The sequence below is a fragment of the Borostomias antarcticus genome, assembly GCF_949987555.1.
Source record: "Borostomias antarcticus genome assembly, chromosome: 3".
NCBI lineage: Eukaryota > Metazoa > Chordata > Actinopteri > Stomiiformes > Stomiidae > Borostomias > Borostomias antarcticus.
Genome location: NC_140236.1, coordinates 31,064,033 through 31,292,213, shown reverse-complemented (window position 1 = coordinate 31,292,213; position 228,181 = coordinate 31,064,033). Strand labels below are relative to the sequence as shown.

At 43.4% G+C, this 228,181-nt stretch overlaps 7 protein-coding genes and 1 long non-coding RNA gene across 10 annotated transcripts; 5 read left to right on the top strand and 3 right to left on the bottom strand.

The window, feature by feature from the left end:
- Nucleotides 1-2,070: 2,070 nt before the first annotated feature.
- mfn1b (mitofusin 1b) lies at nt 2,071-18,983 on the top strand. The gene is made up of 18 exons (XM_084436276.1): nt 2,071-2,206; nt 2,939-3,105; nt 3,251-3,386; nt 3,942-4,104; nt 4,854-4,978; nt 5,421-5,529; nt 8,861-8,968; nt 9,233-9,386; nt 9,947-10,014; nt 11,543-11,664; nt 12,014-12,140; nt 13,511-13,615; nt 13,944-14,046; nt 15,262-15,488; nt 15,852-16,019; nt 16,950-17,146; nt 17,711-17,845; nt 18,099-18,983. Exons 2-18 carry the CDS (start codon nt 2,949-2,951, stop codon nt 18,166-18,168), a joined length of 2,274 nt encoding a protein of 757 aa, XP_084292402.1. The 5' UTR covers nt 2,071-2,206; nt 2,939-2,948; the 3' UTR covers nt 18,169-18,983.
- A 565-nt stretch (nt 18,984-19,548) lies between these two features.
- On the bottom strand, nt 19,549-33,359 carry LOC311307144 (guanine nucleotide-binding protein subunit beta-4). The gene is made up of 10 exons (XM_084435934.1): nt 33,213-33,359; nt 29,433-29,578; nt 29,126-29,164; nt 28,709-28,815; nt 27,087-27,150; nt 26,368-26,530; nt 24,644-24,710; nt 24,232-24,433; nt 23,706-23,922; nt 19,549-23,401 (listed from the first exon to the last, which is right to left on the bottom strand). The coding sequence occupies exons 2-10, from the start codon at nt 29,487-29,489 to the stop codon at nt 23,295-23,297; spliced, it is 1,023 nt and encodes a 340-aa protein (XP_084292060.1). The 5' UTR covers nt 29,490-29,578; nt 33,213-33,359; the 3' UTR covers nt 19,549-23,294.
- Nucleotides 33,360-39,164: 5,805 nt separating this feature from the next.
- actl6a (actin-like 6A) lies at nt 39,165-50,726 on the top strand. 2 transcript variants are annotated; one of them, XM_084461732.1, is made up of 14 exons: nt 39,165-39,281; nt 39,960-40,036; nt 40,532-40,709; nt 43,171-43,271; nt 43,480-43,577; nt 44,318-44,412; nt 46,146-46,252; nt 46,934-47,023; nt 47,818-47,879; nt 47,986-48,100; nt 48,220-48,300; nt 49,799-49,894; nt 50,128-50,214; nt 50,516-50,726. In XM_084461732.1, exons 1-14 carry the CDS (start codon nt 39,257-39,259, stop codon nt 50,594-50,596), a joined length of 1,293 nt encoding a protein of 430 aa, XP_084317858.1. In that variant the 5' UTR covers nt 39,165-39,256; the 3' UTR covers nt 50,597-50,726. The 2 variants fall into 2 exon arrangements, with proteins under 2 accessions (XP_084317858.1, XP_084317857.1); XM_084461731.1 differs by having other exon boundaries at nt 46,146-46,267.
- A 1,396-nt stretch (nt 50,727-52,122) lies between these two features.
- mrpl47 (mitochondrial ribosomal protein L47) lies at nt 52,123-55,211 on the bottom strand (the record flags this gene model as incomplete). The annotated part of the gene is made up of 7 exons (XM_084436452.1): nt 52,123-52,524; nt 52,682-52,777; nt 52,943-53,073; nt 53,213-53,309; nt 53,423-53,483; nt 54,738-54,886; nt 55,081-55,211. The coding sequence occupies 7 exons, from the start codon at nt 55,209-55,211 to the stop codon at nt 52,416-52,418; spliced, it is 774 nt and encodes a 257-aa protein (XP_084292578.1). The 3' UTR covers nt 52,123-52,415.
- A 255-nt stretch (nt 55,212-55,466) lies between these two features.
- Nucleotides 55,467-58,625, top strand: ndufb5 (NADH:ubiquinone oxidoreductase subunit B5). The gene is made up of 6 exons (XM_084435842.1): nt 55,467-55,590; nt 56,023-56,108; nt 56,739-56,805; nt 56,959-57,020; nt 57,957-58,063; nt 58,322-58,625. The coding sequence occupies exons 1-6, from the start codon at nt 55,473-55,475 to the stop codon at nt 58,440-58,442; spliced, it is 561 nt and encodes a 186-aa protein (XP_084291968.1). The 5' UTR covers nt 55,467-55,472; the 3' UTR covers nt 58,443-58,625.
- Nucleotides 58,626-59,303: 678 nt separating this feature from the next.
- On the top strand, nt 59,304-84,850 carry usp13 (ubiquitin specific peptidase 13; the record flags this gene model as incomplete). Of its 2 annotated transcripts, XM_084461824.1 has the most annotated exons (21): nt 59,304-59,414; nt 61,738-61,863; nt 63,178-63,238; nt 65,085-65,206; nt 65,658-65,800; nt 66,906-67,090; nt 67,227-67,321; nt 67,598-67,788; nt 68,134-68,205; nt 69,911-70,004; nt 71,558-71,683; nt 74,122-74,275; nt 74,592-74,766; nt 74,876-74,964; nt 75,581-75,703; nt 77,072-77,095; nt 77,475-77,618; nt 79,879-80,048; nt 83,993-84,185; nt 84,537-84,621; nt 84,747-84,850. In XM_084461824.1, 21 exons carry the CDS (start codon nt 59,304-59,306, stop codon nt 84,841-84,843), a joined length of 2,580 nt encoding a protein of 859 aa, XP_084317950.1. In that variant the 3' UTR covers nt 84,844-84,850. The 2 variants fall into 2 exon arrangements, with proteins under 2 accessions (XP_084317950.1, XP_084317951.1); XM_084461825.1 differs by lacking the exon at nt 77,072-77,095.
- A 7,224-nt stretch (nt 84,851-92,074) lies between these two features.
- Nucleotides 92,075-203,328, bottom strand: pex5la (peroxisomal biogenesis factor 5-like a; the record flags this gene model as incomplete). The annotated part of the gene is made up of 15 exons (XM_084436279.1): nt 92,075-92,276; nt 92,604-92,761; nt 95,920-96,085; nt 97,641-97,841; nt 99,253-99,323; nt 100,953-101,096; nt 101,901-102,014; nt 117,812-117,907; nt 119,717-119,746; nt 120,244-120,337; nt 123,758-123,881; nt 126,791-127,003; nt 132,324-132,435; nt 146,908-147,012; nt 203,308-203,328. The coding sequence occupies 15 exons, from the start codon at nt 203,326-203,328 to the stop codon at nt 92,075-92,077; spliced, it is 1,851 nt and encodes a 616-aa protein (XP_084292405.1).
- Nucleotides 176,065-177,186, top strand: LOC311307567. The gene is made up of 3 exons (XR_014630377.1): nt 176,065-176,251; nt 176,822-176,922; nt 177,057-177,186. It is a non-coding gene; the product is annotated as an uncharacterized lncRNA (long non-coding RNA).
- Nucleotides 203,329-228,181: the final 24,853 nt, after the last annotated feature.

The following is a 228,181-nucleotide window of genomic DNA, read 5'->3' as shown; positions in this document are numbered from 1 at the left end:
TATTCAAATAGATGGTTATATTGAGTGTATTTGAGATGGAACCACACAATTCTTATTATCCCAATATGTGCTGAGAGAGGGCTTTACTGTGAAAGGTCAACAAGGTCACTGACATAGTTTTGACCACCATACTGTCCCTACTTACTCAAGCATGAGTAATGCAGGGCTGGTGATGACAAATGACAAAAACAACACCTCACACACAAAGCATTACTCACATTAGAAGTTGTTCTTTGTCTATCCATCCCACATCATGCTTCCACAAATTCTGAAAACGGAGACATTGATGAAACATGCCATCACTCCACCCCCTCTGTCACTGCCTGGACTCTTTGTCCTCCTGCTATAAGCAGCATCACACAACCACACCACACTTGACATCACATTTCATTATTAGTATGTCTGGTGTATTTTGGTAAGACACACATGAAACAGATAGAGAACAAACAAGGAAAATAGCTTTTTTGAGGATCTCTGTGCTCTTGATGGATGAACTAATTTCCCAGAGAGAGAGAGAGTGCTGGATAACCAGGTACAATGTAGAGGGCAAGGTCACACATAAACACACAGACAATACACACAAGCTCTTGTGCCACACAAGCAATCACAATGGCTTTCACATAATAGAGAAACCGACGGAAAAATAGTTTAAACCTATGTTGGTCGCACTGAAAATAAATATATATTGACTGAAAGAAAACTCAAAATGTACCAAATAATTCTATACACAGAGCAATTAAGAAAGCACATTACATTCCCAAATAGAAATCCTGAATTATCATAGGCTACAGCTAATGTATTGAGAGAATTCATTTGCACTCTATCTCAGAGAGAATATCTCGAATACAGCTGGCATTGGATGAAATCTATATCAACCTGGGAGAGGATGTTATTATTATTTAATGAAGCTGAAGCTACAGTATGTGGCGGAACATTAAACCATATATATAATTTATTAGATCCCTCCAATATTTCAGTAATCAATTTCAGAAATAGTGAACATAGTTTGCCTATAGTCTATATAGACTATAATACTATAATTTTGGATATTACATTGAACGACTAAACATTGACATTGAGCTACATTATTTGTCACAAGAGAAATACTTACTCCAACAGCAACAGCTTTTTCTTCCTCACCATTTCAATTCTCCATCTTTTGTCCGAACTTTTTGAAATGTCAGTTTTGGTCAAGTCTTCTATTTACAGTCCTCCTGGTGATCAGCAAATACAAGAATTCTTTGAATCGTTCTTTAGATTGCTCGGCTGAAAGAGGTCCGAGTATAGGTTGTGTTTCACATGGGCACACGTCGTGAACTGGTATTGACTTTGACAGGTGACAGTCGAAAGGGGCCTACAGCAGGTTAGCACTCACAGGTCACCCGATGCTTTCAAGCCGTTTCCTTGCACAACATTGGTTCAGGTCAAGTTGTATATGAGGAATGACATAGGCCTATATCAGATACAAATTATCAACACAAATCATCCGAAGTAGAATATTACACTGAAGAAGAAAGTGAAGGGCGTTTAAATCGAGGAGTTTCATTACGTTGTAGGCCTAAGTGAATTTAAATTAAATGATAATAAAGGCCCAGATGCAGAATAATCTTGATTGGAACAAAAACTGTTCGCCAGAGGGCGACATAGAAACCATAACAATGTTTTACAGCGTGTTCTACAGTTCAGATTTTTATGGTGGATCTATAAACGTAATTAGTAGGTAACCTGAGTGCTGGACTTGTGAGAGTGTAGACATAACTTCAGACACAGTGTTTTTTTTATGTTAGGCTACATCAAAAAAAAAAAAAGCCTATATCTTGCTTGGAATAAGAGATAAAAAAAGATTTTGCTTGGAAAATAATGCGACTGTGGTTGTATCAATAGGACTACCAATGCATGGTTCACTCTTGGGCCGGGAGGAGGGGTGTCTCTCTTCTCCTTGACCCCGGAGGGCTGGACCAGTGGCTGATCTCTGGTTGGATGCCCTAAGCCAACCAGCAGTCGTCACCATGTTAGCCCCGCCCGTTCTCCTGACCGCTAGCTAGGAGAGGAGAGAAGAGGAGGATTACACATGAGAGACTAGCGGTAGCTGGATTAGGGAACCTTTATCAATAACTGCAGCGAATATCGGGCATTCTTCGTTGTCCGCGAGGGGATTTGCCTGTGGTATGAAAAGGAAGCTTTGGTCGCCTCGCCATTGATTGTGGTAAGATATTTTATGGACTTCAGGTTAGCTAGCTAGGCAGCTAACGTTAGCAGTTAGCACTGCTGCAAACAACTCTGTTGCTGCAAACAACTCACTGGCACGCGTTACAAAACAGCTGAAAATCATAAAATACGAGTCATCTGGTTACGTTAGCTAAGTCAGTAAGATCGCAATACGACTTAATTAATTGAGCAAGTCATCAATGCTAGCTACGTTATTTAGCTAGTTAGTTGGAGGTAGTGAAGAGAAAGCATTGCAATCTGACGTTTGGTCCTAGTCGGCTAATCAAGTTTTAAATTCAACTTTATGTCATGTGTATTAAAAATACTATGAAATACTTGTGCCCAGGCTCTCTCTGCCAACTCAACAGGAGGCTGACATGACTTGCTGACATGACTAGCTAATGTTAGACCCGATTTATGGCTCTGTATTATTCCATAGCCATAGATTAGGTAGGTATCAGAGACTTGAAGTCTAACCAATGATCATATATCTAGCTAGCTAACGTTATCTAACTCTTATCTAACTATAGTCTTGGAGTTCAAAACAAAAGTGACTGCATATGATTTGGTCCCCGTGTATTTAAACAGTTAGAATATCATTAACTAGTATGTGCTGCTAGCTGACCTCAGACCATACTGTAGTTAGCTAATGTTACAGTAGTACCCTAAGTAACGTTGTTGATCTGTCAGTGAGACAAACATGAACATTTGGCACCGTCCACCCTTTCAGAACTGAAAGCATGGATTCCGCTCACAAGGCCCCCCCTCTCAGACGAGTTGACTCAGCCCAGGGTGAGTTCTCTCCTCTGAAACACTTTGTGGTGGCCAAGAAGAAGATCAGTGAAGTGTTTGAGCAACTGCTGGAGTATGTGAAAGAAAGCTCAGAGTTCGTAGAAGGTAAGTGCTCCTAGCCAGTAGGAAATCCAGACAATTAAACACCCAATTGAAAACCAAAGTGAGTTGCTAATGTTTAAACAGCTCTGCTTTTGTCGTATGTCCTTTCTTTGTTAAAGTTTCAGTCATTGTTGTTGTCTGTGATCAGAAACTTGTCAGAATGAAGCCTTGGAGAACATTGCCAGCCGGGACCAACTGGATGAGATTCAGTCTTATGCTAGTAAACTGGCAGTTATCAAAGGAGTGCTGGCACGTAGAAACATGAAGGTGGCCTTCTTTGGCAGGTAAATCCCTGACACTTTGCTCTGCTTGAATCAATGTTGCTTTAACTATACGTGTGTGTGTATGTAAATTCATAAATGCTATACGTGTGTGTGTGTTTGTGTGAAGATTAAATGTAGGCTACTGTATGCATGCACAGTGTAAGTGAAAAGTCACTGCTTGTTATTATGCGTGTCTGTTGATCTGTTTCAGTTGAAATCCCTCTCTACCATGCAGAGCTAGTTGACTGTTGGCAGCTCTCAGCTTTACTACAGGACGATGACGCCAAAGAAGCAGCTTTGCTTTTGGTTTCATTTCAAAGCTGTTACTTTTTTTTGCTGCACTTTGGTTTAGTCGCTCCCCTCAGTCTTTTAACTTACTTCCCCTCTCTTTAATTGGATGAGAGATTAGGTTAGGCCTACATGTTGAATTACATCACTGTTCTGTTACTCACAACTGAGGAACAGAAGATTATTTCTACCTGATTGTGACTGGCAGCCATAGACAATACGGGTTTAAGTATGCAGCTCTTTTCTCTAAAGCTCTAACTGATCACACTGGTCTCTTGTCCCACATAGGACAAGTAATGGGAAAAGTACAGTGGTCAATGCCATGCTGAGGGACCGGGTGCTGCCCAGTGGCATTGGCCACACAACCAACTGCTTCCTGAGTGTGGAGGGCACGGACGGGGACAAGGCCTACCTCAAGACTGAGGGCTCGGAGGAGGAGAAGAGCATCAAGGTATAACACACACACACACACACATACTTCCTCATTGGTAGCTAGCTGTCTAGGTAGCTGGTAGGCCTTAAACGGCTGTTTACCTTCTGTTGACAGCGTTGGAATTTAATGCCGTATGCCCACCTCCCTTGTTCTCTGTAAAGCGCATTGTGTTGCCTCTGGGTATGAAATGCGCTATACAAATAAAGCTTTGATTGATTGATTGATTGATTAATCAACATACTGTAGGAGGCTCATATAGGTCTTCTGTACATTTGTTGAGACGTGAGACTGTAGAACTCCCCTAATGGGAAGCTGTTGTCTGGCCTTATCAGTGTATTCATTTGCAGCCCTCCCAGCCTATGTGCAGGTCGTGTATCTTGGTGAAAGTGGTGTGTGACATGAGCAATAAAAACCTGGTTTCTAGGTTAGCTTGTTGTTATGGTGCCTTCGTTTGAAGCATGTTTCAGTGTGTTTGAAGAGACAAGGTACACTGTTTGTTTACAGTGGTGTCAGGTGTCAGAGGCATAGATTGGAGTCAAGAGCACGTGTTACTTCAAGGTCACGCAACCTAATCCCTTTCAAACCATCGTCTTATGTTCTTAGATTTCATGGCTGAAACAAGGGAAAAAGCTTGACCTTTCACTCAAACATTGTATGTTTTAATGGCCAAGTTAGTTAATAGAGCCAGAGAGACGAATGATTAAAATCCAATAAATGGTTAGACATATGGCTAAAATGACCTTCATTCTCCCTTCCTCCTTCTGCAGACGGTGAACCAGCTAGCTCACGCGCTACACATGGATGAGAGTCTGGACGCTGGCTGCCTGGTCCGAGTCTTCTGGCCCAAGACCAAGTGTGCCCTGCTCAGAGACGACCTGGTTTTGGTGGACAGGTAGGCCATGGAACGTTGCCCAGACAACCTCTCCAACATTCACCTCCATTCACACCTGCTAAGGTTATCAGACCTTGGAGGTTAGTAGTGGGCAGTAGTGACTCACTCAGTAGTGGGCATTCACACTGCAGGCTGAACTGTTTACTAAACACTGGTGATCTATGGCCCTGCTTGCCTTTCAGCTGTACAGTAAAGACTAAAGGACGAACTCCCATTGATCTGTATTGCTATCTTATATCCTTGTTGTACATGACAGTTTAATCAGTGTAGAAAGCCTGAAGCTCTCCTGATAAGGCACATTTTATAGCTCTGCACTGGAATCTCTGACAACCAGTGTAAGATTTTATTTTGAGTGAGCTATAGGCTGTTGTTGACATGGGGTCAGTGAGAGAAGACGTAAGCTGTGTGACCTTGATGACCTTTGACCTCTCAACCCCTGCAGTCCTGGGACTGATGTGACGTCGCAGCTGGACAGCTGGATTGACAAATTCTGCCTGGACGCTGATGTGTTTGTGCTGGTGGCCAACTCCGAATCCACACTCATGAACACGGTAAGACCGCCAGAGAGTTAGGCTGGAAAATCTCTTCCTGGACAAAGACAAACCTGATCAGTCAATGGGTGTCTATCAGATGCTAGACAGGCCTGTTAAGTAGCTTAGCAGCTGCCAAGTGCACAGATAACACTAATCATCTGCTTTGAGTCAGCTATCATTTTCGATATTTTGGTCTCACATATCATTTTTGTGAGAGGAAATACTGAAATGGTAAGATGACTAATGACTAATAGAAGAGTTGGGGCTCAAACTGCATCATTACAGATGTTAGCTTTTCAACTGAGAAGCTGTGCATTTAATGCTACAAAAGATTGTTTGCTCTAAGCTCAAGGTACATTAATGGATGCAGATGATTTCTGTAGGCTTATGTTAACTTGCAAACAGGGAATCGTTTTTGTCCTGAGGGAGGGGGGGGTTCTTTCCTGAGCTTGTTAAAGCTAATTTTGCTGGGATATTGTTGGCTCCATTTTGACCCAGTAGACTGAGCTTTGTTTATGTCTGTCCGCTAAAGCATTCACAGTATGTCAGGGCACATAGTCAATCTCAGAGCTCCGTATCAGTGCCAGATCTCTTAAAGGGACATACCCCATTTCCTTCTGTGTGCTGTTGAAAATCAGGATAGGATATCTTAGGACACATAGTTGATCACCGAGTGCCATAGCTCGACAAGTGTTCTTAAAAAAGACTTGTTTACTTTGCTCTTTGGCCTGGGATATTTTAGACACACATGCGTACCAAGTGAAGTGGTTATGAACGTCCCCGTTCATCCCCGTTGCTTATCACAGATGATTATGGCAAAGTCCTCCAGCATTCTAAGTGGTCCTGTTTATTTTAATATCACATTACTCTACCACACTAACAACATTACTAAGGCTACTCTTCATGATATGAATGAATCCTGCACACCATTTATATTTTGCATGTTTGTTTATTTTTTATCAAAATTGTATTGCTATTAAGCTAAGGAGATATAAGAGATATAAGAAAACAAAAGTCATAAGGGAGATAAGAAAACATAAAACAGATCACTCAATGTTTATGTAATCTACTTAAGTATGGTTACTATTATGGGATATGGAATAGTGCTCTTTTTTTAATGCTTAAGTATCATCTGACGACATTTCGCTAGTGGAAAAGTTTTTGTAGGCGCATCCTACACATCAGAGAGGGAAGGGAGGAACGTGGTGTGGTGCTCATCGTGCTCTCCAGCGCCTGTGAGGACGGCTGGCCTTGGTGGTCTTCCTCTTCTTCTTGGGGATGGGATCCACCTCGGCTCTGTTGAGGGGGTCCACCGTTTCCTCCCAGCTCCTCTTTCTGCTGCCGAGGACAGACTGGTTCTGGATGGGAGCAGAGACGGTGTTGGTCGGGGCCTTGAAACTGAAGCCGGTGCTGGAGCCAGAGATGGCGTAGGCGCTGTAGTCATCGACCTCCATGTCCTCCACTTCATCCTCATCAATGAGATCCATGATCATCGGGCTGTCCGGAGGGGAGATGCTCTCCATGTCCACGTCATTGGGGAAGTAGCTCTGGGTGCTCGGATCAGCCTGCTGTGGAGGGCAGATGTAGGTGCTAGGACCCGGGTAGACAGTGGTGCTAGGACCAGGGTAGGTAGTGGTGCTAGGACCAGGGGAGCTAGAGTTGCTAGACCTAGGATAGCAAGGGTTGCTAAACCTAGGATATCTAGAGCAGCTAGCCTGTTGTGGAGGGCAGATAGAAGTGCAAGGCTCGGGGCAGGTGGAGATGCTTGGCCTGTGCTGTTGTTGAGGGCAGCTAGCGGTGGCAGGCTGTGGTGGAGGGAAGCTGGAGGCCATGGTGTGGCTGGATCCCAGGTGAGTCGACACAGGGCTGCCAGAGGGTGTGGGCGCCGTCTGGTTGGCTGAACTTTGATGCAAGAGGACGACTGATGAGAATTTATCCGGAGCCTGTTGTGGAGGGCAGATAGAAGTGCTAGGCTCCGGACAGGTAAAGATGCTTGGCCTGTGCTGTTGTTGAGTACAGCTGCCAGGGGGTGTGGGGGCCTTCTGGTAGGGCGAGCTTTGCTGCAAGAGCACACCTGATGAGAACTTATCCAGAGAACCTGTCCGGAGACTCCAAAACTCAGAAGTGTCCTCGTCCGAGGAATCGTCTGAAGAGGAATCGTCCAAGAGAACAACAGCCTTCTTCTGGCCCACAAACACATCCCCTTGTTCTCCATTGGACCCTAAAGCAGGGATGGGGAACTGAGAGGAGTGCTGAGAAGAGTCTCCAGCTGGGGGAACAAAGACGTTTAGAAGTGCAGCTATTGAGCATAAACTGCCAACTCAACTTAGAAGTTCAGAAGAGGGGTTTTTAACATGAACCATACACATAATTGTATTGTATAAAGTTATTTTTTGACCTTAACTGTCCACTAAACTGTGACCAGTTAGGCATATCCTCTCTACAAAAATCCATGCCCTTTTCGTACCAAAACCACTGTAATTTCTTTGCTAAGCCCTGAAGAAAACTGTATGTTACGCTAATGGGAATTTTTCAAATGAATGTATTCAAATTTTTATCTTCATAAAATTCAGAAGTACTTACCAGGGCAATAAACTTGATCCAAAACACTGACGGGTTTCATCGTAATGATGGTCGCATGTCATTCATGAAATATATCTGATGTCTTTCTGAAGGTTTTGTACTTGATAATGTTATTTTGTCAGAATGTTTTAGATGTTCTGGAATCTTGCTTATGACATCATAGTAAGCATACAATGACATCATAGTAAGCATACATTCAGTGTTCTATTCATTAATGTTTATTATTTAATAATACAGGGTTGGGGTTACTAACCCTTACCCTATAACAATAATGTTACTAATAATAAAATAAAATAAAACAATAAACAATTGTATATAGAAAACATAATGAAACACATTTTTCAACATGCTTGTGAATTTGCTGAAATGCTGTCATAGACATGCAGTATATTGCACACTCAAACTGGTTGAGTGAATGTCTCCGTTTTACTAAGGACACTTGTTTTCAACCGTTTTCAGACACAATGCAGAGATAACATTCATATAATCTTGTGAGCAACTGTATAAATAAGAAAACAAAAAAAGCAACCGTGATTAAAGACAGTGATTAAAGTCTTCTTGTGTAAGATGATCATCCCTCAAAAAAAAGTGCCTCCTCCTCACCCTGTGAGCTCTCCCTGTCTATGAGCCATGCTCACACTCACACACACACACACACACACACACGCTGCTTCATAGAGGAGGCATGAGTGGCACACACACACACGTGTTCCTAGTTTACATCGCCAGCCCTTCGTGACCTTCGACCTGCCTCTGTGTCCTGCAGGAGAAGCATTTCTTCCACAAGGTGAACGAGCGCCTGTCAAAGCCCAACATCTTCATCCTGAACAACCGCTGGGACGCCTCAGCCAATGAGCCTGAGTACATGGAGGACGTGAGTGGCTGACTCATCATTCTCATGTGGTGTCACGTTCACGTTGTGCATAGTCAAATATGCTGAATCACAATTCTAGATTCATAGATTAGGCGTAATGTAGCCTGGATATATTTGGTGTTGCCTTTTGTACATACTGTAGTTCTCAAGTAATGGCCTTATTCAGTGACTTACTAATGTCTCAGTACTAATTTGAGAAGTGTCTGTTATTGCTGTCGTTCTGGGTCTTTACGAGTCAGAATGACGATGGCGCTTCCCTTCCAGGTACGGAAGCAGCACACGGACCGCTGTGTCAACTTCCTGGTGGATGAGCTGAAGGTGGTGGACCGCGAGCAGGCGCCCAACCGCATCTTCTTCGTGTCGGCCAAGGAGGTGCTCAACTCCCGCATGCAACGTGCCCAGGGTATGCCCGAGAGCGGTAAGCCCACTGGTCCAAGCTATTAGTGTGTGTGTATGTGTGTGGTGAAACCCATTGAGAGAGAGGTGGTGCGTTTGTTCGACGAACAGGGCCGTTAAGTGGCTGCGTCCTCCTGCCATCTTTGTGTGTGTGTGTGTGTGCATGTGTGTGTGCGTGGAATACCTGATATGACATCCCAAATTAGACCCACACCCCTTCAGATAACCCCCCTCTAGCCAAGGTAAAAAGCGATCAGAACTGAACTTCACTATCAACCCTGACCATGCCCCTCACATGGCCAGAGCCACTCATACGATGTCAGATGGCTCACATTCTCCCAACTGCCCTTTTATTCCAGTGTCTTGTGAGCTCTGTTTTTAGCCTAGCACATTCTTTTAGTCTCCTATTGTTAACACACACACACACACACACACACACACACACACACACACGCATGCTCAGGCACACACACTGTTTTATATCCTTTCTGTGTAGTTGTAGAAAAGCCATTTGTTTGGGACTGGAATGGCAGCACCATACCATCCTGGGGGTCTAGTGGTGATAACGTGACTTTTGAACAGGTGGCGCTCTGGCAGAGGGTTTCCAGGAGAGGCTGAAGGAGTTCCAGGACTTCGAGCGGAGGTTTGAGGCAAGTGACTGTGAGCATGCATGCGTGTGTGTCAACATCTTGCGTCCTTTGTGTTAACGGTGGGCTCAACAAACCGGTAAAGTAAAATGGGTACCGTGTCTCGGTAAGAGATTCCCAAGCCACTATGTTGTCCATACACAAACTGTCCTTTCAGTATAAGAGCCATTTTTTAAATTGTTGACAGAAATCACAACAAAGCCTTTCCATGAAAACAAAGCAGGAGCTAAATCAAACGTCTAGTCAGGTCAAGCCCAGATTCAGGCAGAGGGTTTCCAGGAGAGGCTGAAGGAGTTTGAGAGCTTTGAGCGGAGGCTTGAGGCAAGAGTTTGTGTGTGCGTGTGCGTTTAGTATTATAAGAGGAAGAAACATTCTAAAGGGGGCAGAGGAAGAATCTTGCCCATTTCGTAGTGTGGCTACCCCAACGCTTTGGTATCAGAACAGGATATCCACGCTTGCGGCATCAAATCCAGACCAGGTTAACCAGACACTGTCAAAGCCCTCTGTATATGAGTAGATAACCCGTCTAACCACTCTACCTCTATGATCCTGCACTGTGAGCCACATCTACAGTCCTCTTCTGAAGTCTAGTCTCCGTGTCTGCCCGGACTCCTTGTCTCTCCACCAATCACACGTCTCCAAACCGAGCCCTCAGAGGCCCCTAGGCCAATCAGAATGTGCACATTTCCATCGACCTGCGTCTTCATTGCTGAAGTCTAGATTTGCTTAGGCGAGGACATACCTTTTCTTCAGTTCAGTTCTATTTTCCATTGGCTGTCTCACATCTTTGAGTTCATTCTGTTCTTTTGCCTGCATTTCTGTCTTTGAGTTATGTTATTGTGAGCTAATGTCTAATATTTTCTCTTTATACTGTGCATTTGGGGAGGCTTTGCATAGACTGATTGACTCTAGACTTGACAATTAAAAATGCCAGTAATGTTAAAAATGTTAAAGCCTCCAAAATACAGAATTCTTTGAAGGCCCTCAAGCTCTAAGTAATGCTATTGTACTCTATAGTTGTAGCTACCTTATAGTTCATTCTATAGATTTTTGTACTTGGTACTGTTTAAACACAGGGTGTTGTGGATAGTGAATGAAACCTATACATTAAATTGAATATGTTATAGCCAGAGAATGTTATATGACAGCGAAGTACTGTGAAATGGTGTAGTAAAATATACCCCAAAGCAGCGTGGTACTTACTGGTCACATCATGCACCAGACAGTGATGCCCTGCTTCTTTGAGTTGTGTTATTTGAGTATTAACTTTGTGTTTGTATGATTTTGCTTTTGCTTCTCTCACGCGTTACTGTGACAGTGAGAGACCAAGGGCCTGGAGATAAAAATCTACTGCCACATGATCCCCTTTTCACTTGATCATTTTCTCACTTCTTGTGGCAGTAGGTGTTTATCTTGCCCCACTTTTGTCCCAGTAATTTCACACATACGCACATACAGTACTTGTGTGTGTGTATGAGTGTGTGGCAGCAGCCAGATTTGTCACAGTAACGTGTGTATTATGGCCTCGCAGGAGTGTATCTCGCAGTCAGCAGTGAAAACAAAGTTTGAGCAGCACACAATCAGGGCAAAGCAGATCACTGAAACGGTCCAAGCCATCATGGACAGCATCAACATTGAGGCTGCAGAGAAGAGGTGGGTGTCTCGTTCCTTCTGTTCCAGTAGCAGTGGGACGTCATGGGGGAGCAGTCCGAAAGCTTTGTTGCATTAAGATTGCGTTTACATCTGTAGCTTACAATGGGCTTGAGATGGAATTAATGCTGTGAAGCTTTCAGAAAATTCATACTGTACCTGCTCATTTATTCCAAATGTGCCGCAAGATCAGCATTTAAAAATCGACAAGTACAATTCTATGTTATGAATGTATGAATCTTCAATATCTTTGCACTTCTTGGTCCTCACATAAGTACTTCCTGTGCACTTCTTGTGTTTGTCTCAACACTTCCTGTGTTTTTACTGCATCACTTCCTGTGTGGCCTTATAGAGTGCTGTCACTGGAGGACCGTGAGTACCAGATGGACCGTCTGGAGTTTGTGAAGAACCAGCTCAACCTGCTGATAGAGGACGTCAAGAAGAAGATCAAGTCCGTCACCGAGGCAGTGGAGGCCAAGGTGAGAGGAACACTGATAGTTGGTAGCCTGGCTTCACCTGACCCGATTCGCAAAAATGCAAAGGGTCTGGAAATCCTGCGTTTATTTTTGATTTCCAAAGGGCATTATCAATAGTCGCAGACCAAAATGCCTCTGGACGCAATTGGATAGACCCACAACCAATCAGAGCAACAAAACATGGGTTAGTCATCGTATCAAGTGGGTACAGTCGTATCAAACCCGCCCCATATTAGATAAACGGTTGTGATTGGCCCGACCAATATCTGGTCAGTTGGAAATCAGTTTGAACGGGTGGATGTCCAGACTGACCTACGGAGTGAAACAGAATGTGATCAGGCTTGCGAAGCCAGGCTAGATAGTTGAGACATGGCCGATGGATGCACTGTTTACTACTGTATATGGACATGTAATATATGAGTCGTGGTAACACACACAAAGGCCACAGTACACATGGGCGGTATGTATAGGCCACTTGAGAGTGTTTTTTATTGTCTATATTGCAGATTGTTGTTTTAGCGACTGTACATTGGGTTCTTAGCGATTGTGTTTTAGCATTTTCTTGATGTCCCCGAGGAATGCGACTTGGGAATGTAAATGTCTGTTGTGTGTCTGAGTGTGTGTGTTTGTTTGTTTGTGTGTGGTTGTGTGTGTGTGTGTGTGTGTGTGTGCGCGCGCGCGCGCGTTGCACTTCATAAGTGTTTTTTATGTTGTATTTTATGCGATGCTGACTATTTTAATTTCCTCCTCAGAGGATCAATAAATTAATCAATCAATAGGTGTGTAACAATATATCGTGCCACAATATATCGTGATACAGAAACGTCACAATACGTATCGTCAAGGTGAAAACAATATTGTGATATGTTTATTGTATATCACTGAACACTGGCTACACAACGCTGGTAGCAAACACGTCTTTTGTCTAGGCCTATCCATGATATTACAACAGTTAAGCTCTAAATTCACAGTGTATTGGAGTAGAAATGTGGAGAAATGCACTATTGGTGTGAACAGCAGCGCTACTGCAACGCTTCACACCTGCCCTTAGTGTATTGTATCGTATTATCGTCAACCCAATATCGTGTATCGTATCGTGAGATTAGTGTATCGTTACACCCCTATCAATCAATAAAGTAATCAATCAAGGCCTTCATCAGAAGGAATCCAAATGATTTGGACATATCCCATGGTTCATATTCAGGGTAGGGAGGCTCTGGTCCTCCGGTCACTTACTGAAACAGCACAGGACCCACATTACAGTGAGTTCAGAACAGATTATGTTCCGTGTGCTGCAGGATTTTGGTGGGTAAGTGATCTGTCAGCATAGTGTGTGTGTATCTCATGTTTGTGGTTGTGTGCGTGTTCTCCAGGTATCCAGCGCTATGGGGGAGGAGATTTGTCGTCTCAACGTGATCATCGATGAGTTCCACGCCGACTTCCACCCCTCTCCTCATGTCCTCAAGATCTACAAATCTGTAAGTGGATGAGGCCAGGAGACCCCAACATACAACTCCACCTGCAGCTCTTGTGTATATGCAGATTGCAGAAATATACAACAGAAAACCATCTCTAGTATTCTTCTCAATGAAATGGACAATGGTCAGTGTTTCCCAGTAGTTTCCCTAACGATTGATCCTCCTCAGGATTCTTATGTAACACCCAGGCTATTTACTGTAAGTCACTCAGATAACTTCAGTTGTTAGGTCCGTTCTGTCCCCCTCTTATTTCTGTATGTGTTCTGTTAGTGTGACTGTGAACTCTGACCCACACCCTCTGCCTGGCCCTGTGCTGTGCCCTCGATAGGAGCTGCTGTCCCACATCGAGGAGGGCATGGGGAAGAACCTGGCCTTCCGCTGCTCCGACGCAGTCAACGCCTCCGTACAGAACTCCCAGAGGGACATGATCGGTAGGGGGTGACACACGCACAAACACACACCATACCTGCAAACTCGTCGCCTTTTCGGCTACAGTCACCATTTTTTGTGTCAACTACGTCATTCACGTGACTCTTGAGAGTTTTAAAAAAGGGGTGGGGGCAGTCCGCTGGGTGAGTGAGGGGAGAATTCATGCGATTGCATTACTCCGTTGGGACCTGGTGCTGACGCGACCCTCGCTCAGCACACAGTGTTCTCCACTTCACTCCATCTGGGTGGGCTGATATCCGGCTGGTGCTCTGGTGGATTGATTGGCGTCATATTAGTTGAAAGGGTGACCTCTTCGTGGCGTCGGTCGTCTGTGCAGGTCTTTTTCAGATGGTTTTTCCAGGTCTACCTTTAACACAGAGACTTCAGCTCTTCTCCTTTGTGAAGAGACCCTTCACAAATTTGATGTGTTTTTTGTAGAAGTGTGATCTTGTCTGTTCCTTCCTCCTGCGCTTGTTTAGCAGGTTTTCAGCTCTGTGTCGCAAGCCTACTCTGGATCTCTTCCTGCAACAGATTTATGCCTTTTCCTCCTCTCGCCATTGCTTTTTCAGCTGCCTTCTCTCTCTGACTAGACAATCTATTTCCTTCTGCCTCCTGGACTTAGTGGAGGTTGTCGCAGTAGGTTATAAAATTTGTTCTCTCTTTTTAGGAAAAAATCCATTATTATTGAAATTCTGATTAAAATGCTTCAACAGGGATATAACTAGTTGTATAATATGGGATGGATATACTATGTGCATAGTTTCAAAACGCTCTAAAAAGCTTCATTTGCATATTAACATCACTACAATTTTCTTCCGGGGGAGGATGTCACCGGACTCCCCTACCTGAACTTAGTTTTGGATCTTGTCACCTTTTTCACTACTCTACAGTTTGCAGGTCTGGACACACACACACACTGTCTTTCTCGCACACACAGACGTACATAGGCTATATCTATCCCGACGCCACGGTTGTCATTGTGTCACGCCATGCCCCGCACACACGTCATTATGTACGCGTCACACGCAATCTGAGATAGAGTAGACAGACCATGACAGTGATGTCTGATGACATGTTTAGTGGCCCTAGGACTACAGGGTTTGAGCTAGGAAATCAGATACATTCATGTGTTCAGAAATGTATTGAAACAGTGATTCATAGAAGAACCTGGCCTTTCTGGTTTGTCTCCTCCTTCCTCCTCCTCCTCCTCCATCCAGAGAGCATGCAGTCTCTGCTGCCCCCTGCTGTCCAGAGCCAGATCCACATGCTGGTCCCCAGCAGGAAGTTTGACCTGAGCTACGACCTCAACTGCGCCACGCTCTGCTCCGACTTCCAGGAGAATATCGAGTTCCAGTTCTCCCTGGGCTGGACCACCCTGGTCAACCGCTTCCTGGGGCCCGCTAACGCACAGAGGGCCCTCAAACTGGTGGACCACAACTTCCAGGTACAACTGTCTTTGTTTTTGAAGAATGTGTGCAGTCCTTTCTTCAGTGAAGTAATGGAAGGTATGTAACAGATTTAGGATATACCTGTGTCAGGAGATACTGAAAGGTTGTCCTTATAAAAGGGGATTTGTTTGGCTGAAAGGCTAAATATATACTGTAGCTGAGATTTATGTTGAAAACCATCAATGATTAATAAGAGTACAAAAAGTCTTGTCAAGATGACGCAGAATAGAAAATATATATTCACTAGGAAATGTATTAAATGCATAAAATGTCTTTATAGAAAATGTGTTGTGAAAATGTTAGGTATATTATAACTCTGACCTTCTCTCCCCTGTCCTCCCCCCTGCGCTCCCCTCCAGATCTCCCGCCCGGCGCTGGCCAGCACCCCCTCTACGGGCCCCCCCTCCGTGGCCCCACCCCAGCAGAACACCCTCATGACCCAAGAAGAGCTCATGGTCTCAGTGGCCACCAACCTGGCATCACTCGGCTCCCGAACATCGATGAGCGTAATCATCGTTGGTGGAGTGGTGAGTTTCTGCCAACCTGGCAGGCCATTATTCGTCTCCATCTTTGGAATAGATGAATGGATAAAAAACTGTGTTGCATGTTGCAGAGACTACAGACCTTCCTGAACATTTTTGCAATTCATTTAAGGGTTTCAAAAGGAAATCGGTATCCCTTCCAAGTGAGCTGCTGTACAATAACAACACACAGGGGGAAAGAGTAACATAGACCACAACAAAATAACATCAACCAGGAAATGAACTGAGGGTAGGAGAAGGGAGGGAGAAGGACCGTACGAATGGTGTCACAAAACAAAACAGCCCTATGCTTCCCTACACCTCTGACCTACCTACGCCACAGAACTAACTAACTTCCCTGGAACTTTTATTTTATTTCACCTTTATTTATCCAGGGGAACCCATTGGGACCAAGGTCTCATTTTCGGTGGTGCCCTGGTTACACAGCATTAAAAACAGCAACATACTTAAACCTACCTGCTACAGAAACTACGGGGGTGACACCCGCCTGCTACAGAAACTATGGGGGTGACACCCGCCTGCTACAGAAACTATGGGGGTGACACCCACTCGCTTCTAACCGAGTGTATTTAGACAATGATAACCTACGTGATGCAAATGTTTACCCCAGGGCATCTTACCTAGAGCATCAAACAATACCACCCCTTTCCCCACTCTCCACACATGACCCAACACACATTAAGTAGGAGACAGATCTTCTTGGAGTTGGACCATGGTGGTGATTGAACACAGGTGAGGGACTGACAGGACAACGATGAGTGACAGGGGAGGGCCCACATGCACACCACAGCACCTAGGGGGAGACAGACAGAAGCAAAACAAAAACAGACACAGGACACCACAAAACATACAAGTCCGTAACAACAGCTTACATGAGATAAAACGTCTCTCTCTCTCTCATCCTGTGTGTTGTAGGTGTGGCGGACGGTGGGCTGGAGACTGATTGGCCTCTCAGCAGCTCTCTACGGCCTGCTCTACCTGTATGAGAAGCTCACCTGGACCACCAAAGCCAAGGAGCGCACCCTCAAGCGCCAGTTTGTGGACTACGCCACCGAGAAGCTGCAGCTGATCGTCAGCTTCACCAGTGCTAACTGTAGCCACCAGGTCCAGCAGTAGGTTCTTCCCCCAGCCCTGCAACACGCCTAGAAACCCTGGTCCAATCTCTACTCTACCATAGATCTGCACTCTAAATCTGCCTTACTCAATGCCTGAACCAATCCAGTGTTCTTTATTTTCTTGAGACAACAGAGTCTATATCCAGGATCATCGAAAGGTGTTATTGTAATAATGTCTCACTGAATTCATTCAAATTGTTGTCCATGGCAAATCTGTGCAAAACTACATCCTGTGTAGAATTGAGGACTTCCAACTTGAAGCATTGTCTGCACACAATGAATATAATCCCAGTCGAAGAGAATCTGACATGAGCCTCTGGTTCAAGTGTATATTTCTCCCAAATTAAAAAAATATATATATATATAATATAAAAATATACTGTTAATACAGACTATGTTGGACAGTGATAGTAATGATTGAATGTGTTAAATTCCACTTTCTCCATGGATACATTCTCCCTACTATTGTACCACTTTCCTGCTCCCCACTTCCCCTGTGAAGCTCTTAATAAATCTATGTATTTATTTAACGGTCGATGCCATGACCTTTGTGTTGCCCAGGGAGATGGCCACGACCTTTGCGCGGCTGTGCCAGCAGGTAGACCTGACGCAGAGGGAGCTGGAGGGGGAGATCAGCCGGCTGACCACCAAGGTCCGGCAGCTGGAGACCGTCCAGGGGCGCTCCAAGACCCTGCGGTCAGTCTGCTGTGTCTTCTGCCTATCCAGTATCGCCCTATACCAGGGTTGGGGTCAACTGACATTTCAATTCAGTCAAATAGATTTGAATGAAAATGCCCATGTGAGACTTTTGATGGAAGGAGTTTCATCAGTGTATTGCGACATTTAAAAAAAAGAAAAAAAAGAATTTGTCATCTTGAAATGATTTGCCCAACATATAACTGCCAGTAAATGAGCTCATGTGTAATGTATTGTCTTCCGTCTCCCCCAGACACAAAGCTACGGAGTTGGAGAGACAGTTGGAGACTTTCACAACCCAGTATCTGCAACCTCATCACTGATGGACAGACTGCGACAACCCCCGCCCCCCCCCCCCCCTCCCGAGCCTCTGGTCCCAGCATCTGGCATCGGCTAGCCGTGTCTGAACTCCCTTTTGCTGACCTCTCCCATCTTTCTCCACTGTTACGTGGGTTAGAGAAGAACATAGGTCCACCGTCGACAGTATTTCCCACCCCCAGGACTTTTCTCCACCTCTGAACAGCTGTTTGAGTGTGTGTGTGTGTGTCACACTGTGAGGAGGAACTGCGAACCGTGAGCCAGGACTGTAGAATAAAACACTGCCTGTGATACACGTAGGACTGTGAGTGAAAAGGATCGTCAGTCGGCTGGAAGGCTAGTGGTTGGGTGCTGTGAATTGACACTACTGTGCTTATAAATGTGAAAACGCCTTTCGACTAACTCCTGAAGTCTGTGGGTAAAAGAGTGCATATGAAAAGTGTTCCGGCATGTTCGTTCATATTCAGAGCGGAATTTGCTCCCGCCGCTCTTGAGGCATGTTATTACGATTGAAAGATAAAATATGATTTTTTGTGAATTATCAGGACCTAGGTTAAGATTCACGGCCTCCAGAAAAAAATCCCATTGGACTTGAAGGGCACTCTCTTGAGGAAATTCTCATTCATCTGCATTTCCGAAGAAGAGCTGATGTCTGAACTGGGATTCTAACTGTAGATAGATAAATATTTTGATAACTAGAACCATTTTATAAGTTCCTCTGTTGTTTCTACTGACTTGCCCCTGCGAATTTGAACAGTTTTCACTTCACGATCAAAGACAGTTTACCTTCTTGATGAATGTGAATTCAAATACCTCCTGATCGACCACAATCTATTAAAAGAACGCTATGTAGTTTGTGTTCTAGGGAAGCTTTTTATGAGTAATGAATGTTTCTAAGTAGCATATCAACAGCTAGACTATTTATAACAAGGTCAACAGATTTTACAATACTAGAATTTAAGCATCACATGCAAGGACTGCTTCGACAGAAACGAGCCAGCCACGCACATAAGCCAGGCTGGACCTGGCCTGGCTTCTCTTGGACTGTTGTTTTCGCAGGACTGATCAAGGGCCTACGGCAACACCACAAGGACAAAACACACACAGACCTGCAGTACACCACAACTCCAAAGGGGGCTCCAACACGATATAAACTGTCTGAGGCTGCTTAATTACAGTATAGCGAAACTCATGAAAGTTTTAACTCTGTTACACCAACCATGAATTTACATTTAGATCAAAGGTTTCTTGATTTCTGAAACCACAAACACCAATCAAAACGGATGTCCTTGGTTAAAAGCTTTTTTTATTGGTTACAATATCAACTCATGGCAACATATCAGTATCACCAAGCCACTGTACAAATACAAAAAAAAAATCTGGTGTGAAAAAGACTATAAAACATTATTCCATAACAAGTGATTATAATTTTCACACAATAGCACTGTAAGAGAAATCATGGCACCAAGTCCCTGGTTTTCACTGACTTAAACACACAAAAACAATAAATAAATGAAAAATCTAAGAAGACTGTTGGAATAGATCATAGAGCCAAAAGGCAGTGCATTAATTTGTGTTGGTGTTGTGGTGATCACCAAATATAACACTAATCATCAAAGGGAAATGCTCTGTGTGGGTGTTCTCTAGCTTCAAGAGTTTAGGTGTCTATTATTTTCTCTTAATACCCAGTTACTACTATATGTAAAATTTTGTCAGAATCCAAGAAAGTATAGTTGCAGACAGTTTGTGGCTTCAAACTACATACTGTGCATCAGCGAGAACTGAAAATCAAAAGACACTACAATATGCAGATGAAGATTGACCCATGCTGTTATGAATGCTCTTCTCACATAGTTGTATCACAACACAACCGTTAAGACCAGGTCTAGTAGCGATGGTAAATTCAGAGAGGTTGCGCAGCTTTTGAATGATGGGAATGTGTCGGCCCCAACTCTACTAGCCTACATGAAGAATAAACTGCAGTCAGGCACATAGAAATATGTCCATGCCTGGTTCAAACGATTAATACTGTTGCATCTTTTACACAGAACACTGTAAAGCCTGTGTTGCCACTTTTAATGATATCACACACATCCCTTTTGTCGTGGAGAATGAAGGACTATGGTGCAGTAAATGGTCAAAGTTCATTTCACTGAGGGAATGGTCTTGCAGCATCATTGGTACAAACTAAATCCCACAATGTTGTTGTAATATTGTTTTCTGTCAGTCTTTTCTCACTGGAAAGTTTGTATATCAGAGCAAACCAACAATGCGGGAAAATAACTATTAAAATATTTTGAAGGACCAACATCTTTAGCTGGGGAGCATGGGACTTTATTCCAGGCTACACGTTATAGTGCTTCAATGTGATTTAAGGAAAGGACTGGCACTTCTGTAGGCAAGCAAAAAGTAGAAAAGAATCGTGTTAAAATGTTTTCAGTTCACAGCTCAGGGTCAGTGGGTAACATTGGCACAAATGAGAAAGTAACACTTATCAAAGATGTCTGTTACCCACATGAATCAGTGAGAATCCCAACACTGATACGCAATACACTTTACACCCAAGGATGTATGTGAGGCTAAAATAGCCATTTCCTTTCATATTTTCTCTCAAAATTAACTAATGCAAAGCCACATAATGAAGCAGCTAAAATGCACAGCCAAAATAAACTGTTACTAGAATCAATGTATGATAAAAGGGTTTCTCAGTAATCAACAAATAAATACAACAAATTGTATGGTAGAAAGGAAGAATCATATATAATAATGTACAGTACAGCACTGTTTTAACAAGCCATTGAGCTGCAAGAAGTTGCAGTTCTCTGTGTGTGTCATCTGTAAGCTGGGCTTTAGTGTTTACTAGTATTGGGCAAGGCTGGGCTAATTGGGTTTGATTTAACTTTGTTGAAAGCTGTCAACCTGCCTCATTCTCTACCTGAGATGAGACAAAAACACAGATGTGAGAGCTTGGCCTGCTGAATTGGTGCAGCCCAATAAGACAACTGGGTTATATTGGACTCAAACGAATTGACTGGGTTCAGGTCTAGCATACAACTTCCCCATTTGCAGAGGTCAAAGATGGTTAAAAAAAATATATAAAGTAGTTTTTATCTAGCCCATACTATATAGTAAGGCAGAATGGAGACACCATTGGTAGTCACTATTCAACCCATGTAGAGTATATCAGTGGTTTTCATTTTTGCTAGGGAGCACCCAAGACTGCCAGCGGTTCAGACCAATTTAAGTCTGCAGGGGAAATAATTGTAGATGATTAACGCAAACAACAAAAACTTCTGACATATCTCCCGCCATTGGTGAATATGTTGCATGTGCTCTTTGCTTACATTTGGACTACAGTTGAATGTGTGTGCATGTTTTCTATCTCTACCAAGTGAGCTTTCTTCTACCAAGTGTACTTTCTTTGCTAGCAATATTAAACTGTTCATAACGTTTGTTTTGGTGAGAAAAAACATTAACATGTTAAATACAGACAAAAACATATGAAAAGCTTCTTATTTTACAGACTCGTAGTGGCCCTGGTGTAATTCTGAGTGGGGTGATGAGATTTCTGAACTGAACGTTCCACACTCTACCAACACCTTGTTGGTGGCAATACTAGAGTATAACAAAGCCTCGGTCACTGACAGTTGTTGGAGAACAACGTTGTGAAATGAGGCTCTTACAGGCATCTTTATCCATTCCATTCACAGGGATCAAATGAGACGGCCGTTGTCTCTCACAGCTTTGAGCAAGGAGACCCTGTTTCCTTTATCTCCTGGCCTCTTGGTCTCCAGTATGACATTTAAGGTCTCGACACTTCTTACAGGCTTCAAGGAACACTGTAGCTCCTCTAGCGAAGGGAGAGTAATATTAATACCTTTACATACACCTTGACTGATCTACTATGGGGAGACATGGTAGGCTTTGGAGGCACCTCTTCAAGTCACAGGCTGGGGCAAATCTGCAAGCTTCTGTAAGTGAGTGATAACAACTGAGTCATTGCATATCATACAGTGGTTGATTTGCAAGGAAATGGCGTGCTGTTACTGTAGGATAAATGTTATAACAGATACAGTAGCTGTAGGCTAGAGCAGACAGCAAGAGGGCTGTAGTTTCATACTGTCTGGACAACAAGCAGTAACACCTCCAGGTCCTCAGTCACTAAAAACAAGGATGGGCCTAAAATGTGTCATGACTAAAAACTAACTTACACTCATCCATGAGCTTTCTCTACACATGACCACAACAGTATGACAGTTTCTGTGGGAAAAGAAACCAAGTTTGTGGAGAGGAATGCCGACAGGTTACAACTCGTATCTTAAGTCGTTACCACACTGCCATCATCGACATACAGTATGAGTACTGTATTTTAGTTACAGTGCACGTGTATGCTTGTGCCTGAAGACCATCACACACACTCATGCATATCGACATGTACACAATGAGTACATAAGGTGGGAGACACACATCGGCAGTTGTGTTATCGTGTAGTACTGTGAATATTATGTACATTAAACAAGTAAAACATAAGGCAAAAAAATGAAATAATAAACTCAAGGGTGGGAAAAAAAACTACAAAAATATATACATACACATTATATATGCATATATGATGCATATATACACACATAATGCTATACATATATACTGTATTTATATATACATTTACATATTACACACTGACTGTCCTCTAGTTTGGCGGTAACCACGGTAACATGCGCTCTTGTCCCCCCATCCAGGAACGGAGGGACACCAGTTGTACTTTTTTTTTTTTCTTTCTTTCTTTTTTTTTTCTTTTTAAATTTGTTTTAGATCACGTCTCATCGCTTTTTGATTGGACAACTCTACTGTACGTACTGAAAAGCTCTTGTGTAATAGGTGGGTAAAAAAACGTCACTTGGAAAGGTAGAAAGAGCGGTTGCTCTCTCACAGCTGCGTTGGCTGTGGTTGGGGGAGGCGGGGGGGGACAGACGGGGGAGAGGGGGGGGGTCAAGCGTTGGGCGGGGCGGGGTGGGGTGGGGGTGGGGTTGGGGTTGGTGGGGATAGACACAGTGTTCACCCTCAGGTCCAGCCCAGCTCGTGGGCGGGTGGTGGGGGAGGGCGGGGGGGCAGAAGAGAGCAGGCGGACGCGCTAATTCCAGATCCGGAGGAAACTGTCCCATGATCCCGTGGCAACGGCCATGCCGTCGTCTGTCACCCCTAAGCAGCTCACCCTGTTGTCGTGACCCGCCAGGACACCTGGAGGGAGGGAGGGAGGGAGGGAGAGAGGGAGCAGAGAAGAGAGATTAAACAAAACGACTGAGAGAGAAAGATTACGATTGAGAGAGAAAGAGAACGAGAGAAAGAGAAACACGGGATATAAGAAAGACGGGGTTTGTGATGCCTGTAACGCAATGTGCAACCTATTTCATCTACTTCACACAGCAGAATGAGAATGACTGCCATCCCAGAACCCCCTAGCCCCGAGTCCTAGAACCTTTCATCCACCCGAGAGCAGTGTGCTCGTGCCGATGAGACGGCTACCGCATCGCCCCTATCCCACCTGCGCGCTCGGCCTTGAGGGTGTCCCACACGTTGCAGTTGAAGTCGTCGTAGCCGGCGAGCAGCAGGCGGCCGCTCTTGGAGAAGGCCACGGAGGTGATGCCACAGATGATGTTGTCGTGCGAGTACATCATCAGCTCCTGGTCGGCGCGCAGGTCGAACAGACGGCAGGTGGCGTCGTCCGAGCCCGTGGTGAAGGCGTTGCCGTTGGGGAAGAACTGCGGGAGCGCCGAGAGACAGAGAGAGAGGGGGGTCGGGGCGTCTGGTTAGAGGCGGGGGGAAGGTTTGGGGATCTGCGCGTTTCGAGGTTTGCGCCCAATGTTGCGCAGTGCGTTGAAATGTGCTGCCGTTCATTCTCTTTGGTTCTTTTCATCCTGTTCGAAATTGTAACTATTTTGGACCATTTAGCATTTGTTTTGATCATCAACACATCCATTTGCCTTCACGAGGACAGAAATATAAGACCCAGTGTAATACAGTAAGACACAGTACTGTACTGTATCTATGACCCGTAGTCTTCAACTCACGCAGACGGCGTTGATATCAGACACGTGGCCGGTGAACGACTGCCTGCACATGCCGTCCCTGACGTCCCACAGCTTGGAGGAGGCGTCGCAGGCCCCGGAGACAAACGTCCGGAAGTCGGGGCTGAGGGACAGGCTCATGACGTCCCCCGTGTGGCCCGAGAACGAGGTGGCCAGCTGGCCTGTCTCGATATCCCACAATGCACTGGGGGGAGAGAAGGAGGGAGAGGTGGTGTGAGGTACAGTGGAGAAGACTGGAGTCTTGTTGTTGATGATAAACAGAGGTGTGTGTGTGTGTGTGTGTGTGTGTGTGTGTGTGTGTGTGTGTGTGTGTGTGTGTGTGTGTGCGTGTGTGTATGAGACACTTGCGGCTTAAACCTTCTGGTGAATCTCCAAATGACGGTATCCTACTCACCAGGTGGTGTCCCCAGAACTGGTGACAATCTGGTTGTCATCCAGGAAACGACAGCAAGACAAATAGCCTGGAAACAAAGAGGTTGCAACTCATCCCATCAGGTAAACCCCATAAGCAAACATTACAGTCAAGATTTTTTTGGGACATTTAGCACAACGTGTTATCCTCCATATTGAGGGCTGTGATGAGACTGAACGAGTGACAACAAGATTGTGAAAACTAGGTGGGGCTGTTGTTGAGACTTTCACAGCAGGAACAAGCCAATAAGGGCAGAGCAGATGGGGATGGCTTCTCCTCGTGAAAGTCATTAACACGGAATGAAAAGCTGTCATATTTCTCTGTCGTTTGTTTACAGGATCATGAGAGTCGTATAATCTGGGCTTAATCAAATAGAGATTGGAGGGTTTTTGGAAAGGGCGGTGCGGGGAGGAGGTGTATGAAAAGAGGATCACAGTTGAAGGCTTTTGTCAAGTCATGTTCATGATAACATGGAATTTGCCTTCTTAGTGCACAAAAAAATCATAAGATAAGATATACTTTAATAATCCCCATGAGGGAAATTTGAGGTTTCAGCAATGTAAAAGGTACAGTAGCAGTGGGACAGCGGAATAGGTAGATAGATAATATACATAATAGGTCAAGTTAAATTATAAGGAAAAAATTACAAGACAAAAAACAAGAAACAAGAAAAAAAAAAAGAAAAAAAATCTATATATGCAGAAAAATATATCTATATATACAGTATGCCTAGATGTTGGATACATACATACGTATACTGTAGCGGCTGAAGGAAGAGCCGCATTTAGTTATGCATGTGCGGAGACAGAGACTTATGGACTGTTTTGTGTGTGTGTTGTCTCGCCTCGCGCGAGTTAGAGGCACCGTTGTTTTAATGAGGAAGTTGGTGCGTTGTTTTGGCGGCGTTATCGGTGAGTCGAGATGCAATGTGCAGCCTAGCGTTTTCACTATCTATTGTGCAGGTAGTTATTAGTGTTAGAGTTAACAGTTTAGGTCTAGTTAGTTTAGTTTAGTTTAGTTTAGTCATAACAAATGAGTAGAGTCGCCAGTGTGAAGCTAGGCAGTAGTTTGAGCCTCTGAGTTAACGTTAGCTAGGTTCGCCAACCGGAGCCAGCTAGCTACATTTGAGCTGTTCTGTTCTTGGACGTCAATAAAAAGACATCAACAAGAAAACTGGCCTGTTCCCTGCCGCTCGCTACAATACATACATACATACATACATACATACAGTACATGCATACATACAGTACATACACACGTACACACAGACATATACCAGCCCACTTCCGGCTTTAGGCCTGGGCCATAGCAAACACACACCAGTATGTCTCTCCTATGATGCTTTTTTAGCCTCTCTTACCCTGAAATGTAATTTAATGTAATGTATTGCTTTATAAATGTTCTTAGCCGGTAGACAAACATACTCCAGGAGCTTGCTCGATCGCCTTGTTGAGAGGGGTCAGGGAATCATTTTTACAGCTCACTTATCTGGCCCCCGGGTGATTACTGTTTTTTTGCTTCCCTCTGGAATATGTAGAGAGTGGGTCGTATGCCCACCTCCCTTGTTCTCTGTAAAGCGCATTGTGTTGCCTCTGGGTATGAAATGCGCTATACAAATAAAGCTTTGATTGATTGATTGATTGATTGATACAATCATACATACATCCAATCTGTATAGACATATGTATAATGATAACAGGGGTTACCTGTGTGTCCGGGCAGCTCCCGGGTCACACGCACGTTGCCCTCCCGGGTCTTCAGGCTGTAGATGGAGCAGATGTTGTCCAGGCCTCCGCAGGCCACATAGTTCCCGGAGGGGGCGTAGGCGCACGTCATCACCCACGACGAGCGTAGCGGGATGGCGTGCATCTGGAGGAAAGCCAAGAGATGGTTAGCTCGCGCGGCTCCGTGCTCATACTCAAGATGATTTTCTGTAGAACTGTAAAAAACAGTGAAAAAGCTGCATTCTGCAAAGCCCTGACCCCAACACTGCATGTGTGTATTTGACCATCTATACCGCAATCCCTGCTGTGTGAAACATAGTTAGTGCTGTCCCCTTCATGTTAGCCATTAATGCTAACACTAGCAGTTGCCTGCAAAAGCTAAATAAACAAATATGAACCATACTGTACATTGACAGCTGCTCGTGGTCCATAGACTACTACTTCCACAAAGGAGCCATCCAAATTACAATGTGAGTTTGTGTGACCCGTGCCTTTAAGCTCAGGAGAGTGGACTATGATCCAGAGCTAATGTGAGCCGAGGACATGGGAGAGGACTGTCCTCACTGAGGGGACATTCTCAGGACATGAGACAGAACTGCTAGCCTCGGTGAGTGGAGATTCTCAGGGTTTGTAATTCACTGTCCTCGTTTCAGAGAGATCCATCCTCACAGATATCAGTGTTTCATAAGATGGAGTCTCACCTTGTTGGTGGTGTAGCTGTCCCAAATGATCAACTTGCCATCTTGGGAGGCGCTAACCAGTAACCTGGACACCGGAAAAGGGCATAACGGTTATAAATAGTTTGAAAGGTTCAAGCAATGGACAAAACCATAACATACACTCAGGCCTGTGTAAAATTAACGATGGAGCTATGCTTTTCTGAATATACTGCTGAACTGTTACTCTATAATACATATATAAGTAATGTACGGGGAGAACGCCGGGTCCTTTCGAAGCATTTTAAATTCAATGACCCCCCCCCCCCCCATCTCCTCCCCGGGTGGGACACCCCTCATGCCAGGACGGCAGCCACTTTGGATGTGCCGTCTCATGTAATATTCATCAGCCCAGTTATCTGAAAGGCTTGGCTGTGGGGGGGGGGGGAGTGGAAGAGAGAGAAAGGAGGGAGTGGGAGAGGAGGGATAGAAATCAACAGAGAAAGGGAGAGAAGGGATTGGGGAAAGAGAGAGGGATAGAAAGCAAAAAAGGAGAATGGAGCAGACATGAAAGAGGATGGGGAATGGGGAAGAGGGTATGATAAATGTTCAGGGGATAGACAGAGAAAGAGGGAGAGAGAGAGAGAGAGGGAGAGGGGGAGGGAGAGAGGGAGGGAGGGGGAGGGAGAGGGAGGGAGAGAGAGAGGGAGAGGGAGAGAGACAGGGGGAGCCTCCCCACCCCTGTGCTCCGTGTCCCCGTCTCTCCAGAGGGGGGGAGCAGGTTGGCGCCCATCTGTATCGAGCTGGGCGCACAATCAAGGGAGCGCCGTGACGCTGAAATGTCAACTGCTGTATATAAAATAAACACAGGCTGCTTGTCCTCCAGGTGGTTCACCCAGGGTGCACACACATACACACACACACACACTTAGTATTTGGTAGCGGGAAGAATTGATCTGGAATGCATACTCAATGATGAAATGAAAATCAGTCTTTGCCATCAAATACAGTAGTTTGATTGGTCAATAATAGTGATTGCTCTTTTTCACACCATCCCCTTTACTTTAAGTAGCTAAACTACTTCCCTTCCTAACTGTCTATAGACCTTGTGTGTGTGTGTGTGTGTGTGTGTGTGTGTATATATATATATTTATTTATTTATTTATTGTGTGTGTAGTATTTGTGTATAAATCTTTGTTTGGACTAAAGTGACATTAAAATTGACCGTTTCAGTGTATCCACGTTTGGTATCGTTTCCTGATTAGTGTCTGTCGAACTGAACCAAAAGATGAAACCTTACTTGGACAATGCCAGCCAACAGATGCAGCAGCTAGTGCATGTGAATGGGTAGGCAGCAGAGCTCCAGTGATACTAGTGGTACTACAGTTCTATAGCAGTAGTAATGGTAATGGTAAATGATGGTAAATGGACTGCAATTATATAGCGCTTTTATCCAAAGCGATTTACAACAAAGGCCTCTCATTCACCCATTCACACACACCAACGGCGGCAGCTGCCATGCAAGGTGCTAGCCTGCTCATTGGGGGCAATTTGGTGTTCTGTGTCTTGCCCAAGGACACTTCGACATGTCGTCAGGAGGAGCCGGGGTTCGAACCGCCGACCCTACGACCATTGGACGGCCCGTAGACGGCAGTAGTCCCACTGACCTGGAGTCACTGCCCCAGTGCATTGCATAGATCTTGGCGAGGTGGCCTCTGAGAGTGCGGCGCGTCCTCATCTGTATCCGGCCCACCGAGTCCAGACCAGCTGTGATCTGGCAAAACACAGGAAGCCGCGTCACCGTTGGCCGCCCTCGCAAAAATCAAGCCACACCTCATTCATACGCTCACGGCTGTTAACGCTGCAGAATGGGAATCCGTCACCTACATAGAGGGCAGTGTTTTTGTTTAATGTAGCACTAACCCTTTTAACATTCAAAACAGTTAGTTAAAATTGCAGGATAAGACAGTGTTAATAGGATTGCTACAGACATATATTACAAGGTATTGCTTGGAAATTGCTTGGAAATGACTAATAGATTCTTTGGGCATACATATGTAACCTTGTTTGAATCTTTTACTCACCTGTGACAAAGTAGAGTCACTACAGGCTTTCCTAGCATCCTGCAACACATAAGAACACAATTATCTATAAGTTTTATGGTGAAATACTGAGGACAGGACCAAGAGGTTTGTTAGACAAAATATCTGGGGAGAGATTGGTTCAGTAGGGTATTCATATCATGAACCCCAAGTTTACAGTCTATCAGATGATGATCAGAGACAATATTTCTTGAGTATCTCTTTATTACTCAGGTTTTGCCTCTGACTCACAGGATGCGAGATAAAACGCGCGCGCGCACACACACGTACACACACACACGCCCCATACCCGGATTTGATTGCGTAGTTGCTCCGCTTCCTGCCGTAACTGTTCCAGCTCGCTCATTGTCCCTCTGTGATGTGTTCAGGCCGCGCTCCGCTTGGAATATTTAGTAGAAAAAATACACACACTCACACACGCAGACCAGCTGACACCTGCAAATCACACACAAACAGACAGACAGACACACACACACACACACCACAGAGAGAGAGAGAGAGAGAGAGAGAGAAACAGAAACACAATCAGTTAGAGAGACAGACAGTTGAGTCTTCAGAAGAGAAATTCCAGGAACAAACAGGAGCTTCCTGTGGTTGGCGTGCTTTGGCCTGAGCTGAAATGGGTGGGGGGGCTATAATAGCCAGGACACAGGCACCGCTCAGGGAGTCCTGCCTCTTCAAACACCCCCAGACTGGTTCAAAAGGCCACACACACATGGCTCTGACCTTTCCACTCAATCAGCCTTTGTGTTTTGCATTGTGGCTGGCGTTAGCATTTAGCACACAGCCATGGAATATGTTCCAAATATATGGTTTATTACACGCACAACTTAGGGTATGTGTGTCTATATGTGTGTGTGTGTTGATAGTGAGTGAGTGAGTGAGTGAGTGAGTGAGTGAGTATGTGTGTGGGGTGGGTACGTTCTTGTGTGTGTGTGTGTGTGTATTTGCAGCTTCCTTCACCTAGGGGAGCCTGAATGTGGGTCACTAAGCACTTACACACTCCTCAGAAATGTTTGGAGCATCAGGCCCCCCTTATTTTCCAAGACTTTCTACTGCATGATATCCAGAACCAGAACGCAACCCTGAATTAATGTTTTAGTTCCATTTCTATAATTCAGCAATTAGGCCGACCCGCCCTATATTTCCTCCACACAGGAAAGGAAGGCAATGTAAACATAAAAAAGCGATAATAACGACCTCCAAGAAGTGCGAGCTGTCAAAACCCAGTTGAAAGCCAATTCTATCATAAAATAGGTTAAAGGGCAGTCTAGCAGGGTGTGTGCGTGTGTGTGAGAGAGAGAGAGAGTGAGAGAGAGAGTGAGAGAGTGTGTGTGTGTGGGAGAGTGTGTGAGAGAGAGAGAGTGAGAGAGAGAGAGTGTGCGAGAGAGTGTGTGTGTGAGAGAGAGAGTGTGTGTGAGAGAGAGTGTGTGTGAGAGAGAGAGAGAGAGAGAGAAAGAGAGACTGTGAGAGAGAGAGAGAGATAGAGAGAGATAGAGAGAGAGAGAGACTGTGAGAGAGAGAGAGAGAGAGAGAGAGAGAGAGAGAGAGAGAGACTGCGTCTGTTTCCCTGGCGGTGCTGCCGGAGCCCGAGGAGGGAGGCCTGGCCCAGAGAATGGCACAGCGACAGACAGGGATGACAAAGGGGAGCTGTGCGCCGGATCTGGTTTGTTTAGCGTGTGTACGGCCTCAGCAGGCCCTGATCCTGACCACGGCAGGCTCTTCACTCTACCCACCAACACCACCCAGCCATCCGCCCTGATCCTGGCCACGGCAGGCTCTTCACTCTACCCACCAACACCACCCAGCCATCCGCCCTGCTCCGCCCAGTAAAACCACACAGATATGGCCTACACACACACACCACGTATATATGCACCCGGGGTACATAGACATGAACCCAGACATGTGCCTACTACTACACACTCCGTCACAGAGTGCGTCGTCTGAAGCAGGATAGTGACTGGAAATTCACCTACATGTCATCGGAGTGCCTTCCTTTGGTATGTCAACATCAGGCTCTTGAGACGTACAGTTATGCTCCACTGAAACGGCATGAGGAGTGGTGGATGATTTTCATACGATAACAGTTGCATCTGGATGTACCACGGATGCTTTCAGTTCACTTTTAAGATGAACGATATGTTAAGATCTGTTTGTGTGTGTGTGTGTGTGTGTGTGTGTGTGTGTGTGTGTGTGTGTGTGTGTGTGTGTGGTGTGTGTGTGTGTGTGAACACCCATACATTGAGTGTTCCTTGTTCCCTAGACTATTACAAAGCCATTCTCTTGCCGTCTCCCTGGGAAGGTCACAGTGTCACACTGACAGTAACCTTATGCAGTGTTTTAGTGTCATTTCATGTTCTTGCAATACTTATCATTAAAATCTGAACAGATTTTTCAAGTGTCCCTGATAAGTAGGCTAGCCAGTGAATATGGGGCTGACTGAGAGAGCCAGCCCTCGGCCGCTAGTGTCATTTCATCTTCGGCAAACTGAAAGTCAAAAGGCCGTGTGCGTAAGAAATGGTAACTTAATATTGTTTGTGACTTCTGCCACCCTCCATCCAGGGCTGTACTGCAGGACTCTTGTCTATGGCCCTGTGTCCACTATGACTGGGTCAAATTCTATATCTCCATGTCTATTTTGAATGTGGGGGTCAGTGCTCCATTCACAGGGCAAGAGGAGCGTGAGGAGGAATACTGTGTGTCCCATTGACTGTGTGTGTGTGTGTTTGTGCTGTGTTTGCATGCGTGTGCATGTGTGTGTGTGGGTGCGTGCGCGTATGAGAGAGAAATCTCAGCAGAAAAGTGCTGAAAGTGTGTGAGAGAGAAAGTTGCTAAGGCAGTCTTACCAGGTGTAAACTTGTTTGGGACACATAATGAGTATTCCAAACATCTAGAGAATGGCGGAAACATGTTGTGAAATCCCAGAAATGTGAATCATTTCCCAACCAATCTATCAATCTTCTCCTCAATGCCCAGAACTGAGAAATACAGGGATGAACACAGTATCTAGCCAGCTGCCTCACAATAAATAATTTGTCAGCAATCACATGCAATTATAACAACGTTTTAACCCTTCAATTAAATATTTGCATAGTCCTAGGCTAAGCATATGGCACCCTGTTATAGGTCAAAGTTTGCATTTGATACCATCTGTGCACACGTTGTTTATCCTTTACAACTCTTATTACCTCGCCCATGTAGATTTAGGTCTTATTAAACTGCTCTTCGTCTGGTCAGGATATTGCTTATAACCCTGTAACGCTAGTATCCTAGATAACTCATGACACCTGAAAGAAATGATAAAGTTGATGATTATGGCTACATCTTAAGAGATTTTCTAATGTATCACCTAAAGTGCAGGTGGTTAGGCCTACATTCTATCCGGAGTTATTACCTAGTTACATTGTAACAACCTTCAGACTCACTCACAACTATAGGGACGGAACTTTAGACGCGAGTTGCGCAGTCAACGTAGGCTTTAGTAGGCCTAATTTAATACGTTCCCGGCTATGTAGGCTATGTCTAATGATCTTTAGCTGTAATGGTGGCATGGGCCTTTAGCTACCTATTTCCAGACGCGAGATGCAACAAATGTAGGCTACGCACCCCGTTAGGCTACATTGCGAGTGCGACTGCTACAAGTTGCCGCTCGAATGAAGGCCGAATTTCATCTATAATTGATTGGGGTAGGAAAATGTTAATACGACATCTTGCTCCATGTATGAACAGAGAACATCTTCGCAGACATATCCGAGCATTTCCATGGTTTATTTCCGTCTTGTTTGACAAGGCCGCATTTTGATAAGACCGAATTTTCACCGATAAAAGCTTGGGCGAGAAAAAGAGCCTAAAGCAAGCCTTGACAGAGACCACATCCTAATTAGAAATGAACTAAAACACTATTCAACACAGTCCTATCATATCTACCTTCCTGAATGTTTTGCTACATAGAAATACCAAACAAAGGCCGACATCAAGCCGCACAGTACAGGATTTACCCAAAGCAGGAAATAAAGAGAAGAAAATGTCAAGATAGGCTTCAGCTCAGCAGAGCTCTCGTTATTACCTGAAACGGGATCTTTTGACTGTCCACGTCGCTCCAATCCCTGTCAATATAGTCCGTCTTCAAACAGCGATCATGGTCCCAGCTGTGGAAGAAATGTCAAGATAGCGGTTTTAATTTTAAGACGATTTAACTGATTTAAAGGGCCAGGCGCTCTCGCAACTCGGGCAGGATTTGACTAAATTTTCACCAGCAATCTAATCACCACACCCATGAAGAAACTGGGAACATGGCAACAGCCTACGCCGAGGGGTGGGCTCAGAGAAATTGAATGCATTTTCCTCCTATTTATTCCAAAAATATCTTAATTTTTTATAATCGAAGCAAAGATCTCATTTACAGACGTGATTTGTTTCGAATTCTCATAGTATCACATTTACATGCGCAGAATACATAAATTGATCATGTTGCATTCGCTGTCGATTGACCCACTGGAAAAATGGTATTGTCTGTCAGCTCCCTCAACAAAAAGACACGGAGTGGGATACAGGAAACAAATGGTAACAAATGCAGATAGGTGAGCTCCGCGAGTTTAGAACCATAACTTGTTCGGTAGTCAACCTAATTTTACAATACTTAGAAATAATGGCCATGTTGACCATATCAACTGCGGTCTCATATGGAGTCTACCGTGAATAGAGAGATGAGAAGGGAGGTCTGCAGTAAACTGAAATGTAGCGAAAGCAGTGCTTTACAATCAGTTGAAATTGCAGGCAGTTTATTGAAACGACAGAGCTAGCTTGTCCACGACATTTTTATAACTTTTACTGCCACTGACTGATGATTTTACTGCCCACAAGACTACTTTTAGTAAAATAAAATACCCCAAAAAACATGGTTGGGTCAGGGTGTATCTGATAAATAACAGGCAATTGTTTATCCTGATCTCCTGGTGATAACGCAGCATGTCAAATGTGATCTTATTTTCTCTGTGAGAGACTGGGCGTACAGTTAGGCCATATAGTAAAATACAGTTGTAAATGTTTCTCAGTCCCTTTGACTGTAGCCACACCACCTATCATGCTTATTTACTTAACCTCGTATTTATTTGATGATGCGGTATGTGTCTACTCTGGTCTCAGTCAGTGCAAAAGGATTGGCTTGTAGGCTGCTTGAAAAGGATTTCTCTCTTTTAGGACATGATGAATTTTTAATGGAGCCAATGAAAGAGAGCAGTGGGATAGGCCTTTCCTCATCTCCGCAAGAGCCATAATCAATGAGGGAGAGATGAAAGTTGCCCAGCCCTTGGTTTCCTTTCGGAATGGCATGGGGGCTCAGATTAAGTATAATTGAATTCACACAGCAGTAGATTAAGCATGCCAATCCCCTTTTCCCTAAATGCATTATGAGGATTAGGATTAAAAATGATAGCAGAGTTCCACATGTTGTTGATTAGTCATAAGGGCTATAGGGGGTATTTTGTCATGTCAGAGGAAGGTCATCATTGAGTATAAATTGAATGTTCTAAACCTATAATAGATGTTGTTACTGTTTTACTATATACGATCTTGACATTTTAGAAAAATGACTCAAATGTCATACCACAGATTATTGTTTTTTGGTGATTGACACTAGTTGATCAAGGTGTTGCTGTAATAATCTAAATAATTAGAAACAGTATTTAAGCACATGTACTAAGTGCTATCAATGGCATCACTGAGGGTCTTATTTTGTCGCGGCTGGCCAAAGAACAAGAAAATGAACACTTACATTTTTATCTCTATTCTAATTCATATTTCAGTCATTAACAAGTGCCCGGTGCTGGCCTCTAATGGGTGCCCTCCTCTTCTGAACAGAAGCTGGAATCATTAGCCAAGTGGAAATCAGACTCAAGGTGTCCAGGAGCACATCCCTCTCCAATCAGGTCCCATGCTCTATTGCTTGGCAACCGAAAGGAGAATGAGGGAGCTAATGACACTGTAAAAATAACACATCAATAGCTTGGTGTCTGAAAAAACTGCCATGCCGCAGCATCTAAAAATAGCCTCATAGCTAAGAAGCAGGTATCCTTTGTGTGTACAGTGCCTCTATTGTCTTCCATCCGTGACACATAACCTCTTACACGTGAATCTACTGGGTCATTGCCATGGCTATAATGTGGTTCAGACACCTTTTTATAGGTGGTACACTACTCACTATTTGGGTATTAGTGAATGTGCCATAGGTAGGCTACACTTATTGATTACTGAAATAACTGGGATATCCAGAACTCTAATTGTACCACTTCCTGGTTATGCTGGATACCAGAGGGTAGATGGCATAGTTGTTGCCTTAGATGATACAGCAATTAGCACAGAAACACATCAAGCAATAGAATCGTCAAATGGTTCACTATTCCTTTACACTGCCATAAACTCAGTACATTTGTGTAATACCCTGGAAGATTACTACAAAATAACAGACTATGTAGGTGATGAGAAGCTATATGAGATGAGACACACACTAATATGAAAATCATGCTAGAATAGCTTTAGACACCTATTTTTATGTTATTGTTTTTTCATGTGGTGATGTAATGTACTCCAATGACCTACAAGTAATAACGTCCAGTATATCAAAGGCAATTAAAACATGTTTGAACAGCAAAACCTTAAAAGGCTATATCAGGGCTGTCTTATCCACCAGACATATCTCCAGGGGAGGTTGGTCGTTGCCTGGGCAACCCTCACAAATGGCAACTGACGTCAAGAAGGTAGGAGAAATACCAGAGAGAGACAGAGCTGCTATGCATAATGGATCATTGAAAAAAGGCCTGCTTCAAGAGTGCTAAAGTGACTTAAAATATGCGTGCCTCCCTCCCTCACTGTGCCACTCTGTCTGTCTGTTAGGACAATAGACGCCGTCAGTTCCAGAGACGCACGCCCTTTCACTGCCTGGCATGGCCTGCCTGACCCATTCTGAACTATCTGGAGCCACTGTCCATGTCTGCAACATCATCGACTGATGACAGTTGGAGCTGAATTCACATGGTATGATATATTAGGTAGTTTCTACTGTATGATATGCAGTTCTTTCATAGGAAACTCACTACAGAGAGGTCAGAAGCGGGGGGATGTGCATTGTTTCTACTGGTTGTATCGATTTGATCTAATAAAAAGTAATTGTTTACAAAAAAAGAGCAAGCTTAGCTGCTGTTATCTGCTGCCACCAACCTGATAAGAGTCCTTGAAATCATCCTTCGTATGGACCATCATATTCACTGATGCTTTAGTCGACAAATCACTCAAGGAATCAGGATTGCGAAGATGAACCGGCTCTCTTCCAGAGCATTCCTACTATACAGGCAGCCTCTCTGTTCCAGTGCAACTTGGTCCTCCTTGTCTTATCGGGGAGCTATTGTTGGCCCCATAAGAGACTGTCACAGAGGCAGCTTGCTGAAGTGTCCTCATCATTTCTGTGATAGCGGCTCTCGTGCAGTGTTGGAGTCACACGCTCAAGAAGCGTGACACTGATTGAGCATCCCAGTATACAGATGGAAAAGGCCAATCACTGTACCCACCAAAAGAATGCAGTCATGCTATGAACATCACACACACACACACACACACACACACACACACACACACACAGACTGGATGATTGGATCAATCTGAATAGACACACACTAACACAAAATGAACGCAGTCATACTATAAACATCACACACATGCGCGCGCACACACACACACACACACACACACACACACACACACACACACACACACAGACTGGATGGTTGCATCAATCAGAATAAAGGCTTACTTATATGAAACCCACCAAATGAACGCAGTCATGCTATAAACATAATGCTATTAACATATCATCTGCATATAAAAGGTTATCGGAGAGCTATGCAATACTAACAACCCAAAGTTGTATTTGTGAATGACCCCATGCTGAGGAGAAGTCAACTCCTAAAGTGCACAAAATGAGTATTTGGCATCAGATTTAGAGGAAGAGGCTCCAGAGGAAACCTACTGTGAGGAGAAGTGAGAGTGCAGGAGTCCAGGGGATTCCCAGTGACTTGCTGAATTCAGGGATGCAATAAATGACACGTAAACATGAACTGACTTGCCGTGTACTTCCACTGAAGTGACTCAGTGTTTAAGAAACCAATCAGTCATTTTAAGACATGGAAAGTGTCATTGGTAACAGTTCTTTTCCCCCCATCCCGCCCTAACACCTGCAGTCTTACATCAGCAGAGTCAACATATCAAGAATCATCTGTGCTTTCACTGTACCTCTTTAAAAACAATGTGCCTCCCTGTACCATAACCACAAGCCCGAAATTAATTAGACTTGACATTTTGGTGCACTCCAGGTACAAGAGAAGACCCAGGCGTTTCCCCATTGCGTGTGACACAGCACGGCACTCCTTGCTTGAAGCCAGACTAACTGCTGAGCAGTCCTTCTTTCCTTCTGCGTACGTACATACGCCATATGCCCAACATCTATAGGCTACAGGTGCATCTGCAAAGTTCATTATTTTCCGTAATTTAATTAAAAAAGTGAAACTTTCATATATTATAGATTCATTACACATGTAGTGAACTATTCAAGGCTGATTGCCTCCATGCCACGCTCCACGTTGATGCAGTAATTTGTGCAAAAGGAGCCCCCACCAAGTATTGAGTGTATAAATGAATATACTGAACATACTGTACAATCATAAAGATTAAAACAAAAAAGGCTTGAAATATTGCACTGTGTGTAATGGATCTAGAATACACATCAAAGTTTCACTGTTTGAATTATTTTACGGAAAATAATGGACTTTTCCACAATATTCTAATTTTCTGAGATGCACTTGTACACATAGCCTGCTAGAGGGTATTAAGCTCCTTTACCTTTTTCAGTGCAGATGCTTGGGAGAGGAAGTGGGCGTTTTCCACATATGTCCTTGTGTGCATGGATTGTAAGCAGCACAGACAGCAGTGTGGTTTCAGTTCTTCCTCTGTACTCACACTGAATTCTGCGAGGAAGAGCTGTAATGTTGAGAAGCTGGTGCATGAGAGAGGGCTGGGTGAGGGGAAGAGAGAGAGAGAGAGAGAGAGAGAGAGAGAGAGAGAGAGAGTGTGTGTGTGTGTGTGTGTGTGTGGGTGGTGGTGGTGTTGGGGGGGGGGGGGGGGGGTGATACAGAGGAGGGGAGAGGGAGTTGTATTTCTTTTAAAGGGACAGAACTTTATTTCTCTCAGGTATGGATCCTGATAGTGCAAACCACAGGCTACTGGTATGATGTAAGATGATTAGTAAATATAGGCTACAGCATCTTGCTGATCTTATGTGTGTTACATAAAGGAGGTGGCCAGGTGGTTGATGTCTGGGCCAATTGTTTATCTATCTACTGTAGGTGTGAACATACAAAAACAGTTCATTTACAACTCTGACAGATTAGTTAATTAATCACTTACCTAATTAATTAATTCGTTAATTAATTAACTAACTAATTTGTACAGCAACACAGTAGGCCTACTCAGACATATGTGGGAGTAGCTACTGCGGTCTAATGCCCATTGTTTATCTACTGAAGGTGTGAACATTCAAACACAGTTCATATACAACTCTGACAGATTAGTTAATTAATTAATTAATTAATTAGTACAGGAACACTCAGTAGGCCTACTCAGACATATGTGGGAGTAGTTACTGCAGTCTAATGATTTTCCCATTGACCCCCACCTCCTAGAAATACTCAGGTTTTCAGCTTCAGGTTAATAATATAATATGTTGTGATCATAGTTAGCTAGACCGTAGTATGTTTGGCTAGTTCGATTAGCCCTACTCTGACTAGATTGTGTAGTAGTAGGCCAACTACTGGTTCAGAGCACTCATCAAAGGCTCGTCTTCTCATAGTAACTTTACATTGACGTCATGGTTGGCCCGGAAGTGGCGTAGCCGGTGCTCACTCTGATTGGTCAGCCCACTCAAGGTAGTATGGCGCCCGTTAGGTTGCACTAAGCTAGCGAATTTCTTTTGTTGTGATTAAACGTTTAGCTAGCAGCGGTGTGTTTCTCATAACGTGTTTTTCCCCAGATAGTTGCATTTTTGTTCTTTCATCATTAGAGAGGATGAGTGGTGGCGTGTATGGGGGCGGTGAGTGTTCCTTTAGGACGAAACTGAATGTAGAAACCAGCCACCCACGTTCCGCTGAAAGCTTTGCTGCATCTAGCATTAGCTAGCGGCAATTAGCATGCTAGCTGTCTTGGTAGCTGTGCTAGATGTGAGCTAAAGCTAGTTTTTATAACCTGCACACTGTAGTGGATGTCTCCTACTTCACAATTTTAGTAGCTCGAACATTGAGCTAAATACTGTAAATGATGACAATGAGCTAATTCACAAAACGTGCATGAGTTAAATGCAGTTATCGTTAGCTAGTTAGTGATCCAGCTAGTTAGTGATCCAGCTAACGTTAGCTCATAACTGCTAGCCACAAATGAATGAATGAATCAAATACCTAGCATACACGACTCGAGTCATTTACTGACATGAAAGAGACACTTGGCACTGTAGCGTAGCTATAAAACAAATAGAATGAAAAAAATACAAAAAAAAAATAGATACAGTATACTATGTAGTCAAAAACTAAAGCATGTTGCCATTTGGTCTAGCTACACTTTCATTGCTATTGTGCATTGAATGGGCATTGGCACTGCCCATTTTAATGAGCTAAGTTAGTCTAACTGAATTACCTTGCAACATCCAGGAATTAGGATTTTGAAAACATTAAATACCGAAATATGAAAGGTTGCTATATTGTGCTGTATTCTGCAGATGAAGTTGGAGCCTTGGTGTTTGATATTGGGTCGTATTCAGTCAGGGCTGGCTATGCTGGCGAAGATTGTCCCAAGGTAAGTGGAACAGTCAGATGGCCTGATTAACTATTCCATCCTCTTCTACGTATTTTCTTTTCAAGGTTGTTGCAATGTCAGGAAATGAGGACCGTTACCCTCGAGACAGTGAGCATGAATTAGATTTAGTTCATTCTTGAGCACTTAGCTCTCTCACTTGCGTCAGTCCTGCCTTTTGAATCGAAAGATTGTCTGGTGTCAGTAGGGAATGAATGTGTGCAATCCAACATATTTTCTTTGCTTATTGAGTTCAGTTCAGTCCGATGAGCATACACACTATGGTAAATGAACATGGTATTCAGAAAGGTGCACAAGAAGTGAGGTTTTTCTCAAGTTGTCTTCATTATCCTATGACGTGCTATAAAATCATCTGCGTGTCTGACCCTCTCCTGCGTTAGCTATCAGCACGGCAGTTGAAAGTAAACTTGAGAAGCGTGGTTATATAAAAGACCAGGCACGTCGCTGTGTGACACTCCCGCCCTCTGGTTTGGTCAGGCGGACTTCCCCACGGTGATTGGCGTGACCCTGGACAGAGAGGATGGCAGCACGCCGATGGAGACGGACGGGGAAAAGCAGAGCAAGCAGAGCGGCACCACCTACTACATCGACACCAACCAGCTGAGGGTGGCCCGGGAGAACATGGAGGTCATGTCGCCCCTCAAGAACGGCATGAGTGAGTCGAGCATCCCCCGTCACGTAGCACTGGACATTATGTTGGTTTGGCGGTTATGTTGCCAGCATCCTGGCGTGATGATATAAAACTGTCATTGAATGGAACAAAGGGAAATGCTTGTCCTCTGAGGTTGGATGCTGAGAGGTGGGTCTGTGTTGGGTATGAGGTTAGGTGCTGAGGGGTAGGCCTGTGTTGGTTATGTGGCTAGATGCTGAGGGGTAGGCCTGTGTTGGGTATGAGGTTAGGTGCTGAGGGGTAGGCCTGTGTTGGGTATGAGGTTAGGTGCTGAGGGGAAGGCCTGTGTTGGGTATGAGGTTAGGTGCTGAGGGGTAGGCCTGTGTTGGGTATGAGGCTAGATGCTGAGGGGTAGGCCTGTGTTGGGTGTGGTGGTTGAGTTTAGATGCTGAGGGGTAGGCCTGTGTTTGGTGTAGTAGTTATGAGGTTTGGTGCTGAGGGGTAGGCCTGTGTTTGGTGTGGTGGTGGTTATGAGGTTAGATGCTGAGGGGTAGACCTGTGTTGGGTATGAGGTTAGGTGCTGAGGGGTAGGCCTGTGTTGGGTATGAGGCTAGATGCTGAGGGGTAGGTCTGTGTTGGGTATGAGGCTAGATGCTGAGGGGTAGGCCTGTGTTGGGTGTGGTGGTTATGAGCTTAGGTGCTGAGGGGTAGGCCTGTGTTGGATGTAGTAGTTATGAGGTTAGGTGCTGAGGGGTAGGCCTGTGTTGGATGTAGTAGTTATGAGGTTAGGTGCTGAGGGGTAGGCCTGTGTTGGGTGTAGTAGTTATGAGGTTAGGTGCTGAGGGGTAGGCCTGTGTTGGGTGCAGTGGCTATGAGGTTAGGTGCTGAGGGGTAGGCCTGTGTTGGGTGTGGTGGTTATGAGGTTTGGTGCTGAGGGGTAGGCCTGTGTTGGATGTAGTAGTTATGAGGTTAGGTGCTGAGGGGTAGGCCTGTGTTGGATGTAGTAGTTATGAGGTTAGGTGCTGAGGGGTAGGCCTGTGTTGGATGTAGTAGTTATGAGGTTAGGTGCTGAGGGGTAGGCCTGTGTTGGGTGTAGTAGTTATGAGGTTAGGTGCTGAGGGGTAGGCCTGTGTTGGGTGTAGTAGTTATGAGGTTAGGTGCTGAGGGGTAGGCCTGTGTTGGATGTAGTAGTTATGAGGTTAGGTGCTGAGGGGTAGGCCTGTGTTGGATGTAGTAGTTATGAGGTTAGGTGCTGAGGGGTAGGCCTGTGTTGGATGTAGTAGTTATGAGGTTAGGTGCTGAGGGGTAGGCCTGTGTTGGATGTAGTAGTTATGAGGTTAGGTGCTGAGGGGTAGGCCTAGCAGTGGCAACTTGGTGATTTTGTGCTCTGTAAAGCGCATTGTGTAGCCTCTGGGTATGAAATCTGCTATACAAATAAAGCTTTGATTGATTGATTGATTGATTTTATTAACCCTATGGTGGCCTTTATTACGATTATTTACCATTGTTACTTAGCGGTTGACTTTTCAAAGACCAGAGAATATGTTGTAGGTCAGGCAAATGCATTCTGATGAATGGGCTGTTTCTTCAGAACTCCCATAGTGCTGAAGTTTTGTTGATGCTACTCTGTCACATTATAGACCACGTGGCATTGCTGTGATGTCCATGTAGGCTAATATACACTTATCCTTCTACCACATTGTATTCACAGTGAAGCAGTGTGTGTTGTTCTTCAAGAGGGATTGTTGTTATGTGACATAGGTGTAGAAAGGTAAATATTTGATATTTTTACATTGTCCAAGGACAAAAATGGTAAATGAATATCACTTATACTGTATAGTGCTTTACAATGGCCTCTCATTCACCCATTCACACACACATTCACATGCCAATGGCAGCAGCTGCCATGCAAGGTGCTAACCTGCTCATTGGGAGCAATATGGGGTTCAGTGTCTGGCCCAAGGACACTTCGACATGTGGACAGGAGGAGCTGGGATTCGAACCGCCGGCCTTACGATCTTTGGACGACCCGCTCTACCGCCTACCAGGACTCTGTGGAGGAAGTGTGCCTGTATGGTGACCTGGCTGTTGCGAATACGAAACCAGTCCAGGAGAGTTGGGCTATTTAGAGGAGAGAAAAGTGTGACACCAATCTTAATTGCATCCGAACTGCACCGTGGGACCCGAGACCTCCTTTTAGTCCTTAGAGTACTGACCTGGAACAGTGGGCTCAAATTATCAAAAGCTCATCAGTCTATTTTTCCTCTGACCCAGCAACAAAAGATGGAGGATGTTTTAATTTAATTTAATTGTGAGATGATTGGTATACATACCCTTTAAGGCTTGATGACTGTTCAAAATAGTTTTGTCCGACACAGAATAATATCAACCATCTGATTCAGTTCATTGTTGTGATTGTGTATCATTTTCAAGGGTAACTGCAGGCTCTCACCCTATATCCAGTTTGATGCATCTCTGCGTCCTCTCTCTCTCCCTCTCTGTGCAGTTGAGGACTGGGACAGCTTCCAGGCAATTCTAGACCACACCTACAAGATGCACTTCAAGTCTGAGCCCAGCCTGCATCCTGTTCTCATGTCGGAGGCCTCGGTGAGTGACTCTCGCTCAGTTTGGTTCAGTCGACATCGACGTTCCGTTTGGTATCACGGGGCCATTAGGGTTTAGAATGTCTTGAGTTCACATGAAGTCCTAGGCTAGTGGTGTTCCCTTTCAGATGTGTATGGATCAGTTCAATCACATAGAAAACTCTGAACTCTCTGATGACATCACTCCCCTCCCCTGTTATCCTCATGTGCAGTGGAACACGCGAGCGAAGCGCGAGAAGCTAACTGAGCTGATGTTTGAGCATTACAATATTCCTGCCTTCTTCCTGTGCAAAACGGCGGTGCTGTCCTCGTATCCTTTACATGTGCCCTCACACGACCTGACAGAATGAATGTGGATGTGGGGTATATTTTGAGGTGGAAGACATACAGATGTGGACAAACACACCCGTTAAAGAAAGAAAAACCCACAATGTTCACTGAAATAACTTGAAACTGACAAAAGTAATAATGGATAAACATTTACTGGAAATTAACAAATGAAAATCAGCCATTGCTTTTGAATTGTGGTTCAACAGAATCATTTTAAAAAACAAACTAATGGAACTGACCATTTTCATCCAGGCCAGTTCCATTATTATTTTTTTTTTTTTTTAAATGATTCTGTTGAGCCACAATTCAAAAGCAATGTCTGATTTTCATTAGTTAATTTTCAGTAATTTTTTTAAATGTATTATTACTTTCGTCAGTTTCAAGTTATTTCAGTGACCATTGTGGGTTTTTCTTTCTTTAACGGAAGGGTACCAACAATTTTGTCCACGTCTGTAATCTTGACACTAGTTATCAAGTGACACAAGCTAATTTGATACTCCTGCTGTTGGATAACAAATGAACAATAATATGTTTTGATGGCAGGACTATTGTTGGTCTTGTTGATGAGATGACGTATGAATTAACAGTATCAATATGTTCTGATGGCAGGACTGCAGTTGGTCATGTTGATATGAAGATGTGTTTGATTTGACTAAAATCCATGGCACTCTGTACTCTAAAAGAACTGTGCGCTGTTTCCCTTAACTCTGAGTCTTCCAGCTTTGCCAACGGGCGCTCCACAGGGCTGGTGCTCGACAGTGGAGCCACACACACAACAGCCATTCCAGTGCACGATGGTTATGTCCTGCAGCAAGGTGAAGAAAACCCACATCTCACATCTCTTTTTCACACATTAACACATTTGGTTTTGATTGCTTAAACCTGATAAAAGGCAAAACGGGTGAGATTATGATACTCCCTTCTGACCAATTCAGATTGAGTCTGTACAGGATATGCAGCAGGGGGAAGAAGTAGCAGGAAACACATCCAGGGTTTGACATAGTAAACCGCCGCTGTGTCGTCCCCTCACATTCTGAGAGAAATGTCTGGAGGAAACGGCGACCATCTACGTACAACCTCAAGGTCTAGGCTTTCAGCAGCGAGGGCATTTGAGTCGCAGCCACACTGAAACACAACACTGAGGAGAATGATACTGGAGAACAAATGGGGCTTATTAATGGTGAGGAGGGTCACCAAGAAATCGATGGGGCAGTTTTAGTGGATATGATATGGGTAAGGCAATGTTCGCTTTTGAATAGCGTGTCATGTTGGGGTCATTAAGGACAGCTGTGGTTATGCTTTTTTGTTGAATGCTTTACTCATGTCTAGCAAGGTGATGTGATTCTGAATGAGTGACTTGTGCATGCAGTGCTTTTTGTTTGGTATTTTTGTCCCCCAGCTGTTTGACAGATCATGTCTAGATCCCTCAGATCACATTGGTTAGACCAGGGTCAGAAACCTGTATGACAGACATTTTTTCCATATTTTAAATAAAAACGTGTAGCTGGGGAGCCACAATGGATGAAACGATGAGTTTAAAAGATGAAAAGCACTGTGTGGCAAATGTAGTCACTCAATATTGTTCTTCTTTTTGTGGAAGAATATAAGCCAGCTGTGTTCGCTCTAACTGCAGAAGTGTCGGTCCATTCGTCTTTGAAATGTCAGCACTTTTCTCTTGCTTGTGGCCTTTTGTTCCTGGATCAGTCGTACCACTGACTTTCACTCACATTTTTCATTGTTGGCTTCTAGTTGGATGTGGGCCTCGTACAGAGAATCTTTCGCTGGCCTACTGACAGCTTAACTAAATTAATGGTCATTAAAAAAAGGTATTTGTTCCACAAGCTGTCCATGGCGCTTGTGTCGGACAGGCTGATATTTGGCAGCATTCTAAATGAAACCCAGACTTTATTTGGTTGGTTTCAGTAGCCTATATCTATTTATTCAACCTGATATCAGTTGTTTGAGATTAGGCTACTGATTATAATATAGAAATTGTATTACCAATTCTAAACTTGCATGGGAGGGAACCAACTATGAGTAATTAAGGACCTAAATGTGGCTCCAGAGTCTCATGTTTCCAAGCCCTGGGTTATACACACGTATGAGCCTATCAAGCCCTGGGTTATACACACGTATGAGCCTATCAAGCCCTGGGTTATACACATGTATGAGCCTATCAAGCCCTGGGTTATACACATGTATGAGCCTATCAAGCCCTGGGTTATACACATGTATGAGCCTATCAAGCCCTGGGTTATACACATGTATGAGCCTATCAAGCCCTGGGTTAAACACACGTATGAGCCTATCAAGCCCTCGGTTATACACATGTATGAGCCTATCAAGCCCTGGGTTATACACATGTATGAGCCTATCAAGCCCTGGGTTATACACACGTATGAGCCTATCAAGCCCTGGGTTATACACACGTATGAGCCTATCAAGTACAAATGGGAGCATTTTGTGTTTAAATGTATCCCTCAGACTTCCAGACTAACAGTACAGAGGCTACAGGTATGTTACACATCTCTGTTTTCTTCTCTTTCAGGCATCGTTAAGTCCCCCTTAGCTGGGGACTTCATGAGTATGCAATGTAGAGAGCTATTTCAAGAGTTAAATGTTGAAATAGTCCCTCCTTACATGATTGCATCAAAGGTGAGGCCTGCTAAAGTAAGTCAAAACTACTCATTTTAGAGATGCCTCATCTCACTTTTTGGTGCTATTATTCAAGGTGGTGGGGGTTGTAAGTACAGCATTTACTAGATATTTAAAATATCTACAGTATGTTTTCTCATTAATATAGTCCTTTTGTGTATAGTCCTGTCGTGTGCATCCATTGCATGTCAGCTATATCACTTTTGGGCACAGCTATTTCTCACAACATAACTTATTTTGCTGCTATATAAATGTGACGGATTTTTAAAAATCATAATTTTGACCTGCATGCAGCATTTGTGTCAATGTCGATCTTTGTTGCTTTGGAATGTGATGGTGAATGTAATGGTAATAATGCTACAATGTAATTTTGCTGGTATTTTGTTTGCATGAGCATCAAATGGACAGGTTGATGTTTGATCCATTCACAAATTATTTCGAAGGAATTTGAAAACAAGTTGTCACAGTATGCGTAACAAAGTATTTAATACACAGCGAATATGCATGTGCCTGCCTGGAAGACCATGATTAAAAGCTTTCTGTAAAGGTTTAAGAACATTTCGGCCTTTTGAAAAGACACTTGCAGTCAGTCATTGTTCTCCATCGCACCATGTGCCTGTCCTCCATCACCATTCCCTGGTCTTGACAGCCCACTGCCAACCTGAGTGTTTGTGTTTGCAGGACGCTGTGCGTGAGGGCTCCCCCGCCAGCTGGAAGAAGAAGGAGAAACTCCCTCAAGTCACGCGCTCCTGGCACAACTACATGTGTAACGTAAGAAACAATCCCGTGATTTACTGGTACACCTCAGTAATGATGTCAGCTTCATCTATAAAGTATTATGTTACAGACACATGATTTAATCATTGCTTTAGAACACAAAGTAAACTTTAAGAAAGCCAAGTAGCTCAGAAGGAAGGAGCATTTTAAATAGTTTTGGAATAAAAATGAAAATAGGAGGGCTTTCTTTGGAACGGCGTTCTAAAGGCAGGTGATGCCAAATAGTAGGAAGGTGCTCTTTGGTCAACGGGAAATATACAAATCCCCCAAAAAAGGCGAATCCAAGGCACTCTTCTTTAGATTAAAAAGTTTATTAAGCGGCTAGTTCATCATACAACGATTAAAAGCAACCAACATGATTCGCCCATGCAAGGCCTTCGTCAGGGTGATGAAGGCCTTGTATGGACCTGATGAAGACCTTGCATGGACCTGATGAAGGCCTTGTATGGACCTGATGAAGACCTTGCATGGACCTGATGAAGGCATTGCATGGACCTGATGAAGACCTTGCATGGACCTGATGAAGACCTTGCATGGACCTGATGAAGACCTTGCATGGACCTGATGAAGACCTTGCATGGACCTGATGAAGACCTTGCATGGACCTGATGAAGGCCTTACATGGACCTGATGAAGACCTTGCATGGCTGAAACATGCTTGTTGCTTTTAATCATTCTATGATAAACTAGATTAGCTTTTAATCTAAAGAAGAGTGCCTGGGATTTGCCTTTTTTGTCATTTTGGAATAAAGATTGATTGATGATTTGATGTGTCTCCCCCACTACAGACAGTGATCCAGGACTTCCAAGCCTCTGTGCTGCAGGTGTCAGACTCTCCTTACGATGAACAGTAAGATGGCCTTAGTTTCCCCCTTAGTCCTAATCCTACCATTTCACAATACTTACTGCACAACTGTTATTCTCCATCATTGAGATGATCTGGAACTTTCCCACAGGGTGGCAGCCCAGATGCCCACAGTTCACTACGAACTGCCCAACGGCTACAACTGTGACTTCGGAGCGGAGAGGCTGAAGATCCCGGAGGGTCTCTTTGACCCCTCCAATGCCAAAGTGGGAATGATAGGAATCATATTCAGTAAAGCCTCTTTCACCATGACCAGTCCTGAATTAGAGAGGCCTGTCACCAGGATGTTGTGTTCTCAAACCCTCTTGTCCTTCCTGCTCCGCAGGGTCTGTCCGGCAACACCATGTTAGGGGTGGGCCATGTGGTCACCACCAGTGTGGGCATGTGTGACATTGACATACGGCCGGTGAGTGAACATTTCATACATCGCAATCTCCTATTTAGCTTGGCAAATTCATAACGGCTTAGGCCACTTAATATTTGATAGGGTTGCCCCCTGAAAGTCGATGAGTCAAATCATCAGTCGGAGACCCTTAAGTCGACTGAGATTCTTGAAGTCGAGCAGCCTTTTTTCCCCCCCCTCAACTGTTCGAGCAGCCACAATGGCTCAAGAATGTAGGCTCACTGTAGGCTACTGCTTTCAAATTATAAACATAAATAATTCCATCAACATAAATCAAGACCATTTTCTGTAGGCCAAAAAACAAATTATACATAAATTTTCTATTTAACCAAAAATAGTCTCAACAACTGTCAAGATGTGCTGGTGGGCTAAGACCACTCACCTGCCTTGTGATTTATATAGGACAGACCAATCATTAGTTTTAGATATAGGATATTACCGTAGCTATTTGTTGTGCAGTAAAAGGAGGTTTAAGACTGATATAGCGGAGGGAGGAAGGCAGGGAATCCTTCTCCCCTCCGCTGTGAGCCTAGTCTACTGTGCGGCAGCAATCACATTTCCAAAGTGGAATATCGCAACACTAAACTGCTTTCCTAGATCAATGTTCTTGTATTAACTAAGATATCCGCTGGAAATTTATTTTTTTCTAATAGACAGATTGAGCTCTAACGTCTGCGAAAATGCTTTAGTGACAGCCAAAACATTTCCTTGTTGACTACTGCCCAACGCATGAGCCTATTCACGCATGCTTTCAAATGCGCAGTTGAGGAGACTATCGTCAAATCACCCAACCCTAATGTTGACTATGGGAAACACTGCATAAAAACATGGGGGCATCTGAAGTAGATGGACAATGTGGGCTAGATGATTCATGTTTAGCAAGAAAAATAGGCGTCTTTTATTGTGCTGCCTGCGAGTTTGAGTTGAACATTTGACAGCTGCCGACTCCCGCTTTCTGCCTTCAGCCTAGACATATGGGGGAAAAAAGGAGGAACGAATGAATGAACGAATCGCCAAATCTCTGGTTTGAACAGGCGAATCTGATTCGACTCACAAAATTCAGTCGGGTACAGCCCTAATATTTGATAACGCACTGTATGATATATGTAAAAATGTTGAATAAGCAAGTGATCTGATCCACAATATTTATGCTAGGCTAAATTTGTTAAATTTGCACCTGCATAAGTGCAGTGTGTCGTTTTTGGCAACATCTAGTGGTGAAAAAAAAATTAATAACGGATTTGGCACAAAATTAATATAGTTTCATAAGTATGTTTAAATTAGTATATAATTCCATGGAAATAAGAATTGTTGTATCTTCCTCACCTTAGAAAGAACCCTTCATATCTACATCTACAACATGGCGGCCTCAATGGAGCGGGTCCCCCATGGAGGTTGCCATGTTGAATTCAGTGTAATTGTATTGAGTAGGTTGCGGTCACCACTGGAACTACACACTGCACCTTTAAGACGTTTTGATGACATTTGAGGTTTATTCCAGGGTCTGTACGGCAGTGTGACGGTGACGGGAGGAAACACGCTGATCCAGGGCTTCACAGACCGACTCAACAGAGAACTCTCTCAGAAGACCCCTCCTGTGAGCGCTGCTTCACTTTGTTTTTCAACTCTGTCCACTTCTCTCGCTGTCTTCCACCCTCTCCAGTCACACATAACGTTACTTACCATACAGGGCATTGCCTGGGTCACAAATGTGGGTAAAACATCAATCCTGATGTCGTTGAAAGGGGAGGAAAATAGAGAACATACACTCCACTACTATATAGTGCCCGTCTAACATGTTTTCTAACATGTCATTTCTCCTGTGTCCAGAGCATGAGGCTCAAACTGATCGCCAACAATACAACAGTGGAGCGCAGGTTCAGCGCCTGGATAGGAGGCTCCATCCTGGCATCGCTAGTGAGTACACATGCCACAGGTCCTCTGGCCCTCTGCTGTACAGAGAGAATATAAATGTTTGACTTAACACCTGTGCCTTTTTTAAATGCATGATTTATTGTTCATTTACAAAAATAACTGGCCTAGTTACAAACACACTATGCACAATCACATCAGGCACATGCGCACACACACACACACACACACACACACACACACACACACACACACACACACAAAAGTAAATCAATGGATGATAATTATGGATAATGATTTTGGGGTTGGAAATAACGGTGCTACCTTTTCTACCCCCCCCCTCCAGGGAACCTTCCAGCAGATGTGGATCTCCAAACAGGAGTACGAGGAAGGCGGGAAGCAATGTGTGGACAGGAAGTGCCCTTGATTCACCACCAAAACAGCTCTGCTGCCTCAAAAACCCACAGACATCGATGCGTTCTAGTGAAACGTTTACCGTTGACTCAGGAACACCGAAGTACGGTCAATGTTTTTGTAGATTTGTTTGTTTTATACCAATTATCTTGTCTGTCTCTATGATTTGTGTAGAAAACATTGACCATAACTTACCATGGTTCAGACCAGAAACCATAGCATACCCCATTGCTATGAATATAAAGAAAAATGTTTCTTTGATCTCATGTTGTAACTGTCAGTAAATAAGTATCTTGGTATTGTCTTGATACCAAACCCAATGGCAGGTTAGACACGTGCATTAGCTAGTGTATTGTGTGTGCGTTATCCAATGTTGCGCGAATGATCATTTGGTCATCTTTTTTATATTTGGGTAGCGTATCAGAGGTGATCGAGCCATGCCACTGACTTGCTTATTGGAAAAAATGACTTCAAATATCTGTATTTAATTTCACTTAGCCACTGTGATGTCATTGGCTATTTGCTGTCTTTTGAAAATAAAGTCCCTTTTTGTTAAGAGACGTCCTTAATGTTTTCTAACACTTGTGAAATTACACAAGCTTTGTTGTACAGAATGCTTTAGCACAATTTGTGATAGCTTGTTTTGAATTGGTTGAATATGAATTACAATTAACATTTTACAGTACTTGCAAATCAACTTATCTGAAGCCAAAAAACACAACACAAAACTCCCACCCATAATCCAATTTTTTTCCCCCAAACTAGAATCTTATCTATTGAAACCACTATCTGTCCCTATTAAAGATGGTGGGGGAATATGAGTTAGTTTCTAGAAACAACCATGGGCTATGCACTCACTGCACCAGCAACAACAATATCTCCACGCTTTATGGGAATGTCCACCTATTCAAAACTTAAGGTAAGAAATCACCCAAAAACACTTGATTACTGGGGTACAGAATTCCGCTGTGGGCATCCCTCTGCCAGCTGGGAGACATCTCGACCATTCACCCACCACCCGGGCTCCTTCACTGGAGCCAACAAAGTATTTATTGAACTGGAGAAGCATGGAAACATCTCTAACTCTGTCTACTTAACGACTACATATCCATGGAAAAATATTTAACTCAGACTACTCAGTGACTACATATCCATGGATAAATCTGTCTACTTAGTGACTACATATCCATGGAATAATTAACAGGAACAATAATAATATGCCACATTTTATGACAAATTTCCCCAGTCAGCACTACTTCTCTATATAGCAATCAGTCAGCACTGCCTCTCTACAGTATATATCAGTCAGCACTACCTCTACATATCCATCCCAAATCTGCCATTATGAATTCTTATTTTTTCTGTTAGCTTTTTCAAGATTCTTCTATTTTTTCTCGCCTGGTCATTTGTTGTTCCTGTGGTTTTGTTTTTAGTTTTGTCGATTTGTTTTTGAAGTATGTCCACAAGGTGTCTAATGTTTGATTATCCTCTATTCACTACGTGTCAATAAAGTTGTCATCCGATGATAAAAAATTACATTAAAAAAACACTGCATTTTATTAACCATAAGAAAACTTGAACATGTTAAACTTGAACATTCGTTTACACCTGTGTGGTAATGTAGTTACTACAGTCTTACTGAGGTAATTAAAGCATTACTACAGTGTGCAAACAAATCCAAGTGTTGCCATAAATAACATGCATCTCTGTGACCTTAGCAGATGGTGAACAAAACTTTTTGTAGCTGAAACAATGAGTGAGCCACTCATGTAATTGCTAATACGATCATTAGTTCCAAAGTCGGAAATGCAGGAAGAACAATGACATCTGCCTCATGACTGGGCCTTCATTTGGGGAAACCTCTCCTGGAGCATGGCTTGCTTCTTCTTCTCCAAGCTTGCCTTTCTGGCCGTGGCGCGGAGGCGTTTCTCTATACGAAGCCTGAAAAAGAGTAGATGACTCATGACACCATCAATGCAAATTTGCCACCGCAAGAAAACAGAAATGATGATGAAGTGTTCTGCTCTAAAGTGGTCTTCAGTATTTTACAAGAATATGAAATGGATGTGATGCAGCTTCATTTGGGGTCTCTCCTTACCTCATGTGGGGAGCAACGAATGCCGGTGTGTAGAAACGTTTCCGCTTGTATCGCCTGTTCATGTACCAAGGAATGGCATGCTCTCTGAATCGGTACCTGGGGAGAACGGCAACCACAGGATGAGTAAAAACACCTCGCCCTGTACTGTCAGGCGGGACAAAGCCTGGACATATTGGGGAGGTCACATCTGAAAGAAAAGGGAGCGTATCCCATTTTTCAGTGTGCGTTGGGGTGTTGTGTATGCCGTTACTCTGTCCTCACCAGTAGACATATCCAAAGATGCTCTTCCTCCAGGCTCCGGGCCGGGCCACCTCCTGCCCGGTCTGGAGCAGGCGCAGGGCATCTTCTCTCTCCTTCACCACGGTGTCCAGTCTCCTCATTGACCTCTCCACCTGGAGAGACAGGGACACGTTCAGTTTGTTCCAGTCACTCCTAGTTTTGAGCAACACAATGGCAATCTATGCCCCCACCAGGAACATGCTTTCCTGGTCAGTGTTATACTCTGTACTGGAAACTGGACCCATTATTTACCTTCTTTAGGCGCTCTGGGCTCGGCATCTGAACTCTTTGCCTTTTTGACTCCTGCTCCACAGTATTCAGCATGTTCTTCTCTTTGAGGAGCACATACCTAGAACAGCATTAGATTGGTTTGATAATCACGGCAGTGAAGGATACAGATTTCCTTGAGGACGTCCATGCAGTTTCTGTGGTTTAATGTGTGATCTGTCATTCCACACCTACCAGAGTTTGTGTAGGTCTTCATTACTTTTTGCCCTGAGTTGTTTTGCTGTCCATGGGGCACCTGCGTTCAAAGATTTAGTCAATGAAACATGCAATAACTCTTGGTTAACGTATTAACATTATGTTACAGTCATTTAGCTGAAGCTTTTATCCAAAGGGATTTACAATACTTGCATTTAACGTAGGAAAAGCCAATGTACTACTACGTGCCAGAACTCAATAGTGTGTCTCCTTTCTAAAACAAGTGACTAAGAGCACAATCTAGTGCTGAAGGCAAAGTGCAAGAATACAAACTAAAAATACAATAGGTGCTTGAGGGAGGATCGTGGTAGTACTTCTTGAAGAGGTTAGTTTTTTTTTGACAGATGAGCAACGACTCTGCTTTCCTGACATCTGTGGGCAGTTCATTCCACCACTGCAGGGCCAGGACAGAGAACAGCCGTGACCGTGTCGATCGACCGCAGGGGCCTCGGGAGTGATGGGGCAACAAGTCGCCCCGAGGTAGCAGAGCGTAGCGGTCGGAAGGGGGTGTAGGATCTGACCATGGCCTGGACGTAGGAGGGAGCTGTTCCTTACATTGCCCTGCAGGCTAATACCAGAGTATTGAACTGGATGTGAGCTGCTACAGGGAGCCAGTGTAGAGAACGGAGAAGGGAAGTTGTGTGGGAGAACTTGGGGTGGTTGAACACCAGGCGAGCGGCAGCATTCTGGACAAGTTCCAGGGGTTTAATGGCTGACACTGGCACCCCAGCAAGGAGGGGGCTGCACTGTTGCAATAGTCCAGGCAGGAGATGACAAGGACCTGGATGAGCACCTGCGCTATTTCGTCAGTGAGAAAAGGGCAAATCCTCCTTATGTTGTAGAGCAGGAATCTGCAAGAGCGTGTAACGGATGTGATGTGTCGAGAACAAGAATTGGTCGTCCAGGGTCACACCCAGATTCCTCGCAGTCCGAATTGGCGTCACCACCTTTTCAATGGTGATGGCCAGGTCCAGGTTTGGGCAGCCCTAGTGTAGTGGGGAAAAAAGGAGAGGACCCAGAACAGACCCTTGTGGAACCCCCGTAGTCAGACTGGTTCTGACATTGACCCTCTCCATGTCACCTGGTAGGAGCGGCCTGTCAGGTAGGATGCAAACAGGGAGTGTGCATAGCCAGTGACACTTTTCTCGAGGGTGGAGAGGAGGATCTGGCGGTCTACCGTGTCAAATGCTGCTGACGGGTCTAGGAGTATCAGGACGGAAGAGAGTTTGCTCTCACGTACACGAGGTTAGATTACAGTCTATAGATAACAGATCAGGTCAGGAACCAGGCTTACCAGACTTCACCGTGGCTTCTCCCCAGTTCTCTGATGAGTCGAAGAACTCCTCCAGTCCCCTTCTACTGACGCTAGTGTGCAGGGGTCGACAGTGACCAAGAATGCCGATGTGACAGGGCCATGGCCAACCCAAGAGTGGAGACGTTTGCCTAATAAATGAGAGAGCGTTATGAATTCAGAGAGCCAACGTAACGAAAACACTCTAGATCACTGTGGAGGTCCATGTCTGTGTCTTCCCTGTCGTTACTGTACTAGCTAGATAGCACTAGGCGCTAGCTCGCAGTGGACGCTAGTTTTTACTGTTGTTTGACAAACTGTATCATGCACGGCAAAACATTCTTACCCGATAAGACAGGTCTGAGTTTTGGTGAAGTTGAGAGCAGTGTGTTGAGCTGATATATGTGTAGATATCCTGATAGCATTTTGAAACCGTTTACAAAGTGTCAAAATGCGTCCTGCTGAGGTCGCCGCCATCTTTGCCATGGATTTTACCCAGCCTGCATTGAGAAAATGTGACGGAAATAAATATTAAATCTAAAGCATTTGGGAATTTGTTTAAAATGCCAATCTGATCTTGATAACGGGAGACATTTTTGTACAATCTAAAAAATAAACCAAATATGAGAAAATATGATTTCCCTTGATATACATAGATGATTTAATACATCCATGTGATTTACCGTCACATATCACAGGCCAATCAGAAGTGGTTTTGCTGAAGTGCCCTCAGTAGTGATGGTGGGCATGAGCGTCCTGAGGGCTGCGGCTGCTTTCGCGGCCAGGCTAAGTCCTTTAAAATCGGGTAAAACTGCAGCAAATTTGCTAACCAGGACAATTCCACGTACAGATAAAGGTAAATGTAATTATAGTGCTTCACCCGTTGACAAATCTTTGCTTATGATAGATATCGCTTGCTGTGACCTTGTGGCTAAGTGGTGGCTAACTTAGCCATGTAACGTTAGCGTCCTCAGCCAGGTTACGTCTGGATTGGCAAGACTGAAGTCAGCCAGCAAGCTAACAACACTGACAGTTACAGTTACTGCCAGCTAACAAAACGGCCATTAATCAACCCTTCTATCCAGTCACATGTCCATCAGATTTGGTCACTTTGCTATGTCGTTTATACTGCTTAGCGTTATCTTGTTTCAATGTGTCATATATACCTAGGAGCTACTTCCAGACAGGGTCAACAGTTCGATGTACTGCACTGAGCCAAATTAATGGCATGGATATAAAACTGCTCTCCATCTTTTACCCCATTGTCAAATGTTATGTTTTTTTTCAGTGGCAGTTCGCTGGGGAGGCCATGGAAAGGAAATGTTCATTATCAAACCCACTGATTACTATGATAGGAGGTTTCTGCGCCTGTTGGTGAGTATTGGATTTGCTCAACTGACACCTAATGGGGACTTTATTTAGGACAGGGCTATTCTATTCCTCAGTCTGTGTGCAAAGTACGCATATAAGCTTAAAGTCGCACAGAAATGAAAAAAGCATTCTGTCCCATTTTGGTTCACATAATTGGTCATAGTGTTCACCTATTCAACGATGTATGCCAAAAAAATTACAAAATTCTACTTTAGTTGTAATCTTATATCAAAGTATATAATTTCTTGCTCCCTGGAAAACGGTAGGTCACGTGCAATTATGACACCAGGTACCTTTAGGCCAATAATCTCACGACATCCACCGTCAGTCAAAACTTCAATACTCTGCAGCCTCAAGTGTTGAATATCCCGCCCGCTCGATAACGTTCCAATGAAATTCATCTTAACGTATGTCCCGCCCTTGCAGCCCATTTCACGTGGAAATACGTCAAAGTACGGAAGCAAGATGTTCTCCAACTTCCCTTTCTGTGTGACTTTAAATCAGCATTATCATCATGTCCTGCTGTTTGTGACTGACTAGTGCACGGTGCACCACGCTCCAGAATTCACTGCAGGAAAACATAAGAAGTGGGCCAACATGAAGGCAGTTTAACTTTCTCTGTTATGTTTACAGCAATTCTACGTCCTGCTGACTGGAATTCCACTCGCTGTCATCGTGACATCTGTGAATGTCTTTATTGGTAAGTCTACAAAATGGTTTTGTTCCTCGCTCTTGGTGAAAAGTGTCAGGCCAATATGGGACAATCAGCTGATCAGTGAATGAACTGAGAACAAGGTTACCCAAGTCAAGGTTATGGTGACCGCAGGTGTTTTTTTGTTTTGTTTTTTACAAGGTGAGGCCGAACTAGCTGAAATTCCTGAGGATTATGAACCTGAACATTGGGAGTATTACAAGGTATGTGTCCTTTTTACTACTACAACCCACCTGTAAACAAGAACAAATTAACATGTTATTTATTTACTTAAACCTCTATTTAGACAGGAAATCATTGTGTAAATGAGCCCTGGATTACAAAACAGATACATAAAAGATAAAAGAGGTACACATCAATGCAATATACACATCAGTATAATAAACACATAATATACCTATCAGTATAATAAGCTCATAATATACACATCAGTGCAAGTAAAACAGAACCGAGCTTAAACATGAAAAAGAAAAGGGCATGAGTGCTCGGAAGTTCAGACAGGCGTAACTCTTTGGTCAGGAAAACAATTGTTCATTGATCATAATCAACAGTGCATGTTAAAACTGAGCTTGGTACAAGCCACGCATAGCGGAACAAGCCTTCTTCAGGGATAAAACATAATAGAGATATTCAATACAATAAACACACCAGTATATAATAATAAGCTATAAGTTAAACAGAATAAATGAATTAAACTCAAACGTACAAAGAAAACACTGAAGGTTTGAGATGGCTTGCATGATTATTTGTTTTTTTGTGATCCACATTTTTTATTTTCTGTTAAGATCACAATAAACACAACCAAACAGTACAATACAGACAATACCAGAACCTGACAGAAAATGAATAAGACACAGACATAACAGGGCTGCGTTTCCCAGAGGCATCGAACGCCGTAGGTAAGCTACGGCATTCGCCGTAGCGCTACGATGAGCTATAGTTCCATCAAACTCATGATTGTTGTTTTCCACGCCTGACCCGTTCGGCTTGCATGATTATTTGTTTGAGAAGCGGGATGGGTATTGAGCATAAATGCTCATTGTAAAGAATTTCTTAATTAAAACAAGATTGTGGCGATATAGAGTGAAACTTTAATGAGATGAAGTTGCTAGTGACTCTGGTCTTTGTTTCTCTTGCAGCACCCCATCACCAGGTGGATCACACGGACCTTTTACGACACCCCAGTGAAAGACTATGAGAAGATGATGGCTCTGGTCCAGATTGAGGCTGAGAAGGGCCAGATGAGGTGAGAGACACGACTGTTTAATCTAGAGGTGATGATCTCTAAAAACAACAGTTGGCGTAAGGTGTGCCATATAAGGTGCCACGTAAACACGTGGAATAAGATGAATTTACCCACATTTGTATTTAGTGTGGGGAAACTCAAAATGGTCATTCTTCTCATAGACTGGAGCAATGCTTTGCAGACACGGAATAGGCTATGTTGCTGTCATTTCTTTACTTCAGTTGTTTATATTCATGTTTGGCATCCATGTTTTCTCAGACTGAAGGAGCTGGAGGTGCGTAGACACATGAGAGAGAAGGGAGACGGCCCCTGGTTCCAGGTTCAGACCCTCGACAAGAATCTGATCGACTACAGCATTAAGTCATCACCTGACAACTAAACCAGCCGGTCCAGCCACCCACTGTATTGAAATTGTCTGGGTCATACAGTGTTGAATCCCACTGTTTGTATATTTTTTCCTCATTGCTGTAATGAAGTATGTATCATAATCTGAAAGCGGCTGTGTTTTTAATGCTTTCATTTCCCTTTTATGGACCTCATAAATATTTGAGTTGCTGTGTTTCATACAGGCTGTCATGTCCCTGAATGTCCATTTGATGGCAGTGCTGAGAATCAACATAACTGGAACTGATCATATAACTGATGGTCGTTCTGTAAATGTACAGTTTAGAAAATCATTGGTATAATATCAAATAGGGAGTTTCTAAAGAACAAAATACATTTCAACCGCCATCAGAAACTAAGTAGTAGAGTAGGCTAGGCTGTGGTATTATTTTGTTGATATACCTGAAACAAGCATATTACATGATTTTATGATATGCTATCTATGAGTTTAGTTTCACATTAACAGTACATTATTTACAATTTCAGATGAAGGGAAATCAAGTAAAGGGGTGTGACGGGCTTTTCATGTGGGTGGATTTGATCAGTTATGTGGGAGGGAGCCTCTTGTAAAAGCGTTCAGTGCGCGTCATCATGATCCAGGCAGATTCATGATTCGAGCGCAGGTCACTCGCTTTTCTAAAGAGATAATTTATCTATTTTCAGTCATTAGTCCAGGTGTTAAACACGTTCTTTTATATGTTATTTTAATATTTTCCCCTCCGTTATGTTTTCCGCGTCATATCCCCCGTCGTTAGTGGAATGTCGAGACCGAATGATTTAAAAATAGCATCTCCTCTCTGACAGCCCGCTCTGGTGGCTCCCGTAGCATTGTGGTGCAAGAAGCAGGAATGCGAAGATGGCTGCAGATCTAGGAGAGCTGCTGGTCCCATATATGCCCACCATCCGAGTCCCCAGAACAGGAGACAGGGTTTTCAAGAGCGAATGTGCCTTTTCCTACGATTCTCCCGTAAGTGTCTCCCCTTACAATTAGGACGTTTGTGTCGCAAGCTGTCTATTCACCCCGTATGCTGCCACTAACACACGTGAAAAGCTCCGCTGGTTTGTGGTATGATGTGGTTCCATAGACAAACACTGTTCCCTTGAACTGGAGCGCGAGTCTGGGGAAATAAATAATTAAATGTTGTTTACATCTCGAGGAATGGGCTCTCCTTTGTTAAAAGACTATATACAGAGCCTCAGTCACGGCGTATTGTAAATGTTGGCTAATCAATCATCACAATTACGCTACACCTGCATGCTCTGCTGGGTTTCTAAATCATGTGCCTAGCCTACTTCTACGACATTGAATCGGAGGCTGCAAACCATATTTTTGTGTATTTTGAGTCTGTGCTGTGATTCATCACAACATGGGCATGTGGCTTATAGGAAGTTATTTTATATTAGACATTTTGATGTCGAAAAGGGGCGCCTTTTTCAGGGCTTGACGAAATGTATAGCCAGTAATGGGAAGAGACGGGCTACTTTTGTAAAAAACAAACAAAACAAAAAAACTTATAATTATAATTTTATTCCAGTGAGTCCACACATTCCTCCAACTTCAGGAGACAGGCTTGAGGTAGACTAGGCTTGAGGTGGAGTGTGCGCACGATCGAGCGTCACCACGACATGAATAAACTGAGTAGCTTAAATGAGTAGTTAGGTATTTAGCATCATAAACCCTGTTTTAAGGTTATATTATCATATACAACGGTCCATATCAAAGATATGGTCAGAAACCAGAAACCTTTAACTTGAGATATTACTGTTCATTGCGCATGTGCCCATAGAGATCCATTATATGGTTAACTGTCACTTCGCTGTGACATGAGCAATGAGCTCTATCTCAAGAGTACACAGTCTGTTCAAATATTGATATGGACTGTTGTAAATTATATAACCGTAAATTACCTTATTATAACAGGGCCTATGATACTAAATACCAAACTACTCCTTTAACATTTAAACATGTGGCTCATCAACCTAAGTTTGCCTATTTTGCTTTAATTTCTGAGGATAAACTGTTTTAAAGGTGACTCAGCTGTCTGGAGTTCATCATGCCAGACTGAAGACTGGTTATTTTTATCCGAGCGCTGTTGAAGCTCGTATGTCACTCGTTGCCACTTGAAGGTTTGTCACAGTTTTATGAGAGGCCCAGTGCTTGACTTGGGCAGGAGCTCACCAGTGTTTGACCACTGTTTGAGCTCCTGTACCTTTAATATCATCTCAAAAGTAGGTCTATTATGGAGCCCTTGCACCTAAATATAAACAAGTAGGCCACTGGTGAGTATCGGAGCTAAGCTATTTCAGTCGAGCACTGGAGAGGCCCACTTGCAAGGTGCCAATAGCAGATATAGGTGAAGTGTAATTTAGAAGGCTATACCTCAAAAGCATTTATAGTTCCCTGAAGGACTCATGTTGGTAGGCCAGTAGGTCAAGGTGTTTTTACAAGTTGTGTCCGTTGATCTAGGCAACTTACCCGTCAATACCTAGAGCAGGTGGCAGCGCTTTCTTACCGTGTAGCCGGTACCGTGTATCAGAGACTGAACTTGATTGTTACATCTGTAGGATTTAGTGTAATACTCAGTGAATTTTGCACAGGTCAAGTTTGTGCAGAACAGGCTTTAGGTCTACTACTCTGCAGCCACACATGTTTGTCACTAAATACTATTGGCTTTGCCTGAGCCCATCTGGGAAGAATGACCACTCACTCAGTTTCCCTAACAAACACATGAAACACACACTGGCCCTGAAAGGGCTCATAGCGTACGATCACCAGTTGGAATATTGTGCGTCTATCCCTGCGGTTATTCTCCTTGCTTATAACAAAACAACAATTCTGTAGGCCGAGATGAATTTGATGTCCACCTCTTGACATTTGGTTGATTTTACTGACCGCTAGATCAATGAGAAGACGACCAATTGTAGCCTACATGATGACAACATGCATCACTGGTGGGGGACACAGGTTCACTGTGCACTTGTTTACTGTTGAGCACAGCATGTCATAATCATTTCTCCATATTGTCACAAAACCTTATTATATTACTTTATAGCTAGAATAATAAACCAAATATCTGTCTGGCTCATCTATGAGCTCAGGCAGATGGTATATTTCATCACAGTTAACACTGGAGCGGTTATCTTGTAATCTTCTAATCATTTGGATTCAACTCTTTCATTCCAGAAATCGAAGCATTCCCAATATCACCCTGTTACATTATTCACCCTTAACTGAAGAGCTGGATGCAGATTCCAGGTCACACAAGTGATGTTGTGTTTGTGTGTTGCAGGAGTCTGAGGGAGGCTTGTATGTGTGCATGAACACATTCTTGGGCTTTGGAAGAGAACACGTGGAGAGACACTACCGTAAAACTGGACAGAGTGTTTATATGCACCTCAAACGACATGTCAAAGAGGTAAGTGAGGGTTGCTGCTGCCTTCCCGCTTCTCCCTTGCTGTTATAGGACTTTGAATAGATGTTTGTTAAGTTGGATACCCGTTAACTATTGTAATAGCAACACCTGAAGAAAAGTATTAATTGGAGCTAACCTCCCTTGATTGGTATTTTAGAATCAGTTACTTTATGTTGTTGTGCAAACCTGATATACTGTAGACGTAACAGTTGTGGTTTTCCAACTGGAACTAGATTGTACTGAACGCCTTTAACGACCTGTTGTTCATTGGTCTGACTTGTGGTAGTTTGTGCCTATTATTCATTCAGCTGTTAATGACAGTGCTTAGGAATTAGGAGAAGAGTGTATATTCAATAGTCATATTCCCCCCCCCCCCCCAATTCTAACAGTATTTTCTAGTCTGTTCGGGCCCTTTTGGTGTTTCCCTTCACTGAATTTACTAAACTACTGTATGCACTTATGGCACACAGGCTTTGTCTGAGTTTTTTGTACACTTAACATTTTTTATACAAGTGTGTCCAATAACAGCATCATATTATCATGCCACTTTAATTAATAACTGCACTGTAATTGCCATATAGTTATCTTGAGTGATTCGACTGATCGAAGTGCATCCTTAGACTTAAGACCCCTTTCCGTAGGGCTACATTATATTGATTAGCATGTAGGCCTATCACGCTATCAGATTTGCTGATGGGCTCAGGTTAGCCATTTAACAACAGAAAAAACAGACCGAATATTGACAGACAGACAGACAGGACAGAATAATGTAGGCCCTTTAACAGCTTGTTTCCCTTCACACCGGCCAGGATCAATCCCACTAGAGCCCACATTCTACACAACAAGCCAAGCGCCATTACAAGTTGATTGTGGGGAAACATACCCCCTCTTTGCCAGCGTTTCCTCTTGGTTCTAATTGACCCCCCCCCACCGTAAGGGCTTCTGTTTCCGTGCCTGGATCTGGATCTGTCCAGAAACAGCTGGCCACATTCCCCCGGCTCCTGTGTCTCTCCTGGGTTCCCATGAGTCCCCTCGCTCCCAGAGTGTGTCAGCATTCTCCCTGTCTGTTTCCTGTGTCCGCCTCCCTGCCTATGGCACGGTTGATGGGCAGCCACCCGAACCCAGTCAGATCACACATCACAGAGACTCAGTCAGTCCTCGGAGGTTTTTGCCACCAGCTACTATATGATGGCAATCATCGTGTGTGGTTTTAAATAGGGCCATGGTAGATATTTTCCCACACTATGTAACCTGACCAGGAAAACCTCCACTGCAGTCAGCCCTACTAATGATTGATTTGATTACTGTCCCCTACAGAAACCCACAGGCGCTGCAGGAGGGGCCATACCCAGAAGAAGAAATGGAAAAGTCTTTCTAGGTAGGTCTAGAAAAGTCTAGAAATCTCTCTCTCCCAAGTCCCCATGAGATGGCCTATTCACAGATGTCACCTCACTCAAAGCTAGTGTCAAGGAACAGAATTAGATTAATGGCTAAATAAGACACCCAGCTTTATCTCCGCAGCCCTGAAGTGTGAAATTAGGTAAAAAATTATTTAAAAAGAACACATGAAGTGAATCAGTTAAAAAAAAGAACAGCAGTTTTGAGATTGCGTAGCGGACAGTGTAGATAATCCCAGCCTTCTCCTGGACATCTTAGACGTTTTAAGATATGTCTTACTGAAAGTATTGTGACTAATACTTATTTTTGGCAGTGATATGTGCGACGAGAGTAATAAAATACAATCCATTATGTCGCAGTGGCATTGTTGTACAATGGCCCTACACTGGCCTCTCAGGCTCTCGAAGCTGGAAGCGACATATTCCCATGTTGAGGCCCCGCCGGTCCCTTCCTGCTGCACAAGTCTAAATTTAGTTCATTTATTTGTATATGCCGTTAGTAACCGTTCTAAATTCAAAGTGCCACATGCTCGGCCCGGCCTATCGGTAGGGGGGTTGGTTTACAGCGAGCCGCCCCGGCCTGTCGCTCCGACCGCCTTCAGCTGCCGTCCCCTGTCAACCCGCCTGCCTGACACACTTCTGCCTTTGGCCGGCGTGACGCGGGCAGCGGAGCGCCAGGTGGCTCTCACCCCCTGCTGACTGTCATTCAAACCGTTAGACCTGCATCCCCCCCCCCTTTCCTTCCGTCCGCTGTCTTTAATCGCCCCCCCCCCCCCAACCTCCCACCCCCCCCACCAACATTCCTCTCTGCCCTCTTATCTCCCAGCAACTAGAGCCGGTGTGCCACCTCACTGTCCCCCACCGGTGTATAGCACAGGGCGGCCACTGGGCTGATCTGCTGGCATCACCGTCCGACTGTTGAGACACACTCTACTGAGGCCGTGACACGGCGCTTTATCTCAACAGCTCTGACCCCCATTTTTTGGCCGTGTTGGGTTCTAGCTTGTTGTCGTCAGGACCAGGGTCTTCCCGCCCCTTTCTGGTTGCGAGACGACCGGAACCAGAGTGTGAGACGGTGCTCCGTCATTCCCATACCATTCCCATGATCACATCAGCCATCAGGCACACAGCTCGGACGTCATCGCGGAGGTTGAGGGGACAAACCAAAGCTGGAGGCGAGAAGAGAAAATAGACTGGGGAGTCTATGTGGTCTAGAAAATAGACTGGGGGGTCTATGTGGTCTAGAAAATAGACTGGGGGGTCTATGTGGTCTAGAAAATAGACTGGGAGTTTTATGTGGTCTAGAAAATAGACTGGGGGGTCTATGTGGTCTAGAAAATAGACTGGCGGTCTATGTGGTCTAGAAAATAGACTGGCGGTCTACGTGGTCTAGTAAATAGACTGGGGGGTCTACGTGGTCTAGTAAATAGACTGGACAACATTGTGATCAACTCTTTTATGTGGGTGGGGGGTTTAGAAGATTAATGGAGGAAAGGATCCTAACAATGGAAAATGCCGAGGGAGTGCTTTCTTCAAACTCCCAATGGACTGTCTGCGACGACGTTACTACTAGCCCCGTTCTCCAGACCTGCCTGTTAGTGTCTCAGTGTATATTACATCAAATCACAAAAAGCATTTTGCTTGATGCGAATTTAGTGGTTTAGTGGTTAGTGGTTCCAGTGATCCGACGTATGCTTACGACGTGCTCAGTGGAAGAAACACACCAGCTGATCAGCTCCGCATTTGAACTCTCACAGTAACACTGTTGCTAAGATAAACACAGTCACTTGTCTTATAGTAACCGAATGTCTGCTTCCTCTCTTGAAGATTTAGAGCTAAACCGTGATTTTAACGGAGATGATTATGAATATGAAGACGAGGCCAAGCTTGTCATATTCCCTGACCACTACGAGATCCCCTTACCAAATATTGAGGAGTTGCCTGCACTGGTCAGTGAGTGTGTGCCCATGCTCTGTGTGTGTGCCACGCATGCTGAAGGGGGGGTGATACTGTCGACTGTTTGGCTGTTATTTGATTTGATTTGATTGCAGTCCTCTCTCCTAGTGCTACACGACGCTCTGTGATCTATGTCCGTTTCCTTTTTTGCATCCCGTGTGCTTTCTTGTTTTGTGGTCTTTGATGTTTTCGTTTTGCATGTATTGTGGTGAATCCAAATGCCTCACTTATGCAAAGCCCATGCTCATAGCCAGATCCAGAGATGAATTGTTATGAATGATCTTGAACTGATGCATTATCAATTCATCTACCTTTCATTAATATTACTTGGATCGAGCTTTGCTTCCTGTTCGCTGCACAGCCACAGATAAACCGATAAGACTGTATCTATACTCACGTCGTTTCAATACAGCCGGTCTAATTCTTCTCCCCTTTGACCCTCAGGTGACAATAGCCTGCGATGCTGTGCTCAACGCCGCCTCCGCCTACAAGAAGCAGGAGCCCGACTCCTGGGAGGAGGAGATCCAGGTGTCCCGCCACGCCAGGAGCCTCCGACAGCAGGACAACGGGGTCAGGATCCGGCCCAGGTAACCGGCCAGCGCAGACCACACCACCCAGCATACCACATAGGAGCGCTTCATGTGACTGGACACTGTAGTCTTCCACTATCCAAAATCCAAATATTTACCAAGTAAAAAAGTGACTCTTCAGATTCAAATCCTTTTCTGAAACTATTCATTTTAGCTCTGTTGATATGCAACAACTAGTTTAGGTTAGGGTTAAGGGTTCGAGGACAGTTAGTTGAATGTTTATTCATAGTAAGTTGTGCATCTGGGAACCTTTAGAATAATGTGTTCATATTGTAGTGGGGGATGAAGGACTGAGTGAGTGTGAAGCGAAAAATGTGATGGGTGTGAATGTGGCTGCTCTGTAGCTGACACCGAAGGTTACCGCTCTAAATATAACTCCAAACAGACAACAATCGCAGACAGACGCACATGTGCAGCTGCACAACCCACGTCACACCTCAGAGGTGCACAAGGAAACACTTAGCTTGGCTGGCCAGTTTTAATGAACCCCTAGTGCAGTTTACTTCTTGTTGAGGCCAAGTCGATACAGCCTACGTCACAAACATAATTACTAGTCAGTGTGTTACTCTTTCCTATCTAAAACCCCATTCACACATAGAAGCCATTCAATTCTAGAGAATTTACCTGTTAGGGGTCATGTGTATGAACAGGATTTCACAGGAAATCTGCTCAGCCAATTTCCTGTGTCAATTCCCTGGGATCTGCCGGGTTGGTTGTGTTGTGAACAGAAGCCGTTACATTACCAGGTTGGATTTCAGGCGCCACTGGAAGTTCCAATTCACCCAAAGGAAATATTATATTTTGATCATTTTAACACGAGCGAAATAGTTAGGGCTGTCTTCAACCAAAGAACGTCTTGGTCGACTGACAGCCTACAAAAAAATTTTTCCGGCCAAAGGTTTTGGCACCTTTTGTTTCCCCTCTAAGGCCTATTTCCAAAGTAAAACGTATTGCAGTGAATGATATAAGTCTATATACTTTTGCAATGTTGTCTTTCAAGGCAAGGAAAAGAGAAAGAACATGTATTACAAACTGACGTTATAAGCAAATATTCCATGTCACCTTCTGGGTGCTATATTCCTTACCCCCTCCCTCCTCACAGGGGCTGGAAGTGTGAGAAGTGTGAAATGAGAGAGAACCTGTGGCTGAACCTATCGGACGGAGCAGTGCTTTGTGGGAAGTGGTTCTTCGACGGGAGTGGGGGTAACGGTCACGCACTGGAACACTACAGGGAAACCAACTTCCCTCTTGCAGTAAAACTGGACACCATCACCCCCGATGGAGCAGGTAGATATAACAAGATGATCTGGGACTGGAATTCACACTTTTTAACGATAGGCTGGGTGTTTGCAAATGGAAGTGCAGCTCACACTCTTGGGGTAATTGGCCGCTCATCTTTGGTTTGGATTTTGTTTCCCTACAGATATTTATTCATTTGACGAAGAAGAGGCAGTGCTGGACCCACACTTATCTGAACACTTGTCACACTTTGGAATAGACATGCTACAGATGCAACGGGTAGGTTTACTAGTTTGTGAGGGGTTGTGTGAATAATCATAACTTAATTCTACTGTACTACACATGGTTTATATCACACACATGCTCAACCAAGACTAATACATAATAAGAGACCCTAGGTCCAAGAGTCATATCAATTCTGATAATATTTGAAATCATGGCCTACACTCTCTCTCTCTCCCCCTCTGTCTCTCTCTGTCTCTCTCTCTCTCTCTCTCTCTCTCTCTCTCTCCCTCTCCCTCTGTCTCTCTCTGTCTCTCTCTCTTATGTCCTCAGACAGAGAATGGCCACCACACAGACAACAACGTGCGGCAACGTGTGAGTGAGTGGGAGGTGATTCAGGAGTCGGGTATGAAGCTGAAGGCAGTGTACGGTTCAGGTTACTCCGGCATGAAGAACCTTGGAAACAGCTGTTACTTGGGCACCGTCATGCAAGTCCTCTTCAGCATCCCAGAGTTCCAGAGGATGTGAGTTCCTGGGACTACGGTTCCCACAATGCACCGGGGCTGGGTTCAGCTGGGCATGCATGAGGAACATGTTTGGAAATGGAGCCGGACAATGTCATGCAGTTCCATGTCCATTTCACTCAGTTTGAAAATGAATTAATACAGTAGCTGTCTGTGAAAAGATACTACATTTTAGATCAAACTCAAATGATACAATGTAATCTGTATGTCATAACGTCATATTGAAATAACAAGTCATCACCATCACCAGATGCCATATTGATAGAAGTGAGACTGTATTCTGAGTGTAAGACTCGCTGGGATGTACACTGAGCTGAGCGATTGACATCTGCTTTGCATCTCTAGGTACGTTGGAAACCTACAGAGAATATATGACTATTCACCTCTTGACCCCACACAGGATTTTGCCACACAAATGTAAGTGAACACCCCATTGCATAACGATGTTGCATAACATCCGCTGGATGTCTGGAACGTCCACTAGCCCATCCAAACGTGATCATGAATTTGTTGAGTGAACCGCTTGGTATGAAAAAGATACTTTATACCAAGTTACCGACTGTCATGTGATCAACTTGTTTGTCATGATACAGTATATAGAGCATTAATGAGGACAGTCATGAGTTGAGTATACATGAACATTAGTACTGAAAGACTCACGTTAGAATGCAGGTAACCATCACTTTTAATTGACAGCACTTTCTCCGATTGTATTTACTATAATATTGTGTAGAAACAGGTATGGGCTACTGTGTGGTATGTATTACCCACTGAGCAAAGACACGTCTAAAAGATGACTTTTTCGGACGTCCAAAGACATCCAATTAGGAGCCAGATTGAATGGTTTTTTTTTACGTTCAGATATTGAACCCGTTTTGCACGTCCACAGACGTCTTAGAGGGGTCCAAGCCAGACGTTTGAATATTGAGGGGTCCAGCAGACGTACAAACGGGGTTCAGGACCGACAGACGTTATTAAGACATGATCTGAACGTCTCCCTGACGTTGCGTGTTTGCTGGGTAGGTGCGTTAAGTAAGAGTGTAGAATGCACTTAACGAGTTATGCTCAGACTGATCTGCTCAGAGCGCAAGTGAGCACTTCTAAACTACGATCAGTCTGAGCAAACACAAAAGAAGATAGATCCCAAAAGGATGCTCGTACACCTCTCCAGTGCTGATGGCACACTAAAGGCATCCGTTTTAGTGACCAAATAGGAAATGAGTCGCATGACTCAAGAGGTTACTATCTAGTACAATAATAAAATCATCATCGGCCACTGCCTCCACCAAAACATTGAATAACGCACCTACTACTGCTTTTTGCATTGCCATTTTCAGCGAATGTTTTTGACATATGACGGTTGATCAGCGCTCAGAATGAGCAGAACGTTAAGTGTTTTTAAAATGCGCTCAGCGCTCACAGTGAGCATTCTAAACGTGAGCGCTCAGTTACTTAACGCACCCACTGTAACAGACGTACAGTACAGCTGTGTGGGTTGAAGGGAGAAGTGACAGATTCTGAAGGCAACAGCTGAAGATTGAATATATACAATGTAATTACATGAAAATAATCAAACATTAAATAAAGTTCTATTAACATGCGTCAAGGCCACATCTGTCAACTGCTGCAATATGAGCATGCTGAAAACCACACACACACACACACGCAGCACAACACACACACACACACACACAGACCAATATGAAATCTGAGAGGGCCTCTGCCAGGCAGGTAATGAATATTAGTCATTAAGATACCCAGTCCAGAGCTCTGAGGCGTGCTGGTGAGACCATCATGTTTATGACCTTCATGTTTACTTGACGCAGGTCGTCCATGAATCAGCAGGTTGTTTACAGCCGGAGACGGCCCTGCTGTTCACAACACACTGTCTGTCGTTGGTGCCCAGGTTGAGCAGTCATAACGGGTGAATGTGAAATAACTGTACCTCATAACAAAATGTATGAGTGGTCAGTGGTCTTCTCCCACCCTTCATTCCACTAGGGGGCGCTAAGGTGTCAGCCAACAGGGATCCTAATAAAGAGTAAAGTAGCAGGGTGGCCTCGTTCCCCTGGTGTGAAAAGCTTGGATTGATTGTGTGTGTTTGTTGTCGTCTGTCCCGCAGGGCTAAGCTTGGCCACGGGCTGCTGTCAGGCCTGTTCTCCAAACCACCTATGAAATCCGAGCTCATTGAACAGGTGATGAAAGAAGAATACAAGGTATTAGACTGGGTATGTCCAGCTCCATATCCGGGGGTGTAACGTGAGCATGCAGAGTACAGACTGGCACCGGACACCAGAACTAAACTGTTTGCGTTGGTCGGATACCTGAGAAAAGGGGAAAAACTCGAGCTTGGCAACTCTACGGTGCAAGTCACCTCATGTAGCCTATTTTCAGCTTGTTCCAGTTATTTTGTTCCATTGTTTGCTTCATTCCATTTGCTTTGTGTATTTCCCTTGTTGGTAGAGCCACAGAACAATGAATTTATCAGTCTCACGTGTGAAATGGACAAAATTGAGACACGATGTCAGATTGTATTGTTCTATAACCTTTATCTTTGTGTCTAAAATAGCATTTAGCTACAACTCAAATTCAGCTGTGAACTCACTTGCTAATCACTGTTTTGATGCTGTTTGTCCAATGAGCCACCAATTATTGTTTAGCTTAATAGCTTAGCTTAATGTAACTGATACTCTTGTTTTAAATGGCTTCCTGCACTGTAAATTTCCATCAAGAACATTAGACATTTTTAGCTCATTAGACCATTCTATTACCTCTCCCTGTAACTGCATTTTTTATTTTCTTTAATAATTTCCATTGCCCATATACTGTATACAGTCACTCTTGACATAGTCACAGAGATCATGATATACAAGATACACAATGTTGAGGCTGCAGCCCGATCAGTGATTCAGTGAGGCCGGGGAAGGAAGCCACAAAAGCCTGTTGGGACACAGCCCACTGTATATATGTAAGCCCCTGACTTCCCTTAGCTCCTATTAGCCACGGTAATTGATAGGGTTGGGCTGTGGGCCTACGTTTCCTCTCCGAGGGCACAGTCGGGTTTGGACACACACAGACAGCTGGGTGCAACATCGTTGCATGGGAGACTGGGGTGGAATGGGGCAGCGGGTTCGAGCAGCCATGTGCATATTGCACAGTTGTGATACTCAGCTATATTCAGTAGCCATTTTGTAAAGTCTTGGCAAATGGGTGGTTTTACCGTTATGAAGTATCAATCGAATGTATTTACATTAAGGCTAGTGCCATTTGGCATCGTCTCTGCCTAGATATCTAGTTGCATACCTCACCAACTGGTTTTGCATGAGCAGTTTGCGTTGTTGCTGGTCAGACACATCACTGTTGCCATGTATCCGGTATGCCAACAGGGACTACTGTCTGTCTTCCTGTTCTGAGGAGATTTAGTTTTTCAGAGCCGGGCTGCCAGCATGAACCACCTCAGGGTAGCTTACAGATTGCCTGCTTTTGTTGTTTTGAGGTAAAGGGGAAGTGGGATCATTTCTGGCATGCCTGTTTGTCTATTGTTCTTGCTTTTGTTGTTGTTGCTGTTATTTATTTACCATCTGTGGCGGTTCTGGAGGGTGAGGATGACTTGGGGCTGTGTCAGATGGTGAGTTTGTGATACCACTGCAAAGGTCATCGGGGTCAAATCCTCAGTAAACATCTCATCCCGCCTCCCCCATAGACAGCCGGCTGAATGGTGGCACACGGTCTGTGTGCGTTTGTGCGTGACGTCTTTTTCTCATTCCAGCACCAGCAGAAGGGCGTCTCTCCCAGGATGTTCAAGTCCCTGGTCAGCAAGGGCCACCCAGAGTTCTCCTCCAGCAGACAGCAGGACGCCCATGAGTTCTTCCTGCACATGGTCAATCTTGTGGAGGTGAGTTGGGCCACAGAGATACTGGCCATCATTTATCAAAGGAGCAGATCAGAGCACAGAAACGATGGCACGACAGCGTCCACGCGTGATCTATCAAACATCCGTATGCCGCCAATCCCATCGTAGGAATGATCGGGCGGTGCAGATGAAAACAATCATCATTTACATATCACGCTACAACATATCCTGGCCTCGCCCCTGTAGTTTACGGCGTGGAGATATGAAATACGGCCAAAACGAGACATTTCTCAGACTCGCGTCCAAAAACAGCTCTTCACTCTCCACGGAAAGATCCTGGACTGTCAAAAGTCTTATTCAAATAAGTGACTGAAGCCTTCCCATTGCTTTTCATTACCTCCACCCCAGCGACAGCGCAGAGCGAGGGGTAATGTTTTCGGTGGCGTGCACGTGTGTGTGCGTGTGAGTTTGTTAGCAGGAATATGCAAAAACTACTCGACCGATTTTCATGAAATGGAAGGGTGTAGCATGGTCTTAGAACCCATTAAATAATGGAGCAGATCCGAAGCACTGTTCGGGTCTACGGGCCGCCCAAACACAGCCGGACCATTTACTTCCATTCATTTTGTGGACTTTTAGTTTTTGGACTTTGATTACACAAAAACTTTGCACAGAGCCAAGAAATGCAGGGGCGGAGGTCTGTGCTTTCTGCTCACCATTGCTAGTTTGTTCATTTTGATTGCTAGTAATTATGTCACCAATACATTGATTGATTGGTGAAACATTAATTTCGCTTTCAGTTTGTAAGGCTGCATAGTCTAAGTAGGCTCAAAATGACAGCGAAATTACCTATTTATGCTAGGGATGTATGACACAAAATATATTTTGCCATTGGGTAGACTACATATTTTGAAGTGATGAATACAGTAGGTCTACAGTATATGGCTGCGCTTAGATGCCAGTCAGAATCAGTGACGATTCTCAAACTTGGTACGCGAGCTGAGACTCGGCGTGAGATTTGGTCGCAGTCTCCGCTCACGTCCAAAATGATAAACGCCGAACTTGGCGTGGAAATGACCGTACGGCCAGCTTTCTGACGTACGATCGCTTAGTAAATTAGGGCTACTGTGCAGTGGAGGTAGAGGCTGATGGAACTGGTTTAATAGGGAAAACTGGGGTGTGTTCAGAGAGGAGTGAGACATTCACAGTTTTGCGGATGGAAATGTTATGTCTAGTGCCGACATGATTCCCTATCCTACTGTAGGCTGACAACTCATAGAATAAATGAATCCCTTTGTTGCCATGTAGGCCTAAGCGGTATGTAGAATACAATACAAACAGTGGCAACTGCAGTAAAAATGAAAACAACACTTCGTAAAATGGCTGGACCAGCGTATTTCCTGGTACGTCAATGAACTCCATGTGTTGCGCATGGCTAGTCTGATGCTGGCACCTTCTGACAGTTGTGTGGGGGGGGGGGGTTGGAGGTGGAGGAAGGGACGGGCGGGGGGGACTGTTTTCGACAAAACACAGCCGGCTGTCCCCAGGCCAAGGCACACACACTTGTGCTCTGAAGTGACTTTCTCAACCAGGTTTAAATTTAGATCACCCCTATCCGTTACACAGCCCAGATAATGGTTCCTATTCTGCCTCGGCTGCACGGATACATGCTCAGACTCGACCCTGCCACCTCGTCTGCTCCGTGTCCTTGAACAACACAACACACATGCCACAATCTCCGCACTCACCATGGATACCTGGGTGTCCTGGACAATTTGTGGGAAATTTTAATGTGTTGTTGTTATTGTTGTTGTATCTTTTCATTTCCAGTTGTTCACACAAAGTGAATAAGGTCGTGTTCAGCTAAAAGATGTAGACCACAAATAAAACATGACCCAGATTTGATTGAAGAGGGACCCAAATTCCTCTTAAGAGCAAGCATCTTCTGGCATCTTCAGCTGTCCTCAGAACCGAGTTGTGAGGACAGAGATGGATAGACCCTCCCAGATCAGCAACTTTAGTCTTGGGCTAGCCAGCTGGAATACTAGCCTGGTGTTGGTCAAATTATAACCTGTGTATTTCTGTAGCCTCTTAGAATAGACAGACTGTAGCTTGGACACTCCATACAAGCCAGATCGGTTGATCACAGAGTCATTGCCCTCAAATACACACTACAAGTCTAAGACCCAGTGACCCCCGGACAAGGATTAGTTTCATGATAATGTAATACAACAGTTGCAGTTACAGTGCTACAGCAGTATTGTCATAGTACATTGAGTTGTTATAGCGTTCCTCACTTCCTGTATACAATTGCTCATCGCTCACTGTGTATTGTTATTTAACCATCTCTCTCTCTCTCTCTCTCTCTCTCTCTCTCTCTCTCTCTCTCTTTCCTTCTCCCCCTCTTTCCCCTTCTCCTTCTCCCCGACCTCCCCATCTGCCCTCCCCCTCCTCCCCCTCCCTCCCCTTCGTCCCTCCAGAGGAACAGCACAGGCTCGGAGAACCCCAGCGACGTTTTCCGCTTCCTGGTGGAGGAGCGCGTGCAGTGCTGTCAGACGGGCAAGGTGCGCTACTCCCAGCGGGTGGACTACCTCATGCAGCTCCCCGCCCCCTTCGAGGCCGCCACCAACAGAGGTGAGGGGGTCCCCCGGCGGCAGACAGCGGGCGCAGGTGGCTCGGCCCCCATGGGGAAACGGCAGGGGCCCCTCCTGAAAGGGCACTGGGGATCATGTGGGGCGCTGAGTCGGTAGCTTCAGGGAGTCTAGGGATGGGGCGGGGAGGAGGGGGGGGTTTCAGGATACCCAAGAAATATATAATACGAGTATGTTTGTATTTTTGGGGGGGGGCTGAAATATGACTGCCAGCCATTCGCATTTATTATGTGTTTGCGCTGGTGTGTCCTTACGTGCGTGTGTGTGTGTGTGTGCGTGCGCGTGCGTGCGTTTCACAGAGGAGCTGATGGCGTACGAGGCCAAGCGTAGGGATGCGGAGGAGAACATGCGAGCCCCCCCAGAGCCAGTGAGAGCCCGCATCCCCTTCACAGCCTGCCTGCAGGCCTTCACAGAGCCAGACAACGTCCCGGACTTCTGGAGCTCAGCGTTGCAGGCCAAGTCAGCGGGGGTGAAGTGAGTAGGCCAGGGCCCGCCGCTTCAGTCGCGCTTCAGTAACGTTACAGGATGAGGTAGAACAATGGCCTGGTTATTGAACCTGCGTTTTTCACTGCTCCCTTTCCAGGACCTCGCGCTTTGCCTCCTTCCCAGAGTACCTGGTAGTCCAGATCAAGAAGTTCACATTCGGAGTGGACTGGATTCCAAAGAAATTAGGTGAGTGAGAAGATTAAAAAATTAAAAAATATCAAATTATATAACTCGTTCCTGAAGGAAGCCAATTCAAGCTTACGGTGCAACAGTGCAGTGTAGAAACATCATGTCAATGGCTGATATTTGGGGAGTGCAATTGTTTACACTAGTCGGAAACAGCACTCCCTTCCACTCAATTCCAGCAGAGGGCAGTATAACGCCGTAATTCACTGAGGTCTGTTGATGATGCCGACACTCTCACCTGTGTTGCGCAGACACAAAAACGTTTCAGACACAAAACGTTTCCCTCACAAAGTGCTGAAGAAGATTAACTCACCAGTCACCACTTTACTCACACCACTTATAGGAAACAAAAGCATCTTACTACATCTTCATTTCTAGATAAGTACTCTATTGATCCCCCATATAAAAAATAAACAAAAGTATAACAGTAGACATGCCTATATTGTGCAAACATGTCTCGATTGTGCACGATTCAAATATGCTTCCTGGGTCTGTAGCCATCTGTCAGTTTCTCATGGGGTCTCCATCTTAGTTCCTCTCACTTACCTGGTCCATAGCCGTCATTGTCCTCTCCACAACACCTCCGGCTGGTCTCTCACACCTCCCGTTTCCGCAGACCTGGCCATCGAGGTGCCAGACTTCCTGGACCTGTCCAGACTCCGAGCCACCGGCCTGCAGACGGGAGAGGAGGAGCTCCCTGACCTGGTCCCGCCCATCGTGCTGGCCGAAGACACCCGAGGTGAGGGAGGAGCGCCTGCACACCACAGCACAGCGGCTGTGCTCCTGGTTGTACTTAACAGCGGTCCGGCTGCACAACATGTGTAGATTGTGATTGTAGAATAGATGTTCCTGAGTTGTTGTTGAGCGTCTGCCGACCTGTTGATGTGATAAACTCCGGTGAAGTCTAACTGGAACACAAGCGCTCTCATTACTACCCCTCAGGTGACGTTTAACCTCCCAGTTAGGAAAAGAGTCTTTGCCCCAGAAATATTTAGCCTGCTGGCGATACAGCTATTTATTTATTTATTTAGCCTGCTGGCGATACAGCTATTTATTTGTTTATTTAGCCTGCTGGCGATACAGCTATTTATTTGTTTATTTAGCCTGCTGGCGATACAGCTAGTATTTATTTATTTATTTAGCCTGCTGGCGTTACAGCTACAGCTATTTATTTCCCATTTCTCCTTCATTCACCCATTCACACCATAGAGAGAGCCCGACAGTTTCACAATGTTTTAGCAGGCACACAGTGAACTGTCTTCAATAACAGTTCTCATAATGAGAGGGACAATGAGAGAGCAATGTTGTTTCCAATGCAGATTTGATTTCTATAGCTTTTCTATGATGAGCCTCATAAATCATAGATTAAACAATGCCCTGATGTCCCCTGGACTGTCTCTCATGTGATAAATCACTTCTCGGTCAACTATCTCTCTTCGTCAACACTGGACGCTTTTATTTAGACAATCAGGTGAATGCGTTTCTCTTTGTTACATGAAACGCATCATTGAGTTTAATTTGGCGGTCTGGATATTAGTTATGAGATTTGTTATTGATTCTGTAGACTCCCCTGCCTTAACCATAGAGACAAATTGCAAACAAGGTTGGAGCTTAGAGTCGTGACTGTCAGTGCTTTCAGCAAAGGAATGTTTGGAATTAAACCAAACAACAACATTGAACTAACCTGAACTTTAGTGATTTTGTTATGGATGATGAATCGTGAACCTTGTTGCTTTGATTGAAATTGAAATTGAAAAGCTTATTAAATTATATGGTTCGGTGAAGTTTGACATACAGTAACTTAAATGGATCACTAGCCAAGTGAGCCAATGTTTTTAAGCCGTGCAGCTGCTTCTATACGTGATGTGTGTCCGTCCACCTGTGTGTGTGTGTGTGTGTGTGTGTGTGTGTGTGTGGGTGTGGGTGTGTGTGTGTGTGTGTGTGTCCGTGTGTCTGTTCATAGCATGAGATTTAGACCAAATACATTTGCACACCAGCAGAGGACAGTAGAGATTGCTCATAAACCTGCACTGCTTACTTCACCACCTGGGTGTGATCTTTCCCACTTGTGCAGTTAGAAGTAATCGCTTCTTTGTTCTACTTTCAGATAACTCCATGAACTCCATGGACTGTAAGTATTCCATTTTTCTTGTCTCTATTCCTACATGCAGTGTAGAACCACGGAGCAGCTAGTATTTTAGGTTACAGCGACTGACAAAAAGGCTGATGATGCAAACTAAAGCAGGTGCTGCAGCTGCCCCATAAAACTGCCAACTTGCAAATAAAACTTTTTGGGGTGGGTAAGAGGTTTGGGGTTTTAAAGCTAGTTTTTTCTTATGTAATCCCTCAATAAGAAATCACCCCAGGCTTTTGAATGAAGCCTGAGGAAAGAACTACAGTACCACAGACCTGTTCACTTAGAATGAGGCCACTCCACGTTGATTCAGCTACTGTACACGTGTGTTTATTGTGTTTTTTTATTGTTTTTTTTTGTCCCGATTGGTCCTCAGCTCCAGAAATAGACGAGACGGCGGCCATGCAGCTGGCAGAGATGGGCTTCCCACTGGAGGCGTGTCGGAAGGCGGTGTACTACACGGGCAACATGGGTCCTGAGATGGCCTTCAACTGGATAATGGCCCACATGGAGGAGCCCGGTAAGGACCCAGTGGACCCAGCACGCACGCACGCACACACACACACATACATACACATGCTCACACACACACACACACACACATGCTCACACACATGCTCACACACACACACACACACACACACAAGCACACATAGACGCACACACATACACACGCAGACACACATACACACACACACACTCATACACGCACACACACACACACACACACACACACACACACACACACACACACACACACACACACACACACAGCCTGTCTACACACCTTCGTTTGTGGCTAGAAGCATGTGTGTTGTCCAGTGTGTGTATTGTTGTTTTTCTGTTCATTATTCATTAGGAGATGTGCCAGGGTTCCACTGAGATTGTGTGTGTGTGTGTGTGCGTGTGTGTGTGTGTGTGTGTGTGTGAGTGTGTGTGTGTGTGTGTGCGTGTATGAGTGTGTGTGTATGTGTGTCTGCGTGTGTATGTGTGTGCGTCTATGTGTGCTTGTGTGTGTGTGTGTGTGTGTGTGTGTGTGTGTGTGAGTGTGTGTGTGTGTAGATAGGCGTATATGTGGCTGAGCTCAGTCTCCAGTTTATTCTAGTGGCTAGCTCCATCTGCACTGGTACCTTTTCAAGACAAAATGGGTGATTCATATCTACACATCTTAACTGCTTATTTTAGATGCTGAAGTCAAACAAACAAACTATAATTAGCTCCCCTAGTCCCCGAGTACTGTGCTGTCATCTACTAGCTGGGCTTGAACCTGATACAGACAGTTAATTATATGAGAAAATGTTGTCCATTCCTATTTGTAGCGCAAAACACTAATGGGGGTGTTGGGGGTAGGGAACAGCATTGTGAGTAGGGGGAAACCCATCGTTTACAAACAAACGCACACACACACACACACACACACACACACAGAAACGGAGAAACACACATACAGGAGAAACGGTTCATCTTGGTAACATATAAATGCGCCTGGTTACTGCTCACTCAGTGGTTAATATACTGTATTAGACATGGATGCGGAGAGATGGCTGAGCATTAGTGATACCTTATAGGCAGTTGAAGGACGTAGGCAGAGCTGTATCAGCTGATGAAGAAAGGGTCAAGATGAAGAAAGTCTTTATAGGTTGCTCATGCTTTATTTGTTGTCTTGTAATGGAGAATGTTTTTGTAAAGTGGTGAAACTGAGCGACTATAATTCTTGCTATTCTTCTGGCAATTTGAGTCACTTGTCACGGTGTGTGTGTGTGTGTGTGTGTGTGTGTGTGTGTGTGTGTGTATTGCATGCCTACTGTAACTGCATGCGTAAGTAAGTAAGTAAGTAAGTAAGCTTTATTTATATAGCGCTCTTCACAGCACGGATGCACAGAGTGCTTTACAGTAATAAATTAAAATGGCAATACAACACGAGACAAAATTAAAACGACACAGAACAGAAAAAAACAACATTGCGAGCAGCAAGGCGTTATAGATGGCCGAAGGCCTGCCTGAACATGTGTGTCTTAAGAAGTTTTTTGAACATGAGTTCAGTGGATGGCTCTCTCAGGGCCTGGGGAAGAGTGTACTGTATGTGCATTGCATGCATTATGGTTTCTGTATTTACATGTATATGTGCGTGCTTCACCAGTTGGCATCCAGCTGTTCTCAAGAACAAGAGCATGCCAGAGGCATGTGTGCATTCTGGCCAATCTTTTCCGTGTTTAAAATGAGGTGTGTCAGGTTCTGTTTTTTTCAGAAAGCGGTTGCTAGCATAACCTTTTTTAATCCGCTTCCTCTCATCCATTTTAATTAGTTTGTTTGCATTTTGGATTTGACCTCCCTTGTGTCCCATTTCACATGACCAATTAAGAATTTAAGAAGTTAAATTTCAGTCGCTCTCTGATAGCACTGTAATATGCACAAGGTCTCTATCAGCCTGAGTGCACTCCCTTTCTCACATAGGCCTACTGTAACTGCTCCAGTTGGATGAAAAATGTAAGTCCTCCAGGAGAACAGAAATATGTGGTGGTTTATAGTACAGTAAGTGTACTGTATAATAAATCATACTACGCTGCGTCCCTCGTCACATTCTGCTCTTTTGGCCTGTGGCTATCACGGCAAAACTTACACATGGCTAATGAGACTTGGCCATTGTTACAAATTGCCTGTACTATTTTCCCCTTGATCTGACCACATCTTAAGAGCCCCGATATGTTATAGATGACCCTATATGGACTGAAATCACCAGTATTCCCCACTGCTATACTCATTCTCTCCTACTCCTCCAGACTTCGCCGAGCCCCTGGCGCTGCCCTCCTTCCTGGAGCCCGTGCCCCCCAGCAGCAGCCCCAGCATGGGGGCCGCCCCCCTGGACAACCAGCCGCCCGAGGAGAGCATCGCCATCCTCACCTCCATGGGCTTTCCCCGCAGCCACACCATCCAGGCCCTCAGAGCCACGGTCAGTGTCCCCCTGGTCCCCAAAAAACACGCAGCAAACAGCATTGTACCGTCTCTGAGTCGACACCAGCCCAAGTACTGGAACATTCCATTCAGGCCTCTCAATGAGAAGCGCTACCCTTATCGGTTTAACGTTTTGTGTTGGTCGGGACAGCTTAGTCTCTGTTGTGGTTGTTTTTGCGTGAATTGCTTTAATTAATTTAACGTTCTTACAACACATATCTCGGATGTAATTAGCTGGTTAATTTAAGACAGATGTCACTCATGCATGCTGGATACAAAAGGAGGCTCGCTGGCACGGAGAAACGACTTGTTGCCTATTTCAGCCCAGAGGTGAAGGACATTATGATGGACCATATGGCTGGCCGTAATTGTTGGCTGTATGCGCAGAATCCAGTCGTAGCACCACTCACACTTCACGAGCCACGACAAAACATTTTTGAAATTTGTCGGGAGGTCGGAGCCTCATCTGTAGAACGTAGGAATAATTAGTCCCTGATCTTTGGCTCTCTCACACTGTGGAGGATCTCTCTATCACTATGCAAATTAGTCTGCCACAGCAAAATCATGGAGAAATCGCAGTGTTTCATATTCAGAATCGGATTCAGAAATAGGCTTGCACCTCTGAGGAATTTACCTTGGTGGGGCCAGTTTCGGTCGGGAAGACTGTTTTAGTGCATAATACTGTAGGTTTCAGGGCCCTGGAGGCGTCCAGTTCCTGGAGGAATGTCAGGTTGCAGCCAATCACCCTCTCAGCAGAGCATGAGACGTTGCAGTCACACATGCCTTATCATCCCTATCAGTACCCTGACAGAAAAACATGACCGTTCTAACTGCAGCACCGTTGTCTGACTCATCAGTATTACAGCCATTATGACAAATAAATGCAATACTACTACAGTACAGCTGTAAAAGACAGGGAAGAAGCCTGGCAAAAGTAGGCTAGACCTATATTTTTTAATTCCATCAACATCAATGACACCAAAACACAGTGGTGTTCAATATCATTAATCTCAGACATACTGTATTATTTAGACATTAAGTATAGCTGTGCTGGCCAATGATCTATACGGTATTTCTAGGCTGTTGGAACATTGGTACGTTGTGTTTCATCTTGCTTGGCCTATATAAATGTAAGCTAATGACAGTTAGGCCTACAGTATTTGAATTGGCATCAAGCAAACATGTCAGCAAGTGTAGGTTACATACAAAAACATCCTTCAAAGTGTTAAAAAAAAGTCTACTGTACATAATTATGCCTATAGCTTTAAACTTTGATATTTTTCTTGCTATTCCCAAGCTGATCCTTGAATCACTTTGTGCAATAAATACTATTTTTGAAAGGAAAATGTTCCCCTGACAAGCTTTTAATAAAAGACTCAAACATTAGACCTTATTCCACAACACTTATGGTATCCTCAAAAACTTAAAACTCAAATGAAATATAATGTTTGGTGCTAATAATAATAATATATTATTAATCCTAATAATTATCCCTTGCCTAGCACATCTGTAACACTCAAATTATTGCTTTTTGCCTTCAGCACTTGATTACTGTATGCTCTTAGTCACTTGTTTTAGAAAGGAGATGCACTTGGAGTTCTGGCAAGTAGTAGTACATTGGCTTTTCTTACATTAAGAGAAATAATTAAGTCGCTTTTGATAAAAGCATCAGCTAAATGACTGTTTGTTTTTTTTAAATCGTGACTATCTCTCAGAATAATTGCTGGTCGTAGAGCTTCCCTTATTATAATTGCTCCCATATCTACTGGATCAGTAAGGAATGGCACCGCCATTGATGTGGGTGGGTGTGTCAACTGTCATTTCACTGGGCAGAATTACATTTGTTCAGACTCTTATGCAGTTAACTTCAAGTTAGCTGCACCTCATGTGAGAACAAAGAAGTGCAGATCCATGCCGGAGAGCTTGACATCCTTTAGCCCTCTGTGGCCTACTTTTGGCTCGCAACTGCACCTTTAATAACTCTTTCAAGCCCTTAGAGGTTAGAGATGTCTGTTTTACATGCTGTTTACAAATTGTCCCAGTCGTGGGCCTGACATGGTGCATAGCTAGGCCATCGCTCATGCAGAATTTCAGATGTGGGTGTGCGTACAGTACCACACTTCCAACTATAGCACCAGGTGTGTCATTTCATTATGTTTTTTTTAATCTCTGTTAAATGCACAGTAAACATGTTCTCACCCACCAATGATGTATCGTCCCTCAGTGTCAATAAAGCAGTGGAAGCCAGTGTAAACATTTAGGAGTCATTTGCAGGTTCATACACAAAAATGTAAAGTGCACAAGAAAAAATCACACAATGCCCTGCGAACGTGAAGCAGTGACGTCCAAAGCTTCCTTGCTTATCTGGTACTTCTTCCGAATGTTAGGATTCGCATAGGTTAGTGTAGAGGTTAGGTGCATTGTGGGTAAGCTGCAGTTATTATTAGTAACAGTCGTATTTCACAGGATACATTATATGGTTCTTGTTTAGGTAATTGGATAATGTTGGATAGATTAGGGTAGACTAGTGTAGTGATAGTGTATGGCTAGGTCATGTATTGTGCGTCCAGCCATCATGACCATAGTGTGGTGTCTGTGGGTGTGCTGCTAAGTCTTATTATTGTCAATTATCTGTGTTATTAGCACTTATTATTGTCAATTATCGGTGTTCCTAAGTGCATCCTCTGGAACACGTGCTTGTGGCGAATGCGGGACAATTATGAGAAGCACTTAATTTCACAATCAAACGAGAGGAGTCCGTTAACGTATCATAATACAGCAGCTGTCAGAGTCAAGAGGTGACGTGATCACTAGTTGGCCAGCCATTGTGTCTAGCTAGTTAACTCATGTCATGACCGGCTCAAGAACATGACTTAACCAAACCCAAAAAGGGGAGACCGATAACCAAAGCTCAGAATAACCAAATATTTAATTATCAAACTTCTCACAGACACACATACACATTGTGCCTGGGAGACAATCTCCCAAAACAATGAACAACAGGGCCATAAGTAGGAGGCTGGGCCAGCTGAGCCCAGGTGACCCCAATCAGCCAGATAACAGCTCAATCAGGCTGACCGGCCTCCCGGCTCGACCCCCAGCTCCAACACACACACAGGCAAGGCAGGCAGAACCAAGGAGACCGTCACGGTGATTACATTTTAGACGCAGTTGTGCTTGGCTGTTACGGGGATATGAATGGGACTTGGTCACAAAACTAGTCATTATTAACCAACTCGTTAAACCCAGCTGCTCATAAACATCAGCGATGACGCACTGTGGGCAGAGCAATATTTAGGCTGGCTTCCAGTGATTCATTCACACGCCGGGGCGATCCATCATTGGTGGAGGGGACAACATGTTTGCTGTGCACTTGTTTTCGACCAAAATACAGAGCGTCATCCTTGTTCGTCGCCCCTAATGCTCCCGAGCAGCACACCTTCCGCTGTTTTTCTTATTAATGAACAACGGTGAGGCCCTCAGGGCTGGAATGGAGGTGTGAAACGGCGGATAGTGCCGCCGGTGTTCTAAATCTAGCCTGGTGACAGAGGGAGGAGGTGCTCAACAACCTCTGTGGCCTGCAGCTTCGTCCTCTCCCCCCACCTGTCCATGTGCTCCCCTCGCTGGCATCTGCTGTGAATCAGGCCTCTATTTTGGATTTAAGGCTAAGGCTAAATGAGGGATTTGACCACACAAGGATGAGCATCACCGTCACCGTCAGACTTATTTAGAGAATTAGTGATGAGCTTCCCAACGAGATGGCCTCGGGGGGGCTACATTGTTGTATAGAGATAAGTAGAAATGTAGTTTAAAGCATGGCTGCCCCACCTGTCTTTGGACAACCAGTTTGGGATGTAGCAGCAAACTACAGTACAAGGTGCATGTCGTCAAATCAACTCCCGCCCGTCACTCACGCCGCCACGCCTCTGCTGCCGTTTTCAGAACAACAATCTGGAGCGGGCGCTGGACTGGATCTTCACCCACCCCGAGATCGAGGACAACAGCGAGACCCTGTCGGACATGGTGGACACGGAGCCCAACCACAACGCCTTCTCCAACGCCAACTCACACAGCGACTCCACGCTGTCCCCAGACCAGGACGCCTCAGGGCCCCGGATCAGAGACGGGCCCGGACGTGAGTGGCCCCGGAGACTTCCTGAACACAGACGCTGATCACAGCAGCTTTACAAGCTTAACCACGTTAGGAGTCTTTGTTAAAATGTTGCTTTATGAACAAAGAAAGCTACAGTGTCACTATACTGTAGGCATATTGCAGATCTAGGCTAGTGGTTCATATTCAAGGGTAAAATTAATCTGTGTATTATATCACATGCAAAAAACAGGAAAGGCATCACTTTACAGAATCAGATTTATGTAGTGAGTTCAGTGTACAGGAATATTAAACTTCTATGTGTGTGATGTTATGCTGTATGACACAAGTTTGTATAGGTATGTTAGACATCTGCTGTAATTTCCTGTTTTCTAGGTTATGAGCTCTTTGCCTTCATCAGCCACATGGGCGCCTCCACAATGTCTGGTCACTACGTGTGTCACATCAAGAAGGAAGGAAGGTCAGTAACACTTGACATTTTTCCACCAATAATCGCTACGGGATAATCGGATCACAATAAGAAATTATAGATCTCTAATGTAGTTGAATTAATGGATTCCTCAACTGTTTCTTTGGCCTCAACAGGTGGGTGATCTTCAATGACCACAAAGTGTGTTTGTCGGAAAGGCCTCCAAAAGACTTGGGCTACGTCTACTTTTACCACCGACTGTCTAGCAGCTAGAGCCGAGGAGAGCTAGTCCCCCCTGCTCCCTTAGATAACCACAGCCTCACAGCCAGAAGACTGGAAGAAGACAACACAAACAACAACAACGGACACTATGGAAATGAACAGACGCTAGACCAGCAGGAAGGGGACGAAACGGCTCGACCTGTCGTTAAAGTGGCACTCGAGGGGCCCGGAGAGAGTTCAATGCCGACTGGTGAAAAAGGGAAAGCAGTGTGCTTTTGTACGTCTGTGATCACTGTGTGCTTGTGTGCGATTTAAACATGTTCTTTGTCTGCAGTGTAGGTACAGAGGGATGTGTGCAATTTGGGTTGTCATAGTGCTCAACGCATAAAAATATCACATATCAGATCTTAATATTAACTCTATATGCCTTCAGCTACTGTGCCAGTATTTTTTTAAGTGGTACGTTTTATAAACTTCAAACGTTAACTGTATTGAAACGCCTCACTGCCAACCCTGAAAAACTCAACTGAAACTGAACTGAAACTCAACAACAAAATAAATGAGAATGCCGCTTCTGGCTTTGCATTTTGCTGTGTGGCATGAATACTGTAACTGTGACTGAATACTGTATACAGTATTCAGTCACATCCCTAGGGAAATTAAAGGCCATCAGGAAATCCTAAAGTGCAAAATTAAGCACCGTTGGATTGAAAAGATAGCCATGTATGGCCTGAGTCAGGATAGGAGACTAGAAAAAAGGGGAAATGTCATCCCGACTGTGATGTCATCCTGACGCCTGGAAGTCACATGGAAGTCCATGAATATGTGATATTTCAACTGGGGAGTCAAATGTCCAGTAATGATTGAGGGGAATAAGAAAGTCAAATCTGGCTTTGGACCCGCAGATGACATGCCCGTGGTACTGAGGAGAAAGGCCGTCAGTTGGTCATTGGCCGAGTTAAGGTCATTTCAGTTCTAAAAATAGAATAGAATATTGTCTTCTTTTTTTTTATCTGAATGCACTTTTCAAGAAAGAGATTCTTTTTTATCCCAGACATCTTGCCTCTGTAGAATGTCATAAAAGATAGCAACTGAATGTGGTTATCAATATTTTGACTACATGTACTTTACCAGTACCCCTTGGACTAATGAGATTACACCTACAGTAACAGTACATTCTACTTAGAATGTTGTGCCTCACTGGAACATGCCTTGGATGATCCTCCCATCTGATTGGTCAACGTGTCTTCCAGTAGAGATGATCTCTGGTTGTAGTGAAATATTCATTTCATGTTCTGTTATGTTTTTACATGTTGTTTATACACCTACCCCTTCCCACATGACAGTATACCAGGCTACTTTTGGTTGCCCCAACAGGACAGAAACCCCTTTATTTTTCAGAAGGGAAGGCAAGACAGACTGACATGTATGTTTGCCTATGATACAAAAGTATTCCGATTCTGAATGATAGTGTTTGCATGCTGCCAACTTTTTCAAGGCAGTATGTGTTTCAAGGCACACAGTGGTCTGTGTTGTTGCAACCTTAGCAATATGCACTGGAGCAGATGATCTACTTTTGAACACGACAAATACTGCAGGTCCTCTAATTAACCTACAGCTTTGATCAAAATGGGCTGTTCTCATACTTTAACACCTGGTGCAGTGCTGAATGTATTATTTAATGGTGCTAACTGTTACCAAACACTTCTCCTCAGCTTTAATGGTCAAATGATCATATCAAACACAGAGCTGACCCTCCGGTGAGTCACACACCAGCTTGTGTGTATACAGCATGGATGTATTAATACAGCATAGTATTCGCCATCATACTCCCCCTACTCATGCTCTCCCTAACTCACTATGCTTTTGCTTGCCAGCACAGTTTCACCTTAGATTGTATGCACTTGTATATGTCTTATATTCATGAAGCTATAGCAACTCCATCGATGACGTGTAATATGTTTGCAGGTGCAATAGAACAGTTGCAGCTTTGTTCTCTTAACACAGTAGGTTAACTTGAATCTCTTTTTTGTCAGAACGAGACAGTGAGTTGTTAAAAAAGTATCCCATTCATCTGTTTCTAAGAATACAGGGTCTTATTTACAGTGTCAAAACCCGAACCAGGCTTTTATTACTTGGTGAAATCAAGAGTATTGTTGAACTGCAGGAGTGTACTGTACTTAGACTTCATTTTGCTGTCCAGATTTTTGAGGGGGGAAAAAAAGTCTGAACTGGTATGCGTCATCAGAAGCGTCTCTGAATTCTCCAGGGAAAGCTGGTCGAGGGTTTTGATAGAGTAGAGCCCTTCCGTTGTGTGGGAAGAGGAGCACAACTCTCCCAAACATCCACCCCTCAAGGTTTTTCATACCTGTCAGACACTACTTGATAAATTGCTGCTGTGTACATTGCCTATGCAGTGGGGAATCTTAATGGTCTCTCTATGCAATGGTCTTGGTCTTGTGTTTCTGTGATTTCCCTCCTCCACGTTGCTGGTCCCATAGAGTGCGAGGAACAGAGTACATTTAATGATGGAGATCTGTTACAGTATACTAGAGGGTTCTGTCCTTGGGTCCTCCCTCCTGCTCAGTCTGTTCTTCCCAGGCAGCCAGTGTGACCTCTCACCTTCCTTCTGCTGATAACCGTGGATCAATATGGAAGACATATCTGGCTAGCGCTCTGCCTTTTCTCTTCTCTGCCTCCATCTCTGTCTCTTCCTCTCCACCTCTCTCTCTCTCTCTCTCTCTTGGTTGTGAAAGGTAACGGTTTTACCTTTTGTGTCACAAAACGCCTTTGTACTGTCAGCATGTGCACTAAACGTTGACATTTAGTCATTTGGATTGTACAATTGTGCTTTTTTCTTCTCTTTTTTCATTTAACTAAATGTCCAATGGTACTTCACCAGTTTTTACAGATTTTTCTTTGCCTTTTTGCAAACAAGTTTGTGCCAATCCTGTAGTATTCATTACATACAGTTTCCCTTAAGGGATTGTTTAAAGTTGACTTTTGTAATGTATGTATTTATCCAAATATTGTGTAGAATGCAGTATTGTAATGGTATATATACATATTCTCAATGCAACACTATTCATGGTACTGGTTTCTTGCAATGTTTGGATAATTCATTAAACTACACATTTGTTGACATTTGTTGGCACTGTTGCTTATTTATATCAGATGTATACAATTGTTGGCAGACGACACCACTTCCTAAGATTCTTGATGACAGTTCCTCAATGGATTTACAGATACACACACATAATGATATTTGTCTTAGCATATTCCCTTCATGAATGTAGGCATGTCTTTGTATGGTTGTTAAACATTTTATCTAAATACAAGTTCCATTTGTAGGGAAATTATGTGTGCACCCATAATCGCCCATACGTTATTATTATAGATTGCCAATGTTTTGGCACAATGCCTTCGTCAGGCTACATTTGTTACCTCTTAAACAAGCTCTAACAATATATGATGTGTTATAGATACTGAATCACCCTTGTAGAATACGTAGACATCCCTAGATGGGGCCAACATCAATAGGTCATCATCAATATTTTGTAGATGTGTGCCTTAGGACTAACAATAAGAAAAGACACTCAGATCTTATTCAAACAGTTTATTGTATGTCTGAAAGGTGTTTAATGCTTATAGTCATTAAATATATTGTGAGAGTAGTAAATGTTTGTGTTTCCTTAAAGTGTTATATAAAGTATTTCAGTTTTTGAGTTCTAAGTCCTTTGCATCAAAATATAATTTGATCTATTCATATGCATATGTTGGATACAAACAAACAAATGAGAGTGAACTGCCATTGTGGACAAAAAGGTGATGAAGAAGGTGAGAAACGTACACAAGATACAGAATTAACTTCTGCCTAAAGCTTTTACTATGACCAGGGTGGTCTGCAGTAGTTCAATTGGACACATGCATGAGAGATTTCCAGGGAATACAATCCTGGTAGCAAGGTTGGGACTCTCAAAGCAATGTTTTGTAACTCGTGTTCAACATATATTAAATACATACCCTACACGTTTCATCAATGTCGTCAATTAAAAGTGCATTGTACAAATATTGCAATGTAACCTTGCATTATATATTTTGTTTTATAATGCAATTCCATGCATAAACATAAAGGAGCATTGAGGAATCTAGCATGCGCTTTGACATGATTTCTTCTGAAGCATGCGTTTAGCTACAGCTTATCACACCTGAGAGGGTAGAAGGTTCTAGAAAAGGGAATTTGTCATCAGGCATCCTAACTCATCTCACAGCAATATAGGCCTACATTATTTTACATAAGTATATATTGTAAGTAAGCCAATAAGTTCAAAAACAATTGTTAAAAAAATAATTTCATTTTCTACATAACTACATTGTTTTATTTTCTGTCAAAATGAAAAAAGCCTACCAGCCTGTAGGGAATTAGAGTGACTTTGAAGGAATCACAAAATACCAGATTTCAGCTTCAATCTATTAGGCTTTGTTAAGACAATTGGAGGATTGGAGACAGAGTGTATGATGCAGCTGTGTTGACTAATGTAGCTTCAACTAGAAAAACCGCGTAGCGGCTAAATGCCTCCACCCAACAATGCCAGTTGCAGTTAACCTTACTAACCCTAACCCTGACTAACTGCTAACCTAACCCTAACGCTAATACTAGCTAGCTAACGCTAATGCTAACTCTAATGCTAACGCTAATGCTAAAGCCAGCATTAGTGTTAGAATTAGCGTTAGCTAGCTAGCATTAGCATTAGGATTAGCGTTAGCTAGCTAGCGTTAGCGTTCAAAAGTGCCTTTTGTGATGTCACGGTGAACTTGACCTTTGACATTTGAATACCAAAATCGAATCCAATTGGCCAAATATGTACAAATTCTGTCAAGCCATTCTTGAGATATCGTGTTCAGCAGGCCAAAAACACCTTTTGTGAGGTCAGTGACCCATGACCTTTGAACACCACAATGTAATCAGTTAATCCTCGAGTCCAACTGGACATTTTCCCCAAATATGAACAAATTTCGTTAAGCCTTTGAGATATTGTGTTCATCAGGCCAAAAACACATTTTGTGAGGTTGTCTTTTGGACTTGTGAATTTACTGAATTAATTGACTTAATATGCCTCTTACACAGGTACCATTTTGACATGTCAAAGCAGGGTAAACAGGTGTAATTAATAACATTAATTACGACCCTGTTCCATTTAGGATGTAGGTGGGCCAGGGTCCTGGTATTGTGCATCCTGGCTCACTGGTATAATAGGTAGGTATAATAGTACAATAATACAAAATGGTACAAAAACATAATGATGAAGATTATGTTAAAGTAAGTAATGTTTTCACACTGTATTCACGCCCTAATGAGCGTTTCTGTCTTGATAAATAACACCAAGCAATTCTGCTGACTGGTCAAACCTTTCCCTGAACACTCTTCAACTTAAATGGAGAATGAAAAGTGCTTACAGTATAGAAAAGCAAAAGAAACGGCCAAACTCCTTTTGTGTGTGTGTCTCTTCCCATACTGTAGATCCCCCCCCCCCCCATCCCTTTGGTGTACACAATACAAACCAGGACATCAAAGCGGTACAATTTGGTAGATGAATGGCCATGGTGATGGTGTCTCTGCTGGACCCCGATAGCATTCTCTCCATGCACAGAAACTGCATTTCCTTTTGGTCCTTTGAATCAGGCAAGGCAGGGGCATTTGACAAATTAAAATGGCAGCATAAAAGATGACCTTTGCATAAGATCCTTGAATCAAACCCATTTCTTCCCACACATTTTAGCCTCAACCAGTAAACAAACTAGCACAGAGCTGCTGTACAGAGAATATCTTTCACCAATTCTCTGTTGCATGGTGATATGGTGGCATGCGTCTCCCAGAGTACCTTTCAAACTACCATCTGTGATGCTGCAAGACTTCAGAGCCATTAAGCGATGGCACATTTAAAGGGATAGCGTTCGTTATTGATGTTAAAACAAAGGTTCTGTCAAGTATGAGGGAGGCTGTGGCTTATTGGGAGGGACTTGTTCGGGGCCTTGATACCAAACTTGAGAGGTATCCTTAACCAAATAATAAAATGAATTCTAGAATTAATTCTCTTCCATGCTTTTTTTTTTTAAGTTATGTATATATTATTAACCAGTTTGTCACAAATGATGTAAAATGATTAACCAGTTTGAAAGGCACCCCAATTATGAAAACAGGAGTGAATAGGTCTGATTCATTGACTATTTGTAAGACAGTGTTATATGAAATAGTATATCTGCAGCTCCAAGGTAACAATGACGGTTTCTGGCTCCAACATGTCCAGCCTCCAGCCACCCCCAGGGTGCAACTAGCAACTAGCAAAGATGGAAGGACAATGAGCAGACTTGAGTACAGGAGATGAGAACATCACAAGACAGCTTGCTGCTCCAGAAAGCCTTGGACAGAGTACACTTCCTCAAGACTGAGGAAAAACTACCTGAAAATGTCTATCATTTTCCATAAAAATAGTGTTCGCATGCATTTTGAGTAAGGCTTTACAATCTGGCTTGCGAATTCCAGTAAGATCAAGGACATTTTTAGTTTGTTTCTCAAAGTGCATACTCAAAGACGGGGAGAAAATATTTCGCTCAGTCCATTTATGAAAATGTTTTTCATGCAGTGTTATTTCCTCACTGAAAGAGGAAAAAACAAACAAAAGAAATGATCTATTGATCTACTGAAATCTCAAGTCTCTGGGCCTATACTGAGGTGTTTATTGATTTTGCTCACTAAAACCTTCCTTTAGGGTCTCTGTGACAATTCTGAAAGTAATTGGATAATGAAACAGGCCTGGTTGAACCCCAGCTCTGCTTAGCAAACAGCATTTCAGCATTGTTCATTCTCTCTCCTTCTCTTCTTCTCTCCCCCTCTCTCTCTCTCTCTCTCTCTCTCTCTCAGCTCCTTTCCACTCAATGAGTCCGTTTTTAATTGCTCTGTTCTCTAAGGCATTGCTTTTACAATCTTTGTCCTTGTGCTCTTCAGGTAAATCACAAATTGCACTGCAAATCACATCACAAAGTAGTTTCTCTAATCCCATGCGGTACACACCGCAAAGGTGTTTGGGGGCAAACACACAAACAACAAAAGGTTGGCTTGGTCCTATAACGTGCAAAAATGAGGTGGGGAAAAATCCCACAAACGCCAAAGAGAAGGGGCCAAGCTGGGTTTGAACTGTACACTTTGGGTTCTTGGCTGTCAGTAGAAGAGTCCAGGAACGGAGAGGGGGAAAATACGTTTCCTTCCCTTTGCCTCCGTCTCTCACAGGTCCAGGTTGAAGGCTTTCATGAGGAGGTCCAGGTCTCCGATGTTGGCAGCCTGGAAGAGCTCAGGCTGGTCCAGCATGGAGAGGGCGATCCGCAAGGCGGCCCAGATGTTCCCCGACATAACCTGGTGGGAGAGCTGCCGACTCCGGCTCTTCCTCTGCAGACACAGCGCCGTCAGGAAGTTACTGGCCGCCTCCCTGAGGGAGAGGGGAAGGAAGGAAGCCATTTTAGAACTTTGGGGAAGGATGTGTAGAGATTCTTAACTTAATTAACTTAAGTAAACAGTACATGTACAGTACATAATTCAAGGTGTACAAGGTTCAATTTGTTAGAATCTGAGTGATTACGGGTTTATTTTTTGCAAATGTAAGGGCTTTGCTTTATCTCTCATATGTGTGAGCACTAGCCTCCATCTCACCAAACTTCCAGGTCAGACACTATGACTCATCAGCTACTCTGCCTGCGTAGCTAGGAGTACCAGCTGAGTCCCAGCTCCCTTCCTCCCCCCCGGGGGATTTGCCCACCTGTGTGCCCCCATGTTGATGCAGCTGACGCCCAGGTTATAGCGCGACCTGATGAAGCCTGGCTGGAGCTCCAGGGCTCTGGTGTAGGCCTCCACTGCCTCCTCGCTCCGGTCCCCGTTAGCCAGCGTGGCCCCCAGGCGGTTCCACAGCAGGTAGTCCTGGCGGGGTGGGGGTGAGGGGGGCAGGGGACATGAGGTAGGGGCGGACAGGGGCCGGGGGACAGACAGGGTGGACAATGTCGGAGTTGGTGAGGCACACAGGTGACTGTGGTTTGTTGTGATTTCAAACAATAACAGCCCGTGACGTTGCAGCTGTCAGATTGGGCGTCCTGGTTTGCTGGTAGATTTGAGGCCTGTGCTTTGCACCACATGTCTCAATCAGAAGAAGTTCTGGATATTGAAGTAAACATTACATTTAATTTAATTAAATTTGAATAATCTTATAACATACAACATAACAACACATTTTAAATCTATTCCGATAGCCTGACAGTGCAGTTTGCAGGTTCTGTCTCTTTTACTGTTTTTATTACTGTAATTCCGTGACTTAAGTGTCCCTCTCTGTGGTGGAGTCCTTCTTTATAATGAACCATTGATATGACAGCCCGTGACAACCTAACCTAGAGTGAGTCTCAAGGGCCATTCAAGGATGGCTCTTGTCTGTTTTATCATACATCCCTGGACACCTTTCCCACCTGGGGATAGATCTGCATGGAGTATACAGGGCCATGCTCAGATACGGTGCCTTCGCCTTGAGCTAAGCCTACCAGCATGCCACTATTATTTTGTATTGGGCTCTGAGTTAATCGGCAGGGGAGCGGGCATTACCAAGTCACATGGGGGGTGGATTTACCAGCCAGCACAGATATGCCCATTGCAGCACAAGGCTAAACCTACAATGAAGGTAGTGTCTGTGTGTGTGTGTGTGTGTGTGTGTGTGTGTGTGTGTGTGTGTATGTATAGGGGTGTGCATGTAAGATAGAGTGTGGGAGGGAAACTGTTTGTGTTTGTGTGTGTGTGTATGGGTGTGCATGTAAGAGAGAGTGTAGGAGGGAAACAAAGTGTGTGTGTGTGTGTGTGTGTGTGTGTGTGTGTGTGTGTGTGTGTGTGTGTGTGTGTGTGTGTGTGTGTCAGAGGAGGCTCGTCCATTGAGGTACAGGAGGATTGTCCTCCTCAGTTTTGGAGAGAAGAGAGGGATTAAAATGTAAATCTTAATATATATATATATATATATATATATATTAATAATTCATATTTAATATTATCTCAGTTTTGTTCATAAATTTAATAAAAAGAATACAATTCTAAAGATCCAACAGTGACATCTACAAAAAGTGCATCTGGAAGACCCATACATATCTTATGGAAGGGAGGACAGTCCTCCTTTAGGGCGGGTTCTTTCATATTAAATCAATGTAATGCCTTTTTTTTTCTTGCTAATTTGTGATTGGCCAAAACACTGAAAATGACACTCATCGGAGGACCGAGGTCTGAACAGGATTGAAATATTTTTTTTGGTCCAATCACATTCCAGATTTACCACAGCGGTGAAGACATATCGTTAATTTGCCAGAAATTTACAGACGGTGCTAAATGCAATTTATAAATGTAAAAAGTTAGTTGTGTCCAAACGGGGTAACACCAGCATCCTAGCGAAACACTTTCACCTTCAAGTTTCACCTTCAGTAAATGTGAAGCAGTGTTTGACCCCTGTAGTAAAATGCTAACGCTGGTGGCTCTGATAGCAATGCTGCAGTAGCAGATGAACCCGGCTAAAGACTCAGGTAACACTCATTATCGTTATTATAAATAAGTCTATACAGTGTTTCCCCAACCATTGCCCCCCCCCCCCCCCAACAGGACCTCCTGCTCCTCCTGAAAGAAGGAATGCCAACAGTCACAGACTTTTAGATCGCTTTAGATCACTTTTAGAACGTTTGTCAATGGAGTTTAACACAGCGAAAATTAGCATTGTAATTAGCGGCCATTTTCTTACTGGAAGTGAGAGATGATGAAATTAAAATATTTTTGGTTGCTGTAGCTAGCTGCATAAGTAATGTAGCCACAGTAGTCGATGTCTTCTGATGTTAGTAACTGTTATTGTTAACAGTTACTGTTAACTGTTACTGTAGGGAGATGACCACAGGCCTTACCCCAGCTACCACCCCCCTTCCAGAGGAACATTATCAGACACCCTCATACCTGCTTGGCATGCAGTTGAAAAGAGAAACATCATGGATGAGCTTGCCAATGTGTCAAAAGTAGTCATAATCAACAATGGCTGGACAAGTATCACACAGGATCACTATATTACAGTGACAGTCCAATATGTAAATGAAGGCCAACAGAGACAGATACATCGACCCAGGCAGTGTATTACTCCCAAAGTGGTAGTGTAGTATCAATAAGAGTATCGATAAGTATCAGTAGCCTATCGATAAGCAGTATTGGTATCGATACCGGTATCGATAAAATTCTAACGATACCCATCCCTACTCCTGTCCTCAGTTTTTTGAGTCACCAGCGTGTGTGTGTGTGTGTGTATGTGTGTATAAGGGTGAGCATGTAAGAGACAGAGTAGGAAGGAAGCAGTGTGTGTGTGTGCGTGCGTGCGTGCGTGTGCGCTCGTGCGGGCATGAGGGCGTGTGCAGCATGCGTGTGTGTGAGTGTGTGAGAAAGTCAAGTTCATCAGACTGGATTTCTCAGCTCAAGGCGTTTCTCAGCTCATGGCGTTTGGGACGAGATGCATCGTGTCTCTGGGTGACAGGTGGTCCTGTACGCTTCAGTGTGTCTGCTTACATGAACCCACACCGCTATCTCTTTCGCTCGCTCGCTCTCTCCCTCCCTTGCTCTCCCTCCTTCCCCGTAAGAGGGTGTGTGTTTGGATGATTCATGCCAGCGACCAGCCGCGTGTGTCAGTGTGAATGTGTGCCGTGAGCAAGATCACTTGAATGAGCTTGTGCAGCACAATATGTAGACGTGCATACATTTGTATAATGAGCATACCTGTATATTCTCAACCCAACTCAAACTTTATTTGTAGAGCACATTTAAAAACGACTGTGGTCGACCAAAGTGCTGTACAGGTAGGTGAAATAAATTACAACAATAATACTACAAAAGACAACAATACCCACAAAGACAACAATACACACCCTTGCCTGGGAGTCATGCTCAACTACAATTGAAGGCCAGGGGAAAAAAGGTGGGTCTTCATATTCGTACTCTGAGGGAGTGTAACGTGTTTTGTTCTGCACTCAGTAATATACACACGTGTTTCTGCACGCGCTCTGCTCTTTTCTCCACGCTCCCCTTACCTCTGGCCGCACAGACAGGGCAGCGTTGAAGGCCTCCACGGCTTTGCTGAACTCTGCGCTGAGGTTGTAGAGCACCCCCAGTCCCGTCTGCAGGTCTGGATCAATGGCGTCTGAGTTGTACTGGGCCGCGTCCAGGAAGAGCTCCTTGACCTCGGACAGGAGAGAGCTGTGGGGGGGGGGTCAGGCGCAGAGACAGACGGAGCTTAGTGCTGCTGAGGAACTGGCTGGCTACAGTACCTTGGCATGCTGTGGAGAACGCCCTTGAGAGAGTCCAGCCCTGTACCGTACGTGTCTGTGTGTGTGTCCCTGTGTCACTGTTATTTAATTTCCCTTACTCACTGAGGAAGGGAGGGAGGGAGAGAGAGAGGGAAAAGAAGAGAGAGAGAGAAAGAGAGAGAGAGAGCAGCAGAGAGAGAGAGAGCAACAGAGAGAGATGCAACTCATTTTCACTGTTGAATGGAGGGAAGGTATTTGATAAAGTTTCAGAATTTCATAGTAAGAGCTCTAACTGATAATGCTCCTCACTTCTTCCTTGTAGATACTGTGTGACATAATGGGTCTGTATGTCCTTTTTAAAGGGGTAGTGTGCTATTTTGGACATTTGTGGTCTGTCTACCATCAACCTGAAACATAGAGACCATCATTTCAATGAACGTTCCAGTATTGAGTTGGCTGCAGTTTTTATGCAGACTCTCACTGGGCTACAATGTAAGTCAATGGGGCATATGTAAATGCGTTGGAAAAACTATGATAAAGTGGTTTTCCAAGACGTGAAGCACAGGATGTAATCTTACCAGTCTCCGTATGCTCTCCTGTGAAATTTATCACAATCCGAATTTTTTTTACATGTTTGGCATTGCTTGGACATAAGCATTCCCCTGGCGCTTGTTTTCACTGTTCCCACAGAGGACTATGTGCAAGTCATGCTAAACACTTAAAAATATTCGGATTGCGATAGATTTCACAGGAGAGCATACAGAGCTTCCTGTCTCAGAAAAGCATGTTCATCATAGTTTTTAAATGCATTTGCATAGTATGCCCCGTGTAGCCCAGTGAGAGTCTGCATAAAAACTGCAGCTAGCTCAGTACTGGAACGATCAGTGAAATTATGGTCTCTATGTTTCAGGTTCATGGTAGACAGACCACAAATAGGGCTAAATGTCCAAAATAGCACACTAACTCTTTAAGTAAAACCAGAAACGGATGACACATTTGTGATTGTACTCACTGAACGCATATACAGTAAGAGCAAGCTTGCTCGGCCGTTAATGACATGAAACCTTTGCCAGTAGTGAAACGGCCTTTCATTTGCCACAAAGTAATTGCCACACTGAAACGAAAGATATTCTAAAATGGCTGAGCTAAGGATAACATTACAGTAGTGAGGTGGCTGGAGACATAAACAACACTATAGCATGAAATATCTGTACATCAGAAGAGCCACAAGTGATATCGACACCCTCATGCAAAAGTGCAGCAGTAAATTTGAGAGCCATGGTTTTTGATTTATGATGTTTGATTTGACCCGCCACTACTGTCAGTCAGTCAGTCAGTCAGTCAGTCAGTCAGTCAGTCAGTCAGTCAGTCAGTCAGTCAGTCAATCAGTCAATCAGTCAGTCAATCAATCAGTCAGTCAATCAGTCAGTCAGTCAGTCAGTCAGTCAGTCGGTCAGTCGCTCGCTCGCTCAGTCTATACAGGACCTGTGCTCTGCCTCTCATACCTTCCCAGGGTCGAGACGCTACGTTGGGAGCCGGGGGAACCGTCCAGATGGCCCTTTCCCTTCAGGAGGTGCTTGTACTTTGGGTTGTGTTGCATCCAACCCAGCAGGGCCTCGCAGGCGTCCTGGCGCATGCCAGTGTTGGTCAGGCTCACCGCCAGGGCCATCAGCGCCTGGAGGTTGTTGGGGTGCAGCTCCAGACACCTGTATGGAGAGAGAGCAAGAAGGAGCTGGGAGAGGAGGGAGAAGGAGAGGGGGGGGGGTCTAAAAAAAAAAAGGATGCTTCAAAGGAGACTGGAGGGTTGATGGCCACTAATTGGGACAGTTCTGGGCTAACGAACATCAGGGGATGTCTAATGATGCCTGGACCCGGGTCTGGTTGAGAGCATCTACTATGGATGTCGACTGGGAAAATGCTTTCTCTTGTTTGTAGTGTTGATTTCACTTGGTTCACAGCTAATATTGTGTGGACTGTTGTCATTAACAGCCATTGTACAGGGAAGAGACAGCACTACTGTATGCAGATGAACAACAGAGATTAGAGAGGGACTAGAGACAAGCCAAAACATGACTGGACTCCCATCAAGATCATGGTTCCAATCAATGATTGAGCTAGATGAAGAGCCAGCTCCAAGCACACAACACAAACCAAATGCATACTGTAAGAGCAGAGTGGTATTTTCATTAGAGCTGGATTTCATGGGATTACTTGAATTCTAAGAATATGACATACAAATCCTTGGAGCTAAAGGTTAATGGTAATGTTTTATTAAGCAGAACAGAGCAGATAGATTCTGGATGTTTCAGAGATCAGTATCCTGTGAGACTGCAACAACATAATAAAATATGAAATACCAGCTCCTTGGCCTATAGGACCTCAGGAAATGCTATTTTAATTGGATCTCCGATGGAATCTGTATTTACCAACGGGCAGAAAAATCTATGACACGTGAAACGCGTGAATCGCAAAAGGGCACTTCTTCCCTGTGCCCTGGGTTCCTCAATGCCTCCTATTCGACGTATCCCATTCTCGCTGTGGTGTTCTCTCCCTCACAGGCGACCGGAGGTGTTATCTGTTCCTCGTCTCCAGGCTGAGCTCAGCTCTGACAGCGTAATGGAATGAGCGCATCTCCCCGTGTGCAGCCCGCCACCTTGTCATCCCATGGCTCTTATTTTGAAGAACACACAGAATTGCTGTCTTTACTGGCTTTGGGGAGGGAAAGTGAACAATGTTCCAGTATCTGAACCAGGTGGTTTGATTGTGTACCAGATGTCGGTATGCTATACACAACGTGGTGGGGTGTGTTGACAGGAATGGTGGAATAACAGCTGGCTTCTGTCCTGCTTTCAATAGAATCGGCTGAAAGCCTTCAACTTTTCTGAAATATTGTCCTGAGAAGCATTCAAGCCAGCAAAGAAAAAAAATGAAAAAAGTTGAGCTTCCCTTTGGAAGATGGATAGCCTCGAAGCTTCAGTATACGCTGTCATGATTTAACAAAATGTGTACATCTCTGGAACATCTAAATAGTGCTGACCAAAAACTACTGAACATCCTCTGTATAGGCTGTCCTGGTTTGACTGTATGTAAGGCTCTCGTGCAGTGACACCTCCTTACCTCTGGAGGGAGACAATGGCCCCCTGCTCGTTTTCGTTCTCAGCCTGGGTGGTCCCCAACACCTGCCAAGCCTGGAGAGAAGAAGACAATGGGGGACAGAAGTCATCACCTGGGCTGAACACCCTCTCTGAGGAGACGCCATGTGGTCCAGATGCCCAGGTCAGCATTCTCTGAGGAGCACGATGACACACCGTACAGAAAGGACTACTACCACACAATGCTGGAGGAAGGGAGGAGGTACGGAAGGCACCTAGCGTCTCAAACAGTCTCTGAAGCTCAAACTTTGTTAAATGGTGTTGTTTCAAGGACACCTCTTTATAAAATGGCTGTGATTAACGTTGGCGGGGTGATTCGATGCGAGGGTTCATCCTCGTTGAGTGTGTTCAGCCGTCTTCATTCTCTTAGCATTGTTGATCTTCCTCTCTCTGAGCCATATGTTTGGGCTTTTCCTATTCGTTGACAGCACTTTGGCAAATACCCACATCTCCTGAGATTTCAAACCATAATTGAGGTGAGGACTTGAGGTGTTGAGGTGAGGACTTCAGTCTTTGGCAGCGGTCCAAACCCCCGAAATGAACCTGACGATGGGTGCTGCTCAGTTAGTGCTCAATGAATCATGTACAGTATGTGACCAGGGGGTAAGCCATGGGTGCCCTTTGTGATTGGTAGTTCAGGGAGTCCTTCAAGCGAGGGTGAACCCGACTCTAAGCCTGATGGATTTACAGTGTTGTATCAAGCCTGCTATGCGCTCTAACTGAATTTTGATATTCAAACCGTTGAGACTACTCATCCTTCTCCATGTGTGTGAAACCAGAGTGGACTATTTACTGTACTTCAATATTCTGCACTGACATCGATATAGTAGCTGTTTACCTAAAAGCTATTTAATCAAATGATGAATGAGGGCTGGAACAAGTGGAGAAATAACCCTCGACGGATCCAGAGGTCTCCTCTGCGCAGCGATTAGTCACTAAGCACCCCCCAGCGAGGGTTTTGGAATCATATTAGTTCCACAGAATAAGCGATAATCCTTTCCTTGGGATATCCGTCACATTTATGTACTGTATATTTCAGGGGGACTCTCCGTGGCTCTAAAGAGGTCAGTAGTAGACGAACAGGAGGGAAGGAAACTAGAAAAAACCTGAGAACAGGGCTGTCGCTCAACCAATTGGTCAAGTCGGACATTCTCAATGGGATATGAGGATGAAATGGGGTGTTGTTTGCTGCAGTAAACAACTCTATTAGCTGAAAAAATCCCTGTTTCTCTGGCAGCACTCAGGTGCCACTTTGCATTTCCAGAGTGTTCCTTCGCCATCGGCTAGTTGTTTTTATGGCTCAGTCTGGGGGTGTGAGAAAACACTGATTGCCAGTCAGTCTCAGTACTTTATATTCCCCTGAGAGCGAGTGTGATGTTGAGAATTGAAGTGTGTGTGTGTGTGTGTGTGTGTGTGTGTGTGTGTGTGTGTGTGTGTGTGTGTGTGTGTGTGTGTATGTGCACGGCAAGGTTATTATAGTTAACGAAAACTGACTAAATAACGAAAAGTATGTGTGAAAAAACAAGCGAAACTATTATAACCTTTGTGCACGCCTGTGTATGTGTGTGTGCACAAGTATTCATGGGTTTGTGCATGCATCTACAAATGTGTGTGTGTGTGTGTGCGATTGAGTGTGCGTCTTTTCAGTCCATTGAGCCATGTCACCTCTGAGTCCTGGGGGTCCTGCAGTATGGCCGCCTCCAGGAGCAGCACGGCGTTGGGCAGATCTCCCTCTCTGGACTTCCTGAGTCCCTCCTCGAACGTGTTGGGCCAGTCCTTGTAAGGGTTGTCCGTTTGGAAGTAGTAACCCTGTCAAACACCGAGAAAAATGTAGACGGGACAGTGACAATGTCAATGAGCTTCTGTTTCCAAATTCAGAAAAATGGCCTCAGTGAGCAGTAGAAAGCTAAGCAAACCTCTCTCAGCATGAATTGATCTTTTCTGGCTTTCTGCATAGCATCAAACCTGGTTGAAACTCCTCTGGGTGTCTAAGGTTGCATTTTCAGACTGTTTTTACTCTGGTGCGTTGCTGAGTTCTGAACACTGTGGTTTTGAAAAAAAGCTGTTCCTCTCATGTGAGCATGTACGGGGATCAATCAATCTCTAATTGGCTGACACTAAGAGGGTAGTTAATGTAGCGTTACAGCTCAAATGTACAGCATGCTTGAGAAGTTCCCTTGACTCACCTAGTTCCTCAAACCTCGCAAATATTCAGACCTGACGTGACAATTCAAGGTGAATATAAAAAACTCATTTTTTGAGTTATCTGTTTGAAGAAGAGATTATTCTCACCTGACAAGTGACATGACATCATAATTAGTCACAAGTAATTCATTATCTGTGCCCAATGTCAAGTTGGATTGCTGCCTCTGCATTATCTACGACTGTCCTTGAAAACATGCTGCCTTGTCCCTCAAAAAAGGCCCTCCACTGGCTGTAATCCATGTTCAATCTGTGAATGGTTGTCAGCACATGATCAGCTTTGTGATAAATATTTAGCCCTCTCTGAGCATACAGGCTTTCATTCTCTCTCATTACTGTAAACAGAACTTGGCTACAGTAACAGAGGTATGAACTGTACTAGGAATCCAAACAACGGGCGATGATAGTGACCTTCTCGTGGGGTGACACGCTGGAGGGGATCTGAGCCTCGTTCTCCGTCAGCCAGTTCCGCCGAGCAAGCTCCTCCCACTCAGCCTGCATCTTGTCCCAGAACTCGGTGTCCGACTGCAGAGGAGAAAGAGAGGGAGGTGAAAGAGAGGGAGGTGGATAAGAACAGAACGGAGAGGTGGGGGCGGGAGGAAAGGAGAGAGGGGGAAGGATTAGTATGCGGAGGACTGATAGCTTTGATGCCTTGATAGTGTTACATCCTCATGCCTCTCAAAATGTCATGTCCTGCTCACTCAACTGGCCGACTGTGTAACAGATAGACAAATGTCTGATCTGAATCACCATCGCACACCTTTGAACTTGCAGTTGTTCAACTTAGACATCTAAGTTGATGGATTGATAAATGACTATTATTAAACAGAATTTAGACACAATAAAAAGACATGAAAGACACCTGGTATGATGTGCTCTTCTCAAGTTGCTGTAAATTACTGGGGTCACGTTCTCCCGCGGTCACTGATACTGTATGTTCCATTGTGGCTGTCTTACTTTGACCCCTATAGGTCAGTCATATACCAGAGTCCACTATTCATTTTGCCATTGCCGAATGCAGTTTGCTTTGTACATAAAAAAAACTATGCCTGGTGTTTCAGTAAAGGTATCTATTCTGTATATTCTGGAGCCCATCTACTTTCTAGAGTTTCCAGAGTTCAGAGCTCGAGGGGTTTAGCATCTCTTTTGGTGCTTGTTCTTAGACCGTGCAGAATGCAGTGAGCAGCAGAGAGATTACCCTCCGCTCAGCATCAGTGTGACCCAGGTGGAGGGGGTGGACAGCTTCAAATACCTCTGGGTCCACATCACGCAGGATCTAACATGGTCCTCCTGCCCCATCAACTCCCTGGTGGAGAAGGCCCGACAGCATCTTTACCACCTCAGACGTCTGGGGGACTTCAAGCTCCCCCTCAAGGTGCTCAGGAACGTCTACACCTGCACCATAGAGAGCCTGGATGGGCAGCAGCACCAAGAAAGACTACCGGGCCCTCAGGAGGGTGGTCCGCTCAGCTGAGCGAGCCATCAGAACCACTCGCACCGACCTGCAGGAGATCTATAACAAACAGTGGAGGTCCAAGGCCAACAAAATCCTCAGAGACCCCAGCCAGCCCAGCAACAGACTCTTCTCTCTGCTGCCCTCGGGAAGGCTTTATCGCTGCCTGAAGGCAAACACAGAGAGGAGGAGGAAGCCTATCTTCCCTCAGGCTATCCGCCTGCTGAGGGAGGACTGTGCCCCACACACACACACACACACACACTTCGACATATGGACAGGATTCAATCCGCCGACCCTACGGTCATTGGACTCTGAGCCACAGCCGCCTACATACACATACACACTACCATACAGTACCATCGACTACCATTGCACTCATGCACTTAAATCTACTTGCACTCATACGTACTAATCTTCTAAATTATTGCTTGTTTTCTTTTTAATCTCTGTTTGCCGGAATGGGTATTTTAAGCAATTCACTATGTATTGTAACTTGTTTAATTGTATATGTGACAAAAACCTTTTGAATTTGAGCATATCCACAGCAGCAGTAACACTATGCGAAAAACAGAGGGAGGTATAGAGCGTGTTTCAAGAGTGTACTCCCAGAAAACTGTGTTCATTGTGGACACATTTTAAATGAACAGTAGATTATCATACAATTTTATGATAGTTTGATAGACAGTTTTTTTTATCATGTTTTTTTTAATTTTTATAAACAGTCATTTTCAGTACGTATTTTTTGTCCTACTGAAAGTTAAAATTGCTTGAGGTTTTTATATTAACTATTTCAATCACTGACATTTTAATTCACTACTTACTTATGAAGAATTGTTTACATTTTAGACCAAACAGAAAATATTTCGATCAATCTACAGTAATGTCTCCCCTGTCGATTTCATCTGGTGGGGGACAATCAACGGGAGAAAGACGCCTGCATCCAAACTGCAAACATTGCAAGCACCTCTAGAAACCCTAGAATACAGCGTGTTGCATTCTTACAGTATGCCACAGCGAGTCGCTCGTCAAACTGCTGCCAAGACTAATTCTGTTCTTCATCGACGAACGACGAATGCTTTGTGACTGTGGCTCTGTTTTCTAGCTGGTCTGATGGTGTTAGGATATGAGATCTTGCTTCATTTCATCCGCTAAGTGGATAACGGCTCCTCGGGGCTTTGTATCGAGCTAAGTGGGTGATTAGCAATAAGTGAAGCACCTCAGCCTGAGCTCTTCATGAAGCTGGATCAACGAGGGACGGGGGCTGTAGGGGTGGGGGCTGTAGGGATGGGGGCTGTAGGGACGGAGGCTGTAGGGACGGGGGCTGTAGGGACAGGGGCTATAGGGATGGGGGCTGTAGGGATGGGGGCTGTAGGGTTGGGGGCTGTAGGGACGGGGGCTGTAGGGGTGGGGGCTGTAGGGACGGGGGCTGTAGGGGTGAGGGCTGTAGGGATGGGGGCTGTAGGGACGGGGGCTGTAGGGGTGGGGGCTGTAGGGATGGGGGCTGTAGGGGTGAGGGCTGTAGGGACGGGGGCTGTAGGGGTGGGGGCTGTAGGGATGGGGGCTGTAGGGGTGAGGGCTGTAGGGATGGGGGCTGTAGGGACGGGGGCTGTAGGGGTGAGGGCTGTAGGGATGGGGGCTGTAGGGATGGGGGCTGTAGGGACGGGGGCTGTAGGGGTGAGGGCTGTAGGGATGGGGGCTGTAGGGGTGAGGGCTGTAGGGATGGGGGCTGTAGGGACGGGGGCTGTAGGGGTGAGGGCTGTAGGGATGGGGGCTGTAGGGACGGGGGCTGTAGGGGTGGGGGCTGTAGGGGTCCAGGCCTATTCCGTGTGTCACCAAATGATGACTTATTGACTGAACCAGACAAGAGGCCGCAGCATCGCAAGCTCATCCACATGCTGGAGTTCAGTCCCTGAGTCAGCAGTGGGAACACTGCGTTGTCTCTGATACTGTATTCACCAAGCAGAGTGGAGATGATCCAATGATAGTTTTGGTGAATGTGACACATCTTGATTGGATTTAATTTGTTGACTACAATACAATGGCATAACTCATTACTTTTGCATCAACAGAGATCCATATAACTTTTTTTTAAGCCAATCACACATACAGTAAGCAACAGACCTTGGTCAAAACACAATTTGAAATTCTTTTATTTCAATTACATTAGCATTTACTTGACTCCGCCTGGAGTGTCCGGTGGGCGGGGCTTATACTGAACAGCCCATTGATTAAATTGCGCCATAAAAAAACAATCAAGTGGAAATCAGTAACTTAAATGATTTCAAATAATATTTTGACTGGGGTCTGGTATGAGACAGAGACATCCCAGAGACATTTTCTGAATAGTAACCTTGCTCTGGGGCACAAAGCTCTGTCACTGTACAATATTTTGATAATTGGGTTTTGTATGACTTCTTCCGATAATCTTAAATAAAGGTTGTGAGTATGATATCCCAGTTTCTACGCAGTTGCCACAGCAGGGTTCTATTCCAGCTGGCTGGGTCCATGATTCCCAATTATCTTCCTGTCACACAGAACTCCAAATGGGTAGAAACACAGAACAGAACAGCTTCCTGTGTGTCATTGAGTTCTCCACAGCAAGGAACTCATCGGTGCATGATGGCGTGCATGCGTGTAAGTGGGTGCCTTGACATCACAGGGGTCTAGTGTGTGTATGTGTGTGCATGTGTGAGCATGTATACCATATGCATGTACGTGTGCGTATCTATACGAGTGCTTGCTTGTGTGTCTGTATGTGTGTGTGTGTGCATTTTTTGCAAAGTTCTGCTTGCTCTCTCTCGGCATGTGACACACAGGCCATACATTGGCTATATGAGGTGAGAGATACGTAGTAATTGGCTGCTGACTCCCAGACAAATTGCTTGTGGGATCATGAGGTGAGACTGTATTGGCCCTGTCAGCAGTGAGTGCCCCAGGTGTGGTTCGGGTGGTGGGTCAGATATGACAGTACTGTAGTTGTGGGTGTAGAACGGTAGAGGAATAGAGATGCTCGGCAGCTTGACTACAGCTACCAAAACTAGCTGGAGAAGAGTGGGATGAAGAGAGAATTAGAAATACGGTAGCTGTACTTTCAGTGCACAACTGACCACATATGTTGCCAATTTCATTGTTGTTTAAATGGGTATAATCCCATGAATGGAAGCCCATTACAGTTTTGAAGAGTAGACTACTAGTCTTTTGTAGTCGTTGCATAATAGTATGCTTTTGAAAGCAAGTGGAACTTCAGATTTAAAGACTCACATTTCTATACAGAAAACTTTCAGAGCCTACTTCAAAGCAGTGCCTTGGAGTTGAATTTTAAGGATCGTTTGGGTACTGTGAACCATTCACCTGTGCCTCCAACACAATACAAACAGACTTAGAAAGTCATAATCAAAATATACCCTCATAGTTAGACTGTGCCCTCAACTACAGTAAATACTGTCGCTTGACACCTGATGATTTGATAGCAATATAATTTAATGATTAACAAGCACATGCCTGAGGTCATTCTGATTAAAACTACTTTTTTTCCCATTGCCAAGTACAATATATTGCTTTGTACATGAAAAAAATATAATAAAAAACTATGCTTGGTGTCTCAGTAAAAGTATAGTCTATTCTACTCAGAAGCCCGTCTACTTTCTAAATCCACAGAGTTGAGGGCTTGAGGTGTTTAGTGACTCGTTTGGTGCTTGTTCTTAGACCCTGTAGAATGCATCGAGCTTATCACTATGGAATTCAAAAATTTAAAATTACCACAATTCCCCACCACGGGGAAGAAATCAAAATGACCACAAGATTACTCAGGCACTTTCATGTCAAAGTAACAACTTAATTTACAAAATATGAAACATTAATTAATACATGTATGCTTTTGACTGTAAAAGGTAAATGTTGTACAGTAACATTTCTGGAGGGCTCATGGACACGTTGTTGGACAACAATGCGCTTGGTCACAATGGAATCTGTAGTGTTCAGTCACAGTTACTATACTCTGCAGAGGCCACATCCTAATTGACGAAGCATGCTGGGACTGTTGTCAGATATGCTATTGGATGAAAGTGTCCTGTTGCTGTGTATGTGATCACCACAGTATCAGCCACCACGCCCCATATGGAAATTGTAATCAAGTTCTCATGCCGTTCTGTTGCAGGGACACATGAACCAATTATGGGACCGTGAAGAGTGAGGCTGAGAGATACTTCTGGAAATAGCTTGAAACACATTCGGATCTGATGGCAATGTTAAGCTGTCAGCCTGGATAATAGACACAGAGAGTCAACGTAATGGTCTTATTGCGGAATTACAAACAATCAAAGGCACAATGATTACTTGAAATTAATTGCGACTCAGGCAGTGGTGTATTTTCCACTCAGATCAGCATTTTCATTTCCTCGAATGACATGGAGGTAGAGGAAGGTAACTAAAGTCCAACATATCAATGGAGCCAGCTCCTGCCTCCAACTCTAATTTCATGAGGTGTACCATAAATGTGAAATACTGTACAAAGCATTCATTATCACATTGCCTGTAATTATAGAAATGCCGCTTGATTGAGATAATTCCTGGCCTTGGCCGGCAGAGTGAGCTATGTTTAGAGCCAAGAGTCTCTCAGTTTGGCCATTGAATATGACTGAGTGTGTTCTGTCCAATTTGTTTATTATACAGTAATACTGAACAACTACTTCTCAATGTGCAGTGGAGGTCAATTAGAGTGAGTTAATGATTGCTGTTGCATCTGAAATGTAGAAATTGACAACAGCCTCCTCCCACTAACAACACACACAGACACACACAGACACACACACACACACACACACACACACACACACACACACACACACACACACACACACACACACACACACACACACACACACACACACACACACAATCTGCTTTAGAGCAATCTATTGGTTTTGGACTTCCTCCCTTCCAAGATAATTCCTCAGTAGTTGATAATACATCCCAGTATGACTTTAAATAAGCAACCACTTTAAATTCAGACTGTAATCTTTAGTAATGGTGGTAACCGACGTCAGATAGAGAGGAGGAAGAGCAAAGAGGACTGGTGTTCTCGTGTTCCTCCAGCTCACAGTGTTTAGGACTGAGTCAGAGCTTCTTATCAAACAGCAGGATTTTACACATCAAAGGAAGCATGAAGGATGTATGGAGATCTATAGCTGTTTGCGGTGGTTTCAAAACATCAAAAGCACTATTTCAGATGTGTAAATTGATTTATTTTATGGGTTCCACTTACAGGATTTTAAACATTAATTCAGGTGCTCCATGTTGAAGGACCCTAACACAGAGATTACCTATTTATTTTGTCTTATTCAGTATTTATTATTTAGATTTATGATTCTGATGATCAAATCTGAAATTTTGCCTAGATCTATTTTCCTCACTGCTTTATTCAAAAACCCAGGCCCACAATAACCTTGGTCCCATCTTCATCAGCACTGTGGCGACGCTACAGTATCTCTGAATAAGACCGGCGTGATTTCATTAGTGCAATTCAGATGCCTCCATCCTGTTATGCCCCCACGTTCGCGCCCATGCCCACACCAGTCTCGTTCCCAATCCCACTCGAACACCACTTCATCGAGCCGGGCCAAGCAGTCTCATCAGTAGGTGCTGCCTATCACCATCAGGCCAGCTGACCCCAATCAGCTCCTGGGCAACACCGGCCTACTTAAGGCCGCTGAAGACGGACGCTCAGGGCTTGAACGCTGACTACTGTCGGTCAGTCTTTAGTCAGCTGAAAGTCCTACTTGCTATTCATCTAGCTGCTCGTAATTCGGCGCGCCTGTTGTTTTTTCATGTCATCCTAACGTTTGTGTCCTCTGCTACTGACTCCAGAGTCTCCCTGCTCTTACAGCAAGATCGTCCGTCTCCAAGTCCTCTGGACCCCGTGCCCCATACGCACCCCTCGGCCTCCTCCGGAACCCCAGTGTCTCCCCGCTCCTCCTACGTTCCCTGGACCCCGCGCCCCCCACGTACCCGCCAGCCTCTCTGGGACTCCTCGCCAAGTTCCCCTCGGACCTGTTCCCCCTCACCCTCTCTCTCGGACCTCCTTCGGCCTATATACTACACACCCCACTACTTTCCCCAGACACGCCCCTTACTATAGGATCTGTTAGCTCCCTCTTTATTTGAATACAGCACTTTAACTTTGTTTTGGTTGTCTCTGCTTTCGGGTCTCCAGCACTTCTGTCTGCCTGGGTTCGGTCAGGCACAACACATCCCTGAATAAATCAACTGCAGCAGCTATGCCTGTCACATCCCTCTGGCCAGTGCTTCTACAGTACAGTGGCCATGGGATTTCAGAACTTATCACTCGGAGTCTCCCACAAGACCGTCAGTCACTTTGGCATGGAGCGTTCCTTTGTGGAGGCACTGTTCTCGCTTTCTCACTATCATTTGTTGCTCTTTAATTAATGGACCTTTACATAGACAGTAGGTCAGTGTGTAACATCCTCCTTCTACTGTAGCTCTCAGTCTAGCACAAGTAACTGTATCATCCTGGGTTTACTAACATTATTATTATTATTAGTAGTAGTAGTAGTAGTAGTAGTAGTAGTAGTAGTAGTCATATTTATTAGGTGGGCTAGCTTGCAGAAGCTAGCCCAACTTGTGATATTCCCACTATTTCTTTCTTTCTTTCTTTATTATTCTCCCCGCTTTTTTGGACGTTAACTAGTTCTTCATACTTTGTGCTAGAAACTTCATTCAAACTTTAAAATGTTCATGACGTTCAGCTCTTGAACGGATCCATTCAGATTTTTGATATTTTTTATAGTTTTTAAGAAATTTAACTTTTAAAACATTTTTTTGTCCTATTGAAACTGCTTGAAATGCTTTTGGAATGTTCAGAAATTTTATGTTTTTAGAGTGGTGGCAGCAGTTGCTTTGAAAATATTCACACATTTTGTAAACTGCTGGCACTCCTACAGTTTTGAAAGCTCACACACATATTATACATCAAAACATTCACACAACTGTGCTGATTCGTACAATGTAAGTATCTAAGCAGTGTGACTTATAGTTTTCGCTGTATGACGATTTGTTCGGCAACTGCGCTCCTCATTGAAACGTATGGCAACACACTCTAGCTTTTGAGCTGCTAATTTTGCATTTTTTCTCTTTTTCTAACTTGTCGCTATGCCTACAGTTTTAACAGCTCATACACATATTATATATCGAAACGTTCCCATAACTGTGCTGATTCGTACAATGTAAGTATCAAAGCCGTGTGACTTATAGTTTTCGCTGTATGACGATTTGTTCGGCAACTGCGCTCTCCATTGAAACGTATGGGCCCACACTCTACCTTTTGAGCTGCTAATTTTGCATTTTTACCCTTTTTCTAACTCGTCGCCATGCCTACAGTTTTTAAGCTACACGGACATATCATATCCTAAAATGTTCAGCATTTTCTCAGGATTCCTACGGTGTCAATATCTAGGCTGTGACATTTATACTTTTTGAGAGAGAGCTGTCTGAATCGGACATGCCTTCCCATTGAAGTGAATGAGAGGATGCTCACAGTGTCAGTTGGGATTTGAATTTGGGGACACGTGCAGGCTCTCTGTAGAGGCACCCTTTTATGACTATTGTGGTAGCATTCATATTCATTCATTCCTTCCTTCCTTCCTTCCTTCTTTTCTTTCTTTCTTTCTTTCCTTCCTTCCTTCCTTGCATCCATCCTTCCATCCTTCCTTCCTTCCTTCCTTCCTTCCATCCTTCTTTCCATCCTTCATTCCTTTCTTCCTTTCCTTCCTTCCTTCCTTCCATCCATCCTTCCATCCTTCTTTCCTTCCTTCCTTCCTTTCCTTCCTTCCATCCTTCCTTTCTTCCTTCCTTCCTTCCTTCCATCCTTACTTCCTTCTTTCTTTCTTTCTTTCTTTCTTTCATCCATCCATCCATCCTTCCCTCCTTCCTTCTTTGCATCCTTCCTTCCTTCCATCCATCCTTCCTTCCTTCCATCCATCCTTGCTTCCTTCCATCCTTCCTTCCTTCCTTCCTTCCACCCTTCTTCCTTCCTTCCTTCCTTCCTTCCATCCTTCCTTTCTTTCTCTTTCTTTCTTTCTTGCTTTCTTTCTCTCTTTCTTTCTTTCTTTCATCCATCCATCTATCCATCCATCCATCCATCCATCCATCCATCCTTGCTTCCTTCCATCCTTCCTTCCTTCCTTCCTTCCTTCCTTCCTTCCTTCCACCCTTCTTCCTTCCTTCCTTCCTTCCTTCCTTCCTTCCATCCTTCCTTTCTTTCTCTTTCTTTCTTTCTTGCTTTCTTTCTCTCTTTCTTTCTTTCTTTCATCCATCCATCCATCCATCCATCCATCCATCCTTCCTTCCTTCCATCCATCCATCCATCCATCCATCCATCCATCCATCCATCCATCCATCCTTCCATCCATCCATCCTTCCTTCCATCCTTGCTTCCTTCCATCCATCCTTCCTTCCATCCTTGCTTCCTTCCATCCTTCCATCCTTCCTTCCTTCCTTCCATCCATCCATCCATCCATCCATCCATCCATCCATCCTTCCTTCCTTCCTTCCTTCCTTCCTTCCTTCCTTCCTTCCTTCCTTCCTTCCATCCATCCTTCCTTCCTTCCTTCCTTCCTTCCTTCCTTCCATCCTTGCTTCCTTGCTTCCTTCCTTCCATCCTTCCTTCCATCCATCCTTCCATCCTTCCTTCCATCCTTCCATCCTTCCTTCCATCCATCCTTCCATCCATCCATCCTTCCATCCATCCATCCATCCATCCTTCCTTCCATCCTTCCATCCTTCCTTTCTTCCTTCCATCCTTCTTTCTTTCTTCCTTTTTTTCTTTCTTTCGGGCGGAGTCTCGCCACCACGCCACAGACCCCACAACTCAGCCGATTGAGCTAGAGACACACAGTCTTTACCAGTGGGTGCAAGGAGACTGCCCGGAGGTCTTCATGGTGGAGTCAGGTAGGTGGCCCGGAGAGGGGTACACTGTCCCCGACTGGCTCTGACCTGAGGGGATGGAGTCTCATCACCACGCCACTATCCACGCCACGGGCCCCACAACTCAACCCCTGAGTGGGCTAGAGACACAGTCTTCATTGGTGGATGCATTGAAATTGCCCAGAGGTCACTGTACTGTCCCCGACTAGCTGTCACCCAAAGGGGCGGGGCCTAACCAGCACGCCACTATCCACGCCACGGGCCCCACAACTCAGCCCCTGAGTGGGCTAGAGACACATGGTCTTCACCGGTTGATTCAGGTAGGTGGCCCGGAGAGGGGTACACTGTCCCTGACTGGCTCTGACCTGAGGGGGCGGAGTCTCACCCCCACGCCACTATCCACGCCACGGGCCCCACAACTCAGCCCCTGAGTGGGCTAGAGACATATGGTCTTCACCGGTGCGGGCGGGTAGGTGGCCCGGAGAGGGGTACACTGTCCTCGACCAGCTCTGACCTGAGGGGGCGGAGTCTCACCACCATGCCACTGTCCACGCCACAGACCCCACAACTCAGCCCCTGAGTGGGGTAGAGACGCACGGTCTTCGCTGGTGGGTGCATGGAGATTGCCTGGTCCATAGTTGTTCTAGCAGTAGCTTTTATATACAGCTGCAGCAGCTAGCCCACCTCACATTTTCTCCAGGAAATGTACTTTCTAGTTATTATTATTATTATTATTGTTATTATTATCATTATTATTGCAGAACCTACTGTAGGACTGCAGATTATTTTTGAGACAGGTGGGGGTGTCTCTCTGTGGGTTTCAATGCTCTTTCAATGAATTCTGCTGCTGAGATACACATTTTGACAAGCATCTCTTGACTTGATTGGACACCATCTTCGATGAGAAAAAAAAAAATCTCTGCTCCATTGACACTGTTCCAACAAAGGTGTCAAGATTCCAGAGCCTATGCATGGCCCCCATGGATGTATTAATAGAATGGCCCCGGACAAAAGACAGCCATCAAACTGTGATGAAAGTGAAAACTCATCTCATCACTGGATCAAATAGAAAAAGACCATGAACAATGTCAAAAGACATGGGCATGGATGACTGCTCGTATTGCTCAAACTCTTTTGATAGAAGAAGTTGGGCCACAATGTTCCCCATCTTTCCTGTAATTGCAGGAAACTGAAGGCACACATTTCAGATCGTAGGCATGGGGGGATCAGAGGTTTCGAACGACCCTCACGACCAAAGGTCCAGAATTTAAATCCAAAATAAAAAATGTAAACCAAACTGAAGCCCTAATCTTGGTCTTGATTGTGTTAAGAATTGACGCGTGAGATGTGACACAACCCATCCTGCACCGGCACCGTCATTTTCCAGCGTCAATGATCCAGCCGGCTAAGAATGGGTCGAAAAGAGCGTGAGACTCGCAAATGGAGACAAGGAGCGGCCTCTTTGTCTCAAAATATTGAACAAATGTTCAGAAAAAGAGCCAAACAGGGTAAGGTTGTTATATTTAGTACCTAACTAGCTAGTTGAGATAGCTAATGTTAGCAAGGCAAGGCAAGGCAAGGCAAGTTTATTTATATAGCACATTTCAGCCACAGGGCAATTCAAGGTGCTTTACATGAGACATTAAAAGCATTAAAACAAAAAGCAAGACATTATAGACATTTAAAACAAAAGGCAAGACAAATTAAAAGCATTAAAACAAAAAGCAAGTCATTATAGATATTTAAACAAAAAGCAGGACAAATAGAATACAGGAATAAAAGTTACAGTGCAGTATACTGATAAACATAGCTCCTCTTAGAAAGCAGTGGCAAAAAGAAAAGTCTTCAGGCTTGTTTTAAAAGAACCAAGAGTTGCAGCAGACCTGCAGTTTTCTGGAAGTTTGTTCCAGATATGTGGAGCATAAAAACTGAATGCTGCTTCTCCATGTTTTGTTTTAACTCTGGGGACAGAAAGTAGACCTGTGCCAGACGACCTGAGGGGTCTGGATGGTTCATAGCATATGAGCAGATCAGAAATATATTTTGGCCCTAGGCCATTCAGTGCTTTATAAACCAAGAGCAGTATTTTAAAGTCAATTCTTTGACAGACAGGAAGCCAGTGTAAAGACCTTAGTACTGGTGTGATATGCTCCACTTTCTTAGTCTTAGTGAGGACTCGAGCAGCAGCGTTCTGAATCAGCTGCAGCTGTCTGATCGATTTTTTAGAGAGACCTGTATACATGCCGTTACAGTAGTCGAGTCTACTGAAGATAAACGCATGGACAAGTTTTTCCAAATCCTTCTGGGACATAAATCCTTTGATCCTTGATATATTCTTCAGGTGATAGTAGGCTGACTTTGTAATTGACTTAATGTGGCTGTTGAAATTCAGGTCTGAGTCCATGACTACACCAAGATTTCTGGCTTCGTTTGTGGTTTTTAGCATTACTGATTGAAGTTGAGCACTGACTTTTAATCGTTCTTCTTTGGCTCCAAAGACAATTACTTCAGTTTTATTTTTGTTTAGTTGGAGAAAGTTCTGGCACATCCAATCATTGATTTGTTGAATGCACTTACTCAGCGCTTGTATGGGATTATAGTCTCCTGGTGATATAGTGATATAAATTTGTGTGTCATCTGCATAGCTATGGTAACATATTTTGTTGTTTTCCATAATTTGAGTTAGTGGGAGCATGTAAATGTTGAACAGAAGAGGCCCCAGGATGGAGCCTTGGGGAACTCCACAGGTCATTTTTGTCAGCTCAGATTTGTAATTGCCTATAGACACAAAATAATCCCTGTCCTTTAAGTAGGATTCAAACCAATCTAACACTGTACCAGAAATTCCCAGCCAATTTTCCAGTCGGCCTAGTAGTATGTTGTGGTCTACCGTGTCGAACGCAGCACTGAGATCCAGTAGTACTAAGACTGAGATTTTGCCATTATCTGTGTTTAAATGGATGTCATTAAATACCTTAATTAGAGCAGTCTCGGTGCTGTGATGTGGTCGAAATCCTGACTGGAAGACATCAAAGCCATTACTTAGTGCCAGGAAGTTATTCAGTTGTTGGAAAACAACCTTTTCAATTATTTTGCTTAGAAATGGGAGGTTTGATATGGGCCTATAATTGTTCATTTGTGAGCTGTCTAGATTATTCTTTTTTAAGAGTGGCTTGATGACTGCAGTTTTCAGGGTATGTGGGAACACACCTGAAAGAAGAGATGTGTTTACAATTTGTAGTAAATCAGAGGCCATACAGTTGGATACAGTTTTGAAGAAGTCTGTAGGTAGAACATCAAGGCAACAGGTGGAGGATTTCAGATATTGTATAGTGTCCCCCAGGGTTTTATGGTTGATCGGATTAAATTGTGTCATGGTACAATTATTGATTTTAAGTGGACAGTGTGACGACACATGTCCTGTACCTGGAATGGAGGCACTGACTGCTTGTCTAATTTTCTGGATTTTGTCAGTGAAGAATGAGGCAAATTCATTGCAGGCCCTGGTGGATAGAAGTTCAGAGGCTACTGACACAGGAGGGTTTGTCAGCCTATCAACAGTGGCAAACAAAGCACGCGCATTGTTATGGTTTTTGGTGATGATGTCAGAAAAGAAGGTCTGCCGTGCATTTCTCAGCTCCAGATTATAAATGCGAAGTCTCTCTTTATAGATGTCATAATGAACATGGAGATTTGTTTTTCGCCATCTGCGTTCAGATTTTCGACACTCTCTCTTTTCTATTCTGACCAGCATGGCCTTTCTCCATGGAGATCTTCTCTTACCAGAGATCACCTTCACCTTAGTGGGCGCAACGGCGTCAATAATGTTTGTAATTTTAACATTGAAATTATCTACAAGCTCGTTGACTGAGGCCATATAGAGGGCAGGTGTGGACGAGAAAGCCTGAGTAAATATCTCACTGGTGTTTTCAGTGATGCGCCGTTTTGAGATAACCTCTGATTGAGAATTTGTGTGCATGGAGATAGTACTCTCAAAGAAAACACAGGAATGATCAGAGAGCGCAACATCAGATACCTGAACCTTAGAAATATTCAGACCTTTGGTGATGATTAAGTCCAGAGTGTGCCCCTTGTTGTGTGTGGGCTCCGTCACATGCTGAGTCAGTCCATAGTTATCAAGGACACAACCTAGCTCTTTAGTCCCTCTGCCCTGAGGGTTGTCAACATGGATGTTAAAATCACCAACAATAACCACACAGTCAAAGTCAATGCAGACAGTAGACAACAGTTCAGCAAAGTCATCAAAGAAGTTTGGACAGTATTTAGGTGGCCTGTAGATGTTTAGAAATAACGCTCGGGAAAAGGAATTCAACTGAAGAGCCACATATTCAAAGGAACCAAAATTTCCATAACACATCTGCTTACATTGGAGGGAGTCATTAAACAAGATGGCTACTCCACCTCCTTTCTTATGCACTCTAGCCTCGCTCATAAAGCTGAAGTTGGGAGGAGTTGACTCAATAAGAACAGCTGCACTGTTACCTTGGTCTAGCCAAGTTTCAGTTAAAAACATAAGATCAAGATTGTGGTTGGTGATAAAATCATTGATTAAAAATGTCTTTCCTGTTAAAGATCTGACATTTAATAAAGCTAAGTTTAGTGTGCTGAGGGTATTATCTGCACATTTCTCTGTGCTAGCTACATTATTAGCATGCTAACGCAAGGGAGGGGACCGCTTGTCATCCCTGGCCCTCATCCACACACACTATGGCAGTGGACCTGGATGAAGCTATCAACATACTCAAAAATGCACCCAAAAAGATTGGAACTGACCAGTGTTCTCATTCCATAAATGTCAAGACAAAAACGGCAACAAGAGGAGAGGCATTGACAGAGAGTAGAAGAGTGGGGATTCTGATGAAAGGAAATTAGACATCAGCAGAGAATGCAAGGAGAGGAGGAGTGAAATGGAGGGAGGAGAGAAGAGACAGACAGAGACATGACACAGCAACGAGAGGAGAGGCATTGACAGAGATGACAAGAAAGTAAAGTGCCTTAAATGTATTGTGTTGTTGGTGTGGTCTTTAAACTTGTGAACTGTGTGTGTGTGTGTGTGGGGGGGGGGGGGGGGTTATAATTTTGATAAGCAATTTCACAATATTTGGAGCTGTTGAGTGGAAGGATATTTTCGGTTCATCATAAAAGCTTGCTAATTAAAATAGCAGCTAATCCAGCACAAATTGGTGCATAACCACCAAGTTCCCAGAAAGCAGGAAATGAAGAATTTGAAGCTCAAAATAAAAAATGAGGGGAAAACTGCGATAAGGTCCACTTAAAAATAAAAAGAACCCCTGGCTGGCTACGGGCATGCATTTCTGGACATTTTTCAAAATTACCTTTCTTTCATGGATGGGACAGCAACTACTGTGGGGGGGAGGGGCTAGGAGCTGGAGGATCCACCCCACTCTGACGGCCATGCGACCAGACTCGTAGAGTCACCTAGAGTGCATCTCAATAGTTTAAAGTTTAAAATTCACTCTCCTTGCGTTGTCTCTTTTATGTGCACCCATCCAGTCAGGGCTTCTACTCTAATGCTTCAAGTGTTCGAGGGAAGAGGACGGACACAAGGGACACAAGAGAAAACATGAGGTTTATCCAGGGTAGCGGACAGCGACAGGTCGTCTGCATAGATGCACTCTCAACAGCCCAGCTCTTTGAAATGAGAGCCAATAAAGGACAATGAGAGTTCTATCAAACTATTAACAAGGTTATAAAGTGAGGAGCCTTGATTTACAAAAGCGCTTAACACTCAGAGTAGAACCAATAGTACCTTGAAAGAGGCTTGACATCAACATGGGTAAAATAATTCAATCAAGTATCATAGTTAAGTACTTAAAAAGACAGGAGGGCAGCTGGGTGTTCCAACCTTTTTTTTTTCGGAGCCCACAGCGGCTCTCACACTCACCTCCACGGCTGCTTTGGCGCGCTCAAACTCCTCCTCCAGGGATTGGTTCCTGGAGAGGAGGGCGCCACCCCACTTCTGCTCCTTACCCAGACGGCCCTGTCACACACGTGCACACATTGCACACACATTACACGCAGATGCACACACACACATACACACAGAAGGGGGGGGGGGTAGAGACAGACAGAAGGGGGCAAGGTCAGCCGTCTGCCTTTTCCGGGAGGGGTAAACATCCCTGCCTCTGCAAAGCCAAAGGCTCAGGACGGCTGGCAAAGGAGCCTCCATCAGCGTCTTTCAGACCCCCCTCCTGCTCTCCTCTCCCTCCATTACCCTGGGCCTAGCTCTCTCAATCACACAATCATACCTCCTCTCCAGTGGCCATGGTCCTGCTCTTACTGTACATCACATACCCTTTCAACACCCCATGCATTATCAGAACTGAAACAAGCTGACGGTTGCTTTAGTGAAGAATTTGGAGCTGTGCCTGGTTCTGATCTAGGATCCGGACCAATTACTAATTCAATTTTCATGTACGTCTGGCCCTAAATGGCATGGGCATGCACGACGTGTTGAGTCGCGTAGGTTACAGTACATCTACAGTATTTGCATGCTTTCAGACCACAGCTACAGTTCAGTGCTGTATATATGTAGTAAAGCTGGTAACAATATTTACTGGGCTGTGTTGGCTTAAAAGTACACTGGGATGTAATGCATAAAGTGAGTTACTGTAATTGACAAATGTCTGTAGCCCAGATTAGGCTAGCTAATCAATTATGGAGGCTGAGGAATTGAATTAGGCACTTGTTCCATTTGGCGAGCCATTCTGGAAATCCCAGAGATAGAAGACAAGTCCCTCCCTCTCCCTACCTCGCTGGTCCACAGCTGCCTATAGCATTCTGATGACTAATCTGTCCTAAACCTCGTTTTGGAAAATGGAATGTAACAGGTAATTCCGGGCAAGTCATTATCTGTTACATTACATTACTTTTTCCATTTTTGTAGCTATAGTCATTAAAAGTCCCTATTTATGTATATCTCAATGTTAATAACCTCAACATACTACTTCTCAACATCAATGCATTGCTGTCAACTGTCTACAGGTTTAGAACAGCAGAGGGACACGCAAACCCCCCAAAGTGTATTTCGAAACATCCCAAATACCCCATGCTGAAGTAGCAGTGCTATAGGTGGAGGCATGGCCCTGTGCTGTAGCTGTCAGAGGCTTTATCTCTGTTTGTGTGGCAGCTTTTGTACTTTCACAGAGAAACACTAAAGCTCATGGAACACAACATTCCCCTTTCAGCACTGTGTGTGTGTGTGTGTGTGTGTGTGTGTGTGTGTGTGTGTGTGTGTGCATGCGTGTGTGCGTGCGTGTGCATGTGTGGCACATGCCAAGTTGGAAACATGAAGCCACTATTTACAGTATCACTGTCAGAGCCACTACGGTCCCTCTGGGTAGGGATGTTGAAAAGGTGATGTACAATACAGCATGCTTAGCTGGCACAGTGAGGACCACTCTAATAGGACCAGAGCAGGGCAGTTGAATAATTCATGATCTATTCATCTAATAATGCCTGCTAGAAACAGGACCTTGACTATAGAACCTGCTTCACTGAAGAGGAAAGAGCACTAAGGAGCAATTAGCCAACATGCACTATTCCTTAAAGGCCCCCTTTTTTTTTCGAAAAGGTACCATTGCTTAAAAAAAACACATATATAACCTTTATTTAACCAGGAAGTCATATTGAGGTATGGACATCTTTTAAGATACTGTACATATAACACAGTACTGTTTCTTTCCCCACAGGAATTACAAGCTGTGGTGGTGATGCTGTTTGCCCAGTGCAAATGTACTGTACAGTATAGGTGTTTCAATAACATAGGAAAGCATGCATAGAGGCTTACATGTCTTCCACTAATATACTGCCTGTTGAGCTGAAATGGAAGAATTTGAGGCGTTAGCACAAGATGGAGGGTTACCGTGGTGACACAACAGGGCGTGTCTACATAAACTTTGACAGGCAGAATGGGAGATGTGACGTCACAGCCGGAAAACGTGGAACTTGTCCACCTGAGAAACAGAAGACGCTTCCCTCACTTCAGTGACGACTGAGGAGCTTGTTATTTGGTTATGCCTGGTGATAGTCGCCCTGCTTCTCCAGAGTGATGCCACATCTGCAGTCTACCTTGAACTTCACACTTGGACATTTTAGCAGATGTTGATAAACCACAACGGCATGCATCCTGATAAACCTCCTTAAAATACAGTTAGTAAGATTCATCCACACATTTCACTAGGAAGTCTAAACAACCCACTTGAAAGATGAAAAGCTTTCAACTTCAAAGGACTGTTGTTTCAAGCACAGAAGAAACGGACAGAAACGCTGGGATGATTACTGCTCAGAGTTTGAGAGCTATAAGTAGGTACTTACTTGAAACGCTAGAGCAGATTCTGGCTCCGCTTTAGTACTTTGTTCTAAGGAGGTCTTGTTTGACGGCTCTGACTGTGCTTTGCAGTCTATGGACCTAGAAAGTGAAAGGTAGATGAAAAATAAAACAAATCCTCACTGCACATCCATTAGAAAAGAGGATTATTTTCTCTACTTGTATTATTCCCTACCAGGGGCGGAGCTAATGGTTCATTGCAGAGGGGACGGGGACCTCATAGTGGGCCCCTATAGGCTGTATGGAGATGAAAGACAGATCCAAGGGGAAACTTAGGTAGACCGAACGTAAAGAAATGCAGATTACAATTCTAGCTGCTGCGCAGCACTGGGTCAGGGCTGGGCAGAGTAAGAGGAGGAAGGAGACAAATGGCAAATATATGAGGGTCTAGGTGTACACATATATACAGGTATATGTTTTCCTGTTAACTGCTACAGTTAGGAGATGGAACAAGGTTTGAGGTTGTGACATGGCCACAGCTCTTTTCTGTCCTGGCCACACAGTGAACTGCCCACCGAGGACTGCTATTTCACCATAGGCTCAATACTCACCTCTTCATGAAATACTACCAACATTGTCCCTCTTAAGCACCTATTCTTTTTTTAGTTATTTACTTTTGCACTTGACCTAATGCTCTACATTATACTCTTAAGTCACTTGTTAAGAAAGGAGATGCACGGTGAATAGTCCACTAACTTCCTATGTTAAATGCAATTATGTAAGTCACTTTGGATAACAGTTTCAGCTAAATGACTAATGTAATGCCAACAGCCAGACATGCAATGCTGTTGCTAACTATCCAAATAATGAATCTTACTGTAGATGTGTTGCTGAAAGCTGAAGATTGAGGGTGAATGTCATATTATTGGTTGAAATTGGTTGTCCAACTACTGTACGTAAGCACACATTTTGCTTTACATGAAAAACATGATTGGATTTTGATAAAATACTGTGGCAACCCGGGGCCCGGTTGTGCCACAAAGTGGCTGCTAGCTGTGGGACTGCAGTTCCCAGAACCCCACAGGTTGTGGATTAGAGCTTAATGACTACCTGGGCTGATTGCTGAAGCAGGTGTGGACAATCAGCCACGTCCCCTCACCAAAAACTGGTGAGGCAGAAAGCATGCTGCCTAATGTGTGGATTGTGGATTTTGTTTGAGATCTTTCATTTGTAACACTTCAAGTTTATTAGAGACATCTAGCCATTTTCTGGAACGTGCTTCCCTTGTGTGCCACTGCCATTTTGGCATGTGTGGTCTTCTGTCCCCTGGGTTGCCACAATATAAAAAAAAAAGTTAAAAACTTTGAGGAAGTGTGCATGAGGTATAAGAGGAAGACGAGGAGACAATGACAAATACATGAGGGTGTTCTCATGTATTTGCCCAGACCATAATTTAAACCTTTAATATTTTAAAAATCATGTCAGCACAATGCCGTGCCGAGTATGCATTAGCATTTTTATTTGGCATCCTCCTTTTTTTCCGACCTTTATTTTACCAGGTTAGTCTCATTGAGATTGAAACTCTCTTTTACAAGAGAGACCTGGCCAAGAAAGCAGCATAAAGTTAGACATTTCAACATAAATATAATACAAAGATGGGCTGGGCTTGAACTCATGTTGAGCTACCTGCCATGTGAAACCATAGATAATTTCACACTGACAAGCAATCAAGGGTTGGAAGACATTGGAAATGTCACAGTAGTATGTGGAGGTTTTATCAGTTTCCACAAAATGTTTGTCAAAGGCACCACAAGGGTTGAAAAAACAAAATGAAGGTACACTCAACAAGCGGAGAACAAAAGACAATGCCTGAGTATGCATTAGCATGTTTATTCTGCATCATCCGGGGCTTGAACTCAACCAGACACCAAGGGAAGGTAAAGTTCTTGTTTGAGCCAAGTGAGAAGCTGGCAGTTTGACCTAAAAAAGGTTTGGCAGCTGACAGGACAACACCAGGGACAACACACAGCTACAGTAAATAATGAACAGACAGAGAACAAGAGGGGAGCTACATGTAGGCTATATATACACAGACTAACAAGACAGGTGGAAAACAATCAAACAATCAGTGGCACAGGTGTCCTCTCAATCAGAGTCAATTTAGCCAGTTGTAGTCCTAGGGTCTGCTATTGGGGCAGGGTTGCCAACAACGTCTCTGATTGGTGGAGACATTGCTGTTGCACTATAGGATTGTGGGTAGTGTATTTTTTCCTGTATGAGCAGCAGTAGTTTGAGGAGACAGACTTCAAAATACTGTCGAAAATACAGTTTTTGAGATAAAATTCTGAAAATGTTCACACTACATCTACCATGTCATGAAAATGTTGTCCTTTTTTCATGAACATTGGAGATTGATTGAGTATTTGCATTAGCTGCATATAGTACCGTTCACCGTAAAACATTTTGTTGCGCTGTGGGCTAAATTTTTCATATTTCAAAAATCTGTGAAGATCGTTTTATGGAGTACAGTCTGAAGATGTAGTGTAGCAATTGGGGTGTCAATTGACCAAAATGTGTGAGGAGTAGGGTTTGATAGGTTTTACAGTTTTTGAGAAAAACAGAGTGATGGATAATTCCTGGCAGCTAAAAGCATATGGACGTTCCTGCTCACTTGGGCCTACAGGTTGTTGATGTTTGCAAATTGATAGCATGTATGGCTGATTTGTTAAGATTTTTTAAAGTTTTAAACTGTATACAGTTGCTGTAGCGCCACCATCAGGACTATTGGCCCCCAAGGCCAGTTGAGGACTTCTGGCATAGGGCTGGACCTACAGTATGTGCACATCTTTGGTGATTTTTGAAGCCACATAATTAGGTGCTCTATTTCAGCACCATGGACAGTGCCGTCAATTTATCAATAAACTGTGGCCTGCTAATATTTAAGCAATACAACTGCTGATAGGCTATTTCATCACCTTGGTTGGCACCATGGATTTTATCCAGAATTTGCTCAAACCCCAGTCTGATAAAGGATGAAAAATATGACAGACGAAACTAGAAACAACAAACTATTAAGTATTCAAGCAATGTATCACAATAATAACAATAATCAAGAAGACAGTGGTCTACAACACAAGCAACAACATATTTTAAAAAGGTAGCCAGATAGCCAGCATCTATGACAAGATTCAGGAGTAATTGGAGGAGATGGGGGGTGCTTGTTCCCTCAGCCTAGCCACTGGAGTTTCCATACTATCATCATCTTGAATGTCACCATCATCATCCTCATCACCACCACTAACATTTTTCATTGCTTGGCTAGTACTAGCTGCCATATCCTTATCATCAGGATTATCAACAACATTTTCATCATCTGTGTCTTCTTCATTTATCTCATCCAAATCTGCACAGATACCTATACGTTGCTAGCTTCCGCGTTCTCCTCATCCTCGCTAACATCCCTTGCTTTGGTTGCTTAATACTAGCAGCAGTCTTGGAGGGTTGAGTAGTGGAAAATAAGAGGGTTTTGAAAGCTTTCCAGCTGTATAATATTTTACCCACCACAGCAATTCACTGGAGGAGTTTTTGGATGAACGTCGTCTTTCCAATTTCCACTTCTTGTTGCCATTCCTCTCAGGGTGAGGGTTCAACTCCTCCCATTTGTCCAGAGGAGAAGCAATGTTGACTGGGGACAAGAACCACAGATAAATACACTTGACAATAAGCTACAATAAAGCACATTATCAACAGTTAGCTTTGGTAACCTACAGTACTATATACTGTACAATATAAGTGTTTTTTTGTTTTTGTTTTTTACTTGGGTGCGGACCCACATAGACTCTCTCTCTCTCTCTCTCTCTCTCTCTCTCTCTCTCTCTCTCTCTCTCTCTCTATGTATATATATATATTCATGACAGGGCTCTGAAATCGTGTTCCAATTGGAAAGGTGTTTAAATTATATTCTTTCAGTTAGGGTTCAGTTAGGTTTGCTTAATGTCTGCACCATACTATCAAACACCTGTAAAAGGTCCACAATCATCCCAGTACCAAAATAACCTGGGTCCAAATCCTGAATGATTGTTATTCTGTACTGTGCTGTAGCCCTGACCTCTGTACTGTAGCCCTAACCTCTGTGCTGTAGCCCTAACCTCTGTACTGTAGCCCTAACCTCTGTACTGTAGCCCTAACCTCTGTGCTGTAGCCCTAACCTCTGTACTGTAGCCCTAACCTCTATACTGTAGCCCTAACCTCTGTACTGTAGCCCTAACCTCTGTGCTGTAGCCCTAACCTCTGTACTGTAGCCCTAACCTCTATACTGTAGCCCTAACCTCTGTGCTGTAGCCCTAACCTCTGTACTGTAGCCCTAACCTCTGTGCTGTAGCCCTAACCTCTGTACTGTAGCCCTAACCTCTGTACTGTAGCCCTAACCTCTATACTGTAGCCCTAACCTCTGTGCTGTAGCCCTAACCTCTGTACTGTAGCCCTAACCTCTGTACTGTAGCCCTAACCTCTGTACTGTAGCCCTAACCTCTGTACTGTAGCCCTAACCTCTGTACCGTAGCCCTAACCTCTGTACTGGTAAAGTGCATGGAGAGAGTTGTGAGCAGCCATCTCCCCTCATGGACCCTTGTTTGCCTGTTAAGCACACAGGAGGACCGAGGACGCAGCTCCCCAACAACATGCCAAGTCCTATGCAAGGATTTTATTTATCAATTTTAGTTTGGCTTTTAAATCAATGCAAATTCACATTGAAATGAAACGGCCGGACTACACTGTACATTTGCTCAAGTATGAGGATGACAAGGCCCTTGTTGGTTTGTTCTATAAAGACCAGGTAGGGAATGATCCATGGATGTATTATGATCACTCTTATTTTAATCAGGTCTCTGTTCTTCAGGGCTGGTACAGGTCAAGGGTCTTGCTAATCACCTATTGTTGCCCGATTGGGGTACAGCTCTCTCTATATTTTAACATTCTTTCAAATAAAATCAATCAATCAATAGATAAAACCAAGGAACTTATCCTTAATATTGGTGACCCTCCTCTCTCTCTCTGACCAGCCTATTGAAATTCTGCAATGTTCTAAATATCTAGGGACATATATCAACAACGGGCTGAACTTCATGGATAACACTGATTCCCTACATAAAAATGGGACATATTTTTCAGATAAATAGACTTCTTTTCTGAAGATTAAGGGGTATGCTGTTGGATATCTTAGAGGCAGTTTATATCTGCCTTGAAGGCATCATTGGTTTTAACATCATAGTATGGTTTGGAAATCTCATTGCATGGAGCAAGGCTAAATTGGCCAGGATAGTCAATGCAGCTGGCAAGGTAATAGGATGACAGCAGAAGCAGCTGAACACCCTGTACGAATCAGCTGGACACCAGAAGGCTCTGGCTATTAGTTCACAATCTGGGCAACTCTCTCCACACAAAGTTTGAGATGCTCCCCTCTGGTTGGCGCTTTAGAATGCCCATGGCAAAGAGAGAATATACAGTATATAAGAGATCATTTTGTTCCTAGTGTGGTCAGCCTCCTCAACAACTCCAGGTAACTGATGTATGCTGTACTGTGCTTCTACCTCAATTTATTGTCTAGGTATTATTTGAGGAACATGAGTGAGTATGTTGCTTTTTATGTTCTCTTATTGTACCCTGTGATGAGACCTCATCATCAACATCAACATCATTTGGCCAGTGTCGTGATACATTGTACATGAACTTTCACTTGTAAGTATATAACCTGGCTTATCATCAAACTGTCTGTCATGAGTGAATCAGACAGTGCCCGGTTTGACTTCCTTCACCTGATTACAACTAAATGGAAGTCTGAAAGACTTAAGCCTCTTCAACTGGCAAATGAGAAACTAATAGTCCGTTACTGCTTAATGTCTTTTAAGATTATCCCTTTCATTAGAGGCTTGATTTTTCTTGGTCTATCTTTAACACTGAGCTTGATGAGGGAGATTTTTCAGCGTGGGTGGGCAGGGGGGCAGTGCTTAAGACCGTGAATCTACTGTACCATGAGGCCACATCAATGGGGTTCTTCATCTAATGCGGTTAAAATTTATACTGCACGGTGGATGATATGCAACCCCATGGTGTGTTTAGAGTGGGACTGGGCATCATAATGATATGGAAGTACATCATATAATCTACATCATAGCTTATATTACTAATAGAGTTCCTGGTACATTAAATGGTATATATTAAATGGTATATATTAAATGGTACATTAAATGGTATAGTCTCTGTAAGCTACTGTATGAGGCATATTTTCTCCAGCACCTCTATGGTACTAGCCTGGCTTGAGCCTATGAATCACATGCTCATTTTTGAAATGCGATACAAGGTCTGAAAAAGCTCTCATCCAGACTGATTTCTCAGTTGGAATTCCAACCAGGCCAATCAGCGTCCATTGAATGCGATGTCAAATGCTGTGATTGGTTAGGGGATGAACTAATTGCTGAGGACTCCCTCTTCAGCAATGTCCATCTCTGAAACAGCTGCAATGGGAGCTTGTTCAGACAGAGTAATGAAGTGTAATGAAATGGCAATTCCGTCTGAGTGTCAAGCTTATGGAGGTACCTGAGTCTAGTGACACTCTCTCCGGAGTTTGTGAGCTGGGTGCGGTCTGTTCCACATCCACCTGGATCAGCTCTGTCTCGTCGGTCTTCCTCCTGTGAGGGGTGCTCTTCTGGCCCTCAGCGCGCAGCGTCAGCGGGCTCCTCTTGTTGTCCTTGCTGTTCCTCCTCTCTCCGGGCTCACTGAGGTCCAGTAGGTCCAGTGTTGAGGACAGAACTAATGGGGAAGGAACACAGATTTAGTTAGCGTCCATGAAAACCGGTTGGAGTTGTACCTTGTCCATCAACACACTGAAGTTCTGCTTGTGTCTGTTAAACTATTTGTGTTCGGTATCTCTGTTTGTGACATAATGACTCTTTGGCTAGAGATCCTAAACAATCTTGATAAAAGCTGTCACTGAAAGTTACGCTACAGGGAAGTGAATCGGTCATGGCATCGGTTCTCTACAGTCTCTCTACAGAAGCCCCAAGAGGAGCTACTCTATTTGATCAACAAAAACAGGGAACAAGGCATTTGTCTCATTCAGTCTGAGGTACTTTAATCACAATTGGACTATACCTTCGGAAAGTCTAAATTTTAGTTTAAATCCTTCCTGTTTAAGAAAAAGACAGTCTGTATTCATAATGATAAGGGCATGAACGGCTCCAACATTAACCACTTAGTCATACTGTACAACATCTTATGCTTCTCTACACACCAAAAAGTTGTATTTTATTTTATTTCTCCTGGCTAATTTGCTGAGTCTGAAATGCTGCAGTATACAAAGGGTCTACTGTAGCTTAGCGCTTACCCGTAGATTCAGGGTTGATATTAAAGGACAATGCTCGTTTTTGACAACCTGGACCTTATTTACGACATATTATAAGACGTTTGACTCACCGAGATCACTTTGGTGTAGTTCGGAGGCCTGTAGAAGAAATTTAAAATCCAGCGCGAGCCAGTATATCCATGTAATGGTGGTGGTGGGGGCAACGAGAATGCAGCTTCTAAAAATCTATTTTCTGCCGCGAAACGGTTGTTTTCATCAATCTGTCTTGATGAATCGCTAGTTGTGCTTACATAGAGAGCATAGGCCTGTTGTGGTATTTCACATGCCTCTGTAATATGATCTTTAGAAACGTCTTTAGACACGAAATAGCTTCCTCACTTGCTCCAGCACGCATGCGCACAGCGTGCTGGAGCAACGATTGCGCGCTGTGCGCATTAGTGCTGGAGCAAGTGAGGAAGCTATTTCGTTTCGAAAGACGTTTCTAAAGATCATGGCATGTGAAAACCACAACAGTTATGCTCTATGTAAGCACAACTAGCGATTCATCAAGACAGATTGATGAAAACAACCGTTTCGCGGCAGAAAATAGATTTTTAGAAGCTGCATTCTCGTTGCCACCACCACCGCCATTACATGGATATACTGGCTCAAGCTGGATTTTAAATTTCTTCTACAGGCCTCCGAACTACACCAAAGTGATCTCGGTGAGTCAAATGTCTTATAATATGTCGTAAATAAGGTCCAGGTTGTCAAAAACGAGCATTGTCCTTTAAAGGAGGAGCACTAAGCAATGCATTTCATTACATTAGTCATTTAGCTGACGCTTTTATCCAAAGCAACTTACAATAATTGCATTTAACGTAGGAAAGGTTAATGTACTGTACTAGTATTTGCCAGAATTCACAAGTGCATTTCCTTTCTAAAACAAGTGACTTATAGCATAATCTAGTGCTGAAAGCTAAGTGAAGAATAGCAAACTAAAAATACAGGTGCTAAGAGGGATGATTCTGGTCGTACTTCTTGGAGAGGTGAGTTTGGGCAGTGACTCTGCTGTGCTGAGTCAGTGGGCAGTTCAATCCACCACTGCAGGGCCAGGACAGAGAAGAGCCGTGACCGTGTCGATCGACCACAGGGGCCTCGGAGTGACGGGGCAACCAGTCGCCCCGAGGTAGCAGAGCATAGTGGTCGGGAGGGGGTGTAGGGCTTGAAAGTGGCGTGGAGGTAGGAGGGAGCTGTTCCTTTCATTGCTCTGTAGGCTAGTAGTACCAGAGTTTTAAACTGGATGTGAGCTGCTACAGGGAGCCAGTGTAGAGAATGGAGAAGGGAAGTTGTGTGGGAGAACTTGGGGTGGTTGAACACGAGGCAAGCGGCAGCTTTCTGGACAAGTTCCAGGGATTTAATGGCTGACACCGGCACCCCAGCAAGGAGGCAATTGAAGTAGTCTAGGCAGGAGATGACAAGGACCTGGATGAGCACCTGCGCCGTTTCGTCAGTGAGGGAAGAGCAAATCCTCCTTATGTTGTAGAGCAGGAATCTGCAAGAGTGTGTAATGGATGTGATATGTGCGGAGAAAGAGTTGGTCATCCAGGGTCACACCCAGATTCCTCACAGTCCGAGTTGGCGTCAACACTGTATCCTCAATGGTGATGTCCAGGTCGCCATGCGGGCAGCTCTTCCCCGGGAGGAACAGCAGCATGGTCTTGTCCAGATTGCGCTTGTGGTGGTGTGTCACCATCCACTCCGGTGGACTCTCTATAGACTTCACTATATATATTGTGGCAACCCTGGTGAGGCCAGGGCTCCGATGTGGCCACTTGGAGAGGCTAGGCGGCCACTTTAGCACCATGGTGGCGGACAGCGACCCCGGCCACAGCCACTTCAGCCCCATGGACTGCGCGGCCTGGTTGTGAGTGGCGTCTACAGGAGACTCATCATCTCCCAGGCAACAACCGGACCCAGCTGTCCCCACTTGCCTCGCCAGCCGCCAAATACCCTCAAAAGGACACTCTAGACCTCATTCGAGAACTTAGGGCTGACGTGAGTAGACTGTTTAGACGGGGAGCTGGCTCCAAACCTTTTTGCTGACTTTGAATGTCCCGACTGTTGTTTTTTCTGTGTGTCCCCGCCAGGACTAAGAGGGCCAACTCCCGCGAAGCACGGCTGCTGGGAGGGGACGACTGAGGGGAGACAGCGTCCCTGTTTTTTGATTGTTTGGGCCCAGAACCCCTCTTGTTTTTTCTGTTTTTGGCCCTCAATAAATGCACATCTGTGCGGGAGAGCAGTAACCCCGTCTCCTCTCGATTTGTGTGCGTCCCATCTGGCCTCACCTGGTTCCCACTATACAGTATATATATATATATATATATATATATATATATATATATATATATATATATTCCATTGATATCATAATTGGATAATGAAAGTACATGGGAGCCAACAAAGACATAGGAAGTGGTATTATATTGCTGTCTAAATGACATTTCCTCTTGCTGATGGTTTTGTAGCCTCTGTGTACTCATTAGCACATATCTCCCAGTTATTAACACACTGCTGTTTTATGACAAACGTGAAAACCCCCTGAATGTAGTGTCATCTCTAGGTAATTAGTGCCTGTGACTGTCGTCCATCTGTGCTCTTCAAATGATAATCGCAATTAGTAATCAAAGGATTCCACTCATGGAGGACAGAGATGGCTGTCTGAAGTGTTAGCTGCGTTAGAAGAAAGCCACGCTCTGAAAGAAAATCAAGTTGGCTGAAATGTTTTGGTACACTTGAGTCTACTCGAAATGATGAGGCTGTCTTGAAAGGAAGTCGTCAGATACTTAACAGCTGCTCACTGTCTTGAGGCATATTTCATGAATACATTTTACACAGTATTATTAATTCGTATTATATATGCACCCATTTGATTACTAGTATGCATATACACAGCAGAAAATCCATACTGATGAATATTTTCAGAGAAATGTTGGTTTAATGTGATCCTGTTAGCTGTTTCTAATTATGATGATTGACCCCTGAGTATGGCTGTCGGCCGAGTTTTCTGTAAGAAACTGTGTCTCCCTTCCATAGACTTATGAGATAAAGATGACATTCTTAGGGCTGGTACATTCTGTGCCAAACAACAATTGTTGTGGTTAGAGAGAGAGACCTGGGCGCCGAGGCTATCGGCGTAGGCTTGGCTGCCATAAACAATGACCAGTCTTATTGGTGAAGAGGGGGGGGAGACACTCGAACCACTTAAGAACGTTGCAACAAGACCAATGCTTTGATTTGGGCCAGACAGCCATTACAGACAGGTCAGCTGAACATTAGACTAGATGCCATCATCTTTTGTATGCTATAACCTTCTGTAATAAACAGCTTTTGTCACTCAAATCCCGTGTTGGAGAGATTCATTTGGAATACATCAGAACAAAGGGACACTGGACTGTGTGGTATTGTGTGAGATTGGGGGCCGTCTTTTATTGAAATCAAAACACAACGCAGAGCTGAATAAGGACAATGATAAAAGACAACGAAGGTCAACAATACTCTAGGTAGGTCTTCTTACTTTAGACATTGAGCAAGTCATCATTGTTATGGAAGTGCTTCCATGGGTTTCTGGAAAATCTGAGATTCTGTTGGAAATTGTAGACACCGCAGTCGATATTGTGGATACCTTATCTTGGCTCTCTATAGGAGCTGACTGGAAGCTTGTCTTTAAACCATTACAGAAGTGCCAATAACTACTGTCTAAATATAAATGGTGATAAAAAAAATCCACGCTCCAAGCTGTCTTTTCTGTCCTTGTCTTTCTTTCTATGATTACCCTTGTCAAGAGCTAAAGCAAAGTCAGCTAACCAGGATCTCCTGGTGGACGTTATATCAGGACACTAGCCTCGTAAGCCCCTCCTGATCTAGCGAGATCACTTTCAGTCCTGCGGAGGTAAACTGAAAGTGAACTTGTGCGATCAGGATGGTCTCAGGAGGCTATCAGGACACAGCCAGCTGTGGATATGACTGATAGGGTGAATCACAGGGTGAATCACAGTTTGCAGTTTGTCAGTTCCTCACTCTCAACCACTGACCTAGGTTGAGAATAGAACTGTCCTTCCTAAGCATCTCAATTCTATCAGCATGAGGGACAAGCGATGCCTCAGACATGAACTTTTGACTTCAGCAGAAAGAACGGTCCTCTGTTGTGTTTCGTCTGGGCTTTTAGACAAAGTACTTTACATTACCCCTGCATAGCAATGAGGGGACCATGTAGGCTAGTCTTGTTGATAGGCTCTTGTTTTGAAAGAAAGGATAAATAGGTGCTGTATTGACTTCATTGTGCCGAATCAAGAGCCTTCCAAATCAAAAGTCGATACTTAGCATGGACTGTAATAACTGTTTTGTTCATTCTATCATTTGAAAAGCTAAAAGAGGGAGGTAAAAAAAAAAAAGACAAAAAAAGATCATATGTCGTAGATCATATGTAGAGCACACTGCGTACTGCGTGAGTGATCAACTCTATGCATTTTGACAGCTGAAATTTCATCTTTCAAAGTGCATTATGCATTTTGACAGCTGAAATATTGATGACTTACTATTTAACGATTCCCACCGGACGCCACTGACACTTCATGGCTAACCACATGAATGTCAGTCGCCTTACATATTGTATGTCAGACATGATGAATAATACATGAGGGGCAGCCGTACTGAAGGGAGATGGGGGGGGGGGGGGGGGGGGTGGCGGACACAGAGAGAAGAGGGAGGTCCAGATAGGATCTCTACCTGCTGTGTTGGAGATCACTGGGCGAGAGGCTCCGTCACATTTGGTCTCGCAGAGAAAGTCGTCGATGGAGGGGCTTAGTAGGGGGCGGCTCTCTTGTTGCTCACTCACCAGCTGCAAAGACAAGCAGATCACACGGCTCAATGTCAGACTCCTTCATAATAATGTCAACATGACCCCAGTCTTATGATAACATGCAGTGCTGTGCCACTTGTTTAGCCTTTGAAATCATGGCTGAGCATGTTTTACCTACAAGTCACACACAACCAACCCCACGCTGAACATCCCAACAAATACACAAGGGAGCTCCACTATACTGTTTATCACAGTGGTTTCTTCCTCAAATGCATTTGAAAGATGCAACTTAAACAATCATCTATGTCCACTGCACTGCTAATTAAATGTGAGTACATCGTATAGTATTAGTTGTATTATGACAGGCCTGACTTAACACACCAGTCCCATTTGGGACTTGTATAAGGTCCCCTTCCGCGCCCTCACAGCTGTGCACTACTGGCTCAAAACACGCCTGTTTTCCCCCTGATAGCGCGCAGTTCAGAGTAACGCCGGCCTCGTGTTCCTGGGTAGAAAGGGTATCTATCCTCATCTGCCTCTCCTGCTGCCCATTCATCCAGATTGCTGAATCAGTGGCCCACGTGTAATTGCTAAACCATTAAACAGTTGTGTATCTCACAGTCCAACCCATGCAAAAAAAAGTTAATCACCATGCCTGTGAGGCAGCCAGATCTGCTTCCTTGTGAGCTCGACCTGTGACATGACCTTATTACATCCCATCCATCATCATTACCCTGACGCCTCCAGCTTAAACTGTCCCCGTTTGCTCTCATCCTGGGCTATAGTACTGTACATGGGAGTGGATGAGGGGTTTGGTGCTATAAAAAAGGCAATCGCCATCATTGTCTCCCTGTGCAGTGTGTACATAATGATGGCAAAGGGGAAACATGACATTTGCCGTCCCCGCTCTCCAGAGCCGTGCTCGCAGGACGAATCTTAATAAAGGCGATAAAAATTTAATTAGGTGGCCCACAGCCACATACACTTGATATGAAAGGTGCTCCGTTGGGCTCCATGGCCTGTCTGAATGCCGTGTATCCAAACTGGGCCTCTAACAATGACAGATGTTCTTGCTACTACATTGCTGGGAATTAATGATGTGGCTCATTATCAGTAATTTAAGTTAAATTGAAAACAAAAACTTTGGCCGTACCATAAATTGCTAAATTAGCGGAAGTTTCACTCTTCACTTGTCAAATTAAAACATTGGTGGTAGAAAGCTGATAAAGGAAGTTCTCTTACAGCTGAAGGCTTTTGAAAGTAACCATACAGTAGAGAATATTGCTGTCTTTGAAAAGACCAAGAAAGTGTATTCATTAAGTAGCTGTTGTTAAGTTAGTACAAAAGGTCCCTCGAGACTTGCTTTTGTTTTTGCTGTATTTTTATGTGACAGTTTCTGTCTGTTTATTCGGTACTGAACTGCTCCGTTCTGAAAAGGAGCTCTGATGAAGAAGAAATATGCCATTTTTGCAAGATTTGCTTGTGATTGTGAGAGTCTTCTGAGTACAGTAGGCATCGCTCAAAAATTGTTTAAGCTGCTCTGGTATCAGAAAGGTTCTACCCAAGCCAGACCATTGGAAAGGTACATGATTTCACCCCATGCTGTTGCTTACAGTATCTCAGTGCAGAACTATTTTCACTCATTTCCAGTATTTCACTGTGACGGTATCCCCTAGGTGTTGATGGGTGCTGCACAGTGTATAATGTAAATTGCACCATAGAAAAGTGTGAACCATAATGGGATTTTAACGGGTTGTTAGACTTTATGGGCACATTTAGAGATCATATTTGCTTGGGGAGAGCAATTAAATAGTATTGAAACAGAGTAGGATATGCAACATAGTGGCACCCTTGGTAATGCCACATTATTGATGGGTGTTATGAAAGAATAACCTCACTTAATTTTACCCTCTCAACCTCATAAAGCTTCACTTCCACTTTTCACTTTCACTTTCACTTTCCAATTTTCCAGCAAAGATTTACCCTTAATGAAAAGAGTCTTTTAGGGCCCCTGCTACTTAATTAGCTGATTTCTCTCTGTATTCAAATAAATAACATTACAAAAGAAAAAGAAAATCAAGTGGAGGAATAAACACAGAGGAATAAACTCATAATGACCATGCTAGCTGCGCAGGACACAGAGGAATAAACAGTCCCGCTCATTTTCCCCATCGTTATGTTATTAATCACTGGAACCTTTCAAGAGCAGTATTGCTGAGTTGTGCATCCCTCGCTGCTTTCTTTAAAGGATACTGTGTGATCAAAAGCAAGACTGGTGATGAGGAAGTGCTGTGTATGGGGATTTGCGCAGCCGTTTGTGCAAACAGAAAGGGAGATATGGTAGCGTTTCCTTCCAGTAAAAACAACTATAGAAGCTTGTCCACCACCTCAGGACCAACAAAAGAGAGGCACAGTACAGAACTGTAGTGAGTCCATGATGAAACCAAGAGCTAAGCTTAGCTAAGGGAAACTCCAGCTACCCAGAGGTAATTTCATCTAGTGTAGAAATTACAAAATATAATGCATCTCTTTGATATTGTACATTTCATCGTATCATAGTTTGTCCTGGAGAAGAGAATGATGAGAACCTACTCTCCCAGCTTTTCATATTCCATTCACACCCAGGTCAAGACACATACTGACGCTTACAGTAACTACTGTACACATTTTCACTACTGGTCAGACTGTGACCAAAGACAAGTAACAAACTAAAATGACAGCTTCTGTGCAGCTCTGGATTGGGGCGGGTGTTTTGAGGAGTAAGAGGAAGGAGACAAATGACAAATACATGAGGATCTCTGCCCGGACCCTAATTAATTAAAGCTTAAATAAATAAATAAATCTTTAAAATCTTTAACATTTTTATTCTGCATCACCCAGGGCTTGAACTCACAACCATAGTCACCAAGGGAAGATCATGTTCTTGTTGAGCCAATTGAGAAGCTGACAGTTTGACCTAAAAAAGAAGGTATAAATGTCTCAGCTAGATATTAACATCGTATGAATCCTGTATGAACATTAGTAGGCCTACAGTACTTACAGGTACTGTGATGGGAATGAGTTGTGGGACTCTGAACAGAGCATGGATTCACTGATTGACTGAATTGATTGGATTGAACACCGGTGGGACTGATTGAGTTGTAAGCAGACAAAAGACTTGTCAGATGAAGAAATGCAAACAAGATGAAGAAACATTAACAGCTACAAATTAAAAACTATTGTTTAAAAAATCATGTCACACAGCACAATTCCTGAGTATGCATTAGAATTTTTATTCTGCATCCCACTGGGCTTGAACTCGTTGAGCTACCTGCCATGTGAGAGGCCATAGATGGTTTCACACAAAAGCTGAATCCCAAATCGCGCACTTAGGCGAAAGTGCAGAGCACTCGCGGCCTTGTGGCCTTACATGCGCGTTCCCGCTAAGTCCACAAGGGCTCAGGGTAGTCCCAAAATGGAATTGCTAGGTCCACAAGTACGCCACTGCCGCAATTTTGCGCACTTTAACCGCACTTACCAAAAGTCCGCAATTTCGCGGACTTAGGAGCAGAAAATACCCACAGCCCACCGCATCTCATGTGACACAGTGCTTGAGTGCATCCGAGTCATGATCCAAGTGCATCACACATAAATGATGACATTTGCCGATAACACAACATTTATCTTGAAATCCACATGCTGCAAACATATCCCACCCAACATAATTTTTAAATTATTATTAAATTAAAACAGACGTCAATTGGTCAATTTGCAGAGCCGAGCGGAGAGCTGAGGGGCGCGTCAGAGCAGCCTCTGCATCGGAGGGACGCGGCAGCCAATGAAAACGAAGTGGGAGGGGCATTGAGCTAAACTGGCTTGGGAATCGTTGGCACGCCGCTATCCCTAAGTGCTGTCCCATTTAATTCACGTCAATTAAGTGCTCAGGCCTCAGGCTGCAAGTGCGAGGGGCCGCAAGGGTGGTTTGCGCACTCAGATTGGGATTCAGCTAAAGACTTAAACATCACAATCACAAGGGTTGCTTGTAAATGTCACAGGTGCATGTCACATGGAGGTCACAGCAATTTCCACAAAATGTTTGTTAAAGGCATTGCGAGGGGCAAAAACCAAAACCAAAGACTTAACAATAAAACCGAGGTACACACTCAACAAGTGGAGAACAAAAGACAAAGTTGACAAGTTTACAAACTTGAAACTCCAGGAACAACGCACATCTACAGCTAATAATGAACAGTCAAAGAACAACATGGGAGCTACATGTAGGCTATACTGTATATACACAGACTAACAAGACTCAAACAATCAGTGGCACAGGTGTCCTCTCAATCAGAGTCAATTTAGCCAGTTGTAGTCCTAGGGTCCGCTATTGGGGCGGGGTTGCCAACAACAACGTCTCTGATTGGTGGAGACATTGCTATTGCACTATACTGTAGAATTGTGGGTAGTGTATTTTTTCCTGTATGAACAGCAGTAGTCTGAGGGGACAAAATTAGGACAGACCTCAAAATACTGTTTTTGAGATAAAATTCTGTAAATGTTCACACTACGTCTACCCAGCCTGGTCTCACTTGGCAGACTTCAGAATTCGACGTTTGTCCATCGCCTCCAAACGTCATTTCTAGACGACATCATACAGTTATAAACATCGGCAGACGACGTGGGATAGGCCTATGTTTATGCAGCCTGGTCTCACGTGGCAAGACCAGGTTGGTCTGCCATGTCATGAACATTTTTTCATTTTTTTCATGAACATTGGAGATTTATTGAGCGAGTATTTGCAGTAGCTGAATACAGTATTGTTTACAGTAAAACATGTTGATGAGTTGTGGGCTCAATTTATGATATTTCAAAAATCTGTGAAGATTGTTTGTGGAGGACAGTCTGAAGATGTAGTGTAGCAATATGGCTGTCAATTTGACCAAAAAATGTGTGAGGAGTAGGGTTCGATAGGTTTTACAGTTTTTGAGAAAAACAGAGTGATGGACTTCATAATTACTGGCAGCTTAAAGCATGTATAAGTTTCTGCTCACTTGGGCCTACATGTTGGTGGTGGTTGCAAAGTGATAGCATGTACAGCTGATTTGTTATAAAAAAAAAAAAAGGTTATCAATTTTAGATGGTTGGTGTAGCGCCACCATCAGGACTATTGGCCCACAATACCAGTTGAGGACTTCTGGCATAGGACTGGACCTATGTGCAAAGTTTAGTGATTTTTCATGTGTGGGAAGTCAGACTTCCTAGGAAGAAGAAGATTCAGAAGATTCAGAATATTGGGAAATACAAGAGGGACAGTCAGCTGAGGCTGCCCGGCCCCTAACCATTAGGATGTGTAGTACACAAATTCTCACTGCTAACTCACTGAAATTATCGGACCACTTCATACATTCAGGTAAAGGCTGTGTCAACATCGTAGGAGGCCTGACATACGAAAGCGGAAGAAAAATCGCTGCAAAGTGTAATTTGAATTCATGGATGCACATGCTCATTTTAAATAGTACCACTGTTGCCTACAGTGATCACAAGGAAACATCTGGCAGTGAGTAATGATTTCCATCACATTTATGTAAGTTGGTCAAGGACATCTGCTAAAGAGTGATTAAGAGGGATAAAGAGGGTAAAGAGGCTAAAGAGGGATTAAGGAAAGGCATCTGGTGAAATCTCATGTCCACGTGAAAATTCTAATAAAGATAGGCATCCTTGAATGCCTCAGATTGCCATGCTAGGCTGGTTAAAATCCTCTCTGAAGAAAATCCCGTCATGAGGCCGATCATTGCCTGTAGTAGCTATTGTTGGGAATGCCTTCCTCCTCCTTCCTGTGTCAGATTGGTATCAGTCAAAGGCTTTGCAATTAAATCCCTCAACAGACACATTGGGATTTCATGATATAACATACAAAGTATAGAGCAACTGCAATGCATTCTATTGAGGTTCTGTTGATGTCTAAAGCCTAATTTATGCTTCTTGAAAAGTGTTGCTCGACAAATGCCGCTCGACAAGAAAAAGTGTTGCTCGACATGTACTGTAGCATTTATGCTTCAGGCGACACTTTGCGTCGTCTCTATGGAAACAATGAGCTGTGCGCTTGTCATTCTGTTGCGCGTTTGTTGTCATTCTGAGAGAAGTGGCTTTCAGAGGGAAATAGTTTAATCTGCGGTAAAGAGGTTATTCAGAGAGCGGTTTTCATTGTGTTTTGTTTTCATTCTTTTCCGCAATACTTGGGCATCTCTGTGAAGGGGCAGGGATGAATTGTATAGATGGGGATATCTCCTCACAAGCTCGGAGAGCCGATCCTCTAGTCCTTGACAGCCTAACATCAAATGACAGCCAAAACTAAAACAAGGCTGGGGAACAAGCATATCCATGGCAACGCACAAGCCTTCTATCTAGCTATCCAATCACACTTGAGCGACAATTTGTGACTGAGTCAGCAACATTACAAAAATCTGTTGGTGCACGACAGCCCTCAGCGACACTTTTTTTCCTCAAAAAGTGTCGCCCATGACGTCAAAAGTGTTGAGCGACGGTTTTAAGTGTCGAGCGACGAAGCATAAATCTTAAGGCTTCTAGGAAACTGAGATGAAGAGAGAAAATGTCTAAGAGCTCAATTTAATTGCAACTGTTTTTCAGGTCATCCAACTATTTTTCACCACCGATTTTGATTGAATGGACAGGTAAGAATCAGCAAGGTAAAGGTGTTCTTCTGTGATACTGCCATGCTTTAATGGAGAATCCTTTGCTGTTTGCATTGAGCAGTTCATAAACCATCTGAGTGCAGGGCCTTCAAAGCACATGCTGTAACTGTCAGTGGGCCAACTCTAAACAATCAGTGGTAAACCTTTCCAACTACATTAGAGACCACAACGTCTTACTGTACCTGCTAATCATCTGGTTAATGGTTATGGAACATCCACTCAATTATGGAGGGTCAGGTACAGAACCCTGGCCAATTATAGGTTTACCGTCCCTCGCAGAACCCAAGAGAACACTGTCTATGATTTGTCCTCTCTCTCTCTCTCTCTTCAATTGGAGGAGGAGCATATCTTTTTTTCTCCAGCACATCTCTCTACATTTTTGTTTTGTTTTGCTCCTGCTCTTAGTGAAGCACATTGCCACTTTGTTTACGAGTGCTTGAGGGTAAATCATGTAATGGAAAACTTCAGCTAATTGTGCCACCTGGGCATGACTCCAAGAGATCTCTCAGATGTTGATGTCAAGGGAACACTGTACCAGTTCAACTCATTATGTTGGGGGGAGGGGAGGGGGGGGGGGTGAGTAGGGATATGTTGGAGATCTGAGAAAATTGGCTTTTTGTCTTCACACGACAGAATGTATTTGTCAGTCAACTGTTTTGCAGAGAATCAACTGACTGGAAGGTCCTATAACTGAGTGATATCTGACATGACTAGGAGTTACCGCCTTTAAACCACACAAGTCAAAGCCAATGAATGAATGATCCACAATGCAAGGATTCATCACTTGGCTATGATGAGCTGGTGTCTCATGATGTAACGTTTTGCCTTGGGATAACAGCTAGCAAGCAAACCCAGTACATCTCGCTCTTTGTGCTCACTGACTCTGTTGTTGTGTGTTGTTTGTCCAGTGGGTCTGAGACGGGCAGAGATGCCCCCTCGGCAAGCTCCCGTGCCCCATGGGTGAGCGCTGCTCAGATATTTCGGTCTGTTAAGATCTGAGTCCTACTGTGTAAAGTGAGATGGTGATGATGAAAATACACTGTAATAGGACATGATACTGTAGCACGCCATGGCAGTGGGAATCTACTGAAAGTGTTGGCATACAAAAAGAGGAAATTCCTTTATTTCGAAGGGTGATTAATCTGACCAGTATCTACTGTCTGGAGAGCTGTGCATCAATTCACTATATGAACGGAAAAGAGATAGCTAAGTAGGACAATTTGAAGTCTTTACAGGCAAGTTTAGAACATTATCTATGTATATAAGCTTGCAAAGGGTGCAGTTTGGAACTCAAAATGGTTCTACAATATCTACAGTACACTTTTTTTTTCTTTTTTTTTTTTACATTATTTTTATTGGGCATTTCACTGTTTACAAAGCGACATAAAGTACACAAATAAACAGTAAGAAAATATAAATAATATACAAATGACAAATTCGCCATATCTATCCAGCAATTCTTCCAAATGCTATTTTGGTATATAGGTATAGAGTTTGCATCCAATATATTCCTATTCCACAGAAGTGCAAGACATTCAACCTAGATGTGTCGTCTGTAATTCACATCTTCCATTCAGTTTTACTCTACTACTAATACGTATAGACACGTAAGTCAAATATAGCGAGTAGTCAGGTATGTAATCATATTATGTACACCAGCAAACACAAAAATATAAACATGTACAAAAAGCCTGCTCGCAAGCACGCACACACACATACATACAAAATGTAAAAAGTAGAAAAAGTTAAAAACAAAAGCTATAAGTCATATCAATAGTAATAAGGAAACCAAGAGGAGGGGCAGTACAGGTTTACACTCATGTTTCTAGGAAATTAATCCAGGCTTGCCATACTTTTTTGAATCTCTGTGGATTACCTCTTACACTATATGTAATCTTTTCTAAGGCTGTCATGGCCAGCCCAAAGACATTAGCTGAGTGTATTGAGTTAAACTGGATGGTAGAATAATCTCCAAGAAGCACTATGGAAGGTGATAGGCGAAATTCCATATTTAAGACTTTCTTGAGTGTATTTTCTATGGCCTCCCACCAATTTTCTAACTTTGAGCAAGACCAGGTCATGTGTAGGAGATTACCAATCTCAGTTTTACACCTTGTGCAATGTGGAGATGTGTTGCCCTTGAAGCGGCTAAACCTTTCAGGAGTGTATTGGACCCTGTGAATAATTTTAAAATTACACAATTTGTATCTTGCATTAATAAAGCCTTTTTGTGCATCTGTGAGTATCAGGGACCATTGATCATCCTCTATCTGAATTCCAAGGTCGTTCTCCCATTTCTCTTTAACCAAGTTAGTATTAGCTTTATTATTTTCCATTAGAAAGTCATAAGTAATTGAAATATGTTTGCCGTCAATTCCTCGGGTTAACAGTGATTCGTCCCCATCATACAGGTCATCCACCTTAACAATATTTTTCTGAGCCCATAACTTAAACCCTTGGTTTTTCTGGACAAATTTATTTTAATCTTTTAATTCTAGAGACCTTATTATTCCATAAAAACTTCCCTGCTATGTTATTGTACTTAATAAAGAAGGCTTGTGGAACATCAGTAGGTATAGATTGAAATAAATACATCTGTTTAGGGAGTACATTCATTTTAATAACATTTACTCTGCCAATGAGACTTAAGGGGAGGGAGGACCATCTTAAAAAGTATTATTGAGATTACTATCTGTCATAATTCCTAAATATTTAATTTTGAGTTTAGTCTGAAAGGGTGGATAGGCTTTTAATGTCGATGTAAATAGCAAACACACACCAGTATTTGCCATGTCCCTCCTAGGATGCTTTTTTAGCCTCTCTTACTCTGAAATGTAATTTAATGTAATGTACTGCTTTATAAATGTTCTTAGCCGGTAGACAAACATACTCCAGGAGCTTGCTCGATCACCTTGTTGAGAGGGGTCAGGGAAGAATTTTTACAGCTCACTTATCTGGCCCCCGGTGATTACTGTTTTTTGCTTTCCTCTGGAATATGTAGAGGTGGGTCGTATGCCCAACGGCCTTGTTCTCTGTAAAGCGCATTGTGTTGCCTCTGGGTATGAAATGTGCTATACAAATAAAGCTTTGATTGATTGATTGATTGATGTGCCAGGTGTAGTTATTGGGAAAAGCTCACTTTTCGCCCAATTAATTTTAGAACCGGAAAAACTGCTAAAGTCATCAATCAGGGTCAGCAAAAATTTGAGAGAGGTATCAGGATAAGTCAAAAACAAGAGTATGTCATCAGCATACAACGTAATCTTATGTGTAGTATTCCCAATTGACATTCCAATTATATTAGTGTCCTCTCTAATTCTTTGAGCCAGCGGTTCCAGAATGAGGGCAAAAATCAAGGGGGACAAGGGGCATCCTTGCCTTGTGCCACACCCAACATCGAAAGGGCTTGATACCATCCCATTGGTACTTACTCTGGCACAAGGTTTATTATATAAAAGTCTAATACAGTCAATGAAGTATTTACCAAAGTTAAAGTGTTCCAGGACCTTAAACATATAACACCACTCAACTCGGCCAAACGCCTTCTCGGCATCTAACGAAACAATTACCGACGTATCATTCTTTGACCTTTCTGCCTCTGATAGTATATGAAAAAGGCGCCGTAGATTGTTGAGTAATGTTCTATTTTTAATAAATCCAGTGTGGTCATTATTAATGAGACCAGTGGTCATTCTTGTTAATGAGACCAGTGTGGTCATTCTTGTCGCCATAGCCTTGGCAAATATCTCCGTTGGAAGCAAAGAAATAGGCCGATAAGAGCCTATGAGCTCCAGATCCTTGTCCGGTTTACAAATTAATGTAATAAGGGCTTCCTGAGTAGTTGGAGGTAGAGACTTGTTATCGATCGAGTGTTGGTACATGTCCATTAAAGGGTCCAGTAAATGCTGCTGATATTTTCTATAGAACTCAGGCGTGAATCCATCAAGCCCTGGAGCTTTCCCAGACTGAAGAGACATGAGGGCTTTCAGGATTTCATTTCTGGAGAGTGGTTGTTCTAAAAGGGCCTTATCTAACTCAGGTAGTTTAGGTAAGTTCAGGGATGATAGGAATGACTCACATTTATCTGCAGTTTTCACATTCTGATGAGTACAATTTCTTGTAAAACTTTTGAAAACAATCATTAATTTCTTTTGGGTTGCATGTGCTGGTAGAATCTATTTTTTTTACTCTGAATCGTGGAAGTCGAAATTTGTTTTTTCAGCAGTACACTTTTTTTCTGACATGAATGTGTGTATTACTGTAGCTACTCTGCCTTGTGTCTCGCTTGGATCTTTTGAACAGCTTGAACCTTTCCTTCACTTTGCATTGGATAAAATATTCTGTTTCTTTGGGTTGGATTTATGTTACTGTAAGTTGATCCATGGTTTCACACATGGTGGCCCCTCTAGGGACAACACTGTAGTTGTTAGGTTGTAATTGAATAATATTACTTGATATTTTAATTACGTTGATTTTATCATGTTTTAGACACTAAAGTAGCAACAGAATCGTTAGCTATTCCACCTCCATATCTGCATTATTGATCGCACGGTCTCTTCACTTTTTTACTTGTGGAGATTCTCAGACCTACAGTACCTCCCACATCATAATGACCTACCTCTCAGACCTACCTCCCACATTAGAACGCAGTGTTGAACGCTATCTAGGGTCCTATAAAACCATTCATAAAGAGATGACCATTATGAGCTTGCCAGACTGAGGACCCTGCCCGCAAATGGTTTTAATTAGTGGTTTTAATTACAGATCATAATGAAACTTCTCAGCTAGTTGATTGTAGAGACTGTCAATGACTCTACAAATCCAGCCTTTTACTTGAAGTATAGTAACAGTTCAGCAGTTTAACAGTTCAACAGTTTAAAATATGCACCAGCTGCTTTCAATTCATCAGTAGCAGCCTGTGTTCATGTGTGTGCCAATGTGGGGACAGGTGCAACATCTCATAAAAACATTGCACCTGTTTTCAATTAAGGGATGAAGGGAGGAAAAGCAAGTACATGAAACATGTTTTCCATTTCTGTATCTTGTCATTTCCAATACAAAGATTGTTGGATTATTATACTGTAACCCCATATTTTGCAATATACTGTAAGGGATTGCTAGGGGATTGTTAGCATCATTTTGTTAACATCTATTTTATACTGCTGTCATTTGGTTAAAATCAATGACAAAATGAAGAAAACTTTGACTGTGCCATATTGATTTAGCAACACTGTCATTGAGAACCAATATAAACACCTAATAAACAATCCAATCATGGGGCGGGGAGACACAAGGTTAAACTAGTCCCCCATTCACAGGCTCCATGATATAAACGCTCTGGTTTTGTCATGAATAAGGTTGTGTGGAAAGCACAGTATTTGCAGAAATTACAAAGTTATCAGCAGTGCTCTATTGACCTAGTGTCATTGTAGTATTGATTCACTTGACTCCAGATCATCAGGAGAGAATGGCGATGCCAGCTAGCAGAATAAAGCTGCGTGTTTGTCTGAGGTAAACTGCACTCAGCACCTCTCCTCTACGCTGGGGTATCTGCTCTCAACAGAGAATACTGAGGTCATTATTGTAAAGGCTGGTTCTTTATCACTGCCCTTGTTGAAGGACTGCATGGCCACTTTAATCCAATAAACAAGTTCACCCCTTTGCCCCTTCTACATTTAATGAAATGTACAGTGCAGTACACATTATTTTGTTGTATCGTGAGAAGCATGTCAAGCCATTCTACTAAATTCTGCACATTGTTCCATTATAACGAACTGTCACTCATTAAAGGGGTAGTGAGCTATTTTGGACATTTAGCCATGTTTGTGGTCTGTCTACCATGAACCTGAAACATAGAGTCCATCATTTCACTGATCGCTCCAGTATTGAGCTAGTTGGGCTACAATGTAAGTCAATGGGGCATATGTAAATGCATTGAAAAACTATGATGAATGTGCTTCTCTGAGACGGGAAGCACAGGGTGTAATCTTCCCAGTCTCAGTATGCTCTGCTGTGAAATCTATCGCAATCTGAATATTTTAGGTGTTTAGCATGACTTGCACATAGTCCTCTGTGGGAACAGTGAAAACAAGCGACAGGGGAATGCTTATGTCCAAGCAATGCCAAACATGTAAAAACATTCGGATTGTGATACATTTCACAGGAGAGCATACTGAGACTGGTAAGATTACACCCTGTGCTTTCTGTCTTGGAAAACCACTTTATCATAGTTTTTTCAATGCATTTACGTATGACTTCCACTGTAGCCCAGCGAGATCCTGCATAAAACACTGCAGCTAGCTCAATACTGGAACGATCAGATAAATGATGGTCTCTATGTAAAGTTTGTGGTAGACAGACCACAAACAGTGCTAAATGTCCAAAATAGCACACTACCCCTTTAACAAGTTCAGTCCCTTGCCATTTCACCTCTCAGACATGAAGGTGGACAGTTTCCTGTCTGGATCTTTATCATATCTCTGATTCTGTAGCAGACATGATGTCTAGATGAGTCAGCAAGAATGTTAAGCTTTACCTGTGTGTCTATCAACTTGTGGCTGGGGATGGATGTAGGGGATGTTTGAAGTTTGTACATGGGGTTAGAGTGTGTATGGGATGTTTGCGTGTTTTAATCTACAGTATCTCTTATCTATCTCTTATCTAAGTCATAGGAAAAGGAAAACAGACAGTAAATAATAACAGTGTAACAACCCTCTATAAGGCTCGTTAATTAAGTAACTCTCTTCGTGTTATCTCTGTATATATATTATATATATTATTATATATATATATATATATATATATATATATATATATATATATATGTATATAACTTATGTAAGTGGTGGGTGGGTTTATTGCTACATAAATCAAGACTTTCAGATTAACAAACACACCACATACAGTAGCACAGTAGGAGTGGGCATGATCATAATACTATCAATACTGCACACGAAAAAGCACATAGACACACACACACACACACACACACACACACACACACACACAAGGGAAAGAAAGCTTACAATGGCATACTACAGTACCACCCATAACAGCCACATAGTACCTCAAAGCAAAGCAGGACTGAAAAGCACACAAAATCTGCTCATATCTACAGCACACATAGATTAATTGTTTCATAGCCTGATGCCATGCTACAACGTATTGCATTTCGGGAAATGCATACATAATAGTGACAAAGTACATACAGTATAGCTGCTTATGAGGTGTAAAAAATATGATCTCAGAGTGTTCCTACACCCTATACCTCTGGAAAGGGCTGAACTATTTTTACTCTGACAGAAAGAAGTGATTGACTGAGCAGATAAGGCTGAATCTGATGGGACAGTTTCACCCTGTTTGATTGCCAGTAAATGCACAGTAAATGTTTCTGAGAAAGATTCAATGAATACCCTGTCTTACAAGAGACATACAGGTACCTTAGCACTTTCATTTTCTACAATTCACTACGAAGATCCTGCTTAATATTTGTGCATATTGTACGGATGCTGCTAGAAACATTAATTAGTCATACTGTACATGTATGATTCAGTCAGTATTTAACTCTGCACTGAAGCTGAAACCCTGGATGTTATTTTGTGATGTATGATTGACTTTGCATTTTATACCCCATAGAGCAGCTGGGAATGATATCAAATTAATGTTGTTTTACCAAACACGGTTACGGTGGAAGAATTAGGCTGAAGAGTAAAGGGTACAGTAGATATGGGATGCTCAAAGCCTTGCCATTGGTTTTTATCAATCACCAAAATAGGAGGAGCTTCCACTTGAGAAGGGAGGGGGTTGCGATGGTTCTGCCCACCTTGGTTGTCACCGTGAGGAGGGGTTTCCCTTCTGATGACGCCTTACTTGGTATCTCCTTCAGGACCATGGCAACAGTCTTATCTGCAGCCCTAGAGTCTTTCCCCTACAACAAGTGAAATCAACAATGACTCGTGTCAGGACAAATTTGACAACTCAACGTTTTTGCCCGCTTAAAAACTTTACTTTATGATGATGACACTATGGAGAGCTACAACAGCAACATCAATTGAAAACACATCCACTCAAGTCTATGGGAATGAAGGGGTCACTGCACAATATACAGTTCAGTAGGGTGCAAAGATGAACATGGTCTGTCTTTTATTGAGGGAAACTTTCATCCTAAGAACCTTCTCTATGATGATGATGATGATGATGATGATGATGATGATGATGATTTGTACAGAGATGCTGAACACTCTCCTTCTGTTTATCTAAGCTGGTGATGAAGACACGTGTCTGTTGGATGACGGCCAAAGCCATCACCCCGATCCACCCCCCACTCCCACCCTAACCTCCACCCACAGCCAGCCTAATCTCCACCCAACCCCCACAGCCATCACCCCCATCCAGACCCCACTCCCACCCTAACCTCCACCCACAGCCATCACCCCCATCCAGACCCCACTCCCACCCTAACCTCCACCCACAGCCATCACCCCCATCCAGACCCCACTCCCACCCTAAACTCACCCACACAACCCCAGCCGTCACCACCAACCCCACCCTAACCTCCACCCACACAACCCCAGCCGTCACCACCAACTCCACCCTAACCTCCACCCACACAACCCCAGCTGTCACCACCAACCCCACCCTAACCTCCACCTACACAACCCCAGCCATCACCCCATCTACCCCCACCCTAACCTCCACCTACCTCCCGCCAGCCATCAGCCTCTGCCTACATTCCTTTGGAAGGGGGCTGATGATCCTGCTGCACTGATTATCACAAGCCCCAGTTTTATAAAGGGTCGAATTGCATTTTGAATGTCCATTTCCTTCCCTTTCAACCCCATTTTACGTAAAACCAGAAATCTAACAAAAGACCTGAATTGCTTTCATGTTACCTAACAGCTTCAAAGTATCTCAGAGGTGCCCGTCTGAGCAGTACAAATGGGTGGAAGGTACAGAGAGAGTCTGGTCCGGTACAGATGCCCTGTCATAACCACTGCAGCCAAATCTAAGCTTCTTAGGCTTCAAACCCGCAAAAACCGAACATAGTGACTACTGTAAATTTCCACACTTCCAAAATTAATTCTAACGATGCATATCTAAATTTATAGACACAACCCAACCAAAACTGCCACCTGTGCCCAAAAAATGAAAAAGGCGTTCAGCTGAGATGCAAGCACCAAGAGAATGGCTTTCTCACTGCTGGGAGTTTCTGTAAAAAAAAAAAAAAAAAAAAAAAAAAAAAAAAAATGACGGAGAAAACATTGTTACACCTGTTATTGTTGGAATATTTTGAGCAGCTAATGACTTTTCTAGAAAAATCTCTGGGGTTAAAGAGCAAGTGGGTTATTATTTCAATCCTAAGCGCAAGTAAAAGAAAACCAGTGCCTTAGATACCCTATCTGTGAAGAAGTACATTGTGGATGCAATGTACTTGTTTGTTCCTTCAGAAACCTACATACATACATATTTAAGAATATGCATGCAGCAGATGAGAAACTGTGTATTGTTTGTCCTTCAGCCTAGTTTTATCATCAAGCCAACAGCCTATTCTTGAACCTTGAGTACATAATCATGCACATACTTGACTTGACTGTGCTGGAAATAGGCAGGATCGAGACTTTTGTCTTTACTTATACAGTAACACCTGCAGAGTCTGAGAGAAAAAACAACACTTAGAGAACAAGTCAGTTATATATAAAACTCTCTCTGAAGGCTAGTTAGCAACAAATTATTCATGGTAAGTGAAAGCTACAATAGTTTATGATAGATAATGTATCAGACCTGCATATCTACAGTAGGCTACATTTCACTGACTCACAATTATGTTTTAATTTTCATAATTTAGAGAAGCTACTGTGTGCAGCTTCTTCTGTAGTGGTGACTATAAAGGACATCTCTTTAACAGGGAATAAAATGAAAACTTCTGTACTCGGAATTGGTTGTGGTTAAAAGGGATACAGCTACAGCCTGTGTAGAAGGCTATTTCCCATAAATGCAGAGACTGCTCAAACCCTATCCCCAACCCTAAACCCAACCCTATACATAAGCCTAACCTTCACCCTAAACCTAACCTTAACCCTTAACTTACCTAACCTTAACCCTAAATGGCCTCTGCGTTTATGTGAACTAGCCTTTACCGTCCTCCTACACAGGCCTTAGATGTATCCCTTCTAGCCACGACCCTCAGAATTCCTAACATCTAAGCTATATACAACACTTTTCTTTGAAAATATTGTTATTCAAATTACTTAAGTCCCTGAAGTTATAACAATAGCATGTAGAGTCCATGCCATGAGAATGCTCCCTCCAAGCTGATCAAATTAGACTGCACACTATTCACAGCCCTTGTAGGCACTATGAGCAAACTGATGAGGTGTCATTGGTGGCAGAATGAATAAACGTTGCTCTTTGTCAGCGCAGAGCAAATGCATTTGCAATTCCCTGGTCCTCAGACAGGATTAATTGTTCAGAACTGAGATTTCCTGGAAGGTGAACTAACATCTTTGTAAAGGAATCTTAAATGCTTAGTTGATTTCACGGTATGTTGATTTTGTAAACACTGCCGCAAGAATAACATTTAGAGATATACTTGTTTCATTCAACTAGCTAACAGCAACATCAGAATGATTAATGATTGTGTCATTCTCACTTTCATTCAACTAAGTGATTCACTTTTTATGTGATCACCATAATAGTTCCATAATTTCATCAGTAGCTTACAGGTAGGCATGACGAATGATTTTGTACCTGGAAGATTACATCTGGATCAGATTGATATAGTGAATATTAAAGGATGATATAATAATGGTAGAAGCGCAGTAGTCTCAACCCCAATGCATAATTCATATGGGAAAGATGAAGACGTTGAAGCAACGTGGTTCCACCGGGGATACTAAACTCAGAGGGTAATTCTTAGTTAATCATTTATTTCTTGTTTAACAGTGGTGACATAATATTTAATATATTAACATAATAATTTGCTACAAAACAGGATGTTTTCTACAGATTCCCCTCTGCGCCCGTAAACAAAAAAGCACAAAACTAAATTAATTCAGCAAAAATAATCAAATTCCACCTGAAAAAAAATAAAAAAAATGAAAATGTCTTTCCCTGGAATATAACTATGTGTAAGCTTATCTAATACAATGTCATATCAACTCAAATTCAATTCATACACTGCAAACAGTTCAGCTTTCAAAACTACAATTTTACCAATTCCATCATGGGCACCATGGACCTGTTGTCACATGGATTTGCTCGACTGGCCATTCTGCATCCTGTCCCTGTTACATAAGATCAATGTTGCCAATGTGCTCCCGTTTGATGCACCTCCAGCGCTGCTCCTGGCAGCTCCCCTTTCCCTCAAATCAGTGGATTCACACCGAGCTTCAAAGGGAGGCCATGTGGAATGGCGAGGAGAACAGGGCAGACAGCAAATTACCCTGGTAAGAGATGAACAAATCCGCCCTCCAGAGGAAAATATGCCATCTCCTGCACCTTTTGACGAGCTGTGTGACTCAATTTGAGAGAGGAGGAGAAGGAGGGGGGTGGGTGAGCGATGAGCCCCCCCCCCCCCATCCTGCGTGTGGGAACAAGGCCTGGTTAATGAGTCCTGTGGAGACAGAGACCAGGAGGGATCCTGCTGGGCTGCAAAGTTCAGCTGCCAAATTGGGTCCTGATCCGCCTCCAGAGGACCTGCCGATGGGCACCGCCGCGTCCCGCGGGCTTCACTGTGATGAGGCGACGCAAACGCCCTCACACACACACACACACACACACACACACACACACACACACACACACACACACACACACACACACACACACAAACACTCTACGTCTACCACACGCTCTGTCCACCCCTTTAAAGGGAGTGCTCTGAAGTTGGCCCTGTATGACCTTGCTCTCCCCTGCAGACCCTTTCAGAACATCTCTGGTGGTGTGACATAGCCAGCATTAGCATGGAGAACACTCCAGTGTGCACATAACCACGTTCCTGTGGTGTTACTGTTCATACTGAGTCAGAATAGTAGCAATAAACAGGATCAGTCTAAGGGTTCAGTGGTTATCTCAAACATCTGGCCACAACAGACTCCCGTCAGTGAGTCTGAGTCAACTCAGTTGTCATTAAAAAAGTAAATGCACAGCTGAGGCAGGGCCAGGCCTCTGAACAAATTGGATGATGATGAAATGCTGCTGCTGTACGATAACCTCGGTTATCCTGGGTTGCATCAAACATACAATACTTCAATACTGTCACTACTATACTGCATGCACTGTACCCTGTCATTATCTCTGGCTCTGGGACAAAAACTTAGTCTGAAGATCTAAAGACACAGGTATTCCAAACACCAGCGATGACACCTTAGACCCATGGTCTCTCCAGCCACAATGACATTTACAGCCACACACAAATTACTGCTCCCTGGGCAACTTAAGAGTGCCTATAAGAGTGCCTTATAGGTACCAGCTCACCATGCCAAAGTGATTTGTAAAGACTTGCAAAGTTTGATGATAAATCATGGTTAGCCCTATAAAAACCTGGCCCTCAAAGCAAGTGTAGAAGAAAGCCATTAAAAAGCACCCTTGAATCGATGCTGTTGAAACACATCTAACCTACAACTGAAGCTTACACAGCAATGTCCCTGGTTTACAATGCAGTCGGGAGTTGATTAGTATATTATGCAATATGTTCTCTGGAATATAATTACTAGGGCATATACATAGTTATTTATTCCCCATATAGGCACAGAGAGCCCATCAAATGATTTTTGCAATTCCATGATTCTAATTTTCATCACAGCTGAAGTACACTTTAGGTGTATGAACTAATTACAGCCGAGGGACACTGAAACAGACGCAAATTTTAATTGCCTCAATCTCAGTGTAATCTTACGCAACATTGGGAAATATTCATTTAAATGCTAGAAGCAGCCAACTGGTACATCGTCCTCTCAAAGAGATGTTTTCCCCATAACAGGGTTCAAACTGTACAGTCAACACAATGCACTGGAAAGAACAGATCCATCCAAACCTCAGACATGTAAGGAGTTAAAGTACATGAAGCACTCCTGGACCAGATGGATTTAGGCATGGGTGAAGTGACCACAAACATTATGTGGACTTGATGCTAATGCAAGGCACGCTGCTGTAGGCTCTGTGATCCACAATTATCCAAGCAAGGTTTATTACCTCTGCCCCAGCGACAGCTGGGTGAGAGGTAATGTTTTTGGTGGCACGTGTTTAATGGTTGATTGGTGTGTTGATTGGCCTATTTGTTTGTTTGGTGGAGGGGTGAAGCATGGGCCAACTTAGAACCCTTTACATTTTGGAGCTGATCCGACCTGAGGAGGGTGCCACAGAGCCTACCAAACACGACCGCCCATTGTCCTCCATTCATTTTTGGGGATTTGATCTTGAAACGCCATATCACCCCGTGGGAAGACCACAGAGACAGGGGGTTTGGACTGGCATACAGTAAAGCGCTCGACCTAACAAGTGCAGCAATACCAAACATATTCTGCTCACATGCACGTGCACGCACGCACACAGAGCTACGGAATGCATTCATGGGCAGAGGTCTTGCCCTCCAAGCACTATTTCTAGTAATTTATAGTTCTACAGTTATAGTACACTCATTGGAGTGCCTACTGTATTTCCATGGACATACATGAGTACTTGGAATGGGGTATTTAAGGAGTAATCTCTGTAAAACTGGTTGCATTTTTATTTGAAACTAAGCAGGGTGAGGTTATCAGTACAACGAGGAAACAATTTAAAAATAGATTTTGAAGCCATCACGTTCAACTTTTGAAATGTAAGTAAAACGCGAAAATGCAAATACCTTTTAATGTTAGCTTTACTTCGGAAAATTGATGTGTAATGTGATATACGTTGGGTGACTAGTTTATGGAGATCAAATCATATTTAGACAGGTATGGTCCCTTAAGTGCTTTACTGCTGCTGCTGCTGCTGCTACTACAGCCTACAGTTTCTACAGGCCAACTACTGTACGGTGCTCTACTGAAGCTCATGTTATCTAACAAGCACAAAAGGACGGAACACCACTCACATTCATTCATCATCAACAGGACACCCAACCCCCATTCAGAGTGTCATTCAGGGACAGAGCAGATCTGTTTTTTTATATTTTATTTTTTTAACAAGAACCCCTGAAGTTGCACTGTGAGCGGAGAAAGGACAGTCATGCCACATACAGTAACGGGGGTAGCTAGCTAGTGTGTCCCCCTGGGTTGCAGCCTTAAAGGTTGCTGGGACAGCTGAGCAAATGGCCTAAATGGGAGTCAGAGCAGAGGCAAGGGCACCAGGCTATTACTGCCCACTCACCTACATGCTCCTTGAGAAGGGGTACTGGGTAGTGCGCTGTAATGAGTGTACACTAGGTGTAACTGTCGGCTCTGTTCTTTATCCTGTCAAAGCCAGGAGCTGCCGAAGAGTAGGGAGAACAGAGTAAGATCAGAATGTGTCTTGCCAGCTGATCTCTCACAGCTGATTCTATCACTTGATGTTGGTGGAACATAGGACAACCCAGGAGCAAAGGCAAAAATCAACAGCAGTGTCTCTGTTTTCTTCTTTGTTGTTGTTGTTGTTGTTGTTGCTGTTGTTGTTGTTGTTGGCACTGTGCAAAATTAGAAAAGGAAATTCTGCACGGCCTTATAATGGCTGACGTTTTTTCAGATCTCTAATTAGGTATTGAATATATTTCACACATAAGTAACTTGAATACAGAAGCAGCATTTACTGTTTGTTTGTCTTGTCCGGCCATTGCTAGGGAGCCGTGCTGCAATTGTGACCCATGTTAAGGGCTTGTCCAGGGCGGGATTCAAACCCATGCTCTCCCGCTTGTGAGGCGGTTGCACCAATAGGAATGTCCCTCTTGGAGGGACCGGTAGAGCTCCTTTGAGGAGTACGTTTAACCAACTACTCGCTACCACTGCCTGGGACTCACAAGGACACTTTGAACACGAAGAATCAAATTAATCAAATGCGGGAATCTGGGTAATACTGTAACTGAGGCCTCCTTTACACGGCCGTGCTTCTGAATCTGAATAGCACTGGAGGGATGAGTCACAGATAACAAAGTGCAAGTTGAACTCTATAAAAGCAGTTTATCCTTGAATAAGATAAAGAATTTCCCCAAAAGGGTGGCATCCCACAAACAAAGGCAGTATGGTTCAGTAAATTGTAGGGGTGTAACGATAAGTAATCTCATGATACGATACGATACACGATATTGGGTTGACGATAACAATACAATACGATACACTAAGGGCAGGTGTGAAGCGTTGCAGTAGCGCTGCTGTTCACACCAATAGTGCATTTCTCCACATCTCTACTCCAATACACTTTGTGAATTTAGAGCTTAACTGTTGTAATATCATGGATAGGCCTAGACAAAAGACATGTTTGTTAACAGCATTATGTAGCCAGCGTTCACTGATATACAATAAACATATCACGATATTGTTTTCACCTTGACGATACGTATTGTGACGTTTCTGTATCGCGATATATTGTGGCAAGATATATTGTTACACCCCTAGTAAATTGTGAACCTGTCCAGCGAACTAACCTGGACAGGTGCCAAAACCCCTGTCATGTCTAGACCTGTCAGTAATGATGGGACAAGGTCAGGTTTGTCAAATAAGAGACATAAGTGTGTGTATGAATGAGATAAGTGATGAATGAGATAAGTGATATACATTCTGTACATTTCATTGAATCATAATGAACCTCGTTAGGATTAGTATAGAAATCAAGTGGTTAAGTAAGAGGCCTATTCCACTTATTTATAAATTAATGCACAGAATTCAAACTGCTAACTGATGATGAATGAATTGGAGTGGTAAGCACTAAAACTATTTGAGCCAAGAATGCCAAGAGCTAATAAAGTAATTGGTATTGATGATGAAAGGACATTTTATGAGCCCCTCAAACTCAATGAAGAATGAACATAATTCTTGCTCAGACACTTTGTATAGCGAAGCTATTTCCATTGACAAGAAGTGTAAAATAATGCCACCAACTGCCATCAGTGTTTGTCAACAACATTCTTTTTCTTCATCAATCACATGATGATGCTGACAAAGTAGAAACTTTAAGTATTCATTATGACATCATTTCTGAGATATAACTCTCAGTCAATGGCTCTGTTTGATAAGATTGGGAGAGAAATACTCTTATATCTACAGTCTATGAGGTACCTGTATAAGACCCTGCCGTAGCTTTCAAAGGCAATATACTGTACAGGTACAGAGGATGATACATGGAAGCATTAATTGCAGTGTTTCATGAAAAAAGAAGAAAATTTCCCAATATTTAATACACCAATTATAGTACACCGTCTTCTTCAGTCACCACTACACCACTGACAACAGCCCAGATGTTTGCCAAAACAACAACATTAAATAACTGGACCAAGGTTGCTCCCATCTTAATTTATGTTTTAGATCCTACAGACTCCTCTACTGGGACCCACTTATAACTGTAACCTTTCATCTGTGGCAGTGAGAGCCATTCTCTCCCAGGCCCTGCTGAGTGCCTGCAGTTTGGGGGAGAAAACATTGCATCTATAAAAAGAGTGGAATCTTTGTTGTGATACCTCTACCCTGCACCATTAGCATTCTCCCCACCGCAGAAATGCTTTCGCCAGAGGGTCCAAAAACAAATCACACATTTTGGGACTTGAAGTGGATTCTGCTTTGAGTTTGTAGACACACCATAACTGGAATCAACATTTAGATGTATTTTTCTCTGACCATCACCTCCTCCAAAGGATAGAACATTTATTCCATAAATCAAAAGATATTTTTGGAACAAAATAATCAGTTTGCGTACAGTAATGAAGACAAATCATTGCACCAGATATACCCTACTGTAGCAATAACTTGAAGTTGATAAGCCACATTGCAATCATTTTTGTGTCAAAAATAACTGGCAAGATTTCAATCTTTGATTTGAAACCCATTCAGAACGGTACAACTCTTCAAAACTCAACACAAACACTGACGTAGCCTACTGTGACCAGTGTTGGGCAAGATACATAAAGGTATAATATGTTATATGTGGATTAAAATAAACATTTTTTCCAAAATAATACATCCATAGGGCTTTGCGAAGGCTGCAGAGTAAAAGTATTGCTTTTCCATAAAAAATGATATTTTGTCTGAAATTATTACATTATGAAATTCTGACAAACCGACAATGACACTGTTGATATCATACCAGCCAATAGTATTACAGCGTTGGTACTGCGCGCTGGGTTGCCAGGTACTATTCTAGCTTCATCACTGTGAGATTAGCAGTAGCAAACGTTATACTTCCATGAATTAGCAGCATTATAGATGTTGGTTAGCATCAAGTGTGTGTGCGACTATAAAACGGCAGCTTTTCCGTCCACTTCCGCTCACTCTTTTCAGCTAAACGTTTGGTAAAATGGCCGAGTTTCGTCGTCCTGCTTCTCTGCCTGAGCCCTGTGCGATACGAATCTCAAAAGCTCAGTGACCGAGGAAGGGGCAAAACTCGGATAAATATCTGTCCAGCCTTTGCTTGTTGGACGGAGTTTATGGAGTTTCATGGGATAAAGTCGCATGGTGACATGGCTACTTTTCTACTAGACCAGTAAGCTAGCTAACTAGCTGTCATTAGCTCATGTTAGCTTGCTAACTAGCTAGCTAATGTTATCTTTCTTGGAATCTGCATAGCCAGACCTAACGTTATCTCCACACTACAGCATCTAACGTAACTTATTACATAGCACTCTGAAATACTTGATTGTGATTACTGATTAGTGTAACGTTATTTCAAGTACAATTAGCCTAGCTAGTTAAGTGTTGTGGTGGGGGTGATGTGAGCCCGTTTTGGTGTTGGGATAACAACATTGAAGAGCGGTAGCTGCCTTGCCTAATTTTGGTTATCTCATTGTTACCCGTGTCCTACTGCTCACCATAATGCATAACTTGAAGTAGCCAATACATTCATGCAAACCAGAGAGAAAACCTAGGTAAACCTAGGTAATGTTCGTGAACAGCAAGCAAGATGAAAAAAAAAAATGTTGCCAACTAGCTAGCACGAGCTAGCTTGTAACGTCGGCCAAAATAGAACTGTCAGAGGTCTATTAAATGCATCTTATTAATAGATAATGCATAACGTTAGCTAGACTACAATTATATAGTGTTGTAAAGTGAATTCATTACTCTAAAGATAACGTTACACTGAAAGATTCATCACTTAACATCGTTGCAGTCACACACACAAGGAAAATTGTCTGCTCGCTTGACCCGATCTGCAGGTTGTAACGAACCTGGCAACCAATAGTTGTGTTGTTGCAGTTCTTATCTTTAGACACTAGATGGGGGAAATAATCCACATATAACATATTATACCTTAAATTAAGTAAAGTTACTCATTACTTTCTCTAAATTGTAATTAGATTATTACCTTACTAATTACTGTCTGTTGAAAAATAATCAGATTCAAACAGATCATTCCTTACCCGAATCACAGAAGTGCTGATCTAGGATCCGTTTTGCATATTAGATCATAGTAGACACAAGAAAATCTGATCCTATAGCTCCCAGTACCAGCACTCTTTTGGCACATCTCATGACTGCAGAGACCGCATGTGCCTATCAACCACATGAAAGGGAGCAGGCGTGCCCGTAAGAAACTCAAGTAATGATATTTATATTAGGTTGGAACTGTAATGTGATTACTGACAATGAAAACATATCCCTTACATTACTTTGTTAGAGGAAAAAGTAATCAAATCACAGTGATGCGTTACTTTGCAATGCGTTACTCCTAACACCTACTGTGACCCACAAAAGAGAACATGATACATGGCACAGGAACGAGTGAGGGGTCATGTTCTAAGACTTCCATACATTATTCCCTATACTGATTGGATGGCCTTGTAACATGAACATGGAACATATAGCTTCGGGTTCATGAAAAATTCATGTAACATATTGTATGTAAAACGTGACAACACTGAACATACTACAGAGCTGAAGGGAGAAGTGGTGTTCCAGACCACTGCTTGTGTTTTGCAAAGGAATATTAATGTTGTAGGACATTGTACTGTATATAGTGATTTATTTGAATTAGCCCTGAGTATTCATTAGGGAAAGCTCTGGAGTAGGTAATTAAAGATGGGATAGGTAGTTTGCTTTTGGCTTTATTTGGTAAAATTGGCATAATATCCTTTCAGCTATCAGTAACAGAAGTGCTCTGAGAATAAACGTGGATCTCCGTGTTTACCACTGCTTCTGTATTTTGGATTCAAAGAATGCATCGCGCCCAAATGTATTGACCAATCAGGGTCTCTATCTCGCCACACCTACCAGTTATGTTTGGAGGGAGGGAATACATCATGATTGACAGGAGGGAGGGGCAGGTTCTTTTGAAAAAGATGACCAATCAGAGGCCTTGTTGACGTCAAACTACCTAACCCACCTTTAACTGGAATGGGATTTGGCAAGAAAAAATAAGTATTTCGGAGGTTTTCAGAGCAGTCTGCGTTATCTGAGAAATAGCAGTGATCCATTTCCAGTGATATCCATATGTTGACATTTACGTAATTCTTAATTGACATCATAGAGGCGAATGATGCCGAAAACAAGTGCAGACAGATGAGGCTAGCTTGAGGTGTAGGTCATGTGGGTTTGAAATAAAGGGATTAGAAACTAGTTAAAGTGTCAAACAAGCATGCCTGTTTTGTCACTGCTGATACAGCACTCATATTGACGCTAAGGGCATAACATGAATATGGCTTATGAAAAATGATGTAAGAAAATAAATTTAAAAAAAAAATAATAATAATAATTCTCTGGCAACTTTCTCATCCCAAGGTGGTTTGTATACAGAAGCTGATATTTCTATTTCCCCACATTATTCCAATACATTCTTCTTGCATCGTATAACAGTCACCCTTCTCATGTTAAAGTGAACCAAAGGCATATGATAACATACTGTATAGTAGACAACAACGCCACAATGGCGCCAGCACAGTTTTACACACTGGCAGAGAGTTAAAGGTGAACACTTGACTGTGTTTACTCTAATCTCCAGTCCTCTCTGCACTCCTCCTCCATCTCCTCCCCCTCCTCACCTCCTCCTCCACTCTTATCTATTCTCTGGAGAGTGAGATGCCTCCACTATCAGGCAGAGTGGCACCAAATAATAGGTTTCCCTTTGTCTTCTCTTCCTTCCCTGCAGGACTGAGATCGATTCCTACCCTTGACACTTAACTCGCTCATCATGTCTCACCCCAGGAAAGCGAAAATAAACTTCTTAAAACCTTAAAACTTATCCTTATCCACCTCTGTACCATTCATAATGCTCTTAATAAAGCTGATATGACAATTCTTCATGGTAATGTGAAGTGCACACACACAGCTCTGGGCTTTCTTTCCAGAAGCTATAGCTCAATGTACAGTAGAGTACACAAATCATCAAATATGGTTGACAGCGTTCATGCCTGATTTATTGTATGGCAAGTAAGACCTTGTGGAATATACTGTATGTTCTTGACCTACACATCTGTATGACATGTTGTATTGGTAATTAGTGGTGTTGTTTTCGTGTTTCCTTCAACAAAAGGGGCAAATCTACCTCATTACCACCTGGACAGCTACTTTCAAGGACACCTCAGAAGGTTGTCTTTAGATTTGCCAGAGGACGAAACTATCCCTGCAACCTCCCTGGTCCATGTTTATCTCATGGTCTTTTTTTCCATTTCAAACCTTTATTTATACTCGTGAAGCACTGAGGTTTTCCTCATTTACAGTGAGTTCTTATCAGTGGCGGCTGGTGACTCAAAAAACTGAGGAGGACAGGAGGAAGAGAGGCGAACCACACTTTCCCTCAGTCAGTTATTATTTGAAATATCAGCTTTAAAATGTGGATTTACAGTCAATTTTAGCATATGAAATAACACTTTCTTTAACTACATGCAGCATTTATTTATCATTTTTCATATTCATGATAAAATATTGCAAAACAACAATAAAACATTGTAAGCAATAGTTGGTGTAGTGGATTGTACTCTTCTCTAAATATAGAAAATAATTGATATTGGTGAGTTGCTGGAGAGGTTAGGTGATATATGATAAATGTTTTTGATTAGGGGACACTGAGGTGTGCTGGCTCTCAAACAGTTGGTTGGCAAATAGATTTGACAACTGGACAATGGAATACGTTGCACAGCAAATGCAGTATCCAACAGTTCGCTCATGGCTAGCTAGCAATGGTACAGCTATGGGATTAGCTCATTTGGGTTGCAGTCAAAGCTGCCACTCTTATGTTGCTATAGCCTACAATTATCAGAACAATATGAACATTCAGTTGAAAGTTTTCCATCCACCCATCCATCACTGGATGAGGAATAAGCACCGCAAAGTGATCAATTCTCACGCAAGCAGGAGACAGGCGGTTCAGTGCATTTCTCCGATCCGTTGTTGTAACCCAGTCACGCCTGCCTATGCTGTAGACTGACATGCAGCTCGTAGCCCCCGTAGCTAACGTTACCGGCTCTAGCCAGCCAGTGGAACTGTCGTGCTCAGATGGCTTTAGCTCAAAAAGTATTCATGTCAGCTTAGATATTTAGATGGCTAGAATCAAGACAAATAGACGAACAGTTTGATGTATAATATGTCCCATTATACTTTCGGATGTATTATATTATGGAGCTGTTGGAGCTTTAGAATTTCAATAATGGGTTTTTATCCATAGGGAAAACCTGCTTTATAAACAAAACTGAGATAATATGAAATATTAATTATAAATAAATACATGCATATATTTATATTTTAATCCCTCTCTTCTCTCCAAAAACTGAGGAGGACTGTCCTCTACCTCAATGGACGAGCCTCCTCTGGTTCTTATTATGGTCATGGTCAATGTCAAATTATCCCTTCACTTCATGCTTGGGTTTTGCTAATGACTATTGATGTCCTAGGACATTGTATCCACTGGCCTAAAGCACTTCTAAATCTACTACAGATACAGTGTGAAACGTAGCCCTGAGTGTTCATTATGCAAAGCTCTGGACTCAAGTTTCTGTCCAGAGATACTTTCTGGCAGAGTAGTTAGTTATTTCTTCACATCATGGTTGAGCACAGTGCCTTTTTTGCCCTGAACAACTACAGTAGGGTATGCTGATGGCTTCCATTTACTTGCTGAGCAGGTGTGTGTAGTTTAAAATAAAACATGCCAACGCTGTATTTCATTAGTCTTATCTTCCCTGTGAAGGGCGGGGCGACAGGGAGCACCGAGGAGCAAATTAGCATGACGAACGACTGTGGCCATACTGCTTTCATTGGTCTTTGCAGATGGCTAATGTATTTACAAGCGAGTGTCTGGTGATGCAGGTACAAAGAAATCACGACTAGGGGTAGGCAGAGTCGCAGTGAGGTAGTTTGGTTTTACAACTGACAGAGGAAACCGGATCACTTACCGAACACCGTGTCTGAGTGCTTAACGCAATACCGCGTCATTCGATCTGACTGTGAATGAAACGCATGGGTCATGTACAGTGGAACACTCGGAGAGTAGTACTGCAAGTACTTTAAGTAATACTGTCAGTTTGAGTTTCATACCTTGAAAGTGTGTGTAGAGGCATTCATTCTTCACACCTTCCGTTGTAAAGAGCTAGCTACAGTATGTGCTTTGTTCAAGGGGGACCTTAAATCTGATTAGAAATTGACCTATCAGACCTTCACAAAAAATAGAAAGGGAGATGGATACATCTCAACATTATCCCTTTTGACATATGAACATAACTGCAGGTGCTCTCTATGTTTCTACACACAAGTACTGTGTCCATTGTGGTTGTTCTGCATGTTGTTCTGCATATCTATAGGGGCCCGTGGACGTTCTGCCCGTGGCGTACAACTCATGACATATTCCTTATGAAGGCTATTGCTACAGTATGCATTATTGCATACACTAATAAGCTATCCGTTAGCAACGGGGTGAGGTGCAAATATAAATGGTAAGTGGTAATGGGCAGCACTTAAATCCCTTTTATCCAAAGCGCTTTACAATGACCTCTCATTCACCCATTCACACAGCAATGGCAGCAGCTGCCATGCAAGGTGCCAGCCTGCTCTTTGGGAGCAGTTTGGGGTTCAGTGTCTTTCTCAAGGACACTTCGAACCGCTGACCCTCCAATAATTGGACGACTCCACATCCTGAACCACAGCCGCCCCCAGATTGCATCCACTCAGGGACAATCTATACACTCAGGGATTATCTATCTATCCACCTATCTATCCATCCATCCATCCATCCATCAGTAATTAAATCCATGACCTATACAGCAAATTCTGCGGGGAGCATTACTCACACTAGGGGCAGATACTGTAAATCGACTGAATCAGTCAAAATTCACCACTCAAATCATCACCTCTGGCATACACCAGAAACTGAAACGAATGCAGCCTTTCTTACCACAAACTGAGACGAGTGCACACATGTTGGGACATGAACAAAGCAGTCAAAATTTCGTTAATGTTGCAGTTGTCAATGACTCAGTACTTCACCACATACTGTCTGTTCTAATGTATATCAAACAGATGTTCGCCTTTGTGAGCTGGTACGGGCCACTTAACCTAAAAATTAGGAACATTTTGCAGGCTATTGTCAAAATATATAGCAAAATCGCAGGCACGACTTTGAGTGAGATTTCTCATTTGTATAAGGTTAGGACCTTGAAGAAAACCCAGTCAGTCCTGGCTCATCCTATGGCCACCCTCTGTATTGTCCAAGGAGTTCAAGTTGCTTCCGTCTGACCGCAGATACAATCTGCCAAGATGCAGGACCGATAGACTTAAGAACTCATTGATCCCTGCAGCCATTGGCCTTTTAAAAAACTCAGTGATGTGGTTTTTCATATTGTATTTGTTCATTGTTTGTCTGTGTTTACTGTGGGCTGTGCTTCCTTTTGCACCTAGGGGATAATAAAGTTTTCTTGGCTTACTTGACTTGACTTCTGTTTATTAGGTATTTTGACCTTTCTGTATTCCTACAGTATGCCAGAATGCTAACGGCAGGCTATCTGGTAGCATTGTAAGGTGATATGGGGTTGACTGGGTCCGTGGCACTGGACAGGAGCTGTGGCATCCTCACTAGGGCTGTAGGATTGTATCGATACAACGATGCATCGCGGTACGTAGTCTCGCGATACTGTATCGATCTTTCAGCCCGGAGTATCGATACAGCCGGGCGCTGTAAAAAAAAAAAAATACAAAAAAAAAAAAGATTTTCTTTTTTTATTTATTTTATTAAAATTTTTAAATCCAGTTTAAAAAGCATATTCTACAATATTAAGTTAAAAAAGCATACATATAAATAATTTTGAAAAACCATAAATACTACAATGTTGACAGTTTAAAAAGCATGGATATCAAATGTAAAATATTTATTAGCTAGCTCTCTGTCCAGTCATTGAGTTTGAGTTATCTATATAGTGCATTTGAGCCATTCAGTTTTCAGTCTTGAACACTTAAAATCTTTCAGTAAATGATGTGTGTATCGCAATACGTATCGTATCGTATTGTATCGTGACCTCTGTATCGTGATACGTATCGAATCGTGACCTGTGTATCGTGATGCGTATCGTATCGCGAAATCCAAGATGATATACAGCCCTAATCCTCACCCGGGCTGCGAGATGCGAGGCTGCCACTAGGGCGCGTCCAGGGGTCCCGAACACACCCCAGTCGGAGCCTGTCACGAGTAAAAACACATTTCAGCACCATGGACAGCGGTCCAGGTGGCCCGAGGCGTGGCCCCAGAACCTTCCCCAGCACTTCAGCACCAAGGACAGCGGGACCAGGTGTTACCTGCCCTTCATTGTTGCCAAGGCGACCCTACCCCCCAGCTGCAACAGATCGCCCAATCAAGGCCTTGCGGCGCATGGAACAGCTGGCGCCAATTGGCTACTGAGCCCCCCGAGCACAAAAAGCTGTGCTGAGGAAGCTGTCAGGAGTCTATGGGCTCAAAGCCGAAGCTGTCGGCCTGACCTGAACCCCGCAGGCCCAAACATATGACTTTTCAGTTTACCTTTTTGCATTTTCTTCTGGGATTATTGGAATAAATGCGCCACGGCACGTAAGAGCCGTGGACTGTGTTTTACTGTGCTCCACCCTTGGGGTTTCACAGAATGTATCCTGATGTACAGTACTGAACTACTTTTTACTGGCACAGCACCCGCTGAGAACTGCTGAACCAAACAACTTTATATGTGACACATGCACATCCTATGGTCCTGAGCAATACACCATTTTTTTTTTAATAGTCAGTGCCCAGTCAGTGCAGGGCTCAGGGTGAGGTTGTGTTGTAACTCCTCTGGTGCATTGGAGCTAAAAGCCTGGACCAATAACACCACTGTCAGGCTCTGCTTATGAAAGAGCACAGCTCCTATTTGTCTCCTGAACATACAGTAAGCAGCTCCAACACATCTCTAGGTCCTGTTAACCTGGCAATGTGAGAGAGGAGGACACAACAGGACAGAACTGTTGGTGGTGACAAAATGTTGCAAAACTACAACTAGGGACATAAATAAAGACTGACTTTCAGGAGATGAAATAGATTAGGCTATGGCGCCTGAGAAAAATGGCACTTGGTTTGACATTAGGCTAAATACTGTAGGTTATAAATATGGTCTGATTGATTCATTGATTGATTAAAGAGCCCAATGGAAGTGCTAGATGCAGTATATTTTTCCCATTGCCAATATATGATTTGTACACAAAAATATATATACCTTGTGTCACAGTAAAAGTATAGTCTATTCTACTCAGGGACCCTTCTACTTTCAGAGCTTCAGGAACTTCCTTGTGTACTGTATGTTTGGTCCTTGTTATACATATCAGGATGATTTTCATAGATTAGTGTACTGTACAGGTTAGGTGCAGTTAGTATTAGTTATAGTCATATTTCACAAGATAGATTAGATGGTCCTTGCTTAGTGTTGGTAAGAGGCTCGTCCACAGATGGGCCTCCCATCTTTGTCTCCAGTTATCCCAGTCCTCCATACACCTGGCGATCTCATCGGTGGTCTCCACCTCCGCATCCATCTGAATTATACCCACACATGTTTTAGTAGGACGTCCTCGCAACTTGCCTCCGCACCATGGAGATGGCTCCCATAACAGCAGCTTGCTGGCCGGCAGCTTTCTGGGGGGCAGGTTGGGGTGGGGGGCGGCCGGGCGGGGGGTAGATCTTGTTGAGCTGGCTATTTTAAAAGTAGCTCACAAGCCAAAAAGGTGTGAGCACCCCTGGTGTACTTCATTTTTGTGACCAACCGTCAGACTGTTTTTCATGTCTATAGCAAACCGGTTACATTTTAAGAAGCTATACATGTATTTATTTACTTAGATGCAGTTGTGCTTAGCTGTTAAGGGATGTGAATGAGATGTTATTACGAAACAAGCAATGATTAGCCGACCGGCTAACACCAGCTTTGCCAAACCAGGCTGCTCATAAACAATGATGCATCGTGAGCAGTTGTTATGCTTGAACATTCTAAATTGTTTTGGGCACATGGTACCGTACATGGTACCGATATTTAGAGGCAACAAAAAATATAGGGGTGGGGTTGTACTGTAACTTGTTTTCTCTCGCATCAGATATTTGTGTCTGCCATGTGTCTGCCAACCTGGAAACCCTTGGACTCTGTCTACCATTCCGCCCTAAGATTTATTACGGGTGATACAGTAGATATGACATGCACCACTGTGTTCTTTATCATAAAGTGGGCTGGCCATCTCTTTCTCTAAGACGTAACTATCACTGGTATTTGTTTATTTTCAAAGCCATCATTGATAAACTCCCACCTTACATCTGGTCTCTGTTGGACTGGAGCCTTGGCACCACCAGACCCGATCTAATGACCGGCTTGTTCTCAGGGTTCCTCAAGTGCATTCTGGGAAGGGCTGCTTTTTTTCCATGATGGTCCTTATACTTGGAATATGTTACAACAGACTCTAAAGCTAGAGGTCCTTCCTTGAGTCACATAAATGAAGTCCATGGCACTAGACCTATGTACTTCAACCTGAAATGTGCTTCACGAGTATAAATACAGGTTTGAAATTAAATGCAAAAGTTTTTCCCCAAAACATTTTTACCGTGTGTGAGTAAGAGACCTGAGTGAAAGAACAGCATTTGGTTGAGTGGGTGGAATTGATATACTGTACAACTAGAGACAAACTCTTGGATACAGTTCCCAGTACAGTACAGTAACCTGCTGACCCCACCCCTCTCCCCCATGTTCTCCTCCAGGCTTACTTACCTTTGATTTCCTTCACACTGTCCTCGGAAACAACCTCGGCCCTGGCCTTGCGCACATCCATCTACTGTACCTACCCGTTAAGGTCAGGCTTGAAAGCAGCCATTCAGCAGCTTTCATAGTGAACTCACTTCGCTATGCACTACAGCCTTGTCTCGTCTTTCTGCCCAGCCTGCAGTTTCTATTGGGTGGGGGTGGGGGGGGGGGGGCTGGCGGGTGAGGTGCTGCTGGCGGTCTGAGGAGAGGATCCCCTCATTAGGCTGAGCAGAGGGGTAACCTGATTACTGGCGCAGGCCTGGGAAATGCCAATTCATTCTGACTGGAGACCTCACTCTCTCGTTTGGGTAAGGTTGGTTCGTCCTCTCCCCCCAGGCTTGGGGCCGAGGGGCTATCCTTTTACCACCCCGAGCCTGGGTGAGGCGGTCACCTGGGCTATACAGTATATCCGGGCACACCTCCAGGAGCCACGTCACCGTTTCGTCATCCACGACCGTCAGGCCACGCATTCTGTTGAGTGTCCGATATATCGAACACTCCTAGATGACGTGGTCTGCGGTTTGTTCCTCAGCGCCACACTCGCATGCCGCGCAGGATGCCAAGCCCCATCTGTGCATCGATGAGAGGAAGCGTCCGACGTCGATCTGGAGGCGGTTAAGCCTCACCCACGTCTGGGATAAAATCACAGAGTCTGGAGATGTTCGCCCCCCACTCCGCACGCCAGGTGTAATCCGCCCATACTGCCTCACTGATGTTAAGATCACTGATGTTAAGATCTCTACATTGTTGCAGGAGATCCTGTGCGGCAAGCACAAAAGGGTGTCTCGACATCTTTTCTGGCCGAAAAGCTGTCCTTGATGTCTTGAGTCATCAGAGTGATCTACGGTCGATCTCCCACGTCTGCTCCTGTGGGAGCAGTGGGTCGACGATTGGTTCGACGCGGGCGTAGATGAGGCGCTCGAGGATCTTGAAGGGGATACATAGCAGAGAGATGGGACGGTAACTCTTAGGGCCTCCTGCTGACCTAGATTTATGCAGCTGCACTGCCTCTCATTCGCACAACTGAGGAGCCACCTGCGTGCTTTCGATATGGCTAATAAGGAGCAATGATGTTAGGGGGTTTGGAATGGGCCTACCAGCTCTATAGGTAACTAACTGTATTTTAGGCTGCATACTGTAAGTGTTATTGAGTATTTGTGTTAGGGTCTTGCCGATGTCAGCCAGAGATCGGAAGGTCGCATTCTATTCATAACGTCTGACAAGCATCAGCCCATAGTCGCATTTAGACATAATTCCCCACTTGCTGCAATGTGATCTTAGTTACATGGCTATATTAGGGCTATATGTGTTCTGAAACAAATGTCCCATCTTGGGTTAAATTTGAAACAAATCAAACAGCCCAATTTTCAACTACTAGTTTTGGGCTAAATAAAGGCCAAGATGGGCAGACTAGATTTAGCCCAAGCAACAAAGTCTGTAGCCGCGGCTGGTGCTGGTGGGTCATGTGTCCTTCCACATTTCATTTAGTTATCCTCGTGGAGATTTCAGTTCAAGTCTTTTTCTCTATTATATTTATGTTAATTGAAAGCCAGATCTGACTAGTCACTATATGACTTGAGCTGGGCTTGTCCGGATTCGTCCGGGTCCGTCCTTGCATGCTGGGCTACAGTACGTATACGTACAGTACTCAAACTTCACACTAGTGCTATCAGGCTGGAGCTAATGCTTTGTAGGAGAGTGGTTCCGCTAATCAAAAATGGGTTTTTCACTGAGTCATGCAAGGACAGCATCAGCTTCTTCAATCTCAAGATTTGCACTTGATGACAACTAGTTAGCCTACTGTGTAGTGTTTATCTTCTTTAATTAACAACACACACTCTTTCCGACTTCAGTGCCCCTGCGCTGAATCAGTCACCCCTTCCTTGTGTGTACACACACACACACACAAACACACACCGACACACACTCCGCAGACGGTAGTGTGAGTCACCTACTGTAACCGGCTTGCCCAGACACAGCCCTGCAGCTGCACTGGTTACCTTGAGTGACTTTGGCCAATTAAAGCATCTCAAAGGAGGCACAGGGGAATTTGTTTTTGTGCTAGCATCAGCGCTACACTACCCCCACCCCCTGCCTAGATTTTGTTCCAGCCACACCAAAATTGGATCAGGGTCCTGCTGTGCAAACCAGAAAGGCTGGTGGTTGTAGGTTATTGTCCTGGTGTCACTTTTCCATGCTGGGTTCACAATTCCATGCTGTGATTAAAAACCAACATCCAGTACACTGCTTAAAGGACAGGTTCGGAATCTACGTATACATCATCATATACAACGGCCGATATTAGTTTTGTCAAACGGTGCACTCTCGAGATATACTGTAGCCCGTCGCCACTAGCACACTCAATGGATCAATACATAGGTGCATAGACAAAATCCCTCAAAAACACCATAAACTCTAGTTTTGCAGAAAACTCGCGAGTGATCACTGGTGTCCGTTGATGTTCTAACAAGAAAATCGCCACAAAGAATGCTTCCGATTGGGTTTTATTGATCATATTATATCTATTGATTTGTATTGACATTAAAGCCAGAGATGTTTAGATTCATCCAGGTCCCATATTTGTTTTGATCAACAAACACTTCTACCTAGCACTTTGAATGAAATACCAGCTGCAAAGCAATCCTAGGCTTCTCGACTTGTTGTTGTTGTTGAAACTCGGTGAGTTTCCTGTCTTAGAGTTAATGGGGTTTTTGAGAGATTTTGTCTATGGATCCATTGAGTGCAGTAGTGGCGACGGGCTATATCTCAAGAGTGCACCTTTTGACAAAACGTTGATATCGGACGTTGTGTATGATCGTAAATAACCTTTTAAGATGGCTTATAATGCTAAATTTAGAACCTGTCCTTGAAGAGAACAACTTGTGGGCCATACTGTATATGTAAATGTATATTGTGGCATCCTCTCTGGAGCCTACCAGCAGCCGTAGAACCTCCCCACTACTCCAGCACCATGGACAGCGGCCGATGGCAGAGACGCAACCCCCCAGAGATCAGCACCCTGGACAGCGTCGCCAGGTGATCCACGGGGTTTACCGCACCTTCAGCGTCACCTTGGCAATGCTACTACCCACCTGCCAAACACGCGGCAATCAGGACCAGGCAGAGCGCGCACCGGCTGGAGCCGATAGGCTAATGAGCCCCAGCCTCCTGAAAAGCCCCACCACCGAGAAGAACAGGACTCCGTAAGTAAGCAGACGCATGTGTGTGAGAACTGGGGAGACCAAACTGAATCTTTTTTGTCCTCTGCCATAGGAACGCGGTTCGGGGGTTCGGGAGGACGCAAACGTGCCCCGCCGGCTTGATTTTTGTGTTATGGGAATAACACTTCTGATTAAAATGTTTTGTTTGTTAAAATAAATGCGCTGTTGCGTGGACTTGCTACACATCTTGGACTGGTTTGCTGTGCTCCACCCCTGTTGCCCAACCTTAGAGCTTACAATATGTAAAGAGAATAGGTTGAATTTGCAAAAAGAATAATTTGGTTACACTGACTGATCAGAGTATTATGGAGAAATACTGTATTCATTCCAAAAGGGCTATGTTATGGTAAGATTGTTTCTCTTTCTTTAGTAAACTTTTAAGTGAATCAGCTCAGCAGTTTTGTCCAACTTCTCATCTACCACATGGTGTCTGGGCATGTGCCTGTTTGTTTTCAAGTTGCACTATCAGCAAAATCAGGCCAAGAAATTTTTGGATCATAACTGGTATAGACAGACCGAAGTGGTTACAGTAGATAAAGACTTTGAAAAAGCCATTAGGTAGAATGCAGAAGACCAGGCATGAAAAGGCCAAGCAATCACAGTCTGTCAATTAACCTCTCTCTCTCTCTCTCTCTCTCTCTCCCTCCCTGTGGCTGCCAATTTAGGACTTGTACAATAAATAGAACTATTCTAAGAAATGCAAAAATAACCACCTTAAAAAAAAGAAATACAGATTTTGGGATGTCACAGCTATTTGAAAGCTTTTAGAGTAATTTCATGTTTGAGTAACAAAAGCAATAATTTGGGTTGACAGTGTTTTCCTGATGTATTTGCCTTTTCATATTTAAAAGTGATTTGAATCATTTGCCTCGCTAGGTGTGTTTTCATTGGAAATCAGGACAAAATACCTTCACAAAAATACATATCACATTTTAATCTCTCATCTCATACTTCAAATGATGATTAAAAATTATTATTAAAGAAAAGCACAGCTAACTTCACCTGCCCCTTGGCTGTCAGACTCAGGAAGTACTGATAGATGAAGCCTGAGAATGGCAGAGCGTAAATAAAGGAAAGGCAAAATCCCAGAGGGCCTTCTTAAAGTCGCACAGAAATGAAAAAAGCATTCTGTCCCATTTTGGTTCACATAATTGGTCATAGTGTTCACCTATTCAACGATGTATGCCCCAAAAATTTCAAAATTCTACTTTTGTTGTAATCTTATATCAAAGTACAGTATATAACTTCTTACTTCCTGGAAAAAGGTAGGTCATGTGCAATTACGACAACAGGTACCTTAGATTTTAGGCCAATAATCTCACGACATCCACCCGTCAATCAACGCTATCCTTCTATCGAATCTGTCTAAAGTTCTTAAAACCCGTCCACTTGTCAATGTTCCAATCAAATTCCTCTAAACTTATGTCCCACCCTCATAGCTTGTTTGCGTCGGAAATACGTCAAACTACGGAAGTTAGATGATGTCAAACGTCTGTTTCTGTGCGACTTTAACTTCCTATCTCTTCTTTCCACTTTCGCCTCCTCCCTATCTGCTGCTGAAGCTGCTTTCTAAATGCTGTCCCTCTCCTTCAGTCTATTGCGCTCTAGTCTCAACGCCAGACCCATGAAAGTATTTCGCTAATACACTACACTACATACTGTAAGCTATGCTAACTACATTACTGCACACTGCAGATCTCTCTATGGTGCTGCTACAACCTGTCACTCTTTCAATTTTGACCCGTTGATATGCCCTCAGAACACCAGCTTGGGTGGCGAAGTGGCACAGACCCTATTATGTAGTATGCAGAGTGCAGTGATTCAATGTAAAATTTGAGTCTAGAAAGAGACTAATTGCGCTCAAACTCCTTCCCTTCCTTACCCACTTCATCAACACACCTCTTGTATCAGAATGCTTTCCCTCTGCTTTTATGACTGCTAGTCACCCCCCTCCTGAAGAAACAATCAATTGACCACTCTGATGTCAAAAACTACAGACCGGTTTCCCTTCTAGCCTTTCTATCAAAAACACTTGAACATCTTTAACCATCTGTCTTCATATCTCCACCAGAACAACCTCCTGGACCCCCACCAGTCCGAGTTCAAGGTTGGTCACTCGACACAGACAGCCCTCCTTGCAGTGACAGAGTCACTCCACACAGCAAGAGCAAACTCTCTCCTCCGTCCTGATACTCCTAGACCTGTCAGCAGTGTTTGACACAGTAGACCACCAGATCCTCCTCTCCACCTTTGAAGAGTAAGACATCACAGGCTCTGCACTCTGTTTGCATCCTACCCGACGGGACGCCCCTACCAGATGATTTGGAGAAGGTCTGTGTCAGAACCACGTAGTCTGACTACGGGAGTTCCACAAGGGTCATTTCCTGGGTCCTTTTCTTTTTTCCCTCTCTACAGTAGATCTCTGGGTTCTGTCATTCCCTCGCATAGCTTCTCCTACCACTGCTATGCCGATGACCCCCAGCTGATCCAGTCATTTCTGACACACAAGTGGAGACGCGCATAGCTGCGTGCTTGGCTGACATCTCGGAGTGGATGGCGACACACCACCTCAAGCTGAACATGGACAAGACTGAACGTCGCAGGCTCAAAACTCACATCTTCAAAAAGTACTACCAGGATCCTTTCTCTTATGAAATGTTAATACAGAAAAATAAGTATTGTCATTTACATACATTTAAGTATTTGTCATATATGTAATGACAATTGCAATACTTAGGGGCAGATGTACTAACACGTTAGCGCCCGCTTTTGGCGTTATTCCGTTGTGACGTGCACCTGACAGCATGGCATGTACGAATAGACCACACATGGGTCAAACCGCATTCTGCCTGGAGCAGGCCCACATAAAGGCAACTTGCGCTGTCCTACTCATGCATATGCATTCATGGGAGGATCGAGAGAAAGGTGGGTGTGAACGTGCACAAAATGTGGAGGAGATGCGCAAGGAGGCTGATTAATATCCCGTCGAATGGATGAAAACTGCAGGGTAAAGTGCATGTCTGTTTTGCTGTGAAATTTCTCTGCCTTTGAAAAGCAGGTGTAATCCAGTTGGGCATAAACCACCAGCCTAAACGTAAGCATATCCCGTGTTATACAGTTTTATGAACTGCATACATGGGAGAGAAATTATTATAAAATATTTGAAATAATTCGATATTAGTGCAACACTGATATTTGCGAGGTTGCATAGCCTAGTAATCAAATTGGTCTCTAAGGCCTGAAATTATTCAAATACAGTGAATTACGATTATAATGTGGACCGGAGCATTCACAATGCAGACATTCACTGATTACAATTGCCACCATTCAGAGCTATACGGTTTTGCAATTAAACAACTGGCTTTAGAAAAGAAATATATGCCAGGCAGTAGCGTAATTTGCATAGGGTGCGTTGGTTCTGTGAACCCACGGGCCCCCTAGAGGATATATTGCAGCAGAAAAAAAAGGCGGCGGGTTGAGTTCAACGATTGAAGCACATGAAAGCAGGGGCCTCATTTATCAAAGAGCGTGTAAATTCCGGTGTAAAAGAGGGCGTACGACGAAAACGCGGAAAATGCGAAATCGAGCGTACGACGAGAATATATACACGCTTTTCGGATCTATCAAAAAGGTCGTACGCCCTTTTCTGCACGAGAAATCCGAGACTGGCGGGGAAGAGAGCGTACGCGCACGCGCCCCGTGTTCCGCCCTCGCCACGCCCTAATCCAACCATATATGGTCAAAACCATGAGTGGCCAAACGTGGTTTCCCGGAAGGAACCGGCTTAAAAAGGTAGCGTGGAGCACCCAGGCGGGACAATGAAACATGGAACGAAGAGCTAAGAAGAGGAACTTCTCGGAGACGGAGGTGCATGTGCTAGTTGGTGAGGTCCACGCGAGGAAGACAATCCTCTTCGGAAGGTATTAATAGCCTACCTTTGTCTGTTTGCTCCTACAGCTTAGTAGCCTACTTTAGCTACGTTTTGTGCATCTAGGATTTGGCATACACGGACATACTGTAACATGTGGCTGTGAGGAAAGCAAACATTCTGTGGTAGGCTATGATTAAATTAGGACCAAAAACAGGGAACAATAACGCAGATGACCACTTCATAATGTTAGAACACATTAAACATTTTCCCCTCTGGGAAATTAAGACTCATCTAAATCACCCGGTAAATCACAGCATTTATTTGACTGCCAACAGAAAAACATATCAAATGAATATGGCTGCACAATGAAATGTTGAATGCATAATCAAGTTCACAGACAAACTCAAAGAAAATGATTGAAATTGTTTCTCCAGACTCTGACGTGGGGTGGGACTCAGAGGAGGGGGAGTCTGCAGTGGTCCTTGACCTGACGGTCGTGCCCCCGCGAGTTGTAGCCTCCAGCGCCACGACCTCCACCTTCTTATCAGCTTTGAATATATATCTTGGCAAACATAACACGGGATGATGTACAAGGAGGGGACAGATACCTAGTGAAAGTACTATTGGTTGCTAGTAAAAAGACAATAACGAGGGCTTGGTATAAGGTGGAACGCCCAACCAAGGAGCAGTGGCTGGGTGTTGTGGAGGAGATGTATGTTAGGGAGAGGTTCACGCATGCATTGAGGATGCAGGAAGGAAAGTTTGAAGGGAGATGGGAAAAATGGATGGATTATAGAAGGAAGTGTGATGATACCACTAATATTAAAATTGTCATATTTGAGTAAGAAAAAAAAGCTGCATGGATGGATGTACCCATAAGCTGTTATTGTAGGTTTTTATGTTTTATTTTATTGTCGTTGTATGGATGGAAAATGCTAATAAAGATTAAAAGTAAATAAGACAAAGAATATGTATCTTGGCTATGGACACACCAACAAGCCAGCCGTCACGCGCAGCGCCTGCCTCCAGTCTAGCCCCACCCTGCTGTGCGCCAGGATGAATGAGTCATGAAGTGGAGCCAGGCCACCGTGCCACTACACTTGTGATGAGCATGTCGGCGTCACATATGATTTGGGTATTTCTAGTGTGCACATTTTAGCGATTCACATAGACGTATTCATTCACTGATGGTGCCCTTATGTGGGTGCAGTCGCCATCGCCGTCACCTCTTTGGAGTTCTATCTCGGCCAGTAGGCCGAGTAGCGCCGGATTCATTTAGGCTCGCATTACGCACAGGAGGACTGTCATTTATATGCTTACCAAAGAGCAAACAGGTCCACATGATCACATATTAATGACAATCTAATTGGTCAATTATTGCCGTTTGATGGAGTGCCTGCATTAGGTGTGTGACATATAGCGCGGAAAGGTTTGGGACAGCGCATAGATTCAGTTTGGGGAACAAATCCATATCGGACCATTAATGAGCCGGTTAGAGGACACGTCTAATCTTGCATTGCGATATATGTTGGTGCTGAATTGGGCTATTAGCCTACATGATTGTGCGTTCATGAACTGTCGCTCTTATTCTCTCCGTCAAACATAGTAATTCACCGACGCACCACCTGCGTCGCCAGTTCCCCCTGTATTCAAAAAGGGCGTAGAACACCGTGTAAATCGGTAGGACAAGTTGAGAGGTGTCGTACAAAAGCGCGGAGAAAGGCGACTAAATTTCCGCCCTTTCGGCTTGATAAATCGCAATGTGGGGGGGGCAAATGGCGTACGCCTGAAATCGCGAAAAAGACCGTGTAAAAGAAGGCGTACCTCAATGATAAATGAGGCCCCAGGGCTATTAATTGGGTAAATAAGAACATAGCCTAAAGGTAAAATCAATAACATAAATGAATAAATACAGTGAACCATTCTATGTTAGGCTATATGTCCCTATCCACATTTTGCACATTCAAACAATTAGCCTAATGCACTTTCTAGGCTACCGTAGGCTAGGCCCTAACGTTACCTTACGCTCTCAACTGATATTGAAGTGACATTTAAAAAATTGAAAAACAAAGAAATAAATCTGTTGCTCTTAAATGAGTAGTAAAGGGAAATATCATGTTTAGCCCTGTTTTAAGGTTACTTATGATCATATGTGACAGCGGCTGGTGATTTGGTCCGCAACTCGGCAAACCCCGAAATGCGCTAGGGGGCAAAATACATAAAAAAACGTTTTTTTTCGTTTTTTGTTTTTTTGTGTATTACCAAAGTTGAAGTTGTGAAGTACCTACTTACTATAACAGACAACAGTTTTAGGTTCACGAAATACGTATAATTAGTCTGCAAACTAAGCTCGTTTTTAGCTGATTTCGAGCCGGGCTTGGGGGCGGGCAGATCGATTAGCATGATTTGGTTTCATTGGCTATTGCTTCCGGCTGTTGCTTCCGGGTTCTCCGCCCCCACCTTTCCCAAACAACACGCCGGCATTCAGTCCCAAGTTAACCATGGATGCTACAGCTTTTGCTAAAGAGAAGACGGGGATGGCATCCAGGACATGGAAAGAGTTTTAAGAGCAGCTAAAACTCCAGCAGAGCAGGACTCGTTCGTACACGGAGTTTATTCTTGATGACCTGTGATACAGAGATGACTGTAACAACAAAGCAAGTTGCTACCAAGCGAACGACGTAGCAGATTCACACCACCGCCAAGCATTCTGCTTTGCTTTGGGGTAAGCTGATCTTTATACTATCTGTGCTGTTTACATTACATTAACGTTAGTCGTTTAGCAGTAGCTCCTTTCTAAACAAGTGACTAAGTCTAGCTAGCATAACAAAGGCACTAGCACTAACTAACAAAGGCTAGCTAGCTAACGTTAGCTAACATGCTAGTTAGCTGAGCTAGCCCTTTGTTCCTAAACTAGCCAGCTGCCTAGCACAGGGACATGGCTATAGCTAGTGAGCTATCCCTATGTTCCTAAACTAGCCAGCAAGGCAGCTAATATCTAGCCAGCTGCCTAGCACAGGGACATGGCTAGTTAGCTGAGCTAGCCCTTTGTTCCTAAACTAGCCAGCTACCTAGCACAGGGACATGGCTAGTTAGCTGAGCTAGCCCTTTGTTCCTAAACTAGCCAGCTACCTAGCACAGGGACATGGCTAGTTAGCTGAGCTAGCCCTTTGTTCCTAAACTAGCCAGCGTGGTAGCTAATATCTAGCTAGGTAGCTATATTATAGAGAGAAACAGAATGAGAGAGCATGAGAGGTATGGTAGTCTGACACCTTTTTCTTTGTTTTGTTTACAGGATGAGCAAAAACCAGCTCCAGCTTGTAAGGAATTGCAGCTCTCCCTTCATACCAGCCAGCAAGAAGATCACTGCACTACAGCTTTGATTTTGCACAACAGGTGAGAATACGTTCATCCTATCATGCATTAGCTAGTCTATTTAATCAACACATTCTTGTACTATTTTATCTATATGGAGTGCCAGTACTGTGGGCAATAGTTTAATGTATTTTCCTCCTTCTATTCTATTGCAGTTTTGATGCTGAGAGACCTGGCATGGTTGTGGCCAGAGAACACTGTGATGCACCGGCACCGGCGCAAGCCTGATGTCCTGCCCCCCAGAGAAGGTCTTCTTGTGCAAGCCCCACCCGGACTGGACATGGCCAGACAGACGTATCTCTTTGACAAGATCAGAGAGTTCTGTTCTGATGAGGGACGAGACGTCACATGTCCCCCGCCAAACTCCACAGCAGCTCAGAACAAGACTGTCCGCTTGTAGATTCACTGCAGATCATCAGGACGGACAGCACTGCAGGAGAAAGGCCACAGCCTTTCCTGTTTTCCTGTTTGTATACTGAAGCGTTGCTTGTTCTCTTGCACAGACTTGCCCACACTTGCACAGACTGCATTGTTAGAATATTGAATACTGAGCTGAGTACTGTTGTTATTACCTTGAGTATTGAGCTGGGGACTGTTATTACTTTGTTGTACACTTGATCACAATGAACACTATGCACCTTGTCTCTAAAACAGACAACTGACTGTACACTTTAACACTTAGACTGTTGCCTTTCTTTTGTACACTCAACTACTTATGCTTGTACTTTATATCATGTATGTGACAATAAAGAACGTTCAATTTGAACTTCATCTCATATTGTTCTTAACTGCATTCACAACACAAGATTAATACTGACTCAAAGAGTGTGGGGTCATCAGTGAGAGAGCACCCCACTTGGCAGCCTCTCAGGTAATACCCCAAGTTGACAGCCACTCTGACAGATAATGACAGATCCTCCAGTGGGGGAGTGGCTGGGGGTGCGGTTACCAGGCTATTGTTCACGCCCATTACCTGGCAGTCAGAGGTGTGAAATGTTGGAGAACTTTGGAGGGAGATTTCTCAGCTAAGTTGATTTGGCAGTACTAGCATTCAAATAAGCATATCTTCTTCAAATATGTTCAGATTTCAATGTATGAGACCTCATTTGAAAGCTTACAATCTGCACTTTCATAATCTGTAAAAAACTGAAAAATGAAAATGCCTAGTTGAGGACCAAATTACCAACGGCGGTCACATATACAATGGTTCAGATCAAAAAGTTGACAAAACTAGCACTTTTGAGAAAGTCTGATAATTGCTCTACCACTGTTTTGGTCATACAATGGATGTGGGTGGGCACCTTAAAAAATCATTAAAAAAAACATGTTAAACTCTCAATTTCAAAGACAAGAAACGATATTTTCATGTGTTGAACTAGCTTACATTGGATTATTAGGCTTAGCCTTTACCATGACATGTTGCCTCTGAGTGAATTGAGTGAAAATACTGTATAGCCTATTGAGCCTAGTGATTTGTCTTTACATTAGAATGGCTATACTATTTGTTGTGGAGTTCTAGCACCTACTACTGGTGACTACGTAACTGCAGTTGATGCCTGGAAGTGCTGTGTCATGTTTAGTCTGGTCTCGTCCTTATATTAAAGAACACGTCTTTTGTGGAAAATCGTCTTATGTAGAAATATGTTTAGCTCCAGTATATCACAGCTATATGTTTCAGTTGGTACAAATTAAGATAAATTCAATAGGCTATTTTAATAAATATATTATTAGAAACATATGTTTGATTGACAGACAAGCTAGGGGCCCCTTTGAGGTGAAAAAAACCCATGGGAATAAAAGTGAATCTTGCTCCTGATGCCAGGGAATCCCCTGCATATATTATCCCCTACCTAGCTGTGTGTAGAAGGTATAGCCTACAATGCACTTGCAAATAAGCTACACAAGGCTGATGTGATCATCACGTTACACCATCAACAGCAATAACCAGTCTAAAGATAGCCTATCACATCAGTCCTCATAATTTAAATAATTACACAGAGGTAGCCTAATCATGGATAAAGCAAGACTCCGTACTGCAAGTCGCAATATTTTCCCCACACACATTATGGTTTGAGGGTGGTGACATGCGCTGATTGCACATTGAGGCACAGGCTTTGTACATCTAACGCAAACTGAAGACGCACCGTTAGCACTTTCTGCGGACTGCCCAAGGCGCTGTTTACGCTGCACTCGCAAATGTTAGTACACCTGCCCTTTAGTCCTTACTTACTTCACAATACTTTTTCTTATGATATTATATAATATTATTCATATAGTTCATGGTTTCAGTCTATTGGGAAACTAAAGGCGTCATCGTGCACTTTGTGATGCCCTCGGGTTGCTCATGTGTCAAGAGCTTTTCAAGAGTTTCCTTTCTACTCTCTAACATCAAAATGCATGTTGATGAGCTATCTAAGACTGAAACTTTGGTTCTTTTATAGAAATAGCTCACATTTTTTTGCATTTTAATAGGAAGCTCTTAGTACAGACTACTTTCATGTACTGCAAGTACTTGACTGTGGCGACACTACTGTATGTACTGTACTGTATATGCACGCTGCCTCTACCTCCTTGAAATAGCTGTTTATCATTCAGCACTTCATTTTATTTCTGGTGATCATTTTAGAAAGCATTATTGTAACCTGTATCAGGCAGTGGGCTGGTCGTCCCTGGCCCCTAGGGGAATGCAGCACTGGCTCCTGCATATTTACAAAGCTATCTTACAAAAGCTACCAAATTCCCTGACATCCCTCATCACATGTCGTTGGCCATAACCATGGCACGATCGCAAATGAGACCCTGGAATAAACCTCCTCAGGTGTTACTGTTGTGACTAAAGCCGTTTTTTGGCTACTTAGATCTACAGTAAGATGTTCTAAATAATTTTGACTCACTGATCACTACATAACCAAGACTTTGATGAACAACTTTCATACTGACAAAACTATTAATCACTACCGTTTAGGGTGTGTTTTTACAACATTTGTGAGTGCAGAAAAAAAATACTCTTGTGTTTATAGATCTATTTACAATCGGAACATGGTACTGATCAAACTATTGATGGCATATACAAGAAGCTGTGATTGTCTTTCAAATAGAAACATAAATCTCTTTGGAGTAAGTGTGCATTAAGTTGATGAAATTTAGATTAATATGAGACACCAAAATCACAAAGCTGAAAAAAAAATCTGTTGATTTAATTAATTAATGGCAATCATTAAACCTTGGTTTAACTTTGCTGCGCTTCTCTCTCAAAAGAAATGTACGTTCAAGACTTATGGGACAATATGCTGAAGAATTGTGTTTCATACTATAGTATACATAGCTCTTGGCTTTGAATGTCTTCCCTTTCAAAGAGCCATGGCTGTGTGTGTGTGTGTGTCTGTGTGTGTGCGCATGTGCGTGCGCACATGAGTGTGTGCGGTGTATGTGCAGTATGTGTGTGAGACCGTGGGCAGCTCATTACCCTTCTGCCGCAATTAAAATAAATCCGTCAGAAGATGAGCGACCTCTCCAAAACCATTCATCTAAGTGGAGGCTGGGGTGGGGAACGAATGCAACCGCATGGCCAAGGCAACATGGTCTCATCTCACAGGCAGGGAGGTGGTTCCCCGTGGGCTGAGCCATCCCGTTGCTGGGCTGCAATCGGCAATTACAAGCAAAAACATGCAATTACTTAGAGTTGGAAAACTGCTGGGTCATGTTGTTTGAGAGCCATATACATGGCAATAAACAGATCTAGAGTCTTGATTTGCCTACAATGACTCACTATCTACGCCACAGCTGGCCTCTATTCTGCTGTAATTCCCCTTTGACATCTGCGACAGGGTATCACTCTCCGTGATGGAAGTTCAGCGTGGCCCACTGCCATCTTTCCCAGGGCATACCTGTATGACATTAACAAGCAATGCCGGTGTTAAATGCCGGTCGTATCCTGGGCAATGCTGAGACTGGGACTGGGCGGATCTGACAGAGACTGATGTTTTGATACGATCGCTGCTCTAAGCCTCGTGTGAAAAACAGCTTAGGAATGACCACGGCCGTCCATGCAGAGCTGCTGCCCAAGCTATGGTACTGGTACCGAATTCTGACCCTGAAGCGGCTGCGGCTGACCTCTCCCACCCCGGCCACAATCTCTTCGTGCCGCTCCCCTCAGGCAGGAGGCGGCGGCCCATGAGGACTATACCACACGCCACAGAGACAGCTTCTTCCCCATGGCCATCAGCCTCATTAAGAAGGCTTGTGTCCCTCTCTGACCCCCCTCTCCCGCCCCCACCACCGTCCTCGCACGACCCCGGACCCCGCCACCATTGAGAGACACTAGCACATGACCACCTGTGTATGTACAGTACACACACACACTCACATTACACTCTCCACACTCACTGTACACTGAGCGCACTACATTTTTACCTCTGCCCCAGAGACAGCACAGGTTTTCAGTGGCCGATTTTCATGAAACTCTGGAACTTATTAAATTTTGAAGCAGATCCGAATCACAGGGTAGGGCCAGGAGCCGCCCAAACACAGCTGGCTATTCATCTCCATTCATTTTTAGACCAGGTTTACGCTAAAACTACTGTACCACACTGATTTTCATGAAATTCAGAGGAGGGGTGTAGCATGGGTCAACATGAGCCGCCCAAACACGGCCGGGCCAGCAATTCACCTCCATTAATTTTTTGGACTAGGATTACACAAAATCTACCAGACCACTTTTCATGAAACTCTGTGGAGAGGTGTAGCATAGGCCAATTTAGAAACCATTCAATTTTGGCACGCGCAGAGCCATTGTGAGAGCCATTTCAAATGTATATTGTTTTTATTTGATCCTATCCTATTTTGCACTAGCATTTTGTACTTTTTGCTCTTTGCACTGTCCTGTCTCGTATGAAGGAAATGAAAGACACGCACATATGCCCCTGGATCCAGCACCCACCTAAACAGGTTATTTTGGATGTGCGTGTCTTTCATTTCCTTCATACGAGACAGGAGAGTGCAAAGACAGGACAGTGCAGGGACGAGACAGGAGAGTTAGATAAAGGGAAAGAAAGGGTCCTCACACCAAAGACAGCTCCCGTTTAGCAGTTTATTTGTTGCACCGTGACGTTTCGGGCCACCCGGCCCTTTCCTTCCTATGCCCAAAAGCAAATTCCTAGTATGTTGAAAAAATACAATGGCTATAAATAAATTCTGATTCTGAATCAGATTCTGGTGAGGACTTTATACTGCACACTGAGCTGCTGCCCAATGTCAAGAACTGCTGAGGGCTCTATTGGCACTATTCTTCATTCACTGCACCCAGAGGTGCTGCAGGTTTTTGGGCTCAGTTGTCCTGAGCATTTTTTGGGGAGGGAAAAATAATATTTTCCCATTCTCTGGAGGTTTTTCTGTGACACAGAAACATACAGTACAATGTTAAAATCAATGGCCACCGGCTGTGTTGGCAAAGCTAAAGCAGGGCTAATTCATAAATAACAAAACTGGCTCACACTACCAAGTTAGCATGACATGTAATTATGCCAATCTGTTAAAATCTCAGCCCCTGGCAAACTTACTCACAGTCCCACTTACATGGCTGATGTTCCATGCTAGATTATGCTGGGACACGTTTGTACAATAAATGCCCATGGCCCTTGAGAAAACATGACATTAGTGTGCAGTTGTGGTGAGCTATCGTTTCACTAGTCTGAGGCTTTCATTTGTGCTTAGAATAGAAGGAGAGAGAACTCAATGGGATAAGCGTGTCGAACGACAGGGAGGCCTTGTCGATAGGCGTGTTCATGCAATATTTGTGATCAATACGCTCTTCCAATGACTTTGTAGTATCACGGAGTGCGAAGGGGGACCATTTTTAATGTGACACCCAATATGCGCTTTGAGGACAACGCGTAGGGATCTCGAGGCCTTTCCTCCCACTTTGGAATCCACAAATTTAGAACAGGGGCCGGCCCCTGGCATGGTATTGATCAGCAGCTCTAGGATTTCACAATAGATTTCAGGCTTGCAGCCAATTCCAGATCCTTTCTGGGATGATGATAAACAAAACTACCCGACCTTCTCCTCCCTAACACCTCCCTCACCACAATGATTATCCACCAGTGCAATGTGGGTTGTGTGCAATAGTCTATGTATGTGCAATGTGTTGTGTTGTGTATGTGCAATGTGTTGTGTATGTACAATGTGTTGTGAGTAATATGTGTAATGGGTTTTGTATGTGCAATATGTTGTGGACAACGTGTTGTGTGTAGTATATGTATGTAAGACATGTGATGTGTTGTCCTCCTCTGTTTCTATGTATAGAGTTGATTTGTGCAGCAAACGAGTCCAAGACAAATTTCCCTGAGGGGACAATAAAGTATATTCTATTCTATTCTATTCTATTCTATTCACCAGAACCGGACTGTACTTGGGTGAGAAGCCAGCTACAAACAGGACAACATTAAATGAGAAATAAAACAACACAAGATTCTATTTTGACACACTCTGAGGAGGGAAACTACTGTGTTGTTGGGAGGACAGGAGGAGGATGATTTAGGATGGCGCTCCGGCTCCAAGGCTGCCTGTAGGCTCCCTCCTCCTCCTTGATGGTGAGCGGTGTTACTTACAGAGCACCTCCCTTCGCCATGTAAATGTCACGGATGCAGGCACCAATCATCGCCACACTTGGATGCTGAGGAGTTCATCAGAAAAGGCCTTTTTTTCTGTCGGTCACAGTGAGGAGGGCTAGATTAAGAGGGGGGGGGCTGTGGCTGTGGTTAGACGGCAGCAGTGTCTCTGATTACACAAGGAGGGGTGAGACGTATGTAATCAAGTTGTTCTGCCTGGCTTCGCTTGTTTCAGGCTCATTGCCACGCGAACAGACTGGTCACTCACATAGTGGCTTTCTGACATTAAACTTTGGGTTAGTTTATTAACCCAAAGTTAATGGCTCATTGCCATTTGGGCTGTGAGTAAACACGGTGGTTGGGCAGGTAAATGCATTCTGAGACAGTCTATTGTGGAGGTGACAATTTCCTCACAATGAATAGTTTGCATCCTGATAGCTCCTTCCCACTGCATTTAGATTCAGGGCTAATTATTAGACAGAAACGGCAACATGCTTCTTCATCGAGAAAGTCAAAACATCAATGGACGGTGGGATTATGATGGCTGTGTTCCTGATTTACGGATAGCTTTTGACACCGTTAATCTGCAAAGGCTGCAAAAGCTGCCCAACTTAAATTTTTCCATAGAGTTCAATTGGGTCCAATCCTGTTCAGCATGTACATTAATGATCTACCTTCTACTGTATGTGTGGATAATGTGATGTATGCATGTATGCTGATGATAGAGTTGTTTTTAGGTGTAGGGCGAGTGCGATGGCATCATCCACAGACCTGTTGTCTCTGTAAGTAAACTGGTGTGGGTCTAGTGAGTCTGGTAGGATGGTGTCAGTGTGTTTCATCATTAGTTTCTCCATGCACTTCGTGACCACTGGAGTGACTGGACTGGCACTATTGTAGTCCTCTTGAAGCATGTGGAGATGAGCTGCAGGCCTTGCCACACGCTCCTGGTGTCTGTGCCACTGTATTGGTTTTCCATTCTGTCCCTGTAGTTCTTTTTGGACCCTTCGATGGGCTTCTCCAGCGAGTTGCAACGAAGCTAAAAGATGTCATGGTGAAGCAGGTTTAAGCTTCTGAGTTTAAAGTCAGAATTTCTGAGAAAAAAAGTTAGAAATAACTTCTGAGATTAAAGTCAGAATTTCTGAGATTAGAGTCAGAATTTCTGAGAAAAAAAAGTCCGAAATAACTGAAATGTCAGAATTTCTGACTTTAAACTCAGAAGCTTAAAAAAACAAACTGTTGTTGGCCCTAATGCTTTTCCGTAGAAAACCTAATTAAATACAAAAATGTCATCTTAGTTTTTAAGATCATGCGTGGATTGGCTCCTCCTGTCTTGCTTCATCAACCTCAAATTCGCCTCAATCAGGGTTACTAGAGGTGTGGCTCGGGGGGACTGCACAATCCCACAGCACATTCAGCCAGGCCGTGGTTTCCTTCAGAGCATCCCATCAATGGAATTAAGTACCACAGTCCATTAGAGTCCCCATCCTATTACTCATCCACGTGCAGCATTAATAAATGGTGTCTGCGTGTGTTTTTAAACTGCCATTAACCTACTTGCCTTGTATTCAGTCATGTAAGTTAACTGTATTGCATTGTAAATGTTTTTATGGCAATGCTGTTGTCACTCATTTCATGTTCTCCAGGATGCCTATCGCCATCTGGCAAAGGGACCGATAATGAAAATTTGTCTTCTCGCTAACTCAATTTTCATTTGTTAAATATTGATCATGTACATGGTCCCTTTTAAAATAAATAAATTGGAAATTGGCATCCAAAAACAATATTTGACTAGCATCCACAGTATACACTATTTGAGGAGTATGGTAAATGCTGGATCCCTTTCTAATCTGAATAAGGCTACTAATGACTCAGCAGAAATACCCAGATTAGTCTCAAGCTTGAAGGTACTAATAATTCCTCCCTTGAGACTGTAAGTTATAAAGGAGTAAGGCCATTTAGAAACATTGTATTATCAATCTTTGAATCTAACCATGTTTCAATGTCTTACTGCACCCATGTGTACAGTACAACTCTCTCTCTCCCTCTCTCTCTCTCCCTCTCTCTCTCTCTCTCCCTCTGTCTCTCCCCCTGCAAGGCACTTCATTCTCAAGAACCCTGTCCTTTTATGTAAGACAGAAGGAGACAGGGCTTCACCATGCTTCAGTCCCCTTGGTCGACAACTGGATGAGTCTTCCTGTACAGGGAAAAAGCACCAATCATACTGTACACCTGAAGTCCATGTATTTGAATATGATCCTATTGGACTCACCTTAAGGCATTTTCATTGGTGAGGGTTAGCGTTATTACAATCATATATTCTTCTAAAATAAGCAGAGCATGATTAGAAATTGACAGATAACTATCAACAATACATCATCTATGCATGCCAAAAATGTATGAATGCTCAAATTACAGGTACAGTGCTTGTCAAAAAATGTACTCCCCTTGACAAAAAGTTGTAAGACGTTCCTAAATCTGTGAGAGCAGCTGTTGGGAGTTGGCATCCTGGGAGTTGGCGCTAGTGTGTGGCCTAGTGGTAAATGGACTGCACTTATATAGCGCCTTTATCCAAAGCGCTTTAAAATGGCCTCTCTTTCACCCATTCACACACACATTCACACACCAATGGCGGCAGATGCCATGCAAGGTGCTAGCCTGCTCATGGGAGCAAATTGGGGTTCAGTGTCTTGCCCAAGGAAACTTCCGACATATGGACAGGAGGAGGCGGGATTTGTACCGCCGACCCTACGATCATTGGACGACCCGCTCTGCCACTGAGCCACAGCCGTATCCCTAGTGGTCGCGGATAAGGGCACATGGGTCTTACACTGTCAGGTCCAGTACCACACACATACACACCAGTGTTGGGTAAGTTTCGGGAAAATTAGTAGCTTGTTATCGTTACTAGTTACTGCTTTCAAAAGTAATTGCGTTACTTACAAATTACTGCATATAAGCAGTAACTAATTACCAGAGAAACTAAATGTTGCGTTACCTGCTTGTTTTGCATTGGAGTGCCTCCTTGTCCTTGGTCAGCGACGCTAGCACTGGGGTCTTTACATTAGCTTTGTAGAAACATGTTGTTTTCCTAGGTTCTTGTAAAGATTATAATTACTATTCTTATATGTAGAAAGTTCTCACACCTGCACATGGACTACTCTTCTGTGCAGGCTAGTGATTGAGTAAATCACGGTGCTACCTTAAGCTCGGGTGACGTTGGAAAAGGGAATCTGTCTGCGGTTGTCGCGGTCATCCATTTCACAACACCAAAGTAGCTAGTTAAGCCCATTTAAAATTAAGTAGCTGTAACTGCCTTAATAATTTGGAAGAGTAACTCTTACAGTTTTGTAACTCCCAACACTGAACACACACACACACACACACACACCATTTAAGTCTGCAGTCCAGATATGGGGAACTTTTTTTTTTTTAAGTAAAGGCTAAATAAATGTTTGTCCAAGGTCTGTATCTTCAATTTTGGGATCAGCGGAAGCCTCCCTTTTTAATACGGAAAATTAAATCGAAAATAAAATCTGGGTGAAATAAAAATTGGAATGTGTGCATGCAGCTTTCTCTTTGTTGTCACTGCAAGCATAAATAGTTGTAACTGTGTCAGCTAATAGGATTTAACAGGCCCAAATACACAGACACACACACACACAGCCTGCATTCCAATCTTTACTGATACTGCAACATCTGCTTCGCATACAACCACTGTGAAAATCCATGAACAGCTCATTCGCTTATAAAATCCTGCCAAATGACACTTGGCAATATACACAAGCCATGGTCATCAAAAGCTGAAAACAGACACTTTAAAGAACCTTGAGCAAGTCTGTAGGCTGGACATTTTAATCATCAGCCAACATGTCATCCACTATCACTCATCCTCTCACTTCAGCAGTCGTTCTCAACCAAGGGGACCAGCACTTCATCCCAGCTAGAAGGTTGACAGCTGCTGTACCTCCACACCACTGTATCAGCCCAGTTACCGGGGGGGTCGAGGAGCATGTGAGGACTCAAAGAGGAGGCACATAACCAGAGACAGGCTGGCATCACTGGCTGCCAGACACCAGACAGTTGTTCTGTTTCCTGATCTTCAGTGACGGACAGTGATGGGGGAGAACAGGATGAATTCAGGAAATGCCCCGGAAAACATATTTGTAGCGTTTTGCCCAGGCCTGCAGAAATCACTCTATTAAAGTGCCCAGGGCTCTAGAAATCACACTATCTACAGTATTGGCCCTCAAAACCCATCTGTTCACCAAAGCCTTTGGCCTATAGTTAGGTAGTTAGTTAGTCTGTTTGTTAGTTAACTAGTAAGTCAGTTAGTTAGTTTAGTTAGCTAGTTAAAATGTCTCCCTAGCCATTCCATCTCTCTCCTTCCATTCACATTCTATCTCTCTTTCTCTCTCTCTTTTTCCCTCTCTCTCTCATTCTCTCTCTATCCTTCTGTATGGACAGCGTGACCAAGGTTGTCAAGGCTCCATCTTTCATTCAACACAAGAAGGGGGGAGGAGCCAGGGGACTTGACCTCTTCTGCTGCACCCTACCTTCACCCCCCCCCCCCCCCCAAGATACCCACGCCCCCTGTCAAGATGAATATTAATCAAATGGGCAACAACTCATCCTGATATAGTCCTCTCTATCCATCTTTCTCTCACTCTCTCTAACACACGCAAACACACACACACACACACACACACACAGATGGGGGCTGAGGGGAGTGTTCAGGGGGAAGCTGTGGTTGGGACAATGCTCTGCTTACTGGGGTTTAGAGCCTCCTCCCATTGGTCCTCTCAGCTGATACCCTTGAACTCTGAATATGGCCCCTCTGCACAGGTATGCACAGTACCGCGCCTGTCTGCCCTCGCTCCTGTTCCCTGCCCAGCCCTAAATAGCAGCAAAAGAAATCATTAGCGGCTCTGGTATTTATAGAGGTGCACTTCAGCTCCTCTCTCCCACCAGCCTCGCCAGGCTGGACGCAACACAGGAACACCATTATCTGGAAGTACTGTAGCAGTGATTGTGGTTGGACAGTAGAGGAACAGAGCACTAGGACAACTTAATTAATTCTCATAGGGGCGCCGCGAAATTGAAAAAGAATCCTTTCAAGGTTTCCCCCTCAAACCCTGTATTTTTCATTTCTGAAACGACCATCTCTGAGCTGTGGAATGTCCTTTAAATAGTCTCACTACGGGGAACAGATTGAGCCTTCTTTCATGCTCGCTCAATTCAGCTGGAAGGTACAATTTATCCCATACTCCATTTGCGATAGAGTTCCATACAAAGCCTCATTTGACACACATGCTTGGTGAACAGGCAATATGAACTGATGTAATCCCACCCTCTTCCCTCAGTGAGATATTTTGCAGTTCCTTTGTTGTTGTTTATTTACCAAGATCATCTGGCCTTTGGAGAGAGACATTTGCAAACTGAGGCTTGAACAAAACGGGTCAAAGGAGTGAAGAGAAGAGAGTCTGTGAAGACTGTGATACATACAAAAGATGAAAATATTTTATTCAAGGCATTCAAATGAATATCTGAGCAATGTAACATGAGCTCTACAGCTGATGGAGGGAAATATGGGTCAGACTATGGACCCAAGTAGAGGACTGTCAGCTCGGAGGGCTCTTTTGGACAGGACATGTACATTTACCAACATGACATACTACACTACTTACTTGATTTATACTTGCACACCTTAGGCATGTTTGCACAGTCTGGTCATGGAATTTATCTACTGTTGTACACTTGTTTATCCTTTGCTGCACTCTTGTATATTTGAATTTCTTGTATATTGTGTATCTATTGTAAATTTGTATTTAGTCTCCAATGCGCTTCTCAGTTATTTTATACTGCTGCGGCAACAGTGCAATTTCCCCCTGGGGATCAATAAAATACCTACTGTACAGCAGCCCAGCTACTGTACCTGCCAACTGCAAAATAAAGAGGCTTCATTGTTCCTCTCCATTCCCTCTCTATTCTTTTATCCTGTCTCAACAAAATCCCCATTTCTCCCTGTATCCGACACCGCAGGAAAACAGCTCTCCTCAGCACTAACCTATATTCTGGGGGAAATTAGTCTCCAACGACGACAAGACACTTGTTCCCCTTACTCCTCCGGCGAGGAACTAGCTTCTGGGGCAAATTAATTATCTGTCTGAGGATGACTTTTATGAATGGGGGAATGAGAGATGGATGGGCTAGCGTTCTAACCCCCCTCTCCACCAGGGAGAGAGATGGATGGGCTAGCGTTCTAACCCCCCTCTCCCCCAGGGAGAGAGATACGGGGGTCTGCCCTACTTCCTGGGGAATGAGATGTGTTTTGAGGCTCAGGGGACCGAGGGGACTCTACACAGGCCAAACAAACCAGCATATAACGTCACTATGCACTAGCTTATGTATACGTTACGTACTGTAACTACTGTATGCAGGGGTTTATGACTGCTGGTGGTGAGAAGAACCATCTATAGTGGTGTTGTGTCGAATCCTGAGGCGAGAAAATAAGTTAATGTATTCATTGTGAAATGCAATATTGAAGAACACAGTAGCATATCAAGTTCAATAAACTCAATGTGGTGGTTACAGAGGCTGTTATTTTGAAAGACTCAATTGACCAGCATTGCGCAAAACTGAGCTATCGCGAGGAGGCGAACGGAGTCGGAATTCAGCAGCGGTAGCCATTATTATCTCTCGAGCGAACATTTGTCACTCAAAGCATTTGTGAGACCCTGTATATAGCTATATTTGCTATTTAAAAAAACACTGACAATGCCAAAATACTGTGCAATTTGTGGAATCAAGGATTTACCTGCACCGGCGGGAGTGAGTTTCCATCGGTTGCAGGAACACTGCAAAAAGTCATCTTTTGTGTGAGTGTGTGCGATCGCATATTTTTTGATTTGTTGAACTAACTTCATAGGGTAGCTAATGGGTTAGCATGGTGCAATCAAGTCCCCATCCACCTAGATGCTTTTGTTGTTGTTGTTGTTGTAGTCCTTATTTGGCGTCCGGGGATTTGTCGACACGTTTCGACGCGGCAAATCCCCGGAAGTGCAAACTTCGTGAACATGTTTTGTTTACATGGAGCAACTAGAGTCAAGGAAACCACAATTTTCTTTATTGTTTTGTGGGTGTCTAGTTGTTGAGCCTAATGTTGTTCTAGGGTGGAATTTTCCTTTAAACTGTAGGCTACATCAGTTCTGACTGCATTAAAATCATTACACACTGGATGGAACATAAGGTCATACTGTAGCTTAAAGCTTGCAGTCTATAACCCCTAGGCTGTTTGACTGGTCATGTATGGGACTGAGATACCGGTACTCACATAATACTGATAACTTCTTGATCTGGACTGCATGTTCTCTGGGATGCTCTTTTCTGCTTAATTATCTGCCAGGCAACCATGCAAAAAGCCCTTGCGTAGCTACTGTATCAGCATGCTTGTTTGTGTGGTGCACTCCACATTTTCAAAATCAATAATCTCAATTGGACAATAAATACAGTTATTGTATGGAAATATATTGTATTTGTGCCCTGAAGAATTAAGCCTGAAACTAAATAGCTGTCTCCTGGGTCCTGATACCAACTCAGATTCCAAAGTCCAGGACAAGGACAAAACAAACAGTACCCTAAAATGCTTCAGCAATTTGTCAAACTAATACCCTGTGTCACTTTCGTCATTCTCAACATCCGGGACAATGGTTTCTCTGGTCAGGGAATGTAATAAAATGTTCTATCACAGTGGTCATGAATAATGATTCCGTTTCAATCTCAAGCATCTGGAGTGCTGCAAAATTATACCCCTGGACAGAGTTGTGAACTTTACTGATGGGAGCGTTGATTCAAGTACACTTATGAGACTGTCTGTCTTGCTGCAATGTACCCGTCAAACAAACAGAGGAATAGCAGCAGAATGCTGTAGCGTGTTGGTTTACCAATGACCATCTCTATCCCATATGACTGATCATTGATTTCTGCTCAATAAGAGGTAGGCAGGTCCATCAAGCTTGTGCAAAGACTTCCCCTCCACACCCATTACGCTAATGTAATCTTTGGAGAGGTGTGCAGCGTACAAAACAAAGGCAAAGGAACCTTTTCCCTTCAAGAAGCAAGAGTAACTGACAAACACATGGATGGCTCTCACTCCGCAAGAATGCCAAACTCCTCAACCGACTAATATGATATGATATGGTCAGCAGCACCCTATACATTTCCAAGCTCCGCATTTACACATTATTACAACTTAAAACACTTGTCACGGACCTGAACAAGCAACCTGGCTAATAGCAGCTCAAAAGTATGAAGAGGCAGGTCTGGATACTACTGGCAGGTGAAGAAGTCCCCTGGCGGTGCCGGAGTCTGGCAGACAGCCTGCGTCTGGGTGTACAAGTGCCCTTTTCAGGGACAGACATGTGATGCCTTTCTTTCTCTGTCACACAGAGACTCCATGAGGGGAGCACCAGCGCTGCTTCCTGTACCGTAGAACTCCACACACACACACACACACACGTGCGTGCATACATACAGGAAAACATAAATACACACACGGATGCACACAAACATACATGCACACACATACACAATATTGTCCCTTTTTCTCCTTTCCTCACAACATTCACATCTGCGGAACCCAGGAGTCTGTCTTTCTCTGGGAGGAAGATAACAGTTGAGTGACCCAAAATGTACAGTAGGCTACATGGTACAGTATCCATGCCAGCACACAATTCCTTTTCTCCTCAAATCTGCATGGTGCTGATGAATGCTAAAAGAATCCTCCTTATTCTTGCTCAAGTTGACTTTCCAGCACACGAGTGAGCTACGCCAATCCCTCTAAAGGGCTTACCTGCCAGACAGGGGTTAGGGAGACATCAGCTACCCAGGAGAGCAGCACTGGCGGTGGGCTTTTGTTCCAGCCTGAAACCACCTGATTGAACTAATTATCCTACCTCCTGAAATAGGCAAAGCAATTAAATCGCTTAATCAAGACCACAATTTGTTAAATGAAGAGGGTTCAGCGTCTGTCTGGAGAATGTATCCAGCCTGCCACAAGAAAACTTAGCTTAGGGCTGACCACGTCAGTTTAACAAATGACAGGAACACTTTACTTGAGGAACCAGAAGTATAATGCACAATGCTATGTAATACGTTCTTGGCATATTGGTCCATGAAATCACCCATTTCCAATACATCTGTGGTCTTATTCTCATGGTGGTTGCATCACATAGTTGGGATAAAGTAATTGAACTTTACAGGTGCATCTCAGAAAATGAGAATATTGTGGAAAGTTAATTATTTTCCTAATTTAATTCAAAAAGTTAAACTTTCATATATTATAGATTCATTACACATGTAGTGAACTATTTCAAGGCTGATTGCCTCCATGCCACACACCATGTTGATGCAGTAATTTGTGCAAAAGGAGCACCCACCAAGTATTGAGTGTATAAATGAATATACAGTATAAATGAACATAATGAACATAATGTACAATCATAAAGATTAAAACAAAGAGGCTTGAAATATATCGCTTTTTGTAATGGATCATACATGAAAGTTTCACTGTTTGAATTAAATGACAAAAAATAATGGACTTTTTCACAATATTCAAATTTTCTGAAATGTACCTGTATTAATGACCAAAAAGAGAAAGAATGTCAATCCTCTTTCGTTTCACTGTGCGAATCTGCTGGGAGAGAGGAATGCTGGTTGCTCGGGGGATGGGAGGAGGACCATTGTGAGGAGAGAAAAAATCTTTCATGACATTTTTTCTCTTTTTATCACAGCTACTTTTTTGCCATTGTGAAGAGTGCCATTGTGAGGAGGACCATTGGGCAGAGTAAGATTGTGAGGAGGACCATTGTGAGGAGAAACATTCAAACATGACATTCTTTCTCTTTTCGTCGGTGCTACTTTTTTGCCAGTGCTTGATTATGGTGATGTATTGTACATGAATGCCTGTTCTACTTCTTTACTCATGCTGGATGCTACTTATCATGGTGCCATAAGGTTCTTTACTGGCTGTAGATCACTTACTCACCATTGTACGTTATATGAGAAGATAGGTTGGCTGTCCTTGTCTGCTAGTACAGTAGGCTTTTCCATTGATACACCTTCATCTATTATTTATTTATTTATTTATTAATTAATTGGTCTGTTACCTTTATATCTCTGTACATATCTGACCCCCATATCGTCCCCATCTTATAGCTTGAGTTCTCAGGACTACCTACAGTAACTGCCTCAGTCCCCAGAACACAAACTGAGTTTGGGAAGAGGGCTTTCATATTCTCTGCTCCCTCAACCTGATATGGACTTCAAAAATCTCTGAAGACTCTTGTAACACTGCATACGTTTAAAGCTCAACTCACAGACTTTTTAATGACTGATTTGGGAGTATGCAAATGCTTTACTACATAATGTTTATTGGTCATTGTACACCATGTAGTAATGCATGTGTGCATGTGTATAATGCTAATTTAACTTGACCTTCCTTCTACAGCATCCCCTTTAACCCCCCCCCCCCCCCACACACACACACACACACACACACACACACACACACTTTGGCTACTGCATGCTCTATTTTATCTCTCTCCCTTCTTTTGTCTGTGTTCTCTGTCTTCTGGCCAACTGTGTTCTATATTGGTCTGTCTTTGTTTTAGTTTCTTGTTGTTTTTTATGCTGCCATTTTGGTCAGGTGTTGCTCGAAAAAGTTATTTGATCTCAAGCTTCTTTACCTGGTTAAATAAAGGTTAAATAAATAAATAAATAAAAAAGACTAAATGGGTTCCAAAAATCCCATTTCCAGGGACCATATCCTTTGACTACAGAGGGTTCTGTCAGGTTTACTGTGGGTTTGAAAGGAACCAGTCCAAATGAACCATGTTTCCCCCTGCGTGACCTCCCACTGATTAGTCACTGGGGAAATGGTAAATGGACTGCACTTATATAGCGCTTTTCCACCTTAACGGCACTCAAAGCGCTTTACAGTGGCCTCTCATTCACCCATTCACACACACATTCACACACCAATGGCGGTAGCTGCCATGCAAGGTGCTAACCTGCTCATTGGGAGCAATTTGGGGTCAGTTGTCTTGCTCAAGGACACTTCGACATGTGGACAGTTGGAGCTGGGATTCGAACCACTGACCCTTCGATCATTGAACGACCCACTCTACCAACTGAGCTACAGCCGCCCCGGGTAGGGGAGAGCAGGATGTCCCTGTCTCGGGCCTGGAGGCCTGAATATCTTTATCAGGTGTAAAGTGTGAAGACCAACATTCCTGTGTCAGTCCCACAGTATGGTCTGTATAATATTCATCATGTCCATAATCTGCTATAGTTTTAAAGGGCGAAATAGGAAATCCAATGACGTACTCATGGCGAGGAAGAGAGTGCATTTGGAGAAAGCTACTGCCTGGGGGAAACTCTTCCTAACCAGAGAGGGCAGTAGACAGACCAAATTACAAGGGAATATACTGGCAAGATTAAATGTAAACAAAACAACGACTACAACAACAGGGGAGGTGTACAGAAATCTTAACGCCGGGTTGAGACTGGACGTGATTGCTCCGCGAAAGCGCAATGAAGCGCTGCAAAGCACCGAAAAAGTCCTTTCAGCGCCTGTGTTAACCAATGAGAATCGGCGTCTGGTCAATTTTTTTCACGAACCACAAGTGAAAGTGTCTGAATAAGAGTGCAGAGGAGGTGCTCTCGCATCCATTCTGAACATGGCGTAACCTGACACACCAGATGGTTTGTTTGCTCACGAGGCTAGAGAAACTCAAAATTGGTTTTATGTTTTTGAATGAAATGTGATTTGTTTTTAAAGAACAAACATCTAAAAATAATAATGAGAGATGTGTGTTAAATTTGAGGACATTGCAGGCTTGAAATTAAATAAATGTAGCCTCCCCACCTTTCTAGTTAGGCATGCCATACTGAGATTCACATGGACAGGATTTAGCAATAGCCAACAACCGTAATGTGTCATTTTCAAAGAAGTGCTGGTTAATGATCCTGCAAAACATTGCTGATATCTAGAAACTAAGCACAACGAGCTAGCATCAAAACTACCTGCTTTTTTCAAAAGGAAACTCAGGTCGTTATGACGACAAAAGCCGGTAATTCAAGCCAGGTAAGCCTCACGACTGAGGCTTCATATCGTATGTCGCATTACGCATTGCAAAAGCAGGTAAGCCGCACAATATTGGAGAAACCAGTGCTGCCAGCTGCCAAGGAAATGTGCTCCATAATGATGGAAGAGATTAGCAGCAGTAGCTGCTAGACCATAATCAGACAATACTGTGGTTTGCCACATTTCAGACATGGCATTGAATAGTATTGTCACCATTCTGTGTGTGTGTGTGTGTGTGTGTGTGTGTGTGTGTGTGTGTGTGTGTGTGTGTGTGCGTGTGTCCTACAAAAAAATATTAAATATCACTTCCATATGCCTAAAGCCTGTCTAATATTTTAAAAAGAAATGCAATACATATACAGTAAATACAGTAAAATCACATATATGCCCCCATAATGCCAAGATGGGGTAAGCTGTGAGGCTTTAGAAGGGATCCATATGGTGTCAGGGCATCAGATTTAAAGCTGTTGTCTTCATGGATGGATCTCCTCCCACCCCGGACATCCTCTGTTTGACTTGCTGCCCTCTGGTAGACGGTTGTCTTGATCAAATCACAAACAAATAGACTTACTGTACAGTATAAACAGCTTCTACCCTACAGCCAATATGCTGTACACTGACAGTAACTGCTATAGTAGAACTGTTTACACTCTGCACTGAACACTGTTTACATCTGGCACTGAACTTTATATGTATTATACTGTTTGTCATGTGTTAGTACTGTACTGTATGTGTATAAAGATGTTTGTGTAAAAGCACTTTAAGTATTGCCATTCAATTTAATTGTACTCGTGTGCAGTGACAAAGTAAACTTGAAAAACTTTTAAAATCAGTCTATGCTTCTGCATTTCATATAATAATATTGTGCAAACAGTTCACTGTGTTGCTAGAATTAATACAAAAATTATAATACTTCACAGCAACATCAAGCTAACTTTGTCACTACATGATTGTGCTTCTCTGAAAAAGCATTCCATTGAATTGCTTTTGAACTTGTCGTCAACCTTATCTCAAATCTCGATCAATTCGCATTCAAAATAAATACTGTAGAAATGGTATTTAACAAGAAAAGCAAGACACAAAGAGAAAGCTACTGCGTCACATGTTCTCCGTTGATAAAACGCCCCTGCGGGACACGGCTGATATGCTTCACCAGATGTAGAAAGGAGATAGCATGGAGTATGAACGCAGCCTTGCTGATCTGCCTATTAGGACAAACACAAAGGATTAGATGGGGGGTGCAATCAGATACACGGTATCACACCAGATCTGGTCATGCCAGCCTTTCAGATTACCAACCGTAGCTACACTTGCCAACCAGAAGGACAGGAGGTAGCTAACCAACAAACGATATCCTGCCAACATGCAAAATATTCAAATATTGACTGCCCTATCACCACAATCCACAACCTTAAAGCTCAATGAGATAACTTTTTTATAGTTCAATATTCACCTTTACTTGCTATTAGTTTATGAATTTGCCTTAGCAAGACCCCAAAAATAGTTTTCATGACATGAGACTGCATGAGACCCTGTGAATTTATTTTATTTACACTGGTGAGAAATCATGTGGTGGAAGCGGAAGTGACATATTTTGCGTGTCACAATATCAGGAAGACAACAAACACTTCGCCCCGTGAATGTATCTACATGCACATAAAAGAAAAAAGACTGGTATTTACCTGCATTGAAGCCATCCTTCCAGAAAGTCCAGTGAAGTAACTACAATCTTCCAATCCAGTCTGCTCCACGCACGTTTGTTATCATATTTTTTTCCCCATCAGTACGATTTTATCACGACCAGAAGGGCCGCCAAAGTGCAGAGATATCTCATGTAGCTTTAATACAAACATTTATGTGTATGGAAATGCGCTCAATAGCAGCATGGTTTGTATGTACACAACTGTACACAGGTGAGGGAGGGAGCAAAATGAAAACTAATGAGAAAATGAAAATGGGGAGAGGAGGAGGAGAGAGGAATGGGGGTGGGGGGGTGGGGGTCAGTAACTGATCCTCTGACCAACTGCATCCTCACTACAGTATACTTCATAATAAGCCAAAGCAGTTGCCCCACTTGATGCGTCCAGTCCAGGACATTGACTTTCATTCATATACTGTAAACGTCTGGGCTGGGAAGATACGACAGGCTCCAGTCCCATGGCGCTGCACTGCTCGTCACTGTATCTCAAGAGAACCATTCTCAGCCACGGAGCGCAGAGAGCAAAAAAACACACATGACCTATAATTCACCATGAATAATGTCTCAAGCAAAATAAAAAGGGGAAAAAAGCATGAAGCTTCTAGCAAGATTAATTGGTTGAGAAAGTAGCCTAGTGAACGGTTCAGTGCATGTCTGCAGTAGGTCCATTCATATTTCTTGGGTTTGGCATTCACATTGTCATTCCCTGTAATTTTGTTCACAACATCCAAATCATGTTCACAACATCCTCGTCGTCCACCACTGACAGTACCCTCATTCCTACAGTATCCTGCCCTGAAGACTATCTGACCAAAAACAACAGATGAGCTACAGAGAAGAAACAGTTGGCTTTCAGTTGTCCCCAACCCCCCCCCCCCCAACTCTAACAGAGAAGCAAACCACATGTATTGAAACATGCTTCAAGGAGAAACGAGTCGTCACTGTCGAGATTTAAGCAACGCAGGAGAGTGGAGCGACCCGGAGAGTCGTCATGGACAGATAACACATCCGGTTTGCAACGGCTGAACCTGCGCTGCTAAATTACCTCCCATAAATGACACTGGGAAATGTAGCATCATAAAGCACATTCTATATTATGATCTGAGAGCAGTCCACGGCGGAAATGTGCATACATGAATATAATGGGATAAGTACCAGATAGCCAGGATTGTTGAGTTACCTGTTTAGAATGACAATATGATGGCCATTTGTAACATGCAAAATTCCACTATGAAGAAAATGCTGATCTGCTTTGAAGTATTGTACTGTATCTCCCCCACCTCACTCACACAGGCACACACACACACACACACACACACACGCAATGGCACACACCTGCACACACAAACGTACACACCCACACACACACGCACACACTGTGAAACTACAATGCACAGTTAGACTGTTTAGTACTACTATTCTAATTCTTTTCCAAATTGGCTTTGTCTCAAACCAATAGTATTTATCTTGCAGTCGTACCCTGGCAGACACAGAATGTGTCAGAATCCCAAATCAGATGTGACCAAAATTAGATCCTTATTGACATACAGTAGGCTGCTGCAACCAGTGTTGACAGAGTTCCATTCATATGATATGACGAGATGAGATGACTCCCCTTACCCCCAAAAGCCCCAGCCTTATGAAATGGGCCATAATTTAAAGTATTAATTTAAAATGTTTGCTGTAACTACAGTATATAAAGTTTGCCCAAGTCACCAAAGAAGCAAACAAACAGTATCTCTACACAGGTAGAGTAGGAGGCACGAGCCACGTAATAGCAAATAAACCCTTCTCTCGCTTTCTTATTAAACACTGCTGCTTGAATAATATAACATTAAATATTTAATACTCTCAATACTGGAGCTCACGGATCATCTTTTTTTTTTATGTTTATTCGGAGCACATGACATTTCGACAGCACAGTGTCTTCTTCAGAGTGTTCAAAACATCAGTGAGTAATCTGTGAACTGAATGAAGGTTTTTTGATTTGTGAGGTGTAGTACTCTTGTATTAATTCTGATGGCTTATTCCAAAATTGATTTTTTTTTTAAAATCCTCATCAATCTACAAACAACACCCCATAATGACAAAGTGAAAAAAGGTTTTTTTTGCAAAAATATAAAAATAAATTACTAATGAAATATCTTGTGTACATAAGTCCCTTTACTCATTACTTTGTTGAGGCACCTTTGGCAGTGATTAGATTAGTGAAAGGCACACGCCTATCTACTGTACTGTATGTAAAGTAGTAATAACCCACAGTTGACGGTGCATGTGAGAGACGAAACCAAGTCATGAAGTCCAGGAAATTGTCCGTAGACCTCCGAGACATCTGGGAAAGGGTACAAAAAAATGCTGCAGCATTCATGATCCCGAAGAACACAGTGGCCTTCATCATTCTTAAATGGTAGAAGTTTAGAGGACCCTTCCTAGAGCTGGCTGCCTGACCAAACTGAGGAATAAGGGGAGAAGGGCCTTGGTCAGGGAGGTGACCAAGAACCCGAACTCCAGCATTCCTCCAGCATTGGAGAAGGGAGAACCTTCTAGAAGAACAACCATCTCTGCAGCACTCCACTAATGACGGAAGCCTCTCTTCAGTAAAAGGAACATGTCAGCCTGCTTGGAGTTTGCCAAAAGGCACATAAAGGAATCTCAAGCCATGAGAAACAAGATTCTTTGGTCTGATGAAACCAAGATTGAACTCTTTGCCTTGAATGACAAGCGTCACGTCTGCTGGAAACCAGGCACCACTCATCACCTGGCCAATACCATCCCTACGGTGAAGCATGGTGGTGACAGCATTATGCTGTGGGGATGTTTTTTAGCAGCAGGAACTGGGAGACTAGTCAGGAATCAGGATCAAGGGAAAGATGAACGGTAGAGCTGCACCTAATTACTATTTTTCTAATGATTAACATAGCGATAATTTTTTCAATTAGTCAATTAATCTAATAACTAATTTAACTAGGGATGCACCGATTGCAAAATTCTGGGCCGATGCCGATGTTTAAAATAACAATCCGGCCGATGGCCGATGGCCGATGTTTATTTTATTTTATTTTAATTCCCCCTTTTGTGCCAGGGAAACAAAGAAATTAAGTGTTTGGTTCCAAAACGCCGATTTTGATTTCACTTTAATTTGAAAGCAAACTACATGTGCGTTTGCGGCGTTACGTCACGGATCTCCTCAGAATCTGCAGCTGGGTAGGCTACGTTTTGCAACAAAAAAAGCCGTAATTGTTGCGACATAACATCGGCCACTACCATCGGTGAATGTTATTTTATTTGCCGATGGGCCGATGGCAGTCAACAAGGCCAACATCGGCCGATGCCGATATCCGGCCGATGCATCGGTGCATCCCTAAATTTAACAATTATTTTATTTTATCTTTTTTTTTTTATGGCTCGATTAACAGAGCACTTAATTTACACCAAATAAATATAAAAAATTGTCATTAATGTTTCAATATTTTATTCAAACATCTCTTATCGCCTCTGACTGCGGGCATTCATACCGGGTGACAGCGAGAAATCTACTAGAAAGTCCAAAACAGCGCAGTTCTCCACATGTAGCCTATTTGAAGCGCTTTTGCTAAATGTTTGAAAGATTGCTTGTGTTTCCTCCGTTACTTGCAAAATACTGTTTGCACTTAGCAACGAGCAACCAAACCAAACGTTTGAGCATTTCCATTCCCTCCACTCAGAGCATGTGGGCACGTTTTGCAAGTCGACATATTTACGTAGTAGATGACGTCGACGACGTCGACTTCATCGATGCGTCGCCCCAGCCCTAATGAATGAAGCAAAGTACCACAAGATCATTGATGAAAACCTGCTCCACAGCGCTCAGGACCTCAGACTGGGGTGAAGGTTTACCTTCCAACAGGACAATGACCCTAAGCACACAGCCAAGACAATGAAGGACTGGCATTGGGACAAGTCTGTGAATGTTCTTGAGTGGCCCAGTCAGAGCCCAGACTTGGACCCGACTGAACATCTCTGGAGAGACCTGAAAATAACTGTGCAGCGCCGCTCCCCATCTAACCCGACAGAGCTTGAGAGGATCTGCAGAGAAGAATGGGAGAAATACCCCAAATACAGGTGTTCCAAGCTTGTAGCGTCATACCCAAGAAGACTTGAGGCTGTAATGACCCTCAACAAAGTAATGAGTAAGGGTGTGAATACCTACAGTATGGACGTGATATTTCAGTTTTTGTTTTTAATACATTTGCAAAAATTTCAAAAAAGCATTTCCCTCACTATGGGGTATTGTGTGTAGATTGATGAGAAAAAATGCATTTAATCCATTCTGGAATAAAGTCTGTAAAATAACAAAAGGTGGAAAAAGTGAAGGGGTGTGAGTGCTTTCCGGATGCACTGTAAGAAGTCAATTATGAGTGATTAAAAGTTAATATGGAAAGAACCTCAAGCGATTTTAACTTTCTGTAGGACAAAAAAAATACGTAATGAAAACGACAATGTCAAAAAAACACTAAACAAACATTAAAAACAGGCTATGCAATAAGATAAATGTGTCCACAAATCAGGTTGTTTCCTATCAGGAGTACGTCCTTGAAACACAGTCTATGCCTCCTGCTGTACATTTAGTGTTACTGCTGCCAAAGTGGATTCTACAGGGTCTAAGAACAAGCACCAAAAGAGCTACTAAGCACCTCAAGCTCGGGATAGAGGAACTCAGGATTTAGAAAACAGACGGGCTCCAGAGTAGAATAGACTATAGTTTTACTAAGACACTATGCATAGCTCTTTATGTACAAAAAAAATTTACTTGGCGATGGAAAAAATGAATTGTGGTGAGTGCCCCCGGTGGTGGGCTCTGGTAGCATACATGTATGATGCATGAATAAAAATAAAATTTCATCTCGATTTCATCGGGTGGGGGACAATAATTGCCATGCTTGTTAGATGTGTGTGCAACATCCAATTAAGGATTTACATGGATTCACTGGCTACATATAATTTCCCTCTGAATAGAACCCTCTGGCTTTACTGAGTCTGACTACTGTAAGCATCTGTAACCAGGCCAGGTCCAGGCTTGTTTCTGTTCAGGACTGATAGTACGGAAGCTAGTCATGCCACTGAAATAGCTTTGAATTGAAATGACATGAAATAATGTCTGATAAATTAAGATAGGTCTTGTCGCATGGACACATCAGTTCCAATGCTTCCAATGCTAATTCAGCACAATAAGAGTGGGATAGCCAGTTAACTCATGAGCTCACAACAACTAGAAGCAGCTTCCATAACATTAATGGTAGCGGTCTGTGGCTAAAGCAGTTACACTGATGATAACATAAAGTCATCCCCACTGGGTCTTGAACCCTGGTCTCCCCCGGGTGGGAATCCAATGCTCTCACCATTACTCTATTTGTGCAGTGGAGATCGGCAGATTGGTTTTGCGTCCCGGGGGCGCGAGTTTTAAAAGGTAATAAATGTCAATGTAGCCTATTATTTTTCTGAGTAGACTGTTTTGACGTAGGCTACATGTTACTTTTAGTCAATCTGATTGGAGAATTAGCACCAGACATGTTTGTAAAGGTCCAAATATCGCGATGTAGGCCTATTGCTTTAAGCCATGGCTCAGATAGTGTTAGGCTAAAGAAGCAGTTATGTTAATTTGCGCAAATCCTCAAAACACTACCACTCTCCTCTTTTTTATCATTCCTAAATGTATTGTACTTCAAATAGACATATGTTCTACTGTCTAGTCTAGCCTACCATCGATTCCCTAGGCTATAGACTACAAGGAAAGTGGTCATAGCCTATCACGGCGCCCGCGTCTCCATTCCTCAAACGGGACTTAATATACTAATATACTAGAATGTGTAAACTGTCTTTAGCTAGAACTTACAGTCCCATTTAGCTGTTCCCATACATATTAATCGAATGTAGGCTAATTAAAAATATTAAAAAGAGTGGCAAGGAGGAGGACTTACCTGCAAATGCCCCTGGTACATATTGAGCTTAGTCAATTTCTGATGTTTTCCGACAACTGATTTTAGGCTACTTCAGAGCTTGCAGACAGGCTTCAAAAGATTAGACATCGAAAGTGCTCAATTATGTAGGTTACAAACAGTTCTAGAACAAGAGACACAATGTTTCAGCTGGATCTGAAGTGTCCGTTTAGTTGGAGCTGGAACGATTTGTCCGTGAAAGGATCTCACAGCCATACGGGAGAACGGCTCAGGTGTTGAACACGAGTTCTTGCCATGTATTTGGTTGCCGGTGTTTCAGATGAGGATGTGCTGGGCTGATGAAGATGGACCTCATTCAACGCGTCGAGGCGCGCGGAAACCTTAACAGCGCTGACGACTCACGAGCGTCTACTTCAAAGTCCCTTTGGTTCTGAGAAACAAATTAAGACATTGCAGGAAAAGCTCCCATCATTGTACCGCTCTCCCCCATACTCGGTTGTAGCTTTGTAACAGTTTTGACGCTTCTTCCTCTTATAGAGCAGCGCACTCTCCTGCACTCCCCCAACCCAATCCTCCTGCGCGCGCGCCGCCTCCTGGACTCATGTGCTTATAAAGGAGGCACAAGTAACCTACTTAAGACGAGAAACAATCTGGAGCTGGTTTCATGCAGAGTCATCAGTATTACTTGTGAGTTTTAGAACATTCTTGCGTAATGTGCAGTTCATTGAAGTCTAAAAATGATGAATGGTTACTTTCATTTGTGGACAGCTGCGAGGATCTCCCTGATGAGTCAAGGAAACTTTCCAACATTCAAACATTGCTATTGCATGCATGTGCTAAAATTGCTTGAATGAGGCTATAACCATGCAGGTACACAGTAATATGTCCATGTACTGTACAGTACCCTAACCTAGATGCTCATGTTCATTGATGTTATAATCTTGGCAGACACGTGTCTACTGTACATGGTAATAACATACTGTACCTTATGCAAATTAGGCTACATGATTCCTTTCAAGGTAATATTAATGATGTGATGTAAGTGTGGAATTTGGCATTCACAGGGGAAATGTTTCCCCAATTAAAAAGTGAGGCAAATTGTTTATATAATGAGAAAATATGTATAGACTACTAATCGCAAGGTATCAGATTATGAGTTTGTTGACAGAATTTTCCACTAATGAGTTTAGGCTAAACGACTAATGATGCTAGTATAACCGAGTGAAACGTGGAGTATCTGGTGAACTCACTCCTCAAAGGAGCACTGACGGTCCCTACATGTGGCGTGTCCGCCTCACAAGCGGGAGAGCTTGTTAAATGTAGGTTTGAATCCCGCCATGGGCAAGCCCTTAACATGAGTCGAACTGTTGAGCACAACGCAGATGAGTTTAGATTGGTGAGTGTAACCAAGTGAAACGTGGAGTAGCTTTTGAAACTCACTCCTCAAAGGAGCGCTGACAGGCCCTCCAAGAGGGACACCCTTATTGGCGCAACTGTCAGCGCGTCTGCCTCACAAGCGGGAGAGGTTGTCAAACATGGGTACGAATCCTGCCCGGGACAAGTCCTTAACATGGGTCGAACTGTTGAACACTACGCAGACGAGAGTATGACAGTTACATTGGTGTCGTGACTCGGATGTCACAGCACCAACACTTGCTGACACTGAATATTGTTTATAAGCTTAATAGAATATAAGCCTAAGGCTTTTCCAGAGGTTGTTTTGATATGCTACAGCCTATACGAGACAAAATTGAGCCAGCATACAATGGAATCAACAGGATTATTGAACCCCTTATTGCTGTGTTTGCAAGGAATACATTCAACTAAATTCAGCTTCACAGTGGGAAATATCAATGGATTGTTTCATATTCCCTCCTGCGTCTTATCAATGAATAATGATTACACATTCATGGTTGTGTGATGTGGGGGAGCGGACCTTACATGCAGTTCTAGGAATCTATTTTAAGTCCACATCAGGTTCTGGTCATGTTTTTGCTCGTCTCGCTGCACCGACAGTGACAGGCAGTAAAGCTCTCAGGTAATTAAGGGCATAACAGTGGAATTTCTGTGTGTGGAAGAGAGTAAACAGTCCTACAGTGATTGAAAAACAAATTAATAGTCAAATTGACAATATTTTTGAGTGACAGTCACAGTTCAAAGTATGAGCTGCAGTGTATTCTGCTGAAAGGTATTTGTGCGAGACAATTCTGAGTAAACATTTTAATTGGAGGCATTGTTGAAGTTATGGTTGCATTTTACATTACATTACATTACATTACATTACAGTCATTTAGCAGACGCTTTTATCCAAAGCGACTAACAATAATTGCATTTAACGTAGGAAGAGCCAATGTACTACTACTTGCCAGAACTCACAAGTGCATCTTCTTTCTAAAACAAACAAGTGACTAAGAGCATAATCTAGTGCTGAAGGCAAAGTGCAAGAATCACAATCTAAAGTACAGTGCAATATAATATAATAAGTGCTTAGGTGGGAGGATTGTTGTAGTACTTCTTGAAGAGATGAGTTTTGAGCCTGCGACGAAAGATGGGCAGCGACTCTGCTGTCCTGACATCAGTGGGCAGCTCATTCCACCACTGCGGGGCCAGGACAGAGAAGAGCCGTCACCGTGTCGATCGACCGCAGGAGCCTCGGAGTGACGGGGCAACCAGTCGCCCTGAGGTAGCAGAGCGTAGTGGTCGGGAGGGGATGTAGGGTTTGGTCATTTTGTGTTTTCCAGTCTGTATACCTTCATGGTAGTTTTACATTCCAGGTTTCCTGTCACTCACTTTTCAGGGTCAAGTCAGAGGGACATATTAATTGTGAAAGTTTCTATGAGAAACTATCTTTAGTTAGCCTTAGACTAAATGCTGTGTAGGGTGACTTGAGATGAGTAACATTAGTTTTGCAGCAGATTGAATGCAATAATGAAGTGTTTATATGAACTCTATGGACTATTGTTAATTGCTTTCATGACAGAATCATGCACCTGAAGTGAACTGATCTGTAGCCTCATACCAAATGCTGCATAGGCTGCATTCATCCAGCCTTTTCATACCATATGGTGCGTAGAACTGTGAAAGCAGCCTGTCCCATAATTCAATTATTATAATTACCTGTCATTGATCATAATTGGATAACCGGTGACTATTTACAGAAATAGCAACTGAGAATGAAGCTTTCAAGTCTAAAAATGTCAGATAAATCATATAATCATGACCAAATACATCAACCTCTCACATTGTCGTCATTAATAAAGGTTTAAGAAACCGTAATGAATGCATTTAAAGATTAGTAATATGAAACAAGAATAGACCTATTGTCACATTAAAGATATATCAATCACTGATATTAAGTAGCCATGGTGAATGAGGTTGATTAAATATGCATAACTCTATTACGTCCCAAATGGGTCTTGGCCGAGGATATCTGTACTGTCAAAGTATTTCTGCCAAACTGGCCAAGGATAACTAAGTTTATACAACGGTTAGTTCTGGTTCTTGATTCTGATTGGCTGGAAGCCGTGTTAAAATACTTTGTAACACACACCTGGGACCGCATATCATTCCATTTTCAGTATTAATGTGCCTCCCATTTGATCCAATGCATTGTAGTTGTTGTTGTTGCTTGGCAACCCTTTTGTTAGGGGAACTATTTTGCTCGGCGGAATTGAGGGAATGATGCTTTGTTTTGAATAAATGTTAATATTTTACATTGCTGTGTGTTTATATTACACTAATACCTGTAGTAACCGTTGTATAAAAGCAATAAACCACTCGAGGCCGTGTGTTATAGTGATTTTATAACAGCTAGGGGGCGTTGTTAGGCACGACGCGAAGTGCCTAACAACGACCCCTATTTGTTATAAAATCACTATAACACACAGCCTCGAGTGGTTTATTGCTGAATTAGATACATACAAGAATGAGAGAGAGACGACTATCAGTGCCAGGCACGTGAGTGGACATAATGGGAAGAGGGGATATGCTAGTTTAGTTTGAGCATAAACAGACCCACTGGTTGAATGCAAAACAACTACTGAACAATAGCCAGGTGGCTGCTATAGACCATTTCATGGAATGTTCATATTCAAAACAATACCCAGCTAGCAGATCATCAGTGGGCAGCCAGCGGCCCACTGACGACCAACTCGGCGGCTCTACGGCGGGAGCCGCAGCGGCCCCGCTACGGCGTGATCAGTGGCTAGTCAGCAGGCCACCGAGCGGCTCATCTGCTAGCGGTCCTCTGTCGGTTCGTTGGTGGCAGGCTCCGCGCCTGATTGTATGGCTGCTTGTCGAGGCTGGCTGCCTGTATGGTAATTCCCTCCCCCCACCCCTTCCCTGGTATTGTAGTTGCCTTGTATTGTATTTTGTATGTCGTAATTGCCTTGTATTCTGTATGTCGTATTGCATTTTGTATGTCGCTCTTTCTTCCTTTTTATGTGTTATTTGTATTGAGAAGCGCTTTGTGCATTCGTGCTGTGAAAGGCGCTATATAAATAAAGTTTACTTACTACTTACTTACTGCACCCCCCTCCCCACACACTGCATGCTAATGCGCCCTATACGTTGCTATGCTAATGCATGTAATATTGCTAGTAATGCATGCAATAAATGAGAACAGATGTGTGAACTTTTTTTATTTTTATTTAAAGTAGCACATGAACATAACACAGATGAATGCAATATTCGTAAAAGAAGACAGGTAAAGAACATTTAAAAAAAACTGCATAATGAACATGCAGTACATAGTTTAAAAAAAAAGAAAGAAGTAAAATCAGCATATATATACTAGTACACTATGGACAGGATATGATACATTATGGAGATGGACACTAGACATATGGTAAGCTATGTAAATACTCTAGACAGATGGCATATACACAGCTCTATTTACATATTATAATACCACAGTACAGTTTAGTCATTGCCCTACCGAAAGGGTCCATAGCTACAAGCTTTAGAGTTGCATGACCTCCAGCAAATTACTGGGTTTACGAGTCCATTGCTGAAAAGGCAGATAATAACAATGGTCCTCATTCCTGAACGCAGTTAAGAAAAAGGTAAGAATAATTTATATGTTCCCCCCTTCTGGGCCAGCTTGGCCCAGAGTGCCGGAAGAGGGAACGGCATCGATTTACCCCCCTGCCTCTATGACGATCAGAGTGGGCTGCGATCCGGTAGTTGCTCGGAGGTAACTCAGCCCACTAGACGGCCAAAGAGAGCCACAGGGGGACTGCTGTACATTATAGTCCCTGGCCTATAGAGACTAAGCAAGTCGAGTTCCCCGGTTTCCACTAGCCGACGCATAGTGGAATACCAGAAGAATGCAGTAAATACCCCCGGAACAGAGAGCAACGACGACAACAGAGATGACATCGACAGCAACACAGGTGGAGCAGGGGAGGAGGTGGGGCGAGCACGCAGATAGCAAGCGATTGCAGCAGTAATGGCATGAGCGAACAGTAACATTTTGACAGCTTAAATACATGTACTCTAACGTGCTGGACCAATGCTTAGACAGCTGACAGTCAGCTGGTAGGTTGCGTCATTACGGGGTGTGACTGCGTGCTTTTTTTTACCAACAAACTTCTGCCATAACCACGCCCCCGCGAGTTTTCATTGGACACCCTAACCCTAACCCTAACCCTAACCCTAACCCTAACCCTAACCCAATGAAAACTCGCGGGGGCGTGGTTATGGCAGAAGTTGGTTGGTAAAAAAAATCACGCGGTGTGACTGATTAGCCGCTGCCAACTAACCCGGCGTTGACGTCCGTGCCTTGCCTGAAGTTGCATCGGAGACTTCATATGTGAGAATAGTTGTATAATTTCCAATTACGCTTCACATTTATAGGCTAGTCATGATTCAATGAGGCTTCGTGGTGTCCTAAAATAAATAAAAGCACTATACAAACACTGCAAATAGCAGTGAATAAATAAATAAGCACTAAACTCAGTCACTATACTCAGCACAACAGCACCTTATATTCCATAGTCGTCAGAATGGACACATCTACATATGTAAATAAACATGTGAATATCCATAACTAAAATATATCATGGGCCTAATATAGATAGGGCCTATCAAGACCCTCAAGTAGATTACTCATGCATTTACCTAAAATGTACAATTTAATCTGCACTCAGCACATTCCATCCCTTTCATGTAGGCTATATATTTTGCATTTGTATTTAAAGTCCATACCGTCTTGTTTTCTATTGTTATTTTGTATTGTTTTTTTCCACCTTGCTTAAGCTTAGTGTGCACGTTGTAGGAGCCAGTGGAGACACATCTCACTGCTCATTTTACTGGTAGGCCTATGTTGCATGTGACGAATAAAACGTCAAATTTGCACGTGAACGTGGACATCAATCATGTCAATCTGGAGCCTCTCAACTTTTTCCACACTGTCTTGGGATTCTGTGTGCACACGACCCTGTAGTAAGGAGCTGGTGGGGCGTTTATGTATGCAAATTCAGGTGTACGAGAACGCACGTTCAACTTAAGAAGCAGTGGCATTCCTCATTTGGGGGAGCACAGCCGAGAACACTGGCGGTTTAAGAACACATTTCAACACGTTCATGAATCCGGTGGGGATCTTTCTTAGGGTTGATCTTACGAAGTTCGTAAGAAGACATTTAAGAAGACACTTAAGAAAATGTTCAGGAATGAGGTACAATAGTTCTATCCCTTCAGAATGACACCTCAAATTCAGATTTGATCAAACCTCTCCTTTAAAGGGGTAGTAAAGGTAAAATCATGTTTAGTCCTATTTTAAGGTTAGTTATGATCATATACAATGGTTCAGATCAAAAAGTTGACAAAACTAGCACTTTTGAGAAAGTCTGATAATTGCTCTACCACTGTTTAGGTCATACAACGGATGTGGGTGGGCACCATGAAAAATCATTCAAAAACATGTTAAACTCTCGATTTCAAAGACAAGAAGTTCACCGAGGGGGTAATTGGTGTCCGTTAGTGTTCTGACATCAAATTCGCTGCAAAGTATGAATCCTGTAGGATTTTATTGATCATTTTATCAAATCCATTGACTTGTATTAACACGACTGTTGTAGATGTGTAGATAAATCCGCCAAGGGGATTCAGGAAGCGAAACTACTTACGGTAGCTATTGTTATTGTTGATGTTAGCTAGGCTAGCTAGTTTGCTCACTGCTCACACTACTCTTTCGCTCACAGACAAGGAAGCCCTAGGCTACAGTTCAGAAAATGCTTATCAAAATGGCTGATCTTGAAGAGTATGAATTTAATCGCGAGGAATTAGACTTTGACGGCAGCACTTATCGTTTCGAGCCTCAATATAGTGAGGAGGAACTACAGCAAATGGAAGAGATGGAGGCTCGCCAAATCGCAGAGCCAGAGACGGTCAATGAAGCTGATTGCTATACTTCGCATGAGCTTGTCTTGTTGCTGCGGCTTGCTTTTCAAGGAAGGAAGCTGAGCCGGAATTCACGGACGTTCCCGACCGCGAGATCAAGGCATTGCGCGAGATCGGAATCAGTTCAAGTTTACACACGTATGTGCTGCGACTAAATAGTTATATGCTAAATTTAAAAAAAAGCCTTTCCAGATGAACTAGAATCTTACTTTATGGCGAATTATATGTCAGAACGCCAACTAACATTTCGGTGAGTTTCTTGTCTTTGAAATTGAGAGTTTAACATGTCTTTTTGAATGATTTTTTACGGTGCCCACCCACATCCATTGTATGACCAAAACGGTGGTAGAGCATTTATCAGACTTTCTCAAAAGTGCTAGTTTTGTCAACCTTTTGATCTGAACCATTGTATATGATCATAAGTAACCTTAAAACAGGGCTAAACATGATTTTCCCTTTACTACTCCTTTAATAGGCGAGAAGGATACCACAGCAGGCACAACTTGCTTGCCAGCGTTGCAGATGCAGACACTTGTTGCATAAGCAAAAGCAAAAGGTCACCGAATAGGTCTTGTCAACACAATCCTGTAATCTACTTGTTGATGGAAAGGGCTCCTACCCCTGGTTATTTGTGTTCTGTCACACCAGAGGTTGTTTAGTTTGATTGATTGATTGAAACCATTATTTATACTCAGGTGAGCTCTGAGGTGAGGCCACCTCATTTGCAGAGCTGCTGAGTGTACAACAAAACAATGTACAGTGCACTTAGTTAAAAACAGTTACAACATGTATCATAAAGAAATGAAATCAGGCATTTAAATTCCTTTAGGGAAGGAAGAACTTCTAGCTTTAACTTGGACTGAATGTCATTCCAGGACTTTGGGGCTGCATAAGTAAATGCTGTCCTGCCAAGTCCTGTACTAGTCCATGGAACTTTAAGTGTGATCCAGACACTAGAACGTGTTTGATGGGCTGGAGCATTCCTGTCCAACAGGGCAGCTATATACGGTGGCTGTTTCCCGGTCAACACCTTGAAAATGAACAAGAGCCAATGATAGTCTTGCCGAGCTGTCAGGGATGGCCAGCCAACCTTACTGTAAAGGAGACAATGGTGTGTGTCATACCCATCCCCAGTAATAAATCTAAGTGCAGAGTGGTACACAGAGTCCAATGGTTTCAACCTTTTGGCGCAGCTTAGATGCAGGTTTCTCAATATGAGATTTAAAAGTTAACTGTTCATCTATCCACAAGCCCAGATATTTATATTCAGTGACTCTGCTAATTTGTGTACCATTTAGTGATGCTATCTGTAGACTATTGTAATCCAAATGTTTTGCCCTGGAAAATATCATGAATTTTATTTTATTAGAATTGAGAACAAGCTTAAGTTGATATAGGGCATCTTGCAAAGCAATAAAAGAGAGCTTTCAGTAGCTAACTACACAGAATCCGCCATACAATAGATAACCGTGTCATCAGCATATAAATGGGCTTGACAGGATCCATTCAAAGATGATAAAATATTGTTTATGTAGATTGTGAAGAGGACAGGGCCCAGCACCGAACCCTGCGGAACTCCCTTGCCTATGGACAGAAACTCAGACCGGACATGGCCAACTCTCACACACTGAAGCCTGGTTGTTAAATAGTCATGAAACCAGCTGAGAAATGCTATGATGCCATGGATGGCCCTCCATTGTCTGTCTGACTGAAATGTTGTCAACCCTTACTGAGTGCTACCTACAGGCAACGTTCTGACAATCAGTTGATGGATGGTGAGGATGTTTTTTGTAGTCGTCATTGAGTGCATATGAACAAGGCTTATTCCAACAGAAAAGGGAAAAATTGCATGGCAAAACTAAATGCACTACAACTTTGACATGAAAAATCTGTCTGTTTTTCTTTTTCGTTCCATGCAGTGAATACAGAGAACATTATAACATTCGTAATACTGTCACATTTTTGCATCCATACCCCTGCCAAATCAGATTATTCAAACACATGGGTATGCAACATCCTTAGAAATTGCAACATCAATCCATTCAGGCATATCTTTTGGCAGATTTCATTCTGTGCCAATTCTTCAGGCAATTCTGTGCCAATTCAGTCAGTCTTTGCTGACTGAAACCTGCTATGTGGATGACAGCCCATTAGGTTTTAAGTCCACAGAAACTGAACTGAGAGTGATCATGACAAAAGGGTAACAGAGTACAGTACACACATCATGGTGAATGATGTCAAATGGTGGAAGACAACAAACATGTCCCACTTAACAGTGACAATACTGTTTTATTATCAGAGGTTTAGTCTGTATGTTTTGGCCTTTTTCTGCTGTCGTAGTTGACCCAGATGTGGCTGCAATATAGTTTTAGAAGTTACTGTCCCAGTGTTCCAGAAGCTACTGTAAGTTTCTTAGTTATAGATATTTAATTAGTGTCTAGAATGTGCTGATGAAATGTGAAACCTTACTAAAGGTTTGATTGCCCTGATACTGTCAGCTATTCCCCCTGTCTATTCATTATGCATTCAAGGTGGCTCTAAGCTCCAATTCTTCGACGCCACTGTGGAGGCTGTTCTCCTGTATGGCTGTGAGTGCTGGGCCACTCCCTGCAGAGGTCGCTGGACGGATGCTACACCAGAATGCTACGTGCAGCATTGGACATAAGTCATAACGTGCACGTCAGTATTGAAGACGGAGTACGTCAGTATTGTACGGAGAGAGGCCAAAGGTGAGTGAGAAGATAGCAGTAAGGAGAATGAGGCTGGCTAGGCACTGCTACAGACATTGTGAGCTTCCGGTCAGCGAGCTAGTGTTATGGGAGCCATCTCCATGGTGTGGACACAAGTCACGAGGACGTCCTACTAAAACACTTGTGGACATAATCAAGAGGGATGCAGGAGTGGAGACCACAGATGAAATCGCCAGGTGTATGGAGGACCGGGATAACTGGAGACAAAAATGTGCAAACTAGAAGCAAGTGCAAAGTGAACCTGTCGTCCCCCACCCATGATGCATGTTGTCATCATGTACAGTTGTTGAAAGCAATTGGTCGTCTTCTCGTGGTCTAGTGGTCAGTAAAATCAAACAAATGTCAAGAGGTGGACATCGTGGGATTCCTCTTGGCCTACAGAATCTAGCTAGCCTGGTTTTGAGCAGTTTGGAGTCTATTAGTGTCATAGGCACAGCAAATTACCACCCATAAATTCCCCATTCATGATCAAACTACCTAAATAAGAGTCATCATCATCTGATTAATGTTCATGGGGCGGCTGTGGCTCAGGAGGTAGAGTAGGTCATCCAATGATCGCAGGGTCGGCGGTTCAAATCCCGGCTCGTTCTGTCCACATGTTGAAGTGTACTTGGGCAAGACACTGAACCCCAAATTGCTCCCAAAGAGTAGGCTAGCACCTTGCATGGCAGCTACCACCATTGGTGTGTAAATGGGTGAATGAGAGGCCATTGTAAAGTGCTTTGGATAAAAACGTGCAGTCCATTTACCATTTATGTTGTGAAATATAACGGCTATAACTAATGATAATTGTACCAGCAATGCACCTAGATACTAAACTATGAAAATCCTAACTTTTACAACAAGCCCCAAAAGAGCTACTAAACACCTCAAGCTCTGAACTCTGTGGATTTAGAAAGTAGACGGGCTCCTGAGTAGAATAGACTATACTTTTACTGAGACACCAAGCATACTTTTTAATGTACAAAGCCAAATGTACTTGGCAATGGGAAAAAAAGTATTGAGGCGAGCTCCCCAAGTGGTGGGCTCTGGTACATGTGGATGCATGAATGAATGCAAGCAAGCACGTACTGTAAGCACGCACACCTAATTTACAGGGGTTGATCTAAAGTCCCTTCCATCAGACAATCAAATGAAAAATCTATTGGACTGCAAAGAGAGTGCACTTCAAGTTTAGAGAGAGGAGCTCTAAAACATCTTACCAGAACATACTGATGAGACAGCCCAGGCACTCAAGCATCCATATTTAAACACCTACTAAATCTTTCCTCCAAAAACTACTTGTGTTCAAGGGTGGGTTAACCTGTTCATAGACCCATGCTACAGGTCTTTATGAGGAGCAGGCTTACTGAAGTGTCCAATTAGTTTTGGTATCGTCTTTCCAAGCACTTTCCACCTTTTACTTTTCTGTTCCCCACTTTCATGCTTGAACAGACTCAGCTAGAGTGGAAATTAGACTTTGAGGAACATGCCAGATGACATTAAACACAGCCAGAGACAAACAATCACTTTTTACAATTCCAAATATGGAGAATTGTCAGCCGCTCAGAAATCACGTAATTCCATTTTTAACTAGAAATGGTGTTCGGAGAGGACAGACCTCCGTCCATGAATGCATTTTGTGGCAGGATTGCTGCATTCGTTAGGTCGAGAGCTTATTTTTTTTTCAGTCCAAACCCTGTGTCTCTGGGACCTTACCATGTCGAGATATGACTGTTTCAATTCCCCCCATTGACAATGAACGGGGGGAATTTTTCGCTCCTGAAAAAAAGTTTAAAAAAATGTATGGAGGTGAATAGCCAGCTGTATTTGGGCAGCTTGTGGATCCGCCCCAAAATTTAACAGGTTCTATGGTGGGTTATTCTACACCCCACTGATTTTCATGAAAATTGGTCAGGTAGTTTTTGTGTAATCCTGCTAACAAATAAACCAACCAATAAATAAACCAACACATGCCACCGAAAACATTACCTCTCGTAAAAACAAACAAACAAATAAATAAATATTTATAAATATTAAATATGGCCAACTCACAAATTATAAATCTGGCCAATGGCGGGCACAGTAACCTAGTTTCTATCTGAATATATTGGCATACACACTTTTCAGTTTCAGTTTCAATTTGAAGCAAAAACAAAGCACTAACATGTTGAGCCACAGTATGAGCAGACAGCTACAGTACCTACGCTTTCATCAAAATTATTTATTTACCTCCAACTCTTTCTGCATAACAGATAATCCTTTCCCCAGCCTCCCCAGCCATTCTCTCCCCCATATACTGTAGCTTCTTGCGGACATCCATTTTTGGAAGCGTCACTTCACCTGTGTGTTTTCAGATATATACAGTAGATAGATACCGATCAATCATGTAGTGTAAAACCCACCACGACATGAAGATACTTGATTACAGAAGACAGACAGTCGTTTAATGTGTGCAGTATTGCAATCTGATGACTTTGAAATGTGTGCAGTGTGACCTCGACACCTGGACATGCTTCTGTGCCTAGTTTTGTTGGAGTGTGGAGTGAGTTTTGGGAGGTGAGTGTAACCGAGTCGAATTGTAACCTCACTCCTCAGTATAAATACTGCCCACCCGCGCCATCGAATCACTAGCTTTTTTGGTAGCGTAGCTGGCTAAAGTGGTGTGAGGTGGTCATGTGAGTTGACAAGTCAGAGGACACAAGATTGAACTCAGCGTGCGCAAGTGAAAGGATCACTGTCGAGCAACGTAATGACACCTGTGACACTCACAAACCACTCCTTCTGCTCTAGTGTTGGACTATTGCACCGTCTAAAAGTGTGAAAGGTATCGTAATTCACAGTCAATCAATCTATCAATCAATCAATCAACCAGTCTATCAGTCTACAATAAAACTTACAGAACAATTAAACTATAGAGTTGTGACAGTACCTAGTAATCTGTAGCCTTTTCTTTTTGCCGCAGCTTTTTATTAAATCAATTTATTATTTATTCATACACTGCACTGTACATTTTATTCCTCTATTTTATTTTTCCTGCATTTTGTTTTAAATGTCCTTTTTTGCATTCCGTTTTATATGACCTTTTCACTGTTGCACTTTGTCTTGATGCTTTTAATGTCTCATGTAAAGCACTTTGAATTGCCTTGTTGCTGAAATGTGCTAGACAAATAAACTTGTCTTGCCTTGCCTAGTAATCAAGCATTGTTCTATTCAAACTCACCATGTGTAAAGTGTTACAGTGGACTATTGCACCGTCTAAATCTTTAATGCCTTGATGACTTGTTCACAAAGAAAGCTAGGTCTTTAAATATTCAGTTCATCCAGTTGTTCTCCCAGCTTCATTACTGCGATCTGTACACTACCCGGGATTCATTATTCATGTTCTTCAAAAATTCCTTCAGATGAGAAGAGGGGGCCATTCATGTTGTACGCAGATGTGCATGTATATTTTCGAATGCATTATATAAACGAATGAGAATGTTCATTCATTTATTCCTCTGTGCATGTAGCTCAAAGCAAAACATGGAGTTTAAATATACAGTATTGTAAAATCAACCATAGTCACGATTCATCTTTTTTGAGCTGCATATATTTATTTTTAAATGATTCTTTAAACCAAGGTCTGGTCGGTTGCTGATCATGCACTGCTTGCCATATACAGTAAAAGGAAATGGTTGTTTTCCTTCAGACACAGTGGCTACTGGCTTAACCAAGTGTGGGTTATTTGTCCTTGTAAATTCATGTTGTGAAGAGAAGGAATGGAGAGGGAAATGTCACCTATAAAGATAATGAAGTCTGTCCATCTAATTTCCATTCACCATTGATGCTTTAAATTACAGGCCATGCCAAGTGCAAGGATAGGCTGGATGACACCAGCGTGAAGGTCTCAAGAGAAATGAAAAATGTGTGTGAAATATATTGTAATATAATGCTGTTCACACAGTCACTCACAAACTATCCCTCCTGCATTAGGGTTGGACTTTTGCGCCGTCTAAAAGTGTGAAAGGTATAGTAATGTAATGATCTTCACACAATCAATCAATCAACCAATCAATCAACCTAGCAAAAAAGCATTGTTCTATCAAACTCACCATGTGCCAAGTGTTACAGTAAAAGATTGCACTGAATAAAATATAGATCAGTGTGCTTGTGTTTTCATCCTGGTGTAGCTACGTACTAGCCAATGTCAAACAGGTCAGTTTACATATGAACAAGTGATCTGTCAACAATGCCTTTGGTGAATGATTTCTCAATAGGAGATTGTAATTGGATCAGGATCTGACACCAGAGAAGAGAGACTGGGACAGAGATAATTACAGGGAGGAGGAAGAGAGGGAGGGGCTTAGAGCTGATGGAGAGAAGAGAGATGGAGACCGAAACATAACGGTTTTAAGAGGGGAGACGGATAAAGAATTACTAATTGAATTGCAGAAAGGAAGAGAGAGAGAGAATAAGATAGAGGTGGGAGAGTAGTACATAGAGAAAGAGACAGCTTGAGATGGAACTATGTACAGTATATATCAGACTACAGAGAAACAGAGAGAGGGATGGAGGGGGAAAGAAAGACGGTACAGCGAGCAAGAGAGAGAGAAAGAGAGAAAGATAAGGGAAGGTAGAAGAGAAAGAGAGGATGTTTTTTCCGCGGTGGACCTGATCCAGGCTGACACTGTGATCCTCTCACTCAGCCTGTCAGCAGGGAGGGGCAGCCAATCACAGAGGAGTCTGTCACTCTGTCACGCTACTCTGACCTCACCAGCACTGTCACACAGGGATAATGGGTACATGCACACACACACACACACACACACACCTAATACACAACAGGTATAGATGTGCACACACTCATTGAGAGATATCCACACAGAAAGTGGGAGTAGCACACAAACAAAAAAAGTACTGTACCACCATGCCCACCAGGGACCAGGGTTCACACCCTCGCCAGATCCAAGTATGGCCGGATCCCTGATGGAAGTGACAGTGGCGGTGCCAGGGTGGTCAGTTTAATCTCGACTAAAGGATTTGTCGTGCCACAGCAACCATATCTGGTGTCAGGGTCACGGCCGTGAGCCAAGAGTGTCAGGTAGCTGTCTCTCTCTTTTGGATCGCCGACTGCGGGATTGTGCGGTGAATCCTTTACAACAACAAGGGGTCAATTGGACAATACTGTATATTGGGTGCATTGCAATTGGCTATCAAACTGGGAAAAAATGGGATAAAATCAGAAGAAGAACAAAAGTGGCACCATGCCAGCAGATGGATTCCACTTTATTACTGGTGACTATTTCAGTGTATTGTACAGTAATATACTGTAGGCTCTCTCTCTCACGAACTGTAGAGTCATTGCTCTCTCTTTGTGTATTTTGTGTATCTCTTTGTGTAAGGCCCTCTCACATAAGCTATATGTACCATGAACATGAAAATACCTAGCCAACCATCAATTCTAGACACACCATGCATCACACTATTAGGGATGGATAACTCTGGACTATGAAAATGTTTGTATCTTTATTATATAATTTGGTCATCTGTGTGTCAGTCCCCCATAGTACCAAAATCCACTACCAAAGGAGCACTTTTTCAGTTTTTCCATTGCCAAGTACAGTTTGTTATTTACATTTAAAAAATTATGCTTGGTATCTCAGTGAAAGTATAATCCTGTTTACTCGGGACACCATGTACCTTCTACATCAGAAATTTCTGCACCAGTCAAATAAAGACAAAGCATTCACATTTAATTTGGTCTTCTTTATTTACTGCAAATAACAAATACAATTCTTTTTACTGTATATTGTGTTGTGTAATATGTGTTATATATATATTTGTGTTATATATGCCTTTCTAATCTGCCACCCTGTAGGCTACGCTAGCCTGGGTCCAGACCTTTGAATCCTCCCACTCCACAGAAGTTGACTGGTTACCTCTCTTTCTGGAACAGAAAACCAGTGGGGTGAAGTAAGATGAGCTTTTTTTTCTTGCCGGTTGCCATTGTGAATTGTAGTATCGTGGCTCCATTGACAATGGCTTTTTATAGTCCTCATGCTTAACTCAAGGTGTACCTACTCAGTTGATTGAGCTAACTCAAATCAACTTTTCTGGAACGCAAAACAAGTTTCCCATCTCAGGGTAAATCAACTCAGATTCCACTTCTGTGAGAGGGCCTTACGGTTAGGGTTACTTAAGAGTTTGTTAAACCTGCTTTCTGGAATGGGCCCCAGAACACTAGCGTTGGATAGCTAGATAGCTTGCGTTGGATAGCTTCTCTGGCTGGCAAGTCCACCAGTGCCAGCCAGCAAGAAAGCAAAATAATCAGGGCTACCAACTCTCAGTCACATTACATAAAACAATTAAAGCTGAGATGAATTGTACTGTATGATCTACTGTATGGTTAAGGGGGTCCACTAGTACCCTCCTAGCCCCCCTACCTGGGGTTATAGGAAGAAAAAAAACGATGGACCAACATCTAAGAGGTTAGAGAACCGGCCCGGAGGAAGTCCAGGGCCCTCGTCTGGAACCAGGCCCAGACGGAGGGCCCGCCTGTGAGTGCCTGGTGGCCAGGCTTACCACGGAGCCTGGCCGGGTCCATCCCGAAAAAGCGACGTGGAGACATCATCTCATCCTCCATCAGAGAGCTGAGCCAAAAGGCAAAGCTCTCAATCTACCGGTATATCTTCGTCCCCACCCTCACCTATGGTCATGAAGGATGGGTCATGACCGAAAGAACAAGATCATGGATACAAGCGGCCGAAATGAGTCTTTCTCCGGAGGGTGGCTGGGGTCTCCCTGAGAGATCGGGTGAGAAATTCAGTCATCCGGGAGAGACTCGGGGTAGAGCCGCTGCTCCTTTGCATTGAAAGGAGCCAGTTGAGGTGGTTCGGGCATCTAGTGAGCATGCCTCCTGGGCACCTCCCTAGGGAGGTGTTCCAGGCATGCCCGGCTGGGAGGAGGCCGCGGGGTAGACCCAGGACTAGGTGGTGGGATTACATCTCCGCACTGGCCTGGGAGCAGCTATACTGTAGATTCCCCAGGCAGAGCTGGTTGATGCTGCTAGGGAAAGGGATGTCTGGGGCCCCCTGCTGGAACTGCTGCCTTCCAAGCCCGGATAAGCGGATGAAGATGGATGGAGTGACTGTATATTACAGTCACAGAGGAATGGTATGAATCATGTTAGAGAATTGGATAAAAATAAAATTAAATTCACTATCAAACCAACTTATCTAACTTGATCTTAAAACAAACACACACACAGTAATGGGAGGCTACACCATAACACACACACACACACAGTAATGGGGGCTGGCATTTATATTTTCTCACAAGAAATAATTTCCATTCAGTGCTTCTCGTTATCACGTGTAGCATTTTCCTTGTTAAAAGGCCGTAAATCATTGCATCACATAAATTATACAAAACACACATTCCCAAGTGACCCTGAAATTATGATTCAATTGCATATAGCCTAATGGCGATGATGTATCATAAACCCATTCCCTCTGAATTCTATAGATAAATAGAATTTTTTTTCTTCTTTCTCTGCCTTATCTATCTCACGTCTCAGGCTGCTTTTGTATATAAGAATTTGTTCTTATAGGACGTGGTCAACATTTTGGGAAATACGCTTCAGATGATTCTGCATCTGTAATAAATTGTATTCCAAATATAGAGCCTTCATCCAGATGTTATGAATAATATTTATTTAGCCATAGCTTCGCCCGCTCCGGATCCTTTGGAAACCTATGGAACGACCCGTGATACCCTGGCCTCGACTGCCTGTTATTACAGCTCTTTACAACACACTGAACCATATTTAAAGTTATGGACAGTCCGCCAGTGCTCGGGCCCTAATTAAAGCAATGAGCGCACGCATCAATGAATGAGCGCCTCAATGAGCATGTGCGGCAACGAATGAGCGCAGCAACAAGCGAGCGCAGCTACAAGCCCATCAACAGGCCATACTATTACAGCACATTTGAGTTATAACATCAATGAAAATACAATGAAAGTGTGATGGGCATGACTTTGCACATAGTGCATAATGTACTCCCATCCCGCCTGCACACCCACCACCAGCGTGTGTAGGCTACTGACCATGTAAGTGCAGGAGTCACGCAAATGCTTCCATGTGGTGAAACATGGTAGCCTTCTTTGAATCCAGTGAGTTTAATCTCCCTAGATTATTGTTGTACAAAATTCTAAGCACTTGAACTTTGTGGCCCAATTTTTTTTTTTAAATGCGATTTTTGAATGCCAGTTTCTCCACCATCTTGGATTGGATTTCTTGGCTATTAACACCCTATAGGGAGACATGCACCCTGAACATATCTGTGAAATTTCAGACCAATCAGATTTATGGTTTATGAGAAGAAACTTTTTGTAGGTGTTGCCAAATTTTCAACCTGCAGCCAAATCCATCATGGCGGAGACTATGGCAAATGGCAAGTTTGTTCCAGATGAGGAATGATTTAACTGTACCAGGTTTCATATATTTTTGTCAAGCAGCATGGAAATGCCAGCACTTTGAAATTTGTGTTTTGATTCGTTCACTGTAGCGCCACCTATGGTTGAATCTGCAAATGTTTCAACGTAGTGCAGCATGGTAGTGCCCTCTTTGTGTCCAGTGGGTTTAATGTCCCTAGATTATTGTTGTACAAAATTATAAGCACTTGAACTTTGTGGCCCAATTATTTTTTTATTTTTTTAATGCCAGTTTCTCCACCATCTTGGATTGGATATCTTAGCTGTGAACACACTATAGCGAGACATGCACCCTTAACATATGTATGAAATTTCAAACTGATCAAACTTACACTTTATGAGAAGAAACTTGTAGGTTTTGCCAAATTTTCAACCTACAGCCAAATCCATCATGGCAGAGATCATGGGTCCAAATTACAAAGTTGATCCTCATGAGGAATGATATTTGTCTACCAAGTTTCATACATTTTCATCAATCAGGGCGGACATGGCAGCATTGTATGCTAAATTGCTTATTATAGCGCCACCTATGGGCGAATCATGGTGAGTCTTTGTGGCGTAGTTACTCATGGTCTGTAGTTGTGACATGCCGAGTTACAGCATTTTTGGTTGAGGACTTCAAGTGTTATACGAGGGTGTCAAAGAAAATAATAAGAAAACCAACAATTGCAATAGGGTAATTGGTGCTTGACCCCTAACTAGCACACATTTTGCAGATCTCATAAAGTTTTAGCCCCCAACTAAGAGCATCATTCATTTCTCAATTTCTTTCCTTGGAAGGGCCCCAGCTTTGCACTCCATAAATTCTATAAATGGAAGGGAAACATCAGGCAATGGAAATGACTGGACATGGAAGGTGACGTGGCGCTAATGAACTTTGAAATGACAGTGAGAGCACTGACAGCCATCCATAGCTCTTAACAGCTCCCCTCAACCTTCTCTCTCCTCTTTCTGCTGTCTTTCATCTCTCTTCTCACCACTCTCCTCTCACCCCATCCATCCCCATTAGCCACCCCTCTGTGGTAGGCCTCGTTACCCAGCATGATGCTCCCTGCCATAGCTGCCCAATCAGATTCAACAAGTTGTTAATCCCTTTCCGGTTGACACATTTCTAATGTGATTTCTGGTTATTGTCGTTGTTTTTGGGAGTTGCAATCGTGGTTTCCAATTTGCGATTGTGTTTTCTCTCTTGCTGTTGTGTATTCTGTCTTGCATTTGTGTTTCCAACTTGCAGTTGTGTTTTCTGACTTGCTGTTGTGTTTTTTAACTTTGCTGTTGTGTTTGAATTTTGCGGTTGTGTTTTTTTTAATAATGTGAATCTTAGATTTGTTCCAACTACAAACGTATTCGTCGTGCCCTTATGATCTTGCTTAAACTTTTCAGGCAAACGCGTATCCAGGTGAAGATGTTTTAGAGGGATAGGCTATATCCTACTCAACCAACGTTGCAAACACAGAATGCACACGCGAAGCTCCCCAATGGATCCTGAAGCACTTGAAATGATAAGGGGAATTGTGTGCGAATAAATTTCCAAGGCTCTGGAATTACAGATTCATCCTATCAATGAATTATTGAAGAAGGTTGAAATCTCGGTTAATGCCTGCAAATCCAAAGTTGATGATTTGGAAATAGCCGCCAATGACATGGATCGACGACTCAAGGAAATAGAAGCGAAATATGACAAGCTTTCTGACGACCATGAACAGCTCAAGAAGAAACAAGAGTCTCTGGAGAACCACAGCAGAATTTGCGAATAATTGGGCTAAAAGAAGGTGTTGAAGGTGACAAACCAACAGCCTTTGTTAGTGATCTTCTCTATGGTCTGTTTGGGGATAAACTCGGTCCGCCTCCTCTGATCAACATTGCCCACCGAACCGGCCCTCAGACGAACAAGAACCGCTGCATGATTACCCGTCTCCACAGTTTTGAGGTAAAACGCACTATTCAACACCTTGCCTGGCAAATAGGCTCAGAGAAGTTGCAATATCAGGGTCAGAAAATCAGGATTTACCCGGACATGAGTGCTGAGACGTGACAACAGCAAGCCGCATTTAATGAAGTGAAAGCCCTACTCCGCAAAACTGACCTGCGGTATGGAGTAACCCATCCAGCCAAGCTATTGGTCACCTTCCGAAACAAAACATACTACTTTTCTCGACCTGCAGTGGCCCTGGATTTCTACAAGAAAGAGATCAAGCCTACAATTGGATGAAAGGTGACTCTATTCTAACTTGACTTGATGCGTGATTGCATGCAGAGCACCAAGGAATATTCATGGTTGAATCAACTCCATCCCTTCCCCGTGAGCCCTGAAGGTGAGACATTAATTTAGGCCTACATGGTGTTGATACCTGGACAATGTCATATTAACATCCAATCTTCAGTAGGCTAGCCTACTGTGTGCCAGGACTCATTTCCAGGAATCAACACATCGTTTATTGGACCCCTTTTTTTTTTATCCTCTGCCTTTCTGCTTTGTTTATCTGATCGATATATCCTGGTAGGGATTCTATTATCTTGTTTTGCCCTATAGCCCAGTTTAAAGGTAGCCTACAAAGAGATATTAATTTAGGTCTACATGGTGTTGATGCCCGGACAAATGATAGCCTACTATCATCCTATCACTATCATCCTATCAGTAGGCTACTCATTGCCAGGCCTCATTGCCAGGATTCAACGCTTTGCTCAACCTGATTGATACATCCTGTTTATATGGACTTATCTGGCCCCCAGGTGATTACTGTTTTTTTGCTTCCCTCTGGAATATGTAGAGATGGGTCGTATGCCCACCTCCCTTGTTCTCTGTAAAGCGCATTGTGTTACCTCTGGGTATGAAATGCGCTATACAAATAAAGCTTTGATTGATTGATTGATACCCTGTGTTCACAATCTCCTGCTCTTGAATGACGACACTTTACCATCATTCAGAAAAGAGTCTGGTTATCAGGTATTACGGCAGCAAAAAGAATGCTAGTTATGAGATGGAAGGCTCCCCATTCACTTTGCAACAACCAATGGCATTTGGGCTTCTTGGATGTTCTTTCAATGGAGCTCTCAATAGCTAGGATAAACGGTGCCAAGGAAACTACAATTGAGGTGTTCTCTCAAACTATTGAGAAGGTGAGACTGTCTTATCAATTAGTCCAAATTTAGATCATTAGCTTATTCTGATGCTTGAGGCGCCCTGTACCACAGTGTGTTCATACCTGCACATCTATTATATATCTACTGTTTTTGAATGCATTCTTGTCTCTGTGATGTGTGTGTGCGCGTGCGTTTATGGCTAATGTCACTGTGCGATATCCATCTGCACACGAGCACTAGCACAAATGAAAGGATAGTGAACATGGGAATGAAAGGGGTGTACTTGATTGTGAAAAGAAATGTTTGACCCTCCTCTTGCTGTTGTTGTTTGGTTTATTTTTCTTTCCTTGACAGACTTATGTGTGGCACTCTTTTTTGGCATATGAATGGTAGAAGGCAGGCTCCTAGTCCCACCTCATATTGACTTTACCAAGAAAGGTGGAGATGGGTGGGGGGAAAGGTGTACAGGGTGATTTTGGGATGGGTGGAGGATGAGCCTTCAAACACATTTGATACATGATATTATTATTTTTATTGTTTCTTTTGTTTACCATTTGTAACTCTGTATGACCCGCCTTATGGAAGAAAAAACAATATAAACTTGATCCCCCCCAAAAAAGACAAAGAAACACTCCTTAACCATTGCTCTCCCCTTTCAATGGCATTTCTTTCATCAGGTGAGGACGTCGATAATATATATATATTTTTTTTAATTGAGTCTGAGGCCGACATACATTCTCTGAGCATACTTTGAAAGCCAACAATGTGGGAAAAATCAAAAAGCCTTCTTAAAAATGAATAAGTGTTTTCTTAAAAAACATGTGCGCTAAGTACATGTTTTTTAAGAAAACATTGTTATTCATTTTTATCAAAATTCATATCAAGGTCCTGAAGACAGTAAAGTACACAGATCTACCCCTCTCTGTCTGTGAACAAAGAGAAAACATACTGTAAGCCTTGGAAGTATCAAGCATGGCCACGTGTTGATCTATGCATCAAATACCATTAGACTAATTTAGACATGCAATATCACATACTGTATGATGGACGATATGGCATGTGCAATCATTGAAAGTGATTTAACCAGCAATGTACTGTAGGGTCCCGGTGTCAGGACAGGAAGACGAATGACTTGGATGATGAATCAGTCATCAGGGTATAAAGTTCACAGCAGCTTCAAGCAGATCAGCCTGCTAAGCAGAGCCCCGTCTATCCTCCTGCTCTGTCACACTCACAGGAAGGACCCTCAGTGTGTACGGAAAGATGTCTTTGTAATGTCCCAGTCGAGAGAGAGAGAAATAGGGAGAAAGAGATACATTTTTCTCTGTGGCCCTGGAATTGCACTACCTCCTTTCCCGTGCCCCTTTCCCTATCTGAGCAGACAGAAGTACAGTCAACTTACACATTAACAGGCTGGAGTAAATCACATCTGAGCAGCCAGTTGTAGAGTGATTGAGCATTAAAAACGTTAAGTCAGATGCCATTCGTGCTAGCAAAACCAACTGATACCTTTATTGCATGATGTATATTAGAAAGCTTCCTGCAGTTTACATGTACACCGTACAGCTAATGCTGTTATGCCTCTCCCCTTGCAACATTCTGAATCATTAGCAGCCAATTACCAGAAAACAGCTGATTTTTGTACTTTGCGAGGTTTGCAGTGATTGCATTTTGAAGCCCTCGGTCTCAGTCAAAGGGCTAGACAGCAATTACTCAGTTCTTCATGCGTGTGTGCCCTTGTGTGGTCTTTATGAATGAGCTCTGAAACAACCGATCCTTCCTCTCAATTAATTATATTCAGTAGCTTAAAACTTGATGTTGTTTCAGATGTTATTCGTTTATTAGTTACACTGTAAAAAAAAAATCCGTAGAAAAACGGATAATGTCCTGGCAATAAATTACCAGTACCTTTTCCGTTAAATTTACGGACACTTCCGTCAACCCTAAAACGGAAGATTCCGTAGAAAAACGGATTATGTCCTGGCAATAAATTACCAGTACCTTTTCCGTTAAGTTTACGGACACTTCCGTCAACCCTAAAATGGAAAATTCTGTAAATTCACAGTATATCCTCTGTACCATTTACGGACACTTCCGTCAATCCTAAAACAGAAAATTCTGTAAATTCACAGTATATCCTCAGTACTATTCACAGACACTTCCGTTAATCCTAAAATGGATAATTCCGTAAATTCACAGTATACTGTATCTTCTGTACCATTCACGGACACGTCCGTCGATCCTAAAGCAGACATCTCTGTAAAATTACAGCATATCCTCAGTAGCATTTACTGAAAATTGCCATCTAGTGGTAAAATAAAATCAATGAATGCAGCTTCAAAACAGGTTAACAGACTAAAACATTGAAATGACAACAATTCATTTAAGTCAAGCCACTTGGTCACATTTAATATACCCCCTCAACGGCATCTCCAACTGTCGACAAAAACACATGGAGGCAAGACCAATGTTAAGTCAAGTAAAACTTGCTTTGGTTTATTGTCTCATTGGCACTTTGTACAAAATGTACTACTTAGAATTTTGGTAAAACTTGGCATTGACTAGAATGTCTAAAATGTAAGTGCCATTACCATTATGTAAACAAGCAGGGCGTTTTAACAGATAACAATCTAATTATCTTATACAGTATAGGAATCTAATTAGTCAATTTTCAGACAGTACTGATGATCGTCATATTGTTATTAGTAAACAAGCATCATATCTAGTAAGATGCTGGTAAGATAAAAAACTTCATTTTACACTTCATAGTCCAAGAGGAACAGTGCAGCAGAAATGGAACTCAGAACAATTTGGTATTGACTAAAATGACTAAAATGTCTAAAATGTAAGTGCCATTACCATTATGTAAACAAGCAGGGTGTTTTGACAGATAAAAATCTAATTATCTTATATAAGAATCTAATTATAAAAGAGTCAATTTTCAGACAGTACTGATGATCTTCATATTGTTATTAGTAAACAAGCATCATATCTACAATAGCAGTAGAGGAACAGTGCAGCAGAAATGGAACTCAGAACATATGGTCTACTTCTAGGACCAGGGCTAGGTGCACTTCATGCTTTAAAGGTAGAATAGAATGAGTTTAAATGAATATTGTACAGAGAGACACCACATGGTCTCTCCCTTGACCAGAAAGAACAACTATGACACAACAGATGCAGAGAGCTGTGCATACATATGGAAA

Coding starts and splice junctions, on each gene's coding strand:
- LOC311307144 (XM_084435934.1), bottom strand. CDS start 29,489: ATGAGCGAGCTGGAACAGTTACGGCAGGAAGCGGAGCAACTACGCAAT. Junction 29,165..29,432: donor AACTACGCAATCAAATCCGG/GTATGGGGCGTG, acceptor TATGTGTTGCAG/GATGCTAGGAAAGCCTGTAG. Junction 23,923..24,231: donor CTGATATCAACGCCGTCTGC/GTGAGTTGAAGA, acceptor GCGCTCCCGCAG/TTCTTCCCCAACGGCAACGC.
- ndufb5 (XM_084435842.1), top strand. CDS start 55,473: ATGGTGGGCATGAGCGTCCTGAGGGCTGCGGCTGCTTTCGCGGCCAGG. Junction 57,021..57,956: donor AACATTGGGAGTATTACAAG/GTATGTGTCCTT, acceptor TTTCTCTTGCAG/CACCCCATCACCAGGTGGAT. Junction 58,064..58,321: donor GCTGAGAAGGGCCAGATGAG/GTGAGAGACACG, acceptor ATGTTTTCTCAG/ACTGAAGGAGCTGGAGGTGC.
- mfn1b (XM_084436276.1), top strand. CDS start 2,949: ATGGATTCCGCTCACAAGGCCCCCCCTCTCAGACGAGTTGACTCAGCC. Junction 10,015..11,542: donor ACTTCGAGCGGAGGTTTGAG/GCAAGTGACTGT, acceptor ATGGCCTCGCAG/GAGTGTATCTCGCAGTCAGC. Junction 11,665..12,013: donor ATTGAGGCTGCAGAGAAGAG/GTGGGTGTCTCG, acceptor GTGGCCTTATAG/AGTGCTGTCACTGGAGGACC.
- actl6a (XM_084461731.1), top strand. CDS start 39,257: ATGAGTGGTGGCGTGTATGGGGGCG. Junction 46,268..46,933: donor CAAAGGTGAGGCCTGCTAAA/GTAAGTCAAAAC, acceptor TTGTGTTTGCAG/GACGCTGTGCGTGAGGGCTC. Junction 49,895..50,127: donor TCTCTCAGAAGACCCCTCCT/GTGAGCGCTGCT, acceptor TCCTGTGTCCAG/AGCATGAGGCTCAAACTGAT.